We start from the raw sequence: 234775 nt of genomic DNA on the forward strand, positions 1-234775 counted from the left end.
GCCACAACTAAGACCTACTGCAGCCAATAAAAAAAAAGAAAAACAAAAAACAATGGAGTAATGTCCAGTTTTTAAAAAATAATAAAACCCCCAAATAGCTGACTTCGAGTGATTTCCATTATACACTTTATATAGTGTTATATGAGCAAGGCTACATTATATATAAGGAAGAAGATGAAAGAAAGTGCATCTGTCTGCTCAACTGTGCAAAGGAAAATGTAGCAAGAATAAAGACTAAAGGGATCTGCTTATTTCAAGGAATAGCTGAGAAGAAGAAGGATCTGCTTATTTCAAGGAACAGCTGAGAAGTGAAAAAATTAGTGAATAGAGTGACACTTTTCTGACCCTGTCATGCAGATTCTTAGAAGTATGTTTCCTATATATAACATATTCCTACTGTAAAATTACAGTACACTATGCTGTTAGAGGAGCGCAAAACAGAAGACAAATAATAACACAAGAAGCTAAATGAATAACAAGCCCACTGAGTGGATGGGGGGGTCTGGTGGAAGGGAAAAGAAATATCCTGGTTTCTAAATGTCATTCTGTAATGAGGCTTACAGAATTCACTGGAGAAATGGCTGATCAGGAGTAGGAGAATATTTGCAAGGAAAATATAAGATGAAACTGGAACATCTTATGATGCCAGAAAATGAGGAAACATTTAAACAATCAATGAAAGAAAGGCATACTTTAAGGCAAAAATAATTATCAAAAATGATAGAGGTAGAGATAGGTGAGAAAACTCAGGCTTCAGCTCAATAGATTGATGGTCTAAAAAAGATTAAAGAGGATGCAGAATCTCATAATACAATATCCAAATTCTAGCATGTAATAGAAAAAGCTTCTCTTACAAATATGCTAATATATCAGAAAATGGATGAAATTTTAGTCAATGGATATTAATACCAAGATGAATTAAATGCTTGATGTACCAAAATTTAAATAAGCTACCAAAGAAGTATTTCAAAAGCACTTACAAATCTTTTCAAATAACAGAAAATTTCAACAAAAGGCTAAATTATAGAATTGAAAAATGAAAAATAAGAAACATATTGGCCCAGTAACAAACTGTAAGAGATAAGAAAAATTAAATGAACAAAGGCAGATTCCAACGATAATCCGAAGCTGAACAAGGATGAATAGACCAGAGCAGCAGGAATCAGTGGGATTATTACACACAGCTGATACACTCTACACATGGACACCCCCAGATGGTCAACACTGAAATCAGACTGATTATATCCTTTGCAGCCAAAGATGGAGGTCTATATGGTCAGCAAAAACAAGATCGGGAACTGACCGTGGCTCAGATCATGAACTCCTTATTGCCAAATTCAGACTGAAAGTGAAGAAGTGGGGAAAACCACTAGGCTATTCAGTTATGACCTAAATCAAATCCCTTATGACTATACAGTGGAAGTGAGAAATAGATTTAGGGGACTAGATCTGATAGACAGAGTGCCTGATGATCTATGGATGGAGGTTCGTGACACAGTACAGGAGACAGGATCAAGGCCATCCCCAAGAAAAAGAAATACAAGAAAGCAAAATGACTGTCTGAGGAGGTCTTACAAATAGCTGTGAAAAGAAGGGAAGCGAAAAGCAAAGGGAAAAAGGAAAGATATTCTCATTTGAATGCAGTTCCAAAGAATAGCAAGGAGAGATAAAAAAGCCTTTCTCAGAGATCAATGCAAAGAAATAGAGGATAACAATAGAATAGGAAAGACTGGAGATCTCTTCAAGAAAATGAGAGATACCAAGGGAATATGTCATGCAAAGACAGGCTCAGTAAAGGTATCTGACAGAAGCAGAAGGTATTATGAGGTGGCAAAAATACACAGAACTGTATAAAAAGATCTTCACGACCCAGATAACCATGAAGGTGTGATCAATCACACTCATCTAGAGCCAGACATCCTGGAATGTGAAGTCAAGTGGGCCTTAGGAAGCCAGTGGAGGTGATGGAATTCCAGTGGAGCTATTTCAAATCCTAAAAGATGATGCTGTGAAAGTGCACTCAATATGGCAGCAAATTTGGAAAACTCAGCAGTGGCCACAGGACTGGAAAAGGTCAGTTTTCATTCCAATTCCAAAGACAATGCCAAAGAATGCTCAAATTACCACACAATTGCACTCATCTCACACGCTAGTAAAGTGATGCTCAAAATCCTCGAAGCCAGGGTTCAGCAATATGTGAACCGTTAATTTTCAGATGTTCAAGCCTTTTAGAAAAGGCAGAGGAACCAGAGATCAAATTGCCAACATCCGCTGGATCACCGAAAAAGCAAGAATGTTCCAGAAAATCATCTATTTCTGCTTTATTGACTATGCCAAAGCCTTTGGCGTGTGGATCACAATAAACTGTGGAAAATTCTTCAAGGGATGGGAATACCAGACCACCTGACCTGCCTCTTGAGATACCTGTATGCAGGTCAGGAAGCAACAGTTACAACTGGACATGGAACAAGACTGGTTCCAAATAGGAAAAGGAGTACGTCAAGGCTGTATATTGTCACCCTGCTTATTTAACTTCTATATAGAATACATCATGAGAAATGCTGGGCTGAAGTAGTACAAGATAGAATCAAGATTGCCCAGATAAATATGAATAAGCTCAGATATGAATATGACACCACCCTTATCGCAGAAAGTGAAGAACTAAAGAGCCTTTTGATGAAAGTGAAAGAGGAGAGTGAAAAAGGTGGCTTAAAGCTCAACATTCAGAAAACTAAGATCATGGCATCTGGTGCCATCACTTCGTGTCAAATAGATGGGCAACATGGAAACAGTGGCCAACTTTATTTTTCTAGGTTCCAAAACCACTGCGGATGGTCACTGTACCCAAGAAATTAAAAGACGCTTTCTCCTTGGAAGGAAAGTTATGACCAACATAGGTTGCATATTCAAAAGCAGAGACATTACTATCCCAACCAAGGTCTGTCTAGTCAAGGCTATGGTTTTTCCAGTAGTCTTGCTGGATGTGAAAGTTGGACTATAAAGAAAGCTGAGCGTCAAAGAATTGATGGTTTGAACTGTGGTGCTGGAGAAGAATCTTGAGAGTCCCTTGGACTGCAAGGAGATGCAACCAGTCCATCCTAAAGGAGATCAGTCCTTGGTGTTCATTGGAAGGACTGATGTTGAAGCTGAAACTCCAATACCTTGGCCATCTGATGCAAAGAGCTGATTCATTGGCAAAGACCCTGATGCTGGGAAAGACTGAGGGCAGGAGGAGAAGGGGATGACAGAGGATGAGATGCTTGGATGGTATTACTGACACAATGCTATAGGTTTGGGTGGACTCTGGGAGTTGGTGATGGACAGGGAGGCCTGGAATGGTGTGGTTCAAGGAGTCGGACACAACTGACTGACTGAACTGAACTGGAACTGATTACTTAAAATGTAAATGGGTCAAATCCTCCATATAAAAGAGAAGTGTAGCTGAACTGACATAAAAATAGGGCCTATCTATAGACTGCCTACAACAAACTGATTTCAAATTTAAAGAAATCTATATATGGAAAACTGAGGGGATGGAAATGGTATTCTACACAAATAGAAATCAAAGGAAAGCTAGAGTAGCAATACTTATATAAGACAAAGTAGATTTTAAACCACAGACTGTTATATGAGATAAATGAGGATATTCATTATATCATACATGGTCAAGGGATTAATCCAAGAAACAACAAATATATATGCATGCATATATATGAACATACATAGGAGCACCTCAATACATAAAGCAAATACTAAGAGACCTGAAAGGGGAAATTAACAGTAACACTGTAAGATGAGCAGATTTTAATACTTCACTTACATCAGTGGACACTATATCCAGAAAGCAAGTTAGTAAGGAAACACTGCCCTTATGTAACACATTTAAGCCATGTGGACTTATAATGCATAGTTGCTCAGTTGTGTCAGATGCTTTTTGATCCTTGGAGATTGCCAGGATCCTGTAGATTGCCAGGCTCCTCTGTCCTTGGGAGTTTTCAGGAAAGAATACTGCATTGAGTTGCCATTTTCCTCCTAAATGGGATGGATCTTCCCAACCCATGGATTGAACCTGCATCTCCTGTGTCTCCTATATTGCAGGAGACTCCTTAGCTACTTATATACTCTTTCTTTTTAACTGGAACATTCTCCAGATTACATCACATGCTAGACCATAGAACAAGCTGGAAACCGTAAAACTCCTAGAAGAAAACATAGATGGAACACTCTTGACATAAATCACACAATATTTTGGATTTGTCTCCTAACTAAAACAAATAAAAGGAAAAAGCCATTATATAGCCTAATTTAAAAGAAAAACATTTATAAAACAAAGATAACCATCAACAAAATGACAAGACAACCTAATTAATAAGTGGGAGAAAATATTTGCAAATTATAAGGGATTAACACACAAAAAAAGTAAGAATTCTTACAACTAAGCACAGCCAGTGCTTTATAGTAGCTATAAATGCTATAGTACCTTTAAAATTGTAAATTGCTATGTTGAACACCTGAAACTTACTTAATTTTGTATGTCAACTTTTTACTGAATTAAAAAAAAGAAAAAAGTACCTGGGTAGAGTTTATACATAGGTATTCTACCTCCTGCAGTAAAACAAAAACCACCTCCAAATTAAAAAAAAACAAACTTATTTTAGGCTGTGCTGTGTCTTTGTTGCTTTGAGTGCTTCTTCTAGTGGTGGCAAGTCAGGTCTATTCTCCAGTTGCAGTGTGCAGGCTTCTCTCTGCAGTGGGCTTTCCTTGTTGTGGAGCATGAGCTTTAGAGTAAACAGGCTTCAGCAGCAGTATGTAGGCTCTAGAGCATGGACTCATTAGTAGTGACACATAGCCTTATTACTTGCTCTGAGGCATGTGGGATCCCACTGCACCAGGATTAAACCTGTATCCCCTGCACTGGCAGGTGGATTCTTAACCACTGAGATACCAGAGAAGTCTCCAAATCCAATTTAAAAGGACAGAACAAAATTCATGAAAGAGGATAGGTAACGGAGGACTTTTTAAATCTAAATGAATACTTTTGAGTGATGCTGGTATATGTGATTTCCCGTTTGTATCTGTTTAAAATTCTGAGAAATCTAATTCTTGACAGATGCTCCAAAGAAAACCAAGTCATTTTTTTATGTGTAGGCAAACTCAGTAGAGTACATCATGAGAAATGCTGGGCTAGAAGAAGCATAAGCTGGAATCAAGACTGCCAGGAGGAATATCAATAACCTCAGATATGCAGATGACACCACCCTATGGCAGAAAGTGAAGAGGAACTAAGAAGCCTCTTGAAGAAAGTGAAAGTGGAGAGTGAAAAAGTTGGCTTAAAGCTCAACATTCAGAAAACAAAGATCATGGCATCTGGTCCCATCACTTCATGGGAAATAGATGGGGAAGCAGTGGAAACAGTGTCAGACATTATGTTTGGGCTCCAGAATCACTGCAGATGGTGACTGCAGCCATGAAATTAAAACATGCTTACTCCCTGGAAGAAAAGTTATAACCAACCTAGATAGAATATTGAAAAGCACAGACATTACTTTGCCAAGAAAGGTCCATCTAGTCAAGGCAACGGCTTTTCCTGTGGTCATGTATGGATGTGAGAGTTGGACTGTGAAGAAGGCTGAGCGCCAAAAAATTACTGCTTTTGAACTGTGGCGTTGGAGAAGCCTCTTGAGAGTCCCTTGGACTGCAAGGAGATCCAACCAGTCTGTTCTGAAGGATATCAGCCCTGGGATTTCCTTGGAGGGAATGATGCTAAAGCTGAAACTCCAGTACTTTGGCCACCTCATGCAAAGAGTTGACTCATTGGAGAAGACTGATACTGGGAGAGACTGGGGACAGGACAAGGGATGACAGAGGATGAGATGGCTGGATGGCATCACTGACTTGATGGACGTGAGTCTGAGTGAACTCCGGGAGTTGGTGATGGACAGGGAGGCCTGGCGTGCTGCGATTCATGATGTTGCAAAGAGTCGGACACGACTGAGCAACTAAACTAAATGAAGTAAACTCAGTAAATTCAATTTATATGTACCTTGGCAATAAACCATCTCAAAATGAGATGAAACAATAAGATGTCTTGTAAGGAATACAAAGTTAAGAAAACTTAGATGGAGCACAAATATATTATAAATATACTAACTTTGTAAGTGTCCTGATGACTAAATTTTAATCTTTGTTTGAAAAAACATTTGTCTTGAGTTTTAGTACCAAAGACCTTTGCATAAACACATTTACAAGAGAATCACAAAATGGAGCAATTAAAATAATAAGTCAACCATTTTTCTTAAGTAAAACAGATTATTTCCTTTTGTAATTATATATATGTGTATCTATGTGTATGTATATCTATATATATAAAATGATTACTGTTAAGATTTCAATTGTTGAAAAACTATTACCTAAATGTAGTAACATATATATAACGTTCATCTTTAAATTATTTCTATAAAGTTATTTGAAAAAAAATACATCAAGGCATTGCATCAGATAGGATTACATATTCTCTTTTCATTTATAGAACTTTTACCAAAGTTCTCTGGAAATCTAGAAAATGTGATAAAATGAGAATAAAGCCCAAATGTTTCAGTAAGATATAGGCAGAAAACCAGGAACTGTTATAAAATGGTTACAGATTGAGTAGTTTGTTTATATGAAATAAAAAATTTAACAGAGCTTGTTAAAATTTACTAATGCTAAAGGATTTGTATATATTCTCCCTCTCTCCTCACTGAACCATGTTGTATAAGCAGAAAATCATGGAATTTTAGGTCACCTAACTCCAGATAATATGTCACTTAATATATTTATTATTACAGTGGAGGCCATCATTATGAATCTCTTCCACACAATAAATAAAATTTATCAAACTTACATGTTTCCTTTAAAACTGTAACTTCATTATTCATTTTCTACTGTATGTTTTTCCAGCACTTATTTATTGGCAATCATTGTAATAACTGCAACCTCACCAACCAGAATAAAAGACATTTACTTTAAAAATACACATACTTTTGTAAGTAATGCTTTGAGGAAGGCATCTCAGAAACTACCTTAGAGGTGAAAAATTAAAAATTGGTTTTATCTTTTTATAATTCTATACTGTATTATAAATACATGTTATACATGTATGTGGACATATATGTACATATAAAATATATATAATAAGATTTGAAAAGGAACAAATCTGGGTTTTTACAGAAACTCTAAAACTAAAACAGTGGAAAATGCTTTAAACATAAACAACTTTAGTAAAATTTCTGTACAATTTTAAAGTTTTATTTACACATATGAAATGTAAAAGGAGTAATGCTTAAAATTACAGAACTCCATATACTTAATGGCAGGTAAATCTTGAAAAAATAACATACCAGTCACAAATAATTTCAAGCAATAAATATGTATTCATAAATAGTGTAAATCTCTATCAAGATTAGAAACAAAAATCACAAAACTGAAGTTTATTTCTTAGTCTATGTGCAAACTATTATCTTTGCACCTTTACTATTAAGCTATTAAACATTTTTAAAACTTTCAATTTGGAACCATTATGGGCACCAAACAATACAGAAAAACTTAAAAGTGATTAAAAAAAAAAAGGCAACAAAAAAAACCTAACCTTTCTTCTCTAATTTTTCACATTAAAACACTTAAGCAAAGATTTAAATTTAACTATCTTAGCAAAAATATGACCAGTGAGGGCAGTGTATCTTCCCAAAGAAAGTTTTGAAAAGATAAAATAAAAATGAAAGTTAATTTGTAAGTCCAGAAACATTAAAAAAAAAAAAAAGATATCTTCAAAGCAGTAGTCTACTGGGCAGTGCCAGTTCTGTCACATAAACCTAAAACATATATAATTAAGAAAAGCTGGATCTATCCTGGAGCAGAGAAATGCTCTCCTATATCCAGTTGATTGACAATATTCTTGGAAGGTTGCATAGACATAGCTTTCAGTCAGCACTCTTATTAAGCAGCTATAAAACCACTGGTGCAGAACTTTCCTGAAGATGAGAAAAGGTGTCATCTAATATTCACGGACCAGTATCAAGAAGAGGAGGATGATACTGAAGGAGCCTAAAATTAAAAGTAAGGTATGTTAATTGTTTCAGTATATTATTACTCCTCAAAAGTGTTCTCTATCTCATGGCGATAACCAATCTACAGTATACTTACAAAGTGAGTTAGAAAGAAAGTCTTGAAGTTCAATAATCTGCTATTGTGACCTTTAGGGCCATATTTCTTAAGACCTGTAAATTATTACCCTCATTTTTCTTACTTAATCACTTAATCACAAGAATTTATAGGACATATTAAAACAAAAAAATAATTGTGGAAAATACTGTAAAAATTCAATTAAAATTTCACTAGTGAACTTTTCTCAGCAAGAGCACCTATTTCTCAAAACTTTTTTCTCTTTTAAGAAATCTAATGCACCATTCAATTGAAAATATCACAACTAAATTTCAACATTTAAAACAAAAGACATTTAAACAATACTAACAAGCCAGGAATAAATGTTTCCATTCACAAAGCCATTTCAAGTCAGAAGAAAACGCACTTGCCTTTGAAACGAAAAGTTGCAGACCATACACATTTGTGAATTTGGTTTCATGCATGTTATATACCATTAGCAAAACACTATTACTTGTAACAAGAAATACATTTTAAATAAACACAATTAATATATAACAACAGAGGACTATTAAAAACATATCAATTTTCTGGGGGATCTTACAAAATCAAGTAACCAAAATTTGGCTTTATCAATTAAGTAGCATAATATTATGATAATATTATCAAAGTACACAAAAGTTTTTAATGTAATAAATGTTATTAGGCCACTCTAACTGAAAAGGAATAACAGAAATATGCAATGACTTGATAAAGACAAAAGGTTTTCCAAGTATATAAAGAGGAATATTTTTCGTATGCACTGTTACTGAACCAACAGAAAATGTGAATGTCTTATTAACTCTTATAAATTCGGAAGTGAAAACAAACACTGATGCTTCAAAACACAGCTAAATATGTACCCACATAATGAATTCACTTACTAATGTAAACTGGTCATATACTTGCATCAGGTCCTCAATTTTGTATTCTTCTAGCACCACGAAATTGTCCAGATTCCCACTTGCTTTTCGTGCACAGTCTTGGCAATGTACTATGTATGTCTTTTGAGAATTGCTTTCATTAGTGACAAAAAGAAGATCAAAAACTTCCACCTATTTTATACAAGAGAGAAAGCACTGAGCAGACATAGCTGAAATTATCTGTACCACTATTATAAAACTATAGAATTCTACTTTACATGAAAATGTGGATGATCATTTTGGACTAAATGCTGGGACTTTGATAAAAGGCTCCATAGGGGAATTCGCTGGTGGGCCAGTGGTTAAACTCTTCTCTTCCACAGCAAGGGGTATGGGATCAATTTTTCATTGGGGAGCTAAGATCTTGCATGCTGAGTGGCTAAAAGAATAAATGAATAAATAAAAAATACAGTAATAAACTTAAAAAACATCTAGGCCCCATAGTAGTGTTGAAGATGCCAGGTTTGTTTTCTAGGACATCCAAAGACAAGGACAGTGTTAGGTATTTCGAAAATAACCTAATGAAATCATCATTGTAACCATGGATCAGCATGTTTCAATTTTCCACATAATTATCAGTACAAAAATAGTATTCATCAGTTCAGTTCAGTCGCTCAGTCGTGACCGACTCTGTGACCCCATGAACCACAGCACATCAGGCCTCCCTGTCCATCTCCAACTCCCAGAGTCCACCCAAACCCACGTCCATAGAGTCGGTGATGCCATCCAACCATCTCATCGTCTGGTGTCCCCTTCTTCTCCTGCCCTCAATTTTCCCAGCATCAGGGTCTTTTCAAATGAGTCAGCTCTTCTCATCAGATGGCCAAAGTATTGGAGTTTCAGCTTCAACATCAGTCCTTCCAGTGAACACCCAGGACTGATCTCCTTTAGAGTGGACTGGTGGGATCTCCTTGCAGTCCAAAGGATACTAAAGAGCCTTCTCCAGCACCACAGTTGAAAGCATCAGTTCTTTGGTGCTCAGCTTTCTCTACAGTTCAACTCTCACTTCCACACATGACCACTGGGAAAATCACAGCCTTGACTACATGTATCTTTGTTGGCAAAGTAATGTCTCTGCTTTTTAATATGCTGTCTAGGTTGGTCATAACTTTTCTTTCAAGGAGTAAGAATCTTTTAATTTGGGTGCAATCACCATCTGCAGTGATTTTGGAACCCAGAATAATAAAGCCAGTCATTGTTCCCACTGTTTTCCCATCTATTTGCCATGAAGTGATGGGACTGGATGCCATCATAGTTTTCTGAATGTTGAGCTTTAAGGTAACTTTTTCACTCTCCTCTCTCACTTTGATCAAAAGGCTCTTTAGTTTTTCTTCACTTTATCATTAAGTGTGGTGTCATCTGCATATCTGAGGTTATTGATATTTCTCCTGGCAATCTTGATTCCAGCCTGTGCTTCCTCCAGCTCAGCATTTCTCATGATGTACTCTGCATATAAGTTAAATCAGCAGGCTGACAATATAGCCTTGATGTTCTCCTTTTCCTATTTGGAACCAGTCTATTGATAATGTTTTGGTTTTAGTTGTCTTTCCCTGCAGGGGAGGAAAGACACATCTGTCTGATCTCTACAAATATAGTCACAACTCTTTGTGGTCCAGTGAACCCCAGCATGCCAAGGTCCCCTCTCTTTCAGTTATTTCCTGGAGTCTGCTCACACATCATAGTTGGTGATGCTACCTAAACATCTAATTCTCTGGTGCTTACTTCTCCTTTTGCCTTTAATCTTTCCCAGCACAAGGGAAAGATTTCCCTTGAGCTGGCTCTTTTCCAACGAGCTCGCTCTTCACATCAGGTGGACAAACTACTGGAGCTTCAGCATCAGGATCAGTCTTTCCGAAGAATATTCAGGGTTGATTTTCTTTAGGACTGACTGGTTTGATCTCGAAGTTCATGGAGATCTCAAGAGTATTCTCCAGTCCCACAATTTGAGAGTATCAATTCTTTGGTGCTTAACCTTCTATATGGTCCAACTCTCACATCTATACATGACTACTGGAAAAACCACAGTTTTGCCTATATGGATCTTTGTCAGCTAAGTGATGTCTCTGCATTTTAACTCTAGGGCTATGGCTGTCACAAATTTCCCTTCAAGGAGCAAGCATCTTTTTATTTCATGCCTGCAGTCACCACCTGCAGTGATTTTGGAGCCAAGAAAATAAAATTTCCCTCTGTTTCCATTGTTTCCCCATTTATTTGCCATGAAGTGATAAGACAGGATACCATGATCTAAGTTATTTGAATGTTGAGTTTTAAGTCAGCTTTTTCACTCTCCTCTTTTACTCTCAAGAGGCTCTTTAGGTCCTTTTCATTTTCTGCCATCAGAGTGGTATCAACTCCATATCTGAGGCTGCTATTTCTCGATTCCAGCTTGTGATTCATCCAGCCTGGCATTTGGCATGATGTACTCTGCATATAAGTTAAGTAAGTAGGGTGACAGTTCAAACTTTGTTGTACACCTTTCCCAATTCTGAACCAATCAGTTGTTCCATGTCTGGTTCTAACAGTCGCTTCTTGGACAGCCATTCCCATCATGTTAGATCACTGATTTCTAAAACATCTGTGTTCACTCTTGCCATCTCCTGTTTGACCTTATCCAATTTTCCTTGATCATGGCCCAAACATTCCAGGTTCCTGTACAATATTGTTCCTTACAGCATGGGACTTTACTTTCACCACCAGACACTATCACAACTGGGTATCATTTCCACTTTGGCTCAGCTACTTCTTTCCTTCTGGGGCTACTAGTGATTGGCCGCCACTCTTCCCCAGTAGCATATTGGTACCATCTGACCTGAGGGCTCATCTTCTGTCTCACATCTTTTGGCCTTTCATACTATCCAAGAGTTCTCGCAGGAAGAATACTTGAATGGGCATTTTCTCCTCCACTGGACCACGTTTTGTTAGAACTCTTCACTATAACCTGTCTCTCTTGGATAGCTCTGCTATACGTGTCTCATAGCTTCACTGAGTGATCCAAGCCCCACTGCCAAGAGAAGGCTATGATCCATGAAGAGGCCACTAACGTTTTGACTAATCCACATTATTCCTTTCTGGACTGCCATTGTGATTAGTTTACTTTCAAGAGCAAGAAACTCACTGATGACTAATAAAGGGTGTTTATTTATTATCCTTTTACATTAAGGAAAATAAGTACAGGGTGTATTTATGAACTGTACTGTACCAAAAGACAGTGTACTTCTTTTACGAATGTTGACTTGTAATATTTCAGGATGGAAAATGGATAATACCTAGAATAGTTGTTTTCATATACAGAAAAAATCATTTATCTGAGATATAAACGCTAACCAGAGTCTGTTTGGTCTTATAAAAACGTACTTCAATGAGGTTATGCAATGTTAAAACAGCCAAAAGATTTAATCAGTATATCTCAGAATTAAAATGTAATTTCAAGATTTCCTTTGGATATTCAGTTTCTTAGGCAAGTGATCTTCTGACTTTTGTTTGACTTCAGTGATTAGAAACTCATCACCTTACGTCGTCTTTGAATCACACTAGTAAAAGATCAGAGTTCATAAAGTTTTCCTTTATTCTAAATAGGCAGTAACATAGTTTAGTAATCCCAGTTAAAACATCTTGGTTCTTCAGTTTGTCATCATTCTCTATTTCTTCAGCTATCATATTGATTTTACTTTCTAAAGACTTTTCAGCTTCTCTCTTTTTTTAACGTCACTACTAATGAGTCTCAGCCCTTAGTAATTTTTTTTAAACACCATTCTACGGACTTAATCCCTAGCAGTCCAGTGATTAAGACTCAAGCTTGCCCTGTTGGAGGCTTAGGATCAAAACATATATGGGAACTAACATCTCACATCCTATGCAATATGTACACTCCCAAGACCCCAAACAACAGACAAAAATGCTCAAAACTAGTCTCTTTACCTTCTTCATTTTCTTTAATTGTCAACTACCACTTGATGAAACACGTACCTTGACTTGTGTCCCTTGCTGCAGAACTCTTAATTATCTTAGAATAAACATCAGATTTCTTAAATTCAAGATGCTTATTGCTAGATACCACTATATCTAGCTAGATATAGCTAGATACCACTAGCTATAGCTAGCTTATAGCTAGATACCACTAGCTATAAGCATCTTACAGATTTTTCAAAATATGAAATACATTTTCCAACCACACTAAATTACCTAGCCTTTTTATTACTGTACTATTAGACTTGTAACTATGCCTTCAGACCCTATACTTTAAATCATTACAACTAGCTCTTTATTAATCAAAATGGGGACCAATTTAGTCAACCCATTTTTGCCAACGAGAAATAAGTTTGTTTATTGGTGAAGCATAAACATCTGTGTTTCAGCATTCACTGAATTCTTGGGAAGGATTTTCTGCTGACTGAAGTTGTCAAGATGCTTGAAGAAATGGTAGTTGGTTGATGAAAGGTCAGATGAATATGGGAGATGAGGCAAATTGTAGCCCCATTTGTTCAACTTTTGAAGCATTGGTCGTTGTGAATAAATGGGCCTTTTCTGTTGACTAACGTTGACTGCAGGCATTCCAATTTTCAGTGCATCTCATTGATTTGTTGAGTATACTTCTCTGATGTAATGGTTACGTTGGGATTCAAAGTTGAGTGGATCAGACCAGCAGCAGACACCTACAGTGACCATGACCTTTTATACATGCAAGTTTGCCTTTGGAGTGTGCTTTGGACTTCTCAGTTCAACCATGGAGCTGACTGTCACAGTGAATAAAATCCACTTCTCACCAGATGTAATAATCTGAGTGAGAAACAGTCTGTGTTGTTGTGTAGAATAAAAGATGACAACACTTCAAAATGACTATTTTTTTTGATTTGTGGTCAGCTCATGAGGCACCCACTTATCCAGGTTTTCACCTTTTCAATTTGCTTCAAATGCCAAATGACCACATAATGAACAAAGCTGAGTTCTTGGCCAACTTCTTGTGTAGTTCTAAGAGGATCAGCTTGGATGATATTCTCAGTTGGTTGCTGTCAACTTCTAATGGCTGTGCTCCTCATCTTCAGGGCTCTAGTCTCCACTACAAAACTTCTTGAAACACCACTGCACTGTATGTTCATAGGCAGTTCCTGGGCCAAATGTATTGCTGATGTCGAGAGTTGTGTACACCATTTCATGACCCATTTTGAACTTGAATAAGAAAATTGCTTGAATTTGCTATTTGTCTAAAATCATTTCCATAGTCTAAAATACATGTATATAAATAGTCAGTAATAATTCATTGGCAAAAAACATAAAACAAGATATGCACATTAAAATGGTGTATAACAGAACCACATTTATTTAAGAATGTATTCCAGTATGAAATGGCAACATTCACCAATGCAAAACTGAAATTACTCCTGCATCAACTAATACTTGTTTTTTCCTCCATAAAAGACAATGATGTTTTTATTCTCTGATTCAAGCCTTTTTTCCCTGCTGAAATAAAATAACTCACCTTTGAATGGGCCCCTACGGCAATATTAGAAAATAATTTTTCCTACTTTTTTAAAGAACTATTTCTTTCTTTTTAATGGACTGATGTTGCTTTACAATATTGGTTTAATTTCTATCACACACCAACATGAATTGACCACAGGTGTACATATTTTCCCTTGTTCTTGAATCTGCCTCCCACCTCCTGCCCTTTCCCAACCCCTAGGTTATTACAGAGCCCCAGTTTGAGTTCCCTGAGTCAGAAAGTAAATTCCCATTGGCTATCTATTTATATATGTTAGTGTATATACATCCATGCTATTTTCTCCATTCATCTCACCCCCTCCCTCCCTCTTCTCCTGCACTCTTGTCCATAAATCTGTTCTCTATGTCTGCATCTTCACTGCTGTTCTGTGAACAGAGTCATCAGTACCATCGTTCTAGAGTCCAAATACAGGAGTTAATATATTTTTCTTTTTGACTTACTTCACTCTATTATAGGCTCTAGGTTCAACCACCTCATTATAACTGACTCAAATGCATTCTTTTTATAGCTGGGTAGTATTCCACTGTATACCACAGCTTCTTTATCCATTTGTCCGTCAATGGACAACGAAGTTGCTTCCATGTCTTGGCTATTGTAAACAGTGCTGCAATGAACACAGGGATACGTGTGTCTTTTTCAATTTGGGTTTCCTCAGCAGATATGCTTAGGAATGGGATTGCTGGGTCATATGGTGGTTTTATTCCTAGCTTTTTAAGAAATCTCGGTATCATCTTTGATACTGGCTGTATCAATTTACATTCCCTCAAGCAGTGTAGGAGGGTTTCCTTGTCTCCACACTCTCTCCAGCACTCACTGTTTGTGGATTTTTTCATTATGGCCATTCTTTCTGTCTCTCTGGTATGAGGTGATACCTCACTGTGGTTTTAATTTGCATTTTAATTTGCATTTCTCTAATAATGTGTGATGTTCAGTATCTTTTCATGTGTCTAAGAGCAATCTGTATGTTTTCTTTGGAGAAAAGTATGTTTAGGTCTTTTGCCCACTTTTTGACTGGTGGTTGTTTGTCTTCCTGGTATTGAGCTGTATGAGCTGCTTGTATACTTTGAAAATTAATCTTGTCAGTTGTTTAATTTGCTATTATTTTCCACATTCTTAAGGTTGTCTTTTCACATTGTTTATAGTTTTCTTTGCTGTGGAAACATTTTTAAGTTTAATTAGGTCCCACTTATTTTTGTTTTTATGTCCACTATTCTAGGGTTTAGGTCATAAAGGATCTTGCTAAATTTATGTCATACAGTGTTTTGCCTGCTTTTTCCTAGGAGTTTAATAGTTTCTGGTCTTACACTTAGGTTTTTAATTCGTTTTGAGCTTATCTTTGTGTATGGTCGTAGGAAGTGTTCTAAAAATTTTTTTTTTAATGTGGTGGTCTAGTTCTTCCAGCACCACTTACTGAAGAGACTATCTTTTCCCCATTGTATAGTCTTGTCTCCTTTGTCAAATATAAGGTGTCCATTTGTGTATGGCTTTATCTCTGGGCTTTCTATCTTATTCCATTGGTCTATACTTTTTTGTCCTGTACCATATTGTTTTGATGACTGTAGCTTTGGAGTATAGTCTGAAATCAGGTAAGTTCATTCCTTCAGCTTCAATCTTCTTAAGATTACTCTGGCTATTGGGGATCTTTTATGTTTCCATAAAAACTGTGAAAACTTTTTGCTCTAGTCTGAAAAATGCCATTAGTAATTCAATAGGGATTACACTGAATATGTAGCTTGTTTTGGTACTGCAGTCATTTTCACAATATTGATTCAACCAAGAAGTATGGAATATCCCTCCATCTGTTTATGTCATCTTTGATATCTTTAACCAGTGTCTTTAATTATGTGTATATAGATTTTTTGGTCTGCTTAGACATTTATTCCTAGATATTTTGCGTGTGTGTGTGCAATGGTAAATGACATTGATTCCCTAATTTCTCTTTCTGATTTTTCATTGTGAGTATAGAAGAATCCAAGCAATTTCTGTGCACTGATTTTTGTCCTGTAACTTTACTATTTCATAAGTCATTGAATAATAATCTGTATATATGCCCACAGACATTATAGTTTTTATACATATTACATTTATATGTTTATAATTTGTATCCTGTAAGTAGCATATAATCTCATGTAGAACAGCTTACCACATTTTTATGTCTTCACTTTTAAATCTTTGCTACAAGAAAAAAAATTAACAAATGTTTATGAAATTAAGCAGAAAAGACTTAGTAGTGCATGGCATATATATATATACCAAAATAGATTGTTGGCAACTGTGTACTTATGATAAATAGTTCCTACTTCAAAATATGAGATTATATCATCTGATAAAGAAAGTCTTACATAACTGCTACTGTTGGGAGATACTTCTGAGTAAACACAGAGTTAACAGAATATTATACTATTAGGAGGGGAGCTTGAGGGAGAATGGATACATGTGTATGGGTAGCTGAGTCCTTTTGTTGTCTACCTGAAACTATCACAACTTGTTAATCAGTCATGCTCCAATACAAAATAAAAAGCTAAAAAGATATTATACCATCAAATGAAAATTTAATGTAATAGCTATGATATTCAATTTCAACAAAATGCATCACATGAAAAGTATATGTAAGTTTATAATTAAAAGAGAAAAGAAACCAAACCCTAGAAAAACCACAAAAAAACTGTCAGTGAGAACAGTTACCTCACAAATGCTACAGTAATGTGCTGGTTCATCATTTGTCCGGCCATGCCATGTAATCTCTTTTCCTGCTGTAATAAGAGCTTCCCTCAGTGTCAGACATTGCTTCAGAATTTTCATAAGACAATACCTAGTGTAGAGAGAATTATTGTGACAACTGAATATTGAGTACTCTTAGCACAAATAACAAATAACTTCAAGAATCATGTTTCCAAGTCTAAACTGGAGGCTGAATACTTTTGATTATAACAAGGTAATAAAGTATATATTTACTCTTAGATAGTCAAAACAATCATTTATATATGACTGACTTTAAAATTCCGGATACTGTAAAATATTACTTATGGGTTATATTTTACAGTTAGTTTAATTACAGTACTAAAGATAAAAGTACCAAAATTCTTGTTTCAAATTTTAATTTGAAGGTAATCTAATGGTATCTTTGATTTATATTAAAATTTTTGGTAATGTCTATTTTTTCCATACATTCATGCTTCTGATATTAATACAGTGAATCTTCACAAATTGTGCTAGTTTTTCCATAATTTGCTGTTACTACTCAAAATTGTGTCCTACAGCACCCACAACTGTGTATCAAAGCTCTCCTCTGAATACAGAAGTGGATGATGTAATCTGGGAAGGACAATTTAACTTTAAAAAGCACAGAACTAGTTTAGCAATGTGATGTCACAACAATGTTTGTCAACAGTATAACCCCCTAAGAGTATTAGTTTGATCAGTATCAAACTAATTTAGAGCTCTCTGATATACTGAACTGCTACTGAATCTGAGTCTGGAAGATATTATCATATTATTATATATAAACTATTATTTGAAAGAAAAAACATTAAATGTATCTACTATCCTCCTTATATTTACTGCTTTTAGTCTTTATTACATATCCAAACGTAGACTTACTGATAGCAAAGCCTTTATTTCCTAGTTACCTTAAATAAGACTACACCTGGCACAGAATAAGCACATAATAAATACTTGAATCCTAAGTAGGAAGTGATTTATCTTTCCCAGATTCCATACTGACAGAGCTACACACAAAACTGAGCCTAAAAGGGTGATAACACCGTGGACAGCCTACAAATCCTTCTAGCTGGCTTTGTTAAGTATTCAAAGAACACTTTGTATATGTATTACAAAGCTGAATCTACTACATTATCTTTTTTTTCTTAAGGATTTTATTAAAAGGAATATTCTAATTTTAATGAGTATATAAGCTGTATAAAAAGTCAACCACTATAATAAACATAATAAATTTCAACTATCTTCAAATGTTAATTATGAACTGAAGAGTGAAGTTTTCCCTTACACTTCAACCAAATTATTTTTAAATTAAAAAAATAATACAGCTTATTGTGAAAAATACATGGAAAAATCAAGAATAAACACAGCCCTCATTACCTCTACTTTAAGCTAAAATGTACAAAGGTATTATCTTCTTATGATACACCCAATGAAGAAAATTAGAAGGAAGGAAGGATATAGTAGTGCCGAAAAAGTTGAACAGTTCTATGAAGACCTGCAAGACCTTCTGGAACTAACACCCCAAAATGATGTTGTTTTCATTATAGGGAACTGAAATGCAGAAGTAGGAAGTCAAGAAACACCTAGAGTAAACAGGCAACTGTGGCACTGGAGTAGAGAATGAAGCAGGGCAAAGGCTAATACAGTTCTGCCAAGAGAACGCACTGGTCACAGTAAACACCCTCTTACAACAACACGAGAGAAGACTCTACACATGGACTTCACCAGACGGTCAACACTGAAATCAGACTGATTATATTCTCTGCAGCCAAAGATGAAGAAGCTATATACAATTAGCAAAAACAAGACCGGGAGCTGACTGTGGCTCAGATTGTGAACTCCTTACTGCCAAATTTAGACTGAAACTGAAAAAAGTGGAGAAAACCACTAGACCATTCAGGTATGACCTAAATCAAATCCCTCTGACTATACAGTGGAGAAGACAATGGCACCCCACTCCAGTACTCTTGACTGGAAAATTCCATGGGTGGAGGAGCCTAGAAGGCTGCAGTCCATGGCGCTGCTAAGAGTGGGATACAACTGGGTGACTTCACTTTCACTTTTCACTTTCATGCACTGGAGAAGGAAATGGCACCCCACTCCAGTTTTCCTGCCTGGAAAATCCCAGACACGGGGGAGCCTGGTGGGCTGCCATCTATGGGATCGCACAAAGTCAGACACAACTGAAGTGACTTAGCAGCAGCAGCATACAGTGGAATTGAGAAACAGACTTAAGGGACTAGACCTGACAGATAAGAGTGCCTGATGAACAGGAGACAGGGATCAAGACCATTTCCAAGAAAAAGAAATGCAGAAAAGCAAAATGGTTGTCTGAGGAGGACTTACAAATAGCTGTGAAAAGAAGAGAGGCGAAAAGCAAAGGGGAAAAGGAAAGATATACCCATTTGAATGCAGAGTTCCAAATAGTAAGAAAAGATGAGAAAGCCTTCCTCAGTGATCAGTGCAAAGAAATAGAGGAAAACAATACAATGGGAAAGATCAGAGATTGCTTCAAGAAAATCAGAGATATCAAGGGAACACCTCATGCAAAGATGGGCTCAATAAAGGACAGAAATGATATGGACCTAACAGAAGCAAAAGATATTAAGAGGAGGTGACAAATATACACAGTAGAACTGTACAAAAAAGATCTTCATGACCCAGATAATCATGATGGAGTGATCACTCACCTAGAGCCAGACATCCTGGAATGTGAAGTCAAGTGGGCCTTAGGAAGCATCACTACAAATAAAGCTAGTGGAGGTGATGGATTTCCAGTTGAGCTATTTCAAATCCTAAAAGATGATGCTATGAAAGTGCTGCACTCAATATGCCAGCAAATTTGGAAACTTCAGCAGCAGCCACAGGACTGGAAAAGGTCAGTTTTCATTCCAATCCCAAAGAAAGGCAATGCCAACGAATGCTCAAACTACCACACAATTGCACTCATCTCACACACTAGTAAAGTGATGCTCAAAATTGTCCAAGCCAGGCTTTAGTAATAGATGAAATGTGAACTTCCAGATGTTCAAGCTGATTTTAGAAAAGGCAGAGGAACCAGAGGTCAAATTGCCAACATCCGTTGGATCATGAAAAAAGCAAGAGAGTTCCAGAAAAACATCTATTTCTGCTTTACTGACTATGCCAAAGCCTTTGATGTATGGATCACAATAAACTGTGGAAAATTCTTCAAGGGATGGGAATACTAGACCACCTGATCTGTTTCTTGAGATACCTGTATGCAAGTCAGGAAGCAACAGTTAGAACTTGACATCGAACAACAGATTGGTTCCAAATATGAAAATGAGTACATCAAGGTTGTATATCGTCACCCTGCATATTTAACTTGTATGTAGAGTACATCATGAGAAACGCTGGGCTGGAAGAAGCATAAGGTGGAATCAAGATTGCCAGGAGAAATATGAATAAGCTCAGATATGCAGATGACACCACACTTATGGCAGAAAGTGAAGAAGTAAAGAGCCTCCTAATGAAAGTGAAAGAGGAGAGTGAAAATGTGAGCTTAAAGCTCAACATTCAGAATACTAAGATTATGGCATCCGGTCCCATCACTTCATGGCAAATAGATGGGAAAACAGTGGAAATGGTGGCTGGCTTTATTATTCAGAGTTCCAAAATCACTGCAGATTGTTTTTGCACCCATCAAATTAAAAGATGCTAACTCCTTGGAAAGAAAGTTACGACCAACCTAGACAGCATATTAAAAAGCAGTGACATTGCTTTGTCAACAAAGGTCCATCTAGTCAAGGTTTTTCCAGTGGTCATGTATTGATGTGAGAATTGGACTATAAAGAAAGCTGAGTGATGAAGAATTGATGCTTTTGAACTGTGGTGTTGGAGAAGACTCTTGAGTCCCTTGGACTGCAAGGAGATCCCTCCAGTCCATCCTAAAGATCAGTCCTGGGTGTTCATTGGAAGGACTGACGTTGAAGCTGAAACTCCAATATTTTGGGCACCTGATGTGAAAAGCTGACTCATATGAAAAGACCTTGATGCTGGGAAAGACTGAAGGCAGGAGGAGAAATAGACTCAAGAGGATAAGATGGTTGGATGGGATCAACATGGACATAAGACGGTTGGATGGCATCACTACGGCCATGGCTTTGGGTGGACTCTGGGACTTGGAGATGGATAGAGAGGCCTGGCATGGTGTGGTTCATGGGAAATCAATAAGTCAGACACGACTGTGAGACTGAACTGTGACTGAGACCACAACAGAAAAATGAGAAAATTCCTCCTCATGGAAGAAAAATTGCAGTGTTTGCATTTCAAATATTGAGAGAAAACCTGACAAACTGGAGGAGTCTAGACAATATTGAGAATTATGAAGGTAGAGAATGAAAATGTTAAAACTGAGAGAGGTTTTAAGTTTACGACCAAGAAGTAAGAAAACTACAAGATGATAACCAGCTTTTCTTCATTACTTTTTCTCTCTTATCTCACTATTCAATTTGTATGTAAACTCTTGAGTTCAATCTTCACAACAGTATGTTGTATAATCTTTTTCTACTTCCATTGCTACAATCACAATCCAAGTTAGCTAGCTGGATTTCTTCAACTGTCTGTTTTCTTTTATTTTCATCGTCCATTCCCAATCTTTACACCCAAAGTAATAAACAGATTCACACTTTAAAGCTGTAAAACAAAAAAATCTCTTTCCCTTCTTCTATAACACATGGAATTACTATCTAAACTACTTAACATTGCCTACAAGAACCCTTGTAGGCTTCCTTAGTGGCTCAGCAATAAAGATTCCTGTCAGTGCAGGAGACACTGGTTCTATTCCTAGGTCTGGAAGATCTGGAGATAGAAATAGCAATCCATTCCAGTATTCTTGCCTGGAGAATCCCATGGACAGAGGAGCCTGGTGGGCTAACGTTCATGGGGTGGCAAAGAATCAGACGTGACTGAGCAACTAAACAACAAATACCTCTATAATTCTGTACCTTAGTATTTTTCTGAGTTCACTGCCACAGATAATTCCTTTCCTCTGTACTGCTACAGCCATTTCTGTCCCATAAGCACATCTGCCGGGAGCCAGCACAGGGAATCCCACCCATGACAAAGGTCATGAGGAAGAGGCTTGACAGGCAAAGACGAGTCAGATCTCAAGGGGTCCTCTGCCCAAGCATCTACCCCAAAACCAAATTTTGTCTGTTTACTGTTAGCTATACTATACTCTTCTGACGTTAACGGGGGGCTATCCCCAACCAACTTTCTCTAAAGAAAATTAACTTAGAGCTCTCTAGTTAATAAGTCTCCTGGGCATAATAAGAGTGTTTCAATCAAAAACCCCTCTGATGGCTTTCTAGCCTGCCTGACAGGTTTATCTGGCCTCTTAGAGCTACGCATGTGATTGTTTACAGCCTCCCAACCCGGAGAGGCATAGGAAGCTTAAAACATCCTAGGAATGTAGGGGCTTCCAAGAAGTCAATATCTCCAGAATAGAACTGATTAAGGGTTTCATTGTTGAGCGAATACTTGCTGCCAAGTTTTCATATCTTTTATTTGTCGATATAGTTGGTATGTAGAAAAAACAGGTAGTAGCCCTGCCATTAGCAACATTAGATCTTTGAGTTAAGTACTTTCTTTGTTATAACCCACTGCAACTTTGTTCTATAGGGATTTAACTTTAGTGCTTTGAGGGTGATGCAGATTAAAGAAAAACACTTCAGGGGAAATGAGATTAACATTCATTAAGGAAAAGAGCCATAAAGTGTTAACAGGCCTCTTGGCCAGAAGACAATGTAAATCACCTGAGAGCTTTTGTATACGGAAAGATACAAACAAAGAAAGCCTGCTATCCATAAGGGTCGGGACTGCTGCCCCTTCATGATTCTGCATCTTCCATTATGTAAAACTTAGGGTATATAAGCACTTTTTGAAAATAAAGTTATCGGGTTTTTGCACAAGTTTGGCCTCCCCCGTCAACTCTCTTTCTCCCTCTCCCTCCTTCTCTTTTCAGGCTGATCCCTTGGAACACAGAGGCTCACCTTGTCTACTTATTTGCCTGGGCTTCTAAGACCAACACGAGAGGTAGCCAAAGGTAGGGCACCCTCCGCTGTTCAAGCAGGTGCCTGTGGCCTATGTAGCCGGTGCAACTTTCTTGAGACTTTATTAGCTTTCCATGTCAACCAAGGAATACCAGACTCTTTTCTCCTCTATTTTTTCACTGTATTATTCTTCCCTAATCTCTCTTTAAATCTCTAATCATCAGTCGTTTTTTTAAGGCTTTCACCCCTTGCTTTTCTTCTAGTTCTCTTTTTTATGATTCTTGTCCATTATAGAAACCATGCTGTCATAAACCACTTGAACAAAAGTGGCATTCTCCATGACCTTAACCAAAAAACAAATTTGTAAAAATGTACTTTACATACATTACTTAATCATAACTTATTTATCTGCTTCAGAATTTGTTTATCTAGGTCACCCTGCTTATTTCACTTATATGCAGAGTACATCATGAGAAATGCTGGGCTGGAAGAAACACAAGCTGGAATCAAGATTCCTGGGAGAAATATCAATAACGACACCACCCTTAAGTGAAGAGGAATTAAAAAGCCTCTTGATGAAAGTGAAAGAGAGTAGAAAAGCTGGCTTGAAGCTCAACATTCAGAAAATAAAGATCATGGCATCTGGTCCCATCACTTCATGGGAAATAGATGGGGAAACAGTGAGAGACTTTATTTTTTGGGCTCCTAAATCACTGCAGATGGTGGCTGCAGCCATGAAATTAAAAGACGCTTATTCCTTGAAAGAAAAGTTATGACCAACCTAGATAGCATATTCAAAAGCAGAGACTTTACTTTGCCTACTAAGGTCCATCTAGTCAAGGCTATGGTTTTTCCAGTGGTCATGTATGGATGTGAGAGTTGGACTGTGAAGAAAGCTGAGCGCTGAAGAATTGACGCTTTTGAACTGTGGTGTTGGAGAAGACTCTTGAGAGTCCCTGGGACTGCAAGGAGATTCAACCAGTCCATTCTGAAGGAGATCAGTCCTGGGATTTCTTTGGAAGGAATGATGTTTAAGCTGAAACTCCAGTACTTTGGCCACCTCATGAGAAGAGTTGACTCATTGGAAAAGACTCTGATGCTGAGAGGGATTGGGGGCAGGAGGAGAAGGGGACGACCGAGGATGAGATGGCTGGATGGCATCACCGTTGATGGACGTGAGTTTGAGTGAACTCCGGGAGTTGGTGATGGACAGGGAGGCCTGGTGTGCTGATTCAGGGGTCACAAAGAGTTGGACATGATTGAGTGACTGAACCGAACTGAATTGAACTAGATTAAATCACACAAAGAGACTGTTTTTTACATTCCACAGTATCTACTTTATTGCCAAGAATATGGTGAAGAATAGAGTTTGTGGTTCTCAAATATTCGATGAATGGGATTCATTCTGCCTAAAACCTAAAGAAAACATAGGCCAAAAAGAGATAAATGGAACATCTGGATCAGCCTATACTTATTTTCATGAATTAGAGTTAATGGTCATATTGAAGTTACCAAATGACCATCCATAATTGTGGATCTATAATATGAATTACTGCCTTAGTTCAAAATTTGTATGATGGATGGTCTTTCAAACTTTTCTAATTTTAAATCTCAAACATAAAGAAAATGGAATGGGTCAATAAGTAAAATAGTGCATACCTTACTGAACAATTTTGTTTGGGTATATTTGTTAGAAGAAAATTTTGAAAATAAATTAAAAATTAGCACTATATCTCAAGATACTAGTTTGTGAGACTAACTAGACTAGTCTAATTAGACCATCTAGTCTAAGATTTAGTACACTAAATCTTTGTCTACCATTCACAAACACACAGAAGTAGTAAAGGACTTGAAAAGAACAACAGAAAATAGTAATTTACATATTTAGCCTATAATTTCCAATATTCATTTGGTGATGGCATGAGGGGAGAGGAACTGAAAGAAAAACACATAAACTGAAGTTTGGAGAAACAGTGGTAACTGGCTCGTTCTGAAAAAATGTACCAAAGGACTCCAAAAACATGATTCCATTCTATACTAACACAATAAACCAAGTAAATTTTCTGCTTTTGTAAGGTTTTTGTTGTGCATGTCAATTCTCTGATTTTGTTAACTTATGTTTATAATATATGCTAGTTTGTTAACTGGGCAAAAGCATTAGGTCTAAAAAAACAATGCATATACATTAATTAAAAATGACCTATTGCAAAAAAAAAAAAAAACAATTACAAACCATCACCTCAACCTTCAGCAAGTCAAAAGCTTCTTAAAACAGTAACATAAAGGATCACTAATCATAGTTCACTACCAGAAATATACCAATAAATAAAAATCTGAAATACTGTGAGAATTAGCAAAATTATACATGAAAAGAAAGTGGGCAGGAAAGAAATGGTGTGACACTTGTTCAATACTGATTTGCCACAAATCAATTTGTAAAACACACAGAATTTGCAAACTGCAGTCAGGTAAACAGCAATAAGATGATGTATGCCTATATTCTAAATACACCTACAAAAGAAAGGCAACAGAAACCTAAGATAACAAATGAGCAATTAGTAGACTATATATACATACATATATACTTAAACTGTTAATCTATTAAATTTACAAATGGATCAAGAAGGGGATAATTTGATCATTGTAGGAAACTTAACTAGTTAAGACTGTTTAAAATGATAATTTCTTTATGAGATATTTATAATAATCTCACCCTCTGTGCTTCAGACAGCCTTCCAGTATTAAAACTAAAGGGGTCCTAGGACATCAGTTTGGTCAAAGGTTAAGAAAAAGGACACATGTATGAGTTTCCTAGTAAAGAATCATGTATGCCTTCATTATTCTCTATGCCACAATAACTGGCATATTTCAAAAGATGTGAAGTATTTTTTAACATGTGAGCATTAAGATTCTGGGGCAACTTTATCATCTGATATCAACTGATATAAATCTTCTGGAGAAAAACATTCATTAGATAACTTTATCATATTCCCTGTCCTCTATTTTCTCTCTACCACAAGCATCCAAAAAAAGAACTACAGCAACTTTGGAAAGGACTTACTTAATCATTTCAAAAAGCTTGGGATCTGAAACTTTGATGTTTCGTGCCATATTCCAGGAGAGATGAACCATGGGTACTAATGACTTTACACTTTGCAATTTGTTCCACTCATACCGTTCCACTGCCAATTTATACTGGCTAGCTAGGATGGAAAAAAAAATTTAAGTTAAAAATGAAAGTAACAAAATATATTAACATAATCATTATCACCACTCAGGTCATCATTTTAATGGTAATTCTGAAAAACTAAAAACACTAAAATATGGTTCTCATAAAAATTACAGTTAAAAATTGTCATTAAAGAGCACTTCTTCAATTGCTTCAGTTTAGTTCAGTTCAGTCGCTCAGTCATGTCCGACTCTGTGACCCCATGAATCACAGCACGCCAGGCCTCCCTGTCCATCACCAACTGCTGGAGTTCACTCAGATTCATGTCCATCGAATCAGTGATGCCATCCAGCCATCTCATCCTTTGCTGTACTCTTCTCCTCCTGCCCCCAACCCCTCCCAGCATCAGAGTCTTTTCCAATGAGTCAACTCTTCTCATGAGGTGGCCAAAGTACTGGAGTTTCAGCTTTACCATCATTCCTTCCAAAGAAATCCCAGGACTGATTTCCCTCAGAAAGGACTGGCTGGATCTTCCTGCAGTCCAAGGGACTCTCAAGAGTCTTCTCCAACACCACAATTCAAAAGCATCAATTCTTCGGTGCTCAGCCTTCTTCATAGTCCAACTCTCACATCCATACATGACTACTGCAAAAACCATAGCCTTGACTAGACGGACCTTAGTAGGCAAAGTAAAGTCTCTGCTTTTGAATATGCTATTTAGGCTGGTCATAACTTTTCTTCCAAGGAATAAGCGTCTTTTAATTTCATGCCTGCAGTCACCATCTGCAGTGATTTTGGAGCCCCCCAAAATGAAGTCTGACACTGTTTCCACTGCTTCCCCACCTATTTCCCATGAAGTGATGGGACCAGATGCCATCATCTTCGTTTTCTGAATGTTGAGATTTAAGCCAACTCTTTTATTCTCCTCTTTCACTTTCATCAAGAGGCTTTTTAGTTCCTCTTCACTTTCTGCCGTTAAGGGTGGGGTCATCTGCATATCTGAGGTTATTGATATTTCTCCCGGCAAACTTGATTCCAGCTTGTGTTTCTTCCAGTCCAGTGTTTCTCATGATGTACTCATTATATAAGTTAAATAGCAAGGTGACAATATACAGCCTTGATGCACTCCTTTTCCTTTTTGGAACCAGCCTGTTGTTCCATGTCCAGTTCTAACTGTTGCTTCCTGACCTGCAAACAGATTTCTCAAGAGGCAGATCAGGTGGTCTGGTATTCCCATCTCTTTCAGAATTGTCCACAGTTTATTGTGATCCACACAGTCAAAGGCTTTGGCATAGTTAAGAAAGCAGAAGTAAGATGTTTTTCTGAAACTCTCTTGATTTTTCCATGATCCAGTGGATGTTGGCAATTTGATCTCTGGTTCCTCTGCCTTTTCTATAACCAGCTTGAACATCAGCAAGTTCACGGTTCACCTATTGCTGAAGCCTGGCTTGGAGAATTTTGAGCATTACTTTATTAGCATGTGAGATGAGTACAATTGTGCGGTAGTTTGAGCATTCGTTGGCATTGCCTTTCTTTGGGATTGGAGTGGAAACTGACCTTTTCCAGTCTTGTGGCCACTGCTAAATTTTCCAAATTTGCTGGCATATTGAGTGCAGCACTTTGACAGCATCATCTTTCAGGATTTGAAATAGCTCATCTGGAATTCCATCACCTCCACTAGCTTTGTTCATAGTGAAGCTTCCTAAGGCCCACTTGACTTCGCATTCCAGGATGTCTGGCTCTAGATGAGTGATCACACCATCGTGATTATCCGGGTGTGAAGATCATTTTTGTACAGTTCTTCTGTGTATTCTTGCCACCTCTTCTTAATATCTTCTGCTTCTCTTAGGTCCATAGCATTTATGTCGTTTATCGAGCCCATCTTTGCATGAAATGTTCCCTTGTTATCTCTAATTTTCTTGAAGAGATCTCTAATCTTTCCTATTCTGTTCTTTTACTCTATTTCTTTATATTGATCCCTGAAGAAGGCTTTCTTCTCTCTTCTTGCTATTCTTTGGAACTCTGCATTCAGATGCTTATATCTTTCCTTTTCTCCTTTGCTTTTTGCTTCTTTTCTTTTCACAACTATTTGTAAGGCCTCCCCAGACAGCCATTTCGCTTTTTTGCATTTCTTTTCCATGGGGATGGTCTTGATCCCTGTCTTCTGTACAATGTCACGAACCTCATTCCACAGTTCATCAGGCACTCTGTCTACCAGATCTAGGCCCTTATATCTATTTCTCACTTCCACTGTATAATCATAACGGATTTGATTTAGGTCATACCTGAATGGTCTAGCAGTTTTCCCTACTTTCTTCAATTTGAGTCTGAATTTAGTAATAAGGAGTTCATGATCTGAGCCACAGTCAGCTCCCGGTCTTGTTTTTCTTGACTGTATCGAGCTTCTCCATCTTTGGCTGCAAAGAATATAGTAAATCTGATTTCGGTGTTGACCATCTGGTGATGTCCATGTGTAGAGTCTTGTGTTGTTGGAAGAGGGTGTTTGCTGTGACCAGTGCGTTTTCTTGGCAAAACTCTGTTAGTCTTTTCCCTGCTTCATTCCGCATTCCATGGCCAAGTTTGCTGGTTACTCCAGGTGTTTCATGACTTCCTACTTTTGCACTCCAGTCTCCTATAATAAAAAGTACATGTTTTTTGGGTGTTAGTTCTAAAAGGTCTTGTAGGTCTTCTCAGAACCATTCAACTTCAGCGTCTTCAGCATTACTGGTTGAGGCATAGACTTGGATTACTGTGAGACTGAATCGTTTGCCTTGGAGACGAACAGAGATCATTCTGTCATTTTTGAGATTGCATCCAAGTACTGCATTTTGGACTCTTTTGTTGATCATGATGGCTACTCCATTTCTTCTGAAGGATCCCTGACCCATATAATGGTCATGTGAGTTTAACTCTTTACAGCCCCATGAACTGCCACATGCCAGGCTTCTGTGTCACTATGTCCCAGAGTTTGCTCAGATTCATGTCCACCAAGTTGTTGATGCTCTATTACCATTTCATTCTCCATCACCCCATTCTCCTCCTGCCCTCAATCTTTCCCAGCATCACGATCTTTTCCAAGAGTAAGCTGTTTATATCAGGTGATCAAAGCACTGGAGCTTCAGCTTCAGCATCAGTTCTTCCCATAAATATTCAGGATTGATTTACTTTAGCACTGACTGGTCTGACCTCCTTGCAGTCAAAAGGATTCGCAAGATTCTTCTTTAGCATCACAATTTGAAAGCATTAATTCTTTGGTGTTCAGCCTTCTTTATGATCTAATTCTCATATTTGGACACGAATACTAGAAAAACCATAGTTTTGACGATAAAAACCTTTGTTGGCAAAGTGATGTCTCTGCTTTTTAATATGCTGTTTGTATCTGTGATAGCTTTTACTCCAAGTAGTAAGCCTCTTTTAATTTTGTGGTTGGGCTCACTGTCCACGGTGATTCTGGAGCCCAAGAAAATAAAATCTGCCAATGATTCCAATTTTTCCTAATCTATTTGCCATGAAGTGATGCAACAGTACAGCATGACTTTAGCTTTAGGAATGCTGAGTTTTAAGTCAGTTTTTTCACTCTTCTCTCTCACCCTCATCAAGAGGCTCTTTAGTTCCTCTTCTTTCTGCCATCAGGGTGGTGTCATCTTCCTATCTGAGGTCACTGATATTTCTGCCACAATCTTGATTCTAGCTTGTGATTCAATCAACTTCTCATTTCACATGATGTATTCTGCACAGAAGTTAAATAAGCAGGGAAACAATATACAGCCTTGACATACTCCTTTCCAAATTATGAACCATTCTGTTGTTCCATGTCTGGTTCCAATTCTTGCTTCTGATGTTAAAAGCAGGTTTCTCAGGAGACAGGTAAGGTGGTATAGTATTCCCATCTCTTTAAGAATTTAGCAGTTTCTTGTGATCTATACTGTGAAAGGCTTTATATGTCAAAGTAAAGGTTTTTCTGGAATTCCCTTGTTTCTCTGTAGCCCAAGAGATGTTCACAATTTGATCTCTGTGGTTCCTCTTCTAAATCCAGCTTGTATATCTGGAAGTTCTCAGTTCACAAACTCTTAAAGCCAAACTAAAAGCATTTTGAGTATTACCTTGCTAGGATATGAAATACGTGAAAATGTAAAGGAGTTTGAACATTCTTTGGCACTGCTTTTCTTAGGGACTGGAATGAAAACGGACCCTTTCCAGTCCTGTTGCCATAGCTGAGTTTTCCAAATTTGCTGGCACACTCATGGCAGTAGTTTAACAGCATCATCTTCTAGGATTAGAAATAGCTCAGCTGGAATTCCATCACCTCCACTATCTTTGTGGAAAGTCTTCCTAAGTCCCACTTGACTTCAGAATCCAGGATGTCCAGCTCTAGGTGACTGACCACAACATGTGGCTATCAGGATCATAAAGACTTTTTTGTACAGTTCTTCTGTGTATTCTTGCCACCTCTTCTTAAATCTCTTTTGCTTCTGTTAGGTCCATATCATTTCTGTCCTTTTCTTGTGCCCATCATTATATGAAATGCTCCCTTGGTATCTCTAATATTTTTGAAGAGATCACCAGTCTGTCCCATTCTATTGTTTTCCTCTATTTTTTTCTTTCTGCCTTGTTTACTTAAGAAGGCTTTCTTATCTCTTCTTGCTGTCCTCTGGAACTCTGTATTCAGTTAAGTATATCTCTCCCTTTAGCCTTTCACTTTTCTTTTCTTAGCTATATGGAAGGTGCTCTCAGACAACCACTTTGCCTTCTAGCATTACTTTTTCTTAGGATGGTTTTGATCACTGCTTCCTGTACAATGTTACAAACCTCTATCCATAGTTCTTTAGGTGTTCTATCAGACTAAAAATCCCTTGAATCTATTTGTAACTTCCACTGTGTAATAATCAGGGATTTAATTTAGGTCATATCTGAATGGTCTAGTGGTTTTCCCTACTTTCTTTAAATTAAGTGTTAATTTTGCTTTACAAAATAATCTCAGTCACAGTCAGCTCCAGGTCCTGTTGCTGCTGTTGTATAGAGTGTCTCCATCTTTGGCTGCAAAGAATATAATCCATCTGATTTTGGTATTGACTATCTGGAGACGTTCACGTGTAGAGTCATCCCTTGTGTTGTTGGAAGTGGGTTTTTGCTATGATCTGTACATGCTCTTGACAAAAACTCTGTTAGCCTTTGCCTTGCTTCATTTTGTATTCCATGGTCAGGTATCTCGGACATTTCTTTTGGTGTTAGTTCTAGAGGATCAGGTAGTTCTCCATAGAACTGTTTGACTTCAATTCTTCAGCACTGGTAATTGAGCCAGAGACTTGGGTTACTGTGATGCTGAATGGTTTCCCTTGGAAACAAAACAGATCATTCTGTTGTTTTTGAGATTACATCCACATAATGCACTGTTGACTATACGACCTGCTCCATTTCTTCCATGGGATTCTTATTCCAAAATAGTAGATGTAATGGTCATCTGAATTAAATTTGCCCATTCTCATTCCTTTTATTTCACTGATTCCAAAGAGTTCACTCCTGTTCACTCTTGCTATCTTCTGCTTGGTCACATCCAATTTATCTAGATTCATGGAACTAACATTCTAAGAATTATGTGTTTATTTGTGGAAATGTGAATAAATTACAAACATGAATTCGTATGAAATATTCTATGCAATATTTTTTTTTTACATCATCAGACTTTACTTTCCCCACCAGACACATCCACAACTGCACGTTGTTTACACTTTGGCTAAGCCTCTTCATTTCTTCTAGAGCCTTTTCTCTACAGTAAGTTGGGCATCTATTATGTGGGGGCTCATCTTCGGGTATCATATGTTCTTTACTTTTCATACTATTCATTTGGTTCTCAAGGCAAGAATAGGAAAGTGGTTTGGCACTCCCTTCTCCAGTGGACTACGATTTGTCAGAACTCTTCACCATGTGCCTGGTATCGCTAAGTAACTTCAGTCGTGTCCGACTCTGTGCGACCCCACAGATGGCAGCCCACCAGGCTCCCCCATGCCTGGGATTCTCCAAGCAAGAACACTGGAGTGTGGTGCCATTTCCTTTTCCAGTGCATGAAAGTGAAAAGTGAAAGTGAAGTTGCTCAGTTGTGTCTGACTCTTGGTGACCCCGTGGACTGCAGCCTACCTCCGTCCATGTCCATGAGATTTGCCAGGCAAGAGTACTGGAGTGGGGTGCCACTGCCTTCTCCAGTGCCTGGTATTAGGCTTGTCTTTTTTAAATCTCTGAAGCCCTCACTTTTTTGGACTAAAAGAATTTCTCATTTTCCAGATTAAAAGAATGAGCATCTAATAGTTCAAAACACTTATCCAAAGACACAGAATTAACAAAGATAAACAAGCTAGGATTCATTCAGATCTTTCTGGTCCCAAATGCCAGACTTTTTCATCCTGCATATATTAAACAGAGTTTGACAAAACATCTCATGTGGTATATTAGAAAAAATTAAATGTCTAAAAAAAAATTATTCTGTTATGTTTTCCCCAAGTTTTCTTTTATAAAAACAATATTCAATATGCTCTAAAATACCAAAAGTATATAGTCTGTATCTACAAAAGCACATATTTGTTATTTGCTAAAATTTACTCTTCTATATACCTGTCTTAGCTAGAATTCACTCTCTGTATACTAACAACTTTATTTTGGGGGGCTCCAAAATCACTGCAAATGGTGACTGCAGCCATGAAATTAAAAGACGCTTACTCCTTGGAAGAAAAGCTATGTGACCAACCTATATAGCATATTCAAAAGCAGAGACATTACTTTGCTGACTAAGGTCCATTTAGTCAAGGCTATGGTTTTTCCTGTGGTCATGTATGGCTGTGAGAGGTGGACTGTGAAGAAGGTTGAATGCTGAAGAATTGAAGAACTGATGCAACTGTGGTGTTGGAGAAGACTCTTGAGAGTCCCTTGGACTGCAAGGAGATCCAACCAGTCTATTCTGAAGGAGATCAGCTCTGGGATCTCTTTGGAAGGAATGATGCTAAAGCTGTACTTCCAATACTTTGGCCACCTCATGCGAAGAGCTGACTCACTGGAAAAGCCTCTGATGCTGGGAGGGATTGGGGGCCGGAGGAGAAGGGGACAACAGAGGATGAGATGGCTGGATGGCATCACTGACTTGATGGACGTGAGTCTGAGTGAACTCCGGGAGTTGGTGATGGACAGGGAGGCCTGGCGTGCTGCGATTCATGGGGTCTCAGAGTCGGACACGACTGAGTGACTGAACTGAACTGAACTGAACTGATACTAACAACTGTATTTCTTCTAGGACAAATTTTCTGAACTTTTAGTGAGTTATTTTCCAACTCATCATTAGAGAGAATTTTTAAAATGTGCTACTTATTACTGTGACTGTATTATTTACAATACCTGTAAGTGGGCCAACATTCCAAGCAATATTGTTGCACCAGCCAACAGCCTGAACCCAGTGCACAGTGCCTGCATTTATCCAGACCAAATCTCCAGGTCTTTGAATAAACCTATATACAGGAACATTTGCTTCATAAAGATCTTCAAGATTGGGCCACCAAGAACTCATCAAAAAATTCAAATTATTTCTGAAAGAAAAGAATAATGTTACTGGACAAAGGTTTTTTTAAATGTCTCATCAAAGATGAAAAGATATTTCTAACAGATTAAAAAATGCTCTCATTTTATATAGTTTAATAAAACTTAATAGTACTGTCAGAACTTCAGAACAGGACTGTAGAATAGAAGAAGCAATTGAAGAAAAGTAACAACAGAAGAGAATAGGTACACTTATTTAATTATTTAGGTACCATATGTCTAAAGTTACTTTTTTAAAGTACAAATGTTAAATTTTCAAATTAGACTGAAAATAAATTAGTTTTTTAGTTTAATGCAGATTGTACTTAGGTATAATTCATGTACAGTAAAATCCACCTATTAATGAGTGTTGACAAACAGGTAAGAACCTTTACAGTCAGGTACTCTGGGGCCCAACGGTCTCAGGGGCAACTGTTCAAGTCTTGTCAAGCACAATATAAACGTTAGTACTATTTCACCCAGTATTACCAATACGAAACTGGAGAAATTTCCATTAAAAAAAAAAAAAGGATGCCAAAGATGGCACACAGATCAAACATGTTTTTCAAAAATTCAAAACAGCAGTGATTTAAGATAACATGTTATCTGCAACCATAAAGTAAACTATTGAAATTATAAACATTAGAAGCAGTATCCTTCTGCAAAACAAAATTATAGAACTTGAGAAGACACATGTTATTTCTAACTTTAAAATAAATCATTCTAGTTTGTTATTTTTTTATTACTCTGCAGTGTAAACTTTGGGGATAGCACCTGTATTTTCCAAGTACATTTGACCTAAGATATCTGAAACAGAAGAAAATTAAACCCTAAAAATAGTTGTGTGTTAGCTGCCCAGTCATGTCTGACTTTTTGCAACCCTATAGACTATGTCCTGCCAGGTTCCTCTGTCCATGGAATTCTCCACGCAAGAGTACTGGAGTGGGTTGCCATTTCCTTCTCCATAAAAAAAAAAAAACACACAACAGTTCTTCCTAAAAATAATCACTGCAATGTATGTGTAAAAATTACCACATGATATAACTTAAAGAAATAAATTCTATTAAAAAAATTCATTATAACAAAAGCAAACCTTATACATAAGACACAAAAACCTGATCAAACATTACCAGTAATTGAGAGAATTTTGGAGTACTGTTTTTTCTAACCACTGACGTACTTTTTAGTAAATAAACTATGAGTAAATATCCTCTAAAATTAGTATATGAAATATGTGTATCAATTTAAAAATAATCATAGACACATATGAGAATTACATTCAAGTCTTAATCATGTATGTTATTATAACCGTATCTATCATTAACAACTCTGAAACAACAACAGGTAATTGCCCTTTATAATAAATTTTCTCATAATTATTTTCAAAGAAAATTTAGTTTAGAAACCTACTTTTCACAGAAGTCATTCAGAACACCCCAGTAACCTTCAGGAACAACAAACCATTCACAATCACCTGGACCAATATTTATGTTAACAGAACAGAAGTTGTTATTTTCTTGGTGACCTAAAATGTAAAAGGAAAAAAATCATGATGACACTACAAATGCAATGAACAGTGTGTACATGTAGCAGTGTGTACCTGTCCATCCTAAACTCACTGAAAGAAATGTGCCGTTAAATTACTGCTCTGTTTTGAGGACTGGGTGAAAAATAAATCCTTACAGATTAATGAATACCATTTGAATAAGTAATAAATATTAGCTATTATCGGTGTTACTACTTTCTTATCTGTAAACTATCTCAGCTCACAAAGAGTAACAAAAATTAACAAACGAGGACACAGACAACAAAGCTGTGGTTGCTGAGAGGAAGGTTACAGGGAAGGAACAGTCAGGGAGTTTGGGATTTACATGTACACACTGCTTAATTTAAAATGGATAACCAAAAAGGACCTGCTGTCCAGCACAGGGATCTCTGCTCAATACTCTGTAATGATCTTATGGTTACCAGGGGGGAAGGATGGGGAAGGGATAGTTAGGGAGTTTGGGATGGACATGGACACACTGATGTATACATGGAGAACCAACAAGGACCTGCTGTACAGCAAAGGAAGGGAATTCTGCTCAATACTCTGTAATAATCTTATGGTTCCCACGGGGAAGGATGTGGGAAGGGATAGTCAGGGAGTTTGGGATGGACATGGACATACTGCTGTATTTAACATGGAGAACCAACAAGGACCTGATGTCCAGTACAGGGAACTCTGCTCAATACTCTGTAAATAACTTTATGATTCCCAGGGGAAGGATGGGGGAAGGGATAGTTAGGGAGTTTGAGATGGACATGTACACAGTGCTGGATAATTAACAAGGGACTGCTATAAAGCAAAGGAAGGGAACTCTGCTCAATACTCTGTAAATAACTTTATGGTTCCCAGGGGAAAGGATGGGGGAAGGGATAGTCAGAAAGTTTGGGATTTACATGTACACACTGCTGTATTTAAAATGGAGAACCAACAAGGACCTACTGTATAGCACAGGGAACTCTGCTCGATACTCTGTAATAACCTTACGGTTCCCGGGGGAAGGATGGGGGAAGGGATAGTTAGGGAGTTTGAGATGGACATGTACACAGTGCTGGATAATTAACAAGGGACTGCTATAAAGCAAAGGAAGGGAACTCTGCTCAATACTCTCTAACAACCTTATGGTTACCATGGGGGGAATGGAGGAGAAGGGATAGTCAGGGAGTTTGGGATAGACAGGTACATAATACAAGTACACACCGCAGTATTTAACCTGGAGAACCAACAAGGACCTACTGTACAGCACACGGAATTCTGCTCAATGTGGCAGCCAAGAAAGGAGGGGATTTGGGGGAAAAATGGATACATGTGTATGTATGGATGAGTACTTTGCTGTCCACCTTAAACACTGTTAATCAGCTATATACTTCAGTACAACATAAAAAGTTAAAAGAAAGAAATGAATGAATGAGATATGATTTTCAAAATGTAACGGGTGAGTTAGCAACCTGTAAGCCCTATAAACCTTCCAATTTGATATTGATACATACTGTAAATGCTTATACCTTTTCCACCACAGGTAGACATGGTAATCTCTTACAATACAGCCTCAGAATATGGCCTCTAAATTTTTAAAAACACATTTAAAGGCTCATGTCAGTAGGTAAAGTATGTTATAGAAAGTACCATTTATTTTATGTAAGAACAGACAAAATGTTTACCAACTAAAAAACACTTAGAACGATTTTTCTGTGAATTACAGGAGCTGACTAAAACATATGACACATTTTCTCTAAGGATCTTCTTTTGAGTTCCACAGGAAACTGTTGGTGTAATGACAAACAAATGAAAGAAATATCCCAAGACTTCTAGGCATAAACAAAAAAGAGTAATATACTAAATCTGGCTTCAGCATCTAGATTTTACATTTAAAAAAAAAAGATTTTTCATTTTCTGTGATTCACTTCACTTTCACATATTTATTTTTATAAAATATTCTAAATCAAATGAAATAATTTTCAAATACAAGTAAATCTTAATGGATCTAGTCTGATACCACATACATTAAAAATCTTGAAAAGTAACATTCTTGCCCAGTATTAAGATGTTATTAATGACTAAGAAGGCCAATTCATTAAATACTTTTTCAACTATTGAAATTATACATATTTCTTTCCACTTGACCCAAATACTGACAAAACAGTACTATCTATCTAAATTTCCAATAATCCTGGTAATAAACATTCCAACAACTGGGTTTTATTCCTGGTTATACATCAATATCCCTGAGGAGCTTCTAAATAATGATATCTCATCCTCAAAATGATTCATGATTTCTTCTGAGAGCTTTTCAGCAGATTTCAATTACCAAAGTTGCCAACTCAAACTCATGAAATAAGCAACAAATATTCTTTTAAAAATTAGCTGGTCATTCAACAGTGAGAATGTACTGAAGAAGACATCAGAAAATCAAAGTGACCTGTAGGCTGTACATATCACATATAGCTGAGCTGGTTTTCTCTGATACCATCTGACTTAGCTGTCCACAGACTGGAACTTAAAATTATTAAGTACTTCAACTGTCACCTATGACATAAGCTATGTTAATGCAAAGAGAATGATTTTATATTTGTATTGAATGAAACTTTACGATCAAATACCCATTGTTGTAATTAAAATTCTTGGGACTCAGATATGGTACCAATCTATGCTCTATCCATATGTTTTCATGCTACAACATAAGAATTGGGCAGTTATAACAGAGACCTTATGAACTTATAACTTTATATTGCTACCTGACAAACTACAACTTTCATTAATAGTCAAAACTAAATGGCATTTTAACTGGAAAGAATATCATACTTAACCCCTTCATTTTTTTTTTTTAATTACAAGAGCACATTCATAATGTTAAGAGGAAAATAACAAATGTCAAATGTAACACTCTTAATGGGAGTGTGTGCATGACTTACTCTACTTGATAGGAAAGGCACTTTACTTACTATGTTACAATGTTCTTTCTGTCCTAAAATATCAGTTCTTTGAAACTACCAAACCAGATTCTCATCACATTATGCCTCACATAAAAATAGTGAATAAAATTAGAAAACTTAAAATATACTGTAACAGCAGAAATTTTCCCCAGAAAATCAACAAAACTGAGGTTGAACCAAGGTTTGTCTATGGGCAGGAAAGCAAAGCTGTTTACAGATAACAAATTAATTAAATCATGTTTGGTGTACTGTAAAAAATATTTCTAGAGGAAGTAAAATGTTTCCACATGATTAGCTTTTTGTTGAAAACAGTTACTAAATGAAGGTCCTGGAAGAAGTATCAGTAATCACAATTAAAAAGTAAATAATTGTGGAGGCAACATCAATAATCAGTTACAAAACAAAATAATTTCAAGCATTTCTTCCTGCCCCATAATAAGTCAACAAAGAAGTCAATGTCCAATATGAAGTGACTGAAGGTTTTGCCTCTACAAGTGGTCTTCACAGGATTAACTGTTAGGTGAGAATATTTTCAAAGTTCCAAATATATTAAATTAAGTTCTCTTGAATTGGAATCTGCTAATATATATTACAACAAATGGTAGGGAAAATATGTCTGGGAGAAAAGCATAGTAGGACAAATTGACAAAGTCTGTGAAAATGTTAAAGTACATATGACTGAGGTTTTTCTTTGTATTATTCACTGACAAATTCCTTATGAAAAATTTTTATCTCCTACTCTGAAAGACTTAACGAATATAAAATCTGTGAATTTACGACAGAAACAGAAGCTGACAATCCTGATATTCCTATGGCTTTGCAGTACTGATACTCTAATTTATCAAGACTAACAATTTTTGAATGAGGCCAAACAATAGCCACTGTTATAATATCAAGGTATTCATACACTCCTATGGTATTAAAAATTAAATCAAATGCTACCTGTACATTTCTTTAAACATTTGCAGCATATATTTCATAAGTTCAAACAGTAACTGTAATACCATTTTAAAACAATAAAGCAAGTGCAGAGAACATTTTGATACTGTAAAAGCCTTCTTCGTATCTGATCTTCAACTGAAAAAACTGCATTTGAAATGCAACTGCGTGCAGAGAAAATGTAAAAGTAAACAAACAAACAAACAGAAACAAACCCTAAGACAATTCTGTAAATGCCTTCCAACCAACTAAATAAGCTAAATAAATACACAGACTGATAAAGAGTGTCTGGCAGTATCTAGTTGCAGAAAAACAATTTTAAAGATGAAACATATGAAACATACAGGATGGGGGAGATGCCTGAGGAGGTCTGGCCAGCCGGGCTGGCGAGGGAAAAAAAAAAAAAAAACCACAACAGAAAAAGATGAAGCATAGACTTTTTCTATAGAATAGCTTTAATAGATGTACATTTGTAGCTATCCTGACAAAAGGGAATACTGACTTGGAATCCCAGTAAGGTAAAATGTCATTTCCCCTGTTCAGAATGTTTGCATTTTGTCAATTATTTGTCTCAGTGTTTTTCAACTATTAAGTATTTTGACTTTCATCAATGAAGACACAAGGAAATCAATTTTTTCCTGTTTTTACATATGTGTCTTCATAATATCCTCAATTTAATCTCTCAGCTAACAAAACATGAATTACTTAACTGGTTAGCTTTGAAAGTCACCTGACTTCTGTATTAGTTTCTGTATTGTACTTTTAAGAAACATAACATAATGAGATAGTTTTAAGAATATAGTGCATCATATATTTTAAGTATTTTCAGTCAAGTTTTATACATATAGGACACATATCAGTTCATTATTAGTAAGAACTGTAACTGTGATTAAAAAAAAACACAGAAAACTGACAGTTTATAGTCAATGGGGTCAAGACAAAGACTTTCACTGCCTGAGTTAACACCCCTATGCTAGGCTAAAATTTTTCTGATTTTTCTGATGGTTACATATAAAATGTAAAAAAGTCATATTGACAGAACAAACTGATACTCTCACCTTTAATTATAAGAATATTTACAGTATTTTTGCCTACTAGAAAGAATTTTTAAATCCTACTGACTTCATTAGTTACAAATGGGAAACACTACAGGTGCATCTACCACATTTGATCAACTCTTTTTTCAACTATACAAAATCAATTATTTCATAAAAATAACCTGGTGTTCGACTCCCTGGAACTTTCATGTATAACTGAACTGTATTCATGCCCAGGATGGTATGACCAAGATGGCTTAGAAGATTTCCTGCTGATACAACACGCACAAAAGCAGGAAGTTTAGTCAGTTCAAGTAGCTGCAACTTCCACCTAAAATAAAATAATACATTGAAATTATAATATTTTTACAAACATTAATGAGAACGAACCCCCAAATCTTGCAATCCAAATAGAAAACAGTTAAATCTGTAAGTTTTAAAAGTTCAAGGTCAAAAGAACTAGTCTTTAAACTTCTATTTCAAAGAAGTCCTAAAACAAACAGATAACTTAAAATTTTATGGGACTTCCCTGGTTCCAGCAGTTAAGAATTCACCTGCAAATGCAGGGGAGACAGGTTAAATCCTGGTCGGGAAAGTAGGGTTCCACATGCTGCAGAGCAATTGAGCTGGTTAGCCACAACTGCTGAGCCCATGTGCTGCAACTACTGAAGCCTGTGCTCCTAGAGCCTGTGCTCTGCAATAAAAGAGGCCACCACAGTGAGAAGCCCGCAAACCACAACTACAGAGTAAACCCTGATTGAGGCAATTATAGAAAGCCCATGTGCTGCAAGCAAGACGCAGCATAGTCAAATGATAATAAATAAACGAAATATTTAAAAAACTAAAAAAAGTGTGATAATCTTATATTTTCATTTGCACATCTGTAAAACTGTTTTGATACTGTAAAAAAATACCATTTCAATATCTAACAAAAATAATTTCTGAATGCTAGCAAAAACTTATCTGTCAACACACAAAAACAGGATACCTATGGAATTATAGAAAATATGAAAGTAGGCAACTTTCAGTTCTACATTTCTGTTTGCACTTCATGGTAATAGAACAGGAGGTCTTACTTTTTGTCATCAGAGAGGTCAATGTTCGTTCCAAATTTTATAGTTTTAAAAGGTCCTTTCCTTCTCCTTCCACTACTAAAAAAGAAAACAACAAAAGTAAATTCATGCCTTTTGGACAGGAACATTGAATGCATATTAAAATTTGCTTACTTATCTGAAGAAGTGGATTCATTATCTGAATATTCTCTATGTTGCATTCTTTTCTCATTTTCCTCCTAAAAATTAAGCAAAAACATTCATGTTTTAGTATCCTGCTACAGACTATACTTCCCATTACACAACTGAATAAAATAATTTTATCTACATGAATGCTACTGATTGTGATTTGAAAAGTAGTTTCCTACAAGCACGTTGCACCAAAAGACCAGAGTTCGTTTTTCCTATATGAACTCTTAAATAAGAATGAAATGTGTATATTCTTCTACTTGACACAAATTAAGGTGATAATAAAAGAAAATAAGAGCAAAGTTCTACAGTCTTGCTATCAACGTTACTTATAAATGTCAATCAAGCGAAAGTACACATTTTAAATTGGCAGGAGTGTGTGTGCCTACAAAGACAACAGTTAGATTTTCTATAAAATTTTTTATCCTAATCCTGCCTATGTGGAGTATAGTAATACAACTAAGAGAACATACAGTTCTTAATAATCTAAACTTCTGACAAAATACATTCTATATAAATAAAACACTTAGCACTAGGAGGAAATTAAATCTAAATAAAAACGTGTTACTCTCCTGAAAAATATCCCAAAATAATTCAATGAAGAAATGGTAAACTAGAAACCCATATTGAAAAGAATAAACGTTAGACACCAACCTTTTACTAAAGAGGAAAATTAACTCAAGAGGGATCCGATGACCTAATGTAAGACATATAACTATGAAACTCTTACAACAAAAGAAAGAGTAAGTCTGCATGACCACAAGGCAAACCTAGCTTAGCTATGACACCAAAAGTAAAGCAGTTAAAATTTTCACCCAAACTAAATCTTCCATGCTTCAAAGGACATCATCAAGAAAAAGTGAAAACACAACTTACAGAATAGGGAAAATACGTGCAAATTAAATACTTTACTAACGATTCTGTAAAACATGTAAGAGATCTCGAAGTAGCCACTTCATTTTTAAAAACAATTAAGCAGTCTCATGTTAGTAAAAGAAACCAGGTCAAACTGCTGTGTCCAAAAGTTTGTTTTTTTTTTTTGAAAAAGCAGTGAAAAATAGAAACTAAAATTAATGGGACCAGAAAACTACGGATACTCTCCTGAGAAAGAAAAACCATGGAAAATATCACACACAAAAATCCCTTTCTGAAATATACCAGAGGATTCTTTTCTTCACAGCAAAATCTGCACTCAGAAGAAGCTCTTTAATCACTGGCTAATTTTCTGGGATTTTTATTAGCCTGTATGTCCAGAGAGGCTTCCATGGTGGCTCAATGGTAAAGAATCTGCCAGCCAGTGCAGGAGACATGGGTACGATCTGTGGGCCAGGAAGATTCCCTGGAGAAGGAAATGGTAACCCATTCCAGTATTCTTCCCTGGGACAGAGGAGCCTCGTGGGCTATCGTTCGTGGGGTTTCAAGAGTCGGACATCACTGAGCAATTAAACAACAAAAACATCTCCAGAGAAGAGAATACCAAACTCCAGCCCAGTCTACACATTCAATTCTACTGAAAGAATGGGGGAGAAGAAACAAACATGAAGCACTAATGAAGTTCACAGTGGAGAGGCACATGCTTCACAAGGACTAAGACTGAATCATAAGATAACAAAATACCCCCTTCCTTAATAATTTTACCAATACATGACTAAAAGCCTACTTACAGCAGTTCCTTTTATCCAGCACATCAAGGTATGTGAAAAGTCAGATGCACAGCTTAAACCCCATACCAAGAACCAAGAACAGTCTCTGACATAACATAAATGATGGAACTCTAAGAAAAAAGGTTTTATAGTTTAGTATGTAAAGAATACTGGGAGGGTCACTGGCAGGTCTGGCTCAGCCTCTTGTGTGGTCCACTGCTCTTTTCCTCTGGGTCCTGATGGTTACAAGGTTTTGTTTGTGCCTTTCAGGACTCTTATGTCAAAAACTGCATGCTTCTCTGAAATTCACACAGAATGTTCAGTAAGACCACATTCCAGGTGACTACGCACACATTTGCAATTCAAAACTAAAGACATAATACAATACATCCTACTAGATAACAACGGAAATAAATTAGAAATCAGTTAAACAAAGATAGAAAATCCAAAAACACACTGATACTAACAATATATTGTCGAAAATACCCTCAAAAACACCTAACAATTATTTTGAACTGAGTTATAATGAAAATAGAAATGTTAGTAAAATTGGAGATGCACCCAAACCAGTGACTGGCAGGAAATTCAGTGCAAGTAATATACATAATAGAAAAAGAAAAGATCTGAAATCAATCATCTAAGTTTCTACTCTACAAGAAAAGTAAATGGAAAACAAGAGTAAATAAATCCAATAGAAGGGACTAAGAAAAGAAATATGAAGAATAATTAAAGTCAGGAAAACTGAAAATACAAAGTCAACAGAGAAAAATCAATGAAACCAAAACTTGGCCCTTTGAAAAGACCAATAAAATTGATAAAACTAGGCTGGAAAATAAATATACAAGACAGTTCAGTTCAGGTCAGTTGCTCAGTCATGTCCAACTCTTTGCAACCCTATGGACTAGAGCACACCAGGCTTCCCTGACCATCACCAACTTCTGGAGCTTGCTCAAACTCATGTCCATTGAGTCAGTGTTGCTATCCAAGAGACAGAAATTACTAATAATATAAATAAAATAAGGATCATTATTAAAAATCCCATGGTCATTAAAGGATAATAAAAGAATGCTATGAATCACTATACCCACAAATATGATAACCTAGATAAAATGAACCACTTCCTTGAAAGACATAATCTATCAAAAGCAACACTGAGAGGAAGAGATAAACTGTAAGGTACATAACTACTGAAACTGATTCAATCATTTAGTAACTCTGCAGAACAAAAAGCACCACAGTGCCCAGATGAGGACACTGATAAGAGTTCCACCAAAAATTCAGGAAGAAATTATGCCAGTGCTCAACAACCTATACCAGAAAATAGAAGCAGACACAATCTTTCAACTATACTATGAGGTCAAGGATAATGACTACCCTAATACTAAAAACACTGAGAGAAAACTACAGACCAAAGAAAAATCCTCAACAAAGTATCAGCAGATCACATACAACTATGCAGAAAGACATTTATACACTATTGCCAAATGGGATTTATCCAATGCATGCAAGGTTCAGTTCAGTTCAGTTCAGTCGTTCAGTCATGTCCAACTCTTTGCGAGGTTCACTCAACACTAAAAAAATCAATCATTATATTACATCAAACGTCCACAGGTTAAAAAAGAAAAAACACAGGATCACAACTGATGCAGCAAAAGAACTGACAAAACTGAATACTTGTGCATGATAAAATCAGTCACTGAACTAGGAATAGAGAGGAACTTCCTCCACTTAATAAGATTATCTGTAGAAAATTGTTTGGTTCAGTTCAGTCGCTCAGTCAGGTCCGACTCCTTGCAACCCCATAAATCACAGCATGCCAGGCCTCCCTGTCCGTCGCCAACTCCTGGAGTTCACCCAAACCCATGTTCATTGAGTCGGTTATGCCACCCCACCATCTCGTCCTCTGTCGTCCCCTTCTCTTCCTGCCTTCAATCTTTCCCAGCATTAGGGTCTTTTCAAATGAGTCAGCTCTTCCCATCAGGTGGCCAATGTAGCAGAGTTTAAGCTTCAACATAAATCCCTCCAATGAACATTCAGGACTGATTTCCTCTAGGATGGATTAGCTGGATCTCCTTGTAGTCCAAGAGACTCTCAAGAGTCTTCTCCAGCACCACAGTTCAAAAGCTTCAATTCTTCGGTACCACAGTTCAAAAGCTTCAATTCTTCGGTACTCAGCTTTCTTTATCGTCCAACTCTCACATCCATACGTGACTACTGGAAAAACCACAGCCTTGACTAGATGGACCTTGGCTGGAAAAGTAATGTCTCTGGTTTTTAATATGGTGTCTAGGTTGGTCATAACTTTTCTTCCAAGGAGTAAGCATCTTTTTATTTAATCATATCTGAAGTTAGGCTCAAAGCATTCTCCAATAGTCCAGTGAACAAGGCAAATAATATTTTTAGATGCTTTTGTAAATTCCTGCTTCTTTTGCAGTTTTATTTAGAGACTATTAATGACAAAGAAAGAGTACTAACACTTCTTTATAGAGTATTTTTCAGATAAAGTGAAATGGAAATGCCTTTTTACAAACCAATTAAAAACGAGAGCACTGCCCAGATAATATGCTTCATTAAAATCAGCCTGCAACTCTATGTAAACCTATTTTAACCTATTTTAAGTAGAAGCATTTCAAAAATAAGGATATGCTATAAAACAGTATTTTCTCTGTTAACAATATGTACTTCTGCTAATATAACCTCATTTAAACCTTCAATAGTTTATTGTTTACTGTAATACTTACAAAAGCTAATTATATTAACTGAATACACTGTTAGAGAAGCAATTACATTTAATTTAGAAAAAAAATCTCCAGGAAAAAACACTTACTCTCAGTGACTCCTGGAAGGAGGAGGCCTGGTACTGTGCATACTTAGCAATTGTAGTATGAGATCGATTACTTTCACAACGCCAGATTTTCTTTGTTCCAGTGGGATCCCAGTTTTCATCTGCTGGTTGCAACAACTGTGTTCTCACCTCTACTGTGTGCTCATTGTTAGCTTCTACCAATGTTTTAGTAGAGAAAAGCCCTAGATCTACATGAATAAATAAGTTTCAAAAAAAATAAAACTGTTTTTGGTATAATGAACATTTCAAAAGTTGTTTAAAAAAATTCTTGATGATGTTCCATCCATTTCTCTAAAGACTGCTTCAAGCCATATGAGGGCCAAACTTACATAGCAGTCCCATGAATCATTAGATTTAACCACTGTGACAAGGTTTAACAAGGGACTGAGGGACATAAGCAGGCTCTGGATCTAATTTTACCTACATCTTAAATGGCAAAACGTCTTCAATTAGCTAACCTTAGTCATTCATGATGCTTAATAATACCAAATTAAAAAGAAGTAAAAATCTATCAAAAATTGTCAATGGCTAATATAGGTATCATGTTAAAAATGTGCTAAAGTGACTGAGACAGAAAGAAGGTTGCTTCCTACCATTAAAATGGTTTAATGGTTTCCTCCCATTAAAATAAAAACTGGGGGAAACATCTAGGAAAAAAGTGTGTTTCTGGTAGTTTTTAAAAAAATGACAGTAAGAGAACTTTCAACTTTTTTAAAAAACTTACCCAATTTAAGAGCTCCAGCAAGACCACGTATTACTGTAACAGGATTTTTGGGATTTATACAAAATTGATGTAATGGAGGAAAGAAAGCATCACGTTTACTTTCCAACTGTAAAATTGAAATGTTTTGTTAGATTTCAGAAAATGACCAACTACTGTCCTGAAATACATTTTCATTTTTTGTCCAGGCATTTTTACATCAACAATATACTTCAGCCATTAATGCTGAGTGCTGCATACTACAGTGTTTCAGCATTAGTCCTTTCAGGAAAATTCTACGAGAAGAAAATCACTATATACATCTGTCTTTAAAAGAGATACACTTTAAATTTAATAAATTCTGAAATGGTGTTATTAACTTCTTAGATCACAATATTCACAAAAAGAATGCAAGAGGTTAGCAGTTCAAAAGTATTTCCTAAGTGTACTTACCAAGCATACCTCCAGAATTCTTATAAAAGAGGTATGGAAAAAGTAAAATATAAACTTAAATATTGAAAGTGTTTTAAAGACTATAATCAAAATAAAAAATGATTCAATAACAGGCAAAAAAGATAAATCTCCAGTTTGCATTTAATCCCCAAAAGTTCAGCTTCAGGGGTTGAGCTTTATTTTTATAACTAGACCTTCCTTTCACAATAAGTCAGTGTAATCTAATGTGGTAATTTAAGAGTAAAATTTGGTTTTATATAGCATCTGTAGGGTAAAGAAGTTAGAGAAGGTGAGGTTCAGAAAAAGAATGAGATTGGCACTTTACAGGAACAGATCAACTTTAATGAGGAGAGAAGGGGCAGGAGTCAGATTAGTGAGCTGCTACACTTACCCAAGAAAAGAGTAAGTACATACAGGCATGTATGTGGAAAGCTACTGTCTTAAGGGGGCCTGTTCTTCTCCAGGGTTGTTTGGAGTGAGATCTGCCGGCTGGAAGGTGGACGTAATCAACCTTAATGTCCATTTTTTAGGGGGGGTGAGAGAGTGCTTTGCTTTGCATAGAATGGTTGGGGGGGACCGGGAGGGGAGTTTTAATTCCAGGCTATTTTGAGCCATATAACTTTCCTTAAGCATCTAGTTTAAAAAGGAGCCAGAAATTCAAAATGCTCTCTTACATAGCATCATTCTAAATATTTACTCATCAAATTTTAGCTTAGAAATTTTTCTTTTGTCTTAGAACAGGATAGTTTAAGGACGGACAGCAGCTACGCTTGGAAAAAAAAATCACAGAAATTGTTTTGAATTAACTTTTATCAGGTTTCTTTACCAAAGACCTAAATTCCCCAAAAGTAAAAACATTTAGCTTCAAATTGAAAATTTTTAATTATTTATTAACCTTTTTAGTAACATGCACTAATCATAATTTCTATATTCTTAACCACTTTGTTGCTTACAAAAATTTTTGCTTTAAAGCATAAAATTAAGCTCTGTAAGATGGCAGAATGTAGATTTAGAATCACGTAAACAAAAAACTAAGACAAAAACAATTACTTATTGCTACTCTCAGAGAATCTCACTCCAAAAGTGAGAGACACTTTAAATTTAAATATTCCCTTCAAAAAATCTTTCTAGAGTACAGTGGCAAAACTTTTTTGAAGAAAGAACAAATGGTAAGTATTTTTTGTTTTATGAACTATTTTCTTTCACAACTAGTTAAGGCTGCTAATCAAGAGCAAAGCAATCAGATTAACATATAAATAAATGACTATGACTATGACTATGTAACAATAGAACTTTACTTAAAAGAAGAGGTAGTGTACCATATTCAGTCTGAGAGATGTTTGTTATCCTCTAGGACACAAACATGGTTTTCCAAAGCTTTCAACTTTAGAGAAAAAATTTAATTTTCTCTAAGAAGATTTGCATTGGTTTAAAAATATATCTAAAGGCAGACAAGTTCACATACTTGGGTTATTACTAATTAGCAAGAAGACTTACATAAATACTGGGTGTGGGTGGATTCAACTTGTCCTTTGGCAAAGGTGGGTATGGAGAAGTTGGTGGTCTTGGAGGTGGACATTTATCCAACAAATTGTGACAATTAGACAAGCCATTTTTATCTAAGTTCCTAGATAAAAATTAGAAGAAATATATCAGTTATGCAATGACTGTAAAAACAGGAGATTAAAACAAGAGAAAAATCTTAAATTCTACGTTCAGTAAAGTAAAATAATATACACTGTTTCTTCAGAACAAATAATTGTATTTTTGTAGAATAAATTACAAATTATATTTAAAATTTCAAATTATACAACTACACAAGCTGAAATAAAATCATCGTTCCTTGTTTAGCTTTATTTTTGCTAAAGGGAAGGAAAGCCTGAAACTTAGGATTTTTTTGCAGAACTAACGAAAACTAAAAAAGTTTCAGATGGAGTATTTATCAACTTTGAAATGCCATAAAAAGCAGCTCGTAGTGTGTAGAGCCTATTTTGGCCTTAGTTACCTGAACAGGGATCAAAGAGGGATTTTGGCAATGAACATGCACAGTGCTCACCACTGAGCCACCAGAGGATTCCCTGTGATAGGGTTTATATAGTTACAAATTAAGTAAAAAATGCAGACTTTTCTATTTTTACACAATTTACAAATGTATATTACACTAAAATTTTACAATTAGCTAGCAATTAAGTTTAAATGTTAAATCAGTCTCTAGGCTTCATTATCTGTCCACAAAGCACAGTGACTTGTGTGGTTCAAGTGGCCTGTATCTTAAGCTTCTAAATTTAAAAATACGATTCTAATTTATAAACGCCACAGAACTGACTTTACAACCAAAATACTTGTCAGAAGCTAATACAGGAAAAAATATATCCTCCTTAGAACAATGCATTAAGAGTCAATTATAATCTCTAGATAATAAAAGGAATTGGTTTTAATTATGTCTGTCACTCTATGCTTTCCACAAAATGATTTAAGTTTGATTATAAAAGACTTGTTTCCTAGTGAGAGATGTACTACAATATAATATAAATATTTTAGAATACTCTAACATATGGATCAAGGATTTAATCGTACTTGAAAAAAATAAGCTGATTTACCATCCTGTATATGAAAAATGAGTAGGATTTTTATAGTCTAATAACACTAAATTAAGAGTATATAGAAAACTCAAGCAATTCAAAGTAAAAATATATATGAACACAGAAAAAAAAAAAAGGGGCAAGAGCAAGGAACCCAAAACTGGCCCAATTACTTAAATGGGGAACTTACATTTTAAAATTTTAACAGAAGCAAAAATGCTATAAATGAAATCAAACACTGGCAGTTTAAAATTTTAATAACCCTTAAAAGTTTTTCTATGAAATATAACAAAAGAGAACACGCTGCTCAAAAAGTACAATGAAATCAAAAGACCCATTAGTATGTCCCTATGAACCAGTCAAATCAGAATCTAAAGTTATTTACCAAAAGAACCAATGTTTCTGAAAATAAAGGAACCATCCTTTTTTTTCCTTTGTAAAATACCTATCAACCTTAAAGCATGAAGTTTGCAAAACAGAAACACATGAATTTCTAAATAGGTATGACTTCACTGCTATTCTAAGAAAAAGTTACCATAAAAATCCAAATGGGAAAGAAATGAAGTCGGGGGAAAAAAGTGGAGCTGGGAAAGACGAAGAATATCTCACTGTAGCAAAAATATATTATTACTGAAAAATTACTTTAAAAATACCATACTTAAAAATATCTTATTGTGAACTTACTTTTGAACACATTTAAATACAAAAAAATGGGAGGTGCTCTATAGATAAACTAATATACAGATTTTTTTTTTCCTTATTAAGTTTCTCATACAGAGATTAAACCCTCTCAACTGTTGATTCCTTGAACTAATCAGAATTCAGTCCAATAAAGAACACATCAGCATTGGGTAACAGGAATTGTCTCCACATGACAGTTATTATTTGCTATCTATTTGGCTGTGTTAAACTGGAGTAATTTTATCCTCAATTCAAAGCCTGACATTCATGTTCTTTCCTCCTTCCCTTCTCGTCTAATCTTTATTTTTTCTCTTTACAACTTTTGGATATGGTGATGGTGTCCTTTCACTAGTAAACTGCCAGCCAAATTTACTGGAAAAACCATGCACCCATATGTAAGTTATTTTCAACTTACAAATTTACACATTTTTAGCAATAAAACAAGTCCTTTTAGTGGTTTTGAGCTTAAAATTCAATCTAAAAAATGTACCCCATAATGATGCTCACATATACTTTGTAAAATAAGATGGGAAAATTAAAATTTAATCCACTATGAAAGGCAAAAATTTCTTACTCATATATTTTTAAAAATATCAATTATTTCCATTTTTCTATTATTCTATCTCCATTAACTGCAAGTACAAACTATATAAACATTTAAGACTTGTGTCAGCTTAGAATTTTATAACACATATTCAATGGTTGATCAGTGATGGCTTCTAAGATAATCTAAGTGTCTGAAAAATCTACACATGTTTTAGTTTCAGCAATTGAGAAGAGAGGTAAAGACTCCCAGTTTCAGAAGACTTACAGTAATTAAGCAATAATTCCTTTTTTATATTTGAAATTCAAAACCTGAATTAAAATAGTCAAAATAGATAAAAACTAATCTTCAGATTTATATTTAATGGTACATATCTTCTATTTTATTTCATTATAATCTCAATTATTCAAATTTCAAATTGAATTATTTCAAATTGATTATTCAAATTTCAAGCTGAATTATTATTCAAATTTTAGAAAATTACACAGAAGCGTTACCCCTAGTATTTTAACTAACACACAAGTTTTACGCTTCTATACAGCATCTAAGTATGAGAAATAAGATAATTTTAGATTAGATTTTAAACAAACAGAATAAAAATAGTACTTTAAAATGTGTGCAACAGTTCTCGTTTTGAGATGATAAAACCGCTGAAAAATTGTGCTGGTGGTTGGTGCATTATATGGAAATATACTAAAAACCACTGTACTGTATGTTTTAAAGGAATATATTGTAAGGTGTGTCAATTGTATCTTAATAAAGGTGTTTTCAAAAAACATGAATGGATAAGACTGTGCAGAATATGGAAATGTATACAATTTCACAATATCAAAGACAGTGTTTCTCATCTTTTTGTGTCTTATTGTTTGAAGGTAATGAAACCCATTTAAGAAATAAATTTTTGAGGTTCATTCTTCTAAGTGAAAGTGAAAGTGAAGTCACTCAGTCGTGTCTGACTCTTAGTGACTCCATGGACTGCAGCCTACCAGGCTCCTCCATCCATGGGATTTCCCAGGCAAGAGTACTGGAGTAGGGTGCCACTGCCTTCTCCAAGAATCATAGAATATAGCTTGACTTCCCAAAGTGACTGGTGGTCTATTAACACTTCTCAAATCTTTGTTCCTTTCTCTTGTCACTCCTGCCTGTTTAAAATCTCTTCTAGAATCACAGAAAATGTTCCCAGAAAGAAGGCAATCAATAAGGTTTTACAGATTTTCTATCAAATCTAATTGAATCCATTCACTGGTTTCAATCCCCAATCATAGAGAATATGACAACAGCTCTGATAATGAACAGAACTCAGTAATATTAGAGATGGGCTTCTCACAATATGTTGTAGAAAAACACTTTTCACACGTAATACACCGATAGTTTATGCATGATACTGAGTAATAACAAAGTTCCTTTTGAAATAGTTATTTTAGACAACTGACTACGTAATTACCTTTTATATTTCTTACAAAATACAAATATTATCTCTATTTTCTGATCAAGTCAAAAGTGAACTACTTTCAATTTGTGATAAACTTTCCCATACTAACCTGCATGCCTTCAGAACTTCTGTAGAATTTGAGTATATGGACACAGACATCGATGGTATGATCGGAGAATCAGGTTTGCGGCTAATCATAGGCAAGCTTGTATTTTTAGAGCTGTTTGAGTTCTCTAGCCCTTTTCCATTAACTGTTTGTAACCTAATGTGAGTACTGCTGATGCTGGTAACACCAAGGGTAGTGGTCTGGTTGGCAGATTTTGGAGCAGTTGTAGAAATGATTGAAGAGTGTAAAGAGGCAACAGAATTATTAGTCTTTCTATGTCTTTCTGGGTGAATACTATTGACTTTGTCACATGCTCCAGTCATCATACTCTCACTGGCTTTTCCAATCAACAAGGAAGACATCTGAGGATTGTCTGAAATTAAATTTGGTGACGTAGAATCTCTGTTTGGACTGCAAATAGGTTGTGCCATCAACTGCTGAACACGATTAGAAAGTCCCTTGACACCAGCACAGCCATTAGGTGTATCTTCAGTATGACTGCTTATTTCAGGCACAAAAGATCTATTTCCTGAAGGTGTGCTCTCTTTGGTACAACAAATGCCTTGTTGGTCACCTGAGGTAGCAGTATGAGAGAGGTGATTGAAAGCAATTCCCTGTGTTACTGAACTAGTAGGCAGCATCCTATGTGAAGTCTGAATATTAGTGCTAGCTGCCTGGAGATACAGGGCAGGATCAGTGGAAAATGAAGGCTGTTCATCATTAGATCCTGGCAAATGTGAATTCTGACCTTTGTTAAACCCCTAAAAAAAAGAGAAAAACAGACTTTTAAAATTCAATACTGTAAGTTCCAGCCAGATATTAAACAAACACCTAATGCATACAAAGAACAACACTGAGGATTAAAAATGTTAAATAAAAGCTAAACAACTAAATGTGTAACATAATATAACCAAAATTGTAAAAATAATTTTTAAAAGTTTCATAATCTTATGATTAAAGTGGTTAGTAACCTTGAGGGAAAATCATATTTCTGGGCTGTGTAACTGATTTCATTTACTAGTGTGGCAACATAATTCTTCATGGAAGTCTTTGAGAAATTTTAGTGTCTAATTCAGATATATACATTTTCATTAAAAGAGAAATGACTAAGTAAATTTAGATACAGAAAAACATACATATAGTCATTACTGATTAAAGCTATGAACACATCTTAAACCAGATCACCAATTGTAACAATGTATTATGTTTTATATGAAAACTGTATATATTAATCCTTTAAAATTAATATTGAATCTATAATAGAAAAGTAACAGTTATCCTCAAAGAAAGCATATGAAATGTTATTAATTTTTTCCAAGGAATAACTTCAGTCTTTCCCAGCATCAGTCAAGGTCTTTCCTAATGAGTCAGCTCTTCACATCAGGTGGCCAACGTATTAGAGCTGCAGCTTCAGCATCAGTCCTGCCAATGAATATTCAGGACCGCTTTCCTTTAAAACTGAATGGTTTGTACTCATTGCAGTCCAAGGGATTCTCAAAGAGTTTTGTAAAGCACCACACTGCGAAAGCATCAATTCTTTGGCACTCACCTTTCCTTACGGTCCAACTCTCACATCCATACAGGACTACTGGAAAAACCATAGCTTTGACTAGACAGTAAAGTCACTTTATCTTAGTCAGTAAAGTGATGTCTCTACTTTTTAGTATACTGTCTATGTTGGTCACAGCTTTTCCTCCAAAGAGCAAGCATCTTTTAATTTCATGGCTGCCGTCACCATCTGCAGTGATTTTGGAGCCCCTAAAAATAAAGCCTTTCACTATTTCCACTGTTTCCCCATCTACTTGCCATGAAATGATGGGACCAGATGCCATGATTTTAGTTTCCTGAATGTTGAGGTTTAAGCCAGCTTTTCACTCTCCTCTTTCACTTTCATCAAGAGGCTTTGTAGTTCTTCACTTTCTGCCATAAGGGTGGTGTCATCTGCATATCTAAGGTTATTGATGTTTTTCCCAGCAATCCTGATTCCAGCTTGTGCTTCATCCAGTCCAGCATTTCTCATGATGTACTCTACATGTAAGTTAAATAAGCAGGATAACAATATACAGCCTTGATGTACTCCTTTCCCAATTCTGAACCAGTCCCTTGTTTCATGCCTAGTACCAACTGTTGTTTCTTGAGCTGCATACAGGTTACTTAGAAGACAGGTATGGTGGTCTGGTATTTCCATCTCTTTAAGAATTTTCCACAGTTTCTTATGATTCACCGTGAAAGACTTCAGAGCCCTCTGTGAAGGAGAAGTAGGATGTTTTTCTGGTACTCCCTTACCCCTCTCTATGAGCCAATGGATGTTGGCAATTTGATCTCTGGTTCCTCTGCCTTTTCTAATCCAGCTTGTACATCTGGAAGTTCTCAGTTCATGTACTGTTGAAGTTTAGTTTGGAGGATTTTGAGCATTATCCTGCTAACATGTCTAATGAGTGCAATTGTATGGTAGATTGAACATTCTTAGGCATTGCCCTTCTTTGGGATAGGAATGCAAACTAATCTTTTTCAATCCTGTGGCTACAGATGTGTTTTCCAAATTTATTGGTGTATTAGGTGTTGAACTTTAAGAACATCATCTTCTAGGATTTGAAACAGCTCACTGGAATTTAATCACTCTTTTTGTGTTTCCTGTCTAGAGATGATCCTTTAGCGTTTGCTGGAGAGCTGGTTTGGTGGTGCTGAATTCTCTCAGCTTTTGCTTGTCTGTGAAGCTTTTGGTTCTCCTTCATATTTGAATGAGATCCTTGCTGGGTATAATAATCTGGGCTGTAGGTTATTTTCTTTCATCACTGTAAGTATGTCCTACCATTCCCTCCTGGCCTGAAGAGTTTCTATTGAAAGATCAGCTGTTATCCTTAAGGAAATCCCCTTGTGTGTTATTTGTTGCTTTTCCCTTGCTGCTTTTAATGTTTGTTCTTTGTGTTTGATTTTGTTAATTTGATTACGATGTGTCTTGGGTGTTTTGCGTTGGGTTTATCCTGTTTGGGACTCCCTGGGTTTCTTGGACTTGGGTGATTATTTCCTTCCCCATTTTAGGGAAGTTTTCAACTATTATCTCCTCAAGGATTTTCTCATGGTCATTCTTTTCATCTTCTTCTTCTAGGACTCCTATGATTTGAATGTTGGGGTGTTTAATATTGACCTGGAGGTCTCTGAGATTGTCCTAATTTCTTTGAATTCATTTTTCTTTTTTCCTCTCTGATTCATTTATCTCTACCATTCTATCTTCTACTTCACGAATCCTATCTTCTGCCTCCGTTATTCTACTATTTGTTCCCTCCAGAGTGTTTCTGATCTCATTTATTGCATTATTCATTATATACTGACTCTTTTTTATTTCTTCTAGGTCCTTGTTAAACCTTTCTTGCATCTTCTCAATCCTTGTCTCCAGGCTGTTTATCTGTGATTCCATTTTGATTTCAACATTTTGGATCATTTTCACTATCATTACTTGGAATTCTTTATCAGGTAGATTCCCTATCTCTTCCTCTGGAATTTAATCAACTCTACTAGCACTGTTCATAGTAAGGCTTCCTAAGGCCCACCTGACTTTACACTCCAGGATGTCTGAGTCTATGTGAGCGATCACACCACTGTGGTTACCCCAGTTAAAAAGGCCTTTCTTGTATAATTATTCTGTGTATTCTAGCCACTTCTTAATCTCTTCTGTTTCTGTGAGGTCCTTCATCTTTCTGTATTCAACAATACTTGATACTTAATACGGACAGAATAGGTTTTTTTTTAGAATTCACATTACAGATTAGGAGAAATACAAGTCTCAATAACAGAATTAAAATCATAAAAAATATATTCCCTGAACAAAACAGAATAATACCAATCATCAAAAATATAATCTGAGAAATACCAAAACTTTGAAAAGTATTCAACAGAATTCTCAATGTTTGAAATCAGGATATCACAACAGAAATTAGAAAATAACTTAAGGCAATACTTCAAAAACAAATCAAAAATATAACTCTAAGACATAACAACTGAAAAAGACGACTGGGAGAAGTTAAAAGAGAACTAAGTAAATGGAGAGAAACTATATTCATGGTTCTGAAAAATTAGTAATTTGACTTAAACACATAACACAATTCTATTAAGTGCCAGTGGATACTTTTGATACAAACTGACATAATGACCCCAAAATTATATGAAGATTAAAAAAAGACAGCAGAATCAAATCAACTATAAAAGTAAAGAAAATGTTATACAAGTATTATCTAAATCTCAGAACATATTCTGAAGTTACAGTGATCAAGACAATTAAGAAGTATAATAAAAGCTATATTGATCAGCAGGACAAAGGAGTGGAAAATAAAAACAACACCGGGACAAAGAGAGAATCTGTAAGCATGTAACTATTTAAAATGAATCAATCATTTAGTAACTTTGCAGAACAAAAAGCACCACAGTGCCTAGATGAGGTCACTGATAAAGAGTTCCACCAAAAATTTAGGAAGAAATTATGCCAGTGCTCAACAACCTGTTGCAGAAAATAGAAGCAGACACAATCTTTCAACTATACTATACTATACTATACTATGAGGTCAATGACAATGACTACCCTAATACTAAAAACACTGCGAGAAAACTATAGACCAAAGAAAAAACCTCAAGAAAGTATCAGCAGATCACATCCAACTATGCAGAAAGACATTTATGTACTATGGCCAAATAGGATTTATCTAATGCATGCAAGGTTCATTCAACATTAGAAAAATCAATCATTATAATACATCACACATCCACAGGTTAAAAAAGAAAAACCACATAATCATGACAACTGATGCAGCAAAAGAACTGACAAAACTGAATACTTGTGCATGATAATATTACTGTCACTGACCTAGGGATAGAGATGAACTTCCTCCACTTAATAAGATTATCTATAGAAAACCTCTAGCTAATGTCATATGTTAAGTTGGGCTCAAAACATTCCCCAACAGCATATAAAACAAGGCAATGATGTTCCCCTTTCACCACTCTTTCATCTACCACACTAAAGTAAACTGATATAACAAAACAAGCAAATGATGTAAAATGGATACAGATTATAATTAAAAAGGAAAAAATGAAGCCCTTTGTTCACAATGACATAATTACCCATGAAAAATTAAAAGAATCAAGAAACCTACTTAGAAAGGTTAGTAAGGATATAGCAATGTTACAAGATATACAGTTAACATACAAAAGTTAATCACATTTCTATACTAGTAATGAACAAGTGTAATTTCTAAGCAATCTGCCTGCTAATGTAGGAGACAATGAGTTTGATCCCTGAGTCGCCAAGATCCCTTGGAAAAGGAAATAGCAACCCACTTCAGTATTCTTCCCGAGAGAATCCCACGATCAGAGGAGATTGCAGTCTACAGTCCATGGGGTCCCAAGAGTCAGACATGGTTTAGACTAAACAACAACCACTATATTAGCACTTGCCCTAAAAAGAAGTATGTAGGAAAAATGCAATAAAATAGTTATCTGAAACCTTTATGAAAAAAGTACAAAGCATTGACTAAACAATAACTAAGTAACAAGAGAGAGTTTCCACATTCTTCAGAAGTAAAACTTAGTATTATTTAAGATGTCAGTTTTTACAAACTTGATTCACAGATTCAATGCAAGCAAATAAAAATTCAATGTGATTTTTACAAATTTTTAACACAGTGATTCTCACATAAGAAGAAGAGACAAAAGACCCCCAAAATCCAACATAATGTTGAAGTACAACATTAGAGGACTGACACAGGTTTATTTAATGATTCTAATATAAAGCTAAATTAACCAAGGCAGCATAGTACTAACAAAAGAAACAGATAAATGATCAACATAACAATATACATAGTCGATTAATAAACCTACAGAAATATAGTCAACTAATCTCTGACAACAGAGCACAGGCAATAAAATGAAGCAGAGACAGTCTTTTCAAGGAATGGTGTGGAAAATCTGAGAATTCATATTGAAAATAAGAATCTTTGGGAATTCTCTGGTGGTCGAGCAGTTAAGAATTTGCCTGCCGATCAGGAGACACAGGAATGATCCCTGGTCCAAGAAGATCTCACACGCCATGAAGTAACTCAGCCTGTGCCCCGCAAATACTGAAATCTGTTTGCTCTGGATCCTGCAAGCCACAGTTATTGAGCTTGTGTGCTACAACTACCAAGCCAGTGCACTAAAGACTGTGCTCCACAACAAGGGACATCACCACAAGGAAAAATTCATGCACCATAACTGGAGTAGCTTCTGTTCTCTTCAACTAAAGAAAGCCCGGACACAGAAATAAAGACAAGGCACACTTGAAAATACATATATACATAAACATTTTTAAATTATTTAGCAGAAGAAAAAGGAAAATTTTTACACGTTACACCATTAACAAAAATTAACTCCAAGTGAGCCTTAGACTCAAATATAAAATGCAGAAGTATGGAACTCCTAGAAGGTAATATAGGTGAAATTATGTAGCATGGTGCAACGTTTTAAATACACTTTCTAAGGCACTATCATAAAAGAAAGAATTGATAAGCTGGAGTTCATTAAAATTTAAAACTTCTGTGAAAGATACTGTAAGATAATGAGAAGGTAAATGAAGACTGGGAAAATATATTTACAAAAGGCATTGCTGTTCAGTCACTCAGTCGTGTCTGACTCTCTGCAACCCTATGGACTGAAGCACACCAGGCTTCCCTGTCTATCACTATCTTCTGGGGTTTGGTCAAAGTCTATGTGCATAGAGTTGATGATGCCTCAAGGACTGATGTTGAAGCTAAAGCTCCAATACTTTAGCCACTTGATGCAAAGAACTGACTCATTAGAAAAGCCCATGAGCTGGGAAAGAGTTAAGGCAGGAGAAGGGGATGACAGAGGATAAGATGTCGGATGGCATCACTGACTCGTTGTACATTAGTCTGAGTAAGCTCCATGAGTTGGTATCAGACAGGGAAGCCTAGCATGCTACAGTCCATGGTGTTGCAAAGAGTTGGACATGATTTAGTGACTGAACTGAACTGAAACATGCTCCAAAAACCATCAGTTATATTAGATTAAAAAAAAAAAACTGATACATCACTACCTCCCTATTTGAATCAGTAATATTCAAAACGCATCAACTGAATGTGTCCACCAAAATGCTACCCTCAAGTTAAGTCTCCACTGTATATGAAGCAAGGCCTTCAAAGGTGATTACGTTAAAAAATCTGGAGCTTTGAAGAAAGGAATTTGTGTCTTATAAAAGAAACCATCAAGGGGCTTCCCTGATTGCTCAGTGCTAAGGAATCTGCCTGTCAATGCAGGAATCATGGGTTTGATTTCTGTGTCGAGGAGACCCCACACGCTATGGGAGCAACTAAGCCTGTGTGCCATGACTACTGAGCCTGTACTCTAGAGCCCAGAAACCACAACTACTGAGCCTGTGCTCTGCAACAAGAGATACTACCTAAATGAGAAGTCCGAGCATCACAACTAGAGAGTAGCCCCCACTCACGGTAGAGAAAATCCTGTGCAGCAACGAAGACCCAGCACAGCCTGAAACAAACAAATACATAAAACACCAACCACAGACATTCATTTTGTGAACTACAAGTACAATGAGAAGAGAGTCAACTATGAGTAATAGGAGAGCTCTCAAAAAACATCAAAATCTGTTGATGACTTGATCTTGCATTTCTTTGACTCCAGGAGTATAAAAACTCTGCTGTTTATAAAGCACTCACTCTGTGGTACTTTTAGTCTGCCTAAACCCAGCAACTCTCAGTTGGTGGGAGAAGCTAGAGTAAACAGAAGCCTCAGTCACTAAGGGAGGCAATGAACATAAAAGTCTTTCTAGAAGATAGCTGTCAGTTTCTTAGAAAAGTAATTAGTGCTCTTATAGTATGATCCATTCATCATGCTCTTCAGTTTTTACCTGAACGAGTTAAAAACTAAGTCCACACAAATCTGCACAAGAGCCCCATGTATTTTGTTAGAATATTCTCTGATCCTATGCACAGCTAATGTACATAATCAATACTGTGAACTGAATGAATAACAAGAAAAATATATCTGAACTATTTGACTTTCCTGTCTGTTCCAGCATAAACAAATAAAGGAGACATAGTTAAAAAAAAAAAAAAGAAATATAAACACAGAGTGAGTACATAAACAAAGTGCAGTTAATGCAAACAACTAAGTGATCAAAAATAAATATAGTTATCATCTCAAGGAAACACACAAAGAAAACTAAATGTTTATTGCTAAGAGAAAATCATTCTAAACAGGCAACATCCTATATGCTTTCAATTATACGACATTCTAGAAAAAGCAACCATATAGACAATAACAAGATCTGTTGTTTCTACATATTGAAAGAAGGCTAGAGGAATAAACTGTGCACAGGGTATGTTTATGAATCTGTTTTGTAATGAAGATGGATGCATATCATATACATTTGTCAAAATCAAATAATGTGCAATAGGAAGAATGTAAATTATGGGGCTCTATCACATTCCAGTATATGATGTTCAGGTTAGTGGAAACATTGGTAGGGGGAGTAGTTTTAGAGACTTTTCATAATTTCTGCTCAGTTTTTTAAACCCATTTAAAGTGATATAAAATGTAGTTAATAACTTTTAAGGAGGTGGCTGTTCAAGAAATCCCTATCTCTGTATCAAAACTGAATGTCTCTCATTTCCTCTTAGGATTCATCAAGCCCTTCACAAATTAAACCTGATCCTTTGTGTTTCATCTTCATAAACTACATTGTAGCTACATTTGCTGTGACTTGCTCTTCTAAATTCAGTTCTCTGAGACTGTAACTTCTTAGTTCCTTCCTAATGGCACCCCACTCCAGTACTCTTGCCTGGAAAATCCCATGGACAGAGGAGCCTAGAAGGATGCAGTCCATGGGGTCATTGAAGGTCTGAGTGACTTCACTTTCACTTTTTACTTTCATGCATTGGAGAAGAAAATGGCAACCCACTCCAGTGTTCTTGCCTGGAGAATCCCAGGGATGGGGGAGCCTGGTGGGCTGCCGTCTATGGGGTCGCACAGAGTCGGACACGACTGAAGTGACTTAGCAGCAGCAGCAAGCTGCTTTCTCCACAGTGCAAATCAGATTTTATTGTAATATATCATAGGTGAATCTTTTTTCATTAGGCTTTTTACCACACTAAAATAAATGCTTCACAGCTAGTAGAATACTGACTGTATGCAGGATATATCTGCATATATTAAATAATTGCAATTAAAAATCATGGCCATGATACTTTCATTCATTAAGCAATGGAATCTGAAAGAACTATGTCTGTGGTTTTTTTCTTTTCCTTCAGACTGTCTAGCATAATTCATATATATATTAATTTACACTAGATACGTAACTACCACGTGCACAGATGAGCTTACAACACTGTATTAATACTGAAACACAAAATTCTGAGATAATTGTGAAATTGTTTAAAAAAAGATAATATTTCTTAAATTGTAATTTCTTCTCCTCCAAAGGTATACAAGTCAAAGAAAAATTACTATGTAACAAGTAAAGCAGCTAATCTTTCTTTTACCTGAGTGGAGTTAGATAGTTTTCTTCTCCATGGCTCTTCTGTTCTGCTGGTCAGGTTTGTGCAGTTATGAGGTAGAGTGAATGTGTTTTGCTGCAGATAAGGCACATTTCCATTATTTCCACTTCGTGTTAAGTAATTATTGCCTACCAAATTAGTGTCTGTATACCCTAGTGGTTTTGAGGAGCCAGAAAGAACATAGCGTGCAGGAAAAGGTCCACTGGACAAAGGATTTTCAAAACAAGCAGAGTGCACTTCAGGCTGAGAGACACTAGGTACTCTGGGTAGAGCAGAATGTGGTTGCTGGCTAGAGAGAGAGTTTGTAGGCAGTGATGAATCAGCTATTGGCCCATTAGGAATTCCAGTAGTTTGTCCTGTTTGTCTCATCTTCAAAAACAAAAAAGAAAACCTGCTTGTGTGACTTTGAAAATGTGTTATCAATACATCCCTAACTTTATCATAAAATTTAATCTCCCCAGGTTAAAAAACATAGATTTTAGAAATGAAATGCCATGTTTATATAGATAAAGCAAAATCTTTTTCACTATATATTTAAAAGAAGCCTTTGCTTATTAGGGGTATGTGGGCAAAAGAAAGCAATTGAAAACAGTGAGTTAGTCATTTACAGGCTTTATTTCTCATTATGAAATAAGGGATTTCAGATGGCCATTCCATTTATGCCAAATCCTTGAAAGTAATCCTTAAAACTTCTCCACTTCAGTATATTTTCTTTAATTGTAAAGTAATAAAAAGTAAGCCTATAGAATACACCTGAAATATGCAAAAAACATAAAATATATTTCCTCTTGTTTTCCAAATTAATTTATAGCTATTAAAAAATAATACTGTCCACCAGTGGTATTTAAAGCTCAGATATACCAATTCTAATGACTACACATAAAAAGTAGAAATAAGCATTAATAAATTCTTAAGTGATGTTGTAGTCAAGAAAAATACTTAACATAAGTGATAAATATTTATAATGAAAATGGGGTACATACTTGTTGCATTAAGACAAACTGACTTTCCAACTGTTGCAGCATCAGTTTCTGTGTCGGATTTAAATGATCTCTATCTGTGCGTAGCTGTTCCAGGTACTAGAAAGATTTTAAAGTACACAGACATAAATCAAAGAAATAAATAAGTCACCAGCAAGCAACCTGTAACTTAAAAGGCTACAAACCAACCAATTTTGTGTTGTGACATACAGTGATTTCTAACCAAAGTCATTACAAAAAGCTAAGAAAGATTAAAAAAAATCAGAATTCACTTGATGAAAATAATTTTTGTGTTTTGAATTAAATACATTATATGGAAAGGAAATTATAATTCAAAGAGAAAGTTGTTTAACAATAAAATGTGTCATAACAAAAATGCTTAAGGGCAGCCTTGTTTATAATAGGCAGAAATTATGCAAAAGTCTAACAAGAGAAATCTAGTTAAACAACATGTGGCTTCCAAGAAATTTTAAAATGTAGCATCATGTATCCATGAAGAACAAAGTAGCCATAAAATACATGATAATATCTCAAAGACAGATCTTTGAGGAAGGTGAGCAGGGAGAGAAGATACAGCAGTCATGAGGAAGGTGAGCAGGGAGAGAAGATTTGGCAGTCAACAAGCTATATTAGTATGAGGGATAAAAAGAAAACTGAGATCAGCACATTTTCTCGTACATGTATATGTATCTCTAGAAACAAAAGAAAAAACAACAAAGAAATTACTAATTCAGATTATTTATTGGAAAGAGAAATTAAGTAGCTGGAGCCAGGAACTTCAAGGACCCTTTAAAACCTGTACACCCCTATCCCCTCATAATTCTTAAATTTCAAATGTATGAATATATTACTTCTTTTTTAAAAAGTAGAAAACAAAAATGTATTATGATTTCTATTCCTTTGGAAAATGTAGGCTCATTACACTTATGTACATATTAACTTCATTTACTGCCATTCAATTTTAAGAATTAATACCCAACAAAAGCTGAAGGCTTACTACTTCCACTATGTTAAAACATGTGATTAAAACTGTCCAAAGAGTATTTCATACCTGTAATTTCTGTTGTGTCAAACACCATGAATCAACTTGTTCCTCTACTGAAGTATATGATACAGTTTGACCACTATGTCAGTTCTCAGAACTATTTCCAGGAAAATTTATTTTAAATTAAAAAATATTTGATTAAATCCATATACCAATAGTTACAACTCACGAGATACTAAATGACTAGCAATTGGAATATTTACAGATAAACAAGGCTTATGTTTTAAAAGCATTAAAAAAATTAATGCATAACCCATTTGGAAAATTATACATCTGAAAAGTCATTTATTCTTTAACTCCTCCTTAAAATGTATGTTCATCTGAACCGTGACTCAAAGATCTAACAGACTGTCCATTATATTCAACACTCTATTTTAATGTCCATACAAAGTGGTGGTAAAAATGTATTCAGAAAAGCAGGGAAATGAATAAAATGTCTTCATGAACATAAAGTTATCCCTACTTCCTATATTTAAATGATGCTACAATTTCAGGAGAGGAAATACTGCTTTTAATAGCTAAAAAAAAACCCTTTTCTTTTAGGAAGAAATAGTTAAAATATAAGATAGGCACAACTTCACAAGACTCAGACTTTCATTTCTAATTAAACTCTTCCATTTCTCTGAAAAATTTATATATACCTTTGCTGGACTGGATATTCTTTTCCTCTTGGCAGGACTGGACAGGTCATCTACTTCACTATAGGTAATCATATGTACTGGCAAGGGCTGTTGTGAAATTGGTGTTTCATTGAGGCCTAATACAGGTTCAGTATTTGGATGATGAGCTTTGTAAGCCTAAGGATCACAGAGGTAAAAAAAAATATGGTTCTATATATTCTTAATTCATGCCTTAAAATTATAAAACCTGATGAATTGCTTACTTTCCAAAACTATATAGACATCATGGATTGCAATTGAAAATCAAAGTCAAGTTTCACCAATGGAGAATGTGCACCTTATTTTTAAAAACTTACTTTTTAAAAAATTAAATAAAATACTGTATGAAAGTCCCTTAAGAAATCCCTTTTGAAATCATAAAACTATACAAAAGTTTTAAACTACCCCAAGAATCTTCCCATATCAGAGGAAGTTTTATTTTGATCTAAAGTCCCTTAGTAGTAAAATTGAAAGGAATTTTTTTTTTTTTAAGCCAATTCTGCACTTAGTAATTTAGATCTGATCACTACAGATTGGACAGAACCCTTAAAGCTGGGCACCTAGAGAAGATAACCCAACTTCTCACCTGCTGTGCTGTGTTCATGGCACCCTGCCTGGAGGTAAGCTCTGCGGGTATTGGTAGGCTCCATGCCTCCTCAATACTAGGAAGCAATTTAGTTTTATTCTGTAGACTACCTTGTGGAAGGTTACACAACTGAGCCTAGGAAAAATTATGTAAAAAGTAAATTTAACACAGGACTACTTGAGTAAGAGCAAGTCCACTAAAACTTCCTCAATTTATAGGTATTTTTTAAAGAAAGCAGATTATAAATCTGGGGTTTCAGATATATACTAAAGAGGATAACTAAAACATACTTTCAAGAATAGGAAAAAAGCTAAGCTGTTTTTCAGAATTCTTTTGGATACCTTGTGAAATTTCACACAAGAGTGGAAAACAACTGTGTTCTTTTCTCTAAAATGTTATAACTTAAAAATGTAGATAGCACACAAAATCACGCAAATTAACATGAATCAGAAAAAGTAAGGATGCAAAAAACTTTCAATATAGTATTATCTTAAAGTGAAAAGTAGTATCATCATAAATATCAAAGCTATGGAAATAAATTATTGACATCAATCAAAATTAGACAAACTTTCCAGCCACCCTCCTCTGCCAGGTATTTATGGAAATGTCTTTAAAATATGCTACTTCAAGAATGTACCTGTAAAACTTTAATCCTTCCTGTGAGCATAGAGGTATTACTGCAACTTTTGCTTCTAGCTGCATTTAAGTAGCATTTAATGGCATCTTGAGGTTGGTTACAGGATTCATACAGAGTGCCCAGGTCCATCCATGCTGCTGCATGTCCATGGTCCAATTGTACCGCACAAATATAGGCCTGTAATGCATCCATAGGCTGATTTTGTTGCTGATAGAGCACACTGGAAAGAGAAATAAAGTTTACTAAAACTGACTGTGTGTAACATTAATACATGCATACAGATGAAGTTCAATAAACAGGGACATCAATTAAAGCATTATAAACTTAACACACATAAGCCTTACCCTATTGAACACCAGGTATCTGCACTTGCTTCTGATTTATCAATAGACTGCCTATAAGATATAAAAGCATCCTGAACCTTTCCGATACTTGAATAGCACCTGAAAGAGGGAATAAACAAGGTAGATATAGATATACAGTTTAAACGTATTTATATTTCCACAAACACTCAAATAACTTTATTACCTTGTCAAAATAATGTATATGGAAAGGGAAAATACTTGTTAATCAAGATATGTGCTTATACACAGTGATTTTAATGTACATTATAACTGCTATTAAATTAACTTTGTGTCTTCTGATTGCAAGCAAATGTTATATAACGTATTCTTTTCAAACCATTACAGCCAGAAATGGCAACCCACTCCAGTGTTCTTGCCTGGAGAATCCCAAGGATGGGGGAGCCTGGTAGGCTGCCGTCTATGGGGTCACACAGAGTTGGACATGACTGAAGTGACTTAGCAGCAGCAGGAGAAGAAACTTAAATACAGAGCTCTTTTATACGTACTTTAAACTCAAGCGTCTTACGTTCCAAGAATATAAGAGCTAAGTAACAAAGAGAAATTAAATGTTGATAGTGACCTCAATCAGTACATCCAAATTTTTCTTTCTGAACTTAAAGATAACAATGACAAACATTTCTTATGAACAACATAAAACTGAGATACAGTTAATATTAAAATAAACACAAAAAAGGGTACAAAAAAGCCTAAAGAACGGCTGATTTGTGGGCTGACAAACATTAGAAAGGCCAGTAAAAGAGACAGAGACAGCAATTTCGAAGAATGCATACAACCTTAGAGTCTTGAGGCAGAATTAAAACAGGAACAATAATGCAAACAAGGATAGACATTAGAGACAGTATGAATATTAACAGAAAAATTTTTTTAACAAAAGAGTATTTTAATGATCAGACAAATGCTGTATGTATCTCCTGCTTCACTTAATGTTAAGAGAACTGAAGCACTAAGTAAAGCTGGGTTTTAGGTCTTTCTGCTACATGAATTATTATGTTACCTTGAGAAAACTACTTCCTTGAATTCATGTCCCCTACTTGCAACATGAAACGGTAAAACAAGCTGCTGTCTGATCATTCCTAATTTTTTCAGTTTTCTGCGTGTGGCAGACTCTAACACTTTCATTACCAGTGTTACTACTGTACTGCAACATCCCTATCTCAATTTAACACACACATCTCACTCAAGAAACAGTAATAATATAAAATAAAGCCTTGGACACAGAGGTAACACCTTTTTTAAAATACTAGGATCATCAAATCTCTATAAATTTTACAGACATTGAGATCCTCTTTCAGAGCTTCAGTAAGTTTTTTTCATCTAACTAACTATGGTTACACTGGGTTTCCTTCTGCCTACGGTTCTCTCTCAGAGAAGGCAATGGCACCCCACTCCGGTACTCTTGCCAGGAAAATCCCATGGATGGAGGAGCCTGTAGGCTGCAGTCCGTTGGGTCACTGAGAGTTGGACCCAACTCAGTGACTTCCCTTTCACTTTTCAGTTTTATACATTGGAGAAGGAAATGGCAACCTACTGCAGTGCTCTTGCCTGGAGAATCCCAGGGACAGGGGAGCGTGGTGGGCTGCCGTCTATGGGGTCGCACACAGTCGGACACGACTGAGGCGACTTAGCAGCAGCAGCAGCATGGTCACTCTCTGAACTCTGACAGTTGGTGATGGACAGGGAGGCCTGGCGTGCTGCGGTTCATGGGGTTGCAAAGAGCTGGACACGACTGAGCAACTGAAGTGAACTGAACTGATGGTCACTCTCTAGTTGTGGTATCTGGGCTCCAGGGTGAGTGAGCTCACTAGCTGCAGTGTATAGGCTTAGTTTAGTTGTTCCATGGTATGTGAGATTATCCCAGACCAGGGATCAAAACCATGTACCCTGTACTGGCAAGCAGATTACTACTGGAGCACCAGGAAGTCCTTCAATAAGCTTTAAAACATCATTTGTCAGAAATGTGATTCTGTTTTCTATTAGTAAAGTCAATTAGAGGCAGCATATCCAAAGGCAGCAGGGAAAAGAAACAAAATTATGGGAAAAAACTAACATTAAAAATAAATGCTGTCTAGGGACTTTCCTTGGAGAAGGCAATGGCACTCCACTCCAGTACTCTTGCCTGGCAAATGCCATGGATGGAGGAGCCTGGTAGGCTGCAGTCCATGCGGTCGCTAAGAATCAGACACGACTGAGCAACTTCCCTTTCACTTTTCACTTTCATGCACTGGCGAAGGAAATAGCAATCCACTCCAGCGTTCTTGCCTGGAGAATCCCAAGTACGGGGCAGCCTGGTGGGCTGCCATCTATGGGGCTGCACAGAGTTGGACACGACTGAAGCAACTTGGCAGCAGCAGCAGCAGGGACTTTCCTGGTGCTTCGGCGGCGAACAACACCCTGTGCTGCCAATGCAGGAGGCCTGGGTTTGGCCTCAAGTCAGAGAAACAGATCCCACATGCTGCAACTAAGATCCTTGACAACCAAATAAATAAATATTCTTTTAAAAATAAATAAATGCTGTATAAAATGATTATCTTTGGCCCAGAAGAACTATTATGTAATTGAGAAATCTAGACTGGGGTCCATATTGGTACAAAAAACATTAACAAGCAGAACATATATTGTTTTAAATTCAGATAACCTCAATTAATTCCTCTGTAGTATCCTGCTTTTCCCAAAGAGATGGGAAAGTCTATCTTTACTAAAATGAAGATTTTAAACATATTTTTTTACATGTATTGTACATGGCTGTGATTAAACAGAAACAACAAAAGGATCCCTTATACTAAAGAGTCACATACAATGTAAATGACATTATGCTACAGATTTTTATCTTGGATCAAAAGGAAAAAAATATCCTTTGTCATATTCTTTTAAAAATCTAAATTAGTAGGAGTGCTAATAAAAAAACCTAATATTATGTGTCACACTCTCCTCTTTCTAAAGATAAACCTCTTTTAAAATCACCCCATTAAGATAAATTTTGCACAAAGGTAAAAATTATATTAGCTCCAAAAGCAAAAACTACGTAGTTCATTTATTTCATTTACTAAATGCTTGACTGGTAACAACAAATGGAAATGGAAGATAAGAAAGATTCAGCTTATCCCATAGGATCTTTAGCAGAGGAGAAAACACTAAAAGGAATTCAAACTAGATTTTTACAAACCTAGAGGAGATTAGAAAAACTCTATAAGGAAAGTAGCTAACTTTATTAAACAAAATTAATCAAAAATGAAATTTTAAAAAAAGAAATTATTTTAATAATAATCTAAATGTAAGTGTACTTCCTTTTTAAAAGAAAAAGCCACTAAAAGCTAATATTAACACAAAACCTAAATGTGAGTTAACCTTTACATAAATAAACAAACTCAATGTCAATAAGAAAGGGGCAAAATTTACAGTCAAACCAAGTAAGACAATTAAAGTTAAATTTATAACATTGAAAAAAGGTACTGATATATCTAATAAACAATCCATTCATTAATCAGTGGAAAATTCCAACTTCAAACGGTTTAGACTTTTTAATATGCTAGACACAATCATCACATAGAATAAAAATGAATTCTCTGTTAAATAAATACATTTTAAAAATGATAAAAATGATAGAGGAAACACTTTAAATACTGAACAGAAAAACAATACCCCAATTAGCATATGACAAAATTCTTTAAAACTCCTAAGTAATTCAAGTCACAAGACAACATGAAATGAAATCTAATAAGCAGAATAAGAATTCTTCAGTAAAAGCACCTAATTCAGAATGATCTGAAATGATCAAATTTACCTTCCAAAAATCTGTTACAATGTTTTTAAAATAAACTGCCACTAAGGATATTATAGATTACATTAACATTTTAGATTATAAACCACCTCTACATAGCACAACCCAAGAGTCTGGTCTCACCTGCCAAGGAAATACCAAGACTGGCCAGAATTAGGATCTGCCTCCAATGACTTTTGGAGATACTGAATAGCACAGCTTTCCTTGGTGGCTTGGTCTCCTAATAGATCCACGTTATGATGCATCCATCCTATAATTAATCAAGTGGAAGCCATTTACCCATGATTCAACCACTCTTCTAGCCTCAAGAAAATCATGAAGCACACAAATACCCTTCTTGTATATTTATTTACTTATCTTGAATCAAACTTTCCTAAATTTTGAACTATCAAAGGTAGCTACAGGAAAATCCATTTTACTAAAAGGGATATAATCAACAGAAGGAAACTTAAAACATCTAGGGTACTACATAGAAGTCACACACAGATATTCCTTTTCTAAATTTAATTTGGAAAATAAAATACTGATTTATAAGCCAAAAAGTATAAAGAGGATTAATTTACTTATTCTTCAAAGGTTGAAATATTTTGAAAACAATCTAGTAAGTCCATGTTCATCTCTCAGGAAAAAATGAAACTAAAAATATTCAAAGATAAATTATTAAAAAGAAAACCTTACCAAAGATCCTACAGTTTACATGCATTAATTATTTTCAAAGAATCCCAAACACATCATCAAAAACAAAATATTTCCAAAGCTATATGAATATGTAAATAAAAAATTGGTTCCAAAACAGATAAAAGCAATACAGCATTTGAATAATGAAAAAGTAGAAGAGTTATAGCAGCAAAGACAATGGAAAGATTGGACCATGAAAAAAATGTTAAACACTTAACACAAATGGAAATATAGTGCTTTAACTGTCAGTCAAGTTATAAAATTACCTTTGCAAAAGTATATACAACCTAGGCAAAAGTATGACTAATTGCTTTTGACATTATAGGCAAAATACTGCCATTTCAAAAATACATTATCACAAGTTCATTAAAATTTAGAAACTATTTGCTCAAAACCAAATACGGAAACAAAAAGCAAATTTTAAAAACCAAATCTAAACATTAAATATATATATGATAAATAACTAACAAAATGAATTACCGCAGAGTATTCTTACTATCAATAAAGTAGTAGTAATATATTACATTATTTCTGAGCACCAAACTTTTGCTTTTTAAACATAAGAATGTAACAAGTAGCTACAGAAAATAAGTAAAATATTCTTTCATTTTTAGGTGACACAGTTCCATTACGTCACATAATAAAACACCCTATGAAAACAAGCTCACAGCACATAACTTACCATTTGAATTATTTTAACTCATTTAACTTCACAGAGTGCTTATAATAAGCACAGAGGAATGTTCAAACCTCTTCTAGAGGCCAATTACTAAAGAAGAATGTTGAGAACTTAAAAGGAGTGGACTGGACCACTGAAGGTAAATTATGAGATGAAATATGCTAGATGGGTCAGCAAGATTCTGTGGAGGAAATGGCAACCCACTCCAGAATTTTGCTTGGGAAATCCCATGGACAAAGAAGTCTGGCAGACTACAACTACAAACTATGGGGTCACTAAGTCAGACACAGTTGAATGATTAAAACAAGCAAATAAGGAATAAATACATTAACTCTTGACCAAAAACTATGGGGTCACTGAGTCAGACACAATTGAATGATTATACTAGCAAATAAGGAATAAACACATTAATTCTTGACCAAAAAAAAAAAAAAAAAGGAGAGAAGTACATTTACAACAGGAATATTTACAATATAAAATACTCACTTAAAATACAATCTCAATACAGATCACAATTAATTCTAAAACACAGGAGTTTAGTGAAAAGTTATTTTTAAGCAGAAGAATTAAAATTGTTCCTACCCACGCCCACCAAAATTTTAATAATAATGCATTATGTAATAAAAAGTAAACTTTTATGTACCTAACTGTTGTAAAACAGTTGCTTTTACTTGTGCAGGTAGGTTTTCTGTCTGTAAAAGCTGTTCATAAGCTTCCTTCGCAGAATGATACATTCTCTAAAGAGCAGAAGATATTCAGAAAAAAAGATACATCATTACTGCAACAAAAAAAAGTTAACACAGATATAGAACACAAACTAGTGGTTACTACTTGGGAGAGGGAATGGAGGAGGGGCAAAACATGAATTAAACGGGTCAGGAGGGACAAACTATTGTGTATAAAAGGGGTAAGTACAAGGATGTATTATACACATAGGGAATTTAGTTGATATTTTACAATAAATTAAAATGCAATGAAATCTTTAAAAACTGGAATATCTATGTTGCATATATTCCATATATAACATCAACTATACTTCACCTAAAAAAGCCTTTAAGCACAGAATTAATATTTCAACTAATAAACTGGAATAAACACTCATATATATGTTACATACATCATAAAATTAAGCAGTATATGATTCAGACAGTAATATTTTTAAAGTTTCCATTATGAAAATAAGAGTTCTAATTCATTAACTGAATATTTAACTCTGTATCACCAACTTCCAAAATAACAGCTAGTAAAACTACACTTCACTCTAATATAGTATCAGTAAAATATGGTAATTATAACATTTGCTGTTTCCCACAACTTATGGGGGAAAAAAAATCACCTTTAGACATTACTTAATAACATTCACAAAGCTGTAGAACTATCCTACAAGCAGATGGATAATTAACCTGGAAAGAGTTTCAATGATATGCACGTTTTATTAAGCAAATACAATTAGTGCTACTACTATCCTTTACAAAGTCTAAGAGGAAAAGTAGTAAATTTAATTTGCATTTTAAAATATACTGCTTTAATAGAAAATGTCCTTGGAAAATATTTATAAGCAATGAGGTATTCACAACATAACTTTCCATAGACATGATAAACAATATTCATATTGAAGGTACAAGCAAATTTACAAATGAGACCACTGCCCACAGTTTTCCTTCAAAAATTACTGTAAGACTAAAATCTTTTATCGCTACTGTGATGTTTAACTTAACCCTTCCAAAACAACAGAAAATGATAATAAAAGAAAACCCAAAGTATGCTGTCCTTAAAACATACGTGGAAAAGCCCGATAGACATTTTTACAATCTTAAACAAAAAAGAAAAAGATGGTGAAGTCATTTCAAAGACATATTTTATTAAGTAACATTTCTATTTTTCAAGTATTTATTTCTTTGGCTGCGCTAGGTATTAGTTGTGGCACATGGGATCTTTGTTGCATCATAGAAGATCTTTTGCTGTTCATGGGATTCACTAGCTGTGGCACAAAGACTTGGTTACTCCATGGCATAGCGAGGTTCTTCATAGGGAACCTCAGTCTCCTGTTCCCTGACCAAATATAACCAGTGTCTCTTGCATTGCAAGGTGGATTTTTAATTACTGGCCCATCAGGGAAGTACCAAGGACACCGTATTAAGTAAACAGAACAATTAAATGTATAAATTGGGGCTAAAAACAGTTTTTACTCTAAACTAAATGAGACAACCAAAGAAGGAAGAAAAGAAAACTCTACACTTTTTATCTCTCATATACACACATACACATAAGAATGCCATAGTTTTAACACAGACAGCAAACCAACATTCAGAAAGCAGCCCACAAACAAGGATACACAGTTGCCAAGCATAAACATACAGTTAATAAATTAGGCAGGATACAAAATTAACAAGAAAAAATCAGTTGAACCAAGCTGATAGCAATCAGAGGAGGACACTGTAAGGATCATGTATGTTAGCCTTGTGGAGTGTGTAATTACAGCAGAACATGAAAGTATTAATACACAGCAGGAAAAGCAATGTATACTTCCTATGGAAATGGAAGTATAACAATATGCAGGAATTGTTGTTACCAATGCAACACAAACATATACATCTGTAGCAGATCTTTCACTCACAAATATCACAAACATTGATTTTTTAAAATTCTGAAACTTAATAAACTTAACAGGTGGAGGTAGTGGTTTAGTCACTAAGTCATGTCCAACTCTTGTGACCCCAAGGGGTGTAGCCTGCCATGCTCCTCTATCCATAGGTATTCTACAGGCATGAATACTGGAGTGGGTTGCCATTTCCCTCTCCAAATACACTTAATAGGACATTCATCTTTTACTTCAAGAAAAATCATTTAATTCATCAGTGTTTAATTTTTTAAAAAGCTCCATTCTTGCAATAATAGTTTTATTTGATGTTACTGCTACACATGGAAACATCCATCTGTGTCAACTGAAAAATATAAGCAATTTTGAGGAAGACTTTAGTGAGTGCCTGAAAAAGTTTTTTGATGTATGTAATAAAAATGTTTGTGATGTATTTTTGAAATGTTAAGTAATAGGAATAAAAAAGTTTAACAAACAACTATGATGCTAATTACACATGGAAATGACTCCACAATATATACTAATTATGTTGTATACCTTAAACTAGTACAATGTTATTTACCAACTATATACAAATAAACTGGAGAAAAAAATCAACTGTATTTTGATATATTAACAGAGGATAATTCAAAAAGGAAATTAAGGTAACAAGTCAACTTACTGTACCACTAAGAAGAAAATCAACTTAAAATGTGCCAAATATGTAAAAGACTTAGTTTTCTTTATCCATTCATACATTATGATTGTTTTCACATACTAGCTATTGTTAGTAGTGCTGCAGTGAATATAGGAAAACTAATATCTCTGAAATCTTGAATTTAAACTTGTTTTGAATAAACACTCAGAAGTCTGAATAATGGCTCCTATGATACTTTAAAAAAAATTAGATAATGATACTATTTTTAATTTTTGAGGCCTCTTCATACTGTTTTTCTGTACATGCTGTACCCCTCTGCCTTCCCACCAATAGTATAGGAAGTAATTTCATTTTCTTAACAATACTTGCTTTCTTATGTTTTTTGATAAAAGCAGTAGATATGTCTTATATAAAGTATAAAACATTTTTAAAGACATAATGCACTTTTAATAGATGATAATATAGGGTAAACATAACCTTCATATGCACTGGGAAACCAAAAAACCCATGCACTTGCTTTGGTGCAATACTTGCTTCTTTGCACTGCTTTGAAATTGAAATGAAAATATTTCTAAGGTGTTTCTATATTAAGATAACAACACTTCCTGAGGCAATTTAAGGATTCAATATCTCTATTAAAACCCTGCTGTAATTTGCAGATATTTTAAAAGTGATCCTAAAGTTCATATGCAGGGAATTTCAAAAGACCTCAAACAATTAGCGAAATAAAAATGAACAAAAATTTAAAAACTTAATATATCTTGGATTAAAATCTACAGTCTTCTTCATCATAGACTATGTCTTTATTTTTTCATTCATCATTACAAAATTTCAGAAATAATTCAAATATTTTCTCACAAATAACAAAAACAAAATGTGGCATATGTATATTAATATAATGCATATAATTAACCTAATACTTAGGAAGCATTACTACGAACAAAGCTAGTGGAGGTAATGGAATTCCAGTTGAGCTGTTTCAAATCCTGAAAGATGATGCTGTGAAAGTGCTGCACTCAATATGTCAGCAAATTTGGAAAACTCAGCAGTGGCCACAGGACTGGAAAAGGTCAGTTTTCATTCCAATCCCAAAGATAATGCCGAAGAATGCTCAAACTACCACATAACTGCACTCATCTCACATGCTAGTATAGAGATGCTTCAAATTTCTGCTTTATTGACTATGCCAAAGCCTCTGACTCTGTGGATCACAATAAACTGTGGAGAATTCTGAAAGAGATGGGAATACCACCTGACCTGCCTCTTGAGAAACCTGTGTGGAGGTCAGGAAGCAACAGTTAGAACTGGACATTGAACAACAGACTGGTTCCAAATAGGAAAAGGACTAAGTCAAGGCTGCATATTGTCACCTTGCTTATTTAACTTATATGCAGAATACATCATGAGAAATGCTGGCCTGGAAGAAGCACAAGCTGGAATCAAGATTGCTGGGGGAAATATCAATAACCTCAGATATGTAGATGATACCACCCTTATGGCAGAAAGTGAAGAGGAACTAAAAAGCCTCTTGATGAAAGTCAAAGAGGAGAGTGAAAAAGTTGGCTTAAAGCTCAACATTCAGAAAACTAAGATCATGGCATCTGGTCCCATCACTTCACGGGAAATAGATGGGGAAACAATGTCAGACTTTATTTTTTGGGGCTCCAAAATCACTGCAGGTGGTGATTGCAGCCATGAAATTAAAAGACAGTCACTCCTTGGAAGGAAAGTTATGACCAACCAAGACAGCATATTCAAAAGCAGAGACATTACTTTGCCGACAAAGGTCCGTCTAGCCAAGGCTATGGTTTTTCCAGTGGTCATGTATGGATGTGACAGTTGGAAATATAAAGAAAGCTGAGCACTGAAGAATTGATGCTTTTGGACTGTGGTGTTGGAGAAGATTCTTGAGAGCCCCCTGGACTACAAGGAGATCCAACCAGTCCATCCTAAAGGAGATCAGTCCTGGGTGTTCATCGGTTGGACTGATATTGAAGCTGAAACTCCAATACTTTGGTCACCTGATGCGAACAGCTGACTCATTTGAAAAGCCCCTGATGCTGGGAAAGATTGAGGGCAGGACGAGAAGGGGATGAGACAGTTGGATAGCATCACCGACTCAATGGACACAGGTTTGGGTGGACTCTGGGAGTTGGCGATGGACAGGGAGGCCTGGTGTGCTGTGGTTCATGGGGTCACAAGGAGTCGGACATGACTGAACGACTGAACTGAACATAATACTGATTTCTGGTATCTACAAGAATTAGTTCTAAGACCCTTTCTGGATTTCAAGTCCCTTATATAAAATGGAGCTATTATTGCATATAACCTATGCACATCCTTCCACTTGGTTTATTCATCTCTAAATTGTTCATAATACCTAACACCTACTTCAATGCTCAAAAATAGTACCAAGAATGTAACAAGTTCAAGTTTTGTTTTTCCAAACTTTCTGGAATTATTTTTCTAATGTATTTTTGATCTGAAGTTGGCTGAATACAAATATGCAAAACACACAAGCACTGAGGGCTGACTGCACAAACAGGGCAAGGTTAATCAGCTTTCAAATAAAATCTGATACATGTTACAACACAGAAGAACCTAGATGATACTATGCTAAGTGAAATAAGTAATTCAAAAAGACAAAAGCTATACCAATCTATTCATATGACGTATCCACAAGACACATATACAGAGACAGAGAGCAGAACAGAGGCTACCAGGGATTGGGTTAGAGGAGACTGAGTGGTTACTGCTTAATGGTGAAACATTTTCCACTAAGAGTGATGAAAGATTCCAAATAATGCAACACTGATCTATACACAGTGCAAATACAGCAAACTCTACACTTAAAAAGTAATCCACAGAAATATGACTATTTCACCAAGACTTACAGCTAATATAACATCATTCTTTCCAGAGACAAGTTTTAAATGTATGGATATATTCTTATCTTCAACATGAAAATCAATGAATTTTGAAAAGATTTAGGGATATTAATATGAGTGTTCTTTTGAGGTTACTGGCTTGAGAACTAAAAGATGAGTCTGACTAGGAAGACTTTTGTTTTCAGTAGTCTACTTCAAACTCTGTAAGCTTACTCAAAATGTTAATATTAAGAAAAATAACCAGAATTACTCAAGAAAATATCCAGTGAAAGAGCTGCCCTATAAAAAAATTGATAAAAGGAGTCATTCAGACTGAAAGAAAAAGACAGTAATCTGAGTCATATCAAGAAATAAAGCAAACTGATATAATTAACCTACCAGGTACACTTAAGAGTAAGTACTACTGTTATTTTTGATTTACAAGTAATCTTCTGGTTTCTACATAAAGTACCAACAAAAAAAGAATACATGTTTGTTAGTGGGTGTGTGCATGTATGCTGGGTGCATGTTAAGCCATCTCCATTGTGGCAAGTGTTTGCAACCCCATGGACTGTATGTAGCTCACCAGGCTCCCCTGCTCAGGGGATTCTCCAGGCAAGAATACTGGAGTGGGTTGCCATGACCTCCTCCAGGGGATCTTCCTAAAGCAGGGAGGAAACCCACATCTCTTTCGTCTCCTGCATTAGCAGGCAGGTTCTTGAGCAATAGTGCAAGCTGGGAAGCCCCCTCTAAAAGAAATCAGTTCAGTTCAGTTCAGTTGCTCAGTCGTGTCCCATTCTTTGCAACCCCATGAACCGCAGCACAGCAGGTGTCCCTGTCCATCACCAACTCCTGGAGTAAAGAAATCAGGTCTCCTTTAATGTTTTGTTTGTTTTGTTTTTTCTCCGTGCTGAGTCTTCACAGGTATGGAGTCTAAATACGTAATTTGTGACAGTAACAACAATGAGTGAGAGTAGAGAATAAATCAATAGAGAAGAAAAATATTTGCTATTGAAGCCATGGTTTTGTTACTTTAACTAGACTGCTAAAAATTCAGAATGTTAAATAAAGCCTAAGGAAACGAGGAATATAAGAACTCGAAGACGAGTATCCTCAACACCCAGATCTGTTTTGGTTCACAATCTGTTAAGATCCAGGCTGAGTTGTGGACAAGCCAGCTAAGCTCCAACTATATTTACAGCTGTTTTCCACCACTCCCATCTGCCTCCTGCTTGAAGAACTCAACACACGTAACACATTTGAATCATCCTGAAACCCCATTGCACCCACAAGCCATCTGTCTGTGGAAACTTGTCTTCCATGAAACTTCTCGTGCCAAAAAGGTTAGGAAATACTGCTCTATATAATATGAGAAAACAAACAACAAAAGGATAGAGGTAAGCTGTCCATTATCAGAGTAATTACCTTAAATATATTAATTGCGCAATCAATGTCAGTTGGCACAATGTAGAATAGCCAATTCCAGTACACTGTTCACAAAAGACACAGGCTAGACAGACACAGACCCTGATGCTGGGAGATCCTGAATGCAGGAGAAGGGAACCAGAGGATGAAATGGTTAGATGGTTGGCATCCCTGATTCAACGGATCCAAGTTTGAGCAAGCTCCAAGAAATGGTAAGGGACAGGGAATTCTGGTGTGCTAAGCCTATGAGGTCACAAAGAGTCAGACACAGACAGCGACTGCTGTCAATAACAGCTGAAGAGTATTCTTCCTGCAAGAATATTCAGAATTATATGCACTGGTATCTGACTGCAAGATGAACTGGTCTTTTAGGACACAAGAAAGGAACTTTACAATGTACACGTTCATGTCTTTTTATTCTACAGTAAAACTAATCAAAAAGGAAAGGTATTGTAGAAATGTAAAAAATTCAAAAATTTTTGTTTCTTAAACTCTAAGAGGCTACTTAGAATCATCCAGTAATGTGACCTCTTAGTCCATGCAGTTTTCATTAAATGTTTTATATTTCTTAAATTTTGATCTCCATGACCAATACTGGGATAGTAACTCATCTTGTCAAGTGTTAACTTTTTGAATAAAACTAGGGTAACTTATTATTTTGAAAGGAAATTATTTCATCTGTACACTAAAACTTCTTTTGGTATAACTTTATGCAATGATTGTCATTTATTTTGCTAAAATACTTTTTAAACAGTATATATATTATCCTACTTTTGCACACTTTTGCACTTCTCCCTCTTAACATCCATATGAAAAAAATTTAATAATTTTTCCAATTTTTTGGCAGCACTACATCGCTGTAGTATTTTACTCGCCCATGCATCAAAACTGTGACCTCAAAACTGCAGCCGAAGTAGACCACTGGACAACAAAGAAATTTAATTTTTTGAAGAATCAAGGTTTTGTTTCATTAGCCGATAATTAAAGAATTATCAAGCTCATTAATGGTAGCACATAAAAAGAAAAATATAATAGGACTATGTGAAAGAGGAATAATGAGATCTTCTTACTTATAAGAGACAATGTAATCAAAACCAAAAGAGGTAATACCAAATATTCTGCTAACATCTTTAAAATGATAAAAAAGGCATTGATGTGAATCTTAGGTAGGCAAGAAAAAAAAAAAACAGTATTATAATTATTAGGAGGTATGACTGTATATAACCTTAACAGTCAATTTTACAAATAACAAAAAAATTTGTTAGCAAGACTAATAACCATCAACAGGAAATAAATTTCACAAAATTGAGAAGGGTGTCCAATACTGTATATATCTTGGCTTTCTTTTAATCTTTGAAGTTTCAAGCTATATATCATATCAAAAGTGAAACTGGTTATGTCTCTTAAATATCTTGTAATTTACACAACTGCCTGTTTCCCTTCAACCCCCTTCCCCCACTTAAAGTCTTAATAAACTACTGAACAATCTAAGTGTTTTATCCTGTCCTTTACTCATTTGAAGATTTTTCTGTTGCTCCCTCTTCTTAAACCAGTTCATAGAAATAAACAGCTGACTTCAGTTTCCTTAACCACAAATGGTGTTTCTGTAACTTTACTACTAACTTTTACATTTTTTAAAACTTCCTTCTCTTAACATAGATGTTAAAATAAAACCATGGGTTCTAAAATCTGCACAACTATAAGGCCTTACAGCTGATTTTTCTTTCTTACAATACACGTGGCTGATGTGAGCTTCAACTAGCGTGAAATACGCAGAGTATAGCTAGCTAATCTGAATAAATACATTGCCAATTATGTGACTAGATAAAGAACGAGACTGTATGCTGTGTCCCACTCCCAACTACTGTAGTAGAGATTATAGTTGATTTAGACAATTTATCTTTTGCGCCACTTTTTTTTCTCTTCCCGAGCTTTAATTTTCTGGTGATACAGTTTTAAATGTACCAAAACAAACTGAATTTTTGAAATTTTTCATCAATTCCAACAGAAGTAGTACTCAGGTTTTTTCTATCTTCTTATGATCTCACTGTGTGCCTAAAGAGAAATCTGTGATCATAGGAAGTACAAGAAGGGTAAGTCCAACCACAAGAGTAGTTACTGACAGACTCAGTCCAGCGTGTAACATTATAAGTTTAGAGACGCAAACTGTATTAATTTCTATTTAAACATGCTACTTCCATCATCTTCATGTAAATAAACATTTGTTAAGATGTCTAACGATTTCTTTTGAGTTTTCACGTGAGAACAGACATATACTCAAATAAACTACAGCATAGTCTATACATTGCTTCATCTTCCTCTATTCACTTAAGAGTATGTATGATATTTTCCCAAAGGATACACAGAAATATTCTTCATTCCATTAATATACAAATGGATTATACTAGTTAGTACAAAATGTACCATATTTTATTCAACTTCTTTCTAGGTGCTAGACACCTGAGTTATTTTGTTATCTCTCAGTAAAGTACTTGATCTCATTGACTGGTTTTATTTTCTGCATAATATACATTACATTGCATGTTTATTGTCACCTTTCCCATAAGAAAATAAGTTTCTGTTTTTATAGGTGGCCTAGAACTGACATATCAAAAGTGACAAATTAGATAAATTAATGAATACACAGTTAAGAACAAAAAACAAGAATTTAAAAAATTTACCCCTTTAAAAAATACTAATATATCCCAAAATTTAACCATAAATTTAAAGGAAGGTACTCCAGCTTCCTCATGGAGGGCTACTTATTCAACAAAGGGAGAGAGAAATACAACAAAGAAGAGTATAACAAAGTACCCATCTTTCCCTTTAGTGCATGGGGAAGCACACAACATTACTACTGTCATGGAAACAAGTTATCTCATCAAATACATCCCAAGTACGTGGGTAAATCACAAAAATTACTACAATATTGATAAAGGGTGAAATGAGATTCCCAGGTAGCTCAGTGGTGAAGAATCCACCTGTGAATGTAGGAGATGAGGGTTCAATCCATGGGCGGGGAAGATTCCCTGTAGAAGAAAACGGCAACCCACTCCAGCCTTCTTGCCTGGGAAATAATCCCACGGCCAGAGGAGCCTGGTGGACTACAGTTCAGGGTATCTTAAAGAGCAGCACACAACTTAGTGACTAAACAACAACAAAATCAAACAAGGCCTTGTAACACAAGAAGCCATTTATAGATCATACTGTTCTGTGCTGTGCACAGTCATGTCCAACTCTTTTCAATCCCTTGGACTTTAACCTCCAGACGCCTCTGTCCATAGTGATTCCTCAGGAATAGGTAGCTGTGCCCCGCTCCAGAAGATCTTCCAAACCCAGAAACTGAACCCACGTCTTCTGCATTTCATGTGGATTCTTCACCGTCTGAGCCACCACGGAAGCCTGGATACTGGAGTAGGTAGCCTAGCCTCTCTCCAGGGGATCTTCCAAACCCAGGAATAGAACGGCTCTCCTGCATTGCAGGCACATTCTTTTAACAGCTGATCTACTAGGGAAGCCTGTAGATCACACCACTGCCTCATTTATGATGATCTGTTCTCAATCTAAGAATGTGCCAGCGATAAGACGCTGTAGTAAGCTCAGAAGTTAAAATGATCTCAGCAAATTTTCATACATGTAATCTGGCATTCAGTAAATAATTCAAAACAAATTGGAAATAAGTAAAGATAACGGAGAGAAAAATTAAGCAAAAACAAAAACAACATAAATTTCAGGTATCAGAAGTAGCAAACACTGACTTTGACATAATGAGTATTTAATATGTTCAAGAAAATAAATGATGGATAACTTCAGCCCAAATGATGGATAACTTCAGCCTACAATCAGTAACCATGTGAAAATCCATCAGAAATTTTAAGGAAAAAAGGGAATAATAAAAATTAAGAACTTAATGGTGATTTAACGACAGATCTGATACAGAAAATGAGAAGATTAATGATCTGAAAAATAAATCAGAAGAAAATATAGATAAAGGGAGAGGACAAAAAGGTAGAAAATACAGAGAACAACAGAAAAGGCAATGAAATTCATACAATGTAAACACGAGGTGCTTAAAGAATGAAAGACAACTGAATAAAAGTAGTTTTAGAAGAAGTGATCTCTAAGTATAACATAAAAGGACTACAAAGTACAGATTCAAGAAATACAAAAATTCACAAAAATGATAATTTTCACCTACGTGAAAATGATAAAGCATTAGATGATCATGGTACCAGAATTGCAGGAAACAAAGAAAAATTTTAAGTAATCAGCAAAAAAAAAAAAAGAAAAGAAAGAAAGAAAAAAAAACAACAACTAAAAACCAAGGTAAAAGTGCACATAACCTTTTAAGAATCAACAATGTAATCACAAGACCTGAAGAAAAACTAAAGGCTGACAACAATGGAACATAAATTTCAAAGTAGGAAAGAAAATAAATTCTATACTCATTGAAAACATTCATCAAAAGATAAAAAAGATCCATCATTGAAAATCAGGCACACAAACATACAAAATCCCATCTTGTAATATTATTCATACTTCTTTAAGAACTGGTTTAATGAACTTTCTAAATTAAAATATTAAAATTAATATAGGAAAATCTGAAGTCTTCATAACTTATCACAGTATGCCCAAAAACAAAAGACATATTTCTAATTAAAACATGGATCATTAACCAAGACTGATGATATGATGGTCTAAAAGCAAACTAAAAAAATTCCAACTGAAATAAATAATAAAGGTGTAAACAACAAACTTAAGATGGAGATCAATATAGAAAGTATAATTTGAAAACCCACTACTGTCTACATTAGTCAACATATTATATAACTATAGGTCAAAGAAATCAACAAATCACAAATGAAATTAGAAAATATTCTGAAATAACAAGTGAATAACACTGTAAACTTTTAGAAAAACAAAAAAATAATTCACATGGTTTTTCAAACTAGAAATCAATCACATATGTATGTTAAAAATTAATAAAAGACAACACTGACTAAATTAAATCCAAAGTAAGGAATAAGAAAAGAACAGTAATTAACAAAACATAAAGTAATCATATACTAAATGCATATAAAAGTTATTACATTTGAAAGACGTTGCCAAGACTGATTAGTAAAAAACAGCAGGTGTTCACCACAGATCTTGACAGCTTGTAAGGAAATATTATGGGCCAATTAAAGCCAATAGTCTTCAGATGAAACAGAAAAAATTTTCTTGCCCAAAATACAGCTGAATCAAAATAAAAATCTAGAACTCTTCCCAAAAGTAATCACAAATACTTTTCAAAAGTATCCATAACCAAAGCTTTTAATCATGAAAAATCCAGTCCCAAGTGACTTAGCCATTAAAATTTTCCAAATATTAAGAAACATAATAATGCTCTTTAACACAAACTCTTCAGAGAATAAAAAAATATGCTAAAATTTCCAAAGAACAGTGATTAATTAACCTTCAATTTAATTAATTCTGACTAATTAATCTTTAAGAAAAGACTCAAATGGGAAGTTTAATAAGTTCAGTGATTGCTGGGGCTTAAAACTTCCCCCTTCACCAAAAAATGCAATGCAACTAAGGTAAATTTAACATCTAGAAGTGTCAAACAGTCATAATACTATGGTTTTATGGAAGACACCAAAATGCACAATGCTCAAGATACCTTATATAAAATAGTCTAGTAGAGTTGGCCATGAGTATACTCAGGTCCTGTGGAAAGAAACCTGCAGATTTGTTGGGTCAACCATAGACTGAATATAACTAAAATCACTTCCCCTACTTCAAAGAGTTAAGGGGAAAAAAAAGGAATAATAATAATAATAATAAAAGCTATAAAGTAAACAAACACTTAGATTGGCAGATTTATCAGAAACAGATAATAGAAGGCTGTCTTTCCTTAATATATATATTATAAAATAGAAGTTACAGATTAGAAGGTTATCTAACCTTTAGGGTTTATCAATTCTAATTCAGAAAATATGGAAACTTAGAGTATGCTTTTAAGGGGTAAGGTAATATGTATAGGGTACAGAAATCCGATGTCAGTTTTTTAAAGATCCCCATAATGGCTACTATAAGCAGGGTCTGGGAACATGACACTTAAAATAATCTCAAACTATCTTACTATGTTCATTTATAATATGCATAAAAAAAGATGTAAGCAGCTTTCCTTGTTTGGTATAAATTTGCACAGTACATACTCAACCCATTATTTTACATTTGCACTAGAAACAAAAGATCAGACCTCACAAATGTTCACAATATATCAAGTGTTTTCCCTCCTAGAAAAGCTGTTAACTTTACACTGAAACTCACATCTGAAATCAAATCTAAAATGTTTTACTATATATACTATGTAGTAGTAGTGTGCTAGCAACTTTCTGCTTTCAGATCACAGACTATAAATTTATATGATAGTATAGTTATTAACTGAGCAACCTAACAAAATATGTCACATACAAAATATTATAAAGTTAAAGTGAAACAATTTTTAAAGCCTATAGAGAAGAAATGATACTAACATTAAGGGTGACTATACTTTGTATTGGAGAAGGCAATGGCACCCCACTCCATTACTCTTGCCTGGAAAATCCCATGGATGGAGGAGCCTGGTGGGCTGCTGTCTATGGGGTCGTACAGAGTTGGACACAACTGAGGCGACACAGCAGAGGCATACTTTGTGTTGGGCTTCCCCAGTGGCTCAGTGGTAAAGAATCTGCCTGCAATGAATAGAGCTGGGATTGACCCTTGGATGGAGAAAATCCCCTGGAGAAGGAAATGGCCATGCATTCCAAAATTCTGCCTGGAGACAGAGGAGCCTGGCAGGTGACAGTTCATGGAGTCACAAACAGTTGGACACAACTGAGTAACTAAAACTTTCATTTTTTCCATACTTTGTGTTACAAAGTACAATGTTTCAAAGACACTTCAGTATTACAGAAAACCAGAAGCAATTATTCTAAGACAAAAACTTATTTCAAATATTAAAAAATATTCTAGAAAAATATACATATTAACATCAGGATAGTAGAACACTTCTTAAGTCATTTCAAATTATGCAGATGACTGAAGTTTAGAGGCAAATCACATTAAATGACAGTTTGCAGTGAAAGCAAAAGAGTGTTCTGGAAATTTTTAAAATCACAGTGAGTTGAAAGTTGTTACAAAACCTAGAAACATATTGAATACAACCTTTAATTTCTTCATGCTTCTTGTTTGGTTTTATCACTAAGCAAAATTTCAAACACATTTAATGAGAATATGAATATATTTAAAATATTAAATATATTCAGGAGCATATACCCCAAACTGAATTAAATTAACTGCTATTTATTTCATTTAAAGAAGAAAGTGTAAAACACAAAATTGTTTTATATAACTCATGTCACTTAAAGCATAGATGAGGATTTTATTTTTGTTTTTGATAAATTAAAACACTTACCTGGGTTTCATACAAGTGGGCAATATGAAACTGAACTACAAAGGATCATGGAAAAGGATTAATTACAATGCAACTGAATTTACAATAATGAATGAAAACAGATTATTATAAAATTTGAAGTATTAAAAATGTTAAAAAAATAGATTGCAACTTAGAAGAGTAACTTTTCTTTTTAATGTACAAAAAATCATGAGCGTGCTAAGAAAATATAATTATCATTAAATAAAAAATTAATTTATTTTTAATTCTATGAAAATATCAAAATATACAAAGACCATCAATAGTTAATTAGTATACTAAAATTAAATCAGCAATAGTAAGTAGATATAACTTTTGCAAAAAAAAACCCTTTAAAATATACATATCCTAAAACATATTAAAAAATGTTCACCTTAAAACATAGTAAAGTTATTTAATAGACACTTTTTTAACATACTCGTTTTCTTCCTTTATAGTTTTCTTCCCTATATTTAAACCTTTTTTTTTAAGATTAGCACAGTATTAGCAGAGAAAAACATACAATAAATTCCTTTTTTTTGTATCTTCAGATTTAGGTTGAGTTTTTATTTAAAGAAGGAAAAAAAGGCCTTATCACCTAAAACGCAAAATTATACAGTATGTATGTCTGAAAAAATTTTATGATGGAATACATCTGCTTTTTTTTGTTTTAAGCTCTTTCTGATGCTCTGTTTGCAATTACCAGAACATAATGGATTCAATGAAAATCAAAAGTATCAACAAAACAAAATTAGAATTACAGCTAAATTCCAATAATTTGAATATTAAAAGGTTTGTCAATAACAAAATCTTTCTTGTTATGCTATAAGTAGAAGAAACTTTCATAATTTTAGAGAACATAAATATGGATTACTTTCAAGAAAAAGCTTACAGCAATCATGAAATTCTCATTAAGTAACAAAATGTTTCTTTTGTTCTTCCCTCTCTTCTCACCCCAACTTTCCTATCACTTTCTCTCAGTAAACAGCAGGGAGATTATATTCCCTTTAGGAAGCATTAAAAAAAAAAACAAAAACACACCAATTCTTAAGTTCAGCACTTAAAAATTCTGATTCAGTGAGACTCGGGTATGAAGGCCTGGAAAACTATCTCTTTAATAAATTCCCTTGCTTTCAAAAAACTTCTCGATATCCAGATTATTCAATACTACATTCAATAAAAATAATTTCCTACAGAGAACTGAAAAATTATCTTAAAATATTCTAATTAACTCTAAAATCAAATAACTTATGGATACAAAGTTGCTGATCTATGTTTGTGGTTACATGTTATTATAAGCTAACAAAACATCCATAGGAGAGAATGAAAATATGTTTAGAGAAAAAATACTATCACAATAACTAAACAACCAAATACAATTTATAAAATTTTAGAAGCTTCACATACAAAAATAATCTCTTTATATAACAGGTTAAGTAATTTTCTTTGTCCTCATTGTCATTTTCCAACATAAGGTCAAATTCAGTTAATAAAAATTTCATCCCACTCCATTATTTAAGGGAATGTAAATTAGGTAAAAATAAGGAGAAAGGTAACCTATATGCCATTTTCCTCATCTTTGTATCTATCTAATAAGATAACAAAAAAGAAAAGATCATCCAACTGGCACAGTAAACCCTTATGAACAGCCTACCAATTGAGTCTCAGGTCCTATGTATCTGGCCTCGTAATCCCATGAGGTGCTCGTGTCATATCTCATAAAGGGGAAAATCTCTCACTTCATTCTTAAACATACTTTGGAAAACGAGTATAAATACTTAACCAGGAAAATACATGACATGAAAATTTTCTAATACATATACTAAAACAATGATAACACTGCCAAAAGTCTTAAAATTTAAACTTTATTACAAGAATTATTTTCAGGATGTTAAGAATAAATACTATCCTGAAGGATAATAATCTAATGAAAGTTTTATATCACCTAATTGTTCTCAAAAATATTGACTGGAACATGCATCTTTCCAGTTTGAAAACAAAATGAATTAATGTTAAAAAAATTATAAATCTGTACTTTATTCATAAACAAAAACACAATTGCCAGTTTGTTTTTTCTTTAAAACTTTTCTTTCTTTGAATGCTTTGATCATCCTAATTTCATAAGCACAGGCTAAGAGAGTCAAAGAATAATAATGGCCTGTGGAATACATAAAGTCTCAAAGAAATTAAAAGAAAAAAGAAATAATTTACAGGTTAAAAACAGACATGACAAGATAATAATGCTTTATTATACTGAGCATTTAAATAATATCAGTCATTACAGTGAGCACGAAGTAAATACTCATTATATGTTACTGTTCTGTATTTTTATTCTCTGAGTATGAAAACAGAACAGTGACTATTTTAATACTCACAGAACATTTTTGTACTTATCAAAAATTATGCTGATCAACTATGTTAAATTGTCTGAATCAGGTTTGTGCTCTCCCATTCTTGTCTTCAATAACCAAAACAAACAAAGGATATTTGAAAAGGTATTCAAATTCATAATATGAAATGTCTCATGGATATGCTATTCCTCAAAAAGACAAAAAAACTAACATACTTACTTTCAACACTGGATAAAGTACAGGGATTAGAGTCAATCAAAGCTAACTGAAAATGCTGTAAGAAAAAGTACAGATATTAGTGAACTAAATTTAGAAATGCATAAAGTCAACATTTATATTTAGACTTTATCATTGTGACATGTGGCATGAAATCATGTTATTTATATAACTGAACTATAATAGCTAACAAAAAACAACTATTCCTCACAATCTATTGTGGAAATGAAGTGTTTTCAAGTTGTTTCTATGGGAAGCTTTTCTGGGGGAAAAACTGTCTTTACCAATGTATCTTATATCTATGTTTATTATAAAAAAGAAAGAAATTTCAGTATAGAGGAATGATAAAAAGTCAGTTACAGAAATATTTAAGTGAGATTTGTTTCAGGTCAGTGTATTAAAGAACCATGAAATCCACTGGTATCTTTTAAAACATCAATGGTTACCTTAAAATGAACTGTGGACTTTTGAAATGAAAAAATACTATCAGAAATCTCTTAAAGTATAAGTCATATAGGTTTTTATTTATTCTTCACTATCACTGTATTTTAAGACATTAGAAAGCTATAATCCACACTGAAATTAATCTGGAAAATATAGTTGTCCGTTATAAAGGTACGTAAATAGTGTAAAGCATATAGGATCATTCATGAAACATTAAAATACTCTACTTCTTAACTGAATAAGGCTATGTACAGTGCAAATAAATATATATCTAGAGAATCATGTTAGATGTATACTAATATGTGTAAAGCAGAACAGGTACATAAAAGAAACATTACTTACAAATTAATTACTAACTAGTATTAATTAATATAATAGTAAATGTAAAACATTTTAATACTTTAATACTTTATATGTCAAATATATATATACAACTCACATGTATCTGTCTACAGAGTTTTTACTTAAAACATAAATAACATTAAAACATGAAAATACTAGCTGTGATTAAAACACTGAGTAACTAATATCTGTATTAATTATCAATATAAATGTCAGGGTTATACTAACTACTTAAGATACCACAGGCAACTGAATTTTTTAAGTTAAATGAGAAAGAAGAGACTCCTACCAACCATTCTATAAATTATTCTCAGAAATACACAATTTTCAGAGCCTTCATTAATTTTTCAATTATCAACTGTAATAAGATTAAATAACCAAAGAATAAATTATTTTAAAAGTCAACATAAAATGCCTTTCCTTTATATAATTTGTAAATCTAAAATTGTGATAGCCATACTAAAATTTTAAACACCAAGATGGACATGTAATCTAAAAAATATCTTGTTTGTGAAAAGCATTCTTCATCAGGAAGTTTTAGGACCACATTTCTTCAGAGTATCAAGGTGGAATCATCCAAAGGACACAGCTAAGCTTCTTCAGCAAGCTATAATTAACAACCAAATTGTCTGTTACCTGATACTGTGTCAAAAGATTGGTTATAAAAAGAATCATTTGGAAGAACACTGTAGGTGGTACAAGCAGCCTGTTATGCTCATACACCTTTAATAGCACAACTTTTTCAACATGGTAGTTCTGAAATAGTTACATGGAAAAGAATGAAGGCAGACTGATATCTTACAAGTAAACATGAAGTACTAAAACTATAAAGCTCTGAGAAGTGTGAAAATGGTGCTGGTGGATCCCAAAGGCACAGGCAACAATAAAAACAGACTGCTGCTAAGTCGCTTCAGTCGTGTCCGACTCTGTGCGACCCCATAGATGGCAGCCCACCACACTCCCCCGTCCCTGGGATTCTCCAGGAAAGAACACTGCAGTGGGCTGCCATTTCCTTCTCTAACGCATGAAAGTGAAAACTGAAAGTGAAGTCACTCAGTCATGTCCAACTCTTTGCGACCTCATGGACTGCAGCCCACCAGGCTCCTCCATCCATGGGATTTTCCAGGCAAGAGTACTGGAGTGGGGTGCCATTGCCTTCTCCGAAAAACAGACTAAGATTCTTAAAAATTAAAAACTTTTGTATATCAAAGAAAACTATTACCGGGAGAAAACATCTGAAATCATAGCTTTTATAATGGATTAATACCCAGATTACAGAAAGATACCAACTCAACAAGAAAAATCAAAGAATGCAATTCAAACCTGGGCAAAGGACTTTGGTGTACACTTCTTAAAAGAAGGCAAATGGTCAATTTGCAGAAGGCAACGTCCAAATTAAAAAAAAATAAAGATAAGATCAATTCATTTCCATTAGGATGGTTATTATCTTTATAAATAATGGAAAAGAGGCTTCAGCAAGATGTAGAGAGATTCTATGACCCCAGTGCACTGCTGATGAGAATGTAAAATGTGCACTCAGTGTGAAAACTATAAAAATCCTCACAAAGTTAAATATACAATTCAGAAATCAGACTCCTAATTACATTTTTAAAAGAACTGAAAAAAGAGAGTCAAACAAACACTTTTACGTCAACAGTCACAGTAACATTATTCACAATTTTCCAAAAAATGGAAAAACCAAAAAGTTCATCAACAGATGAACGGATGAAAGCCCTGTAACACACATGAAATAGAACATTATTTGCCATAAAAAAGAAATTCTATACATTCAAGAACACAAATGAACCCTAGCAACATTAAGCTTACCTAAAAGAACTAGACATAATACTGTCTGATTCCACTTACATCAGGTAACCAAAACTGTCAAGTTCATAGAGTTAGAAAGTAGACTATAAGAGAATCAGAAGCTGAGGGGAAAGGAAATTATTATTTAACATGTATAGAAGTTCCTATAAAGGACATTAATAATTGTGGGAAATGAATACTGATGATGGTTATACAACACTGTAAACATAATTAGTGTTGCTAAATTGTACATTTGAAATGAAGTTGATGGCTTCCTGGGTAAAGCACCTGTGTGCCAATGTAGGAGATGCAGGTTCTATCTCTGGAAAACTGCACGTGTCGTGAAGCAACTAAACTCATGCATCACAACTAAAGCCTTTGCTCTATAGCCCAAGAACTGCAGCTACTGAAGCTTGTGTGCTCTACAACCTGAGCTCTGCAAGACAAGCTGCCACAGTGAAAATCTCATGCAACAACACAGAGGCCACTGCTCAATGCAACTAGAGAAAAGCCTATGTAGCAACAAAGACCCAGCACAGCCAGAAGTACATTAATAAAACAATATAGTTCAATGTATTTTTAAACACATAAAATATTTAAGCACAATAAAATAATTTAAAAACAATACTGCAGAAAATTTAGGCCAGCATTAGACCATTTTTAAAACTTATATAAAACATATGCTGAAATGTATTAATTTATTAAGATGCATGTGGCCCTTATACAGTAAATGCATTATTTCTTCTATGCTCAGTTGCTCAATTGTGTCTGACTCTTTGAGACCCCATGGACTACAGCCTGCCAAGCTCATCAGTCTGTGGGACTCTCCAGGCAGGAACACTGGAGTGGTCTTTCATTTCCTTCTCCATATTTCTTCTATAAACATAGTCAAAAGTGTACAAAACAATGCAGAGGATACAACACTGCCAAAAAAAAAAAAAAAGAAAGAAAGTTTTGACCTTAATCAATGCCCAACCTTGGTTGTGGTAAGATATAGTTATGTCAGATACAATCTCTCAGTAAAATCATTTGATGGGTATATGTCAGCTCTCTGTACCATTTTTCAAATTCAAATATTTTTACGGTAGATGCTTTACAATGTTTAGTTTTACGAGTGTAGCAAAGTGACTCAGTTATACCTATACACACATCCATTCTTTTTTAGATTTCTTTTTACATATGTCATTACAAAGTACTGAGCACAGTTTCCTTGTTAACTATCCTTGTTAATTACCTATTTTATATATCAGTTCAGTTCAGTCATTCAGTTGTGTCCAGCTCTTTGCAACCCGATGGACTCCAGCATGCCAGGCCTACCTGTCCATCACCAACTACTGGAGTTTACTCAAACTCATCTCTATTGAGTCAGTGATGCCATCCAACTATCTCATCCTCTGTCGTTCCCTTCTCCTCCTGCCTTCAATCTTTCCCAGCATCAGGGTCTTTTCAAACAGTCAGTTCTTCGCATCCGGTGGCCAAAGTATTGCTACTTCACCTTCAACATCAGTCCTTACAACGAACACCCAGGACTGATTTCTTTTAGAATGGACTGGTTGGATCTCCTTGCTATCCAAGGGACTCTCAAGAGTCTTCTCCAACACCACAGTTCAAAAGCATCAATTCTTCGGCACTCAGCCTTCTTCACAGTCCAACTCTCACATCCATATGTGCCTACTGGAAAAACCGTAGCTTTGACTAGACGGACCTTAGTTGGCAAAATAATGTCTCTGCTTTTGAATATGCTATCTAGGTCGGTCATAACTTTCCTTCCAAGGAGTAAGCGTCTTTTAATTTCATGGTTGCAATCACCATCTGCAGTGATTCTGGAGTCCAAAAAATTAAAGTCTGACACTGTTTCCACTGTTTCCCCATCTATTTCCCATGAAGTGATGGGACCAGATGCCATGATCTTAGTTTTCTGAATGTTGAGCTTTAAGCCAACTTTTTCACTCTCCTCTTTCACTTTCATCAAGAGGCTTTTTAGCTCCTCTTCACTTTCTGCCATAAGGGTGGTGTCATCTGCATATCTGAGGTTATTGATATTTCTCCTGGCAATCTTCATTCCAGCTTGTGCTTCATGTAGCACATTTTATACACAGTAGCATGTAAATGTCAACCCCAACCTCCAAAAGTAAATTCCCATCCCTTGCCTGAAACCATAGTTTTGTCATCTACTTCTGTGACTCTACTTGTTTGTTTTTCAATTGCATGATTATTGACTATGTTCTAAAATTTTTAAGTTATAATAAAATCCAAAACAGGAAAACATTTCTTACTTAGGAATAACCAATATTTAAACTTTGAATAGTGCTTTCATTTTCATCCATTCTGCAGAACTAAATACATATCCTAACTGTGCTACCAGAGGCAAGTCAAATCTATTTTAAAATATATATTTTATTTAAAAAAATATATTTAGTAACTGCTTTCCTCTAACAGAAAGACAAGTGTAACAGTTCCACTACATACCATAGTACATTTTTAAGTCTAATTGATCTTGAAAACATACTAACAGTAATCTGAGATAACAAAGTCATCTAAAGAAGTAAATTGCCCTTAAAAGAAATACATTTCCAAGATGACAGTATTTAATTATTATTACAGTAAAACTCCAAAAAGTTACAAGATTTGTATAATTTGAAATGCCCATCTACATTTAATCTCACAATTAAATTGTATTCACAATCCTAAAGGCAAAAAAAATTTCCACAAACTTTCAAAGCAGCAGGAAAATGCATTACTATTCTAAAACAAATCTCAAACAACATAAAATGTTAAATATTTTATAACAACAGTACTGTTGCAAATCTTGACAATTCCTGATACCAAAAGCAAAAGCAACAAAAGTGAAAAATAAGCACATGGGGCTACATCAAAGCGAATGAACAATAGTAATACATATATATCCTAGTTAGCCAAAAAAGGAATAAAGTAATGCCATTTCCAACAATGTGGACAGATCTAGAGAATACTGTACTTAGTGAAATAAGCTGGAGAAAGACAAACACTGTATAGTGTCACTTATATAGTGTAATTTTAAAAATATTATAAACAAATATGGGCATTCCAGGTGGCTCAGAAGGCAAAGTGACCACCTGCAGTGTGGGAGATTTGGGTTCAACCTCTGTGTTGAGAAGATCCCTGGAGAAAGAAATGGTAACCCACTCCAGTACTCTTGCCTGGACAACTCCATGGACGGAGGAGCCTGGTAGGCTATAGTCCATGGGGTCTCAAAGAGTCAGACACGACTGAGCAACTTCACTTTCACTTTTCATAAGCAAATATATCGTAAAATGAAAGAAGACTCATTTTTATAGGAAACAAACTAGTGGTTACCAAAGGGGAGAAGGATAGGTGGACTTGAGCACATCAGAGGGATGCTTTGAAGAGATAAGCAACAAGGATATATTTACAGCCATTATCTTAACTTCTAATGAGGTATAATCTATAAAAATACTCTAACACTATGGTATACACCTAAAACTTATAAAAGCATCCTAACATTCTGTTTTCATAGAAATGACTTTTAGGAAGTTGTCAGAAGTTTAAAATAGGGCAAAATTGGCACAGGCAGGAAGAAATGCATACCCCTGAATTTTTTTGCTAAAATTGGCATCCTTTGAAGGTCTCTTACTCTTGATCTAAATGAGCTTCCCTGGTGGCTTACAAGGTAAAACAATCCACCTGCAATTCAGAAGACCCAGTGTTATATCCCGGTGTCAAAAACATCCACTGGAGACAGGAATGGCAACCCACTACAGTATAGTTGCCATAGACAGAGGAGTCCATGGCATGGCAGAGTTGGACATGAGTGAACAACTAACATAATAAAAAAAGTGCATATAAAACTAGTTCTACTATACATGAGAAAGCAAAAACACTTTCTATAAAGCAGTGAACATTATCTAACTTTACTCTGCCCAAGTAAAGGACAGTTCACATACTGCCAATTTTCTTTTGCTGTCCAATATCTTTTCACAAAGCACATAAAAGGCTGTATGATAACATGTTACGAAAAATTACACCATATTTAACTTATTTTCTCCTGTGAAACGTAAGCATTTTTGATAGGTTAATGTAAACACTTTGAGTGTATAAGTAAAAGGAGTTAAAGTATAGAAGATGTGATAGTTGTAGTTACATTTTAAATCCACTGACCCCTACAGGATACAGTTTGATAAACTATATTCTAATCTTGACAGAAAATAACTGATAAACCCAATCTCATTCTCTGAACCAACTGTGTTTAACCCTGGACTTATTCCTCAGCTACATTTATATTTGACCTGCATTTGATCTAAATTCTTTACAGTCTACTTGCAATGTTCTTGGCTGAATTTCTGTATGCCCTCAGGATCACTCCTATATAAACCCATAAACTGCCAACAAAGGCTGAGGAATTTAGTATTTTAAAACCTGAAAGAATTAAGGAGTTAAATGAGTATGAATCCAGAAAGGAATTTACTCAGCTGGTCTGCACTTGCACATACAAAAGAAAGCTCTAGCATTAAGAAACTTCTGAGACTTTGTAAAGCCTTTAGCATATCCTGCCTTACAAGTATACCTTTGAATACATAGGGCCTTGAGTGATCAAGATATTTTATTCTAACAATATTATACATTATGGAGAACTAATGGGGTCAGTTCAACGTCACTAAAACTAAGGCCAGTCAGATGGCTCTATCTATACCAAAGTTCAATATTATACACAAATATACACTCAGTCGAAAAGAGCAAAACCCTGGAAATGCTTGGTGAACTTCTCTGGCTGGCAATACTCCTGGTATGAAACTAAACATCATTTCAGGGAGAATAAAGTGCTATCTACATGACTGTAATGACTTATGACAGTGAACTTTGGCACTCTTGACTGTCTTTGTCATCTTTTCCTTTGAAATTTTTTATTTGTATTTTCACTGTAATAAATCTAAACTATAAACTGTTTTCTGAGTTCATCAAGCTCTGCCAAACCACTAACCTTGAGGTTAGTAGTAAGGAAAACCTTACATTAGTTATTTAGTTCAGTTTAGTCGCTCAGACCTGTCTGACTCTTTGCAACCCCATGAATTACAGCACGCCAGGCTTCCCTGTCCATCACCAACTCCTAGAGTTCACTCAGACTCACATCCATCGAGTTGGTGATGCCATCCAGCCATCTCATCCTCCATCATCCCCTTTTCCTCCTGCTCCCAATCCCTCCCAGCATCGGAGTCTTTTCCAATGAGTCAACTCTTCACATTAGGTGGCCAAAGTATTGGAGTTTCAGCTTTAGCATCAGTCCTTCCAAAGAACACCCAGGACTGATCTGCTTTAGAATGGACTGGTTGGATCTCCTTGCAGTCCAAGGGACTCTCATGAGCGTTCTCCAACACCACAATTCAAAAGCATCAACTCTTCAGCGCTCAGCTTTCTTCACAGTCCAACTTTCACATCCATACATGTCCACTGGAAAAACCATAGCTGTGACTAGATGAACCTTTGTTGGCAAAGTAATGTCTCTGCTTTTGAATATGCTATCTAGGTAACCTTTATTTCACATTTTCCTTGTTATTGAGTTCAGCTTTATGTCAGATGCACATATGCACACCACCTTTGTAATTAAGGTAGTCTGGAATATATCGCTATGGGGGGAAGACCAAACATTCTAGAAAATCATAAATTCTCAAAACTACATGCTTTTCTCCAGAAAGCTGAATTTTTTCAAAGAGCAATGCTGACACATAGGGAAGTCTCATTCCCATTTAAACCTTGGAAAGCATAAAACGACAGCACAAACCCAGAAATTCCAAAAAAAAAAATTAAACAGTGACAAATTCCTAATAACATAAAAAACATTTAACAATTATGTTGTTTTTTCAAATGATGTTCATATTTACCAAGCAGTCCAGAACTGTTAAAAGATAAATACATCTATTAAATACTTTTGTGATGACATATGCTATTAAAAGTAGGCAGATTTCTAATCAGACACACAAAATAATAGTCAATACTTCAATCCCAAGACAGCATCACTAACCAACTCTCTATGTCTATAGTGGCTAGTCACATACTGGAAACTGTTTTACATATACTCCGATGAAATAAATAAAGATCAGTATCAACTAATCAAAAACATCAGTATTTACATTTTGTTAAAGTATACAATAATCTAAAGCACTAAAAAGTTTTCCTGTAAATATTAGCACTCTGTCTAATTTGTACCTTGAAATCCAACTCTTTATTTCCTTTAAGTTCATATTCTAAACTCTCTCATTTTCTAATAATAGTAATATAAATTCTAACACTTCTCAACACTTTGTAACATTTAAAACGAACACACACACACACAAATATGAAGCAGTGCATATCTAGGAAAAGCCCCAACCACCTACCTTTAAACTAGATTCATAGTCTGTGTTCACTTTGAACATAAGCCCAAGTCGTAAATGAATCTCCTTTGCTCGACAAAAGCTGGGCTCAACATAAAGCACCTCTTGAAATGCTTTAATTGCCCTTGAAGAATACAAATGGAAGAAAGTATAAGATTAATATTAACTATATTTGCCTAGGGACTACAGAAAATACAACGATTATACAATTTAAAAACAAATGCCAAGTTTAAAACACTGTAAACGAATAGTACAATATATTAGAAAACTCCTCTAACTCCTCACATCATTTGGCAAAACTGTAAAATAAATTCATTAACTTTTCTATGTAAATAACCAATTAAAATTCTCTGAAACAACTCAGAGAAGACAATATGAGAATGACATGAAGGTAAGAAGATTAATCTTGTTCTATACTGCTCCATATAAGTCTACTTTTAGAAGGCTTCAGTTCAGTTCAATCACTCAGCAGCGTCCTACTCTTTGCGATCCCAGGACTGCAGCATGCCAGGCCTCCCTAACCATCAGCAACTCTGAGTTTACTCAAACTCATGTCCATTGAGTCGGTGATAATATCCAACCATCTCATCCTCTGTTGTCCCCTCCTCCTCTGGCCTTCCATCTTTCCCAGCATATGGGTCATTTCAAATGAGTCAGTTCTTCGCATCAGGTGGTCAAAGTACTGGAGCTTCAGCTTCAGCATCAGTCCTTCCAATGAATAGTCAGGATTTATTTCCTTTAGGATGGACTGGTTGGATCTCCTCACTAACCAAGGGACTCTCAAGAGTTCTCCAACACCATAGTTCAAAAGCATTAATTCTTCAGTGCTCAGCTGTCTTTATAGTCCAACTCTCACATCTATATATGACTACTGGAAAAGCCATAACTTTGAACAGACAGACCTTAGTTGGCAATGTAATGTCTCTGCTTTTTAGTATGTTGTCTAGGTTGGTCATAACTTTTCTCCCAAGGAGTAAGCGGCTTTTAATGGCTGCAGTCACCATCTGCAGTGCTTATGGAGCCCCCCCCCCCACCAAAGAGTCTCTGATATTTCCATTATTTCTCTATCTATTTGCCATGAAGTGGTGGGACCAGATGCCATGATCTTAGTTTTCTGAATGCTGAGCTTTAAGCCAACTTTTTCACTCTCCTGTTTAACATTCATCAAGAGGCTCTTTAGTTCTTCTTCACTTTCTGCCATAAGGGTGGTGGCATCTGCATATCTGACATTATTGATATTTCTCCTGGCAGTCTTGATTCCAGCTTCTGCTCTCTGTAGCCCAGTGTTTCTCATGATGTACTCTGCACAGAAGTTAAATAAGCAGGTGACAATATACAGCCTGGATGTACTCCTTTTCCTATTTGGAACCAGTCTGTTGTTTCACTGGCTAGTTCTAACTACTGCTTCCTAAACTGAACACAGATTTCTCAAGAGGCAGGTCAGGTGTCTGGTATTCCCATCTCTTTCAGAATTTTCCAGTTTGTTGTGATCCACATAGTCAAAGGCTTTGGCACAGTCAATAAAAAAGAAGTATGTTCTTCTGGAACTCTCTTGCTTTTTCTATGATCCAATGGATGTTGGCAATTGGATCTCTGGTTCCTCTGCTTTTTCTAAATCCAGCTTGAACATCTGGAAGTTCTTAGTTCACATACCATTGAAGACTGGCTCGAAGAATTTTAAGCATTACTTTGTTATCACTGGAGAAGGAAATGACAATCCACTCCAGTACTATTGCCTGGAAAATCCCACGGACAGAGGAGCCTGGTAGGGTACAGTCCATAGGGTCGCAGAGTCGGACACAACTGAGCGACTTCACTTCACTTTGTTATCAGGTGAGATGACTTTAGTTGTGTAGCAGTTTGAGCATTCTTTGGCATTGCCCCACCTTGGGACTGGAATGAAATCTGACCTTTCCCAGTCTCGTGGCCACTGCTGAGTTTTCCAAATTTGCTGACATACTGAGTGCAGCACTTTCACAGCATCATCTTTCAGGATTTGAAATAGCTCAACTGGAAATCCATCACCTCCACTAGCTTTATTTGTAATGATGCTTCCTAAGGCCCACTGACATCACATTCCAGGATGTCTGGTTCTAGGTGAGCGACTGCACCATCGTGATTATATGGATCATGAAGATCTTTCTTGCACAGTTCTTCTGTGTATTCTTGCCACTTCTTCTTAATATCTTCTGCTTCTGTTAGGTCCATACCATTTCTGTCCTTTATTGTGCCCATCTTTGCATGAAATGTTCCCTTGGTATCTCTAATTTTCTTGAAGAGATTTCTAGTCTTTCTCAACTTATTGTTTTCCTCTATTTCTCTGCATGTATCACTGAATAAGGCTTTCTTATCTCTCCTTGCTACTATCTGGAACCCTGCATTTAAATGGATATATCTTTCCTTTTCTACTTTCCCTTTCACTTCTCTTCTCTGCTATATACTGTGTGTGTATATACATAGTAAGTCCACCTCAGACAACCATTTTGCCTTTTTGCATTTCTTTTTCTTGGGGATGGTCTTGATCACTGCCTGCTGCACAATGTCCCAAACCTCTGCCCATAGTTCTTCAGGTACTCTATCATATCTAATCCCTTGAATCTATTTCTCATTTCCACTGTATAATCGAAAGGGATGTGATTTGGGATTTGACATGATTTATAAGGCTTACTTTTACCTATCACACTTTACATTCTGCTTGGAATCTATTTTAAATACAGTATGACTCAGAAAGGGACTAGTAATTTTTTTTGCAGTATGGGATTACTAGTGTACCGAATGATCTGTGGAAAAAATACTCTTGCCCTCACGGCAATGGAGTGCTACCACTATCATAAGTCAAGGATCCATGTTTATGGAACTGTTTCTAATTTTCGTAATCAACTTCAATCTTCTTTTGTCTATCATGCTCTATATCTATTCTACCTTGACTACTCTGTCATATTAACAGGTCTTTATTATTAATGCAGAAAAATCCAGATAAGTTGGAAATATTTTTTAAGTACTTCAGTTCAGTTCAGTTCAGTCACTCAGTCGTGTCCTACTCTTTGCGACCCCATGAATCGCAGCACACGGGGCCTCTCTGTCCATCACCATCTCCCTGAGTTCACTCAGATTCACGTCCATTGAATCAGTGATGCCATCCAGCCATCTCATCCTCAGTCGTCCCCTTCTCCTTCTGCCCCCAATCCCTCCCAGCATCAGAGTCTTTTCCAATGAGTCAGCTCTTCACGTGAGGTAGCCAAAGTACTGGAGCTTCAACTTTAGCATCATTCCCTCCAAAGAAATCCCAGGGCTGATCACCTTCAGAATGGACTGGTTGGATCTCCTTGCAGTCCAAGGGACTCTCAGAGTCTTCTCCAAAACCACAGTTCAAAAGCATCAACTCTTCAGTGCTAAGCCTTCTTCACAGTCCAACTCTCACATCCATACCTGACCACTGGAAAAACCATAGCCTTGACTAGACGGACCTTTGTTGGCAAAGTAATGTCTCTGATTTTCAATATGCTACCTAGGTTGCTCATAACTTTTCTTCCAAGGAGTAAGTGTCTTATAAGTACTTGGAATATGTGAATTATTACTTCTCCAAAAATAAGTATGACAAGAGACACAAAGAGTCTATTTTGAATCTCAATTATTCTCTCAAAACCTCTAAAATCACTATTAGGACTGTAACTATTTCCAAAGTCAGTCCTCTTTATATTATAAAATAACGTCTATAGCAGTCATATCACAATTTAGTAAGCTTTGTTACAGTCAAAATTCTACTTCTCAAATTCTGTGGTTATATATACATTTACTGCAAAAACAAGTACTTCAAAAAGAAGGTTTTCTCTGGGAAACACACAGACATCATATAAAGATAAGTTGTTATAATCCATAATCATCTTTCACATTAATTTAACTCTGTCATACATTTATCAAGTAATGAGCATTTTGAATCTACAGATTTATCGCTCATGACTTTACATTCTTATCTTCACTCTAACAGAGTTCATGAGTTATCTTAAGTACCTGAAAACTTTTCACTGTAAGTCACACTTCTCTATTTTGAAAACTTATAGTTCTTTGTTCTAAGTCTTATACTGGATTTTACCTACATTTGTTCTGACTAGCTAAAATGACTGTATGTGCAAAACTGCAAGGGATGATTTTTAAATATCCATTTTTCCATCTTTATAGGACAAAGTACAGCAAATTATTCCATTTGGTGTAGCTTACTTCTAAACATATCTCACTAAAAACCTTGTAAGTCCTACTGCTAGCTTCCATAACCATCTATCCTCTTCCCATTTGTAACTGACCATAAGTAAGTTCATGAATCCAATGCCAATAACAGTTTTGTTAGAAGAAAAGAAGAAAGGGAGGGAGGCAGAAAGGAAAGAAGAGGGAGAAAAAAAAAAATCTTTTTTTTTTTAAGTATGGAATATGTTTTAAATTATTATCATCTTGAACATGAAGCCTCCTTCCAATACTAAATAAATGATTAAGAAAAACTAAATAAAAATGAACATATATTATTTTCCTTCTCAACAAAATTTTAAAATTTAAATGATCTCTAAGATCTTTTCTACTTCTAAAGTTCAAATTTTTAAGTTGTGTAAAAAGGATTTTCAGGGAATTTACAGACCTTAAAATCGTCCCAACTCACAATCAATTTCAAATAGGATTCAAAATAAAAGATAAGTGAATTATGTTTAACACCTGTTAAACATATGTTTATGTTATCTCTTAAGTTAAGTGATCTTTTTTAAGAGACATATTCCTAGGTAAGAAATATAGTTCATTTTTAAAAGTGCTGTAACATCTATAGATTATCCAGAGGTTTATGCAGCAAACTTCAGAACATGAAAAAATTAATTCACCAAAAAGCCAAGAAGGTAAATATTATGTAGGCAAGTCATACAACTAAAAGCTAAATGTTTCTTCACCTTTGTGAAACCGTAACAAATACTGGTCAATGTATATTAAACAACTCTGTATTAAATATTCAGAATGACCTACAGGACATGGTTGTAAACACTAGTTGTATACTCATTTACCTTTCTTTGAATTCTTATAGTACTTAAACGAAAATGTTAAAAGGACAAAACCAAAAAAGTATCCTGTTTGCAGTTTATAAAATCTTACATATTACTATCACAGTTAATCCTCAATACTGAAAAGGTATCATTATTCCTACTGAGGAAGATGGATAATTTATAATCAAGTCAGCAAATATGCTGACTGAAGGGAATGATGGCTAAACTTGATTTGAATCTACAAAGGAAAATATGCTACTAATGAGATGAGAATTTACTGACACTAAAATATTTAATGTGCTGGTCATTTATATGTGCTTACATACACACACAGAGGGAAAAGATCTGATGTAAGTCAACTTACCAGTGAAATGCATTGTAATAGAAGTAAACCAAACCAAGGCCATATAAAAATGCAGCATTCTGTTAAAAAAAAAATCATTTAAAAGCTTTTGTTTATTGTTCATGTTATTAAGAAGAAATATAGAACATAAGATGCTCATCAGTTCTAAAAATTCTATCCTATATTACAGAATAATGAGAAGAAACACTGAATTTATGAACCAACAGGTAATGCAGAAGCCAAAAACCCTGAAGAAATATTTTGTTTCATTAAGCTCATTATGTTGAAAACAATTTTTTCAACTCCTAAAAACACCTGTGAAACCAGAAATTTGTTCCAAATAGTCACAGCAATCCAGAGAATGAGGATGAAGTTGAAGGAATCACATTTCCTGATTTCAAACCACACTATGATACTGTACTAATTAACAACAGTATGGTAATAGGCACTATAAAAATAATAGCACAGAGACTGAAAGAACAAAATCAAGAATACAGAATGAAATCCACATATTATGGTCAACTAATTTTTCACAGGGGAGCAAAAAATACCTAACTGCAAAGGGGTAGACTCTTTATCTCTTTAAAAATGATGGTAGGGAAAATGGATAAACCCACGCAAAACTGCTAAAATTGGACTCTTTTCTTATACTTGGTGAAGGGAACAGCAATACAATCCAGTATTCTTGCTGCAGAATCCCATGGACAGAAGATCCAGGTGAGCTACGGTCCAAGGCATTGCAAAGAGTTGGACACAGTTGAGAGGCTAACAAACACTACTCACAAAAAGTAACTTAAAATGGATTAAGACCTAACACACAAAGGCTTATACCATAAACCTTCCTTGAAGAAAATATAGGGAAGAAGCTCCCCAACTTGGGTCTAATCAAATTCTTGTACATAGCACAACAGCAAAATAAAATATCCACAAATAGAATTAGATAAAACATGAAAACTTCTACCAAAAGAAATAATTAAAAACAAAAAAATTCTACAGATTGGAAGATATTTTCCAAATGTTGTAACATTCAAGATTCATGGAAAGAGCTTAAAATATAAAAATTACAGGAAACTGATGTCAACCTTTACAGATGACTTTGAAAAGTTCAACGCTTCAGTTCAGGAAATAATGCCAATAAGAAGGAAACAGCAAGAGAAATAGAATCAGAAATAGAGCCTGAAGAGATACTGAATCATTGTAATTTATGATAAAACCTTAACAGATGAGAGGTTCCTCTTTACAGATGAACAAAGGAAACTCCTTCTTGAAATGGAATACACTCCTAATGAAAATGCTGAGAAGACTACTGAAATTTAAAAAAAGGATTTAGAATATTACATAAACTTAGCTGTTAAAGCAAAAGCAGAATCATTCTGAGTAGCAAAATGACTACAATTTTGAATATTCTAGTGTGGGTAAAACAGTGCTATCAAGCAACATTTGTACTACTGAAAAACTACTTGTGAAATGAGTCAATGTTGAAAAATTCACTGTGGAACTAAGAAACAGCCACACCAATCCTAATCTTCAGCAAACATAATGATCAGTTAGGAGACATCAACATCAAGAAAACACACTCCACCAAAAAAAGATTATCAGACACTGAAGGCTCAAAATACAACATTTTTTAGCAACTAAATATTTATATCTTATTTTTCTAACTTTTACTTGACTTTTATTTTTTGCTGTGTTGTAGAATTTACTTGTTTTTAAGAATTTTGTTGAAGTAAAGAGTCAGACACAACTGAGCGACTTCACTTTCACGTTTCACTTTCATGCACTGGAGAAGGAAATGGCAACCCACTCCAGTGTTCTTGCCTGGAGAATCCCAGGGGTGGTGGAGCCTGGTGGGCTGCTGTCTATGGGGTTGCACAGGGTCAGACACGACTGAAGTGACTTAGCAGCAGCAGCAGCAGCATGCTTGATTTACAATATAAGTATTTTAAAATAAATGTGTGTACTTTTTCTTAATTTATTTTTGAATGCACTAAGTCTCTTGCTACCTGGGCTTTCTCCAGTTGTGGTGAGTCAGGACTACTTCTGGTATAGTGGGAAGGCTTCTCACTGCTATGGCTTCTCTTGCTGCAGAACATGGGCTCTAGAGAGCAGAGGCCCAACAGTTTTGCACACAAGCTTAGCTGACCCTCCACATGTGGGATCTTCCTGGACCGGGAATCAAATGCATGTTCCCTGCATCGGTAGGCAGACTTTTAATCACTGCACCTCCAGGGGCATCCTTGTACATTTTTTTTTCAAGACATGTTACTGCACACTCAATAAAACTACAGTACAGTGTAAATATAACTTTTTTAAGCACTAAAAAATAAAAGAAAATTAGTATCATTCACTTTAGTGCAATATCTGATTGACTGTAGTGGTCTGGTTTTTATCCTCATCCATAAGCGAGCAGGCATAATGAAAACCAGAATCACAGAAAACTAACCGAACTCATTACTTGGATAACAGCCTTGTATAACTCAACAAAACCGAGCCATGCTGTGTAGGGCCATCCACGATGGACGAGTCACAGTGGAGAGATCTGACAAAATGTGGTCCACTGCAGAAAGGAATGGCAAACTACTTCACCATTTTTGTCTTGTGAACTTCAGAATCAGTATGAAATGGCAAAAAGATATGACACTGAAAGATGAACTTTCCAGGTGGGTAGGTGACCAATATATTCCTGGAGAAGAGTTGAGAAATAGCTTCAGAAGGAATGAAGAGGCTGAGACACAGCAAAAACAATGGCCAGTTGTGGATGTGCCTAGTGGTGAAAATAAAGTCCAATACTGTAAAGAACAATATTGCATAGGAACCTGGAATATTAGGTCCACGAATCAAGGTAAATTGGAAGTTGTCAAACAGGAGATGGCAAGAGTGAACATTGACATTTTAGGAATCGGTGAACTAAAATGGACTGGGATGGGTGAGTTTAATTCAAATGACCATTATGTCTACTACTATGAGCAACAATCCCTTATAAGAAATGGAGCAGCCTTCATAGTAAACAAGAGTCTGAAATGCAGTACTTGGGTGCAATCTCAAAGATGACAGAATGCTCTCAGTTCATTTGTAAGACAAACCATCAATATTGCAGCAATCTAAGTCTTTGCCCAACCACTGATGCGAAAGAAGCTAAACAGTCCTATAAACACCTACAAGACCTTCTAGAACTCACACCAAAAAAAGATGTCCTTATCATCACAGGGGAGTGAATGCAGAAGCAGGAACTCAGGAGATACTTGGAGTAACAGGCAAGTTAGGACTAGGAGTACAAAATGAAGCAGGTAAAAAGCTAACAGTTTTGCCAAGAGAATACAGTCATAGCAAACACCCTCTTTCAACAACACAAGAGACGACTCTACACATCGACATCACCAGACGGCCAATACCAAAATCAGTTTGATTATTTTCTTCACAGCCAAAGATGCAGAAGTTCTATACAGTCAGAAAAAGAGAAAAACAAAAGCAGGAGCTGACTGGGGCTCATATCATGAACTCCTTATTGCAAAATTCAGACTTGAAAAAATGTAGTGAAAACCACCAGGCCACTCAGGTATGACCTAAAATCCCTTATGATTACACAGTGGAAGTGACAAATAGATGTAAGGGATGAGATGTGATAGACACTGTACCTGAAGAACTATGGACAGAGAGTCATAACACTGTACACAGGAAGCAATGATCAAAACCATCCCCAAGAAAAAGAAACGCAAAAAGGCAAAATGGTTGTTTGAAGAGACCTTACAAATAGCTGAGAAAAGAAGAGAAATGAAAGGAAAAGGAGAAAAGGGCAGATATATCTATTGAATGCAGAGTTCCAAAGAATAGCAAGGAGAGATAAGATGCCTTCCTCAGTGGTCAATGGAAAGAGATAGAGGAAAGCAACAGAATGGGAAAGACTAGAGATCTCTTCAAGAGAATTGGAGATACCAAGGGAAAATTTCATGCAAAGATGGGCTCAATAAAGGACAGAACGAGTATGACCAAACAGAAGCAGAAGATATTAAGAAGAGGTGGCAAGAGTACCACGATGGTGTGATCACTCACCTGAAGCCAGACATCTTGGAGTGTGAAGTCAAGCGGGCTTTAGGAAGCATCACTATGAACAAAGCTAGCAGAGGTGATGGAATTCCAGTTAAGCTATGTCAAATCCTAAAAGATGACTCTGTGAAAGTGCTACACTCAATATGCCAGCAAATCTGGAAAACTCAGCAGTGGCCACAGGACTGGAAAAGGTCAGTTTTCATTCCAGTCACAAAGAAAGGCAATGCCAAAGAATGCTCAAACTACCACAATATTGCACTCATTTAACATGGTAGCAAAGTAATGCTCAAAATTCTCCAAGCTAGGCATCTACAGTAGGTGAACTGAAAACTTCCAGATGTTCAAGCTGGACTTAACAAATGGCAGAAGAACCAGAGATCCAATTGCCAATATCAGGTGGGATCATAGGGACAAAGAGAGTTTCAGAAAAACACCTACTTCTGCTTTAACTAAGTATGCTAAAGCCTTTGACTATGTGGATTGCAACAAACTGTGGAAAATTTTTAAAGAGAAGGAAATACCAGACCACCTTACGAGTCTCTCAAGAAACCCGTATGCAGGTTAAGAAGCCACAGTTAGAACTGAACATGGAAGAACAGACTAGTTCCAAACCGGGAAAGGAGTAGGTCAAGTGTGTACATTGTCACCCTGCTTATTTAACTTATATGTAGAGTACATCATCAGAAATCCCCAGCTGGATGAAGCACAAGCTGGAATGAAGACTGCGAGGAAAAATATCAATAACCTCAGATATGCAGATGACACCACCCTTATGGCAGAAATTGAAGAGGAAATAAAGAGTGTCTTGATGAAGGTGAAAGAGGAGAGTGAAAAAGCTGGCTTAAAACAACATTCAAAAACTAAGACTATGGCATCCAGTCCCATCACTTCATGGCAAATAGACAGGCAACAATGGAAACAGTGACAGACTCTCTTTGGGCCCCAACATTACTGCAGATGGTAACTGCAGCCATGAAATTAAAAGATGCTTGCTCCTTTGAAGAAAAACAATGACAGACCTAGACAGTGCGTTAAAAAGGAAAGACATTACTTTGCTGACAAAGCTAGTCAAAGCTATGGTTTTTCCCATAGTCATGTATGTATGTGACAGCTGGACCAAAAAGGCTGAAAGCCAAAGAATTGATATTTTTGGACTGTGATGATAAAGAACTCTTTAAAGTCCCATGGACTGCAAGGAAATCAAACCAGTCAATCCTAGAAGAAATCAGTGCTGAATATTCATTGGAGGGACTGATGCTAAAGCTGAAGTTCCAATATTTTGAGCACTGGATACAAAGAGGCAACTCATTAGAAAAGGCCCTAAGGCTGGGAAAGTTGAGGGCAAGAAGATATGGGGATGTTTGGATGGCATCACTGACTCAATGGACATGAGTTTGAGCAAACTCTGGAAGGATCCAGTGCTGGATTACTTCAAGCCAAATAACCAAGGAGGAGGGGACAGAGTCCCAGCCCTACCTATCAGCAGATAAGTGGATTTTAAAGTTACACTGAGCACAGCCCTGATCAGAGTGAATTCAGAAATAACAGGATCTCAAAAAAAGCTTTGAGGCAAGGGTTGAGAAGAAGTAAGAAATGTTTAAAGAAATGAAAAAAAAAAAAACCAGTAGCAGAAGTCAGAAGCAGAATAACTTAGGTAAAACACAAAAGTGACCTGGGAGACAACAGTTGAATTCGGTGCCATGAAACAGAATAAAGAAAAAAGAATGGAAATACATAACAATATTCTAAGAAACTTCTAAGACAACATTAAGAAGTACCAACATTCACATGATATGGGTTCCAGAACAAGAAGAGAAAGGTAACAGTGACCCAAGTCCAGGAAGTGCAGAGTCCTAGGCAGGATAAACCTAAGGATAAATACCCCAAGACACACAGTAATCAAATTACCAATGCTTAAAGACAAAGGAAAAAATATTAAAATTAACAAAGGAACAACAACAAATAACATACAAGGGAACTCCCATAGGTTATCAGTTGATTTCTCAGCCCAAAAGGGAATAGCACAATATATTTAAAGAGATGAAAATGAAGAAGCTACAACCAAGGATATTTTACCAAGCAAGGCACTCATCCAGATTTGATGAAAAAAATAAAAAAGCTTCCAAGACAAGCTATGAGAATACAGCACTACCAGACCAGCCTAAAAACAAATGTTAAAAAAACTCCTGTTGGCAAGAGACCAGCAACTTAAAACAACCATATACATACCACTTTACCAAAATCTTACAGAAACAGCAAACCCCAAAACCACCATATTTACACACACACACACAAGAAAAAGCAACACAAACACAAAAATAAATATGGTTATCAAAAGGTAAGAGAACAAAAGAAAAAGACCAACAAAAACAAGTAAGAAAATGGTAATAGAACATCCATGTCAATAATTTTCTTAAATGTCCTGTATTAAATTCTCCAGCCAAAACACAAACACTACCTGAATGGCTGCAGAAACAAATCTCTATATATGCTGCCTTAAAGAAATCCACTACAGACTTAAGGACACATACAGACTGAAAATGAGATGGTGGGAGAAAGTAGTCTATACAAATGAAATCAAAAGAAAGCAGGCGCAGCAATACTCATATCAGACAAAAAAGAACTTAAAGACTTACAGGAGACAAAAAAGGACATTACATAATTATCAAGGGATCTTCTCAATCCAAGAAGATAGAACCACTGTAAATATATATGCAGTCAACATAAAAGCACCTCAATATACAAGCTAAATATTAAAAGACAAAAAGGAAAAAAAAACAACATGAGAAGGACTTTAACATCCACTTTTATCAATCAATAGATCACTGAGACAGCAAATAAATAAGGAAATACAATCCTGAAAAGACCCATTTGATAGACCTGATTGTCACTTATACAGCATCCCATCCAAAATTCAACAGTCTTTTCACGTGCACATGGCATATTCTCCAGGATTGACCAGATACTGGGACACAAGGCAATCTTCGATAAATTTAAGAAAACCCAATTCTTATCATACATCTTTTTCAACCACAACTCTTTAACATTAGAAAAAAATCTTAAAAAAAAACAACAACAAAACACAATACATGTAGGCTACATCATATGATACTAACAAATGGATTACTAAAAAATTACCTGAGGATAACTGAAAATGAAAGCACAAAAATCCAGGACTTCCCTTTAGATTAAAATGAAAATGAAATTAGAATATTCTTTAACACCATTCACAAAAACAACTCAAAATAGATTAAAGACCTAAATGTGAAACTGGATACTCAAAATTCTTATAGAAAAACACAGGCAAAATGTTCTGACAAAAATCACAGCAAACCCTTTTCACTCTGTCTCCTAGAGTAACAGAATTTAAAACAAAAACAAGCAAATGGAATCAAATTAAATGCTTTTGCACAGGGGAAAAACATGAAAACATAACCCACAGAACAGGAGAAAATATTTGTAAACACTTGTGACCAACAAGGGACTGATCTCCAAAATTTAAAAACATCTCATGTCTTAATATTATCAAAAGAAACAACCCAATCAAAAAATTGGAAGATCTAAATAAACCTCCAAAGAAGTCACACAGAAGACTAAGAAACACATGAAAACCCAATTAGTTAACATCATTAACTACGTTGTTGTTGTCATCTGGTTGCTAAGTTATGTCCAACTCTTTGTGACCCCGTGAACCGCACCATGCTAGGCTTCCCTGTCTTTCACTATTTCTCAGAGTTTGCTCAACCTCAGGTCCATTCAGGCATTGATGCCACCCAACCATCTCACCCTCTCTTGCCCTATTTTCCTCCAAAGGCCCACTTGACTTTCTAAGGCCCAACTGACTTCACACTCCAGGATGTCTGGCTCTAGATGAGTGACTACATCATCGTTATCCAGATCATTAAGACCTTTTTATATACTTCTTCTGCATATTCTTGCCACATCTTCTTAATTTCTTCTGCTTCTGTTAGGTCCTTGCCATTGCTGTTATTAGAAAAATGCAAATCAAAAGTACAAGCAGATATCATTTGACATTAGTCAAATGGACAGCATCAAAAATAACAAATGGTGGAGAGTGTGTGGAAAAAAATGGAATCCTTCTACACTACTGATGGGAATGTTAACTGGCAAAGCCTCTATGGGGGACAGTATGGCAGTTCCTTAAAAACTAAAAATAGAGCCACCATATGACCCTGCAATCCCACTCCTGGAGTTTATCCAGAGAAAAACATTATCCAAACCAATAGTCAAAATATGCAAACAACCTAAATGTCCACCAATAGAGGAATGTATAAAGGATATGTGGTATAAATATCAGTCATAAAAAAGGACAAAATAATGTCATTTGCAACAACACAGATGGACCTAGCGAGTGTTACACTGAGTGAAGCAAGTCAAACAACACTTAGAAAAAGAAATACCATGTAATATGACTTATGTAGGGAATTTGGGGGTGGGGAGGGGTGGGGAGGGGAATGATACAAATGAACTTATTTACAAGACACAAACAGTCTCACAGACAGAGAAGGAACTGATGGTTATCATGAAGGAATGGTGAGGAGTTTGGAATTGACATGGACACACTGCTGTATTTAAAATGGACAGGACTTAAGCCTGAGCACCACTTGCAACTAAGCCCACATGTCACAGCGATAGATCTAAACAATGTAAGAATGATTCCACATAAGGCAACTAAGACCCAAGGCAGCCCACTTAATTAATAAATTAAAAATAAATGAATCAATAAAACTAGTTACTTTTTTAAGCTGGTAAAAGCTACTTTTTTAGTTGGTAAAAGAAAAAAATAAAAGGAATAACCAACAAGGTCATACTGTACAGAACATGGAACACCACTCAATATTTAATAATAACCTAAATGGGAAAAAAAAATCTGAAAAAGAATGGATAAAGGTATATCATTTTGTTTCACATCTAAAACCATCACAACATCGTTAATCAACTATACTCAATATGAAGTTAAATGTTAAATAAAAAAAAAGATCAAGCAACATATTTCTTAAAGAGAAAGAGAACAATGCCAAGGTTTTTTCTTAACTTCTCAAAGAAAAGGAAAAAGAATCATGCATTTGTGAATAGATATACTGGATGCTGCAATATGCAAACTGTACTTTGTAAACATAGTTGCAGATTTTGTATATATGACTACAGGGCTAACAATAGTTATACAAGCTTATTTATAAAAAAAAAAGAAGTCCATGGCAGAAACAAGTATAGCCAATTAAAGTTAAAGTTTATTATCAAGTCCACAAAAAAACCTTGGCCAAACTCCATAATCAACAACTCCTGAACTTGAATTCTTTAAAAAATATATAATGGTGGCAAGTGTATCTTATCAAACGTCTGCTGAAATCTAGTTACAATAAAAATAAAGACATTCTTTTAAAAGACTAAAATAACATATATTGTAATAAGATTTGCACACTTCATTTGCAAGGGTAACATAATGTTACAGTTAAAGGATCTCCAGAAAAACAGAACCTCATACACTAAGTTCGAAGTCTAAGCAGAACTCCAGGGGTAGAGGCTGGAGGTCATTGTTCAGTCACTCAGGCATGACTCTGCAACCCCACGGTCTGCAGCACCACAAGCTTCCCTGTCCTATCTCCTCAAATTTTTGTTCATCAAGTCAGTGATGTCATCCAACCATCTTATCCTATGCCACTCCTTCTTTTGCCTTCAGTCTTTCTCAGTAGGGTTAGGGTGAGGGATTGTAAACTACCTGATCAGCGAGTATTTCAACTGGTCATATTTCTTTACCTAGTGATACAAAGCTTCAGTCCATAAGGATCTGGGCCATTACTAGTATACTTTTGTCTGGATTGGGTTGTTTCAATTTTCCAGTATCCTCAAATTACAAGGCACGCTGTACTAACAGATGTCCTCAGGAATTTCCTGTATGGACATTATGCAATGCTCTACTTTCTGGCCATTATGAAACAGTATTTCAAGTTCCCCTTCCTGCTTGTCAGAATGAATCAGGAAAGCCAGAAGAGAAATTCCTTTGTCTGCTGACTCACTGTAATGTATACAACATGTCCAATTTACAAGGAAGCACTCTTAACTTTCAGTTTAATGTAATCACTGGTGATATGTCTACAAGTGAAAGCAATCCTCCTTCTGAAACTAACACCTCATCTCTTTCCAAGGAAAGCATAAAGTCATGCGGAAAGGAAGCTAAAACTGGTAGCCGGTCATTCAGAGTAATAGTAAATGGTGCTGACGAGATACCATCATGATGTCAACACAAGTTTTTCTCAACTTCAGTCCCAACTAGTAAATAACCCAGACAAGACAACACTGTAAAAATCCCAGAATATGGGGCTAACACTGAAGAGGATTCTTGAAACTGAAACATAAAAGAACGCCTAAGGAGGGTAAGAGGGACATTTTTATTCAGATTATAAGCAACAGTTAGAACTGGACATGGAACAACAGACTGGTTCCAAATAGGAAAAGGACTACATCAAGGCTGTATATTGTCACCCTGCTTATTTAACTTCTATGCAGAGTACATCATGAGAAATGCCGGGCTGGAAGAAACACAAGCTGGAATCTAGATTGCCGGGAGAAACATCAATAACCTCAGATATGCAGATGATACCACCCTTGTGGCAGAAAGTGAAGAGGAACTAAAAAGCCTCTTGATGAAAGTCAAAGAGGAGAGTGAGAAAGTTGGCTTAAAGCTCAACATTCAGAAAACGAAGATCATGGCATCGAGTCCCATCACTTCATGGGAAACAGATGGGGAAACAGTGGGAACAGTGGCTGACTTTATTTTTCTGGGCTCCAAAGTCACTGCAGATGGTGACTACAGCATGAAATTAAAAGACGCTTACTCCTTGGAAGGAAAGTTATGACCAACCTAGACAGCATATTAAAAAGCAGAGACATTATTTTGTCAACAAAGGTCTGTCTAGTCAAGACTTATGGTTTTTCCAGCAGTCACGTATGGATATGAGAGTTGGACTGTGAAGAAAGCTGAGCGCCATAGAATTGATGCTTTTGAACTGTAGTGTTGGAGAAGACTCTTGAGAGTCCCTTGGACTGCAAGGAGATCCAACCAGTCCATTCTAAAGGAGATCAGTCCTTGGAAGGACTGATGCTAATGCTGAAACTCCAGTACTTTGGCCACCTGATGGGAAGAACTGACTCACTGGAAAAGACTCTGATACTAGGAGGGACGGGGGGTAGGAGGAGAAGGGGACGACAGAGGATGAGATGGCTGGATGGCATCACCGACTTGATGGACGTGAGTTTGAATGAATCCCGGGAGTTGGTGATAGATAGGAAGGCCTGTGTGCTGCAATTAATAGGGTCAGAGTTGGACACAACGGAGTGACTGAACTGAACTGAACTGATACTGTCTGTCTCCCAAGTGAGCACACCAACACACCAAGAAAGATCTACTAGGTCTACAGTTTCTACAGTGAGCAAAGGAGAATCCAAGATGGATATTCAGCTTCCCCAGCCTTGTGAATGACACTCAGAGCAACCCAGTGAAGTTTTATGGCGACTGCAGGAAGAAGATGCACTGCTTAACCACTTGGGATTATAATGTAACTGAGATCTACTAGCACTCCTATCATGGGAGACCAAGTTTTCCTTGCAGAAATGACAAGTAGAGAGCCCAGACAGTGACTCTATGATTCTACAGAGCCACTGCAAAGGCACATCTGAAGAATTAACTCAGTGCACAATTCTGCCTGATACTGGACCCCAAACAATTAGCATTACCAGCTTTGAAGCCTTTTTATTTTCTACACTGGCAACCCATGGTTAGTTCACTGAATGGCTTCTCCATCCTGTAGCACAAACCAATCAGCAAACCCAATCACAGAATCTGGGAAGCTGCACAGTCCATCCAACAACAGTACTTACAACAGCATCTGAGCAAAGATTGAGCAATACTAGAAGGAGTAGCTGTTGGCCCCAACCGACCAGGGAATCTAGTGCCAAGTACTATCAGTTATATGAGGCATATAAGCCCAGTCTGAGCTAAGAAGCAGGCTCTAAAGTGCCAGATACTGTTCTGTACAGCTCTAGTGTCATCTAATCACAAAGTCTAAACACAATATCTAGGGTCCTACAGGCCCACTTACAATGGCACCTGAGCACACAGCCCCCGGCAAAGCCCATCGAGGTAACCAACACAGCAGTCGTATCTGGCCAAGAAGTTGGTGAGCAACTCTGTCATGTTAAGAGAGCCCAAGCATCAAGATCTAACAGCCAAGGAAACCATTCCACGACCCTGATCAGGCAAGGTAGCAAACTGAGGACCCATCCAAAAACCGAGTATAGGAACATGTCCCATGCTATCAGTAAGCCTGCAAGAGAATCAATGCAACTAAGGTGGCAACTCTAAAGTCAATCATATACAGAAAACCAAGTGAGCACACTCCTAACCAATTCCTATTCAGACAGGGACTGACCTCCTGATCTCAGAGGTACATAATAGCTGAACAAGAAAAAAAAAAAAAAATCAACCCTCACTGCCTCATTGTAAGCCTCACTTGCCCAAGAAGACTATAAACTGAACTGAATTAAACCCAAGTTGAGGTAATACATGAAGGGCTGTCTCTGCCCAGGAAAATCTGAGAAGTACAAAAGAGGAGATCACAATTTAAATATGCAAATACCACTAGCAAGGTACAGCAATTATGAAGAATCAGATAAAACTCACATCACCAAAGACTATTTAAACTTCAATAATTGACCACAGAAAAACAGACTGTCAACTATATGACAAAGACCAGAAGTTTCTTATGCTTTTATTAAACTGGAATAACACATAGTAAGACCACAAAATGAAACACAAAAAAACAAAAAAGAACAAAATGAAAAACTCAACAAAGAAACAGATGTATGTATACCTATGGCTGATTCATGCTGAGCAATGGCAGAAACCAACACAATATTGTAAAGCAATTATACTCTACTTGAAAATATAAATTTTTGAAAATAATGATAAAGGATCATATAAGCACAGAAAGAATTAATTTCAAGCTTTCACAGGTAATCTGAAAATTCAAAAGAGTATAATTAACATATTGTTAAATGACTCTCTTTTCCCTTAATAATCCATTTTGATTAGTTTCAGATATGACATAAATGCTGTTCACAATTTGTACAATACATGTATAATTCTTCAAAAAACATATGAATTATTTTAAGGGTCTTTTAGTGAAGAAGTCAATAAATGAACTGAAGAGTTAGAGAATTTCAAGATCAAATACAACCAAGCAGAAGACAGAATCAGCAACCAGAAGAGAGTAATTTGAAATTATTAGGCTAGAGGAGCAAAAACAAAAAAAGGTAAATTAAAAAAACCAATAGGACTTAACACCCATCATCAAAAGGAAACTATATACACATTTTGTGAATCCCAGAAATGGAAGACAAAGGGAGAGAAAAGTACCTGTAAAAGAAAAAACCTTCCATATCTTGGGAGAAAAATGAATATCAAATTGCTAAGTCCTAAAAGGCTTCCCTGGGGGTTTAGATGATAAAGAAACCGCCTGCAATACAGGAGACCTGGTTTAAGAAGATATCCTAGAGAAAGCAAGGTCTACCGACCCCCGTATTCTTGCCTGGAGAATTCCATGGACACAGGAGCCTGGAGGACTACAGTTCATGTGGTCACAAAGAGACAGACAAAACTGAGACAGGGATAAAGTACTTTAAGTAGGTTACCTCAAGAGAATCACACCAACACATGTTATAATTGTTAAAGTCAAAGATAAGAAGAATTTCTAAAGCACCATGAGAAAAGCGACGTTATCTTACACAAGACTATAAGCAGATGTACCATCAAAACCTTGGCAGATAAGAAAAGAATGGGATAATATAAACAAAACACTGAAAGAAAACCAGAAATACTACTCCCAAGAACTCCCCTGTTGGTCCAGCAGTTAAAGAATCCATCTTCCAATTGAGAGGACTTGAGATAACACTTCTCATCTGCGATACGTGCAGGTGGGCTTTAGGAAACATCACTGTGAAAAAAGCTAGTGGAGGTGATGGAATTCCAGTTGAACTATTTCAAATCCTGAAAGATGATGCTGTGGAAGTGCTGCACTCAATATGCCAGCTTAGAAAACTCAGCAGTGGCCAGAAGACTGGAAAAGGTCAGTTTTCATTCCAATCCCAAAGAAAGTCAAAGCCTAAACCACCACATAACTGCACTCATCTCACACAATAACAAAGTAATGCTGAAAATTCTCTTAGCCAGGCTTCAACAACACATGAACCATGAACTTCCAGATGTTCAAGCTGGATTTAGAAAAGGCAGAGGAACCAGAGATCAAACTGCCAGCTTCCACTGGATCATAGAAAAAGCAAAAGAGTTCCAGAAAAACATGTACTTCTTTTTTATTGACTATGCCAAAGCCTTGGACTGTATGGATCACAACAAACTGTGGAAAATTCTTCAGGAGATGGGAATACCATATCACCTGACCTGCCTCCTAAGAATAAGAAGCAACAGTTAAAACTGAACATGGAAGGACAGACTGGTTCTGAAGCTGGAACGGAGTACATCAAGCCTGTATATTGTTACCTTGTTTACTTAACTTTTGTGCAGAGTATATCATGTGAAATTCCCAGCTGGATGAAGCACAAGCTGTAATCAAGATTGCTGGGTGAAATAACACCACCCTTATGAAAGAAAGCGAAGAAAAACTAAAGCGCCTCCTGATGAAAGTGAAAGAGAAGAGTGAAACACTTGGCTTAAAGCTCAACATTCAGAAAACTAAGATCATGGCATCCAGTCCCATCATTTCATGGTAAACAGATGGGGAAACAATGGAAGCACTGAGAGGCTTTATTTTGGGGGGCTCCAAAAGCACTGCAGATGGTGTCTGCAGTCATGAAATTTAAAGACACCTACTCCTTGGAAGAAAAGCTATGACCAACCTAGATGGCATATTAAAAAGTAGAGACTTTCCTTTGCCAACAAAAGTCCATCCAGTCAAAGCTACAGTTTTTCCAGGAGTCATGTATGGATGTGAATCTTGGACTATAAAGTAAGCTGAGCACCAAAGAATTTATGCTTTTGAACTATGGTGTTGGAGAAGATTCTTGAAAGTACCCTGGACTGAAAGCAGATCCAATCAGTCTATCCTAAAGAAAATCAGTCCTGAACATTCATTGGAAGGACTGATGAAGCTGAAGCTCCAATACTTCGGCCACCTGATGTGAAGAGTTGACTCATGGGAAAAGAGCCTGATGCTGGGAAAGATTAAGGTTGGCAGAAGGGGATGACAGAGGACTTTATGGTTGGATGGCATCATTGATTCAATGGACATGAGTTTGAGTAAGCTCTGGAAGTTGGTGATGGACAGGGAGGCCTGGCATATGGCCGTCCATGGGGTCACAGAGAGTCAGACATGACTGAATGACTGAACTGAACTGTATACTGCTACTGAGAATATAAATTTGTATAATCACTATGTTAAATAGCATGGAGGATCCTCAAAAAATTAAAAATACAATTACTACATGAATAGCATTTCATTTGGGGTATATAGTTAAATAAAAACCTTAGTTATTAGCTGACAAAATATCTACCTCACAAGGTTTCATTACATACCATTATTTATAATAGCCAAGATACAGAAACAACTTAAGTGTCCATGGATGGATGAAGAAAATGTGATACATACACACAGATAAACAGAATACTACTTGACTACAGAAAAGAAGAAAACTCTCCAATTTGCTACAACATGAATGATCTTGAGGGTATTATAGTAAGCAAAACCATTCAGAAATAAACACATAATATGTTATCTCACTTACATGTGGAATTCTTAAAAAAACAAACTCACAGAACAAACTGGTGTTTGCAACAGAAGAGTGGAAGTAACTGAATGAAGGTAAACAAAAAGTTAAAAATTCTAGTAATAAATAAATCATGGGGATGTAATGCCTGTAATCAATACTCTGCCATATACTTGAGTATCACTGAGAAACTGTATTTTTAATATTCTTACAGAAAAAAATTTTAGCTATATGAGGTGATGGATGTTAGCCAAATTTATTTTGGTTATCATTACACTATACAAATAAATACATATGCACATATTTGTATATATATGAAATTCATTCAGTCATTATGATGTACACCATACATTTTATACAATGTTATGCATCTCTTCTATTAATAACAAAATGCTCTCCTTCCATGGTGGAGACTGTTCAGTGTCATCAATTCATCATCAGATAACTTGCTGATCTCTTGGAAAATGGTGCCACGTGGGGAATTCACTCTTGATCCCTGCTGTTCACAAGCTGGACATTCAGTGGCCATAGGCAGAACAGTTTTGATGAATGAAATCCATGTTGCTGAGATCAGTGTATAGCCTATAACCTTGCCACTGTGTTCAAATTACTCATTAGCCCAATGGGTGATGACACAGTTGACCAGGAAAAGAGCCTGACTGCTATTTAGATAGTCAGTCATTATATCCATTATTAAAATGATTCTCAGTTGAGGTTAACCTTTGGTGAGTACTTTACATGAAACATAGATACCTATGTTTTTTTCCTTCACTCAGAGAAGTTAAAATATATCTTCTCTTCCCCAAATCTGACCAATTTTCAGTCTCATTCCTTCCATGTCCCTGACCATCTAATCAAAACTACTGGACACACATAACGAATCAGTATGTAATTATACAACTGACTGTTACTCCTTCCAAGGAAAGTGCACAGTCAGCTACACTGGAAGGATTATTATAGAAGTATTCCATGAATAACAAAACCTTCACAGAGGTCTATGGCATCATTGTCCAGTTACTATATCAAGATATATGCAAATAACTTCCCTTATCAAATAAAGTCTAAACAGAATTTCAGCCATGATCTTTTTAAATAACAGTTACTGTTACACTTTGATTCTTCTCTGGAAGTCAGCTAAAGGCAGGAATGCTCTGTGGTGGCATCACAGTCCCAGTATTCTTATTTTTAATGAGAACTTAATTACTTGCATGGGTTCACAAAGAGTTGGACATGACTGAGCAACTGAACTGAATTGAACTGAAGTGAATTACTTGCATAGTTTTAAAAAGAATCTGGGACTTCCCAAACTCCAGTCTAGCGGTGTGGGGCAGTCTACTGGTTGAAACTTTACCTTCAAATGCAGAGGGTGTTCACTTATCACTTTCACGCATTAGAGAAGGAAATGGCAACTCACTCCAGTATTCTTGCCTGGAGAATCCCAGGGACAGAGGAGCCTAGTGGGCTGCCATCTATGGGGTCGCACAGTCTGACATGACTGGTGACTTAGCAGCAGCAGAGGGTGTGGGTCTGATCCCTGATCAGGGAGCTAAGATCATAGCCAAAAAACCAAAACTTAAAACAGAAGCAAAATGTAACAAATTCAATAAAAACTAAAAAACAAAACAAACAAAAAAACCCTCTCTTCCTTGAAAATGATACTATTGAAAACAGAGACTATAATACCAAACTTTTGACTTGAACGTTTGTGAATGACATGTGCACTGAAATTACATAATCCAAGAGACTGGAACTATGAAGCCACTGCTTCCCTGTGAAAAAATGGCCTGAACCCTGGCTAATCAGGTTGCGTCGCTTACCAGAGTAGGTCACTTACTGGAGAGCTCAGAAACCTTAGGATATTTTGAGAACACTAGAAAAAAGAATTCAATCAAATCTCTACACTGCAGGCAAAATGCTGCGTTGCGTTTCTAGCTTGATTTCCTTGAATATGAGAGACTTTTAAAATCTAATCTGAGATTTCTTTTTTTTTTTTAACTTCTCAATATTGTATTGGTTTTGCCATACATCAACATGAATCCGCCACGGGTGTACACATATTCCCAATCCTGAACTACCCTCCTATCTCACTCCCCATACCATCCCCCTGGGTCATCCCAGTGCACCAGGCCCAAGCATCCTGTATCTTGCATCGAACCTAGACTGGCAATTCATTTCTTATATGATATTATACATGTTTCAATGCCATTCTCTAATCTGAGATTTCTTACGAAAAGTTCCAGGAAACACTTTGAAAACATATTTGTGACCAATAAACTACTTGTACCACCCCTATGTATCAAGCAATATTTAATGAAACTACTGATTTTATAAACAAAGTGTACTGACTTTGATCCTCATAAAGCAGATGGTGGAAAAAAACATTTACAATGGAAAACTATAAAGCTATCATTTTGGATTCAGTCTTGCATGTTTGCTACTCCTTGACATATAACAAATTCCTCCAATAACTGGCACACTGTTTCTATTCAGTCTCTAAGTCATGTTTGACTTTTTGTAACCCCACAGACTACAGCACACTAGGCTCCTCTGTCCTCCACTATCTCCAAGCATTTGCAACAAACTCATGTTCATAGAATTGGTGATGTTATCCAAGCACTTCCTTCTCTGTTACCCTTTCTCCTTTTGCTTCCAATCTTTCCGAGTATCAGGTTCTTTTCTTGTGAGCTGGCTCTTCACATCAGGTGGCCAAATACACTGGAACTTCAGCTTTACCATCAGTCCTTTCGATGAGTATTCAGGGTTGATTTCCTTTAAGATTGACTGGTTTGATCTCCTTGCTGTTAAAGAGACTCTACAGTCTTCTCCAACACCACAGTTTGAAAGCATCAATTATTTGGCACTCAGCTTTCTTTATGGTCCAACTCTCACATCCATACATGACTACTGGAAAAACCACAGGTTTCACTATATGAACTTATGTCAGCAAGGTGATTCTCTGCTTCATAATATACTAAATTTGTCACAGATTTTCTTCTCAATGAGCAAGTATCTTTTTAATTTACTGACTCCAGTCACCATCCACAGTGATTATAGAACCCAAGAAAATAAAATCAGCCATTGTTTCCACTTTTTTGCCATCTATTTGCCATGAAGTGACAGGACCAATGCCTGTTATCACTCTAAACGTTTCCAAATTTCCTCCATTCTGATGTGGAATAATGCAGAACTAAAACTGCATTTTACCCAGATCTCTGAGAGCTAGGTAACATCAACTAAATTTCAAAGAAACTACCATAACATTATAAATGAAATAGCTTTGTGCTTATTGCAGACTCTGTCATAAACTGTATCATCACAACTCCAACTAGTAGTTCTATGTAATTTTCCTGTTGTCAATACTCTATTTTTGAGTCCAGCATCTTTAAATCTTGATTAACTGTCCTCTGGCATTAGCATCTAGATTTTTAACACTTACTCTTTGTGTTTATGTTATGCTCACATAAAGTACCCCTCCTTAAATGCTTACTGCCTCGCACTATACAATGTTATTTCTACTATCTGACTCAACAGATGATTCAGCTTGTCCTAAATGTACGAAAGACTATAGAACAAGAAATGAAATTACCTATTTTTCTAAGAAAGATGTCTCTTCAGACCATTAAACAACAGTGGAAACAAAGTTTACTCAGATTCCTCAAACTGTTCCTAAGAACATCTGCCTAATTCCTTCTAACATCCTTAACAAAAATGCTAACTGGGTATAGCAAAAGTGCCTCATCCTGTGTATGTGAATGCCTATAATACCTAATTGAGGTTTCTCATCTTCCACATTTACCAGGTGATAACCTAATCAATCTTTAATAAGGATGGCTTAGCCTAAACAGACTTATTATTTCCTTAAGTAATTTATCATATGCTGATCTTCACAGGGCTCCTTGGCTATAAATTGCTACTTTTTCAGCTGTAATTAGAATTTAGCTCAATTTTTTATTGAGTAGCTTTTCCCCAACAGCAGTACCATTTAATAGTATTCCCTCTTTAATTCCTATCCTCCTTTGTCAAAAAACAACAAAAACAGACAGCAAAGTAATTCCCTTCCTTGATCGATGATACACAAGCATGAAAATGAAAAAGGCTATTTGATCATTCTGATGTCCCCTTCAAAGGAATCATTATTTTTTACCCCCTATGGAAGAATTCCTCCTCTAGAAAAAATACCTCTAACACATTCCAGAATGAAGTTGTGGGTACAAAAAAGAAAAATGTTGCAACTGGGTCACTACATTAACAGTCAGTGGTGCCACTGCCATTTCCACTTTGCCTGCTGGACCAACATACCTATCATAAAAAACACCACCAGTTCAGAGCATTATAAATCTCCTGGTGAAGGAAATGGTGGTGCTCGGATATCACTGTAAATTGTTACTGTATTGACAGGAGAAGGTCTTTGGAGTGGCCAGCCACTGAACTGTGGAGCTCCTGCTCAAAAGTGAGAAAAAAAGAGAAAAAAATTTTTTCTCAAGGAATTGAGCATGCAAAAGGCATCTTCACTGTTCTGTCAGGATCATAAAGAGCATGTCACTGAAATTTATAACCTCTGGGGTCCCTTGCTCTACTTCTTTTCCAGTGAAATTCCTCACTTTAACACAACACTAGGTAGATTACCATGAAATTAAAGGCATTCTGTAACTCCACAGATGTCACTTTAGACTCCCCAGTGCAAACCAATATCCTGGTACATTTCTATCTTAATGTGGACAAAATGCTGACACTTTGATAATGGAAGCAGTCCACTGTAATAAATCTGGCACTGTGTAGCTGCATGAATATGTCACAGAATGGTACCATACCTGGTACACTAGGCACTGGGAATTCATGGATGAAAGCCCATGGTGCTAATCCCATGCAGAACTTGGTCTCTGCCTCTAATAAATCTGTCATGAGCCCTGTTGAACAATGACAGATGTGGCTGGGAAGAGTCTCTGCTAACACCCTTTCCATTAAGAATACCAATGGATGTATAGTAGAGAATGCCAAAAGAGAGAAAAGACAAACAAAAAAAAAATTCAATAACTAACAGCTAAAAACTTCTGAAATTTCACACAAAACTTTAACCAGTAAGTCCGTAAGTTCAACTAAAACTCTAATCAGAATAAAGGAAGAGAGATTCAAAGACAGATTGTAATAGAAAATACTGATGTCAAGGACAAGGAGAAAATTCTAAAAGCAGTAAGAAAAAAAAAATCCTACAAAATAAAACAAAAACCCAATTATTAGATTAAAAATTGATTTGTCCTCACATACCATGATGGTCACAGGCAACGCTCAAAAAATACAAGATGTCAATCAAGAATCTTCTACCTCAGCAGAGCTTTTAACTATGAAGGCTTGATTACTGTCAGTCACCTAGTTGTGTCCTACTCTTTGTGACCCGAGGGCCTGTAGCCCACCAGGCCCCTATGTTCATGGGATTCCCCAGGCAAGAATATTGGAGTAACTGCCATTTCCTTCTTCAGGAGATCTTTCCAACCCAGGGAACAAAACTTAGTTTCCTGCACTGCAGGCAGATCCTTTAACATCTGAACCATTAGGGAATCCTTACAGAGCTTGTAACTATGTCGACTAAATAAATATAAGAGAGAGAAAGAATTCACTGAAAACACACTCATCTTACAACAAATACTACAAAAAGTTCTACAGAATTTTTTTAGGCTTACAGTAAGCAACTATGTTAGAACATTTGTGTCAATCACAACCAACTGTGGAAAATTCTTAAAGAAATGGGACTAACAGGCCACCTTACTTGCCTCCTGCAAAACGTGTATGCAAGTGAAGAAACAGACATGGAACAATGGACTGGTTTGAAATTGGGAAACTAGTATGTCAAGGCTGTATACTGTCAGCCTGCTCATTTAAATTCTATGCAGTGTACACCATACAAAATGCCAGGCTGGGTGAAGCACAAGCTGGAATCAAGATTGACAGGAGAAATATCAATAATCTCAGATATGCAGATGACATCACCCTTATGGCAGAAAGTGAAAAAGGAACTAAACAGCCTCTTGATGAAAGTGAAAGAGGAGAGTGACAAGGCTGGCTTAAAACTCATCAGCGAAACAAAGATTATGGCATCTGGTCCCGTCACTTCACGGCAAACAGATAGGGAAACAATGTAAAGAGTGATAGACTCTATTGTCTTGAGCTCCAAAATGGTGCAGATGGTGACCAATGGTTGCAGCTATGAAATTAAAAGATGCTTGCTCCTTAGAAGAAAAGTTCTGTCACTACTAGAAGTGTATTAAAAAGCAGAGACATTACTTTGCCGATAAAGTTCCAGCTAGTCAAAGCTATGGTTCTTTCAGTGCTCATGTACAGATATGAGAGTTGGACCAGAAATGTCTTATTTCTGGAAGAAAGGATGCTTCTAAACTGTGGTGCTGGAGAAACCGCTACAGAGTCCCTCAGCAAGGAGATCAAACCAGTCAATCCTAAAGAAAATCAACTCTGAATATTCACTGCAAGGACTGATGCTAAAGCTCCAACACTCTGGCCACCTAATAGGAAGAGCCAACTCATTAGAAAAGACCCTGATGCTGGGGAAGATTGAAGTCAGAAGAGGACAAGGTGGTTGGATGGCATCACGGTTCAATGGACATTAGTTTGAGCAAGCTCCAGGAAGCTGTGAAGGACAGGGAGCTTGGTGTGCCGTAGTCCATGGAGCTGGAAAGAGTCTGACACAACTGAGCGACTAAACAACAACAAAGTACACCTACCAGTTTTTCAAAGACAAAAAAGGATGTCATTACCTATAACTATACAAGTGTGGTACACGAAGATTGCATTTTTTTTCCCCTTCATTATGTCCTCCTGATTTAAAAACTGTTTAAGCATTCTCCATATAACTGTATTATTAAGTCAAAAAGATATAGTAATAAATTATTCTTAATGACAGAACAAATCAATTAAGTGGACTACAGATAAGACTCCAGATGATCAGTCAAATATGCAAGAAAAAAATCAAGACACAAAAATGAGAACTTAAAAGGCTAAAATACAAAAGCTGAACACACATTTTTACAGCTCAACAAATTACATAAATTAATATTATAACTATGTACTTGGACTGCAAGGAGATCCAACCAGTCCATCCTAAAGGAAATCAGTCCTGGGTGTTCACTGGAAGGACTGATGTTGAAGCTGAAACTCCAATACTCTGGCCACTTGATGCAAAGAGCTGACTCACTGGAAAAGACTCTGATGCTGGGAAAGACTGAAGGCAGGAGGAGAAGGGGACGACAGAGGATGAGATGGTTGGATGGTATCACCGACTTGATGGACGTGTTTGGGTGAATTCCGGGAGTTGGTGATGGACAAGGAGGCCTGGCGTGCTGCAATTCATGGGGTCACAAAGAGTCGGACAAGACTGAGAGACTGAACTGAGGGTTCTGGTTGGGACATGCTGCCTCCCCTGGGAACCATGCTGTGTGCACGGGGTACCTGGCCATACTCCTGCTGAGCGACTGAACTGAACTGATATACTATTACATAACTTTCTCACAACACAAATAATTGTTGAAGCTGCAACAAATAAAAGAACAGGGTACATAAAGCTCTATAAGATTACTGTTTCTTTATCTCACAGGAACTACAGTAATATAAATTCAGATAAATTCATTAATGAGCACAGTTCAAGTAATAGGGCAAACACTGAGAAAGTAACACACTAATGAAAAATATGAATAAATTAGGCTATATTTTAAAAATCCGCTTTATGCAGTAAAGCAAAAATAGAAGAAAAAGACAATGGTTAATGGCTCAATGATAAAGAATCCACCGGCCAATGCAGGACATGCAGGTTTAATCACTGATCCAGAAAGATCCCATAAGTCACTAAGTATGTATCACAACTACTGAGCCTGTGCTCTAGAGCCCTGGAGCTTCAGCTACTAAGTACATGAGCCCTAGAGCCTGTACTTCACAGCAAGAAAAGCCACCACATAAGAAGCCTATGTACCACAGAAAAGAGTAGCTCCTGCTTGCTGCAGCTAGGGAAAACCTATAAAAAAACAAATACTCAGCATAGTCAAAATAAATTTAAAAATTATTTAAAAAAATTTTTAAAGTAATAGTAAATTACTTTAAAAATTAGTTTTTTAAAAGTACAATGGCAGATGTATAAAATAGTAACATTAAACAAAACTGGACTAAATAATCAGAACACACAAATTACCAGACTTGATAAGATTAAAAGATCCAACCATATACTCTCTTTAGGAGCATTCTTTAGATTCAAAAATATAGACTCTATAAACAGAAAAGATGAAAAACAAAACACTATGAAAACAATAATTATAAAAGTTACGGAATGGCTATACTAGTATTAAACAAAATTCTTCATAATGAAAAAAATGTTAATAGAAATAAAGGAGGACATAAAAGAATTAATCTCTGTATTTTAATCCAAAAGTTGTTAAGATGGTAAATCTTAAACATTCTCAAGACAAAAAGAAATGGTAATCATGTTACATGATGGAAATGCTGGTTAATGCTACAGTGTTAAATGCTTTGCTGCAAAGGCATCACACTAACGCACCGTATATCTTAGACAAACAGCATTACATGTACTTCAAAGTTCAAAAATTTTGTCAATTTTATCTCTAAAAATTTTACATCAGTTATATCTCCAAACATACAGCAACTCTAAAGACACTTGTGCTGAACAAAATATGACACAAAACCTATAAAAATGACCCCAAAATAAGCAAATCATCAATACCTGGAGTCTTCAATCTCATTCAATACAGACAGTACAATGAGAAAGAAGATAAAACAGATAACTCAAAACTTATAACCCACCAAACTTAACAAATATTTAAAGACCATTTCAAATAAAAAAAGATATACATATTCCTCTCATGCACATTAAACATTCCCCAAGATAGAATATATAGTATGCTGCAAACAAAATCCAAGTAAAAGCCAAGAGTTGAAATAATACAAAACACATTCTTTGATGTTTTTTAAATATTAAGAGAAAATGTAGAAGTCAAACAATATATCCCTAAATAATTAATAAATCAAACTATGATTAAAAGAAATAGTATGTAAAGTGTGGTGTATACTTAGTCACTCAGTCCTATCCAACTCTTTGCAAACCCATGGACAGTAGCATATCATATCAGGCTCTTCTGTTCATGGGATTTCCCAGGCAAGAATACCCTCTTCCAGGGTATCTTCCCAATTTAGGGATCAAACCTAGATCTCCTGTACAGAAAGCAGATTCTTTACTGTCTGAGCCAGCAAGGAAGCCCAAGAATACTGGAGAAAAGTATGGTACCAACACAGGAACAGTCTTAAACAGAAGTGAAAGTCTAGAAATAAACCAAACATTTGCAGGCAAGAAACTTGATAATGGTATCAAGACCACCGTTAAGGAAACCATTTTCTTTCTAAAAAAGACTGCTGTTAGGACAACCAGGAATTAATTAAGTTGAAACCTTACTTCATATTATACAAAAATAAATTAATTAAAAATGATCAAGAAGCTAAAAGTAGGAGAGAAAACCTTTATGGATTTAGCTTTGAAAGAAAAAATGAAGACAAATCTTTGTGACTTGCATGGTATTAAGCATGTTGGAGAAACAAATGAAGAAAAACAATACATGGGAATTCATTACTAAAAACTTCTGTGCCTCAAAGAGACACATGTTCTATTAAACAAGAAAAAATAACCCATATAATGAGAACACCTCAGCAATTCAACTAGATATAGAAATAACATTGCAACTTAATTTTAAGGAGCAAAGAATCTAAACAGATTTAAACAACAAACAAAAAGATTTTCAAATATTACTAATTATGAGGGTAATGAAAACAAAAACTAAAGTGAGAAACCATTTTATACCCATTAGGATGGTGGAATTTAGAAAAGACAGAACAAGTACTGGAAATAAGAAAATGAGTTCTTCCTATACCAACTATCAGAATGGAATATGGTATAATCACTCTAAGTCAACATATCATCAAAAAGTTAAAAGCACAGCTAATTCAATTCTGAGGTATATTTCCAAAAAGAATGAAAATATGTCTTCAAACAAAGAAATGGATATGAACGGTCACAGGAGTGTGATTCTTTATAACCTAGGAGGAAAGATAGCAGATAGCCATCAACAGATACTGGAATAAACAAAATGATCATCGATAAACTGTAAGTTACAGTCCTAAAAAAGAATGAAATAGTAACAACATGTGCAACCACGGAGATAAACCTTGAAAACATCTTTTTTTAAAAGTCATTCCAGACTAGACAAACATATATAATACAAAATAAATGGACAATTTCTTTGGACAGGGATCGTGGGGTTTGGGAGAGAGAATAAATGGTCTCATTTTTGTATGGTAAAAATATTTTAAACATCCTAAAATTCACTGTGGTAAAGAATACACAAACTGTGAATATATACCACTGCTGCTGCTGCTGCTGCTAAGTCGCTTCAACTCTGTGCAACCCCATAGATGGCAGGCCATCAGGCTCCACCATTCCTGGGATTCTCGAGGCAAGAACACTGGAGTGGGTTGCCATTTCCTTCTCCATGAATATGTACTAATAGTATACTAATATATACTAAGAGTAATAGATTCTGCTACTCCAAGAATCTAAATAAACTTATGCAAATATTTTCAGATTAAATAAACCTTCGTATTTAACTGTTTCCTTCTACTCCAAGTACTTCCTAAAAGGCAGCAACACTTTTACTTACAATTAGGATCAACATATGAGTTTTCAAAGTCTTTGGGTAATCTAAAATTTCCCTTCCAGGCAACAAAACACTGTTTATAACTAATCCCTACAGTAATTATATGATATTATAGGTTATATCCCATTACAAGATATATTTGCTATGTGACTCAGAATAATGACACATATTGCTGAAAAGCAATCTATCAGCTATCAGTGTCACACTGGAAAGTACACATGCATTCAAAGATTAATCTGCTAACTAGCTTGACTTTACTGTTTAAGATAACATAGTAGATATTTCATTCTTACACATAATTCTCACTTAGACTTTCTAAAATGGATGGCTTTAATTTTGCTCAGAGATCTAACCATAGACAAACTGTACAAACAAATCATTCTTAGCTTTCACAGCCTAATCCAGCAATCTTCAGAATCACCACCATCAACCCTTCAATTATTTCCAGTTACAAACTTAAAAAGGTTTTTTTAAGCTTGATACTTTAAATTTTGTTTATTAAAATATCACGTAGAAAGTCTTTTTAATTAGTCAGAAATGTACTTACTAAGAACATTACCTTCACACAAAACAGGTGGCACAAAATAGTACCTTTCTCTTTTACCACATTTCCTACTTAAAATTAGTAAAGAAATAAAAAAGAGTCAATATATAATGAATAATGCAATAAATGAGATCAGAAACACTCTGGAGGCAACAAATAGTAGAATAACAGAGGCAGAAGATAGGATTAGTGAGATAGAAGATAGAATGGTAGAAATAAATGAATCAGAGAGGAAAAAAGAAAAACGAATTAAAAGAAATGAAGACAGTCTTCAGAGACCTCCAGGACAACATGAAATGCTCCAACATTCGAATTATAGGAGTCCCAGAAGAAGAAGACAAAAAGAAAGACCATGAGAAAATCCTTGAGGAGATAACAGTTCAAAACTTCCCTAAAATGGGGAAGGAAATAATCACCCAAGTCCAAGAAACACAGAAAGTTCCAAATAGGATAAACCCAAGGCGAAACACCCCAAGACACATATTAATCAAATTAACAAAGATCAAACACAAAGAACAAATATTACAAGCAGCAAGGGAAAAACAACAAATAACACACAAGGGGATTCCCATAAGGATAACAGCTGATTTTTCAATAGAAACTCTTCAGGCCAGGAGGGAATGGCAAGACATACTTCAAGTGATGAAAGAAAATAACCTACAGCCCAGATTACTGTACCCAGCAAGGATCTCATTCAAATACGAAGGAGAAATCAAAAGCTTCACAGACAAGCAAAAGCTGAGAGAATTCAGCACCACCAAACCAGCTCTCCAACAAATTCTAAAAGATATTCTCTAGACAGGAAACACAAAAAGGATGTATAAACCCGAACCCAAAACAATAAAGTAAATGGTAACGGGATTATACTTATCAATAATTACCTTAAACGTAAATAGGTTGAATGCCCCAACCAAAAGACAAAGATTGGCCGAATGGATACAAAAACAAGACCCCACTATATGCTGCTTACAAGAGACCCACCTCAAAACAAGGGATGCATACAGACTGAAAGTGAAGGGCTGGAAAAAGATATTCCGTGCAAATAGAGACCAAAAGAAAGCAGGAATGGCAATACTCATATCCGATAAAATAGACTTTAAAACAAAGGCTGTGAAAAGAGATAAAGAAGGCCACTACATAATGATCAAAGGATCAATCCAAGAAGAAGATATAACAATTATAAATATATATGCACCCAATATAGGAGCACCGCAATATGTAAGACTAATGCTAACAAGTATGAAAGGGGAAATTAACAATAACACAATAATAGTGGGAGACTTTAATACCCCACTCACACCTATGGACAGATCAAGTAAACAGAAAATTAACAAGGAAACACAAACTTTAAATGATACATTAGACCAGTTGGACCTAATTGATATCCATAGCACATTTCACCCCAAAACAATGAATTTCACCTTTTTCTCAAGTGCTCATGGAACCTTCTCCAGGATAGATCACATCCTGGGCCATAAATCTAACCTTGATAAATTTTAAAAAATCGAAATCATTCCAACCATCTTTTCTGACCACAATGCAGTAAGATTAGATCCCAATTACAGGAGAAAAACTATTAAAAATTCCAACATATGGAGGCTGAACAACACACTTCTGAATAACCAACAAATCACAGAAGAAGTCAAAAAAGAAATCAAAATATGCACAGAAACTAATGAAAATGAAAACACAACAACCCAAAACCTGTGGAACACTATAAAAGCAGTGCTAAGAGGAAAGTTCATAGCAATACAGGCATACCTCAAGAAACAAGAAAAAAGTCAAACAAATAAACTAACTCTACATCTAAAGCAACTAGAAAAGGAAGAACTGGAGAATCCCAGAGTTAATAGAAGGAAAGAAATCGTAAAAATTAGGGAAGAAATAAATGCAAAAGAAACAAGAGACCATAGCAAAAATCAACAAAGCCAAAAGCTGGTTCTTTGAAAGGATAAATAAAATCGACAAACCATTAGCCAGACTCATCAAGAAGCAAAGAGAGAAAAATCAAATCAATAAAATTAGAAATGAAAATGGAGAGATCACAACAGACAACACAGAAATACAAAGGATCATAAGAGACTACTATCAGCAATTATATGCCAATAAAATGGACAATGTGGAAGAAATGGACAAATTCTTAGAAAAGTACAATTTTCCAAAACTGAACCAGGAAGAAATAGAAAATCTTAACAGACCCATCACAAGCACGGAAATTGAAACTGTAATCAGAAATCTTCCAGCAAACAAAAGCCCAGGTCCAGACAGCTTCACAGCTGAATTCCACCAAAAATTTCGAGAAGAGCTAACACCTATCCTACTCAAACTCTTCCAGAAAATTGCAGAGGAAGGTAAACTTCCAAACTCATTCTATGAGGCCACCATCACCCTAATACCAAAACCTGACAAAGATACTACAAAAAAGGAAAACTACAGGCCAATATCACTGATGAACATAGATGCAAAAATCCTCAAAAAATTCTAGCAATCAGAATCCAACAACACATTAAAAAGATCATACACCATGACCAAGTGGGCTTTACCCCAGGGATATTCTTCAATTTCTGCAAATCAATCAATGTAATTCACCATATTAACAAATTGAAAAATAAAAGCCATATGATTATCTTAATAGATGCAGAGAAGGCCTTTGACAAAATTCAACATCCATTTATGATAAAAACTCTCCAGAAAGCAGGCATAGAAGGAACATACCTCAACATAATAAAAGCTATATACGACAAACCCACAGCAAACATTATCCTCAATGGCGAAAAATTGAAAGCAATTCCCCTAAAGTCAGGAACAAGGCAAGGGTGCCCACTTTCACCGCTACTATTCAACATAGTTCTGGAAGTTTTGGCCATAGCAAAGTTGCAGGATATAAAATCAACACTCAGAAATCCCTTGCATTCCTATACACTAATAATGAGAAAGTAGAAATAGAAATTAAGGAAACAATTCCATTCACCATTGCAACGAAAAGAATAAAATACTTAGGAATATATCTACCTAAAGAAACTAAAGACCTATATATAGAAAACTATAAAACACTGATGAAAGAAATCAAAGAGGACACTAATAGATGGAGAAATATACCATGTTCATGGATCAGAAGAATCAATATAGTGAAAATGAGTATACTACCCAAAGCAATTTACAAATTCAATGCAATCCCTATCAAGCTACCAGCAATATTTTTCACAGAACTAGAACAAATCATTTCAAGATTTGTATGGAAATACAAAAAACCTCGAATAGCCAAAGAAATCTTGAGAAAGAAGAATAGAACTGGAGGAATCAACTTGCCTGACTTCAGGCTCTACTACAAAGCCACAGTCATCAAGACAGTATGGTACTGGCACAAAGACAGAAATAATAGATCAATGGAACAAAACAGAAAGCCCAGAGATAAATCCACACACATACGGACATCTTATCTTCGACAAAGGAGGCAAGAATATACAATGGAGTAAAGACAATCTCTTTAACAAGTGGTGCTGGGAAAACTGCTCAACCACTTGTAAAAGAATGAAACTAGATCACTTTCTAACACTGCACACGAAAATAAACTCAAAATGGATTAAAGATCTCAATGTAAGACCAGAAACTATAAAACTCCTAGACGAGAACACAGGCAAAACACTCTCCGACATAAATCACAGCAGGATCCTCTTTGATCCACCTCCCAGAATTCTGGAAAATAAAAGCAAAAATAAACAAATGGGATCTAATTAAAATTAAAAGCTTCTGCACAACAAAGGAAAATATAAGCAAGGTGAAAAGACAGCCTTCTGAATGGGAGAAAATAATAGCAAATGAAACAACTGACAATTAATCTCAAAAATATACAAGCAACTTATGCAACTCAATTCCAGAAACAATAATGATCCAATCAAAGAATGGGCGAAAGAACTAAATAGACATTTCTCCAAAGAAGACATACAGATGGCTAACAAACACATGCAAAGATGCTCAACATCACTCATTATTAGAGAAATGCAAATCAAAACCACAATGAGGTACCACTTCACACCAGTCAGAATGTCTGCGATCCAAAAATCTGCAAGCAATAAATGCTGGAGAGGGTGTGGAGAAAAGGGAACCCTCCTACACTGTTGGTGGGAATGCAAACTAGTGCAACCATTATGGAAAACAGTGTGGAGAGTCCTTAAAAAATTGCAAATAGAACTGCCATATGACCCAGCAATCCCACTGCTAGGCATACACACCGAGGAAACCAGAATTGAAAGAGACACATGTACCCCAATGTTCATCGCAGCACTGTTTATAATAGCCAGAACATGGAAACAACCTAGATGTCCATCAGCAGATGAAAGGATAAGAAAGCTGTGGTACATATACACAACGGAGTATTACTCAGTCATTAAAAAGAATACATTTGAATCAGTTCTGTTGAGATGGATGAAACTGGAGCCGATTATACAGAGTGAAGTAAGCCAGAAAGAAAAACATCAATACAGTATACTAACACATATATATGGAATTTAGAAAAATGGCAATGACGACCCTGTATGCAAGACAGCAAAAAAGACACAGATGTGTATAGCGGACTTTTGGACTCAGAGGGAGAGGGAGAGGGTGGGATGATTTGAGAGAATGGCATTGAAACATGTATACTATCATGTAAGAATTGAATCACCAGTCTATGTCCGATGCAGGATACAGCATGCTTGGGGCTGGTGCATGGGGATAACCCAGAGGGATGTTGTGGGGAGGGAGGTGGGAGGGAGGGGGGTTCATGTTTGGGATCGCATGTACACCCGTGGTGGATTCATGTCAATGTATGGCAAAACCAATACAGTATTGTAAAGTAAAATAAAGTAAAAATAATAATTTAAAAAAAAAGAAAGAAATGTACTTACTAAGAACATTACCTTCACACAAAACAGGTGGCACAAAATAATACCTTTCTCTTTTACCACATTTCCTACTTAAAATTAGTATAATGGTTTGCCCCAAAATAAGAAAACAAAATTGGCATTCAAATGTGTACGAACCTTCCAGTAGTCAGATTGCAAACTGTAGTATCTCTGATACGCAGATAATGCTGAAAAAGGAAAAATAATTAGTCAAATAACATCCTATTCAAAAATTCATAACACAGATATTAATATTTTAATATAAACTACCCATCAGTCCTGCCTCTCAGCAAAACAGGGACTATTAAACACAGTAAATCTTTAAAGTTTATGCCCTATCAACTTAAGTCATCTACAGAAATAAATTATGATAGAAAAACTTATCTATAGGAGATCAGGTATATAAACAATCATCAAACCAGATCCTTGCACTTACATGTAAAAATCTCCTTTTTGAAGCTCTACCTCTTAAAAAAAATTATTTACATATTCATTTATTTATTGCTGTGCTGGCTCTTCATTTTTGCATAGGCTTTTGTCTAGTTCCAAAGGCAGGGGCTACTCTCTAGTTGCTGTTCCAGTGGCTTCTCTTACTGTGGAGTACAGGCTATACAGCTCATGGGCTTCATTAGATGCAGTTCCCAGGCTGCATTGAACAGGCTCAACAGCTGTGGCACATGGCCTTAACTGCCCCAAGGCATGTGAGATCTGTCCAGATCATCTACTGAACCTGTGTGCCTTGCACTGGCAGGGTATTCTTTATCACTGAGTCACCAAGGAAGCCCAAACAAATATAAAATTTTGACAATTTAATTCACTTGATTTCCATCATCAATCAAGTCTCATAGAATGTTTCTAAGACTGTTTTTACATATATAATGAATTTTCTCAAAATGCATCAATTTCCAGAAAAATAAAACCACAGCTCTAACAAACTCTTGTTTCTGGTGCTTCCCTTCAAAGAATCAACATTATCTTGAGCTACTAGCTTCAATTTCATTCCAAGATGGCTATTCGCATGCTCTCTAAATCATCTGAAGGCATTAAAAGGCTGAAATGACATAAAAAGGCTCTTGTCTGCCTAAAAAAGGGCTTATAGAAGGTAAAAAGGTCAATATGAAGTCACATAAGCGTACTGGAGTTAGGGGGGACAATTTTTTAAAACTAAAAATAGGAAACTCCATATCACTCCAGGGAAATAAAAATGTTTTTAATTCATTTGTTAAAGTTCCAAAGGGAGAACATTTAGAATAAAATACACTTAGGAATGAAAACTGCCTTAAAGTCAAAGTGAAATGAAAATACTGAAGTAACAAAGGGAAGAACAGATTTTATATGGGTTCGATACCACTGAGAATTTCCATATTTTGGACAAACATTTTTATGAATTTCAGGTATCTTCCTTCCAGTCTCATAAACATTATTGAGTATCCTTTCATGAAAATAACTACACAGAGTTAAGGGGGAAAAAGTTTAATAAGGGAAACTTGCTTTTTCAAATACTATCATAAAGTTACAGTAATTGGAATTTCAAAATAACCAAATGTATGTTTAAAAGACAATAGTATTTATGACAATGATCTCATATACCACACTCCCATTTTAAGTCTAAGAACAAAATTACTTAAAATATTTGTTTTTACAACAAGAATTTAAAAGGCTAAAGCTAAACAGGGTACGAGAGCAGTCATTAACTGAGAAAAATTACCCTAGAAACAAGGGTTACGCTACAAAAGTTCAGTGTAGTATGCTTGAAATGTGAAACATCCCTGGGCTCCCAGACAGAGGAGTAGCCCCACAACATTGTGAGACTTATAGGGGCCCATAATGTCTATCTGAGAAAAATCTCCACAAGCTTCTGAGAAAATAATGGAAAAAAGAACAATTTTAAAAAACTTTTTTCTTTGTATTGGAGTATAGCTGATTTACAAAATAATGTGTTCCTTTCAGGTGAACAGTGAAGAGACTCACCATCATACACAGGTTTCCATTCTCCCCCAGTCTCTCCTTCCATTCAGGCTGCATATGATATTTAGCAGACATCCCTGTTCTGTACAGCAGGTCCTTGCTGGTTCTCCATTCTAAACATAGTAGTATGTCCGTGTCCATCCCAAACTCCCTATCCCTGCCCCCATCCTTCCCCCCAGGGGCCATAAGGTTATTAGAGAGTATTGAGCAGAGTTCCCTGTGCTGTCCAGCAGGTCCTTGTTGGTTCTCCTTGTTAAATACAGCCCTGTGTCCATGTCCATCCCAGACTCCCTGACTATTCCTTCCTCCTGGGAACCATAAGGATATTAGAGAGTACTGAGCAGAGTTCCCTGGGCTGTACAGCAGGTCCTTGCTGGTTCTCCATGTTAAATACAGCAATGTGTACATGTCCATCCCAGACTCCCTAACTATCCCTCCCCACATCCTTCCCCCTGGTAACTGTAAGGTCATTACAGAGGATTGAGCAGAGTTCCCTGTGCTGACCAGCAGGTCCTTGCTGCTTCTCCGTGTTAAATGCAGCAGTGTGTCCATGTCCATCCCAGACTCCCTAACTATTCCTTCCCCAATCCTTCCCCCTGGTAACGATAAGGTTATTAGAATATTGAGCAGAGTTCACTGTGCAGAGTTAATTCTCTGTGCTATATCATAGGTCCTTGCTGATTATGAAAATAAACAATTTTTGAATAGCCAAGAGCATTCTGTTCTTCTTAACAACCGGGAAATTTAAAGCAGATATTCAACTCCAGCCCACTCCAATTATCCTATCTATTCTAGAGAGAGGAAAACAACCAAGAAATTTTTATGCAGTTCACTTTCCAAAGGCGTAGACTAACTAAAAAGACTAAGACTGAGGACACTTTCCTCTATGCCAACATCCTATACACCATTAGTGAAGGCCTATTTACAGAGCTTCTTATACCTGGAATACCAAGGTCAGATATCAAGAAAATATTACAAATCACACACAACCCACATGAAAGAGGAACAGAAGGAAGGAGAGGGAGGAGGAGCAGAAAGAGGCACAGCAAACATCAGAACAAGATGTAACAATGATGCTGAAATGACCAGATCAGGGAATTTAAAGTGACTACAACTAATATGCAAAGAATTATTTAAACAATATATAAAGTGGACAGTATACTAGAATGCTGAAACAATGTAAGTAGAGAACAGGAAGGACAACACTTTCAAGCAGAAATGTTAAAGATCAGAAACACTTTTTAAAAAGATATGAGATTAGTAAGTGGTTGTATACTGCTAAAGAAAGAATATCTGACATAGAGGACTTATCAAAAAACAAAAAACAGGGAACACTGGGGAGAAAAAAAGAAAAAAATACACAGGGTTATGGGACAATTAAAAAAGGTATAACTGTGTTACTAACAAAAGATAAATAAATATGATACTATCAAATGATAAAAAGAGCACAGGAATTATTTGGAACAATGAATGAGAATTTCCCCAAAATTAATATAAGGCAATAAGCCATATATCCAGGAAGCATAATGAATATCAAGCATGTATAATGTCCACAGCAAAAAACTACACTGAGGTATATTATTTTCAAACTGCAGAAAATGAAAGCTTTCAGATTAAATAAAACATGGATAAGAAGGCTGATGTATCTTTTGTTCTGATCTTTTACTGTGATAACAGTAACTGTATTGACTGATGTCTTGAGAGGGGAAAGAGTAGCAACAGGAATGATGACAACAGAAACACTCTGGAAAAGGTAATCAAACTTATCTTCAGTCACCAAAGATAATTACTGATACACAAAAGAAAAGGGAAAGTCAAGAAAACAAGATGCTTCAGAAACTGTTGATGAGGTTTTTGATGATATTAGAAAGATTTATGACAGAAAAAGCTAACTCTAATACTGAAAGGATCCTTGAACTCATAGTGCTCTGATAACTGATATCACAACCCATTTTAAGGCAATCTTAATCTTTCATGATTACATCTCAACTGATGGCTGACAAATATTGAGTGAGGTCCAGGTCAGCCTTGCTTTCCTGGTGTCTCAAATGGTAAAGAACCCACCTGCCCAAAAGAGACACAGATGTAAAAACAGACTTTTGGACTCAGTGGGAGAAGGTGAAGGTGGGATGATTGCAGAGAATAGCATTGAAACACGTCTACTACCATATGTGAAATAGATGACGAGTGCAAGTTCGATGCATGAAGCAGGGCACTCAAAGCTGGTGCTCTGGGACAACCCAGAGGGATGGGGTGGAGAGGGAGGTAGGAGAGAGGGTTCAGGATGGGGTGACCCATGTGCACCCATGGCAGATTCATGTTGATGTATGCCAAAACCACCACAATACTGTAAATTAATTAGCCTCTAATACTAATTAATTTAAAAAAAAAACAAACAAGAACCCACCTGCCACGTAGGAGATGCAGGTTCAGTCCCTAAGTTGGGAAGATCCCCTAAAGGAGGACATGGCATCCCTCTCCAGTATCATGGGGTCATAAAGAGTTGGAGATGACTGAAAGACTAACACTTTTACATCTCTTTTTTTTCAAGTATGTAATAAGACAAATCAAATTTTTAATTTTTTTTTTGCGGCGGGGGGGGATGTCACAGAAGTAGACAGTGAATTTTAGTCTAACTTCATGTTAGTTATGGGGTTCATAAAACAAAGAAGGTACTAGGCACTTCTTGCTTTTATTCAAAAAGAATATCCCTTTTATACTACATACATTCTGTAAGCAAAACTTTTTAGTGTGTGTGTATCCCTTTAGTATCTACAAAATGTTTGGATTAGGAATTTCTTATATCTGTTCTCCTACAAGTTTGTGAATTTGTGGGAAAATTACACAGGAACTTTTTGTGTAGTCAGTTCCTACACTGATTTGGTAAACACGAATTTCTACAACTGTTTCAGTATTTATGACCATTTCTTACAGAAAAGTATGAAAACTTAGCATTTGTTTTACCACGAAGTGGTGTGACACAGTAGTCTTTGCTTCTAGGGATTAGTACGAGAGCTCTGGGGTTCAAAGCCTGGCAGAACTGTCACCCTCATCCTGACACAAATTTATTTAAAAGTTGATTATCCAGTATTTTCCAGATTATATCAGATTACATGGGGTTGGCCAAAAAAGTTTCTCTGATTAAGTAAAAATACAAAATCCACTTCTCATGTTCACTTCGTTCCACTATCTTCAGTCTTTCAGGCAACTTCATAATTCCATCTTCTGATCAAGGGACTGTTTCAGGGGCTTTTTACATACCAAAGGGAATTCAAATTTTCTTCATTAAGAGAAATTTGTAAAAACATTAACAAGTGGAAATCTGAAGGTACAATGTCTGATGAACATGGTGGATGAATCAGAACTTTCCAGGCAAGCTGTGTTTCTGTCTGGTCATCCAACAAGCATGCAGTCTTCCTGCTATCCTGATGGAAGCTAATGCAATCTGTTGACTAATTCTGGATGCTTTTCATCAAGTGCTGCTTTCAGTTGATCTGACCGGGAACACCACTTGTTGGAATTAATCATTTGATCTTCCAGAAGAGGTTCATAATAAAGGACTCCCTTCCAATTTCATCATGTACACATCACCTTCTTTACCTGAAGACCAACATTTGGTGTGATTGATCATGGTTCATGTTTTTGTGACATTTCAGTACAAAATTGCAGGTGGAAATACAGGTCAAGAGGGTTTTTTCACTTAACTTATGTGGAACCCAAACATCAAAGCAATTCACATAAGCAAGCCTGTGCCAATGATTTTCGACAGCGGATTATGATACACTGAGTATGCTGGCTATCTCCTGTGGGATATATTGCTGACTGTTCTCAATTAATGTCTTGGATTTGACCACTAGCAATTTCAACTGGCCTACCCAAATGTGGAGGATGGTCCAATAAGAAATCTGCAGTAAGAAACATCAAAAACCACTTTGTAGGAGTTTGATTATTAATAGCACCTTCCCCACATGTTGCATGAACCTTGTGTTTCAGTTGCACTTTCTTCTTTCCTAAAATTATAAAGTATAATGTGCCGAAAGTGTTACTTTTTTCCTTCCATCTTCAATAAAATGGCTACACAAAACCTCACCAATTTTTGTGTATTTTTTATCAATGCACGCTGATATGACAGCTGTCCAGTCCAATTCAATAAAATGGTTTCAAATAAAGTTAAAGACAGTAAGTGCAGATAGATCCCATCCTACAGAAAACACCAAACCTTTGTTCAACCAAATACATAGTCAATGGTTCATAGACTATGAATATATAATCAATGATCAGTTTTTATCAATGATTAAACTGATCTTAACAAAATTCCTAGCAGTGAAACTTTGAAATGCCTGTATTCAGATTTATGGTAAAATTTTTCAATTAGCATTATTAGTAATACTTCAGTTTTTCTGTTTGTTTATATTCTATACTAAGCATAGGTTTAATACAAAGCACAAGTGAGAGCTGGACCATAAAGAATGCTGACTGCCAAAGAATTGATGCTTTTGAAATTGTGGTGCTGGAAAAGACTCTTGAGAGTCCCATGGACAGCAAGGAGATCCAACCAATCCATCCTAAAGGAAATCAACTGTGAATATTTATTGAAAGGACTAATGCTGAAGCTGAAGCTCTAATACTCTGGCCACATGATGCCAAGAGTTGACTCACTGGAAAAGACCCTGATGCTGGGAAAGACTGAGGGAAGGAGGAAAATAGGACGACAGAGGATGAGACGGTTGAATGACATCAGTGACTCAGCAGACATAAGTTTGAGCACACTTAGGAAGATAGTGTAGAACAGGAAATTCTGGTGTGCTGCAGTTCACAGGGTTGCAAAGAGTTGGATACAACTTGGGAAATAAACAACAACAATATAAGAGAAACCTAACAGTTTAATTTGCCATATTTATTTTATTTCCTTGAATATTTTTTTCATAGCTGCTTAAGAAGATTTAAAAAATCAATGCACCTTGATCAGAAAAATAATAAATGTATCTTCTTTTAAAACTATACGAAGAACTCTTAAAACCCAGCCACGGTAAGAACATCTGACTAAAAATGGACCACAGAGTTTAACACTTCACCAAAGAAAATATACTGATGATAAATAAATCATATGAAAAGATGGATCACATAACATGTCATCAGGGAAAGACAAACTAAAACTATACACTTATTTAGAAAAATCAAAATCAAAACCAGTGAAAATACCATATACTAATGAGGATGTAGAAGAGGACTGTCACTCATTCCTAGAGAATGTAACATGGTAAAACCAAAGAAAACAGTTCACTAGTTTCTTACATACCTTACACATACTCTTATCATATGATCCAACAACCATACTTTTTACACAAAGGAGTTAAAAACTTTATGTTGCCTTGAAAAACCAGACTAAGTTCTGATTTTAAATTTTAGATCTCTCTCTTCAGGAGAGAAAAGGCTGACCATCTTTCTTTTCCCAAGTTAACAGTATGTTGCGAAGCTTTATTCCAATCAAGTGCAAATGACAGCTCAGGTTAATGTGCTCTACCAGCTCACATTCATGGCATATGGAAGAACAAACAGAAGAGAAAAACACTGGCCTCCAATTGCTCTTAGCTACATCATATTCAGAATGAGACCATGTCAGAAGAGATGACATACCTAACACCTGCTAGTAAATCAGAGATCACTCCAAGAGAAGAAGGTCACTATCCCACACTCCAGCCCTGGAAAACTGATGCAGAGGTTCTCAGTTATAGTCCCTAAGTAACTGATTTTATATGGAAAAGACATTAGAGAAGTTGAAAATTAATACTATTGTTGAAAACAATGGAGACTATAATAATTAGGTAATTAAGATGGAGGTTGATAGTTCTCAGAAAGCAAATATCTAACCTATAAACTGACCATAAATTTAATTCAGAGAACTAGGAAAATATACACACATGAAAGAACATCCAAAAGTGTAAACAACCCTGCAAGATCACCAAAAAAAAAACAAAAAAAACTCCCCCCACACATAAACCAAAATGGCATGTCCAAAGAGCACAGTGTGGGAATAAAATAAGAATCTAGTCAGACAAGAACAATTTAAGACAAAGTTATAAAACAAAACATACAACCGTAAGCCAACAGTCAATGTTAGTATTTGAATGCCAAGAAATACAGGCAGACATTCTATAAATGTAATAAAAACATTAGTAAATCAAACACTTAAGGGAACACTGTTAAAACCAGAAGACTTCATTAGCGAAGAATGCACCCTCTGAGAAACAATGAGATTGCACACAACAAGAAATATCTAACAGTACTGAAAATTCCATTAATAAATAAAAACAAGCAAACAAAAAGCTGTACGGGGAGGGTGGTATGGTTAGGAAAACTTATAGAAAGGCAATAGATCGTAGTTGGTATAAAATATACCTAATGTGTAGAGATTTCCATGGGAAACTGTCTCCCATAAAACGGAAGACAAAACAAAGTGAAAATCCAAAACCAAAAAATGGGAACTATCATGGACAGATATTGGAGTGACAAATGAAGGACTTCAAAACAGATAATATCCAAAATAAGAAGCAAATCATCATTTCAAAGGGAAAAAAATTAAGAAAACAATGTCTGATCATTAATTTTGCAAGGGAAAAATTCTGAAAAGAGAAGAAAATTTTAGTATCAAAGAACAACATGAGGGAGGCAGAAACACACTGCAACAGCAGATCTGAACTGACAAAAGTAAAAAGGCATTATAAGAAATGATGTCATCAAAATGATGAAGAAAAAAGAAAAATAAGGAGAGCATAAAAGAAATGCGGCATACTATTAAATACACAAATATGCATGCCCTACTCCAGGAAGGTTCCCATCTCATCATCCCAAGTTGGTTGTTTATATCACGACTTACTGGAGACCCAGCTCCTGTGTCTGCTGAGGGAGCAGATGGACGTACCAGATGGGCACTCAAAGTGACCCCCAGCTTTGGGGAGGCAGCTCTGAGAGCTTAGATCTACACCTTCTCCCTAGGAGAAAACCCTCCTGAAATGTTCTCCAGGTCTGCACATGAGGGCTGGTCAAGCCAGTCGCCCACGGAACCAGGATCATGCACCGGCACACATATGGCCTTGGATATGTATGCAGAGCTGGCATGCCTGGACATCGTCTGGTTCTGCAGTCGAGTGTCCTGAGCAGGAGCCTGCTTTTGCAGACAGCTTTGTGGGTTCAGTGGCTTTGCAAGTGGTGTAAGTCGTAAAGAATCTGCCTGCCAATGCAGGAGAGCTAACAGACGTGAACTCAATCTCTGCACTGGAAAGATCCTCTGGAGAAGGAAATGTCAATCCATTCTCGTATTCTTGCCTGGAGAATTCCATGGACAGAGGAGCTGGATGGGATACATTCCATGGGTAGCAAAAAGTCAGACATGACTAAAGTGACTTAGCAGCACTAGAATGCATATACATACAATATAAGAAGAACAGAACATACAAAAGCATAAAACCCTGAGGAATAATACTGCAATGTGTTTAGTGTATTGTCTTTACTTCATATAGCCCAGATTTAGAGCAGAAGAAGGTAGCAACATGGAAAGGCCAACAGGCAGGGAGGAACACACACGCAGACACACACACCCACTTAACGAAGTAGCTCAGTCATGTTCAACCCTTTGTGGACTTCAACGGTCCATGGACTGTTAGGCCTCCATGCTCCTCTGTCCATGGGATTTCCCAGGAAAGAATACTGCAGCAGGTTGCTGTTTCCTTCTCCAGGGGATCTTGCCAATGCAGGGACTGAACTCGGGTCTCCTGCATTGCAGGTGTACTCTTTACCACTTGCACCACTTGATGCACTCCCAAAAGACATTCTCCCCTAAATAAAGGACTAACATAAAAAGGGAAAAAGCAAGACAGAAAACGTTTACATAAAAACTGCTGAACTGCAGTGAAACTCCAAAGAAAAAGTGTTGCCTTAAATAATCCTTACAGAAACAGTGAAGGCAAAGTACAGACTTCCTAAAACAGGATGGATGAATCCTAAGCTGGAATCAAGACTGCAGGGAGAAATATCAGTAACCTCACCTATGAAGACAATATTAGTCTAATGGCAGAAAGCAAAGAAAAGCAAAACAGCCTCCTAATGAGGGTGAAAGAATAAGCGTGAAAAAGCTGGCCTGAAACTCAACATTAAAAAAACTAAGATCACAGTCCCATTACTTCATGACAAGTACAGGGGGAAAAGTAAGCAGGATAGATTATATTTTCTTGGGCTAGAAAATCACAGACGATAGTGATAGCAGCCATGAAATTAAAACATGCTTGCTCCTTGGAATAACAGCTACGACAAATCTAGACAGCATATTAAACAGCAGAGACATCACCCTGCCAACAGCGGTGCGTCTAGTCAAACTGTAGTCAAAGCTACGGTTTTTCCACTAGTCATGTACAGATGTGACAACTGGACCACAAAGAAGACTGAGCACTGAAAAACTGATGTCTTTGAACCATGGTGCTGGCAGAGACTCTGTAGAGTCCTTTGCAGAGCAAACAGATCAAACTAGTCCATCCTAAAGGAAATCAACCCTGAATATTCACTGTAAGGACTGATGCTCAGACTTAAGCACCAATATACTTTGGCTACCTAATGTGCAGAACTGACTTGTTGGGAAAAATTCTGACGCTGGCAAAGACTGAGGGCAGGAAAACGGGGCCACAGAAGATGAGATGGTTAGATAGCATCACCTATCTAACCATTAATGGTCATGAATTTGAACAAACTCCAGGAGATACTGAAGGACAGGGAAGCCTGGTGTGCTGCAGTACATGGGGTCACAAAGAGTCAGTGGACACTACTTAGCAACAGCACAACAAATTGTAAAGTCTAAAACTGATATACACAATTAACAAAGTAAAGAACTCAGCTGATGTCTTCAAAGGTACAATACAAGTATAATTAAGAATCACTCAACTAATGCACAGAACATGAGAAATTATTGAATCAAAACAAGAGGAAAAAAAAAAAGACATAAAAATGTAAAAAACCCTTAAAGACTTACAGTAAGTAACAAGAATATAAAATCTGTGTTCTACAACCTGAAAGGAATGGAAATACAGCTGAAACAAACAAAAAGATGTGGCAGCCTGGATGAGGTGGGGGTGGAGTTTGGGGGGCAAATGGATACATGTATATGTATGGGTGAGTCCCTTTGCTGCCCACCTGAAACTATCACAATATTGTTATCTGGCTATACTCCAATACAAAATATGAAGTACAAAAGAAAAAAACGTACAAAGGACTTAAAAAGATATTTCAGTAAATATAAAGAAAAGGACTATATCCATGAGAAGATGTTTACATTCAGTCACCAAAGAAATCCAAAATTAAAACCATGAGACACCACTTCGCATTTAGTACGATGGCTACGAGAACAGGGTGGAGAGAGAGTATTGGTGAAGGCATGCAAAAACTTTAACCTTTACCTACTGTTGGTGAGACAGTACAATGTTGCAACCACTGTAAAAAACAATTTGGTGGCATTGCAAAGCAATAAAACACAATCCATAGATGACCCAGCAATTCTACTTCAAGGTATAAATCAAACAGGATTAAAATCAGGAATTCAAACAGACATCTGTACACCAGTGTTCACAATATACTCACAGTAACAAAAAGTAGAAACAAATCAATTATCCACCCACCTGAATACCTAAATCAAAACAGCTACATGCCTACAATGGGATATTGTTAACTTAGAAGTAATAAAGTACCAGTTCTGGGGCAACATGAATTATCCTTGCAAACATACAGTTGAGTGAAAGAAGGCAATCATGAAAACTCACATATAGATTTGTTGTTCAAGTTGGCCAAGTTGTGTCCAACTCTTAGCAACCCCACGGGCTACAGCACATCAAGCTCCTTTGTCCTCTACCATTGCTAACAGCTTGCTCAAACTCACGTCTGTTGAGTCAGTGATGCCATCCAGCCATCTCATCCTCTGTTGTCTCCTTCTCCTCCTGCCCCGAATCCCTCCCAGCATCAGAGTCTTTCCTAATGAGACATCTCTTCACATCAGGTAGTCAAAGTATTGGAGCTTCAGCATCAATCCTTCTGATAAATATTCAGGACTGATCTCCTTTAGGACTGACTGGTTTGAGCTCCTTGTAGTCCAAGGGACTCTCAAGAGCCTTTTCCAACACCACAGTTCAAAAGCATCAATTCTTCTACTGCGCATAGCAGTTGAGAGTGACAATATATAGACTTGAAATATTTCTTTTCCAATACTCCAACCAGTCTTTTGCTACACATCCAGTTCTGTTGCTTCTTGTCTTCCATACAAGTTTATCAGGAGACAGGTAAGATGATCTAGCATCCCATCTAAGAATTTCCCACAGTTTCTTGTGATTCACAGAGTTAAAGGATTTAGCGTAGTCAGTGAAGCAGAAGTAGATGTTCCTCTGGAACTCCCTTAGTTTCTCTTTGATCCAAGGAAAGCTGCAATTTGATCTTTGCTTTCTCTACCTTTTCTAAACCCAGCATGTATATTTGGATGTTTTGGTTCACGTACTACTGGGCCTAGCTTGAAGGATTTTGAGCATTACCTGGCGAGCATGTGAAATGAGGACAACTGTTCTGTAATTTGTTGGAGAAGGGCATGGCAACCCACTACAGTATTCCTGCCTGGAGAATTCCATGGACAGAGGAGCCTGGTGGGCTACAGCCCAGAGGGTTGCAAAGAGTTCGACATGACTGAAGCGACTCAGCACATACACACGTATGGTAGTTTGAACATTCTTTGGCACTGCCCTTCTTTGGGACCAGAATGAAAACTGACCTTTTAGTGAAGTAGAGGCTTAATTTGGGGGCTTCCCACTTGGCGACAATGGTAAAGAACCCTCCTGCCAATACAGGAAACATAAAAGATGCGGGTTTGATCCCTGGGTTAGGAAGTTCCCCTGGAAGAAGAAATGGCAACCAGTTCCAGTTTTCTTACCTAGAAAATCCCATAGAGGAGTGAGGGGAGAAGGGAAAATGCAGGGAATTTTTAGGGAAGAAATTATAAAAGGTCCTAGAGAAAAAAAGATGGTAAGCAGATGTTCACAAGAAACCAAAATTTTAAAACGTACAGAAATCATATCCTGTATGTCAAATTCCATTTGTGCCACTTTTATGCATTCTCACAACAAAGATTCAAAGAAGATGATGGGCCAAATGGTCTGAAGAGATGAATCCCTGAGGATTCCTAACTTGATTCTCACAGCTCAGTTCAACAAGTATGAGACCCTGCAGCTGGAGCATCCTCCTTGTTTAGTGACTAACTGTTCGACTGTGAACTTGTGGAGTTTGGCCTGCCAGGCTTCTCATTCCACTGGAAGAATACTGGAGTGGGCTGTCACTTCTCCTCCAGGGAATCTTTCTGACCCAGGGTTCAAACCTGCATTTCTTCTGTCTCCTACTCTGGCAGGTAGATTCCTTACACTAGCATCACTCATGATGTAGTCTATATCTGAGAGTTATTCAGTTTGCTCAGTTTCTTTGATGTAACATGCAAAACACATGTTTTAAAACTTCTGTTTATTCTCCTGCTCTTATTCTGTCTTTTACTGAGAGATCAGAAGCAGGAACTCAGACAGATAGAAGGGAAAATATTTTTCCTCCCTACATTTGACAAAAACCATTGCACACAATTAAAATTTGTGGCTAAATCACTGATTAAACAAATTAATTTTATGCTAAAAGACCTTCTAGAAGTAACACCAAAAAAGATGCCCTTTTCATCACATGGGACTGGAATGCATATGTAGAAAACAAGAGATACCTGGAATAACAGGCGAAGTTTGGCCTTGGAGTTAAAAATGAAGCAGAGCAGAGGCTAACTGAGTTTTGCCAAAGAACGCATTGGTCATAGCAAACACCTTCTTCCAACAACACAGAGAAGACTCTACACATGGACATCACCAGATGATCAACACTGAAATCAGACTGATTATATTCTTTGCAGCCAAACATGGAGAATCTCTACACAGTCAGCAAAAACAAGATCGGGAGCTGACTGAGGCTAAGATTATGAACTCCTTATTGCCATACTCAGACTTATATTGAAGAAAGTAGGGATAACCACTATGCCATTCAGGTATGACATAAATCAAATCCCTTACGATTATACAGTAGAAATGACAAATAGATTTAAGGGATTAGATATGATAGAGTACCTGAAGAACTATGGATGGAGGTTCGTGACACTGTACAGGAGACAGGGATCAAGACCATCTCCAGGGAAAAGAAATGCAATAAAGCAAAATGGCTGTCTGGGGAGGCCTTACAAATAGCTGAGGAAAGAAGAGAAACTAAAGGCAAAGGAGAAAAAGAAAGATATACCCATCTGAATGCAAAGTTTCAAAGAACAGGAAGGAGAGATAAGAAAGCCTTATACAGTGACCAAGGCAAAGAAATAGAGGAAATCAATAGAATAGGAAAGACTAGAGATCTCTTTAAGAAAATCAGAGAAACTAAGGGACCATTTCATGTAAAGATAGGCAAAAGGAAGGACAGAAATGGTATGGACCTAAAAGAAGCAGAGGATATTAAGAAAAGGTGGCAAGAATACACAGAAGAGCTATACCAAAAAGATTTTCATACCCAGATAACCACAATGGTGTGATCATTCACCTAGACCCAGACATCCTGGAATGCGAAGTCAAGTGGGCCTTAGGAAGCTTCACTATGAACAAAGCTAGTGGAGGTGATGGAATTCCAGATGAGCTATTTCAAATCCTGAAAGATGATGCTGTCAAAGTGCTGCACTCAATATGCCAGCAAATTTGGAAAATTTAGCAGTGGCCACAAGACTGGAAAAGGTCAGTTTCCACTCCAATCCCAAAGAAAGGCAATGGCAAAGAATGCTCAAACTACCACACAATTGCACTCATCTCACACACTAGCAAAGAAATGCTCGAAATTCTCCAAGCCAGGCTTCAACAGTTCTCAACAGAACTTCAAGCCAGTTCTTCAACTGGGAAATTTCCGCTTTTCAAGCTGGATTTAGAAATGGCAAAGGAACCAGGGATCAAATTGCCAATCTCCACTGGATCACTGAAAAAGCAAGAGAGTTCCAGAAAAACATCTACTTCTGCTTTATTGACTATGCCAAAGCCTTTGACCGTGTGGATCACAATAAACTGTGGAAAATTCTGAAAGAGATGGGGACACCAGACCACCTGACCTGCAATGGACTGGTTGGAAACTGGGAAAGGAGTAGGTCAAGAATGTATATTGTCACCCTGCTTACTTAACTTTTATGCAGAGTACATCATGCAAAATTCACAGCTAGATGAAGCACAAGCTGGAATCAAGACTGCTGGGAGAAATGTCAATACACAGATGACACCCTCCTTATGGCAGAAAGCAAAGAACTAAAGAGCCTCTAATGAATGTGAAAGAGCAGAGTGAAAAAGCTGGCTTAAACTCAACATTCAAAAAACTATGATGATGGCATCCAGTCCCATCACTTCATGGCAAATAGATGGGGAAACAATGGAAACAGTGACAGGCTTTATTTTCTTGGGTTCCAAAATCACTGCAGATGGTGATTGCAGCAATGAAATTAAAAAAACACTTGTTCCTTAGAAGAAAAGCTTAAAAAACATAGACTGCATATTAAAAAGCAGAGACATTACGTTGCCAACAAAGGTCTATCTAGTCAAAGCTATGGTTTTTCCAGTAGCCATGTATGAATGTGAGAGCTGGACTTTATTATAAAGAAAGCTGAGTGCGAAAGAACTGATGCTTTTGAACTGTGGTGTTGGAAAGGACTATTGAGATTCCCTTAGACTGTAAGAAGATCCAACCAGTCCATCCTAAAGGAGATCAGTCCTAAATAATCACTGGAAGGACTGATGCTAAAGGTGAAACTCCAATACTCTGGCCACATGATGGGAAGAACTAACTCACTGGAACAGACCTTGATGCTGGCAAAGATTGAAGGCAAGAGGAGAAGGGGACAACAGAGGATGAGATGGTTGGATGGCACCACCAACTTGATGGACATGTGTTTGAGCAAGCTCCAGAAGATGGTGATGGACAGGGAAGCCTGCCATGGAGCAGTCTGTGGGGTCGCACAGTTGGACATGACTGAGCATCTGAACTGAACTAAAAGCAATGATGCCTCATAGCACTAACAACTTACTTTAGCCAATTGTTATTTCCACTAAACACATTTGCTGACAATCAAAAAATGTCTATCTTCTCTATATATCAAGGTGTTTATGACTATCAAAAGGTTAACATATCCTTGCTTAAGACAGTTCTTATTTGGTATAGGCATCTGCTGTTGTTGCTTTTAGGAAAGGCAAAGCATTTTTCAAGGTGCTTTTAACTTACTAAGTAAATAACTGTTTTGAGCAACAGGGAAGTATGCACACATCTTAGAAGATGGCACTCATCTTAAATATAAAAGATTCCCTCAGGTTATTTATCTTCACCTATTTCTGAGAAGAAAAATATTACAAATCAGTGAAAATCCTGTTTTACTTAAGGTGCTGCAAGCTAAAAATGCAACTTACCAAAGCAGTAAACAAAGGATGTTGCTGTCGTCAAGTCATCACAATAAAGCTGCCTTGATGCTGAGCCCTGAGAGAACTTTTGATAAGGCAGGATTTAACCAGTCAACAGATGGCATTAACTAGTCAACTACTACGGCCACTCCTCTCCCCACAGGGCACGCTGAAGGGACCAATGATGACAAGCACTGTAATTAGCCCTTGATAGTGGAAGGGCATATGAAAAGTGCATATGATTTCAATGAGCCCAGACGGCATCTTTCCAAACAGAAAAATGCTGATTCTTTGAGATTTTTGGATTTCTTTAACTAACAGTAATCATTTTGGTCAAAAAACACATAAAAAGATGATCATCACTGATGAGCATTTCATAGATATGAAATCAAAACTACAGTGAGATATAACCTCACATCAGTCACAGTGGCCATCATCAAAAGTTTACAAACAATAAATGATGGAGAGGATGTAAAGAAAAGGGAACGCTTCTACACTGTTAGTGGGAATGTAAGATGGTGCAGCCACTATAAAAAACAGATGGTGTTTCCCTAGTAAACCAGAGTCATCATATGATCCAGCAATACCAATCCTAGGCATATATATTCAGAAGACAAAAACTACAGGCCAAAAAGACACATGTAACACAATGTTCAATGCAATACTATTTACAATAGCCAGGATGTGGAAGTAACCTAACTGTCCACTGACAGATAAATAAAGATGTGGTGTGTATATACATATATATGCAGAATGGAATATTATCTAGCCATAAAAAAGAATGAAATGCCATTTGTAGCAATATGCATGGACCAACAGACTATCACACTGAACAAAATAAATCAGAAAGAGAAACTAATTTCATACCATTAATCTTTTGATACTCTGAACACCTGGTCTTTGTTGTAAAAATTTCTATATAACCAGGCCCTGTCTTATCTCTGTGGAACAATCCCTCAGAATTATCTGCGGTGCTGTGTCCTGAGCCCAAGTCTTCAATTTTGTTCACCAAATAAAACACAACTCTACATTTTCAGGTTGTGTATTTTTTTTGGTCCCAGTCAGAACTTAAGAGATTATCATTCTCCTGCACTGCAGGCAATTATTTACCAGCTGAGACACAAGGGAAGCCCAAGAAGACTGGAGAGGGTTTTATGCCTTATCTAGGGATAAGGGATCTATTATTAGCATACAATGTCATGGATAATGTCAGATTTTCAAATATTTTCTAACTTAAGTAGAAAACTTCACAAATCAAGAGCAAAAATGAGAAATGCTATTTTTTTTGTGAAATAATAAATATATTTCGTGTAAGCTCTGTTTGTGATAGAGAGCTCCGAAAATATTTGGAAAGCCCTGAATGAAGTGTTTTTATTTTTCTTAAGTGCTCCCTTAGGTTCACTTAATGCTAAAGAGAGGACTTATAAGGAAACCTTAGCAATTCTTAGTGTGATGCTAGGTAGGGAGGAGAAAGGATGCAGAATAAGTGCTACAATAAATTCCTGAAAAGTGAGATTTGATTATTTCAACCCAATTCCTTAGGGATAGAAGTTCCTAAGCTTAGAAAACTTTCAGATCTCATCTCTGTACCCCTTCATTTTCCTTTTCATTTGCATCCTTTACAACATTCCTTATAGTAAATTAATTAATGTTTCCCTGAGCTTGTGAGTCATTCTAAAAATTAACCAAACTCAAGAAGGGGGTTTGGGAAACTGTCTTATAGCTGGATGATCAGGAAGATACATGACAACCTAAATACAACTCACTTCTGAGAAGAGCAGTCTTGGGGAACTAAATCTTTTTCCTTGTGGGATCTAAGCTATTTCTAAGTAAACAGTGTTAAAATTTGAGTAAAATTTATAGAACAATACTGAGAACTGGAAAATTATTTGATGGTGTTTGAGAGCACTTCAGGGTAACTCTTTCATAAAGTTTCCCATTTCCATGTATAGATGAAAATACCAAACAGCATCTTTTTCTAATGTGATGAGGTTTTAAACATCACATTTTCACAAGGGCAAGGAAAGCAGCAATGCACATGTATGTTACAGGTTTTGCAGTGATCAAATTCATTTAATGTTTACATGAAATTACATAAAATCTTGACATTTCCATCCACTCTACTTTTTTTTCTCAGTGTTTCTTTTGTTTATGAGCTTGCATGTGTGCAAGCTAAGTCACTTTAGTCTTGTCTGACTCCTTGCAACCCTATGGACTACAGTCTACCAAGCTCCTCTGTCCATGGGACTATCCAGGCAAAAATACAGGAGTAGATTGCCACTTCCTTCTCTAGAGGGTCAAGGTTTGATTCCCTACCCAGGGATCACACTTGCATCTCTCTCTCACATCTAGGAGATGCGCACTGGCAAGGTTGTTTACCAATAGCACCACCTGGGAAGCCCCTTTATGAGCTTAGAAGAAACTACAGTACAGTTTCAAGTACACTGATAAAAAGTAAAAACAATTGCATTTTTCTATGTTGCAAATGAAGCAAAAATTGTAAAAATGAAAAAGATTACCTTTTGGATAATCTTCCAATAAGAGGTTGAAGTGACCTAACTGACAAAAGAATTCAGACTCCACTTTTCCTTCAGCTTTTAAGATTAGAGATTCATAGCAGCAAACAGCCTAGAAAAAAGAAATTATAAATAAGTATTAAGAAAAAAGCAAAATCCTAACTGCATGCTTTCTGAGAGAACAGATAGATACTTTGTGAGAGTACTCAAAAAATCAAAGTGTTATTTCCATCAAGACTGAGAATTCAAATATTCCAGAAATTAGAAGCAAGTGGGACTTCCCTGATGGTCCCAGTGGTTAAAAACCCACCTGCAAATTCTCAGATATAGGATTCAATCCCTAGTAGGAAAACGAAGATTACACATGCTGTGGAGCAACTAACACCAAGCTCTGCAACTACTGAGTCTGTGTGCCACAACTAGAGAGAAGCACACGCTTCTCAACCAAAGCTTCTTCATGCCACAACTAAGACTCAATGCAACCAAATAAATAAATAATAAATAAATATTGTAGAAAAAGAAATTAGAAGAAATAGCTTTCTAATTACTTAGCAGAGCCATCACTTATGATTCAAGTTTTTATTATGATTCAAAGCTGTCCCATATGAAAAAAAGGAGAATAAGACCTGCCAAATAAGATAATTTAGAAGTTCCTTTAATGACTGTTAGTTTCCAATCTAAATTATAACTTCAATCCTTATGCACGTTAACTGAACTACACTCAAATGAACACAAGCTGAAAGAACTTTACTAAAATTTCAGGAGCCATTGACTACATTGAAATGTGGCAAGTCCAAATTGAGATGTGCTATAACTGTAAATTGCACAACAAAGTACAAAGACGGCATACAAAAGACTGATACATTTACTAACAATTTTATGTTGACCATTAAGTTAAATGTGTTATTCAATTTCATGTTCCTCTTTACTAGTTAATACAGTTACCAAATTTAAAAATCATATGAGGAATTAAAATTCTGTGCTTTACTACATTTCTATTGGATAAAGCTGCTCAACAATAGCTACTATCTCAGGTATTTCTGCAAAGAAATGTTACATTTTAGAGTACCATACATGACGTAGTGTAGTTTTTCAGGCAAATACATCATATATTTTCTTACTAATGCTTCTCACATATTTCCGACATACTAACTCAAATATTATCTCACCCCCTACCACAGACATCTTTCATGCTTTTATTAGAGAAAAAGATAACACTTAAAGAATCTCTTAAAAAAAAAACACCTGTCAGAAGTCTGCAGATAGAAGAAATTAAGATTTTATTAAAATATCAGAACAGTATCCTGGAGTATCTGCATAAAGAACAATGTTCTGCAGAGTTGTCACAAATTGTGGGAAAATTTATTCATACATTAAGATATGGGGGATGGGGTGGCAGTTCCATAATGATCCAGAGGTTAGGTTTCCACACTTTCACTGACATTACTAAGGGTCAATCCCTAGTTGGGAATTAAATAGTAAGACCTATGACTACCAAACACATATACCACATCTGCTTTATTTAAAGATAGAAATAACTCCCTTCCTCCAGTGTTCATGGTAACACTTGCAAGACAAGATACCCTATTTACATAAAGTTTAGGCAAAACTATGTATAAACCAGAACGACTACCCACCATCTTCTTTTTTTCCTTTTTCTTTTTGGCCATACCACTTGGATTTTAGGACCTCAAATCCCTGAAAACAATTAAAAATCTGAATCTTTTCTTAGGTTCCAGAAATCACTAGAAAGTGAAAATAAAAAATTTCAAGCCTCTGTCAACTTAAAAAATTGTCAAAACCTAGAATATGAGAGTTCCGTTTTAGGGAGAGGAGTCAGGTTAAACAGAAGTTTGCAACAAGGGGCAGGTAGTCTGAACATCAAAAGACTATTCTTAACTAAGGAAAATCAGCTGTCTCAAGTTAAGGAATTTAGCCCTTTTCTACGTATGCGAAAGCCCAAGAACCTGGGCTTATAGAAATCAATCAGTGACTAGTATCCTTTGATTTGATTATTCACAACCTTAGTTCCTTTTTCATGCAGGGAGTAATGGCAGCCCACGGCTGGCTGCTGAATAGCACGCATTGTTCTCTCTGGGCTTAGATATTAACATTTGGAGGGTGGAATCCCTAATAGTTGTGATATCCATGTGTACTGATTTGGAAGCAAATACTCCTTACCATAGTCCCTCCCTGTGATAAAAACTTCAGGCAATTTGGGAGACATTCATGACCATTTTTTGTTCCATGGTGCTGGGAGGTTCTTCCCAGATCAGACAAATAAGAAGTTCTATTGCTATGTCACTCCAGGTGTTAACTTCTGGATTAGGCCCATTGGTAAGTAATCAAAGATTCTCTGTATCCTACACCTTCTAATCTATTAAGATCCAGGAGATATTTTCTATTTTACTTCTTCCCATACATGGCATCAACTATATAATTATCAACTGTATACAGAACCATATCTTTGATAAATAACTAAGTTGCCTGGTCACCAACACATTTGCTGGAGGCAGGGTTACACCTCCAACAATCTTAAGAGACAAGAGACAACAATCTTATAAGATGAAGTAGCTTATAACACTAACAAACTTTTAAAGCAACAGAGAGAAAAAGACAAAAACAATTTGAAAAAGAGAACAAACTAAAACTAGATTATAAATAAACTGGTATACAAAGAAAACTAGGAAAACAAATTAAAATTAGTATAACTAGTTGGAATTCAAGCCTAGTAAACCATCAAGTCCAAAGCAAAGTTAGCTGGATAAGTCAAATTTTGGCAGGATCAGGCAGAAAAATAGGGCAATGTTTCATCTTTGTTTACAGAGGTAGACTTTATCAACTTATTACAGGTCATAGCATAACAGAAAAAACTTAACTGAAAAGTACCTTTAACTGTTGTTTTCAAAAGTCAAAACTTATGTCATATTTATCAGTTCATTCAGTCCCATGTAACGGATTCCTGTTGACCCACATGAAGGAATCAGGACTTTTCATTAACAGATAGTCACTGTTACTGAATTCAGTGGTATTACCTAAAGGCTATCAGAAACACGTTTGAAAATTCTTTTAATAGTCTTTTTGAAAATAATTTTGTAAAGGCAATGTAAATTTATGATAATCTATAAAGGACAAAATTTAAAATTATAGGCTAAAGATTTGAGGACAATGCAATTAGGAAACTGTTTCTATAACATAAAATTTCAACATGATAACTTGAATTATGATAACTTTATCAGATGATTGATAAAGTTATGACTAATAACTTTATAACTATTTCATGATATCACATATTATGCATTTCATGTAAAATTTTGGGTTATCATTAATACATTAATGCTTATCCGTACACATTAATTGCTGACTAAGGTCCGTCTAGTCAAGGCTATGGTTTTTCCTGTGGTCATGTATGGGTGTGAGAGTTGGACTGTGAAGAAGGCTGAGCACTGAAGAATTGATGCTTTTGAACTGTGGTGTTGGAGAAGACTCTTGAGAGTCCCTTGGACTGCAAGGAGATCCAACCAGTCCATTCTGAAGGACATCAACCCTGGGATTTCTTTGGAAGGAATGATGCTAAAGCTGAAGCGCCAGTACTTTGGCCACCTCATGCAAAGAGCTGACTCATTGGAAAAGACTCTGATGCTGGGAGAGATTGGGGGCAGGAGAAGAAGGGGACGACCCAGGATGAGATGGCTGGATGGCATCATGGACTCGATGGACGTGAGTCTGAGTGAACTCCAGGAGATGGTGATGGACAGGGAGGCCTGGCATGCTGCAATTCATGGGATCACGAAGAGTCGGACACGACTGAGCGACTGAACTGAACTGAATACATATTAATGATACATATCCATAAACAATCTAAAGTTTACCTCTCTAATCCTGATAATGTTTCAAATTTAAAACACCAAAAACATAGCTTAATATACCTAAGATGTCTCACAAATGTTTCTTTGGAGCATCCATACCAGATTTCATTTCAGTTTCTCATGGAAACCACCAATCCCCATAGTTTGCTCAAACTCATGTCCATCCAGTCAGTGATGCCATCAAACCATCTCATTCTCTGCCATTCCCTTCACCCCCTCCCTTCAATCTTTCTCAGCACCAGGATCTTTTCCAAGGAGTCAGGTGTTTGCATCTGGCGGCCAGAGTATCGAGGTTTCAGGTTCAGCATTAGTGCTTCAAATAAATATTCAGGACTGATTTCCTTTAGCACTCACTGGCTGGATCTCCTTGCAGTCCAAGAAACTGTCAGCAATCTTCTCCAACACCATAGTTTGAAAGTATCAATTCTTTGGCGCTCAGCTTTCTTTATAGTTCAAATCTCACATCCATACATGACTACTGGAAAAATCATAGCTTTGACTAGATGGACATTGCTGTCTAGGTTTGTTATAACATTTCTCCCAAGGAGCAAGTGGTTTTAATTTCATTGCTGCAGTCACCACATACAGTGATTTTGGAGTCTAAAAGATAAAGGCTGTCACTGTCTCCCTTGTTTCCCCACTGGTTTGCCATGAAGTGATGGGACCGGATACCATGATCTTAGTTTTCTGAATGCTTAGTTTAAGCCAACTTTTTCACTCTCTCCTCTTTCACCTTCATCAAAAGGCTCTTTAGCTCTTCTTTGCCTTCTGCCATAAGGGTGGTGTCATCTGCACATCTGAGGTTATTGATATTTCTCCTAGCAATCTTGATTCTAGCTTGTGCTTCATCCACATCAGAATTTCACATGATGTACCCTGCATAAGTTAAATAAACAGGGTGTCAGTATACATCCTTAACATACTCCTTTCCCAATTTTGAACCAGTTCCATGTCTGGTTCTTACTGTTGCTTCTTGATCTGCATATAGATTTCTCAGGAGGCAGGACAGGTGGTCTGGTATCCCCATTTCTTGAAGAATTTTCCAGTTTGTTGTGATCCACAAAGTCAAAGGCTTTGGCATAGTCAATAAATCAGAATTAGATTTTTCTTGGAACTCTCTTACTTTTTTGATGATCCAATGGAGATTGGCAATTTGATCCCTGTTTCCTGTGCCTTTTCTAAATCCAGCTTGAAAAGCTGGAAATTCTCAGCTGAAGAACTGGCTTGGAGTTTTGTTGAGAACTGTTGAAGATCAGCTTGGAGAATTTCGAGCATTTCTTTGCTAGTGTGTGAGATGAGTGCAATTGTGCAGTGGTTGGAGCATTCTCTGGCATTATCTTTCTTAGAGAGTGGATGAAAACTGACCTTTTCCAGTCCTGTGGCCACTGCTGAGTTATCCATATTTGCTGGCATTTGAGTGCAGCACTTTCACAGCATCATCTTTCAGGATTTGAAATAGTTCAACTGGAACTCCATCACCTCCACTAACTTTGTTCACAGTGATGCTTCCTAAGGCCCACTTGACTTCGCATTCCAGGATGTCTGGGTCTAGGTGAACGATCACACCATCATGATTATCTGGGTATGAAAATCTTTTTCGTATTCTGTGTACTCTTGCCACCTCTTCTTAATATCGTCTGCTTCTGTTAGATCCGTACCGTTTCTGTCCTTCATTGTGCCTAACTTTGCATGAAATGTTCCCTTGCTATCTCTGATTTTCTTTAAGAGACCTTTCTCTACCCTTTCTCATTCTATTGTTTTCCTCTATTTCTTTGCCTTGATCACTGAGGAAGGCTTTCTCATCTCTCCTTGCTATTCTTTGGAACTCTGTATTCAAGTGAGTATATCTTTCTTTCTCTCCTTTGCCTTTAGTTTCTCTTTTCTCAGCTATCTGTAAGTCCTCCTAGGACAACCATTTTGCCTTTTTGCTTTTCTTTTTCTTGAGGATGGTGTTGATCACTGCCTCCTGTACAGTGTCACGAACCTCGGTCCATAGTTCTTCAGGCATCTGTCTATCATATCTAATCCCTTAAATCTGTTTGTCACTTCCACTGTATAATCATTAGGGATTTGATTTATGTCATACCTGAATGATCTAGTGGTTTTCCCTACTTTTTTCAATTTAAATCTGAGTTTAGCAATAAGAAGTTCATGATCTGAACCATGGTATGCTCCTGGTTTTGTTTTTGCTGACTATATACAGTTTCTCCATCTTCAGCTGTAAAGAACATAATCAATCTGATTTCAGTATTGACCATCTGGTAATGTCCATGTGCAGAGTCACTTCTTGCGTTGTAGAGGGTATTTGCTATTACCAGAGAGTTATTTTGGCAAAACTCTAGTACTCTCTTCCCTGCTTCATTTTGTACCCCATGGCCAAACTTCCCTGTTACTCCTGGTATCTCCCGAGTTCCTACTTTTGCATTCCAGTCCCTTATGATGAAAAGGACATCCGTTTTGGTGTTAGTTCTGGAAGGTCTTGCAGGTCTTTATAGAACTTTTCAATGTTTCTTCAGCATTAGTGGTTGGGGCACAGACTTGTATTACTTTGATACTGAATGATCTGCCTTGGAAATGAACAGAGATCATTCTGCTGTTTTTGAAATTGCACCCAAGAACTGCATTTTGGACTCTTCTGTTGACTATGAGGGCTACTCCATTTCTTCTAAGGGATTCTTGCCCACAGAAGTAGATACAGGTGGTCATCAAATGGTTATTAAATTTGCCCATTCCCGCCCATTTTAGTTCACTGATAACTAAAATGTCGCTATTCACTTCTGCCATCTGTTTGACCATTTCCAGTTTACCGTGAATCATGGACCCAACATTTCAGGTTCCTATGCAGTACTGTTCTTAGCTTTGGTTAGATTCTGGTTTTGGAGAAGTCTGTTAGAAATAGCAAAAGAGTTTAAAACATAACAGGATCATAAGCAACTGAAACACTTATTAACCAAAGTCAGAAAAAACAAAAACAAATATACATCATTTAATGGTCCAAAACACACAATTCATTATGAAATAGGAGCACTTCTAACGAGAAAAATCAAATTTCAGTCCTGCAGTAGCTCACATTACAAAACCAATTTAGTTAACTTGAATGTAAATTTAGTTAATCCTGACTATGCAAAAAATCTTTTCCTCAGGATTTCTTTCCACAATTTCTTATCACTTTCTGTATCCATCCTGCCTCTCATTTTCCTTCCAAATAAAATCAACCAGCTCATTTTTTTTTCTTTCCTCCCCAATAAAATGTAATTCCATTTCTCATACCTTCTTTACTGAAAACACACATTCTATTTCTTACTGTGTACTGCAACATTACTATACTATTCCCAATAGCTTTAATTAAATGTTTAAATTAGAATCCTCAACTCTTAAAACCTTAATTTTTAGCAAAGCTAAGAAGTAAGCAATTATGAACTACCTTTACAATGGCATTCTATAGACTGGTGAAAATAAACACCAGTGATAATCTCTAAAATCATTTGACTTCTTATAGAAAACATCTCAGGACAACATCAAACATTTTCATTAACAGTCATAAATACTTCTAGGTTTTTTTGGATTAATAACTGATGTCTCAGTCTCTTTCATCTAATTAACAAACTTTCCATCACTTTACAGTAATGCAGCTCTAGAACTTTAAGTTACCAAATATCTGGAAATACCATTTTAAGTAGACATTTCTAAAATATAACTACTTTAAAGATTTTATCTCAAAGTTCTTATTTCATTTGCATCTAAAGTTTCATCATGTTGAGTTATTTTTCTTGTAAGATACTTAGAAGGTCCTATTAATTAAATGTAGGTACATTAAACTTGGAGAAGGCAATGGCACCCTACTCCAGTACTCTTGCCTAGAAAATCCCACAGACGGAGGAGCCTGGTAGGCTGCAGTCCATGGGGTTGCAAAGAGTCAGACACGACTTAGCGACTTCTTTCACTTTTCACTTTCATGCATTGGAGAAGGAAATGGCAACCCTTTCCAGTGTTCTTGCCTGGAGAATCCCAGGGACGGCGGAACCTGGTGGGCTGCCATCTCTGGGGTCACACAGCGTCGGACACAACTGAATCGACGCAGCAGCAGCAGCAACATTAAACTTAAAATGTTATATTAATTACATCAAGAAAGTTAAAAAACTTAAACAAAATTAATTGCTGATTAACATCAGGAATCAACTTAATATTGACGTTCCCAGTTCATGTGAGCCTGAAAGTCATCTTGAAAGGTCTATTTTAAATGTTAAGCAATTTTTACTAACATTCAATAGAACTTCTTATAAATTTAGACAGTACTTCTTAAAGAAGCAGAAAGTGAAACTGAAAGTCACTCAGTCGTGTCCAACTCTGAATTCTAAAGGCCAGAATACTGAAGTGGGTAGCCCTTCCCTTCTCTAGGCAATGTTCCCAAACTTGGGATCAAACCCAGATCTCCTGCACTGCAGGTGGATTCTTTACCCACTGAGCTATCAGGAAGCCCAAGAATACTGGAGTGTGTAGCCAACCCCTTCTTTTAGAGTTACCTCAGATGTATAAAGTGCAGACACACCCAGGCAAACTAAAGATCCCATGGCTTTACTGAGAAATTAGATATGAACCAGGTATTGCAAAATAAACATAGTTTACAAACAGCTGGAATATATTAAAGTTGATTGCTGAAATAACTAAGGCTTACTAACTGATGATGTAGATGAAGGACCAATGCTGAAGCTGAAACTCCAGTCCTTTGGCCACCTGATGCAAAGAATGTCTCTTCTGAAAGGACCCTGACGCTGGGAAAGACTGAAGGCGAGAAGAGAAGAGGACAACAGAGGATGAGATGGTTGGATGGCATCACTGACTCAATGGACATGAGTTTGGGTTAGCTCTGGGAGTTGGTGATGGACAGGGAGGCCTGGCATGCTGTGGTCCATGGGGTCACAAAGAGTCACACACAACCAAAGCCTCTGACTGTATGGATCACAATAAACTGTGGAAAATTCTGAAAGAGATGGGAATACCAGACCATCTGACCTGCCTCTTGAGAAACCTATCTGCAGGTCAGGAAGCAACAGTTTGAACTGGACATGGAACAACAGACTGGTTCCAAATAGGAAAAGGAGTATGTCAAGGCTGTATATTGTCACCTTGCTTATTTCACTTACATGTAGAGGACATCATGAGAAACGCTGGGCTGGATGAAGCACAAGCTGGAATCAAGACTGCTGGGAGAAATATCAATAACCACAGATATGCAGATGACACCACCCTTATGGCAGAAAGTGAAGAGGAACTAAAAAGCCTCTTGATCAAAGTCAAAGAGGAGAGTGAAAAAGTTGGCTTAAAGCTCAACATTCAGAAAACGATGATCATGGCATCTGGTCACATCACTTCATGGGAAATAGATGGGGAAACAGTGGAAACAGTGTCAGACTTTATTTTGAGGGGCTCCAAAATCACTGCAGGTGGTGACTGCAGCCATGAAATTAAAAGACACTTACTCCTTGGAAGAAAAGTTATGAGCAACCTAGACAGCATATTGAAAAACAGAGACATTATTTTGCCAACAAAGGTCCGTCTAGTCAAGGCTATGGTTTTTTCAGTGGTCATGTATGGATGTGAGACTTGGACTGTGAAGAAAGCTGAGCCGAGGAATTGATGCTTTTGAACTGTGGTGTTGGAGAAGACTCTTGAGAGTCCCTTGGACTGCAAGGAGATCCAACCAGTCCATTCTAGTCCTGGGTGTTCTTTGGAAGGACTGATGCTAAAGCTGAAACTCCAGTACTTTGGCCACCTCACGAGAAGAGCTGACTCACTGGAAAAGACTCTGATGCTGGGAGGGATTGGGGGTAGGGGGAAAAGGGGACGACAGAGGACAAGACGGCTGGATGGCATCGCCGACTCAATGGACGAGAGTTTGAGTGAACTCCAGGAGTTGGTGATGGACAGGGAGGCCTGGCATGCTGCGACTCATGGGGTCACAAAGAGTCGGACACAACTGAGCAACTGAACTGAACTGAACTGAACTGGACTGAGGCAGCCAATTCAAGGGAAAGCAATAGGTTAGGGTTAACAATTCAGTACCATTTTACTCAGTGTTTTAGTAAGCAAAGTCTTCCCTGTCTCTATGAGGCTAACCACTTAGTATCCAAACTCAGACATCCCAGTGCCTTTACACTGAGGGGACACTGCTGAAGCAGAATGTTGCCAGTCCTTTGACAGAGATTAATCCACTGAATATTAAAAGTGAGCAACCTAGGTATGTCTTCTTGAAACACGTTTCAAGGTAACATTTTCGCTCCACCAAATAAAACTTAGGATTCTCTACCAATACAGGAGATCTGAGAACCAGGAAAGACTCACTCAAATCCATCTCGACTCCCTGAGGAGGTAGATGGGCACAAGGGGGATAAACTGGTACCAAGGCTCTAGTTTTTCATAGAGTTCAGGCAGAGGACAGAAATCTGCTCTGGGTCCCTTCATGATGGCTGCCAAAACTGTCAACCTAAAGAAAACAGGCACAAACTAAAAGTTGAGTTATATTTGGTAGGAATTTTTAAATAGCATCTCAAGTAACCCTGAGGGTACTGTTTCCAAGAAGCAGGAGGAGGAAACAGTTTACACAGAAGTCTGCAGCAAGATGAAGGTAGTCTGAACATTAAAAGATTATTGTTGGAGGGCACAGCCACAGCAAAGGAAGACAAAGAGTCCATGTCTTCCCATGTCTAGGATGCCTTCCAGTTGCTGATCAGGGACCTCCTGAGGACAGGCTAATGGGAGGAGCCCCAGAGGAAACCAGGTAACAGACAGTCGTTGTGGAGAAAGCTCAAGGCCTGGGGACCATCAACTGAGGGTCTGCTGGAGGAGGAGAGTCTTTGTGCTGGGAGTAGCAGTCCTTGCTCCATCAGGAAGGGGAGGGATCTCTGAGAAGATAGATCCAGTGGGGAACCTGGGGTTCCGCCTTCACTTGATCCTGGGGAGCCTTCTGGGCCCCAAGGGCCTAGATCTCTGCCTTCTAGGGCCTCTCCTCCCTCTGATGGAGCCCTCTTCCCTCTGGGGCACCCTACACTCTTCAGTAATCCCACCATCTGAGTAGATCCTGTGAATGAGAGAGAGAAGGAAGGCTCCTGATGGAAAAGGAAAAGGATGGCTGGGCTTTGGGAGGTACCTGGAGGCTTCTTAGAACAAAGCACTGCCTACTGTCCCCTTCCTATCCTCACTCAGCCCTGAGGAATCTCGTAAGGTGCTCAGGCCAAGCCCTCTGTCCTTCACCTTCAGGATCACTTCCACCTTTGGGGCCCCCTCCACCCTCCAACGCCCCCTTCCAGGACCCTCTCCAGGGGTCCTCCACCACTCCTCTCTCCTGGTTGAGGCCTCTGCCATCCTGGAGCCCCCTTCTACCCTCCAGGGTCCCCCTCCACTCTCTCATTTCCTCTTCCCTCCAGAGACCCTGTCCTACATGTGCCCACATCCATGGGCTCTGTCTGATCTCTGGACTTGGCTCTCTGCTACTCAGGAGCCCCCTCTACTTTTCCTCCCTCCAGGGATCCCCTCCACCCTTCAGCAACCTCCCCACCTTACCCTGTCCCCCAGAGCCACTTCCGAAGGCATCTTCAGCCCACAGAGGTCCTGCAGGTGCAGAAGGGAGTGGAGACAGAGCAAGGCTGCCCAGGGAGGGGTTCCTCCACGTGTGAAGGAGAGAAGAATCCTACTGGTGTTCCCCCATCCAGGACCTGGGGAGCCTCCTGGGGGCCTGGCCTTATTCTCATACCCCAAAGCTAGAGGCACTGTACAGGCCCTCTTGGTGCGTGGGGCCTGAGCCCCTACCCCAAACAGGGTCCTCTCTGAAGGCTTGGGTACTGGGTCAGAACCCCACTCCCAACAGAACACCGGCACCACCTAAGCTGTTCCTCACCCAAGCCTCTCTTCACAGCCTAAGTTTTGTTTGCCTTTTGGTGTTTGGGGTTTTTTTCAGTGTTTTTACTATTTACTACTAGTGGAGTTCAATTTTACCTTCCAGTAGTTGTTTCATGCATATTCTTATTTTTTTCTACAATTTGTTAATTTTCTAGAATTATTCTATTATTTTTTCATCCTCATTATTATTCTGCTCCCTCATTTATATTTATATATATATATATATATATATATATATATATATATATATATTTTTTTTTTTTTTTTTTTTTTTTTTTCCCTTCTCTCTCTTGCTATTGAGTCTGGCTTTACCCTTCAGGAGTTGTTATCTTTTATTCTTTGGAAGTTATTCTGCTTTTTCTTTTTCCTGGTTTTTTTTTTTTTCTTTTTCTGTATCCTACAGTTTTGTAGAATCCAGCTTCACAGGCCAGAGACCAGATCTGAGCCTCTGACTCACCAGTGTTGAGTCTGAAATGTTGGGATAATAGAACCTCAGCCCCCAAGAATATTAATCACAGTGACATCTTCCATAGCTACACATTTGACCCAACTCTAACCAGTGGTCCACAAACTTCACTGCTGGAAACCTCAGGCCAAACAACTAGTGAGACAGGAACACAGTACCACCCATCTAAAAAAATAAAGTTACAAATGAAAGAGCAAGACAAAAAACTACAAGACCAAATAAATGAAGAGGAAATAGGCAATGTATTTGAAAAAGAATTTCGAATAATGGTAATAAAGAAGTTTCAAAAGGTCAAAAATAGAATGGAAAAATATAAGAAACATCTAATACATTTAACAAGATGTGTAAGAAATAATCAATAAACACAGTCATTAAAATTAAAAATACTCTAGGAAAAAATCAACAGCAGAAAAACTGAGGTAGAAGAATGGATAAGAGAGAATGACAGAAATAACTGCCAAGGGGCAGAATAAAGAAAAATTAAAGGTAAGAATTAGACAGTCTCAGAGATCTCTGGGACAACATTAAATTTGCTAACATTCTATTTACAGGAGTCCATGCAATCAAAAGCCTATAATGCCTTTTCAAAATCCAGATGCCTATCAGAATTATTTTAGAATTTTTCAAAAATGCAAATGTCCAGTCATTGCTTTTTTTTTCATCCAAAAGCTCCAGATGTGTTTTTCATCCAAAGCTCCAGATGTGTTTCTAATGAGCAATTGCTGGGAGCTGCTACAGGAGATCCCACCCATGACAAGGTCATGTGGAAGAGAACTGTTAAACAAGGCTTCAGAACTCAAGGGGCTCCCTAGGCTTTCTCGAGCATCTACACCAAAACCAGAATCTGTCTGTTTTACTATTTCATGACTTTCACCAACTCCTCTGACATTAACAGGGGGCTAATGCTAACCACCTTTCTCTGGAGAAAATCAACTTAGGGCTATTAGCTAATAAGTCTCCTAGACATGAGAGGAATATTTCAAATCAAACCCTCTCTGTTAGCATTCTAGCTTGCTTGGCAGGTATATCCAGACTCTTATAGCTGCTACGCATGTGATTATTTACAGCCTCCCAACCATGAGAGGCACGGAAAACCTAAAACATAGAGCCTCTGAAAGAGTTAAAAGTTATTAGAGTAGTGCTGGTGTAAGATTTCATTATTGGGCCAATGCTTGTTGCTAAGTTCCCGGATCTCTTATCCACTGTGCACCTGGGAATGCATTAGTTAACATAGTAAGAATGTAAGGAAAACAAGTGTAGCCTTGAAATTAACCACATCAGACTTTTGAGCTAATTGGTTCCTTCTTGTAACTCACTGCACCTTTACTCTGTGAAATGTAACTCTGTTTGGCATTTTCTGAGGCTGACATAGATTAGAAATAAAAAGAAAAAAAACTCTGAGGGAAAATAAGTTTTCTGGTTGAGCACCCTTTATCAAAAGAGCGTCATAAACTGTTCACAGGCCTCCAAGGCCAGAAGATACTGTATACAACATCATTTGTGGAAAAGGTATGCAGAAAAATCCTGGTTTTGATTAGGGTAAAACTGCTGGAATGTTGGGCTGACTCTGTATGACCTCGCATCTTTCATTTCCCTCTATGTACAAAAAAGGTATATAAGTACCTTTTGAAAATAAAGGTATGGATCCCGCACATTGAAGCAGCTTGGTCTCCTCATGTCAATCATTTTCCTCCTCTTACTCTCTCTTCCAGGCTAGTTCTCATCTGGAGTACCGAGGTCCGCTGTGTCTACTTATTTGGCTGGGTTTGTAAGACCTGAATGGGAAGGCGCCCTGCGTCTTCACTCCCTCTGGAGACAGGGAGGGCACCTGTGGCCTTAAGTAGATGGTGCAAGTCTCTTGTCTTGAGACTTTATTGATTTTCTGTATAAACCAAGGAACATCAGCCTCTTTTCTTCTCTCCTCTATTTTCTTATATACAACATTCTTTCCTTATCTATCTCTCTCTCTAAATCAATCGCAATCGCAGATGCCATTCCTCCTTTGGGTTTCCCTGGATCCTGCGGGGGCTGGACCCCGGCAAGCAATCATGTTTAAAAACAGGATTGTATGATGATCTTTCACTTTATCTAGCTGTTTCACTTTTTTCCAATATGCACAAAACAATCCCTTCAGTTTAGATATTTTCTTACTATGCCTGATTTATAAACTGATGACATCACTACTCTTCTACTTTTGGGCCATTACTTAGTAAAACAAGGGAAACTGGAACAAAATTACTGAGACATTCAATCTGCTGAGAACATCACTAAGGACTAAGGCACAGGTAGAAATATACAGCATGGGCACACTGGACAAGGGTGTTCACATTCTGGGCAGGCGGTAGCAGAAGGGTGAGAGATTTGATCATGCTACTTAAAATATCACATGACTTAACTGATAGGGAGAGGGGGTAACTGGGACCAGAGAAGCAAAGCCAAGGATAAGAGAGACCAACTATTTATAACAGGCAAAAACTTGGAAATAACTGAATATCCATCAAAGAATGAATGAATAACCGAAATATACCAAATGCAGGTATACCCTGGCTTTTCACAGGAGGTCGAATAATGACTCAGCCATAGATAGGAATAAAATACAGAGAGATGATACAACATGAATAAACTTTGAAAACCTTATAATAACTGAAAGAAATCAGATACAAAAGACCTGTTTCATGTTTTTTAAGCAACAGACAGAGAATGATCCCGGTTAGTAATTCCTGGGGTTTTTTAGGTTAGAGATGATGAAAATGCCCCAAATCAGATAATAGTATAATCACACATTTTGAATGTACAAATAGCACTGAACCATACAGTTTTAAAATATTAAAGCAGCAAATTTTATAGTATGTGAATTTTACCTCAATAATTTTTTAAAGATATAGCTAAAAAAAAAAAAAAAAAACAGGAATTAAACAGCATACAGTAAGTAACAGGAACTTTATAGTAAGAGAGAGTCAAAGAAGACATATTAAAAATGAGACACAGACAGCAAATAAAGGAGTAGGCATTCTTAAGTAGGGAGTAAATGCGAACAGTACATATATTCCAAATAAATGTCACAGATGCTAGGCTGGATTTGCTAAAAAGCCAACTATAGGTTGTCTTTTAAAAGACACACATTGAATCCAAGCAAATGGTTGGGAAGGGCAAAGCTATGCAAACAAAAACTATATAAGAGTCAAGTGACTATATTAATTACAGGCAAAATAAATAAATTTAAAGACAAAGAGGTAGCTTTCCCAATAAAATGATCAACATTCACAAAAATCTAACTGTTCTGAATGCATACACAAGTCCTAAAATATGTGATGTCAAAGCTAAAAGAACTCAAGGGAAAATTTAAAATAAGAAACAGTAAAAATTCCCAAAATTTCAATTTCACCGACAGAATATACACCAAAACTTGTTAAGGATATCTTAAAGAATTAAACTGGACCAAAGCTGACTTTTTTTTTTTAACAGTTTTAAAAGGGGTAAGGGTGGGAAGGAGATGGGAAATAATTCCTCAAGATTTAAACTCAGAAGAGCTATTTCTAGGTATGAAATCTATATTCCTGCGCACCCACCAACACAGTATTTAAGGTGCATTTTTAAAGTTATATATCCCCTTGTTAAGAATAAAACGGGGTACAGATACAGGATCATCAAACAGCCCAAAGTTTTTCATATAAGTCCAAGATGACCATTAATACATATTCCTAAGTATCTTTTCCAAAACTCTTGTCAGAGAATTTCTTAAACTGACCAATAAGTACACATTTAAAAAGTGCAAGGTAAGAAAGTATGGTAAATATTACTACCAAATAAGATCAAAGAGGAACAGAGTCTAGAATAAAGTATCTTTTATGTTTCTAAGAGCTAATATCTTAATTTTAAATCATGCTTTTTAAATTAGTATTAAACACTGCATCATGATGTTCTAAATCAAGAAAACAATCCCCAAGAAACACTATCTTACTAAGAAAAAACTACCCAAACTTTTAATTTGTTAAGCTGATCTTTACTGTAAACTTTAAAAGCACTTTAGTTTCCTTCTTCGCTGACATTCTGGGGACAAGCTCGAATTAATGAAACGGAGCAGAACGTGCGCACCCAGTCGCTCAGTCATGTCCAACTCTTTGCGCCCCCCACAGACTGCAACCGACCCGGCTCTTCCATCCACAGGATTGTCCTGGCAAGAATACTGAAGTGAGTTGTCATTACTTTCTCCAAGGCAGCAGAAAATGGCACTTTGGCATAGACAGGATTACTTTGAAATCAAACTCTAGACAACTCATAGACAAGAATATTTCTGAAAATGGGATATAACTTGTCAGTTGTAAATGTAAGGGATACTTGTACAGGAAAACAGCATTCTTAGAAGATTTCCCTTTTGGTATTAGAAAAAACAGAGGACTCTCAATCACAAAATGGAAAGAAACCCAGAATTAAATATGCATAACAACTTTAACCTCAGTTACCCCTTTTAACTGTTTAATTTGCCTCCCACCCCCAACATCTCACATGCCTTAAAAAATAAATGGGCCAAATGCTTGGTCCATTTTGAAGACGGAGAAGGCAAAAGCACCCCACTCCAGTACTCTTGCCTGGAAAATACCATGGACGGAGGAGTCTGCAGTCCATGGGGTCGCTAAGAGTCAGACACGACTGAGCGACTTCACCTTCCCTTTTCACTTTCATGCATTGGAGAATGAAATGGCAACCCACTCCAGTGTTCTTGCCTAGAGAATCCCAGGGACGGGGGAGCTTGGTGGGCTGTTGTCCATGGAGTCACAGAGAGTCGGACTCAACTTAAGCAGCTTAGCAGCAGCAGCAGCATTTTGAGGAGGAACTCTTGATGAAAGTCAAGGAGGAGAGTGAAAAAGTTGGCATAAAGCTCAAGATTCAGAAATCCAAGATGGTATCTGGTCCCATCACTTCAGGGGAAATAGATGGGGAAACAGTGGAAACAGTGGCTGACTTTATTTTGGGAGGCTTCAAAATCACTGCAGATGGTGATTACAGCCCTGAAATTAAAACATGCTTACTCCTTGGAAGGCAAGTTATGAGCAACCTAGATAGCATATTGAACAGCAGAGACATTACTTTGCCAACAAAGGTCTGTCTAGTCAAGGCTACGGGTTTTCCAGTGGTCATGTATGGATGTGAGAGTTGGACTGTGAAGAAAGCTGAGTGCTGAAGAATTGATGCTTTTGAACTGTGGTGTTGGAGGAGACTCTTGAGAGTACCCTGAACTGCACGGAGATCCAACCAGCCCATTTTAAAGGAGATTAGTCCTGGGTGTTCTTTGGAAGGACTGGTGGTAAAGCTGAAACTCCAATACTGAAGTGAGAATTGACTGAAGTGAAGAGTTGACTCATTGGAAAAGACTCTGATGCTGGGACGGATTGGGGGCAGGAGGAAAAGGGGACGACAGAGGACGAGATGGCAGGATGGCATCACCGACTCGATGGACGTGAGTTTGAGTGAACTCCGGGAGATGGTGATGGACAGGGAGGCCTGGTATGCTGCGATTCATGGGGTCGCAAACAGTTGCACACGACTGAGCGACTGAACTGAACTGAACTCAATTTAACTTTCCAAGCTATGTCTCATGGCTATAGTCAGGAGATGGAGAGACTCCAGAGTGGACATTTAAAATCAGCCAGCCCCTCTTTGCATTTCCTGAGATAAGAGACAGGTAGGTTGTAACTGACGAATTTACAACCAGATCCATATTTGCTCTTGGAAATAGCAGTAACAGAACAAACAGGATAGACAGCAAATCTTTCTCTTTTTTTAACACTTCAAGAGAATAAGTATGGCAAGGACAAAGAGAAGCAAAGGCCCTTCAAAGTACAAGATAAGGGAGACATTACACATGTGCAGAAAAGTCAAGGGATAACTCCAGGCCATAAAGGGTCTTGATCTTCCCATCTTGGGAGAGTCCATCTTGGGAAATCCCATCTTGGTTCAAGGATGTATGCACACCCCAGGGGAGGGTCCCATGGTAAGTCAGATGTGGAAAAAGAAACCAGATAACTGGCTTGAAGGCAGACAAAGACCCAGCAGAACCGCCTGATATAAATAACTTAATGTCCCTTCAGTGTGCATCCCGTCACCAAGGGGGACGCCCACATCCTTTCCCTTAGGTTGTGCATCTCAGCCTTGCTCTCAACTAAACACTTTCTCTACATGATCTCCCACTTGTTGCTGTGCTATCTCTAATAATAAACTTTGTACCTACCTTTACAGTTTCCGCCTCCATGATAAATGCACTTTTCACTGGAGGCAAAGAACAGGGAAAATTAGCTTCTAGCCTCTAGCCCCTTGGTGACTAGGATTCCTAGATTTTATCCAAGCTCAGTTCAGATCAGTCGCTCAGTCGTGTCTGACTCTTCGTGACCCCATGCATCGCAGCACACCAGGCCTCCCTGTCCATCACCATCTCCCGGAGTTCACTCAGACTCACATCCATCGAGTCCATGACGCCATCCAGCCATCTCATCCTCGGTCGTCCCCTTCTCCTCCTGCCCCCAATCTCTCCCAGCATCTGAGTCTTTTCCAGTGAGTCAACTTGTCGCATGAGGTGGCCAAAGTACTGGAGTTTCAGCTTTAGCATCAGTCCTTCCAAAGAAATCCCAGGGCTGATCTCCTTCAGAATGGATTGGTTGGATTTCCTTGCAGTCCAAGGGACTCTCAAGAGTCTTCTCCAACACCACAGTTCAAAAGCATCAATTCTTCGGCGCTCAGTCTTCTTCACAGTCCAACTCTCACATCCATACATGACCATAGGGAAAACCACAGCCTTGACTAGACGGACCTTAGTCGGCAAAGTAATGTCTCTGCTTTTGAATATACTATCTAGGTTGGTCAAAACTTTTCTTCCAAGGAGTAAGTGTCTTTTAATTTCATGGCTGCAGTCACCATCTGTAGTGATTTTGGAGCCCCGAAAAATAATGAATACACAGAAGCACTGTACAAAAAAGATCTTCACGACCAAGACAATCACAATGGTGTGATCACTCATCTACACCCAGACATCCTGTAATGTGAAATCAAGTGGGCCTTAGAAAGCATCACTACGAACAAGGCTAGTGGACGTGACGGAATTCCAGTTTAGCTATTTCAAATCCTGAAAGATGATGCTGTGAAAGTGCTACACTCAATATGCCAGCAAATTTGGAAAACTCAGCAGTGGCCACAGGACTGAAAAAGGTCAGTTTTCATTCCAATCCCAAAGAAAGGCAATGCCAAAGAATGCTCAAACTACCGCACAACTACCGCACAATCATCCAAGCTACCCAGGTTCAATTCCTGGGCAGAGGATTAAGATCTTACCGCCACTCACTGTTGCCCCTCTAAGATCAGAGACAACAGATATACATGTTATTAAATTCTATTTCTCTCCTGCAAATTTACTTTATTACAGAGGGGTTTCAGCCAAGAAACTAGAAGGGGAGAGCAGCAATGAATTTTTCCTCATATATAGCAGGCAGAAACCTGTGCTATTTCTACACATTAAAAAAAATCTTGCACTTATCACAGTTAATTTTTATCTCAATTTATAAGCCAATCCTTTGAAAATTCAGTGCACATTCAAACAGAGCAATCATTAGCCTACCTTAACAACAATCTACAGAGAATTTCCTGGTGGTCCAGTGGTTAGAACTACCTTGGCCTGAGTTCAATCCCTGTTTGGGGAAACTGAGATCCTGAAAGCCCAGAGAATTTTCCAAAAAAACAAACAAAAACACCATCTAAAAACTTGGGCAGATAAGTGTTAATTTCAACTCAATGTTAATGGTTTTCTTAAGATAAATTAGCTTCTGGTTATCTGATTTCAAAAATATTAGGCTCATTTTAGCATGAGTTCAGACAGCTCAAAGCATCAAGAGCTGCAATTAAAAAACTAAAAGATCATGTAACAGGGACTTCCCAGTGGTATTGTGGAGAAGAATCCACCCTGCCAGTGCAGGAAACATGGGTCTGATTGCTGGTCCATTAGATTCCACATGCTGCCAAGCAACTAAACTCCTATACCACAACTACTCAGCCTGTATGCTACAACTACTAAAGCCCATAAGCCTAGAGTGTAGGCTTCATAACACGAAGCCACTGCAAGGAGAGGCCTGAGTACCACAACTAGAGAGTAGCCTCTGCTTTCTGAACTAAAGGAAGCTTTTAAGCAACAACAAAGACCAAGTGCAGCCAAAAATAAATTTAAAAAAATAATAAAATTATGTCTAACAGGTATAAAAAAAGTGTACATTGATTCCATAATTTAGTTCAGTTCAGTCGCTCAGTCGTATCTGACTCTTTGCGACACCATGAACCACCGTAGCACGCCAGGCCTCCCTGTCCATCACCAACTGCTGGAGTCTACCCAAACCCATGTCCATTGAGTCGGTAATGCCATCCAACAATCTCATCGTCTGTTGTCCCCTTCTCTTCCTGCCCTCAAGCTTACTCTCTTCAAATGAGTCAGCTCTTTGCATCAGGTGATCAAAGTATTGCAGTTTCAGCTTCAACATCAGTCCTTTCAATGAACACTCAGGGCTGATCTCCTTTACAATGGACTGTTTGCAACCCCGTGCAGTCCAAGGGTTTCTCAAGAGTCTTCTACAACACCATGGTTCAAAAGCATCAATTCTTCAGTGCTCAGCTTTATTTACAGTCCAACTCTCACATCCACACATTATTACTGGAAAAAACATAGCCTTGACTAGATGGATCTTTGTTGGCAAAGTAATGTCTCTACTTTTTCATATGCTGTCTAGGTTGGTCGTAACTTTCTTTCCCATGAGTAAGTGTTTTTTAATTTCATGACTGCCATCACCATCTGCAGTGATTCTGGAGTGGCCCCCCAGCCCCCGTCCCCCCCACACCCTGCTAAAAAAAACTCAGCAGTGGCCACAGAACTGGAAAAGGTCAGTTTTCATTCCAATTCCTAAGAAAGATGATGCCATAGAATGCTCAAACTACTGCAGAATTGTACTCATCTCACACACTAGTAAAGTAACACTCAAAATTCTCCAAGCCAGGCTTCGCAGTACGTGAACAGTGAACTTTCAGACATTCAAGCTGGTTTTAGAAAAGGCAGAGGAACAAATCAAACTGCCAACATCCACTGGATCATCAAAAAAGCAAGACAGTTCCAGAAAAACATCTATTTCTGCTTTACTGACTATGCCAAACCCTTTGACTGTGTGGATCACATTAAACTGTGGAAAATTCTTAAAGAGATGGGAATACAAGACCACGGACCTGCCCCTTGAGAAATCTGTATGCAGGTCAGGAAGCAACAGTTAGAACTGGACACAGAACAACAGACTGGCTCCAAATAGGAAAAAGATTCCATAATTGGCCAACTGCTAAAACCTCATTCTGATTTACTGACTGATGCCTCCTAAGTTTTATCACCCAAGTCACAATTCCTATCAAACGGAAGTTTTATTCATACCTTAATAATGATTATCAAATGTTTCCCACTTAGTTAGATTTTTAAAATATCTATTTCACTTTTTAAAAAGGATGTCTTTCAAATCTAAGAAAGTTTCCATTTCAATTCAGTTCAGTTCAGTTCAGTCACTCAGTCATGTCCAACTTTGCGACCCCATGAATCGCAGCATGCCAGGCCTGCCTGTCCATCACCAACTCCCGGAGTTCACTCAAACTCATGTTCATCGAGTCAGTGATGCCACCCAGCCATCTCATCTTCTGTCATCCGCTTTTCCTCCTTTCCCCAATCCCTCTCAGCATCAGAGGCTTTTCCAGTGAGTCAGCTCTTCTTGTGAGGTGGCCAAAGTAATGGCGTTTCAGCTTTAGCATCATTCCTTCCAAAGAAAACACTCAGGACTGATCTCCTTTAGAATGGACTGGTTGGATCTCCTTGCAACTTAAGGGACTCTCAAGAGTCTCCTCCAACACCACAGTTCAAATGCATCAATTCTTTGGTGCTCAGCCTTCTTCACAGTCCAACTCTCACATCCATACATGACAACTGGAAAAACCATAGCCTTCACCAGACGGACCTTTGTTGGCAAAGTAATGTCTCTGATTTTTAATATGCTATCTAGGTTGCTCATAACTTTTTCTCCAGGGATTAAGTGTCTTTTAATTTCATAGCTGCAATCACCACCTGCAGTGATTTTGGAGCCCCCCAAAAATAAAGTCAGCCACTGTTTCCCCATCTATTTCCCATGAAGTGATGGGACTCGATGCCATGATATCAGTTTTCTGAATGTTGAGCTTTAAGCCAAGTTTTCACTCTCCTCTTTCACTTTCATCAGGAGGCTTTTTAGTTCCTCTTTACTTTCTGCCATAAGGGTGGTGTCATCTGCATATCTGAGGTTATTGATGTTTCTCCTGGCAGTCTTGATTCCAGCTTGTGCTTCTTCCAGCCCAGCGTTTCTCATGATGTACTCTGCATATAAGTTAAATAAGCAGGGTGACAATATACAGGCTTGACATACTCCTTTTCCTATTTGGAACCAGTCTGCTGTTCCATGTCCAGTTCTAACTGTTGCTTCCTGACCTGCAGATAGGTTTCTCAAGAGGCAGGTCAGGTGGTCTGGTATTCCCATCTCTTTCAGAATTTTCCACAGTTTATTGTGATCCACACAATCAAAGGCTTTAATTAAATGTCAGCAAATAGAAAATATATATAAGGATACTTTAAATAGCACCGAAAATCACTGACAGATTACAGTACAAAAACACCATTTCTGAAATCATATTAATAAATTTTTCTCCATATCAGTTCAGTTCAGTCATTCGAGTCCCGACTCTTTGTGACCCCATGGACTGCAACGTGCCAGGCTTCCCTGTCCATCATCAACTACATGTAAGCACATCAAATCTAGAAAAATGTATGTTTTAATCAATTCTAAATTATTTCCATTTCTCAGAAACATTTAAATAACAACTATTCTAAAAATATCCCTCAAGGCAAAAAAGTACACATCATTGAACAGTAGACAAACTACAACTTCCCTAACCTCTTTAATGATTGTTGTTGTTTAGTTGCTAAGTCAGGTCCAGCTCTTTGCGACCCTATGGACTATAGCCTACCAGGCTCCTCTCTCTTGCTGGGATTTCCCAGCCAGAATAATGGAGTGGGTTGCCATTTCCTTCTCCAGGGGATCTTCTTGACCCAGGTAATTACCCCCAAAAAAACCCAGACCCAAAATTTTGATAATATTTTACATATAAGACTAAATATTTATAAGGATACCTCTAAATAAACAGTAGCAATACATTCCCAGACCTCCAGCATTACTTTAAAGGAGTACCACATTAGTAATAGTCTATAAACTAAAAATATCACTTGTCATCTGGCTCTACAAAGACTGAGTCACCAGGCATGGCAGCTACCGACTTTAACACATACTGAAAGAAGCTCAGGGTGGAGAAAAAGAGAGAGGTACTCTGCTTGGGAGTAACTGACTGATCACTTTTTCAGACAGTTATACCTTTGGGAAAAAATTTTTATAAAGATTCAAGTTCCTGCACATTCCCATATTTTAAGAAGCACTAAAATCATTAAGATAACCATTCCCTGGAAAACAGAATGGCAACTCATTCCAGTACTCCTGTCTGGAGAATCTCATGGACAGAGGAGTCTGGTAGGCTACAGTCCATAGGGTGGCAAAGAGTCAGATAGGACTGAAACAATCCAGAATGCGTGCATGCTGGTGAAGAGCAGCAAATCTTCTACCAAGTTTATATACTGACTTGCCTCTTACCTAGGCAGAGGAGTTCCTCAGAACAATCTGAGAGGCTGTCTCCCAGGCTGCAGTCCTCAGTAACTCCCCAAACAAACCTGAAACTCACAGATCTTATGTTCTGCTTTTTTTATTTCAGCGAACAATTCTATTTTAATTCTATTCTTACCTAACAAAAAAATCAATCCAAAACATTTTCTGAACTGCAAGGAAAATCACCACTGATAATTTCTGTTAAAAGGCCTCTTTAATCAGTTAAGTACACTCTCATTTTTAAAAAGTTGAGGGACTTCCCTGGTGGTTCAGTGGTTAAGACTCAGAACTCAACAAGGCACTGGGCCAGGGTTCCCTCCCTTGTCAGGAAACTAGATCCTACACACTGCAACTAAGACCCTGAGGAGCCTAATGAATTAATTATTTTTTTAAAACCTGTAACCTAGTTAAGGTCATATGACAGTGCAAAAACTTTGATTTGGCAACATCTAGCTGTTTACAGCTAATTTTTAATCTAACTCAGATGGTACAAAGTCTGACTTCAATGCTCTAGACCCCAGGTTTGATCCCTGGGCCAGAAAGATCCTCTGGAGAAAGAAATGGCATTCCATTCCAAGTTTTCTTGCCTGGAGAATTCCATGGACAGAGGAGCTGGCAGTCTACAGGCCATAGAGTTGCAGAGTTAGACAAGACTGAGCCAGTTCATTTCACTTTAAATTTAAAATTTCCAACATTGCATATTATATGGCAATCCTTCAAAAGTTCTATTAGCTTTGAGTCTATGATTATAACAATTCTAATGGAACATAAGCAACATTATACTTGAAAATTTTTTTTCAGAGACAGAGAAACTAACCATTGAGAGAAAGCACCCCTGATGAGAAGAGACTTCAAACACAGGCTTGAAGGAAATATGATGTCCAATTTGTGCATGTTAAATCCTAGCAGTTTTACTTTATGCCAAATATAATTCAATAAAGTAGGGAGAGGTGAATCCATGAGATTGCTGACACAACCCAGAACATTTCACTGCACTTAAGTGACTAATATTAACGTTAATGAGTCTTGACCTAGGAGAGAGGAATTCAGAAGTCTCAAAGCTAAATGTTAATCAAGTTTATTTATTTCCATTCCACTGAAAACATTTATAACTTAATAAAATAACATCATTCCATGTTTTACAAAGCTACAATTCTACACAATGAAAGTTCAAGCCTTCTCATTATTAGGAAATTACTAGAGAGACAAGCTCACCTTCATAATTAATAATTGAAGGAAGTGAAAGTGAAGTTGCTCAGTCCTATCTGGCTCTTTGTGACCCCATGGACTGTAGCCTTCCAGGCGCCTCTGTCCATGGGATTTTCCAGGCAATAGTACTGGAGTGGGCTGCCATTTCCTTCTCCAGAGGATCTTCCCAATCCAGGAAAGGAACTGGGTCTCCTGCATTGTAGGCAGACACTTTTACTGTCTGAGTCACCAAGGAAGTCCCAATTGAAGAGATTTCCTTAAAATTTACACCCAATACTGTCATATTGCAAACAGTTAATATCAAATCCCCAACACGGCATACTATCAACTGAGAATTTATCTGAATTCATGTATTTGGATATTTAAAGTAATAAACAAATAAATCAAAAGTCACAGTATCTTTTTAATTATCATAACTGGAGTAACACTCTTTTTCAAATTACCATAAGTATGCTCAACTTCAGCACAGCATAGCACATTCTCAATCTCACTGACCCAAGTTAAAAGATCAACTCTACAATATAACATCCCCTTAAAGTAAAATTTTTTCAGTTTATTGGGGCAAGTTTAAAAGTATTCAATTTCTTTAAACTAAGAACAACAATCATGGTCACTTATATCTTATTAGATCTAGTCACTATTTTGCCAGTGATAATTTTAATGCAGCAATTTTCACGTACATGATAAAAGTTTAAGTTCTGGCAAATCAACAGGATTTAGTGAAAAAATTATTATAGTTCAGTTGGTGGTCACTCTTTGCTGAGGAGACAATGATAAAAGGGAGATTCTGGGGAAAAGAAACTCAACTACACAAACTCAAACTAAAGATGAGAATCATATCAGGAAAAACACTTTAAAAACAAAAATGACATAACATTTCCTTCCCAACTGCATTACAGAGAAATTCACAATGACCAATTTCGTCTAAAAAAAAAAACTAATGGAGGCAAAATTTGTCCAAAATGTCTAGCTTCCAGACAGGAGAATATTTTTTAACCAGATTTTGCTCAGGAGACAGAAAACGACAGGCTTAAAAACTACAGGGCCGCTCGCTCCCCGTCCATCTTGGCGGCTGCTCTTGGTTGGGGGCGTCCCGCATCTAAGGCAGGAAGATGGTGGCCGCAAAGAAGACGAAAAAGTCACTGGAGTCGATCAACTCTAGGCTCCAGCTGGTTGTGAAAAGTGGAAAGTACGTGCTGGGGTACAAACAGACTCTGAAAATGATCAGACAAGGCAAAGCGAAACTGGTCATCCTCGCCAACAACTGCCCAGCCTTGAGGAAATCTGAAATAGAGTATTACGCCATGTTGGCCAAAACTGGTGTCCATCACTACAGTGGCAATAATATTGAACTGGGCACAGCATGTGGAAAATACTACAGAGTATGCACACTGGCTATCATTGATCCAGGTGATTCTGATATTATTAGAAGCATGCCAGAACAGACTGGTGAAAAGTAAATCATGTACAATTTTTCTTTAATAAAACTGGCCAGAGCTTGTTTAAAAAAAATTTAAAAAAAAAACTACAGGGCCTTTGTACAATCACAAAATTAGATGAATAAGGTTCATTTAATGTGCTTAAGGTTGATAAGTATATTCAGTGTTTATGAGTGCTGCTGTGAAGCTTGGTAACAATAAAATAACTATACTTTTAGATAATAATGCTTAATTTTTGTTCAGTACTATCAAGCTACAGGAGCTGAGACAAAGGCATACTCCTTGCTAGTATTTCCCTGTTTATATATACAGCCTCTCTCGAAGCTCGCAAAGTCATTTCTGCACCATTTCCCGCCATCTTGGCCGACAGGGGCAGCCATTAACTAAATGACAGTGCCAACAACTTTTCACCCAAACAGCCAAAGCTCTCTGGTCCCCTTCACACAAGAGGCTCCAGAAACAACACGATAGTAAAATTGCATTTACGGTAATATTTCTTAATGGCTAGACCCAAAGAAGTAAACACATCACTTAACTTCTGGTCAAACACATAAAGATCTGTATACCAATGAAATACCTAGTTTTAACTCTTCACTGCTGTCAGGTACTGCAAGTATCACTTTCCGGAAATAGGATATAAGAAAGCTTAAAACGAAGTTAAAATTAGACGCCAGAGAAATAACTGCCAAAAAAAAAAAAAAAAAAAAGTCCAAGTGATATATGTCTGAGAATTTTAAAACTGTACATATTAACGATCTAGTGACGGTCAAGTTCACTCATGACTGCCTTACCTTGAGCAACAGGGTCTCAGTCTTGGCGCCATTTTCGTGAAGGTTTAGGAATCCAAAGAGGAGGCTATGGGAAGAAATACAGGACATTTGTTAAAGCTGGGGTAAATCTACCCGGTCCGTCCGTTCCAGATCCCGAGGCTTCAGTAATAGCCACCGCTTCCAGGGGGCCGCCACCGCAGGCACCCTGATGTCGGCTGTCCTCAAAGGCCGGCTCCACTCCGTGCCGAGGCAGTTAGGAGAATGACGACGGTCCTTACCTGTCCAATCCGCTGAGCTCCTCCCTCTCCTCGGCTGTCAAGCTTAAGGTCCCTTCCTTAGTCTTGCCTCTCGGTTTTCCCGCCGCCATTTTCTTTTCCTCATCACTAAAAGCAGGGGCTGCTGCTGCGAGCGACACTCCGCAGGATTTCATGTAAATACAACCAACGCAAAACTCCCAAAGCTGAAACCTACCAACTCCCAGTCCAGAGCTGGAAAAGACGCACTAGCGGCGAGAAACTGGCAAACCAACTTTATCGCCGCTGCCTTCTCCAAAGCGACTCACAGCAACGAAAAACCCCAAGGTTAGCAAAAACAGAGGACATGCGGGTATGGAGTTCGGCTACCAGAATCACATCACCGGGTTGGCGGAAACCAACAGATAAGGCGGAACTTCGCTGTAATGGAAGAATTTCGTAGAATCAAAAACTTCACCAGCCACCAGCACAAAGTTGTTGTAATCGTGTCACAGGGCGAACCCCAAGTCGCCGTGACGCCCGCACCCCCTCAGCTGGGCGCCGCCAATTGAAGCGAAGTATTCTTCTCACGTGACCTTTGTTGACTTACGTCAGTCGCGGCTCTACTGAACTTGCTGGATACCCGAGGCCAACCGCAAGCAGGGACAGGAAAGGGCGGAAAATCCCGCCAGTAATTGGTTAATGGACGCGTCAGTCGGGGAAAGGGAAGACACCAGATACAGCAAAAAAGTTTGGTTGTGCGAATTGCATACACCCTTGTAGCAAAAGGAAGGTGCGGTCTCATTACTTTGGGAGCACACATAATAACCAAAGGAGGCAATGTGGGGAAAGATGAGATCAGGAAAATACTGCGGACGACGTTGGTACGCCTAAAGGGTATATACAACTCCTTTACCTGCTCCGAAACGCGAGGTTTTATGTTCTCGGACCTCGCTGGTGGATATTATCTGTAACAACTACAGGGCACTGAACTTAACGACTTTTACGATTTCTGGAAAATCATGACGCTGCGCCCTGAACTCTCCCTACCCTATTGCCTCTCAGCCGCGTGCTAAGAGAAAGAAATAAGGACCCTAAGACTTACTCAGACTGAGTGAATTGTCTTACCTGCGGTCTGCTTCACTGGCCAGGTGAAACTCCACACATATTACTTAGTGTGCGGGAAGAATCTCCAAGTGGAGCAGTAATAAGAGCTGCTTATGACCAGCCTTATGCAAAAGAATGGTTATGGTCTTTACAGTTTCAAGATGTCAGCCTTTAAAAACGAAATATAACAGAACTTTATTCTTATTTTCTCTTCGTTGTGAGTAAATCAGTGAGAAATTGTAACAAAAACTACTTCTAAAACTACTCTTAAGGCTAGTTTCACAGTGTTTCATGTGACAGATTTTTTACAGCTGTACACTCATGAATGAATCCACTCATGAATGGTACAAAAATGCTGATTTTTAACAAGCATCTTAAGAAACCTGGGGCTTCCATTGGGGCTCAGATGGGAAAGAGTCTCCCTGTAAGGCAGGAGATCTGAGTTCAATCCCTGGGTTGGAAAGATCCCCTCGAAAAGGAAAGGGCAACCCACTCCAGTACTTTTGCCTGGAAAATCCCATGGCCGAAGGAGCCTGGCAGACTACGACTTCTCTTGCGGCACACTGGAAGATATGAGTCTGCCTGCCAGTGCTGGGGAAATGGTTCCATCCTTGGCTGGGGATGATTCCACAGACCTCTGAGCAACTAAAGCCAGTGTGTCACAACTATTGAGCCTAAATGCTTTTGAGCCCATGAGGCACAGCTACTGACCTGGCATGCCACAGCTACTGAAGCCTATGCACCTAGAGCCTGTAGTCAACAACAAGAGAGCTACCCAATGAGAAGTACATGCACCACAAGGAAGAGTAGTAGTGTGACTAAACAAAGCATGATGCAGCAATGAAGACACAGCACAACCAAAATTAAATAATTCTAAAAAATCATATAGTAGACAGCATACTGAAAAGCAGAGACATTAGTTTGCCAACAAAGGTCTGTCTAGTCAAGGCTATGGTTTTTCCAGTGGTCATGTATGGATGTGAGACTTGGACTGTGAAGAAGGCTGAGCGCCAAAGAATGGATGCTTTTGAACTGTGGTGTTGGAGAAGACTCTTGAGAGTCCCTTGGACTTCAAGGAGATCCAACTAGCCCATCCTAAAGGAGATCAGTCTTGGGTGTTCTTTGGAAGGACTGATTTTGAAGCTGAAACTCTGATACTTTGGCCACCTGATGTGAAGAGCTGACTCATTTGGAAAGACCCTGATGCTGGGAAAGATTGAGAGCAGAAGTAGGGGACGACAGAGGATGAGATGGTTGGATAGCATCACCGATTCAATGGAATGGACATGGGTTTGGGTAGACTCCAGCAGTTGGTAATGGACAGGGAGTCCTAGCGTGCTGCACTTCATGGGGTCACTGGGAGTCGGACATGGCAAGCGACTGAACTGAACTGAGACAACATATATTTAATTTTTTACTTAGCATTTTAGGACAATTTCCAGGTAGCCCAATCAATACATTATAACACATTTAGTGAGGAACTCGAAACCCTACTGTTTTGCACATATGCCTGCATACTCATTATTATTTGACAAGTACTGACTATACTAACTCTATAGTTTACAGTAGGTGTTTAGTTACTTTCTCTGATATATTTCTACTGAATTTCCCTTACTCTGCTTTACTTGAATGATTATATATTCCTCAGAATTTTTAATACCTTTATCGTTGTTTTTGTTCTTCAGTTGCTAAGTCATGTCTGATTCTTTGCAATGCCATGGGGTGCAGCACACCAGGCTCCCTGTCCTTCATGGTCTCCCAGAGTTTGTTCAGATTCATGTTCATTGAGTCGTGATGTTATCTATGTCATCCTCTGCCACCCCCTTCTCCCTTTGCCTTCATTCTTTCTCAATATCAGGGTCTTCCAATGAATCAGTTCTTCCCATCAGGTTGCCAAAGAACTGGAGTTTCAGCTTCACCATCAGTCCTTCCAGTAAATATTCACGGTTGATTTCCTTTAGGACTTGTTTGATTCCCTTGGACCCCACAGGACTCTCAAGATTCTTCTCCACTACCACAATTCAAAAGCATCAGTTCTTCAGCATTCAGCGTCCAACTCATATTCATAAAAAACTACTGGAAAGAACAAAACCTTGACTGCATGGATCTGTTTTGGGAAAGTGATGCCTTTGCTTTATGACACCCTATATAGGTTTATCATAGCTTTCCTTCAAAGGAGCACCTGTCTTAATTTTGTGGCTGCAGTCACCACCTTCAGTGATTTTTGAGCCTAAGAAAACAAAATCTGTCATTGCTTCCATTTCTTCCCCTCTACTTGACATGAACTGGTGCTACTGGATGCCATGATCTTCATTTTTTGACTAGTGACTTAATAAGCCAATTTTTTCACTTTCCTCTTTCAGCTAAGAGACTGTATATTTCTCTTCATTTCTGTCTGTAGAATGGGACCATCTGCATATCTGAGATTGTTGATATTTTCGCCAGCAATCTTGAATCTACTTGTTGAGTCATCCAGCTGGGTATTTCACATGATGTAGGCTTCAGCAATACGTGAACCGAGAACTTCCAGATGCTCAAGCTGGATTTAGAAAAGGCACAGGAACAAGATATCAACTTGCCAACATCTGCTGGGTCATTAAAAAGCAAGAGAGTTCCAGAAAAACATCTATTTCTGCTTCATGGACTATGCCAAAGCCTTTGACTGTGTGGATCACAATAAACTGGAAAATTCTGAAAGAGAAGGGGAATACCAGACCACCTGACCTGCCTCTTGAGAAACCTATATGCAGGTCAGGAAACAACAGTTAGAACTGGACATGGAACAACAGACTGGTTCCCAAAAAGATAAGGAGTACATCAAGGCTATATATTGTCACCCTGCTTATTTAACTTATATGCAGAGTACATCATGAGAAATGCTGGGCTGGAGGAAGCACAAGCTGGAATCAAGATTGCTGGGAGAAATATCACTAACCTCAGATATGTAGATGACACCACCCTTATGACAGAAAGTGAAGAAGAACTAAGGAACCTCTTGATGAAAGTGAAAGAGGACAGTGAAAAATTTGGCTTAAAGCTCAACTTTCAGAAAACTAAGATCATGGCATCCAGTCCCATCACTTCATGAGAAGTAGAGATGGGGAAACAGTGGAAACAGTGGCTGACTTTAATTTTCTGGGCTCCAAAATCACTGCAGATAGTGACTGCAGCATGAAATTAAAAGATGCTTACTCCTTGGAAGGAAAGTTATGACTAACCTAGACAGCATATTAAAAAGCAGAGACATTACTTTGTCAACAAAGGTCCGTCTAGTCAAGACTATGGTTTTTCCAGTAGTCACATATGGATATGAGAGTTGGATTGTGAAGAAAGCTGAGCACCGAAGAATTGATGCTTTTGAAGTGTGGTGTTGGAGAAGACTCTTGAGAGTCCCTTGGACTGCAAAGAGATCCAACCAGTCCATTTTAAAGGAGATCAGTCCTGGGTGTTCATTGCTTGGACTGATATTGAAGCTGAAACTCCAATACTTTGGCCACTTGAAGGGAAGAGCTGACTCATTTGGAAAGACCCTAATGCTGGGAAAGATTGAGGGCAGGAAGAGAAGGGGACAACAGAGGATGAGATGTTTGGATGGCATCACTGAATCGATGGACATGGGTTTGGGTGGACTCTGGCCATTGGTGATGGATAGGGAGGCTTGGCGTGCTGTGGTTCATGGTGTTACGAAGAGTCAGACAAGACTGAGCAACTGAACTGAACCCTGCATATAAGTTAAATAAGCAGTGTGACAATATACAGCCTTGACATACTCCTTTCCCAATTTTCAACCAGTCATTTGTTCCATGTAAGCTTCTAGCTTTGCTTCTTGACCTGCTTTGAGATTTCTCAGGAGACAGGTCAATTGGTCTGGTATTCCCATCTCTTTTAAGAATTTTCTACTGTTGGTTGTGATTCACAATAGTCAAAGGCTTTAGCGTAGTAAATGAAGCACAAGTAGATGTTTTTCTGGAATCCCCTTGCTTTCTCTATGACCCAGTGATGTTGGAAATTTGATTCCTGGTTTCTCTGCCTTCTCTGACCCTAATGTGTACATTTGGAAAATCTTGGTTGACATACTGCTGAAGCCTATGTTGAAGAATTTTGAGTATAACCTTACTGCTGCTGCTGCTGCTAAGTCGCTTCAGTCGTGTCTGACCTTACTAGCTGCTGCTAAGTTACTTCAGTCATGTCCGACTCTGTGTGACCCCATAGACTGCAGCCCACCAGGCTCCCCCATCCCTGGGATTCTCCAGGCAAGAACAGGAGTGGGTTGCCATTTCCCTCTCCAGTGCAATAAAGTGAAAAGTGAAAGTGAAGTCACTCAGTTGTGTCCGACCCTCAGCGACTCCATGGACTGGAGCCTTCCAGGCTCCTACATCCACAGGATTTTCTAGGCAGGAGTACTGGAGTGGGGTGCCATTCCCTTACTAGTATGTGCAATTAAATACCTAGAATAAATTAAATATATATATTATTTTATAAACTAAAATACCTATAGCAATAAACATAAAACACCTATAGTAAACTAAGTGTATATATATTACTTTATAAAGTAAATTAAAAAGATGACCTTTAAGACAGAGATATTTTTAATATTTGTATATACATCCATAAGCAGAAATAGAGGTATCAAGGAATTTATAGGTCATAATTTATACAGATATTTAAAATTATATAGCAAAACATGATTTATCTATGTGTATAAGTATATCTTAAGGTTGTTCCTTATATTAGCACCAAAACCTCTTACCAGCCAACCTAATTTTAATCCGTTCTTACTGGTGTCATGAACATTGTACAACTGCCATCAATAAACATTGATGAGAGAACTGAATACTGATTTGTCACTGACAATTGATAAGAAACCAGAGTGAGCAGATTTTCAGTTTGAAATCTTCAGTTGTAAAAACAATTTGCTTTTTCTCCTAAGCTAGAATCTTCTGAGGTGTGGGTTTATGGACACTCCAGTGTTCTTGCCTAGAGAATCCCATGGACAGAGGAGTCTGATGAGCTATAGTCCATGGAGTTGCAAAGAGTTGGGCACAACATGCTCGCATGCACGCATGCACACACATACACACCACATACAGAAGCAGTAAAAGAGGAAACGTTAAGGATAAATAGACAATAATTTAAAAGGTGGTTTACAAAAATTTACTGTTTAATTCCATGATATAATGAACATTTACTGAAAGACCACTCTGTCCCCCAAAATTCTATAATACAGAGTGATGACTGCTGTGGAATATACTGAAATTTCTACAGAGCTTGCAGAAGAGGTCTCTGTGGCACCTTTTCTAGGTGCCTAAAAGAACCTGGGAAGGCTTTGGCAAAGGCAGAAATGGACAGGCAATAGATGTGGGAGTGGCTATGTATTGCAGGCAGTCGTTGTTCAGTCACTCAGTCATATCCAACTCTTTACAAACCACATGGACTGCAGCATGCCAGGCTTCTCTGTCCTTCAACATCTCTCAGAGTTTATTCAAACACATGTCAATCAACTCAATGATGGCTCCAACCATCTCATCCTCTGTCATCCCCTTCTCCTCCTGCCCTCAATCTTTCCCAGGATCAGAGTCTTTTCCAGTAAGTCGGAACTTCCAAATAGGCAGCCAAAGTACTGAAGCTTCAGCTTCAGCATCAGTTCCTCCAATGAATATTCAGGACTGATTTCCTTTATGATTGGTTGGATCTCCTTGCAGTCCAAGGGACTCTCAACAGTCTTCAACGCTACAATTGGAAAGCATCAAAATTGACTTTCAGCCTTCTTTATGACCCAACCCTCTTTATGACCCATATCATAGATGACTACTGGGAAAACCATAGCTTGACTATACTGACCTATGTCAGCAAAGTAATGTCTGAGCTTTTTAATACCCTATTTAGGTTTGTCACAGCTTTTCTTCCAAGGAGCAAGCATCTTTTAATTTAATGGCCACAATTACCATCTGCAGTGATTTTGGAGCCCAAGAAAATAAAGTCAGCTACTGTTTCCATTGTTTGCCCATCTGATTCCCATGAAACGATGGGGCTGGATGCCATGATCTTAGTTTTTTGAATGTTGACTTTTAAACCGGATTTTTCACTCTTCTCTTTTATTTATACAAAGAGGATCTTTAGTTCCTCTTCACTTTCTGCTATTATGGTCATGTTATCTGTGTATCTGAGATTGTTAATATATCTCCCAGCAATCTTGATTCCAGCTTGTGCCACATCCAGCCCAGCATTGCATATAAGTTGAATAAGCAGGATGAAAGTACATAGCCTTGACCTACTCCTTTCCCAGTTTTAAAGAAGTCCATTGTTTCATGTCCAGTTCTAACTGGTGCTTCTTGACCTGCATACAGGTTTTGCAGGAGGCAGGTAAAGTGGTCTCGTATTCCCATCTCTTTAATAATTCGCCACAGTTTGTTGATCCACACAGTCAAAGACTTTAGCATAGTCAATGAAGCAGATGTAGATGTTTTTCTGGAACTCTCTTGTTTTTTCTATAAAAAATGTTCCTTTACCTTTTCTAAATCTATCTTGTACACCTGGAAGTTCCTGGTTCATGTACTGTTGAAGTCTAGTATGAAGGATTTTGGACATTACCTTGCTAGCATATGAAATGATTGCAATGGTGTGATAATTTGAACAGTCTTCAGCACTGCACTTCTTTGGGATTGGAAGGAAAACTGACCTTTTCCAGTCCTGTGGCCACTGCTGAGTTTTCCAAATTTGCTGGCATATTGAGTGCAGCACTATACCACCACCATCTTATAGGCTTTGAAATAGCTTAACTGGAATTCTATCACCTCCACTAGCTTTGTTCATAGTGATGCTTTCTAAGGCCCACTTGACTTCATACTCCAGATTGTCTGGCTGTGGGTTAGTGATCACACACATCATGGTTATCTGGGTCATTATGGTCTTTTTTGTGTAGTGCTTCTGTGTATTCTTGCCACCTCTTCTTAATCTTCTTCTGTTAGGTCCAAACAATTTCTGGCCTTTATTGTGCCCATCTTTGCATGAAACATTCCCTTGATAGCTCTAATTTTCTTGAAGAGGTCTTTAGTCTTTCCCATTCTATTGTTTTCCTCTATATTTTTGCATTGCTCACTTAAAAGGCTTTCTTTCCTCTTCCTGCTATTCTTTGGAAGGCCAGTCAGATGGGTGTATCTTTCCATTTCTTCCTTGCCTTTCACTTCTCTTCTTTTCTCAGTGTTAAGGCCTCCTCAGACAACCACCTAGAGCAACCATCAATAGGAGAATATTGGAACCCACCAAAAAAATAAGATACCCCATGTCCAAGGGCAAAGATGAAGCCACCACAAGACTGTAGGAAGGGAGGAGCAATCATATTTTAAAATGAAATCTCATACACACCAAAGATGCTCAGAGGGTACAAACAAAACCTTGTGTGCATTAGGACCCAGGGAAGGGAGCAGCGACCTCCACAAGAAACTGAGTCAGACCTGCCTTTGTGTGTTTGAGTGTTTCCTGCAAACTCATGGGTCAGCAGTGGCCACGGGGATAAGGGTTCTGCAGCAGCAATCCTGGGAAGCATGGTGTGTGGTCCTCCTGGAAGAGGCTGTCAATAGCACCATCAGAGAGCCATCAAGCAGATGACCCACAACCAGAGAACAATTATAGCAAAGAAGTTATCACACTGTGGCAAAAGTTCTAGGCGCCACAACAGATTTCCCAACCTGGGGATCCAGCAAAGGTACTGAGAAACCCCAGAGAATTTGAACAACAGTAGGACTGAGGAGCCTGGAAGGCTGTAGTCCATGGGGTTGCTAGGGGTTGGACACGACTAAGTGACTTCACTTTCACTTTTCACTTTCATGCATTAGAGAAGGAAATGGCAACCCACTCCAGTGTTCTTGCCTGGAGAATCTGAGGGAGAGGGGAGCCTGGTGGGCTACTGTCCATGAGGTCACACAGAGTTGGACGTAAGTGAATTAGCAGCAGCAGCAGCAGCAGCAGGATATGTTTACAGAATCCAATAGGACTGGGTAGAGACTTAGCTGGCACAAACAAAACCTATGCATACTGAAAGTGTTAACGTTTTGGCAGGCAGTTAAAGAACTGGTGAACACTCTCTGCTCTAGCTTTCCTTAAACCTTATGCAACAATGTATCTTGTCTGAGAACTGGCTTTTCTTTAGTACCTGAACTAAGGACAACACAGCACAATGTCTTACTTATGAATATGCTTTTCTTAGGCTCTATGTTAATGATCTGTAACTGTAACAAGCCTTGCCTGGGAACCTGCTTCTCAAGACTTGTACCCCTAATTACATAGCAATAGTGTATCTTGCCCAGAAAACTTGCCTGAAACCCAGTCTCCCTGGCTAAATTTATGCCAAAGTTATCTCAGAATGTATGCCTCGGGAAAGTTCTACTGGAAACTTTACAAAAGAGAGGCATTCTTTTTATCTATTCTCACCAGCCAGTTGAGAAGTATATAAGGCCCTACTTAAACTAGTGATAGATACTCCCCTATCTCCTTCTGATGTCTATGTCAGAAGCTTTTTCTACCACTTCACTTTAAATAAAAATGTGCACAAAACTCTGAGTGACTGAGATTGTCTTTGGTCCCAAAGTTAAATCTTTTCCTTCAGACTAGGAATCCAGCAGCACTGTTCACCTTAAGCTATTAGTGCTGAAGAGGAAAATTAAAAGTTACACCCAGTTAGAAATAACTTCATGCTGGTTCTGCTTTCCAAACTCAGCTTGTTCCTTGCACCTCAAAATGATCCTGGCAAAGTAACATAAGTTACATAGTTTCAGGAAAATGGAAATTTAATGCTAAGAGTTGAAATTTACCTCACTCACCCTTGTCCTACTTTTGCAATACCCAACCACTGTAATCATGTTTAACCAAGTTTGTTTGAGTGCAGGTCAGGCATCCCCCCTGCTGTGTACTAACCAGCCCCCTAGTTTAAACTAGCCTATTAACAGTCAGCACTGCCCATTATAGTCTGAGATCATGCACTACCTATGAAAAGTATGTAATCTTTGTTCAAGGATCAGAGCTGGAAATGTTAACTCTTCTGGGCCCACCAGTGTAATAAAACTGAAGTCCCTAGCTCTCTAGAGCATGGTGCTTGGTTTTCCTGCAACATTTCTGGAGGCCCCAGAAGAGATTCCAACCACACAGGCCTCTTGAGCCACCAGGTGGATGGCTTTGCCAGGCTGGAGTAGAGGAACTCTGAGACCAACAAGGAGGCATGCCACCTGATGGTTTTCTGGGTACTCTTTTGGACTGGCTTTCTGACTCTCTGCACAGCCAAGCTCACCAGTCATTCAACCAGTAACTCTGGATGGATCAACTCACCAGTAACAGCCAGTATTAGGTAAGGCCTCCGGACACAGAACCAGTCAGGTCCCATAGCCTGAAGGAAGAGCAGCTTGATCACCTCCTGTGGACTGAAGACCACCAATTAGGAACCTTCACAAAGAGGGGAGGGACTGTGATAAAACTCTGAATATGTGTGAGTGAGTGCCCTGGTTTTGTCTTCCTTCAAGGGCCCAGAAGGAAGGCTCCTGATTAACCTGATACAAATGATGAATTTAGAACATCCCATGTCCGTGAGAGGGTAACAAGCAGGAAGGCCAGGGGGTCTCCAAACAGAGGAAATAGCCTGCAAGTGTCAGACATTTTTATCTCTCTTAAGCGGCAGGAGTAAACAAACTAGCCATAACAAACTAGCCATATTTTTTCCTTCTCTATACAAATTTAAAAGTTTTCTCTTGAAATACTGTGTTGCCATAATGACACCTGGTTTCACCTGAAGTTAACTATTCTCAAACCTAGAGATAACCAATGCATTTCTCTTATGGAAATATTTATCTTAAGGTATGCTAATATACTATGTGAAAGTGAAAAGTGAAAGTGAAGTCCCTCAGTCATGTTCGACTCTTTTCGACCCCATGGATTGTAGCCTATCAGGCTCCTCTGTCCATGGGATTTTCCAGGCAAGAGTGCTGGAGTGGATTGCCATTTCCTCCTCCAGGGGATCTTCCCGACCCCAGGAATCAATGTCTTCCGCATTGCAGGCAGACGCTTTACTGTCTGAGCCACCAGGGAACTAATGTATTATGTATTTACCCCAAACTCTGTCTTCAAGTTGGTTCCACCTCTTGGCTCAGGACCTACTTGACAAACCAGTATGTTATATTCAGATATTGTTCCCCTAATCTATGTAAATGAAACTATTTGTATGGTGATCTGCCCTTCTTCAAGATTCAAGTTATGCAGTTTATGGCCCAGAATGAACAATTTGGTGCCAAGATTATCCCAAAATACATTTTATGGGTGAGGTGCCTGATGCCATTGTGAGTTTTAAGACATTCCTTTCTTTCATTAAGACTGCTAGTAACTATGTAACATCCAGTTGAAGACTAGAAAGGGGATACCCTCTGAAGGTGCCCCCTTCTGATGCCTATGTCAGAAGCTTTCTCTATCTCACTTATACTTTAATAAAACTTTATTACACAAAAGCTCTGAGCAATCAAGCCTCATCTCTGGCCCCGGATTGAATTAATCTCCTCCAGGGGCCAAGAGTCCCGGCGTTTTTGCGTGATTCAACAACAACCTTTCATCTTGGGGGCTTGTCTGGGATCCTTCAGAACAAGGTAAGGATGCTTGGAGCATCTACTTCTTTGTTCTCTTAGCGAACACGTTTTCTGCTATGCTTTACTAACTCTATGGTGTGCTTGTGTGAAAGAATGACACACCCTGTGCAAAGCAAGTGAGGAGTTCTGCTCTGCAGTTCTACGGTGACCTCATACGGCTTATGGCAGAAACCTGTCGGGGGTTTATACCAATCTGCCAGTGCCAAGAGGCATCCAATGTCTTCTTCGGGAACCAACCAGAAATGGGCAAAGCATGTGGACCGAACTCTCCTTTCTCGGTCAGACTTCTCGGTCTCTTTGACCATTTCATAACTTCTTGGGAATTGTAAGTACTACCTAATTTATTGGATCATAGACTTTCAAGGGAGTTGTGATCTATACTGTTACTGTGTACTGTGCCTAAGGTCCCAAACTTGGATTGGTAGTCAAGAAAGCGCCTAGCCTCGCCAGGAATCCAAAGTTCGGAAGCTAGATGGAGCTCTAGCTCCAAGTACATCTCTGAAGTTAAAGGTTACTCAGATTGGGACCACGATGGGTTTTTTCGTTTGGTAACACTGGCTCTTAGTGGACCAGAGGAGGCTCTTATACTGGTGTGGTGATGCTTGGAAGGAACATCTCAATTTTATGTTCGTATCGGTCTTACTGTGGTCAGGAATATACTCAGGGTCTTGCACAGGCACTCGGGTGAAGAGTGTTTCCCCCAGCAGTCTTAGCTTGGGAGGCATTCCGGAAGGTTACTCTCCTTGCACCCTGGGTGGCATCAGAGGCAAACAACGTTAATGGTAAAGAGCTGGACATCAAGTAGGGATGCTATCAAGTCTATCCTTGGTACATCCCCACCCTGTCTCGGTGGTAGAACAGGGAGGGATGAGGACGGCGCCTGCGTTGGTAAGGGACAGACTAAGTCCAACCAGGAAGGAAAAGCTTTTGGTGTAAAGTCTGTCTACACCCCCATCTAGAGCAGAGAGAGACGCCTCCAGGAGAAAAATGGCGCTGATTGCTTTTTTTCTCTCTTATAGATGGGAGCTAAAAATTCTAGCCTCACTCCTTTGAACTTTATCCTGAAAACCTGAGATAGATTTGATCCCCAGGGTTTAAAGAAGACACACCTTGTCTTCCTATGTGATACTGCATGGCCACGGTATCCACTGGAGGATGGCAAACAGTGGCCAGTTGGAGGGCCTCTTAAGCATAATACTGTTTTACAATTAGACCGGTTCTGTAAGGAACAAGGGAAAAGTGATCTTAAAAGATGGATTTCTCACTCAGTCAGCTCCAGATATCTGTTGTAAGCTATTAAAACGGGCATATGGACCAAATCAGTCTTTAGATACTCTGTTATAACTGGCTCAAACAGTCTATTATGATAGGGAATACGAGAAAAAGAAAAAAAGGCATAATTTCACATGGGTGGCCCCACTGCCTGAGAGTAATTGGGACAATGGCTTTATTAACACCTGAAGCTTTAAAAATAATTAATGGACTAAACCTTACTTACTGACTTCTCATGATGTGAGCAGAATCTTAAATTCTAAGGTTAATATTTAGATGACAGACAGCAGGCTTCTTAAATATCAGTCATTGTTGTTAAAAAGACCTATAACTAAGTTTAAAGTTTGTGGAAATTTAAATCCTGCCACTTTCCTTCCTGAGAAGGAAAATAAAACACCTGATCACGATTGTTCCCAATTCCTAACTTTAAACTATGCAGCTCCGGAAGATCTAATAGATACTCCATTAGACAGTCCTGACATGGAAACATTTACAGATGGCAGTTCTTTTGTTCGGGATGGAAAGCGTAAAGCAGGTTATGCCGTGGTGACTGCTGAACAGGTTTTAGAAACAAAATCTCTCCCCCAGGGAACCAGTGCTCAGTTAGCAGAACTTGTGGCTCTGACCCGAGCTCTAGAGTTAAGCAAAGGGCAGCGGGTAAATAGATACACTGATTCTAAATATGCTTATTTGACTTTACATGCTCATGCTGCAATATGGAGAGAAAGACAGTTTAAAACGGCAACAGGAGACCCTATTAAACATTTCAGAGAGATCCAGAGACTTTTAACTGCTATATATTGTCCTAAAGAAGTAGCTGTTATGCATTGCAAAGGGCACAACAGAGATGGGAGTAAAGTAGCCAAAGGTAATCAGTTGGCAGACTGTCAAGCCAAAAAAGTGGCACTTTACAAAACCCCTTCACTACAGATGCCTTTGATCTAGACAGGTCCAGTGAAACAGGAAAAACCACGATACACTGAGAAAAAATTTAAAAGATATAAAAAGCGAGGAACAAAGATGACTGATAAAAGATGGTTATAGTCCAAAAATGGACAATTAATAATTCCTGAAAATGCTCAATGAAAAATTCTTACGGCTTTAGATCAGAGATTTCACTTGGGAACAGAGAGTACTTACCAAATGGCTTATTTGTTTAAAGATAAAAATCTAATAAAAACTTTAAAAAATATTATCAAAAGGTGTGAAGTTGGTCAGAAAAATAACCCAAAGACTGAAAAGCTAACAAAATCTGGATTACAACGAAGTGGGAAGTATCCTGGAGAGGACTGGGAAATTGATTTTACTCATACGCCAAAGGAGAAAACAATGGCACCGCACTCCAACACTCTTGCCTGGAAAATCCCATGGATGGAGGAGCCTGAAGGCTGCAGTCCAGGCGGTTGATGAGGGTCAGACACAACTGAGCGACTTCCCTTTCACTTTTCATTTCCATGCATTGGAGAAGGGAATGGCAACCCACTCCAGTGTTCTTGCCTGGAGAATCACAGGGATGGGGGAGCCTGGTGGGCTGCCGTCTATGGGGTCATACAAAGTCGGGCACGACTGAAGTGACTTAGCATATGCCAAAAGCTAATGGATGTTCTTGCTTACAAGTTTGGGTAGATACTTTTACTAGATAGACTGAGGCTTATCCCTGTCATAGCGAACAGGCTAAAAAGGTTATAAAGATTTTAATCCATGAAATCATCACCAGGTTTGGACTGCCACAGAGACTTCAGAATGACAATGGCTCCACATGTAAAGCTGCTATAACTCAGGGGATGTCTAAAGCTCTAGGAATAGAATACCACTTACACTGTTCCTGGAAAACCCAATCCTCAGGAAAGGTTAAAAAAGCTAATGACATTATTAAAAGACATCTGCGCGAATTAACTCAAGAGACTCAGGACAATTAAAGTCCTACCCATAGCTTTGAAGAGGGCTCGAACTGTCCCCCTTTGAATGTATTTATGGAAGGCCTTTCTTACGCATAACATTGTTATAGACCCTGAATCCTTAAAACTAGTTATGTAATCAGCTCTCAGCTTTTCAACAGACATTAACAGAACTCTGGGAGACAACTCCTGACCCCACCTCTGAGTCAAACAAGCCTCTATTTGAGCCAGAAACCAAGTCCTCATAAAAACATTGCGATCTGGGGGCCCATCCCTTGAGCCCCTCTGGGAAGGCCCTTACCAGGTTATTCTTTCTTCTCCCACATCTACCAAAGTGCCAGAAATTGATTCGTGGGTACATCACACTTGAGTTAAGAGGTGACACCCGACCAAAACTAAGTGACATCATTTTGTCTTTACTTTCTACGCTCTGACTTTGTACTTTTCAGATGGGCCTGATAACCTATGTGAGCTTACTTCTGCTGACTCCAAATATTGAGTCTGCCATTTGATCCTCAAGACAATGCCTTCCTGTCCTGGGCTCACTCCTATGCTACATTCCAAAATCGGTTTAACTGTGGGGTCTGTGGAACGCTCCCCTCTTCATCAGTGGAAGGCTTCCTATGATGGACATCTCCAGTTCAAGGAAAAGACTTTCTCCAAGTCTGTGAATACCTTCAACAACAATCATGTGATGCCTCTTCATCTGATGACATCTAACAACCCTAAAATAGACTGGTACAATGTGTTGTACTTTAACTGTAGACATAGTGTGACTTAATTTTAACTTAAAGACTATTTTGTTACACATAAGACAAACAGGTCTAGATCTAATGGTTTTTTACCTGATGTTTATCAAATATGGGATGAAGTTATATGGCTAACTCCTAAAAAAATGTAAGAAACGCCGCGGGAAGAAGGAACCACCCCTATGGACCGTTGAACAGGGCCTTTTTATTGGGCGGTCACTCTCGGGCAGAACTCCCTGGGGCGGATAAGCAAGGGAGCGAGGGGGGTCTGCGAAGCAAAGGGAGTCTGCGAGGTGTGAGGGGTGGGGAATGGGTTTTATAGGCCGGCCGGGCCTCCCATATAAGGAAGAAAACGCGGGCTCAGCGGTGATTGGTGTCCAAGGGCTCCATGTCAGCTCCTGATTGGACGGCGAGGGCCTCATGTCGGCTCCTGATTGGTCGGCTTGGTTGCCGGCCCGTCTCCGCGGTGTGTCTGCAGCGCCCTCTGCCGGGGCATGTCCCGACATGCCCAGGCATGCCTCAGCACGCCTGACCTTTCCCTGACCTTTCATCCTGACATCGCCCTGACCTTTCAAAAAAGACATTTAATATATACTGCCCCTATATGCTGGGAACAAACAGAGCCATCCCCAAAAGTTAGCCAACAACTTAATTACAATGATTGGAAACAATTTGGATTTTTGCCTCAGGAAATATGCAACATAATCATTCCCATGTTTTCCAACCCCAGTTCAGGTCCTCCCTTTGTGTGGCCAGGCACTAATTGGAACTGGGTATCTCAGTCAGCTGGCTGGCTCCAAACGGGACTTACTGGATATGTGGTTCTTACCAATGGGCATGGCTTCCCCCTGGTTGGATAGGGAGATGCACCCTAGGTCTAGCCTTTACTCATGGCTTTATATTTTCAGAGCTTCCAAAAAAGCCTGCTAATTTACCCCACCTTGAACTCAGCCTTCTTCAGCAATCAATGCAAAGAAATAAAGGAAAACAACAGAATGGGAAAGACTAGAGATCTCTTCAAGAAAATTAGGGATAGCAAGGGAACATTTCATGCAAAGATGGGCTCGATAAAGAACAGAAATGGTATGGACCTAACAGAAGCAGAAGATATTAAGAAGAGGTGGCAAGAATACACAGAACTGTACAAAAAAGATCTTCATGACCCAGATAATCACGATGTGATCACTAATCTAGAGCCAGACATCTTGGAATGTGAAGTCAAGTGGGCCTTAGAAAGCATCACTACAAACAAAGCTAGTGGAGGTGACTGAATTCCAGTTGAGCTGTTTCTCCTCCTGAAAGATGATGCTGTGAAAGTGCTGCACTCAATATGCCAACAAGTTTGGAAAACTCAGCAGTGGCCACAGGACTGGAAAAGGTCAGCTTTCATTCCAATTCCAAAGAAAGGGAATGCAAAATCATTTCTATGATCCAGCCAATGTTGGCAATTTGATTTCTGGTTTCTCTGCCTTTTCTAAAACCAGCTTGAACATCTGGGAGTTCACGGTTCACATATTGCTGAAGCCTGGCTTGGAGAATTTTGAGCATTACTTTACTAGCATGTGAGATGAGTGCAATTGTGCAGTAGTTTGAGCATTCTTTGGCACTGCCTTTCTTTGGAATTGGAATGAAAACTGACCTTTTCCAGTCCTGTGGCCACTGCTGAGTTTTCCAAATTTGCTGGCATATTGACTGCAACACTTTCCAAGCATCATCTTTCACGATTTGAAACAGCTCAACTGGAATTTCATCGACCTCCACTAGCTTTGTTCTTGGTGATGCTTCCTAGGGCCCACTTGACTTCACATTCCAGGATGTCTGGCTCTAGGTGAGTGATCACACCATCGTGATTATCTGGGTCGTGAAGTTCTTTTGTACAGTTCTTCTGTGTATTCTTGCCACCTCTTCTTAATATCTTCTGCTTCTGTTAGGTTCAGACCATTTCTGTCCTTTATCGAGCCCACCTTTGCATGAAATATTCCCTTGGTATCTCTAATTTTCTTACAGGAGACAGGGATCAAGCCCATCCCCGTGGAAAAGAAATGCAAAAAAGCAAAATGGCTGTCTTGAGAGGCCTTACAAATAGCTGTGAAAAGAAGAGAGGTGAAAAGCAAAGGAGAAAAGGAAAGATATAAGCATCTGAATGCCGAGTTCCAAGGAATAGCAAGAAGAGATTAGAAAGCCTTCTTCAGCAATCAATGCAAAGAAATAGAGGAAGACAACAGAATGGGAAAGACTAGAGCTCTCTTTAAGAAACACCCCAAGACACATATTAATCAAATTAACAAAGATCAAGCACAAAGAAAAAATATTAAAAGCAACAAGGGAAAAACAACAAATAATACACAAGGGGATTCCCATAGGATAACAGCTGATCTTTCAATAGAGACTCTTCAGGCCAGGAGGGAATGGCAGAACATACTTAAAGTGATGAAAGAGAAAAACCTACAGCCCAGATTACTGTACCCAGCAAGGATCTCATTCAAATATGAAGGAGAATTCAAAAGCTTTACAGACAAGCAAAAGCTGAGAGAATTCAGCACCACCAAACCAGCTCTCCAACAAACGCTAAAGGATCTTCTTTAGACAGGAAACACAGAAAGGCTGTATAAACTCGAACCCAAAACAACAACGTAAATGGCAACGGGATCATACTTAACAATAATTAGCTTAAAGGTAATGGGGTGAATGCCCCAACCAAAAGACAATGACTCGCTGAATGGATACAAAACAAGTCCCCTATATATGCTGTCTGTAAGAGACCCACCTCGAAACAAGGGACACCTACAGACTGAAAGTGAAGATAATCCACATACAGACTGGAAAAAGATATTCCACGCAACTAGAGATCAAAAGCAAGCAGAAATAGCAATATTCATATCAGATAAAATAGATTTTAAAATAAAGGCTGCGTAAAGAGACAAAGAAGGACACTACATAATGATCAAAGGAGCAATTCAAGAAGGTATAACAATTATAAATATATATGCACCCCAACATAGGAGCACCGCAATATGTAAGACAAATCCTAACAAGTATGAAAGGGGAAATTAACAATAACACAGTAATAGTAGGCGATTTTAATAACCTATTCACACCTATGGACAGGTCAACTAAGCAGAAAATTAGCAAGGAAACACAAAGTTTAAATTATATAACAGATCAGTTAAAACGGCCTAACTGATATGGACATTCCACCCCAAAACAATCAATTTCACCTTTTTCTCAAGCGCACATGGAACATTCCCCAGGATAGATCACATCCTGGGCCATAAATCTAGCCTTGGTAAATTCAAAAAAATTGAAATCATTCCAAGCATCCCTTCTGACCACAGTGCAGTAAGATTAGATGTCAATTACAGGAAAAAAACTAATAAAAATTCCAACATATGGAGGCTGAACAACACGCTTCTGAATAACCAAAAGTCACAGAAGAAATAAAACAAAAAATCAAAATATGTATAGAAATGAATGAAAAAGAAAACACAACAACCCAAAACCTATGGAACACTGTAAAAGCAGTGCTAAGGGAAAGGTTCATAGCAATACAGGCTTCCCTCAAGAAACAAGAAAAAAGTCAAATAAACAACCTAACTCTACACCTAAAGCAACTAGAAAAGAAAGAAATGAACCACCTAAGGGTTAGTAGAAGGAAATCTTAAAAATTAGGGCAGAAATAAATGTAAAAGAAACAAGAGAGACCATAGCAAAAATCAACAAAGCCCAAAGCTGGTTCTTTGAGAAGGTAAAACTGACAAACCATTAGCCAGATTCAAGAAACAAAGGGTGAAGAATCAAATCAACAAAATTAGAAATGAAAATGGAGAGATCACAACAGACAACACAGAAATACAAAGGATCATAAGAGACTACTATCAGTAACTGTATGCCAATAAAATGGACAACTTGGAAGAAATGGACAAATTCTTAGAAAAGTATAACTTTCCAAAACTGAACCAGGAAGAAATAGAAAGTCTTAACAGACCCATCACAAGCACTGAAATTGAAACTGTAATCAGAAGGCTTTCAGCAAACAAAACCCAGGACCAGATGCCTTCACAGCTGAATTCTATAAAATTTAGAGAAGCACTAACTTAAACTCTTACTAAACCTTACTAAAACTAACTTAAACTCTTACTAAACCTTACTAACACTCTTCCAGAAAATTGCAGAGGAAAGTAAACTTCCAAACTTCTATGAGGCCACCATCACCCTAATACCAAAACCAGACAAAGATGCCACAAAAAAAGAAAACTACAGGCCAATATAGAGAAACCCAAGTAAGACGGTAGGTGTTGCAAGAGGACATCAGAGGGCAGACATACTGAAACTATAATCACAGAAAACCAGTCAGTCTAATCACAAGGACCACAACCTTGTCCAACTCTATGAAACTAAGCCATGCTGTCTGGGGCCACCCAAAACGGGCGGGTCATGGTGGAGAGGTCTGACAGAATGTGGTCCACTGGAGAAGGGAATGGCAAACCACTTCAGTATTCGTGCCTTGAGAACCCAATGAACAGTATGAAAAGGCAAAATGATAGGATACCAAAAGAGGAACTCCCCAGGTCATTAGGTGCCCAATATGCTACTAGAGATCAGTGGTCCAGAAAAGAATGAAGGGATGGATCCAAAGCTAAAACAATACCCAATTGTGGACGTGACTGGTGATAGAAGCAAGGTCTGATGTTGTAAAGAACAATATTGCATAGGAACCTGGAATGTTAGATCCATGAATCAAGGCAAATTGGAAGTGGTCAAACAGGAGATGGAAAGAGTGAATGTAGACATTCTAAGAATCAGCAAACGAAAATGGACTGGAATGGGTGAGTTTAACTCAGATGACCATTACATCTACTACTGCGGGCAGGAATCCCTCAGAAGAAATGGAGTAGCCATCATGGTCAACAAAAGAGTCCGAAATGCAGTACTTGGATGCAATCTCAGAAACGACAGAATTATCTGTGTTCGTTTCCAAGGCAACCCATTCAATATCACAGTAATCTGAGTCTATGCCACAACCAGTAACACTGAAGAAGCTGCAGTTGAATGGTTCTATAAAGACCTGTAAGTCCTTTTAGAACTAACACCCAAAAAAGATGTCCTTTTCATTACAGGGGACTGGAATGCAAAAGTAGGAAGTCAAAAAACACCTGGAGTAACAGGCAAATTTAGCCTTGGAATACAGAATAAAGAAGGGCAAACGGTAATAGAGCTTTGCTAAGAGAACGCACTGATCATAGCAAACATTCTCTTCCAACAACACAAGAGAAGACTCTACACATGGACATCACTAGATGGTTAACACTGAAATCAGATTGATTATATTCTCTGCAGCCAAAGTTGGAGAAGTTCTATACAGTTAGCAAAAACAAGACCGGGAGCTGACTGTGGCTCAGATCATGAAATCCTTATTGCCTAATTCAGACTTAAGCTCAAGAAAGTATGGAAAACCACTAGACCATTCAGGTATGACCTAAATCAAATCCCTTATGATTATACAGTGGAAGTGAGAAGTAGATTTAAGGGACTAGATCTGATGAACTATGGGCAGAGGTTGGTGACATTGTACAGGAGAGAGGAATCAACCGTCCCCAAGACAAAGAAATGCAAAAAGGCAAAATGGCTGTCTGAGGAGGCCTTACAAATAGCTGTGAAAAGAAGAGAAGTGACAAGCAAAGGAGAAAAGGAAAGATATAAGCATCTGAATGCAGAGTTCCAGAGAATAGCAAGAAGAGATAAGAAAGCCTTCTTCAGGGATCAATGCAAAGAAATAGAGGAAAACAACAGAATGGGAAAGACTAGAGATCTCTTCAAGAAAGTTCGAGATACCAAAGGAACATTTCATGCAAAGATGGGCTCGATAAAGAACAGAAATGGTATGGACCTAACAGAAGCAGAAGATATTAAGAAGAGGTGGCAAGAATACACAGAACTGTACAAAAAAAAAAAAAAAGTACAAAACGATGATGTGATCCCTCATCTAGAGCCAGACATCCTGGAATGTGAAGTCAAGTGGGCCTTAGAAAGCATCACTACAAACAAAGCTGGTGGAGTGCAATTCCAGTTGCTATTTCAAATCCTGAAAGATGATGCTTGGAAAGTGTTGCACTCAATATGCCAGCAAATTTGGAAAACTCAGCACTGGCTACAGGACTGGAAAAGATCAGTTTTCATTCCAATCCTAAAGGAAGGCAATGCCAAAGAACGCTCAAACTACTGCACAATTGCACTCATCTCACATGCTGGTAAAATAATGCTCAAAATTCTCCAAGCCAGGATTCAGCAATACATGAACCATGAATTTCCAGATGTTCAAGCTGGTTTTAGAAAAGGAAGAGAAACCAGAGATCAAATTGCCAACATCCACTGGATCATCAAAAAAGCAAGAGAGTTTTAGAAAAACATCTATTTCTGCTTTTGACTATGCCAAAGCTTTTGACTGTGTGGATCACAATAAACTGGAAAATTCTGCAAGAGATAGGAATATCAGACCACCTGACCTGCCTCTTGAGAAACCTATCTGCAGGTCAGGAAGCAACAGTTAGAAATGGACATGGAACAACAGACTGGTTCTCAATAGGAAAAGGAGTATGTCAAGGCTGTATATTGTCACCCTGCTTGTTTAACTTGTATGCAGAGTACATCATGAGAAATGCTGGACTGGAAAACACACAAGCTGGAATCAAGACTGCCAGGAGAAATATGAGTAACCTCAGATATGCAGATGACACTACCCTTATGGCAGAAGTGAAGAGGAACTAAAAAGCCTCTTGATGAAAGCCAAAGAGGAGAGTGAAAAAGTTGGCTTAAAGCTCAACATTCAGAAAATGAATATCATGGCACCTGGTCCCATCACTTCATGGGAAATAGATGGGGATACAGTGGACAAAGTGTCAGAGTTTATTTTTCTGGGCTCCAAAATCACTTCACATGGTGATTACAGCCATGAAATTAAAAGACGCTTTTACTCCTTGGAAGGAAAGTTATGACCAACATAGGCAGCATATTCAAAAGCAGAGACATTACTTTGCCAACAAAGGTCCGTCTAGTCAAGGATATGTTTTTCCAGTAGCCATGTATGGATGTTGAGAGTTGGGACTGTGAAGAAAGCTGAGTGCCGAAGAACTGATGCTTTTGAACTGTGGTGTTGGAGAAGACTCTTGAAAGTCCCTTGGACTGCAAGGAGAGCCAAACAGTCCATTTTAAAGGAGATCAGTCCTGGGTGTTCTTTGGAAGGAATGATGCTAAAGCTGAAATTTCAGTACTTTGGCCACCGCATGCGAAGAGTTGACTCACTGGAAAAGACTCTGATGCTGGGAGGGATTGGGGGCAGGAGAAGGGGACGACAGAGAATGAGATGGTGGATGGCATCACCGACTAGACGGACATGAGTTTGAGTGAACTCCGGGAGTTGGTGATGGATGAGCAGGCCTGGGTGCTGCAATTCATGGGGTTGCAAAGAGTAGGACATGACTGAGCCAATGAACTGAAGTGAGTATCATTGATTAACATAAATGCAGAAATCCTTAACAAAATTCTAGCAAAGAGTATCCAACAACGTATCAACAGATCATACATCATGACCGAGTCGGCTTTATCCCAAGAATGCAAGGATTCAATATCCGCAAATCAATCAATATAATACACCACATTAACAAATTAAAGGTAAAACCATATGATTATCTCAGTAGATGCGAAGAAAGCCTCTGATAAAATTTAACATCCATTTATGATAAAAACCCTTCAGAAAGCAGGAATAGAAGGAGGATATCTCAAGATAATAAAAACTATATATGACAAACCCACAGCAAGCATTATCCTCAATGGTGAAAAACTGAAAGCATTTCCAATGGTGAATGGCAACAAGGGTGCCCACTGTAACCACTACTATTAAGCATAGTTTTTTAAGTTTTGGCCACAGTAATAATCAGAGCAGAAAAAGAAATTAAAGCAATCCAGTTTGGAAAAGAAGGAAAACTCTCACTGTTTGTAGACGACACGGTCCTCTACATTGAAAACCCTTAAGACTCCACCAGAAAATTACTAATCAGTGAATACAGTAAAGTTGCAGGATATAAAATTAACACGCAGAAATCCCTTGCATTCCTATACACTAACAAGGAGAAAATTAAGAGAAATTAGGGGAAAAATCCCATTCATCATTGTTAACTAAAAGAATAAAATAGGCATAAATCTACCTAAACAAACAAAAGACCTATATATAGAAAATTATAAAACACTGAGGAAAGAAATCAAAGAGAATACACATAGATGGAGAAATATATCACGTTCATATAGTGAAAATGAGTATACTACCCAAAGCAATCTATAGATTCAATGCAATCCCTATCAAGCTACCAACAGTATTTTCCACAAGACTAGAACAAATAATTTCACAATTTGTATGGAAATACAAAAAACCTTGAATAGCCAAAGCAATCTTGAGAAAGAAGACTGGAACTGGAGGAATCAACCTGCCTGACTTAAAGGCTATCCTACAAAGCTAGTCATCAAGACAGTATGGTACTGGCACAAAGACGGAAATATATATCAATGGAACAAAATAGAAAGCCCAGAGGTAAATCCATGCACCTATGGACACCTTATCTTTGACAAAGGAGACAAGAATATACAATGGGAAAAGACAATCTCTTTAACAAGTGGTGCTGGGAAAACTCGTCAACCACTTGTGAAAGAATGAAACTAGAACACATTCTAAGACCATACACAAAAATAAACTCAAAATAGATTAAAGATCTAAACTAAGACCAGAACCTATAATACTTCTAGAGGAAAACAGGCAAAACACTCTCCAACGTAAATCACAGCAGGATCCTCTATGACCCACCTCCCAGAGTCATGGAAATAAAAGCAAAAATAAACAAACGGGACCTAATTAAACTTAACAGCTTTTGCACAATGAAGGAAACTATAAGCAAGGTGAAAAGACAGTCTTCAGAATGGGAGGAAATGGAGAAGGCAATGGCACCCCACTCCAGTACTCTTGCCTGGAAAATCCCATGGATGGAGGAGCCTGGAAGGCTGCAGTCCATGGGGTCGCTGGGTGTTGGACACAACTGAGTGACTTCAGTTTCACTTTTCACTTTCATGCATTGCAGAAGGAAGTGGCAACCCACTCCAGTGTTCTTGCCTGGAGAACCCCAGAGATGGGGGAGCCTAGGGGGCTGCCGTCTATGGGGTCACAGAGTCGGACACAACTGAAGTGATTTAGCAGCAGAGAGAGAATAGCAAATGAAGCAACTGACAAAGAATTAATTTCAGAAATATACAAGCAACTCCTACAGCTCAATTTTGGAAAAACAAACAACCCAGTCAAAAAATGGGCCAAAGAACTAAACAGACATTTCTGCAAAGAAGACATACAGATGGCTAACACACATGAAAAGATGCTCAACATCACTCATTATCAGAGAAATGCTAACCAAAACCACAATGAGGTACCATCTCATGTTGGTCAGAATGGCTGCTATCCAGAATTCTACAAATAATGCATACTGGAAAGGGTGTGGAGAAAAGGGAGCCTTCTTACACTGTTGGCGGGATTGCAACCTAGGACAGCCACTACGAACAGTGTGGAGATCCCTTATAAAACTGGAAAGAGAACTGCCATATGACCCAGCAATCCCACTGCTGGGCATGCACACCAAGGAAACCAGAAGTGAAAGAGCACGTGTAACCCAGTGTTCATCGCAGCACTGTTTATAATACCCAGGACACAGAAGCAACCTAGATGTCCATCAGCAGATGAATGGATAAGGAAGCTGTGGTACATGTACACAATGGAATACTACTCAGCCATTAAACAGAATATATCTGAATCAGTTACAATAAGCTGGATAAAACTGGAGTGTATTATAACAGAGTGAAATAAGCCAAAAAGAAAAACACCAATACAGTATGCTAACGCATATATATGTAATTTAGAAAGATGGTAACGATAACCTTGTGAGAAAGCAAAAGAGACACATGTAAAGAACAGCCTATTAGACTCTGTGGGAAAAGGCGAGGGTGGGATGATCTGAGAGAACAGCATTTAAAACATGTATATTATCATATGTGAAACACATTGCCAGTACAGGTTCAATGCACAAGACAGGGTGCTCAGGGTTGGTGCAATGGGATAACCCTGAGGGATAGGATGGGGAGGGAGGTGGGAAGGGGGTTCAGGATGGGGAACACATGTACACCCATGACTGATTCATGTCAATGTATGGCAAAAAACAGTACAATATTTTAAAGTAAGTAGCCTCCAATTAAATTTTTTTTAAAAAGGTGTTTTTGATTGTTTTTCCTGATCAGTATTGTATCCTATTTCCTTTAGCTTTGTGTATACCAACCTATACAATTTTTACGGTATGGCTATTTACCCCTTTGGATCACTTGCAAGGTGGGTCAGACATACAGCTTTTCCTTTTTCTGGCCTTGTTACTAAATCCCCTTTCAGTGAGGAAGCAGAGCCACCCTGAACATACACATCCTGATAGACAAAATCTAGGAAAGGTGTCAGTGTACAATAATTTCAATTTTTGCTTTTTGGGCTGGATTTATGTGAAAAATTGAGACTAGCTATTGATATACAAGAATCATTATAGGTCTTAACATGTTAGGCTTTCTTGCTTCCTCCCCAGAGTTTTTTATTCCTTGGCCTGCAATATGCATTCATGTGATGGTTAGGGTTAAGACCATGTATGTATAAGACTACTTATGTATTTTACCCATCTCCCCATAGTTTATTATTTACTAATTTTTAACATGAAAAAGAATCTTTCTTTACATCAAAACACAAATGTATAACTGAACATCTATGTTCCCAATTACCCAATCTTAACAATTATCAATATCTTGCTAATCCAACTTCATGTATCTTTTCGTGGGAAAAAACAAATTCCAGATTTTATTTTTCCTGTTAGTATGTTCTTAAACCGGTATGGTCATGTTACTTTTTCCTATATTAACCTCAACAAAATGGCTCAAATGTAAATCACTAGTCAAGAGCAAAACACTAATTAATTTTCAATATACACGTACTTGAATATCTGAAATTTTAAAATAAGTCAAAAATGGTGAGGGTAAATTGTGGAAAGAAATGTAAAACATTAAATAAATGCTTTAGAAAACAGGGAGTATCTAATGGAAAGATACAGAATATGTAATCCAATTCTACTTTAGAATGTATCCACTAGATATGAGTATGTCTTTCAGAAAAGCTGAGGTTCTATCCTAGAGCAAACTTGTGCTCCTCTGAGTATTTTCCAACTAGGACTCAAATTTTTGACATCCACTGTTGGTACTAATTTTAGTAAGAATCCTAGGTCAGTTAGGCTACATTCAATATTTTAGTATTCTCAATGAAAATAGAGTTCTTAGCTCCCCAACACCCACCAGGTGCTACCTACCTATTACCCTAATCTACCTTCAGCAAAGAGACTTGTTATATTGGTTAAGCAAAATACACCTGCCACCCCCACCTTGGTTTTCTCCTCTATTTTTCTAACCACTCACACCCACTTTCCACCTTGCTCCTTGGCTGTACATTTCAATTTGCCCATGATGCATTCAGAGCAGCTGAATCTGGTCTTTCTCCCATACTGCAAGAGCCCATATAGACCATCTTGAATAAAGTCATTTTCTTCCTTCTCTTTAATAGATGTCATAAATAATTTAATATAACCACAACCTGGAAACAACTCAGGTAAGTTCAGCATACATACAACAGAATTCAACACAGCAGTTAGACTGAAACTATAGATGATATTTTATCTCACAGACAGAATGCTGACTGTAAGAAACTGTACAAGACACAAACTGATTTACAGATGAATGCCAGTCTATGGTAAAGTAAGTTAGGAAACAAGGGAGGTTAATTCTAACAAGGGGACACAAAGACACTGAAATTGACTCTAAAAATAAAACCACAACCATGTGTCAAAGAACTATTGTTAACATGTTAAACTGATTTGGTTCTTTTAACAAAATGCATTATTTGGTGCAGCTGCTAGCATCAGTGTGTGATAAGAGAGAAAATACTGATTTATCAGACATCAGAAAGAACCAAGTTGGAAACTGGGCACTTCTCCCATAGGTTACCTATTCCAATTCTTGATTCTTAAATAGATAAAAGCAAATATATGCTATATAGGTCATTTAGATCTCTGTGATTTAAAATAAAAATTCTGTTTCTCCATATACCTACCTTACACCATCTTTGTCATTTATTCAAATACTCAAAACTAAGAGGTCTTTCACAAATTAGTTCTGCAGATAACCAAGAAATCTCACTTTCAAACTCTTCATGGGGAAAGCACAAATTCATTTCTACCTCTCATTAAATCACAAGTGACAGCAAAGATTGTGTTCAACTCTTTATTTTAGTAAAATAAGAATAAATACAGCACATGCAGTGCTAGAATCTAAAACTAATACTTTAAGCAATTACCAAGCTTAAAGTGACTTGAGATTCAATGTCTAAATTTGGCAAATTAAAATCCATTCTTATTTACTGAAAATATTGCTGGCTGACAAAACTTGAGGTAAGTCACTGATTTTGGCAATATACAAAGATAACCACATGTTTGAGAAATAGGCCAGACACTGAAAAACAAACAACATAGGGAACTAAATAGAACGCTATAGAATTTCTGAAAATGTGGACACTTCATAAGTGTTTAGAAGTGTTTTAAGGTAACATATCAAAATCTTGGCATGTTATAGTTTCAAGTTGCGAACTTTGTCTTACATTTTAGAAAGACGTTCTTACATGTTAGAAAGTCAAAGCTACCTACAATGTCAATGCTGGGTCTGCTTAGTTTGACTAAAAGTGTAGGAAGACTTAACATAAAAGCTCACACTAACCTGAAATTTATTATGTAATATACGATGACATTCAACATTCAAGTGCAAGTGTGTTTGTACTGTCTTTTGGTCAAGTTTCTTTAAACTTTCAAAGAATAACTTTAAGGCTTACAAAAATAAATATTTGTCAAAATGTTTCAATAAATACTATGCAGACAAGCAGTAGCAGCAAAGTATATAAAATCTGTCATGTGCAAAGAGTTTTCTTCCCAACTATCATCCTATGGTCCCAAATAGAATTTTAGAATCTACTTCTAAAAAAATGTGTTCAACAATCTCCAAGAGACAAAATAAGATTTGAAGTTTAAGAACATGCACACAAGACATATATATATATAAAATTATCTTAATGTTAAATAAAATAAGTACTTTGTAAAAAATTTATGAGCAAAAGGTACAAGAGTCTAAACCTATACTAATTAAAATAGCACCGTAACAAATGACCTCAATACTGTCAAGTGCACCTACTTAATAGTTTTAGAACAAGGCACAATACACCTGAAAATCTATTATTGCACTTCTAAGAAATTTTTGCCTTTTTATGCTATTGTTAAGATTATGAAGATCACCATTTTCCAACCAGAGAATCAGTACTAATTCCACATGGAGGAGACAATTTCAGTTGGTGAATAATCATCTTTGGCCAAATTTAGCAGAAAACAACTGTAAAGTACAATGGAAACCTATGTAACTAAAATATAACTGTATTATACAGAAAAATCACTATGAGCAACTTAATACATATTTCTAACCGGTGCAATCTCAAGGATTTCTGTTTGTTGTTATTCCAATTGACAAAGTCCACAAATGCAAGCCATTTTAACATTTCAATCCAGCGTAAAGAGAGTAAAGAAAATCTGTAATAAAATAAAAGCCTGCTGCATAATCCTTCCTGCTCATATCCTCTTGACCAAAAAAAATGTCAACACTAGCATGACTTTGAGACCAAAATCCAAGCAGATTCATAAAAGGACTGGTTACTGGCATGGTCAGCCATCCTTCTGTTTCAATTTTACTTATGGCAGGCATGAAAAAATCTAATTAGATCAAACTTCCACTAAACATTTTTTAAAAATCAGACTTTCAAACTTTACCTGTAGTAAGATATACCCAAGACTTGCCTAGCTTAGAATTAAGAGGAACTGTTATATATCTACTTGCATTAACCTTCCAGAGTGCTTTGAAAATATATGGATGTATTCATACATGCAATCTTATCATGACCGGAATGTCTTATTTATAGACTATAAATGCCTATCCAGATAGAATGAGCAAGTACAAATTTAAATTAGTATAGTTTGCCACATCAGAGGTAATTCGGCTGTAAGATATTTTTCTCCCCAATCTCGAAACATTAAGTCCAACCCAAGTTACTGCTCAAGTTTTCTTACTTTGTAATACTTATGAATTAACAATTTTTATTAAAGAAGTTATCACACCTGTTTGCCAAGGTGTGATCTTAGCCCAAATTTAGTGAATTTATTCCATGAACACAATTGAAAACTTGAGCATTACTGAGCCAACAGGACATCAAAATAATAAGCTGTCTATAAACTAAAGTCATAGTACATTAACAAACAAATGGTCCTCAATCACAAAATTATAAATGCAGTTTAGGGTGGAAACAAGCAGAAGGGGAGTTAATCCAAACTACAGCAATTAAGTTTTCAAACCAATGGCGTTGTTGATTGTTCTTTTTTCTTCTTTTGGCTTTAAGCTCCCCTGAATTTTCAGAATCACTGTGGGTAATGCACTAAAAGATCTTTATACAAAAAACAATCTGGCAAAGTTACATGTGGTTTCCATTGTAGCTTTTTTTTAAGTGACTTGGCTGCAAAGCAGATTCAGTTGCCCCACCAGTCAACCCCCTGAGAGCTGTAATTTCCTCCATATCCTTCACTACTGTAGAAGCCTCCATAGCCACCTATCAAGAAATGTTAAAAAAAAAAAAAGTTAGGTCAGCCATATTTTCTTTTTCTGGCTTTTCTAGTATAAAGCCTAATATACATAAGCCTAATAAAAAAGCCTAATAAGCCTAATAAGAAACATTGTATTAGGTTGTGTTCTTCACAAATAAAATTTCTCAAATTAATGCTTTGAAAAAGGGGGGAAGCCCATGCAAAAATATAAAAGGGGGAAAATTATACTACTACCTCCACCAAATCCTCTGCTGCTGCCATGACCACCTCCACCACTGCGGCTGCTGCTTGCACGACCACTACTATAGCTGGAGCTGCCAGAACTGCTACTTTGTCGATAATCACGGGCACCAAAGCCTCCACTGAATCTATATTACAAGGAAAAAGTTACGATGGTTTTTTAAGAATATAATTGAAATAAAACAACAATTTCCATGCGTAAACTTCCCAATCCTCAACTTCAACTCATTTTCATGTGGCTTCTTCCTCCACATTATCCTTTAACATTTACTTACATTATCCTTTCACATTAACATTTAATCCACATCATCCTTTCTGAAAATGTCACTTGTACAGTAACAGCAGTGTTTTTAGTTAACCCTGGACAAAATTCCTTTCCCAAACGATATTAACAACAAAGGTTTAAAACAATCCGTACCTCTTAGAACGGCCACGACTGCTACTCTTATAGTGGTGTTCATAAGCCATGTTTTCCAACCAAGATGGCACTTCTTGTTTGGCTTCAACAAGAAGATCCAACAAATCTTTTGCGATATTTATATTTCTTTCATTGAAAAATGAGGTGGCAAGTCCTACAAGAATTCAAAAACAGTAAATGAGGTCTAGAACATTAATCATAAAACAAAAACATAAACAATATGCAATATTAAACTGTCTGACATCCGATGTCAACTTTCCCTTGAAAATAGGTTTTAGGATTTAAAATTCTGTGTCAAACCATCACTTTAAGCCACTTTACCAAGGTTTCCTACACGTCCTGTACGGCCAATCCGATGTACATATTCCTCAATATCACTTGGCAAATCAAAATTGATGACATGTTTCACATTTGAAATGTCTAGTCCTCTTGCTGCCACCTAAAACAGTAATTTTTGTTGAGATAAGGCAATATTCAAAGATGTGTAATTGAAAAATGAAAAACAAAAAACAAAAAAAAGAGCAGAAAATATACGCACAGCAGTAGCCACTAGAATTGGGCTTTTTCCTGAGCGGAACTGATGAAGAGCTTCCTCTCTATCTCTCTGTGATCGGTCTCCATGGATACTTGTACAAGCATATCCTTCATGGTATAAGAAATCCTCCAAAGAATCAGCCCCTTTTTTGGTCTCCACAAAAACTAAAGTCAGCGAATCAGTCCCTAAAAAATTATTGATAAAAGTTTTTTTTTTTTGCTAATAGTAACTGCATCATTGCTTGATCTAAATATTAGTTTCTTACTTCTCTTTGCACTCAGAAAGAATGCACATGGAGTTAATGAAAAAGGCAGCTGTATTACTTCATGGTCAGAAGGGTGAAGTGAACACAAGGTACAGGCTTAAAGTATTTTAATAGACTCTTTATTCCTAGCAATGTAATTACTCAAAATTTTACCTGTTGCATTTAAGAGATCAAGCAGAAATGACCGTTTGTCTGCCTCTTCCACCCAAACTACTTTTTGTGTGATGTTCTCAGAGGTAGAGCCAACTCTACCTACAGCCAGGAAGATATATTCATCCAAGAAGTCACGCGCAAGCATCTGAAGGAGGGAAGAAAGTCTATTTTTTTTTCCTACTTTTAACTAACATTAACTGAAGATAACATCTATACAAATGTTCTTTTTTTTAAAAAAAAGGAACTACCTGAATTTCCTTAGGAAAAGTAGCACTAAACATCATGGTATGGCGAACACCCTTTGGTGGCATAGTGTCTTGTTCAACTATACGACGAATTTGAGGTTCAAATCCCATATCCAGCATCCTATCAGCTTCATCCAACACCAAGTATCTGTTATTAAAAAGATAGTTTAGAATTTGATGAGAAACTTTGTTACTATTGTGTCTATACTGAATTATGCTAATATATTCATCATAATATTTGAGTTTCAAATTTCACTATGTAAACCACATACAGATCACACAGCCAAATTAGCTGTTGTTAAAATGAACCAAGCAAATTAGCTATACTTTACAAAATACTACAAAACTGATGACTACTAATATACAAAGTAATTACAGCTCATATATAAAAATCAACTTACTTGCAGAAATCTAACCCAATCTTTCCTCTTTCCATCATATCCACCAGGCGTCCTGGAGTAGCAACTAACAAGTGACATCCACGTTCTAACTCTCGAATCTGTTGACCAATATCAGCACCACCGTATACCACACAAGGAAGAACTCGAGACCGGTATGAAAACTACAAGCAATAATTTATTAGATGGTCATAAAAATTACACTAGAATCTATTAAAACGTCAATTATCAGCAAATTGCATACTTACTTTCCTGGCTTCCTCATAGATCTGTACAGCCAGCTCTCTTGTTGGGGCTAAAACCAAGGAGATTGGATACTGTTTACGGCGTCCATGCCTTCCATTTTCCTAAGAATTAAGTACAATTTATAAATTAAGCTCAAAGATTAAAATCTTTTTCTATTCATTTCTAAAGTTTGTGACAATAAAATTCCCTCTATAATTTAAGAACTACCTTTGAAAATGAACTTTTATTGAGTTAACAGACTAAAGAAAGAAAGTTTATTTACTTGAAAGAAAAGTTCCAACAGATGATTACAAAAACTGTTCTAACCAAAAGCTTTTTGTTTTATAAGTGAATCTCTACCTTCACAGCTTTCAAAGCCTCGCCTGGACCATCTGTATAAATCTGACTCAAGATGGGCAAAAGAAATGCTGCAGTTTTCCCAGACCCTGTTAAAAAAAATAATGGCTTATTAAGTTTGAATAATTAAAAAAAGTATTCTAAATGCCCATTTAGTGAGAAAAATTTTTTCTTACTTAATGCCTAATTATGTGACCAATGTATTTATACAACTAAGTGAAGTATGCTGGATGATTTGTGATCCATTTTTAACAGATCAACATATACTTCTTTGCAATAATATATAGAAGAACACAACTATTTGTTCTTTTAAACTGGCAACAACTTCTACTTCAAAATTTTTTTGTTATTCCGTAACTGGTAGAATGTCAGCAAACTTTCTGAAGATGAAGAGGCTACTAGCAAAAGACGTTGTAGATTATTCTCTCACTTTGCAAAATAAAAGCCGTGGGTACTAACTGCTGCAAGAAAGCATTATTTTAAAAAACAAGTGTTGGTCTTGTCCCAAAGACCAGTTACATATAAAAGAAGTGATCTACTACTTTAAAAAAGAGTATAAAAAATGACAAATGATTTAAATTTATAATATTTACATACACATACCCATACAAGAAGTTCAGTACATAACCAAAGTTAAGATTTGCACTTTTTTACCTATGCCAAATTCTAATACAGGACAAAACAGTACTACAACCCTCTCAGTCCCCAACTCATAAAACACTAAAGGATGTCAAGCACCTTTTCCTTTCTCAAGATCACAGGCTCCTCCCTGACTATACATTTCCTATCCCAATTATATTGCTAACTTTCCCTCCAGTGACTCCATAATTTTCCCCTGCTGTATACTCAGTGGAAAGTCAGCATTATCAACTAGCTGACAATACTGCTATAGCCTTCTCTTGCCCTGATAAAAACACTAGTTTTATCAAAGTATTGAAAGACTTAAGAGATATGCTCAGCTAATATTTACCTAACTATAAAATCAACTTAAATATAGGACACAGGCCTCTCTATATAATGTACTGTTTTTACAAAGCTAGTTCAGGTAATCTTCATTAGTGAACTTACCTGTTTGGGCACAAGCCATCAGGTCTCTTTTTTCTTTAATAATGGGAATGGCATGTTTTTGCACTGGAGTAGGACGTGTGTAACGAGTAAGCTCAATGTTTCCCATAATAATTTCTCCCATTGCAACATCGCTGAACTGTTAATAAAATTTAACCAGATCGATCAAATAAATATACAAACTAGATTGAAATGCCTTAATGTTTAGAATGGAAATAACTAGCTAAATGTCTGTTTGTGATTAAATGTACAGCTGCTTTGGGTTTTAGGTGAAAGTATCCAGTTATTTGTAAGAAAATAGACTTCTGAAAGTCTAATCTACAACAAAGTAGTTCTGAGCTTTTCTGTATATTTGACATGTTTCCTATTTTAGCATTCCTCAAAATGGTGACATTAGTCACCAGTCTCTCCTTTCTCATAACCCAATGAAATTTTCAGCAGTAATTGTAAACAACAGTTAAAAAGTCAAATAAAATACTTACACTTTCAATGTGGGGAGGACAGTTATTGCCGGTTACCTCTACTGGTATATCATCATATTTCTCAAAGTTAATCCCAGTGTTTCCTCCAGAAAAGAGCTCCCTGAAATGAAATGATTGTTGTATGTACGACACTAGATGCAAGTTTCCTATCAACATAAATATCAAAAACTTACTGCTCCAAGCGTTCACTTGGTGGAAGTGGTTTTGACCAATCATCATCATCTGACTTGTCACACCAACGACTGTGTCCACTACGCTCGTATCTGCCAAAGCCAGTTCTGTCACCACGACTGCCAATACCTTCACAGTCATTCCGCCCACGATCATTAAACCTAAACAGCACAAGCAAACACATTACAGAGTATGTCATTTAGCCCATATCATATTATCACCGCTCCAAAAACACAGCTATATATTAGTAATTCAAGTATTCGTCACAAGTAACCTTCAAGTGAGTGAAAATGAAAGTGAAGTCGTTCAGTTGTGTCTGACTCTTTGCGACCCGATGGACTGCAACCTACCAGGCTCCTCCCTCCGTGGGATTCTCCAGGCGAAAGTATTGCAGTGGGTTGCCATTTCCTTCTCCAAGTAACCGTCAAAGATGCCAGTAACTCAATACTGGGTGACTCATTTGTGAAATAAGATCTAATTTAGCTGTGGTTATCTAACTTATACATAGTTAATTGAAAAACAAAGGCATAACATGAATGTCAAGAAATATCTGGAAATATATACATCAAGCAGCATACTCTTACTAATTTTAATTCCTGTTAAACAGACTAAAACCTTCTAGTAAGACCTTTTGGAGTTAAAAATGAATAACCAATATTTTGCTTAAAATCTAATCTATAGGGTGACCTCCCTGGTGGTTCAGAGATTAATATTCTATGTTTCCATTGCAGGGGACATGCGTCTGATCCCTGGTAAGATCTCAATATGCAGCATGGCAAAGCACAGAGGGGAGGGAAACCTACTAATCTATAATGGAAGAATAGTCTGCTAATGAAAAACAACATAATTAAATGTCATGGAAAGTACAAAGAATGAAAACCCATCAAATTAAGAGCTGATTCCTGAAATGCTATGTTATACACACTTACAAGACGACAATAATTTACCTTCCCCTTGACCCACTTCCTCGATCACTGAAGTAACTGGGTCTTCCTCTTGAATCTCGAGATCCAAAACTGCTGTAGGCATCCTTTTCTTTACTACAGCTCCACCCTGAACTGTCTTTACCATAAAATCCTTCCAAAAAAGGTAAGAGTTAGAAAAGGTGACTTTTACAAGTTTCCTGTCTTTTAAAAGACAGAGTTTTTCTTTGTCTTATCCTTGTGACTTACACCAAAGGGCAATGAAATTACTATCAAAACACTGGAAAAGAAAATGAAGGTTGAGAAGTGTTTTCACTAGCAAACAGAATTTTCCTATCTTAAATCCTCTTTTCCATTAAAAAATTACCATAATAAGCAAAAAAACCTCACAGAATAACAACAATCACTGAATGAATACCACCTCTGAGAAGATAATAGCTGTGAAAGTATGTCAGTGAAAGTTTGGGCTCAAAGCTGGTTAATAGGAATAAGAAATTCACATGATATAAAATTACATGAATGTTTCTGAAGTTAAGAAGTACTTATTTTTGAAAACAGAAAGCACAGAAGAAAAATGTGTACACATTCCCAAAGTGACCTCATTCTGGCAGCTTTAATTTTCAAAGCAGAAAAAGTTGAATAACCACGTACCTTTAGATGCTTCCCTATTTCTTAAGTGAGGAGGTATATAGCGCCCTTCTATAAGAGAAAATGTAAAATTAAAAACTGATCAGATCCCCTAGATATACCTGGTCCTAGGGATTTTCCTGTTGATCAAGTAAGATTCTGTGTTCCCACTGTAGATCGTACATAGATTAGCTTCCTGGTCAGGAAACCAAGATCTCACATGCCTTGTGGCATCCCAAATCAAACAAAAAAAAACAAAACAAAAAAACAACTCATCCTAGAAAACACTTTTAAAACAACTATTCTTGGAATTTAATTAAGGAAAAACCTTCTAAAACTAAACGTATTTTACCAGCTACTTGCTAAGTCACTTCAGTCGTGTCCAACTCTGTGCGACCCAATAGACTGCAGCCCACCAGGCTCCTCTGTGCCTGGGATTCTCAAGGAAAGAACACTCAAGTGGGTTGCCATTTCCTTCTCCAATGCATGAGAGTGAAAAGGGAAAGTGATGTCGCTCAGTCTTAGCGACCCCATGGATTGTAGCCCACCAGGCTCCTCCATCCATGGGATTTTCCAGGCAAGAGCACTGGAGTGGGGTGCCACTGCCTTCTCCTTAATAGCTACTAGTATATAATTATTTTGAAAAACATTGGTCTTTCAGAAAATTGTCCCATGAAATGTAAGCTTTAACAAATATAACCATTACTATATACAATAAAACAGGCTACTAGGAAAGATGGTATATATGCCATACGTCTGTTAACCAATTTCAACTCAGCTGTTTCTGTTTTGGCAAAACAAACATTAAACAATTTAAACAATGAGATGGAAAGAAAAGATGATTTTAAGGAGGAACTGATAGGAAACCCAAATTAAAACTAAACCTCTAACTTTAATTGAGATTAAGTACTTCAAAACTGGTGATATAATTAAATCTTCTTAAAATTCACATAGTGACAAACAACGTATCAACTACTCAGACTTGAAGAGGCTTTTCAGAGTGCACCAACTGCTCTCTTGGAAATCAAGGTACAAGCTGAAATATGTTGTCACAAACTTTCTGTCGCTATCCACTTATTCCTGTCCCTATCCGCTTAGCAGTGACATTAACTTAACCAGTAGCAAATAAAAACATAGCAGAAACACTACTCTTTTCCTAAGATTTAACTTTTCAAATAAACTTTTAATAACATGGTTAATATTTCAAGTTCTAATTACCACCTGCTGCTGCTAAGTCACTTCAGTCATGTCTGACTCTGTGACTGCAGAGATGGCAGCCCACCAGGTTCCGCTGTCACTGGAATTCTCGAGGCAAGAGCACTGGAGAGGGTTGCCATTTCCTTCCCCAATGCATGAAAATGAAAAGTCAAAGTGAAGTCACTCAGTCGTGTCCAACTCTTCAGGACCCCACAGACTGCAGGCGAGAGTCCTGGAGTGGGTTGCCATTACCTTCTCCGAATTACCACCTAAGAATTAGCAAAGCCAGGTTCCATCAGAAAGGCTCAGTTTCTTCATGGGAAATGAGCAACAGCCATAACACACAATTGTACAGGTTCCCATTATTAGGTTTAACATAGTTCAAGTTCAGGTCAATTCAAAAGAGAGATCAACATATCCTCACCTGCATGTCTGACAAGGATTCATACTGGGTATAAGAGGTTTTCTAAAAGTGTGTATATTAACTTTCTTTGGAATAATTAAGAGTTTACACTGGAAAAGAACCAATAGTCCTTTTATTATCCAAACATGCCAAATTTCTTAATAAACTTTTATGGTCACAGAATGGTTTTTAAATTTAAAATTAGTAAGTATAATGAGATATTAACAGATACTAAACAAAAATTTTACTTACTGCTAGCTGTACTTCCTCCTCCACTCTGATTATTATCAGAGTTCAGGTTTAGATCAGCCAACTAGGAGAACAGAGATATTAATAGTTCACATGCTGAAAAAAGGAAAAATCAAGCACAGACAGCATTATAAAAGACAAATTAGAAGTCCTAAATTCCAGTCATACACAGTATACTTCAAGCTCTTATTTTTAACACCATATAGAAGTCTACAAATTATGCCAAAGACAAAAAGTAGGACTTGCATGCCAAGAATACACAAGTACAGATAGTTCAAATACATTCATCCAAAACATGTTTTCCCAAGTAATTCTGCATAGTAAAATCTCCTCAGTCACTAAAAGTTATAGTCTCAAAGTCACTTGTTTTCTGGGCAAGCTGAAGATTCCTTCTTTATTCCCTAAATATTGTATCACTTAAAAACAAAGAAAAATTTATATTAGAGTATGGTGTATAAGTTTTCAATTCAAAGAAATTTGTAATCAGCAACAGCACCTTAAAAAATGTTTTATTAAAGTTTATATTGCAGCAGTGTGCAACTTTTTCGTTCAAATAAATTCATAAGTAGCAGCAGCACCCCCTGGTGCTGCGCAATGTGACATTTATTGCAGTATTTATTATCTGCCATTTTATAATAAATGCAAAGAGACTGGCTAAATAACATTAAAAGTTTATACAAGAGAGGCACCTTTAATTTCACTTCATTCAGTTCAGTTCACTCAGTTGTGTATGACTCTTTGCAACCCCATGAATTGCAGCACACCAGGCCTCCCTGTCCATCACCATTTCCTGGAGTTCACTCAGACTCACGTCCATCGAGTCTGTGATGCCATCCAGCCATTTCATCCTCTGTCACCCCCTTCTCCTCCTGCCCCCAATCCCTCCCAGCATCAGAGTCTTTTCCAGTGAGTCAACTTTTCTCATGAGGTGGCCAAAGCACTGGAGTTTCAGCTTTAGATCATTCCTTCCGAAGAACACCCAGAGCTGATCTCATTTAGAATGCACTGGCTGGATCTCATTACCTGTCCCTTTATATTGATGGATTTCAATACTGTAGAAAAGTTTCACTTTACTGAGTTTCATAAAAACTAACCAAGAAGTAAAAATAATGGAAAATCATACATGTCAGATAAAATTTAAAAAGCACAAACGATCAACGAGCAATACTGACACCTATCTGCTAAAGGAAATGGGCTATATGTTTATACATACACACAGTAAAAGTTTAAGAGTAATATTACACAAATAACACGAATCATCAACAAAGACATTACTTCTCCACACCGAATCTCGTTACTACTAAATTATAACCCAAGGGATGTTTATGAACAGTTAAACGGTTTATCTTAAAAGTTAAAGTTAAATGTCAAAAGTTTCCCATGTACACAGGAAACGCTACAAATGTTTGTGTATCACATTTTCAACCTCTGCAATCTCTTTAACCCATTAAATTACAGCTCAGCATACTGCATGAGCGGATACAATCGTAACATTAGAGAGAAAATACTCTCAAAGAAGCACCAATCAAATCCCACCAATTATATACTACTTAGAAATAAAATTTGGGAGCAAGTAGTGTCACGAGGCTCTGTTTAACGACTTACAAGACAGATATCTTGTGAAAGGTTTATGTCCTATCCATCACTAAACGAGCACAACAATAGTTCAGATACGCTGCACACTTAAGAATTAAAAACCCTGGAGTTTTTCTGCAGGCAACAACGCGAGGATGAAATAGATATCTCAGAAGTGCAAAACAAGTCTGTAAAATCACTCTTCTTAGATACCTATTCTCTTCCGAATTCCGAACACCTCAAAGGAAAGCAACAGACTGAGAACACGTCTTGACTGACATATTTGAATGTTTTCCACGTTAGCAACAGGAAAGCAATAATATGTAGTTTTCCTGCTAATCACCTCTTTTCTAGTTATTTTCTCACAGATGAAACTCGACAAACGCTTAACCTTAGGATACGTTCAACACAGCACGACGACTCAAAAGTAAACACCCTCTGGTTAACGGCCATTCAGTAACTTTTTAGGTAAAGGGAATACCGTAAATCTCTAACCTCCCACCAGCTTCCCGATCCACTAGGGTACGTAAGCAAGCGGCGACCGTTTCCTCCTCCCCTTCCCACTATTCCCCTTCCGCGTGCTCTGCGTCACAAAGGTTTCCATTCCGGAAACAGGACCTCATCACCTGGGATACTCAGTCAAAGTACAGCGGAAAAAAATCCGGGAGGGAAATAAGAACAAAACTGCCGTTTTATTTTCTAAAAATAAAATCGTCCCCCAGGGTCCCACAACCACAAACCATGCAAGCGTAAGGCTTCAGTGAGCGGAGCGCAGCGCTGTAAAACAACAAAGGCCGCCGCCATTGCTCCGGAATAAGGCCCAGTGCCCAACCCCCTTCCCACTTAGTTCCGTACACCTGTATACCAACGACACCTCTGTGCCTGAAATTAGTGCCGTACAGCCAAAGCCAAGAATCTCAAGAGAAAATAAGTGGGCCACTACCGCGTACCTCCGTCATCACTTATCAGTCGGTACTAGCACAAACACGCCGCTCCCAGATCGCGCAAACACAAAATCCGCCATTGTGTGTGGCCATGATACACTACATAAACGAAGTCAGAACGCTACCAACTAGTTTCTTTCTCCACGCCGCCTCACCCGCCCCCTACCAATGCCTTAAGTCGGTTTTCCCCATGGTTTGCTCACTGTCCAACCACAGCCAAATAAAGGAACCAGCAAAGGGAAGAGGAAGATGGCAAGTCAACACTGCTCCACAAGTCAAATTAATCCTGAGAAAAATGCCCACGGAGAAAGGCCGAGATAGGAACATTTTGACTCACCTGCTGATCCACCTCCTGCACGTTTTTCACCGCCTCATGACTCATGCCTGAAGAAAAGCGCGAACTCTCAGTCTCAAACGGCCTGCCTTGCGTATCCGTATTTGAAACGACTCCCGCGGGAACCGGCTCACAGCTTGGCCTGCCGGAAATAAACTCTTTTGAACGGCTTTACGCCAATACGTAACCGTGCGTCTGCCTCTCCGATTGGAGGAACCCCACCCCCACCACCGCCCCCGCCCCCATTCCTTTAAATCTACCGTTATTTCTTTCTGGCCAAGTCTCGTTAGCTAAGTCATAATCTCGCGGGATCTTTTAGTCAATCCCGTCGGTCAAACGCTCTCAAAACTCGCGAGAGCTTCTTTTCCGCCCCGCCTCCCGGGGTGTTGGAATTTTGCAGAAATAGCAGTCTTCCTCTTTCAGCCACTTGGGGTGGATGTTAACATAGCACGAGTACACCTCAATTCTGCTTACCCTCGCCCCGCCCTCGTAGTTTCCCAGCTCCTTCTAAAGTTCTGCGATGCCCTTCTCTTTTAGTTCCACGAATCTGAATTTCTGTAAAATGTCTCTGTTTCAAATACCCTCGCCCACCTTTAGGAAGCTTCACAATGTCGAAACAATCAAAAATCCCTGAATCCAAGAAGGTTGAGGAAGACTTGACCGCAGGTGTCCAGCGTGTTGGTCATTTCGTACACTGGTCAACGATAACGAATAGGCAAAAAAAATAGGAGGCGGGAAGACGGCCTCAAAGGAGGCTGGATAGATAGTGGGGGAAAGCAGGGGTGGGGAGAGGAGGGAAACGGATAGGCAGACCGCAGCACGTGTTGGGGTCCGGACGGCCAGGCTGCGGGGGCTTGGCCAGAAACCCAAGGCCCGTCCAGTTTACTGGCAACGACTGTGCCCTTCAAGTTTCTAATGTTCACGCGTCATGCAGTGACGTAACAATTGAACGTTGTTGAATGACCTGTTAACGCACCTTTGCGGGTTGCTGGTTTACCCCCTGCCTCACCGCGCAGATTCTGATTTTAAGTATTTTATTTTACTGGTCTAGGTCTAGGTTTCAGTGGATCTAGGCCTGGTGCCAACTGGTAGTGCACTACTCCAAAACCACAGTGCCCTGGGGGGGGGGGGGGGGGGGGTTGATATCTATACTGTGGAGACCCAGCTGACTTAGGTCTGTTTGCGGCACCAAATCAGCCTGCTGAACAGCTAAGTGGTTGGATCTAGGCTACCTGTGACCGTCAGGCTTCTGCAATGGGTGTGAAACGTAAAGAAATGTGCTCCTGGCATGGAAGGAAATGCTTCTTGTGGCCCTCTTCCAGTTCCCTAGAAGTTGCAGGGCTATAGGGCCTTTATATGGAAGAAAACATGTTGAATGAGTTCAGGATACCTTTCAGTTCAGTTCAGTTAAATTCAGTCCCTCAGTCTTGCCCGACTCTTTGTGACCCCCTGAATCGCAGCATGCCAGGCCTCCCTGTCCATCACCAACTCCCAGAGTTCACTCAGATTCACGTCCATTGAGTCAGTGATGCCATTTAGCCATCTCATCCTCTGTCGTCCTCTTCTTCTCCTGCCCCCAATCCCTCCCAGCATCAGAGTCTTTTCCAATGAAATTCTTCGCATGAGGTGGCCAAAGTACCATGTGTCCTGCCACCTCCTGGAATCCTTCTCACTATGCTCCATCTTGATGGATGACGCACATACCAGTAGGAAGGCCCTGAAGTCTCAATGATTGGCCACAGAAATCCCAGAAACTAATGCATCACCATAAAACCCAAGATTGTATGCCAGTCATTAGAGCAGTTCTCCTGGATTCCCTTACCTTGCTAACTCATTACTGGGGTGCCTCTTATCACTAAAGCATGTTGCCTTGTCAAGACATGTGTCTTCTCAAACAACTCATAATGAAGTGTTACACAAGAACCCAGGCTTGAGTCCTGAAAGGGATCCCCCTTCTTGCAACACTGTCACAAAATACTTGCTATTAAGAAGACTGATTTAGCTTATACCTACAAATTGACAAAGTGATAAATTATTTTAACAACCTTGAATATTTCCATTTTGAAACAGAAAACTAGCTTTGTTCATAGTGATGCTTGTTAATGCCCTCTTGACCTTTCCTGAATTCTTCTATTTGGTGGTGGCTTATTAGTTCCATGGTCCTTACAAGGACCTCCTATTTTAAAATAACTCATGCAAATGGATACAATGGTGCCTGGCCAGGGTGGGCAGTTTTAGCATGTCACCCCTGACAGCTAAACCCTGAAGGACTTCATACTCAAGATACTTCTTGGGAACTGGGACAAAGGTCTCTTCCTGTTGAGTGTAGGTATAGTCCTGGCTAACTGAACAGAAATCTCCCTCTACCTGACATCAGTCAAGTTATTCTGTGCTTGAAACCAGCAAATCTGAAACCTGAAACCTATAACAAGGATTATGGCCTGAAACTGTTGGACCCTGTCACAAGCAAAATGGACAGGGACCAACAAGGAAGCCAAACAAGATGGTGTTCACCAGGTCCAGAAAAGGAAGGCAAAATTTGTGATGAAGTAGGTAGGATTTATGACTTTCTTCTGATTGGCTGGTGGTGAGGTTGAGATGACAGTGTGCTGCTCCAGAAATCTTCTGCTCTGCCTGAAGTTATTATTGTTATGCTCCGAGCCTGTATCTCCGAACCGACTGAGAGAGAGAGCAAGTCCACCACAGTAATGCAAGGACAAGAAGGGAGTTTATCTCTAGCGTGCTAGGGCCCAAGTCTCATCCCACACAAGGGAATCCAACAAGAGCCCTGAACAAAGGAGTATGGTGGCTTATATGCAGGCAGTTCTTTGTCTCAGTTACAGGAGTAGCTGGCGTTACATGATTGGCCAGGCAGGATGAGCGCATATCCTGTCTCTTTCTGGTAAACATGACTCAGGTCCTAGAGCACATCGTTTGGTCCCTAACAATTATCTTTCACCTGGATGAAAACCCCAGTTTTGCAGAACACAAAGATATTAATATGCATATTCCTTCAGTAGGAACCTGGCTTGGAGAAGTTTACATGTAACTTTACTAGCGTGAGATGAGTTCAATTGTGTGGTAGTTTGAGCATTCTTTGGCATTGACTTTCTTTGGGATTGGCATGAAAACTGACCTTTTCCAGTCCTGTGGCCACTTCTGAGTTTTCCAAATTTGCTTGCATATTGAGTGCAGCAATTTCACAGCGTCATCTTTCAGGATTTGAAATAGCTCAACTGGAATTCTATCACCTCCACTAGCTTTGTTCATAGTGATGCTTGTTAATGCCCATATGACTTCATATTACAGGATGATTGCCTCTAGGTGAGTGATCACACCATTGTGATTATCTGGGTCCTGAAGATCTTTTTTGTACAGTTCTTTTGTGTATTCTTGCCACCTCTTCTTAATATCTTCTGCTTCTGTTAGGTCCCTACTATTTCTGTCCTTTATTGAGCCCATCTTTGCATAAAATGTTCCCTTGGTATCTCTAATTTTCTTGAAGAAATCTCTGGTTTTTCCCATTCTATTGTTTTCCTCTATTTTTTTTTGCATTGATCGCTGAGGAAGGATTTCTTATCTCTCCTTGCTGTTCGTTGGAACTCTGCATTCAAATGGGTATATCTTTTCTTTTCCCCTTTGCTTTTCACTTCCCTTCTTTTAACAGCTATTTGTAAGGCCTCCACAGACAGCCATTTTGCTTTCTTGCATTTCTTTTTCTTGGGGATGGTCTTGCTTCCTGTTTCCTGTACAATGTCACAGACCTCCGTCCATAGTTCATCAGGCACAGATCTAGTCCCTTAAATCTATTTCTCACTTCCACTGTATAGTCATAAGGGGTTTGATTTCGGTCATAACTGAATGGTCTAGTGGTTTCCTCTACTTTTTTCAATTTCAGTCTGAATTTGGCAATAAGGAGTTCATGATCTGAGCCACAGTCAGCTCCCAGTCTTGTTTATGCTGACTGCATAGAGCTTCTCCATCTTTGGCTGCAAAGAATGTAATCAATCTGATTTCGGTGTCGACCATCTGACAATGTCTATGTGTAGAGGCTTCTCTTGTGTTGTTGGAAAAAGGTGTTTGGTATGACCAGTGCATTCGCTTGGCAGAATTCTATTAGCCTTTGCCCTGATTCATTCTGTACTCCAAGGCCAAATTTACCTGTTACTCCAGGTATTTCTTCACTTCCTACTTTTGCATTCCAGTCCCCAGATGAAAAGGACATCTTTTGGGGGTATTAGTTCCAGATGTTCAAGCTGGTTTTAGAAAAGGAAGAAGAACCAGAGATCAAATTGCCAACATCTGCTGGATCATGGAAAAGGCAGAGAGTTCCAGAAAAACATCTATTTCTGCTTCAATGACTACGCCAAAGCCTTTGACTGTGAGGATCACAATAAACTGTGGAAAATTCTGAAAGAGATGGAAATACCAGACCACCTGACCTGCCTCTTGAAAAACCTATATGCAGGTCAGGAAGCAACAGTTAGAACTGGACATGGAACAACAGACTGGTTCCAAATAGGAAAAGGAGTACGTCAAGGCTGTCTATTGTCACCCTGCTTATTTAACTTGCATGCAGAGTACGTCATGAGAAACGCTGGGCTGGAAGAAGCACAAGCTGGAATCAAGATTGCTGGGAGAAATATCAGTAACCTCAGATATGCAGATGACACCACCCTTATGACAGAAAGTGAAGAACTAAAGAGCCTCTTGATGAAAGTGAGTGAAAAAGTTGGCTTAAAAGCTCAACATTCAGAAAACTAAGATCATGGTATCTGGTCCCATCACTTCATGGGAAATAGATGGGGAAACAGTGGCTGACTTTATTTTTCTGGTACCAAAATCACTGCAGATGGTGATTGCAGCCATGAAATTAAAAGACTCCTTGGAAGGAAAGTTATGACCAACCTAGACAGCATATTAAAAAGCAGAGACATTACTTTGCCAAAAAAGGTCCGTCTAGTCAAGGCTATAGTTCTTACAGTGGTCATGGGTATGGATGTAAGAGTTCAACTATAAAGAAACCTGAGCATCGAAAGAAGTGATGCTTTTGAACTGTAGTGTTGGAGAAGATTCTTGAGAGTCTTGGACTGCAAGGAGATCCAACCAGTCCATCCTAAAGGAGATCAGTCCTGGGTGCTCACTGGAAGGACTGATGTTGAAGCTGAAGCTCCAATACTTATGGCCACCTGATGCAAAGATGTGACTCATTGGAAAAAACCCTGATGCTGGGAAAGTTGAAGGCAGGAGGAGAAGGGGATGACAGAGGATGAGACGGTTGAATGGCATCACCGACTTGATGAACATGGGTTTGGGTAGACCCCAGGAGTTGGTGACGGACAGGGAAGCCTGGCGTGCCGCAGTTCATGGGGTCACAAAGAGTCAGCCATGACTGCGCAACTGAACTGAACTGAACAGAGTAGGAACCAGGACCTTAACCCAAATCTATACCACCACTTGACTGCTCCTCCTCTGTTTCTGTATTCCCTCCGTTCCCTGATTAGCAATTCTTTGACTCTGACATTTGGAATTAAGGACAGTCAAGGAGCCTGAATGAACCCTGTATCCTACAAAGGAGAACTAGGGGACACAGAAAGACCTCAAGACCCTAAAGTTTCCTGCTCAGTTTAATTTAGGGAAATGGACAACTCTGGCCACTTCCAGTCAAAATGAGACAGAGTGCCGCCTCAATGTGCAGAATAGACACTGAATTGGCAGTATTTGAGTTCCAAGTCCTGGAACTGAGTTGTATGATTAAAACCTCAATCCCTTGTTCTGCCATTTTGGTGTAACAGACCCAATTAGGAGTAGTTGGATGAGTGACAATTAGACTTTCAATAGACAAATCACTTATTTTCAGAAGAATAAGCTGGAAACCCAGTCTAGATCTTGCACTTTGGGGAAATCTGTAGCCAGGTATCCAGTAGTCTAATTAAGTAGTTTTTCACATTTAATGTAGTATTAACATATGGACACCAGGTGCTATTGATCATCATACAAGTCTCTTCTTTTTGTTAAAGTATGATCTAAAGCAATTCCATCTAAAAATGTACTAATTGTGCAGTGCCATAAAGGTCACAGGTGCAAGGCTTTGTACTGAGGTCACAGAACAAAGCCCAGAACTAAGATCTCTCTAGAACTGTCAGACCTATAGTAACTGTTGCCAGGAGTCTCCCTGATCAGTACTAGTCAGCTCCTTGGCCTCATATTAGGTAAAAATGCCCATTCTGGAACTCACCCTATACTGCTCTAACTAATCAGCTATTGCCACCTTTCTAACAGGCATTTTCTTTGTCTTAAGGCTATAAAAATTGACTACTAACCCATGAAATATGTTGGCTCCCATGAGCCAGCCTGCTAGTCTAACAGTGTCCTGTTGGCTCTCCCTGGTCTGTCAGGAGGTTGACCCAATGCGCTTGCAGAGCCACAGTATCTCTGCACTTTGCTATTAACAAACTCACTCCCTTCTGAAATGCTCTGTGTCTGGAAACTTTTCTCCAACCTGTGCTAAAACTGACATGACAATAGTTATAAGAGGAGACATTTTAAAAGTAAGGCTGCCATCAGACATCATTTTGAGAATGTCCAGTGCCATCCAATTCTGACACAGCTCAGAAAACTCAGGTTCATAGTGATACAGGACTTGTTTGAAGTCGAGCACATAGTGTCACATGTGTTTCCTTAAACATTTGAACTATAGTTATCGCATTTTGACATTTAATTGTAATTTTCTCTTTAATAGCCAAAGCAGATGTCACCATTAATGATGTTAGTATTTCTCTAGGTATGAGAAGATGTAAGAATTGGATTCATTCTTCAAATCTTCTCCTGAAAATATCTAACTCTCTGAAGGCCTGTTCTGCCATTTTTTTCTAGGGTACAGATTGCCTCATTCCTGATCTCCACCTTGAACACCTCCCAGCAGATAATAAAGGTCAGCTGCTGCAGTGCCCATAATTTAATCTTCGTAGAGGTAGATGGCAAGTGCCAATTTCCAGATGACAGGGCCCCTTCACAGCAATACCTTTGACCATGCTTTGGGGGCACTTCATGTCCATTTTGTCCAACAGTGCTAAAAATGCTTATTCCCAGGTCTGGGGAAGATTTCACTGGTAGGCTATTGCCTCTTTAATAGTGCCTAAAGGCTCTGGACCACTTGCCTCACTAGCCTCTTATGGTCCAGAAAAATATTCTGTCCTATTGTTTCTTCTCATCTCTACAGTTACACTACTGATCTTATTTGGAACAACATATTATCATTTTATCACAGGCTCAGTCACACACTTTTTAATAAAATACACAAAATTTTTGTAAAACAGGACATGTAGAAAGAACAAAGTCTGGAGATTGATTCAAAAAATTAGAGATACCAAGGGAATACTTCATGCAAAAATGGGCACAATAAAGGATAGAAAGTGTATGGACCTAAAAGAAGCAGAAGATACTAAGAAGAGGTGGCAAGACTACACAGAAGAACTATACAAAAAACATCTTCATGACCGAGATAACCACTATGGTATGATCACTCACCTAGAGCCAGACATCCTGGAGTGTAGAATACATCATTAAAAATTCTGGGCTGGATGAAGCACAAGCTGAAATCAAGGTTGCTAGGACAAATATCAATAATCTCAAATATGACACTATTATGACAAATAGAATCTATTGACACTATATGACAAATCTATGACACTATATGACAAATATAATCTCAATGATAACACTACCCTTATGGCAGAAAGGGAAGAACTAAAAAGCCTCTTGATGAAAGGGAAAGCTGGAAAAGCTGGCTTAAAACTCAATATTCAAAAACTAAGATTATGGCCTCAGGTCCCATCACTTCATGGGAGATAGATGGGGGAACAATGGAAACAGTGACATACTTTATTTTCTGGGGATCCCAAATCACTGTAGATGGTGACTGAAGCCATGAAATCAAAAGAAGAAAAGCTCCTTGGAATAAAAGCTACGACCAACCAGACAGCATGTTAAATGGTGAGACACTCTCCTGACAAAGGTCTGTCAAGGCTAGGGTTTTTCCAGTAGTCATGTATGGATGTGAGAGCCAGACCATAAAGAAAGCTGAGCACTGAAGAATTGAGGCTTTTGAACTGTAGTGTTGGAGGAGATTCTTCAGAGTCCCTTGGACTGCAGGGAGGTCAAATCAGTCAATCCTAAATGAAATCAGTCCTGAATATTCATTGGAAGGACTGCTGCTGAAGCTAAAGCTCCAATACTTTGGCCACCTGATGGTAACAAATGACTCATTGGAAAAGACTGATTCTGGGAAAGATTGAAGGCAGGAGGAGAAGGGGCTGACAGAGGGTGAGATGGTTGGATGGCATCCCCAACTTGATGGACATGTGTTTGAGCAAGCTACAGGACAAGATGATGACCAAGGAAGCTTGGCTTGCTTCAGTCTATGTGTTTGCAGAGTAGGATACGACTGTGTGACTGAACTTAACTGAAGCCTCAAAGGCATCCTAAATCACCTGTTATCTATCACTTTGCCTCTGGCTGAATTCTTTCTGCACCAAGATCATTTTTCTGCTCTTTGCTCAGACCCCCCACCCCCACCCTGCCATGAAGCACCACCTTGCAACTTCACAGATAAATACTGCTTAAAGTAATGGTATCAATATTGAACAGTTATGAGTGCGGGTTCCTACATCTAAAGTTTAAGCAAGAAGGCATTTTTTATTAAAAAGAAATCATTAATCAAGTCATTTTTCTTCTCTTCAAGAAACATGATTATAAAATGAAACAGTAAGGGCGTGGGCAAGGCACAGAATGACATAGACCAAGGACACAACATAAACTGTTTAGAACTGATTAGGTCCAAGATGGCAGAAGGCTGGACTTCCAGTGACCTCCAGCCTCATTATACCACACTGTAATAATCAGATTTAAATGACATACTTCATGGGCATTAGGACAGGTCTAAGGTCAAGCATAAAAAGTAAAAAATGGGCATGACCCAATTCCATGAACATGAAATGTGAATCGGAGTTCTGTTCACGGAGCTAAGGATGAATTCTGCAAATTTACTAACAGACAGGCAAAGTTTATTTTAGAAGATAAGAGATTCAAAGCCCTCATCATATGGGGAAGCTCTATACAGGCAGCAAAAACAAGACTGGGAGCTGACTGGCTTGGATTATGAACCCTTTATTGTCAAATTTAGACTTAAATTGAAGAAAGTAGGGGAAACCACTAGACCATTCAGCTATGACCTAAATCAAATCCCTTACAATTAATTATTCAGTGGCAGTGAGAAATAAATTCAAGGGATTAGATCTGCTAGAGTGCCTGAAGAACTATGGAAGGAGGTTCATGACATTGTACAGGAGGCAGTGATTAAGACCAGCCCCAAGAAAAAGAAATGCAAAAAGAAAAAAATGGTTTTCTGAGGCAGTCTTGAAGAAGAAAAGCTAAAGGTAAAGAAGAAAAGGAAAGATAGACACACCTGAATGCAGAGTTCCAAAGAATAGCAAGGAGAGATAAGAAAGCTTTCCTAAGAGATCAATAGAAAGAAATAGAGGAGAACAATAGAATGGGAAAGACTAGAGATTTTTAAAGAAAATTAGAGATAACAAGGCAACATTTCATGCAAACATGGACACAGTAAAGGACAGAACTGGTATGGGCCTAACAGAAGCAGAAGATATTAACAGGTGGCAATAACACACAGAAGAACAGTACAAAAAAGATTTTCATGATCCAGATAATCAGGTTTGCTGCTAAGACTGTTTGGTTTGGATTAAGTAAACCTGCTTTCTTGAGTGATTATTGACTTAGAGGGGTTTTCTATACTTTCTTCTACTTATAATTTGCTAAGTAATTCCCAATTGATATTAAGTCACCCATTTTGTCCCTTTAAAAACATTTTTAAAATTTTCCCGAGTTGGGTCTTTGCTGAGCCATGCAGGCTTCTTTTCTAGTTGTGGCTCATGAGCCTCAGAGCTTCATGGGCTTAGCTGCTTTGTGGCATGTAAATTAAAACCAGGGATTAAACCTGCCTTCCTTGCACTGGAAGGCAAATTCTTACCCACTGTATCACCAGGGAAGTCACCACTTTGTCCCTTTACCTTGTCTATATCATCTGTACTTAATAGTCTAGGTAAGTTTTAAATTTGTGAATTTAAAAAAAAAAAGCTGAAAATTAGAAGGGGAAGTTTCCAAAATGAATACATCAATTTTCAAAACTCACTTATTCATGAATACATGTCAAGAGAGTTGTAAACCTAGGCAAAATTTTGTGTGTTTGTGCTGGTGGCAGAGGCAGTGGGGGATTGTTCTGGAAGAGAATTTCCATGAGTTTTAGAACTACTTGTTTAAAAGGTAAGTAGATACAGAATGAATAAATATTTAAATACCAATGTTTCTCTAATGTTTTTAAATATAGTATTAAATACATTGCTGATAAGTGCTGTTTTCCTGTCTGTTTCATGGCTAAGTCATCAGTTCAGTTCAGTTCAATTCAGTTCAGTTCAGTTGCTCAATCGTGTCTGACTCTTTGCGACTCCATGAACCACAGCATGCCAGGTCTCCCTGTCCATCACCAACTCCTGGAGTTTACCAAAACTCATGCCTATTGAGGCAGTGATGCCATCCAACCATCTCATTCTCTGTCAACCCCTACTCTTCCAGCCTTCAATCTCTCCCAACATCAGGGTCTTTTCAAATGAGTCAACTCTTCACATTAGGTGGCCAAAATACTGGAGTTTCATCTTTAACATCAGTTCTTCCAGTGAATACCCAGGACCAATTTCCCTTAGGATGGACTGGTTGGATCTCCTTGCAGTCAAAGGGACTCTCAAGAGTCTTCTCCTACACCACAGTTCAAAAGCATCAGCCTTTCTGAGCTCAGCCCTCTTTATAGTGCAACTCTCACATCCATACATGACCACTGGAAAAACAATAGCCTTGACAAGACAGACCTTTTTTGACAAAGTAATGTCTCTGCTTTTTAACATGCTGTCTAGGTTGGTCATAACTTTTCTTCCAAGGAGTAAGTGTCTTTTAATTTCATGGCTGCAGTCACCATCTGTAGTGATTTTTGAGCCCCCAAATAAAGTCAGCCACTATTTCCCCATCTATTTGCCATGAAGTGATGGGACCAGATGCCATGTCATATTTCCACTCTTTTTTTGCAACCCTCCAGGCTCCTCTGTCCAAGGAATTTCCCAGGCAAGAATACTGGAGTGCATTGCCATTTCCCATTCCAAGGATCTTCCTGATCCAGTGAAGAGCCCCAAGTCTCCTGCACTGCAGGCATTTTTTACCAGTGCGCCACCAAGAAAACCCTCTGTTTGCTGTTTAGGAAAATAGTTTTCATGAAATGAAT

General features: G+C 37.5%; 3 protein-coding genes across 3 annotated transcripts; 1 reads left to right on the forward strand and 2 right to left on the reverse strand.

Annotated features, from left to right (window-relative positions):
• Positions 1-7935: 7935 nt before the first annotated feature.
• LOC128071014 (lysine-specific demethylase 6A-like) lies at positions 7936-182376 on the reverse strand. The gene is made up of 29 exons (XM_052664012.1): positions 182225-182376; positions 181968-182031; positions 154560-154668; positions 135698-135747; positions 103590-103648; positions 98211-98331; positions 89251-89305; positions 86684-86718; positions 72358-72451; positions 70481-70607; positions 66559-66657; positions 66215-66434; positions 65578-65712; positions 64974-65129; positions 63291-63386; positions 62293-62676; positions 52748-53505; positions 48897-49026; positions 46971-47076; positions 46229-46434; positions 41744-41808; positions 41594-41668; positions 40700-40848; positions 35473-35587; positions 33886-34073; positions 26398-26539; positions 17287-17413; positions 9046-9233; positions 7936-8082 (listed from the first exon to the last, which is right to left on the reverse strand). Exons 1-29 carry the CDS (start codon positions 182374-182376, stop codon positions 8040-8042), a joined length of 4248 nt encoding a protein of 1415 aa, XP_052519972.1. The 3' UTR covers positions 7936-8039.
• Positions 180850-181235, forward strand: LOC128071015 (60S ribosomal protein L30-like). Its single transcript, XM_052664013.1, has one exon. The coding sequence runs from the start codon at positions 180850-180852 to the stop codon at positions 181195-181197; it is 348 nt and encodes a 115-aa protein (XP_052519973.1). The 3' UTR covers positions 181198-181235.
• Positions 182377-212525: 30149 nt separating the features above from the next.
• LOC128071013 (ATP-dependent RNA helicase DDX3X-like) lies at positions 212526-223556 on the reverse strand. Its single transcript, XM_052664009.1, has 17 exons — positions 223432-223556; positions 220579-220639; positions 218751-218798; positions 218124-218253; positions 217179-217337; positions 217006-217105; positions 216527-216662; positions 215462-215547; positions 215125-215223; positions 214880-215040; positions 214482-214626; positions 214234-214378; positions 213819-214000; positions 213602-213719; positions 213281-213434; positions 212857-212990; positions 212526-212627 (listed from the first exon to the last, which is right to left on the reverse strand). The coding sequence occupies exons 1-17, from the start codon at positions 223474-223476 to the stop codon at positions 212548-212550; spliced, it is 1983 nt and encodes a 660-aa protein (XP_052519969.1). The 5' UTR covers positions 223477-223556; the 3' UTR covers positions 212526-212547.
• Positions 223557-234775: the final 11219 nt, after the last annotated feature.

This window comes from Budorcas taxicolor, chromosome Y (assembly GCF_023091745.1).
Source record: "Budorcas taxicolor isolate Tak-1 chromosome Y, Takin1.1, whole genome shotgun sequence".
In the NCBI taxonomy this organism is placed as follows: domain Eukaryota; kingdom Metazoa; phylum Chordata; class Mammalia; order Artiodactyla; family Bovidae; genus Budorcas; species Budorcas taxicolor.

Coding starts and splice junctions, on each gene's coding strand:
- LOC128071014 (XM_052664012.1), bottom strand. CDS start 182,376: ATGAAATCCTGCGGAGTGTCGCTCGCAGCAGCAGCCCCTGCTTTTAGT. Junction 47,077..48,896: donor CACCCACACCCAGTATTTAT/GTAAGTCTTCTT, acceptor TCAATTTTACAG/TTGGAAAGTAAACGTGATGC. Junction 41,669..41,743: donor GAATCCACTTCTTCAGATAA/GTAAGCAAATTT, acceptor TTTCTTTTTTAG/TAGTGGAAGGAGAAGGAAAG.
- LOC128071013 (XM_052664009.1), bottom strand. CDS start 223,476: ATGAGTCATGAGGCGGTGAAAAACGTGCAGGAGGTGGATCAGCAG. Junction 220,640..223,431: donor TGCAGGAGGTGGATCAGCAG/GTGAGTCAAAAT, acceptor CTGTTCTCCTAG/TTGGCTGATCTAAACCTGAA. Junction 213,435..213,601: donor AGGACGTGTAGGAAACCTTG/GTAAAGTGGCTT, acceptor GAATTCTTGTAG/GACTTGCCACCTCATTTTTC.
- LOC128071015 (XM_052664013.1), top strand. CDS start 180,850: ATGGTGGCCGCAAAGAAGACGAAAAAGTCACTGGAGTCGATCAACTCT.